This window comes from Moschus berezovskii, chromosome X (genome assembly GCF_049115385.1).
Source record: "Moschus berezovskii isolate FMDL1 chromosome X, NW_MosBer_1.0, whole genome shotgun sequence".
In the NCBI taxonomy this organism is placed as follows: Eukaryota; Metazoa; Chordata; class Mammalia; order Artiodactyla; family Moschidae; genus Moschus; species Moschus berezovskii.
The window spans coordinates 54,716,963-54,981,453 of record NC_142488.1 but is presented as its reverse complement, the minus strand read 5'-3'; the positions used below and the strand labels follow the sequence as shown (position 1 = coordinate 54,981,453).

Genomic DNA, 264,491 nt, shown 5'->3' with positions numbered 1-264,491 from the left:
TGAGCCACCAGTTTCAGTTGGTGTAAGCTAGGAACCCTCTTCTAAGGGACATCAGACATCTGAGGACAGGAAAGGGAGGAAGCGGGGGGAATGGTAGCTGTCAAGTAGGTCAGAAGGCCAGTGCAGGACTGGGAGGCTGTCTATGGGCCTTTCTGTCATTTATCTCTTACCTCTCTCAACCCAGATAGGCCTGCAGCCCTGTGGGAAATGGCAGAGAATGAGCGGGGGAGATTAGGAGGACAAAGTGCGCTCTGGGGGTGATATTTAGACCCTGAAGGTCGGGGAGCTCCCCACAGTACCAGCACCCGCCCCAACACACCTACCTACTCACCAGGGTGAACTGCTTCCCCAATCGTGGAACCTGTACTTCCATTTAACAAATGCTTACACAGGAGTCATCAGGTGACATCCTAAACCAGACAGGTTAAGTGGCTCGCCACAGCTGGCTGAGGCTTTCCAACAAGCAGCACCTTTAACTGAGTGCTCACTGTGGGTCGGCAACAGCTGAGAGACTTCAGCCACCTTAGTTCATGAACACCTGAAAAAAAAAAGCCTGAGGAAACTGCATTCATGCTCATTTGACTAATGAAAAGCTAGGCTCAGAACTCGCCCTGACCACACTGAGTTTAAAGAGTGGATTTTAGATGGGTGACCCTCCCTTCACCATAGTGAGTCTTACTCACACTTAATTGGTCTGGTTCTCTGTACAGCTTCTCCCCTGGAGCCCCAAGGTGGGGACTGTGGGCCCACACATTTTGAACACAGCAGGGGTGAGTAGCTGTCCTGAACAGAGTAGCATCCCTTCAGAGGAGTCACCACACTAGCCTACATGAGAATCATAGTGGTCCACACACTCCTTACAGGAACTGTCCAAAAGGTTGCCCCCACAGGACCCCAGCCCTCTCAGCCTGGAGGAGGCCTAGTCTTCATCTTGAACAGAAACCCCTCTCAGAACCTGTGTGGAAATGTGCTCAGGAACCTGGGTCAGGAACCTGGGTCTGCACCCGCTATAAGAATGGCTGGCCGAGCCCGGTACAGAAGCCTAGTTCTGGGGCTCTAAGGGAACCCCTTTTGCTAATTATCAACAGGAAACCCAGCCTGACTCTGGATAGGAACACCAGCCCTCACCTTGCACAGGAGGAATCCCTAGCCTCCCATGGCACAAGAACCTCTGCCTTACTCCTGCTGGCAATCTGGAACTCCCACTGAAAGAAAGTCCCTGTAGCACCCCTAACAGAAATGCCCGTCCTGACCCTCTTCCCTAGCCTCACTCTCTTTATAGGAATCCTGTCTTGAGGAGAGTGAAAAGGTTGGCTTGAAGCTCAACATTCAGAAAACAAAGATCATGGCATCTGGTCCCATCACTTCATGGGAAATAGATGGAAAAACAGTGGAAACAGTGTCAGACTTTATTTTTTTGGGCTCCAAAATCACTGCAGATGCTGAGTGCAGCCATGAAATTAAAAGACGCTTACTCCTTGGAAGGAAAGTTATGACCAACCTAGGTAGTATATTAAAAAGCAAAGACATTACTTTGCCAACCAAGGTCCGTCTAGTCAAGGCTATGGTTTTTCCTGTGGTCATGTATGGATGTGAGAGTTGGACTGTGAAGAATGCTGATCACTGAAGAATTGATGCTTTTGAACTGTGGTCCTGGAGAAGACTCTTGAGAGTCCCTTGGACTGCAAGGAGATCCAACCAGTCCATTCTAAAGGAGATCAATCCTGGATGTTCATTGGAAGGACTGATGCTAAAGCTGAAACTCCAATACTTTGGCCACCTCATGTGACGAGTTGACTCACTGGAAAAGACTCTGATGCTGGGAAAGATTGGGGGCGGGAGGAGAAGGGGATGACAGAGAATGAGATGGCTGGATGGCATCACCGACTCTGTGGACATGAGTTTGAGTGAACTCCAGGAGTTGGTGATGGACAGGGAGGCCTTGCGTGCTGTGATTCATGGGGTCGCGAAGAGTCGGACAGGACTGAGTGACTGAACTGAACTGAACTTGACCTTGGACAGGACACCTCTGTCCTCACAATGTACTGGAGCCCTGCCTTTCAGGTAGCATTTTCAACATCCCTCACTTACTAGAAAATCTAGTGAGTGCAGAAAATCCAGACTGAGTTTAGAAGTTCTTGCCTCCATGGTGGACAACTCCTGACATCATTCTGCACAGCAAGCCTGATCTCTCAATCCACCGTGCAGAGCATGCAGGAACTCATGCTCTAACTCTCAACATGAACCTCAGTCTTGAACTTACACAGGAAACCCTGTGTCAGGGACACCTGCCCTAACCCTCAACTTTAAGCCCATATCTCATCCTATGCAGCCACCTATGGCCTCACTTTGCACAGGATCCCCCTCCCAGACACTGTTCAGGGTTCCTCTCCTCACCCTATGTTTGCGCCAGGGCCATGACTCTCTACAGGAGGGCTTGACTATAACTGTTCTGGAACTTCTAACCAGACTTTAAGCAGAAAACCTTAACCTGACTCCACAGAAATCGTTGATTCATTTACAGGAACCTCTGACCTGATCCTTCATAAGAACTCCTAGCCTTCCCCTGTGGAAACACCCCATGGCCCTGTGCGGGAAGCCCTGCAACTCTCTCTGGCAGCCCCTTCCCTGGCCTTGTCCCAGAAGCCCCACTTTTCCCTTTACAGAAGCCACTGTCCCAACCCAACAGGAGAAACCCTCACCTGAATCTGTGAAGGTGACTGTGTCCTACCTCTGCACAGGATCTCTGTCCTGACGCCACATGGGACCACCCTCTTAGTTCCTTCAGGAACTTGTGTCCTGAGCTGGTACAGAACACCCTGCTGTCACACTCAAAGGGAACCTCTGACTTGAGAGACATCCAAGAAAGGAACCAGTATAAAAACATCTATCCTGCACAGGAACTTCTGCTCTGACCTTGTTAAACAATCCAGAATCTGAATCACCATTATCACCTGTCCTGGTCTGTACAAGAACCCTGGCCTCCTGGAGTAGGAAACGGCAAGCCACTCCAGTATTCTTGCCTGCAAAATCCAATGGACAGTGGAGCCTGGCGGGCAACAGTCCACAGGGTCGCAAACAGTTGGACAACATCGAAGTGACGTACCATGCACACTGTTACATTTAAAATGGATGAGCAACAAGGATGGACTGCAGCACGGAGAACTCTGTTCAGGGTCATGTGGCAACTTGAATGGGAGGGGTGTTGGGAGGAGAATGGATCCGTGTATGTGTATGGGTGGGTCCCTTTGCTGTTCACCTGAAACTATCATAAGATTGTCTGTTAATTGGCTATACCCCCAACAAAATGAAAAACAAACAAGCAAGCAAACAAACAAACACTGGCCTAACCTCTAAAAGAGTCTTTCGATCTGCGTCTCTGGCCACCCAGCTCTGATCCCATGCAGAAATACCTGGCCTCAGTATGTTATGATCCTCTGGCCTGACTTTCTACAGAAAACCACTCTTCTGGCCTCTAAAGGAACAGCCATGCTTCATCTACCCAAGAATACAATGCCTTCACATCCTTCCCTCTCACTCTACAATGTCTCCAACCCTCATATTTTTCTACAAACCTGTCTTACCAGATAGTAGGGTCATTCTCCGGACCTCAGACAAGACAAAACAACCTGACCCTGTAGAGAAAACTCTACACCTCCACGAGAACCCCTGTCTTGACACATTAAAGAGAATTCTAGATAGCAGTGCTGTCCAAAAGAAATACAATTCTAGTCAAATATGTGATTTTAAATTTTCATGTGGCTGCATTAAAAAGAGAGAAAAACAGGTGACGTTAATTTAAATGATATATTTTATACTTTACCCACTATAATTGAGTACAATTGACACTTTAACAAGAAGGGGGGAGGGGCACTGACACCTCCGAGCAGTGAAAATCATGTATAACTTTATAGTCAGTCCTCTATATTTGGTTTCTCCACATGAGCAGTTTCACATCTGTAGACTCGCAAAGAGTCAGACAAGACTGAGTGACCGAGCACAGATTCGACCAACCTCGGATCATGTAGCAGTAATATGTATTGAAAAAAAAGTTGCATACCAGTGAACCCAGAAATTGAAATCCATTTTGTTCAAGGACCAATGGTATTTCATTTCAATATGTAATTGATATAGGGGTTCCCTGGTGGACCAGTGATAAAGAATCCGTCTGACAATGCAGGAGACAGGGGTTCGATCCCTGATCCAGGACGATCCCACATGCTGTGGAGCAACTGAGCCCGAGCACCACAACTATTGAGCCTGTGCTCTAGAGCCAAGGAACCATAACTACTGAGCCCACGTGCCCTAGAGCCTGTGCTTTGCAACAAGAGAAGCCACTGCAATGAGAAGCCCAAGCACCAAAACTGGAGTTACTCCTGCTCTCCACAATGAGAGGAATATCCATACAGCAATGAAGACTGAGCACAGTCAGTAATAAATAAAATTATTTTAATCAATTTAAAAGTTATTGCTGGGACTTCCCTGGCTGTCCAGTGGTTAGAGCTCCGCACTTCCACTATAGAGGGCCTTCCCTCGTAGTTTCGTTAGTAAAGAATGTGCCTGCACTGCAGGAGACCCAGGTTCGATCCCTGGGTCAGGATGATCCCCTGGCGAAGGAAATGGGAACCCACTCCAGTATCCTTTCCTGAAATATCCCATGGATAGAGGAGCCTGGTGGGCTGCAGTATATTGGGTCACAAAGAATTGGGCACGACTGAGCGACTAATTCTTTCTCCACTTTATGGGTCTCAGGTTTGATCCCTGGTCAGGGAACTAATATCCTCCATGACACAGCTCACCCCCCAAAAAATGTTATTGATATATTTATACCAATTCAAAAAAAAAAAAAAAAACTCAAGTGTATATTCTACACTTACAGTACATCTCAAGGTGGACTAGTCACATTTCAAGGGTTCAGTGTGTGGCTAGTAACTACCACATTGGACAGCATAGCTCTGTGGAGTCTACAGAATCCTGTAGCAGGCACTGCTGTAGGCTCTGAAACCTGTTCCTTTTCTTTCTAGGCTCACCCACTTTTCCCACCTCCCTTATAATTAGATATGGGCATGTGACAGAGCTCTGACCAATGGAATGTGGGCAGATTGACATACACCACTTTCAGAACTCTTCCATAAAACTCTCATAGAATCTTCGACTCTCTCCTTCCCCATCTACTAGCTGAATAGTGAGGACTCCAGGGCTCAGGGGAGAGCAGAGCTGCAAAATGGAAGTTGCCTGGGTCCATGAATAACCAGTAATAAATATTCCCAATGGATTTTGTATGAGTAAGAAATAAACATGCATCTGTGAAGCCTCTTAGATTCTAGGTTTTACAGCAGCTAACATAATTTAGCTTGGTCGTGAAAAATCTCTTCACAGCCGCTCCAGCAAAGTGCAGCTGCTGTACCCTACCTTGGACGAGGGGTATCTCCTCTAGGCCGCCCCTCCTGACCTTGAAGGTGGAGTAGCTCCTCTCGGCCCTCCTGCGCCCGCGCAGCCACCGCCTGTTGGAAGTGGGGCAGCTCCTCTCGGCCTCCGGCCCTGGCCTCAGGCGTGGGGTAGCTCCTCTCGGCTGCGCCTTTGCCTGGTCGGTTGCGCCGGGTCTCCCGCGTCTGCGCCGCCGGGGCCGGCGTCTCCCGCGTCTGCGCCGCCGGGGCCGGCGTCTCTATAATCTAGACTGAATCTGCACATGAACACCTAATCCTAAATTTGTATAAACATAGCTCTGAACCTTTACAGAAACACCTGTGTTGACCCTGAATTGGGCTACATAATCTCTTTGGGGCTTCCCTGGTGGCTCAGCAGTAAAGAATCCACCTGGAATGCAGGAAACCAGGGTTCGATCTCTGGGTTGGGAAGATCCCCTAGAGGAGGACATGGCAACCCACTTCAGTATTCTTGCCTGGAGAAGTCCATGGACGGAGTTGCCTGGTGGGCTACAGTCCATATGGTCACACAGAGTCAGACACGACTGAAGCGATTAAGCAGCAGCAGCAGGGGAAGATACCCTGGAGAAGGGAATGGCAAGCCACTCCAGTATTCTTCCCTGGGAAATCCCATGGACAGAGGAGCCTGGTGCGCTACAGTCCACGGGGCTGCAAGAGTTGGACATAACTTTGCAACTAAATAACCACAACCACCTGTTTATAGGAACCTGTCATAATGCAGTCTATGGAGCCTCATCCTGAATTTGTATGGGAATGCATAGCCTGGAGTTCCCTAGAAACAACTGGTATTTCCTGTATAGAAACCCCTGCCTAGTTCCATAGAGGAACACCACCACAGAAACTATAGGAATCCCTATCCTCATTCTGTCCAGGAACATTTGCTTGACCCAGTATAAGAACACCAGAAATAACCTGACCTTTTCTATGAATCCCTATCCTCACACCTCACACAAGAGGAATACCACTCCTCAGGAAACATGGAAACTCTGCACTCATCCTGTAAAAGAATCCAGCCAGATAAAGGAAGCCGAAGACTGACACTGTACGAAAGGAATCAGCAAACCGTGATCAGGTTTGCTGATCAGGCCAAAGCCAGACTACAACCTGTTTTTACACTTTTAAAGAGACAAAAAGAACATAAAGGAGAGAAAGGAGGGGAAGGGACAGAGCGAAGGAAAAGAAAGAAAGGGAACCGAAAGGAAAAGGAAGGAAGAGAGGGAAGAACAGGAAGAAAGACAATGCCACAGTGGCCATATGTGACCTGCAAACCCTAAAATATTTGTTATCAGGCCCTTTATAGAAAAAGTTTGCCAACGTCAGCTCTAGAGAAATCTCTCTTCTGACTATTCAGAAAAATATGGGCCTTGGCCTTTACAAGACTCCCTACTCTTTTACCCTGCATCGCAGTCTCAAAATACTCTTCAGGGGGAATGCAAACTAGTACAGCCACTATGGAGAACAGTCTGGAGATTCCTCAAAAAACTGGAAATAGAACTGCCATATGATCCAGCAATCGCACTCCTGGGCATACACACCGAGGAAACCAGAATTGAAAGAGACACATGTACTCCAATGTTCATTGCAGCACTGTTTATAATAGCCAGGACATGGAAGCAACCTAGATGTCCATCTGCAGATGAATGGATAAGAAAGCATATACACAATGGAGTATTATTCAGCCATTAAAAAGAATGCATTTGAATCAGTTCTAATGAGGTGGATGAAACTGGAGCCTATTATACAGAGTGAAGTAAGCCAGAAAGGAAAACACCAATACAGTATACTAACGCATATATATGGAATTTAGAAAGTTGCAAATGATAACCCTGTATACGAGACAGCAAAAGAGACAGAGATGTATAGAACAGTCTTTGGGACTCTGTGGGAGAGGGTGAGGGTGGGATGATTTGGGAGAATGGCATTGAAACATGTATGTTGTCATATGTGAAATGAATCACCAGTTCAGTGTCGATGCATGTTACAGGATGCTCAGGGCTGGTGTGCGGGGATGACCCAGAGGGAGGATAAAGGGAGGAGGGAGGTGGGAGGGAGGTTCAGGAGGGGGAACTTATGTACACCTGGGGCGGCTTCATGTCAATATATGGCAAAACCAACCAACATAATATTGTAAAATAGCCTCCAATAAAAATAAATAAATAAAAATATATAGTTAAGTTTGTGACTCCATAAAAGTCTCAGAAAAAAAAAATAAAAGTATTATTATCCGAAAAAAAAAATACTCCTCAGGGTGTATCACTGTCTACTTGCTTTCTTTGGTCTATGCAGAGGTTTAAAGGTCTTAAAGCTATAACCCTCTTCCACTGGGACAAAAGACATGGTCAGGTAAGAAAAGACTATAAGGGACGAGAAGGCTTGAACCGGGGTTTGCAAGAAGGTCAGAGGACCCAGCTACTGGGCAATGGGGCTGTCAATCTGTTTGTTAGTAAGCGATGTTGAACCCCAGACCGCTTATCTCTTCCACCCCAGCCTACAGCCCAGTAGGAAATGGTGAAGAATGAGAGAGGGCGATTAGGAGGACAAACTGGCTTACTGTGGGGCTGACATTTATTTTTTTTTATTTATTATTTTTTTAAATTTATTTTTTATTGGAGGCTAATTATTTTACAATATTATATTGGTTGGTTTTGCCATACATTGACATGAATCCGCCCCGGGTGTACATGAGTTCCCCCTCCTGAACCTCCCTCCTACCTCCCTCCTCCCTTTATCCTCCCTCTGGGTCATCGCCGCACACCTGGGCTGACATTTAGACATGCGATGTGAAGTAGCTGGGGATAGGGTGCACAGGGGCAACTTCCCCTACCTGCTAGGTACACACTTTCTATTACAGCACAGGAGCAGAAGTGACCCTGTGGAGGGCCACCGCCCAAATAAAAACCCCTCCTGAGGTCCATTCTGTCTCTGGGCACTATCATTATCACAATTTTCCTGATGAGGAAACTGAAGCACAGAGATGTTCAGTAACTTGCCCAAGGTCACATGGTTAAGTCACGTAACCTTAGTTTCCTCATCTGCAAAGCAGCCTCAAGGAACTACCTCATAGTATTGTGGCTTACGACAATGCCTGTCACACAATACTTGCTATTATCACAATTATTTGCCCCTACCAAGACTCCTTCTGCTCCACCATTCATTTTCGCGGCAGAATATTAATGCCTAACATTTGATGAATGTTTCTTGTGTACTACCTTCGTGACCATGAACTCAGAAAATCCTCATATTTATCATCACCACTCCCATTTTGGCCGCCACCAGCCTTGTCCAGATTCCAGCGCTCTCCAGGCACAACCACCAGCCCGCCCGGGCTACGTCATTACAGCGCGTCGCGCGGGAAGCCACGGGGAGGTGAGAAAGCGCCCCTTCCTAACGCCCTTGTTTGCTTGCTTGCACTCTTGAGTCATCGTACGGTAAGTTGGCGCGGGTCTGGAGGGCTCCTAAGGTAAATGGACAGGGAATGAGGGACGGCGGCCACGGCTGATAGGACGACAGCGGTGGCGGTTGAGAGAGGGTCGGGCTTGAGCCCGGGCGCTCGGTTGAGCCGCCGGCATCCGCCTCACGCAAGCGCAGTACGGCCAGTGTCGCGCGCAGAGAAGTGGATTAGCCGTTAGTGAGTCCACGGGAGGTGTGGCCCGCACTAGGGACGCGGCGGTGCGGCACGATCCCCTGTGTGGGAGGAACCGGAGCGGGCCAGTGTAAAAGAGGGGATCACGCACCTGCGGGCGTCAGGAATTTGGAGGCTCCAGGCAAGGGCGGAGTTTGAGAAAGGGGCTGCACCCGGTGAGAGGCGCAGAAGGGATTGGTCGGTGCCAATGGCGGGGGCGAGAAGAAGGCGGGGCCAGCGGAGGGCGGCTCGAACTGGCTGAAGGGGCTCGGTGAAGCGCTAGGGGTTGGACTTGGGTAGGGGGTGGGGCCTGTTGGAGGGAAAGTGGCAGTCCCCTGAGGAGCTGGGCTTGTCGAAGCGTTGGGGTCAGGATCTAGTCAAGTGGAAGGTGCTGGGCTGGCCCGATAAGGGGTGGAGTTAAGTGATCGTTAAGGGTGGAGTCGGCGCCGGGGCCGGGGCTGGGTCTGGCTGAGTGAAAGGGTGGCTGATTATCTCGGGAGATTGGCTCAAAGGGGCAGGTTTGCGAAGGGGTGGGGGTCTGCGCGAGGCTTTGAGGAATGAAAGGGTTGATAGAGCGGAAGGGGCGTTGAGAAAGGACTGAGCTTGGGGGTTAACTGCTCTGTTAAAGGGCAAGACTTTGAAAGGAGAAAGAATAGTTTTAAAGGGATGGAGCCTAGTGGAATGGGCGGGACCAGGTAGGATGGACAGCCGGTTGGAGGGAGAGAGCCTTGAGAGGCGGAGTTTAAAAGGCAGTGGGGAAGAGCCAGGATAAGGGAAGGAGACTAGCGTAGGGGGTGGGGTCTGGGAAGGGGCTGGTATGTGGGGTCTTCAGGGCGTTCGGGCCCCTTCACAGTAACCTCAACCCCACCCCCCAGGACCGCGTCAGGGGTGAGGTCTCCCCAGCCATGACCTCCACCGGTCAGAATTCCACCACACCCAAGGAGCGAAGGAGTAGGCACAATCCCCACTCCCCCACCCACGACTCCAGCATCACCTCGGTGAGGCCCCCCAACCTGCCTTGATGAGGGGGAGGGGGAGCAGCGGGCTGTGCGTCGGACTCTGACCTTTCTCTCTGTTTGGCAGAAGCGAGGTGTTAAAAAGGGTGCCATACTCCGCTCCAGCCCCAATCTAGCGGAGGTAAAGAAGAAAGGCAGAATGAAGAAGCTTAGCCAAACAGCCGAGCAAGACCTAATCATGGGGCTGCAAGAGCTGGTGAGAGGGGCCTGGCCTCAATTTAACCTCCTAGGACAATCAAAACCCTAAGGTTCTCCATCCTGGACAGTGTGGGATGTTCCCTCTTTTTCAAGGCCCTCAACGCATCAGTCTCTCCCATTTTTTTACTCGCAGAATCTGAACCTGGAGGCCAGGACACTGTCTGGCACTGGCTTGGTGTTCGATGAACAGCTAAATGAATTCCACTGCCTCTGGGATGACAGGTGAGGCTGGCTTCTCCAGGCCATATCCAAACCATACAAGTATATACACTTAGAGCCCATTAGCAAGAATGAACCCTTTCTTACTCTAGCCTAGAGACTGGAAGCAAATGATTTAGGGAGATGGGGCTCAGGCTCGAATGGGTTCTTTTCATTTAGCCAACGAACATTTATTGAGTGCCTACTGTGTGCCAGAGATGATGATACAAATGTGTCAGACAAGACAGACAGGGAGCTGACAGGTAAGTAGGAGAACAGGTGGCTAAATAGTTATCAGCAATGAGAGGTGTTTAATGAAGGAGGACCTAAGACCAGGGCTTCCAAGAGTGTTTACTAGAGGACCTTAGACTAGTAAGTAACCAGGGTTCTCAGGAGGCTCCGTTGAAGAAGGGACCTTTGTGCTGAAATGGAAGAATTACACTTCCCATTCAGTCACATGTTGCAATCCATCAGCAAATTCTTTTGGCTCTGTTTGAAATGTATTCAGAATCTGACCTCTCCTTGCCGCCTCCACTGCCACCACCATTATGACTCACCTAGACTTGCAGAGGCCTTCTTGCTTCCACCATCACCCCTACTGCCTGTTCTCCACACAGCAGCCTAAAAGAATACATACAATGATGTTTTCTCTCTTAAAGTCCTTCAAGGACAGACTGTTTCCCTGAAGGTAAAGTTTAAATTCTTCATCCTGGCCTTCAGCGTTCCAAGTGGCCTGGTTGCATATCACCTCCATGACCTCGTCAGCCAATCCTCCCCCTCATTTGCTTCGATTCACTTCATGCACGCTGATCCCCTTGCTCTTCTTCCAACATTCCTGGCATTCTCTCATCTCTGCTTCCTCTCCCAGTTAACATTCAGATCTCAAGGAGACCCTTGGAGAGGGCTTTGCCTGGCCACTCCCCTTTCCCTACACCTGAGATATTCCTAACCCATGCCATTGTTTTGTCCATTATTATTCTTATGTGGAGAATGATGTGGCAACCCACTCCAGTATTCTTGCCTGGGAAATCCCATGGACAGAGGAGCCTGGTGGGCTACAGTCTATGGAGTCGCAGAGTTGGACATGACTTTGACTAAAAACAACATGCTCAAGTGTTTACCAGTTTAATTTCTATTGCCCCTCTTCCAGTGGAAGACTCTGGATGGCAAAAGGCTTCATTACCAAATACGTATCTATCTCCTGAGGCACTAAGGACAGTCAGTAGACAAAATAAACAAAACTCCTGCCTTTGAGGAAATTACATTGTAGAGGAGGGAGACACAGTAAACAAACGACAGGGGATAAAGTGTGTTAGAAGAAGTGCTATGGAGAAATGCTGAAGCAGGAGGGAGAGTAGCAGAAAGTGCGGTGGAGGGGACTCTTCAGTTTTAAATATGATGATCAGGTAAGGCCTCACTATCTGAGCAGAGATCTGAAGGAGGTAAGGGAGTGAACTAGAGAGACATCTGGGAGAAGGTTGTCCTGGGCAGGAAGGAGAGCAAGTGGAAACGCACTTGGTTTGATTAAGGAATAGGGAGGAGCCCAGTGTAGAAGTGAGCAGTAGGAGATGGGGGGCAGAGAGGTGATGGGAGCAGGTGGTCACAGGACTTCTGGGGCATGGGGAGGACTTTGGCTTTTACCCTGAATGAGATGGGAGCCAGGAGAAGGTTTTGAGTGGAGGAAGGACGTGACCTGATTTGAGTTTTAGCCAGTGTCTAGGCTTCTGTGCAGAGAAGGGACTGCTGGGGGAGCAAAGGCAGAAGCCAAGAGGCCAGCTGAGTGCAATAACCCAGGCCAGGGTTATGGTAGCAGCAGTGGAGGTGATAGGAGAGGGTCAGGCTCTGGATATGTTGTGAGAACAGAGCCACCAGGTGCCGGAAATGACTCCAAAGTTTCACAGGTCAGCAGCCATGGAAGGGCAGATGGGGCAGATGTGGTGCTCACCAGTGTCATATATCTGTATCTCTGTCAACCCAGCTTCCCGGAAGGCCCAGAGCGGCTCCATGCCATCAAGGAGCAACTGATCCAGGAGGGCCTCCTGGACCGCTGCGTGTCCTTTCAGGTGAGTCCCCCAGCCAACATCCTGGGCAGAAGGCAGTGGCTGAGGGAGGGACCCGGGCACAGCCAGAGCAGAGCCTTAGCCCTTTGTCTCTCTCTTGTCTCCCCAGGCCCGATTCGCTGAAAAGGAGGAGCTGATGTTGGTTCACAGGTGAAGGTTTGGGAGCCTTGTAGGGGATGGGGAGGAGGCTGCCCCTGGGCCAGTACTTTGAGAAGGAATGTCTCTTGGGCAAGTCACTGAGCCTCTCTGAATCTCAGTGTCATTCCTGTAACCTGGGAGCTAGTAAACATAAGGAGGGTGTAATATGTACTTAGAATGGTGCCTGGCATATCATCAGTCCCTGGTGAGCTCTTTTTGTTACTATAATCTGATGTGTAAACAGACAATGGATATGTGGATGGAATGATCAGAGGGTTCCCCCAGCGGGGCTGAAGGAACCCAGAATCAGAGGCCTGTTGTGGTACGTCTCAAGGAAAGTTAGCTTGTCAGAGGGAGTATCGGAGCTGAGAAGAGAAAAAGAATGAGTCCAATGAAGAAGACTGAGGAGAGGGAGGTCCAGACAGCTGGGACACTCTGGCCAAAGGCCTGGAGGTAGGATCTGGTATGGCCAGAGCAGAGGACAGAGGATATTACTAGAAATGAGGCAGACTGGGGAAGGAGCACGGAAGGTGTCCTCTACCCCAGCTATCCCCTGCAATGACAGGTGAGGAGGCCTGACTTGTCCAGGGGTTTGATGCATGGGGTATTCAGTTGGGGAGGGTATGGGGCCCCAGTTCAGGGCCAGGGAGGGAGGCGGACCCCTGAATCCCACCCCCCATCTATGTACCCAGCCTAGAATACATTGATCTGATGGAAACGACCCAGTACATGAACGAGGGGGAACTCCACGTCCTAGCAGATACCTATGACTCAGTTTATCTGCATCCGGTATGTATGGGAACCATGAGGGCAGAGGGTGGTGGCCATCCTGGGATTCCCCATTCCCACATCCACACCATCCTGGAGGGAGTAGCTGAGTGGACAGGGCTACTGTCTCCCTCATTCCCCTCTCTGACTCCCCACTGTCTTCTCCAGAACTCATACACCTGTGCCTGCCTGGCCTCAGGCTCTGTCCTCAGGCTGGTGGATGCAGTCCTGGAGGCTGAGATCCGGAATGGCATGGCCATCATCAGGTAGGGCCCACTGGCATTTAGCTTTTTACATTAAAAAAAAGTTCCTTTCTCAAATGTGGGGTAGTGATATGGATAGTGTATTTACATGGTTCAAGAATCAAATGTTAAAAAAGTTGGCAGTCAGGTACAAGTGAAAGTCCTCCCTACCCCTCACCCCATCTCCAGACCCCTGCTTCCTCTCCTGGAGGTAATCACTGTAACCAATGACTCATGTGTCCTCCTGGAAACAGTCTGTGCCTATTTGTGGGATAGATACTATATTTTGTTGATTCTAAGATGTATATTATTTCATATTTGTAACATCTTGAAATTCAGATGCATCTTAGAAACAGTAATGCCTCAGAATTGCTTTGGCATCATTTCCTGCTTTGTTGTTGGCATGGGCAAAACCAGTACAATATTGTAAAGTAATTAGCCTCCAATTAAAATAAAAAAAAATCATAGTCTATCTTATCATCCTTGGCACCCCAGAAGTGATGAAATGCAGAAGATGTAGCTTTTTTCCTCCCTTCCCTTTGGTTTTAGTTGCTCAGTTGTGCGCAACTCTTGCGACCCCGTGCCCTGTAGCCCGCCAGACTCCTGTCCATGGGATTCTCCAGGCAAGAATACTGGAGTAAATTGCCATTCCCTTCTCCCAGGGATCTTCCCACCCAGGGATCAAACCCGGGTCTCCTGCATTGCAAGCAGATTCTTTACCGACTGAGCTATGAGGGAAGCCCCCTCCCCTTTATTAGCCACAAATTATGGTAGCATTCAACACACTCCCTGTACCATGCATTTTTCACTTTTATATCTTGGAAAGCTTTTCTCTTTAACAGTGTATAGGCTAGACCTATGTAGAACACCATTATATAAATATGCAGTAAGTTAACCAGCCCCTACCATTGGGCATTTTCGTTCTCTCCAGTCAATTGTTGTTTCCAAAAAAATGCTGCAGCAAATATCATCCAATTATAAACATGTTATTTCACCCTTTTTGTTATATAGGTTGTGGACTAAGTCCCCAGGAGCAGAAGGACTTGGTATGAGGGTGTATGCATTGATCATTTTAATAAGCATTTTCAAATTTCCTTCAGAGAGAAAAGAGTAGACTAGGGGTGAGGGTCTGAGGGTCCCAAGTACTCAGTTCCTGGCAGCTGTGCAGGCATCAGTACTGAGGGAGTTGGTGGTCCAGGAGTAGAGAGCAGGGAAGAGTCCATCTCTGCCAAGGAGAACCCCACCATCAGCAATCTATGGCCTTCCCTGCCCTGCCCAGGCCTCCTGGACACCACGCCCAGCACAGTCTCATGGATGGATATTGCATGTTCAACCACGTGGCCGTGGCTGCCCGTTATGCTCAACAGAAGCATGATATTCAGAGGTCAGCAGCAAGCAGCAGGGCGGGTGTATTGAGGGTGATAGGAGGTGGGGTGTCCTGGTCTGGGCACTTCTTCCCGATGTTCCTTGATCTGCTTACATAGTGGCCCCCCTTCTCTCCCACTCACAGGGTCCTTATCGTGGATTGGGATGTGCACCATGGTCAGGGAATACAGTTCACCTTTGACCAAGATCCTAGGTATGGCGCCATGCTGGAGCACTACCCCAAATGCTAGACTCCCAGCCACCCCCCACCTTTACAGGCGCAGCCAGAAGGGGCCCCAGAGGGAAGGGAAGGCATTCATATTCGTTGGTTGGACCTGTCCTGGGAACAGGCTCAATGCTGCCCTCTGCATGTCTGCTGTCTCTCTCAGAATTTCATTCTGAGGCAGGGACTATTGGGGTCCCCATTTTACAGATCAGAGAACTGAGGCTTACAGGTTAAGAGGTTGTACAGAGAAGAAGTTGAAGAGACAAGATTTGAGTCTACAGGTATTTGGAGAGTTCATTCAGCAAGTTACCCAGGAGCTGAAGTGAACCTCAAAATACTACTTTGTTTTCCAATTATTTGTTAAAAAATTTAAGGGAGTTAGTTCCTTGGTCACCTAGTGGTTAGGATTCTGGACTTTCACTGCCACAGCTGGGGTTCAATCCCTGGTCAGGGAACTGAGATCCCACAAGCTGTATGGCACAGCCAAAAAAAAGTTAAATAATATCAAAATGTCAAAAGCAGTGACTCTCCTGTAATTCCCATCACCTCAAAAGTAATTGTGAGTTTCTCCTGTAGATATACAAATATTCATCATTATCATTACTATTATTAACATACTACCACTACATTTTCTTCGGCAACTTGCTTTTTTGCTTTTAACAGTATGGTGTGGGCATCTCCCCATGTTAGTACCTCTGAAAAGCATCTCATTCTTTGTAAGGCTCTACCATGTTCCGTGGTATGACTGTAACTTTGGTCATTTAATCCTAGAACATTTATAGTGCTTCCCAGTCTTTGCTATTACGGACAATTCTACAGTGAATAGTCTGGTAAATAAATAATTTTAAACTTTTCTGAGCACATCTGTAGGATGTTTTATCTGGGCTTTTATTGAATTGATTGCATAAATCGTACTTTCTCCCTTGTAAAGGGCTCTTGCGCTCCTACTTTGTCTAATCCACTTTAATCTAGGTTGGTTGTTCTCCAGACATTGCTTTATTTTCCACCATTCTGTTTTGCTGGCACATGTCCAGATATCAGTCTGATTTCATTCCTTTCCAATATAGTTTCCTTTCTGGAAGGTTTTAGGTTCTTCCTGGTGCCCTAAATTTTCACTTCGCCACTGATTCTGCTTACCAGTGGTGAACATTTTACATCAGAATATTCACACCTTTCTTAAATCCTCAGAAGTTTTCTGTTAGATTGTTGATTTATTCTACTGTGTCCTCTCTGGTCTCTCTGTTAGTCAGATGTTAGACTTCCTGGGTTGATCCTCTGTATCTCTTATTTTTCATCTCATGTCTTCTGTCTCTTTTTCCTTTTGCTGTGTGTCCTGGGAGATTTACTCAACTTTACCTTCTAATTCAACAGTCCTTCTGTTGAATTGTGTGTTTATGAATTCTTTTAATCTCCAAGAACACTTTCTTGCTCTCTGTGTTTATGCTCTACTAAGCTTTTAGTTTACTTATTTTCTTTGTCTTCATAACAATGTTTTAAGAACTATCCTTCTGATGGAGTTAAAAGACAGAGATAAGAAGCTGGATGATTGAAGGCCATGTATAGATTTCTTTTTCATTTATACATTCTTATTCATAAGGAAGAATGTACTGAATATATTCATAGTTCTTCATACCTATACATACAGTCAGTCATATATCCACAGAAGAATGCAGCTGTTGCCTCCAAGGCATTTATTAAAACAAAAAGAATGGCTAATCATATTAAGGAAATCTTATTATCATGCCTAAGAAAATTAACAAGAATTCCTTTAATAAACTAAAATTTAGTAGTTAAAAGGAAAAAATTAATTTAGTGAGTTTGTCATTCAGTGACAGAATTGATTTTGAGTGCATTGACCTAGATCTGTGCTAGACTTCTCTAGAAGGAAAACTTCAAACTGTCTTGGGTATCCTCCCAACTTGTTCAGTATAGGAGAGGGCTCACTGGGGCCCTGGATCCTCAGACAACTTTCCAGGGATTTGTTGAAGTCTCTAATTGTCTGACATCCTTTTTCACTCTCTGTTTTCCTGCATTGATTTTTGTTTAAAATATCTTTACTGTCTTTTGATAGGATTGTAGGGGAGTGAGGAGGTAAACCTGTGCTATTAATCTACCATTCTTTTACTGGAAGTTGATTGAACTTATTTTATTTATTTACTTATTTTTGGCCACACACCAGCTTGTGGGATCTTAGTTCCCTGACCAGGGATGGAACCCAGACCCTTGGCAATGAAAGCACAGAGTCCTAACCACTGGACCACTAGGGAATTCCCAGTTGAACTTATTTTTATCTCCTTGTTTTATAAACATAGACTTTCTTCAGATCTTTTCTTTATTCCTTTTTTTTCCGATGATAATCTTTATCTTCTACTATATGTTTATCTATCAGAGTCAAAAGTGAAACAGTCACCCCCCCTTATCTGCTCAAGACCAGAGTTTTCACATCAACTTCATCCCCCAATTCCAAGATAGTTTTCTTCGATTTCAGAAATCCTTTTATACCAGTTTGCATTTAATTTCACAACTACTATCAACATTTATTAAAATGTGACTGTTAAGTTTGTCTAGATTCATTGCTTACCACTATTTCTTGCCTTTTCCTAAAATAGAAAAAGAAAAATGCTGCCTTAAATCCTTTCTGGAGCAAGTCAGGAAGTGAATGAACAGATGGATAGGACGGATGAGAGATATTCATTTTGATCGCCTCAGTCAGAATCAAGCCCTCCTACTGGGCTTACTATCAGAACATATACCATTGTGACTTTTCAGTATCTGTTCTGTGTCAGTCTTCCTCACTGCTCTGAGTGCTCAGTTTCTCTAGAAAACAGAAGTGATAGAGGTGGCCTGTAAGGTATTGGAGAGAAGGAATTGCCCCCTCACTGGCCTCATGGAGCCCCAGCCAGCATCCTCACTCCAGCCCCACATAGCTCCTGAGTCTCCCCACTTCCTTCAGTGAAAATATGAAGCTTCCTAGCCTTGCCTGGTATTCTTTTCAGCCTTATCTGGCTCCCACTAAGTAAGAGCCACATGCCCCTATGGGTCTCCAGTGTCATGGTGTTTGTCCTGTGGCACTACCATGGTAACAGAGGCAGGCATGTTCTAGAGTCCCCCATGGGGTCAGGATTCCTTGGGGGTGGAATAGACCTGATAGCTCTCGGGGTCTCAGAGGTAGAACTGTATGGGCACTGAAAGGGGCAGCAGTGTTTGCTGTGGGAGGAATTTCAGTAAGAGACCAAATGAATGAGTGAGTGAGGTAATGGGTAAATAAATGGGAGAATTAATGGATGGGAGGATGAGTAATTTGGCAACTGAATGGAAGAATGAATATATGAATTTAAAAATTCATGGGGAAATTAATGAGAGAATGAATGAGTGGTTAAGTCAACTGTGGTATCTGTGGTTAGAGGTTTCTGGGGAATACTGACTAAACCCCCCGCCTCTTCTTTTTTCTCTGCCTCCAGTGTCCTCTATTTCTCCATCCACCGCTACGAGCAGGGTCGGTTCTGGCCCCATCTTAAGGCCTCTAATTGGTCCACCACAGGTTTAGGCCAAGGCCAGGGATACACCATCAATGTGCCTTGGAACCAGGTCAGTGTCTGCCCACCCTTCACCCCCAAAGTGAGACCCACTCCTGCCCTTCAGAGCAGATGGCAGCACGTCCCCATCATGCCTCCCTGTCTGCAGGTGGGGATGCAAGATGCCGACTACATCGCCGCTTTCCTTCACGTCCTCCTGCCAGTCGCGTTTGAGGTCCTGGGGCTCTGGGGTGTGCTGGGGCAGAGGTGATGTTGAGGGATGGGCCATGAGAGCAGGTGGCTTCATGTGATTTCCCCCTCCTTCAGTTCCAGCCCCAGCTGGTCCTGGTAGCTGCTGGATTTGATGCCCTCCAAGGAGACCCCAAGGTAAGGCAGGTACACGGGGATGGTGGGAGGGCAGAAGGAGGCCCCATGGAGCCAGGCTAACCCTCTGTGTCCTCCCCAGGGTGAGATGGCCGCCACTCCAGCAGGGTTCGCCCAGCTAACCCATCTGCTCATGGGTCTGGCAGAAGGCAAGCTGATCCTCTCACTGGAGGTGAGTGACTCACTTCCACTTCAGCCCTTGGATCCTAGAAGACAGAAGAACAACATTCAAATCTGGCAGAATTCCTGTCCCAGCATTTCCACTTACTAGCTGGACAACCTCACCTAAGTCCCTCAACTTCCCTATGCCTCTGCTTCCCTTATGTCAGAGGTGCATCATAATAGCGGTAACCACCTTTTTGCTTAGCAAATGAAATCACTCTTCAAATGCCTTGACATGCAACCAGCACCACCCCAGTGTCATTCATACTCTTCTCTGGTAACATCTGGCTCTTTCCTGCCTTCCTTCACATAAACTTCTTCTTCCAGGGTGGCTATAATCTCCGCTCTCTGGCTGAAGGCGTCAGCGCCTCCCTCCACACTCTTCTGGGTGACCCCTGTCCTATGTTGGAGTTTCCTGGTGCCCCCTGCCTGAGGTGAGCCCAGGTCGGGGAGGGGAGAAGCGGCCCCTCACTGCTTATTCAGGGGCTGGTTGGTCACATTTCACCCTCACTTGACCTCCAGTGCCCAGGCGTCACTCTCTTGTGCTCTAGAAGCCCTTGAACCCTTCTGGGAGAGCCTTGTGAGAACAGGTAGGTGGCGGGGAGTGTGTTGGGTCAGGTTGGGCAGGGAATGAGCTGTGGGAGGAGTTTCTCTTCAAACCCCACTCTGACCTTCCTGGGCTGCCTTGCTGGGGGGACAGAGTGGGGTCAGGCCCTCTCTCTCACTGGGCCCTGATTTCAGGCCTCCCATCCCTTTTTAGGTTTGGGTAAACCTCTTCCCAGAGTATTACAGGGATCTAATGTTGGGGGCAGCATAAGGGAGTAGGGTGAATGTGGCCTCCCCTTGCAGTTGAAATCCTGGAGGAAAAGGACACTGTGGAGAAGGATGATGTGGAAGAGAAGGAGGAAGAGAGACTGCCACAGTCCCCTGAGCTCTCCATTCCGATATGGCCGGTACTGCAGGCTCGCACGGGGTTGGTCTATGACCAGCGGATGATGGAACACTACAACTTGTGGGATAAGTAAGCAGACAGAGAGCCAGGCTAAGTGGGAGGTGGGGAGGGACCCCCGCTTTCAGTACTAAGCCCTGCCTCTGTTCCCCCACTCCTAGCTACCACCCTGAGATGCCCCAGCGCATCCACTGTATTATGCATCACCTGGATGAACTGGGCCTTGCCAAGCGCTGCCACACCCTGCCCGCAAGGCCCGCTACGGATGCTGAGCTGCTCACCTGTCACAGGTCAGACCCACATGGCCAGGGTAGGATGGGCCTCAGAGCATGGAGCCTGGGCTTGCCTCTCTGATACATGGAGCTGTTACAAGACATGGGGTGGGGAGGGGTGTGGAGGGGAGAGAATTACCTGCTGTCTTCTCAAGTGCCCCTCTGTACCTCTAGTGCTGAGCACTTGGAACGCCTGCGAGCCACAGAGAAGATGAAGACCCGGGAGCTGCGCCGCGAGGGCGCCAACTATGACTCCATCTACATCTGCTCCAGCACTTTTGCCTGCGCACAGCTGGCTGCAGGCGCCGCCTGTCGCCTGGTGGAGGCAGTACTGGCAGGAGAGGTGCCTGCGCTTTGGGGAGGGGACCTTGGGCTCCTGGCAAGGAAGTCCTGGGGGCAGGGCGGGGAGGGAAAGCGATGAGGGTGGGTGGTCTAATCTTTGCTTCCTGCCCCTCCCCCAGGTTTTGAATGGCATTGCTGTAGTGCGACCTCCTGGCCACCATGCAGAACCCCATGCAGCTTGTGGTTTCTGTTTTTTTAATACTGTGGCTGTAGCTGCTCGCCATGCCCAGGCCATCAGTGGGCATGCGCTGCGGTAAGGCTCCCTGCCCCCACTGCCCAGTGCTTACTCAGCAGGCCCTGTAATGCAGCCCCCAAAGTTACCCAGAACCACCCCAGGGTCCAGTTGCCCAGCACTTTGAGAAAAGGGCCAAGGAGGATCTAGCCTCTGGGGCCTAACCCAAATGGGATCCCCAGATTGTGGCATGCAGGTGCTTATCAAACAGAATCCAGGGTCCCCTGCCCCAGAATTTCTGGCCCTTGATGACTATCCTAACAGAACCCAGGGGCTGACCTCTGGTGCTTACTTCAAAAGGCCCATGGTACTTACCCACATGGGACCCAGGATCTGGCCCTGAGCACTTGCTCTAGCCCACAGTGAAGCCCTTAGGACTCTGGTAGGACCAACAAGCCTGCCACCCAGCGCTTTCCCCAGGGACTCAGGGTCCTGCCACCCGCAGTAATCATCTCGGCACACAGACTTCAGGGGTGTAGCCCCTGCCCTTCTCCAGGGAACCAATGTTGCCAGGTAACTAAGTTGTTGTCCCCTCCTCAGGATCCTGATCGTGGACTGGGACATCCATCATGGTAATGGAACTCAGCATATATTTGAGAAGGACCCCAGGTGAGGCTCTGGGGCAGGGGCTGGAGTGTGGTCAGGGAGGTGGGCAGGCCCCTCAGGGGCACCTTGCTAACAGCTGGGCCCCCCTCCCACCCTGTCCCCACAGCGTGCTGTACGTTTCCCTGCACCGCTACGACCATGGCACCTTCTTTCCCATGGGGAATGAGGGTGCCTGTACCAGGATAGGTAAAGCTGCGGGCACAGGATTCACTGTCAATGTGGCCTGGAATGGGCCCCGCATGGGTGATGCTGACTACCTGGCTGCCTGGCATCGTCTGGTACTTCCCGTTGCTTATGAGGTATGATTCAGGGTGCACGTGATGAGACTCTGTATGTGGTAGTGAGTGTACATGTGTCCAACTTACAGGTGACTGATCCTGTGAGAGGGCCTGTGGGTGACAGTAGTGATAGCTTTGGGTGAGGGGATGTGACTGTGTGATGGCCTTTGGGTATGTCTGTGCAGTATCTGTGACTGCCTTCTGTGCGTAACTGTGAGGACTTCTGGGTGTGTGAGAGTAATCTTGCCTGGAAGTGTGCCTGGTTGTGAACATGTCCCATGTGTACACCATCGCTAGTGCTGGTCTGTGCGTGATGGTGGCCCCATGTGACTGCCATCTCTATGGAACTGCATGGTGTTGAGGGGTTCGAGTACATGTGAGACTCTACAGTAGCTGTTTGTCACTACCATTGCTCTGTGTGCTTGCTGTGGTATTGTACATCACTGCACATTGCTCTCTCTATGACAGTCATCTCTCCAACTGTCTCCTATGGCCTATATATTAAAATATATTTGCCTGACACTGAGTGGCTGTAGGTAACTCTCTTCTCCATGTGTAAACCATGTATGTCTGTGGCAAATCATGTGTGCATCACTAACTCTGAGGGTTGATGAATGTGAGCACCATCTTTGTGACCTCCGTGCAGACATGCATGTTCAGATGTATGTATATGTATGTCTGTGCACAGTGGCTATGACTACCTTCTGTGTTTGTGTGACTCTGAAATAATATGTGTGTGACTGTGTGCAAGTGTCCATCTCCTGTGGGTACAACAGCATGTGTGACTATTTTGACTTTGGTGGTGATGTGTATAATTGTGTTGGTGTAGGAGTAGCTGCGGATTACTGCTCCCGCTGAGAAATTATGTGTGTGTGTGTGTATGTGTGACTAGTGCCATGAATAGTGCGGTCTGTATGAGACTGTCTGATCGTGTGTGGCCGTGTGTGACCATCTTCTGTGTGTGGCACTTTTGTTGTCATCTTCTGTGGTGGAGGCATGTGTGTGCCTCTCTTTAGCACTGTGTATAAAACCCTGTGTTGTACACTTGTGTCCCATGTTTGATCCAGGGAGGGGAGTGTTTGCCTCTTGGTCTCACCCTTGGGTGTGTATCTGAGAACATAATCTCTCTGTGTCATGTCACTGTCTCCTGACATGAGTCTCCACAGCTTACAATTCTGCTTCATGTCCCCGTCCATCCATTTCTCACATCTGCATCTCTCTGTATCTTGTGTCTCAAAATCTGTGTCTGATGTGTCCATGTCTCCAAGTCTATCTTGTGTCTCCACGTCCTGCCCTCCCTGTCTTCAGGGCTCTGGGCTTGTGTCTCCTGGGTTCCGGGTCCCGTGTCTCCATCCCTCTGACTTGCATCACCCTGTTTTCATTTGTCCTTGTCTCCGTGTCTCTGGGTCTCCCTGAGCTACTGAGTCCCCATGCCCCCTCCTTCATGCTCAGTGTATCTCTTCTCTCTCTGCCTCAGTTTAACCCAGAACTGGTGCTGGTCTCAGCTGGCTTTGACGCTGCCCGGGGGGATCCTCTGGGCGGCTGCCAGGTGTCGCCTGAGGGCTATGCCCACCTCACCCACCTGCTGATGGGCTTGGCCAATGGCCATATCATCCTAATCCTAGAGGTAACTCTCTCAGTCCCTCTTCTCATGGTCGGAGGATGGTCGGGAAGACTTGGGTGTCCCCATCTGGGGTTGTGGGCATACACTGGGTATTAATAACACCAGCATTGAGAACTCACTATGTGCAGGACACTTCTCTCAGCACTTAACGTGTGTAACTAATGCATTTACTTAAAGCAGTCTTGTGAGGTAAGGTCTGCTGACCTTATCACTTTCCTCTCTCAAAATCAGGGAAGCTGAAATACAGAAAGCTGTAGTGACTAGCCAGAGATCACACATTTAATAATGGCAAAGCCAGGCTTGGACTCAAGCAGCCTGGCACCAAAGTCTATGCTTTTTACCTCTGCTTGAGCTGCACTCAACAAGATCCCAAGACAAAGGAAGTTCACTGACCTTTTGAAAATTACTTAGTGCCCCTGCCCCTTGTACCTCAGTATCCTCGTCTGTAAGGTATGGCTGGCTAATCGTGGAGGGGTGCCTGGAACGTCATAAGCCTTGTACAAGAGCTGTAGCTTATTGTTACACATTGTTCATGTGTTAGTTTTACCCTCTCAGCAACCTTCTGTGCTGTTATTATTGCTTCTTTACAGATGAGGACAAAAAGTCACAGAAAGATTAATTGACTAGTAAGATGTCCCACCATGTGCCCAGGCCTGCTTGTGACAGGGCGGAGTGGTGGACTCTTTCCTCAGATAGCCCAGGTTTCAACCTCAGCGTTACTTCTTACCAGCTGTTAGGATCTCAGACAAGTCATCTAATCATTCTGAGCCGAAGTTTCTTTATCAAGAAAAAGAGCAGAGACTTCCTATAGAATGTGAGAAACAGGGGATCCCTTACCAGGTCAGGACATAGTTTCATGTAGAGAGAAAGATCAGTTGTTCCTATACCAGGGCAGGGCAGGGGCTTCTGGGTGGCTGGGGCCAGGAGTTCCCATTACTGTGGAGGCAGGTTCCTGCACTAGTTCGGTCCATGTGGCTGTGAGGGTTCAGTGCTTAGAATAGGGTCTAGGACTTCCCTGGTGGTCCAGTGGTTAAGACTGTGCTTCCACTACAGGGAAGGGGTTCAATCCCTGGTTGGGGAACTAAGATCCCACGTGCTGCAAGGCTCGGCCAAAAAAACCTAGCATCTAGCACATAGCAAGCACTTGATGAACATTAGTTCTTACTATTGTTGCCATTAGTGCTGTTGTTGTGGTTAATATTATCTTGCACATTACATCACAAGTTTATCACCCTCACAACCATCTCACACAGTAGGTGCTGCTCATCTGACACATGTGGGTTCTACTTACTTGTCCCCAGTACCCACCCTCCAGACTTTCAGGGCCCCAAGGGGAGATTGGGAGGCAAGACATTGTGTCTCCTGAATTCCCTGAGGACTACCCCATCATACATTCCCCTCCTTTTTTCCTTAACAAAGGGTGGCTATAACCTGACGTCTATCTCAGAGTCCATGGCTGCCTGCACTCGCTCCCTCCTTGGGGATCCATTGCCCCTGCTGACCCGGCTGCGGCCCCCACTATCAGGAGCCCAGGCTTCTATCAGTGAAACCATCCAAGTCCATCGAAGATACTGGCGCAGTTTGCGGCTCATGAGTGAGTGGGCATGGGGCACTGGGGGCAATGGGGGCTCAGGGGAGGGCAGGGATCAGAGGTGAGAGAAAGGATAGCACCCACATTCAAGGATCTCCCTCCCATGGTTCCAGAGCGTAAAAACAAAGAGGGACTCTCCAGCTCTAAGTTGATCACCAAGAAGGCATCCCAACCAGCCAGTTCTGAGTCAGTCAAGGTGACGACCACAGTGGAAGGGAACATCCTGGAGGCAGGCATGGGACAGGCCGCCTCAGAAGCATCTGTGAAAGAGTACACTGCAGATCAGACTGAGTCAGCGACAGCTCCAATAGAACTTACTCAGGGCCAGTCCTCAGACACAACCACACAGGGAGCTGCACTGGACCAGACCATCTCAGAGGGGGCCACGGCGGAAGCTGAGCTGATCCAAAACCCTCCAGCCTCATGCATCAACAGCAGGATTCCTCCTGCCTTACCCATGCAAGGAGCCACAGCCCAGACATCCCCTAGTAAGCTGATGGGAAATTTCACAATACTGGACCTCAATAGCACGACTCAGGTAAGGCCAACCACACCCAGGTAAGGGGAAGAAGGGATGAGGATCAGGCCTCCTAGGTACATCTTTCCTCTCCATGTGTACAGGAGCCCTCAGAAGAGGAAGGACTACTAGGAGAGGCAGCTGGAGGTCAGGACACAAATGAGTCAGTGCCAGTGCAGGTCTTTGAAGATCATGCTGACACTGACCAGGTGAGCTCAGGGAGAGGCTAGAATGGTGGCTTACTTCTCACATCCATTTGTGCCTCGACCTAGGAGTATGTGCTTTAAGAATGTATAATGGGGAGATGGAGTCCCTAGCTTACTCGGTTTTACCCACCCCAGGTCATGTTTTATGCGGTGAGACCACTGCTTTGGTGTCCCCATTTGGCGGCAGTGTGCCCCATACCTGAGACAGGGCTGAATGTGACCCAACCTTGTCAGGACTGTGGAACACTCCAGGAGAACTGGGTGTGTCTGTCTTGCTATCAGGTATGCAGCTGAAGAAGAGTGTGGGGTGGAGGTTGACCCAGGAGCAAATCCTAGGTGTGTCTAATCTCCACCCAACACTCGTTCCCCAACCTCAGGTCTACTGCGGTCGTTACATCAATGCTCATATGCTCCACCACCATGAAGGCTCAGGACACCCACTAGTACTCAGCTATGCCGACCTGTCTGCCTGGTGTTACCACTGCCAGGCCTATGTCCATCACAAGGTGGGCCTTGGGCAGATCCTCTAATGTGTGCACACTCACTCACACTCCCTCCCCTGCACACACACCTTTTGTGATTGGGTAAGGGACAAATGGAAACCCTTCTGCATGTGGGATAGGCCAAGAGACAGTGTGGTTGAGGGCTGGAGTTGGGGCAGCCTCCTAGCTGAGGTAGAGGGGTGCTCACTTTACTTCCCCTCTCTTGCCTCCTCCTCAGGATCTCCTAGCAGTGAAGAACATCGCCCACCAGAACAAGTTTGGGGAAGACATACCCCATTCAGACTAAATCCCAGGATGTGCTCCTTTACATTGAGTCCCAAGATAGACCAGCCTTAGCTCATCCCATCCTGAAGACCCTTTCCAACTCCCCCAGGGTGCTGATTTAAGTGTACGTACTTGTATGAAGACTGTGGTCATCAATTGTATATCTCCCTGCCCATTGCCTGCTCAAGGGACTCTATCTACTCTGCCCCAAAAGGAAAGGGGAGCACAGCTCAGTGACCCCAAAGGGACCTGATATAAACCTACTTTGGAGGGCAGGAGAATCAACTCAAATATGGCAGGGTTGCATATGCAATAAAGTACGAACTGTTACAACACCTGGAGAAAGCTTTTAACCTTGAGTGAGTAAAGAAGCCCATGCTTCTGGCCAACAGAACTGATGAGTGATGAAGGAATGAAGGTGTGGGTCTTTATGGGTCTTTATCAGGTCAACCCCCTGTTCAACCAGTGCCCCCCCAAAATTAACTGACAATAGAGCAAGCAGCTTAACTGGTTCCATAAGAGATTAAATGGTGAACTCTGTGAGAAAAGGAGCACCTGCCTTAGAAATAGAAGGCTCACAGCCAGTCCCAGCTACACCCTGGGCTGGGAAGGTGAGAAAAATTATCATGAAGTGTCTGTCCTCATTAGGCTTCAGCCTTCCCATATGTCTTTTTGTCTTGGTTGTGGGAGTAGGGAGAGGGAAACAATGTCCAGGTTTACTATGCTTAGATTTGGTGGTCATGGATAGCTTTCCTGGGGGACGGAGTATCTACTACTGACCAAGTGTGGGGAATTGGAGGATAATTTGGGGATTTTATTTCCCCTAAATAATGAGAATTGCTTTCTCTATTCAAAGGAGTCCAGGCTCATGTTTCCTGGACTTTTCTTCATGGCCACCCTCATGCTCCCAAGATGACTATCAGAGCCTCACCCAATCAAGAAAAGAGAATGGGGAAAGGGGCTGCTGGTCAGCTCAGTTATCCCCTTTAAAGGAGCCTTCTGGTTGCCCCCGCTCTACAACTCCTGCTTACATTTCATTGGTCAGAATTGTGTCACATGACAGCCATAGCTGCAAGGGAGTCTGGGAAATGTAGCTTGGCACATATCTATCTCAGATCAGGTTCTTTTGACCTTTGCAGAATAACACCTGCTTTGCAACTTTCTCCTCCCTTCAGGACCGGATGCAACTCTCTCCCATGCTACCAAAACGCCTGCTTGAGGCAGCGCAAGCTCCCAGGCCTCAGAAAGGCCCTCACAAAACATTTTGCAAAGACCAGACACTCAGGTCAAAAATGTGACAACCCCCCATACACTAAACACACAAAATCACATCCCAGGTGGGGACAAGGTAAAGAAGAGGTGCAGCAGGATGCACGAGGTACACAGCGTGGTCAGTGCTTACAGCACACCTCAAGAATACCTCAGGGCACACTCACCTGGGAGCCCCGAAACAGGGGTGCGCGCCAGCAGAGGGGCCTGAGGGCAGCCTGATGCGCATGTGCACTCCCTTCCTCCCCTTCCCATCCCGCCACTGGGACCTGGGGGAGCATCTCCTTCTCTGTCAGAGCGGCAGTTGGGGTCCCAAAGCCACCGGCCTTGTTGGAACTGAGGTGAGCTGGGGCGCCAGGCCTCCCCCTATCCCCCCCGCCCCCACACCGATCTGGGCGGTCCTTCCACTTAAGGCTGTGGGGGTGTGGCCAAGGTCAGGTGTGAGGGCAGTTTCCCCTGTTTGCCTCCCCTCCGCAGAGACCAAGCTCCGCCGCCTTTGTGAGGACGTGAGTACGGACCTGGGTGAGGGTGTAGGCACCAGGTGGGGAGCGGGGAGTCGGGAGCTGGGCGGGAAGATGCAGGCCGAGCACGGCTTTGGGGTGAAACCAGGTGTGCCCCCCTCCCAGCCCCACACCGGGCCAGCCTCCTGGGCTTTAGTCAGGAGATGCCTAATTGAGGTGGTGCGGAGCCAGGGCCACCCTGGAAGGAGATGGAAGGGACTGCCGTTGGGTGGACATGCCCCTCCCGTACCCCTGCGCCTTGGGTCAGGGAGGCGACATGAAGCGGTTCATGCCTGGGGGAGGGATTCCCGACCACCCTCCACTGGCAGTTAGCACCGTTGCTTCCCCATTCCCCTGCCACCCTGCAATGGTCTGTGTGACCTCGGGTCAGTCATCGCCACTCACTTTCCCGAGTCTCGCTGTGCTGGTTCCTCATTGCATGGCAACCTCAGCCCCAGTGACCCCCGCCCAGAGCAAAGACCCCTCGCACCCGACCCTGTCTCAGGTGACAGCGGCCACCTCTCCGGCCACTTGCACCCTGTCCCCTGCCTCCAAACCCTCAGCAAAAACCGTCAGGCCGGCCTTCGGAACAACCCAAATCCCACTCTGCTCTCATACAGGTCCCCTACAGCCTGCACTGCTGCCCTGACTCCTGACTGGCCCCCTCCCCTCAGCCCATCCTCATGATCGGATCTCTCCGTTTCTGCCCCAACCGGGGTGGGGGGGGACCACCAGAGCTCTGTCTTCTGCTAACCTCTCCCTATCAGGTCCCCCTTCCTGGCGGGAGAGCACATTCCACAGCTCTTTTCAGGGATCCTCTCTGGGCTGAGGCCCCACAGCTGGATCTCCACCTGGGACCTTCCCCCCAACCCCAACTCTGACCCTCGGATCCCAAATGCCACAGAATTCCCCCATCCCACCTAGCTGTAACTGCCCTGGGGCTTCCAGGGAGACTTGGGGCCTCAAGCATTATGATGCATATCCTGAGGCCACACACCAAACCAAGATCAGGGATGTGTATTGAATGGGTTAATGGTGACATTCTATTAAAAGTCGTCGCTAATTGAGCACCTGCTGCGTCTTCTAACTGCATGGTAATTTACTTGCTTATCTTGTTTATTGTCTCTTTCTCACTTCCAGAATCCTCCCAAGGGCAGGGACTTTATTTTATTCTCAGCCACTTCACCACCCCCACACCTCCTGCCCCCAACCCTACCTCCCATCTCCACACCCATCACAATGCCTGGCATGCAGGAAGGTCCCCGAATTAGTGAATGAAAATTAAATTATAATAGAAATGCCTAACATTAACTAAGCACCTTCTCCCTGCTTATCACCTATTACTGAAGCATTCTTACTGGTTTATCTTTGTTGTCTGTTTTCCTGACTAGAAAGTCATGTTCAGGAGGGCCAAGGTTTATTAATCTCTTTTTCCCCCACCTATTTTTGTCCTTGCCACACAGTAGATTCTCAATAGCTATATGTTGAATAAGTAATAAAGACTAAATTCCAATGATTATGGTTAACAGACTTCATAATTTGCTTAATTCTTTGGTTTATTGTTTCCATCTTTTTAAAATTTATTTTTAATTGAAGGATAATTGCAAAATTGTGTTGGTTTCTTCAATACATCAACATGGATGAGCCATAAGTATTCATATATTCCCTCCCTCTTGATGTTTCCTTCTTTTAGAACATAAACTCCTGGGGGCAGGAATGTTGCTGAGCACAAACTGTGACTGGCAGTGTGCTGGGCTGGGGTCCAACAGTGACATCCGAAATAAAAACTGATGAAATTCCTGCCATCCTCCAGAATGGGAAGGAACTGCTAATGGGCAGGGGGTATCTTTTCCAGGTGACTGGAAATGTTCTAAAATTAGATTATGGTGATGGTCACACAACTCCGTGAATGAATTTAGAAACCAATTATACACTTTAGGTTAACTTTAAGGTATAGAAGTTAATCAAGGTGTTTTAAAAATCCCTGCCTTCACAGAGTTTATGTTGTAAAGGGGTATAAGAGAGAATAAGCAACATGAATAATGTGTATACTATATTAGGTGATTGGTACACACTAGGCACTAAATAAATGTTGATTCAATGACACCTGGCTGTCCCCCTATCCCTAAATGATCTCACCTAATCTCCCAACCCCCCACCCCCATTGTCTTTCTTCTCTTCCCATATGCAGGGCCTGCTCTCCAATCTCTTCTCTGAGCTGCCCGCTTGAAGCCATGGCACAGCCAACAAAGCCTGACATGTTTGATTTGGGCCTGGGCACCTGGAGCCCTAGATCCCGGGAGCAGAGCCACAGGGCTTGGGGGGCACCCTCCAAGGGTGTAGGCAAGCAGCTGCCTGAGTACAAGGCAGTGGTGGTGGGCGCAAGTGGTGTGGGAAAGAGTGCACTAACCATCCAGCTGAACAACCAGTGCTTTGTGGAAGACCACGACCCCACCATCCAGGATTCCTACTGGAAGGAGATGGCCCTAGACCACGGAGGCTGCATTCTGAATGTGCTGGACACAGCAGGGCAGGCCACTCATCAGGCCCTACGTGACCAGTGTGTGGCGATTGGTGATGGTGTGCTGGGTGTCTTCGCTCTCGATGACCCCTCATCTCTAGCCCAGCTGCAGCAGATGCGGGCCACCTGGGGCCCACACCACACCCAGCCCCTTGTCCTTGTGGGCAATAAATGTGACCTTGTGACCACTACTGGAGATGCTCATGCCGCTGCTGCAGCCCTCGCAAAGAGCTGGGGGGCCCCTTTCGTAGAGACCTCAGCCAAGACACGCCAGGGTGTGGTGGAGGCCTTTTCCCTACTCATCTATGAGATCCAAAGGGTCCGGGAGGCTATGGCAAAGGAGGCCACGACAGGGCCAGGTGGGGATAAAGGCCGGCACCAGAAAGCCATGTGCCACTGTGGCTGCTCTGTGGCCTGAAGGTCTTAAGTCTAGAAAAGTGGACCCTCCCCCAGACCAGGGTGATGGTTCCTTCACAAGTAGCTGTGTGGGACACTGTTGATGTCTCTCTCCTGGGGAGGTTTTTTTGGTGATGGGCTGTTTGGCAGTGTGGGGCATAGTGTTGGTTGTGTTATGTCAAGTTGAGAGATTCTGTGCAAAATTAAATAAATGGTGTTCTTAGGTTTCAAAACTGCCTCCATGCCAAGTGTTATGTGGGTGGGAATGAGACTGGGTGGGGAGAATGTTATTGAATTATGAGAATTCTTCCATTCAAGAAATGTGGGGGAAAACCCCCATGTGCCAGGCCCTGCTTGGGTACGGAAGATGTAAAGGCAAGACACTGAAAATCCCTGCCCTTGGAGACAGGACAAGAGGCTATGTAGTAAAGGCAGGTAGAGGAATAGAGTGACATGGAGGTCAAGGAAAGCCTTAGTGACATTTGAGCAAAATCTTGTGGAAAACTAGGGGCAGAGGGAATAGACAGTGCACACCAGTTTACCACCACACTGACTCCCAATATCTTCAGGGCTGGGGTAACAGTACAATAAGAGTGGCCTCTATACTATTAATATATAATTAAATATTTAAACATTATATATCAAGCTAACAAAATTCATCCTATCCTCCTACCTTGAATACATTTTCTCAATGATCTGAAGGCCCAGAAAGTGACAACGTTGGGAGGGCTGACCCCTGGCCAGCAGCCCACTCCCTTTCTCTTCCCTCAGGTAGCCCCTCCCCATGTCAGGGAGTTCATGTGTGCAAGAGGACGTCCCAGCACCATCCAAGCTCTATTCACCTGCCTCACAAACAGCTTGGTCCTTGGGATGGACTCCAAGAAGGTGCTGCTGAAAGTGGCCCTCAAAGACTTCTGGGCTCCCCATTCCCAACCGAGGCCTAGAAATGGGGCACAAAATCTGGTAGGCACTGCCATTGCCCACATGGAGATCTCCCCAGGGAGGAGAGGCAGAGACTGCAGGGAGGGTTGTCTTTAAAGTGCTGATCGAGGGCTGGGGCTCCTCTTCCTTTGTCTAAGGAGAGCCATCACCATTTAGTCCACCGGCCCCCTAGACACTGTCACTCACACAAGTACATAGCTGCTTCAGATCATATTTATTGTGGGGTTGGGTGGGGATCCTGGGGTTTGAGGGCAGCAACTGTGGCTGGCGGGAGCTGGCAGGGTGTCCTGGGCAGGAGGGTGCACTGGATCCAGGCGGTGCTCAGGGCAGGAGGCGGCGCGCCGGCGCTTGGGGTGCGGGGGTCTCCAGACGCTTCACACGCAGCAGGGCCCCCAGCACGCCCTCAGGGGGTAACTCAGGGCCCATATCCTGGTCGGCGGCTCGGCGGAGGCGACGCGGGGCAGCGACGGCTTCGGTGTCGGCGATTCCCGTTAGGATCCGCCCCAACAAATACCTGCAGTGAGGAGGTGTCCTTGAGTCAACGCCTCGGCCCTAGGACCTGGAGGGCGCCGGTACCTCTAACCTCTCGGGGACCTGGCAGCCTCCTCCCACTCAGGCGTCCCACCGCTTTCGGGAGACAGGGGTCCCCGCCTCCCACTCCAGCCATTCGGACGAAGGGAGCCAGCCAGGCACCTCTGCCCCCACCAAGGGTCCCAGGACCTAGGTGTTCGCACCTCCACCCTGTGAAGAAGGCCCTCCGCCGCTCCTCGCCCCCTTCCTCCCAGGATGATGGCGCCCGCCCCGCGACCACTCTTCGTGGAAGTACCTCAGCAGCTCGGGGTCCAGGTCTGGCGTCTCGTCGCCGGCGTCCTCGCCATCGGGGCCCGTGGGGCCGTCGTCGTAGACTGGGGGCCGGAGTCTGAGCGCCGCAGCGGGGGCAGGGGCGGGGACAAGCTGAGCTGCCAGGGCCGCCGGGTCCGGGCGAGCGCGGAGCAGGGCGCGGGCGAGCTGCGCGGCGGGCGCGTCGGGGTCGTTCTCCAGGCCCAGGGCCGGGTCACTGGTGCGGGGTACGCCCCAGATGCGCCGGAGCTGCGCCAGGACGCGCGCCTGCTGATCCTCGGCCTCCTGCGCCTCGGCCCGCGCCCGCTCCTGCCGTTCGGCCTCCAGCAGGTGCGCCAGCGCCCGCGCCAGCTCCTGCACAGCCCCGGCAGCCTCTCCCCTCGGCGCCGCCCGCCGGAAGCGGCGGGGAGCGCTGGCTTCAGCCAAGGGCGGCGAGGCTGCGCCCAGGCTGCGGGGCTCCTGCGGGAAGACAGGTTGGAGGAGGAAGGTCTTCAGCGTTTGCCCGGCCAGGGACTCCCAACCCACAGGGCTCCGCGGACCTCAAATATCCCTAGATGCCACCAAAGGTGCCGTGGGCCCTCGAATATGAGTAGACACCCCTAAGGCCAATGGAGACCCACAAATATCTCTGGTCACACTTAGGGCCACCAAAGACCCCTAGATTCACACACACACCCGCCAACGATTTCCTAGTGACTCAGACCTTCCCCCCGGGGCTGCTGAAGACCAGGTTTCTTTATAGGAATAGAGATGGTAGATATGACAGCAATGGATTTTTCTATGTTAATGCTGTGGACAATAGGAACCTATATTTGCATTTTACAGATTCCTACTGTCCATTTGTTTTACCCAAAAGGTAGCAGACTGTTCTATGCCTTGTTTTTTGGAATCTCTGTCTAGCTGCTGCTGCTGCTAAGTCGCTTCAGTCTTGTGCGACTCTGTGCGACCCCGTGCGACCCCATAGACGGAAGCCCACCAGGCTCCTCCGTCCCTGGGATTCTCCAGGCAAGAACACTGGAGTGGGTTGCCATTTCCTTCTCCAACGTAGGAAAGTGAAAAGTGAAAGTGAAGTCGCTCAGTCATGCCCGACTCTTGGCGACCCCACGGACTGCAGCCCACCAGGCTCCTCCGTGCATGGGATTTTCCATGCAAGAGTACCAGAGAGGGTACCATCGCCTTCTCCGTCTATGTCTAGATCCTACCCTAAAAGCATCCTTTCTCTCTTGCATCTTTCCTTTCTTCTGCTTTGAATCCCTCTCCTATGGATGTACAATAGTTTATTTAACCAGTCCAACTGATGAACATTGAGGATGTTTCCAATCTTTTTCTATTCTTATAAATAATGTCAGAATGAAAAACTGTGTTCATATATCATTTATATATCGTTTGTATACATATGTCATTTGTATATACAAGTCTATCTGTAAAATAAATTACCCAATGACTAATGTTCAGTTCAGGCAGTTTTGAAGCAATTTCAGTAAGCTTAAAGAAATAAAAGATATCAAAAGTATGAGAAAGGAACAAAAGACCATTAAATGGCCATAAAGGTTTGAAAAAGAAACACAGAACATTTAGAAAAATAAATGAAATTAAAAATTGAATGGGCAAGTTAAACCACAGATTCAATGCAGTGGAAGAAATAGGATTGAACAGCTTGGAAACAGATTCACACACACTGACACTTGCTACAACAGAGGGGACACTGCAGAGCTGTGAGGGACAGAAACAACTTCAGTAAATTGTGCAGGAAAAACAAGTGATCCAAATTTGGGAACAATGGAAAGGGAAAAAATTAATTTGACTACATTCAAACTAAGAATTTCTTTTTATCCCAAGATACCATAAAAAGAATGAAAAGTAAAATCAGAGTAGGAGAATATGCTTGTAACACAAATAATCAATAAAGGAACAGTGTCCAATATACAAAAAATTCCTAAAAAGCAGTAAGAGAAAAGCAAATTAATATAAAAATGGGCAAAACTGATGATCAAGTATTTCACAAAAAAGGAACCAAAAACAGGATGTGAGAGTTGGACTGTGAAGAAAGCTGATCGCTGAAGAATTGATGCTTCTGAACTGTGGTGCTGGAGAAGACTCTTGAGAGTCCCTTGGACTGCAAGGAGATCCAACCAGTCCATTCTAAAGGAGATCAATCCTGGGTGTTCTTTGGAAGGACTGATGCTAAAGCTGAAACTCCAATACTTTGGCCACCTCATGTGACGAGTTGACTCACTGGAAAAGAGTCTGATGCTGGGAGGGATTGCGGGTGGGAGGAGATGGGGACGACAGAGGATGAGATGGCTGGGTGGCATCACCGACTCGATGGACATGAGTTTGAGTGAACTCCAGGAGTTGGTGATGGACAGGGAGGCCTGGAGTGCTGTGATTCATGGGGTTGCAAAGAGTCGGACACGACTGAGCAACTGAACTGAACTGAAGCAAATGAAAACTAGTGAACCTCATTAGTAATCAGGAAAATCCAAATTAAAACAGCAGTGAGATACACTATGCAGGGGGAGTGCAAAAGACTGCCAAAATTAAGGTCTGACTATGTCAAATGTTGATGTCGAAGTAGAAAAAATGGAAGCTTTTATGCATTGCTGCTGGGAACTTAACTGTCAAAATAACGTTGAGGAACAATTTGGCAACGTCTTGAAAGATGCACATATCATATGCCCCACTCCTGGGGTGTTACACCGCAGAGTAGCTCTTGTGCATATACTGCTGGACAAGGGTTCATGAAAAATTACAACAGCACTGTTCATAACAGTATAAAAGTGAAGGGAGGAAAAAAGAAATGCCTAGAAACAACTCAAATGTTGTTGCCGGCATATGAAAATTCATCTATAAATCATGATATACACTCATGATATACTCATAGTGTAAAATATTATGCAGTAATAAAAATAAATTAATTATAGCCACATACTTCAATGTGGGTGAATTTCACAACCAATGTGTAAAAAAAAAAAAAAGCAAGTTCCAGAATTTCATTGCAGACTGCCTGTTACAACCAGACACCCTGATGACTTCCTAGTGACCCCTAGTGACTACCAGGAGCCAGACACCCAGTATGATTCCACCTCTGTGAGGAAAAACTAAACAAGATATTGTTTAGAGATACAGACACAGATGATAAGCTACAAACAAAAGTAAGAGATCAATTAACAGAAAATACAGGATAATGATTATGGAAGAGAGAGGCTGCTGTGGCGAGAGGCACCCAGGGGCTTCTAACTATTGGTCATGTTTGATTTCTTAAGCTGAGTAATGGGCACACAAAGGGATTATTTTATCATTATTTCTTATACTGTATATATACATATGTTTAGATATATTCTCATATATGAAGAATACTTTTAAAAAACCATCCTTGATGCAGACAGCCTTGAACTCTACATTAGAGGAGGATGTGCTCCAAGTGCCCTTGATGGCCACCACCCCTGAGACCCCCCAGGGAATCACACACGTCAATTGTGGCCTCACACACACTACTTGGACTGACAAGCCTTGAGATGTCAAATATGCAACCCAACACTGCCACATCCACACTCGGGGGGCTGCACACATTCACACTCACCAATGCTATGCAGCTACAACCTCCAAGCCATCTAGATGCAAGAACACGCACCACCCTTAAAGACATAATGCCGTAAAGAGAGCGACATCATGGCTCCTCTCTCCACAATGACACAGCTCCACAAACAGTCTCATCAACACATATACAAAATCCCAGTCTCTCAGTTCAACAGAACCGAAATGGGATGTGCATCCAGGGGATGCAAAGGCCACTCCCTCCCAAACAAAAAGACAATCACACAGACATACACTCAAACACACAGAGACATCACACACTCATATCCCTGTCATCACATCTTGCGGACACTGGCCGAAGCCCGCATCCCCCGCCTTACAATGTGCTATGCTCGTGGACAGCACCACAGGCGGCGGGCGGGGCGAGGCCGGGCCCAGCGCCTAGTGCGGAGGGATGCGCAGAGCGCGGCCGCCAGACGCCCCCCAGACACTGCCACCCGCACACCCAAGAGACGGAGGCTGGCATGGCCTGGGCGCAGACTGGAAGCTGGACCCCAGGCCCCCATGGCCGATCTCTCCACAGGTACCGAGAACTGGGGCCAGCGTCCAGGCACCAACCCTTGCCTGTAGCATCCTCCCCCCCCAACCCCACCCAGCGCCCGACCTGGGTCGCACCTTTACCGGCCTTACGCAGAGAGTGCGGGGTGGCCCAAGTAAGCCCAAGAGCAGCAGCACCAAAAGGCCGACGCCCCCGGCCCGCGGCCCGTGGAGCAGTGGCGACCCCGCCATACTGCCCCAGCGAGCCGGGCTCCGGACGGGCGGACTGGCTGGCAAGTGCGCAGCGCCTGAGCTACCCGGCACCGCTGCGGTGCTTTGCGGCTGCGCACGCTCGGGAATCTTGCCCTTCCCTGCCCACCCCATCCTGTCACTGCACGCAGGCGCAGCCTTTAGCTCCCTCAGCCTCTGCATCCTGCCCGTTGCCAAGGTGATGCCCGAGGGGCAAGGTGATGAGCTGGAGCCTTTGATGGCGGTTGCCATGGCAGTCGGAGGCCAGTTGCCAGAGCAACAGACCTTGCTGTCGCCTCAGCAGACAGGCAGGAATAATGACTCAGTGGAGTGGAATGGGGGTCTGGTCCCCCCTGCTGCCCCGCTTCTTGGGGAGGAGATATACGATTTTGTTCATTGGATAAACAGTTAAGGATGGCCTAAGGACCACGGCCTTTACCGAGTGATGAGTTCAATTAGTTCACCATTCTAAGGTGCTGTCCCTTACCTGCATAAAGCAGTTACTAGTAACTGCCTCCCAGAGTGGCTTTGAAGGCTTAATAAGAATGGTATTTAGAGGACTTCCCTGGTGGTCCTGTGGTTAAGACTTCACCTTCCAATGCAGGGAGCAATGGACTCAATTCCTCATCAGGGAGCTAACATCCTACCTGCCTCCTAGAGGAAAACCAAAACATAAAGCAATGTCATAACAAATTCAATTTTTAAAAAAAACTTTAAAAATGGCATTTAGCAGGAGCTCAATAAAAGCTCCTTTCTATCCTTTGCTTGTCTCTTTCCCAGTATCTTCATCTCTCCATTGTTCTGTTTCTTTCTGACCTTATATGCCCATTGGTCTCTCTGTCTTCCCCTCCCATCTATCTCTTCCTGCCTCTGATTCTTTCTCTCCCTTCATCTCTGCAACCCTCCTCCTGTCTCTGTCTTTATTTTGTTGTCTTCCATAGATACGTAGATCAATTTCACTCATAAATTGTTCCAAAAGGATTTTAAGCCACATAAAATGATACAGCAAGCAAAACAAAACTTTGGTTAAAATTTCTGTATCTATAGGGGGAAGAATGACAGGAAGGGCATATCAGTGGTTATTGTGGGTGCAGGGGGAGACAACAGATGCTTTGTCACATTCTCCTTTACATTTTTCTCTGTTATTTGAAAAAAAGTTTCAGTGAATATGTATCATTATTATAACCAGATTTTTAAAAGGTATTTTCATTTTGGTTGGAATTTTAAAAGTATGGTAACATGACATAAATCAAAAGTGAATAAAAGAAAGATCCATTTGTGTTGCTGTGAGTATATTTAATCCATTCTAACTGCTTCTACTGTGCGTGCTCAGTCGTGTCCAACTCTTGCTCCCTGAGAACACTGGAGTGGGGACCAAGGAGCACCTCACACCCGTGGCAAAGAAGGAGGCGACATGCGGAAGGATGGAGGCTACCTTAGAGCAGTACTTGGAGGACACAATGAAGGATCCATCCATTTTCGGAGTCCCGTGCACAGATTCACAGGGACTCCATCTAGGTTGCTGCGGAAACCTGTCAGATGAGCATGCTGGGGTGATATCTGTTCTAGCCCAGCAAGCCCCTAAGCTAACCTTGGACCCCGCTGATATTCTTGTGGTGTATCTAGAATCAAATAATGGGAATATTATGATCCAGAAACACGATGGCATCACAGTGGCGGTTCACAAAATGGCCTCCTGACAACTCGTATCAGTTCTCCAGCAGCCTGTCACAGGGACTCAGTCGTACTTTATGTTAATTATCTTATAGAACTATTAGACCATTCATGTAATATGTATTGAGCACTTTTCTATTAATTTTAGAGTAGGCTGCATTTTGACACTCTGTGTGGATTGACTTATCAAAATACTAGTTAAGGAAAGTATCATGTTTTGAAGCAGCATATTTAGGTAACCTTGTATATAGAATTTTGTTAAGTTTAATAAACCTGGTTGGAGGAAAAAGGAGAATACTGGAGTGGGTTGCCAGGGGATCTTCCCGACCCAGGGATCGAGCCTACATCTCCTGTGGCTCCTGCATTGGCAGGCGGATTCTTTACCACTTGAGCCACCTGGGAAGCCCCAAAATCCTTATACACATCCCCTTATGAACCTGAAGATTATATGCTCAGGGATGATGTAATGGACACACAATTAAGATGACTCCCATAATCCTTGTTTCCTTGTATTCTCATCCTTGGGTAATCCCCTCCCTTTGAGTGTGTGTGTGTCCAAAGGTGACCAGATGTATGTGATTACATGTAGATAATCATGTTTAAAATGAGGTGGAAATGATCAACTTGTGAGGCAACTCCCATTCCTTTGCTGGTTTTCATGAAACAATTGACCACTTTGGGGAACCTCACATGGCAAGGAATAGAGGGTGGCCTTTAGGAGCTAAGAGTGACCCCAGCTGACAGCCAGCAAGAAATTGAAGCCTTCTGTCCTATGACTGCAAGGAACTGAATTCTGCCAACAACCTGAGTGAGCTTGGAAACAGATCCTTCCCTAGATGAGCATCAGATGAGACTGTAGCCCTAGTCAACACCTTCATTTCAACTTTGTGAAACCCTAAGCAAAGAACCCAATTAAACCATACCCTGACTCCTGACCCACAGATACTGTTAATGTTTTAAGCTGAGAAGTTTGTGGTAATATTGTTATACAAAAGATAATCGAAATAAAAGAAGACATGTTTGTTTCATTCTCTTGGATGAGACTATTTCATATTATAACTATTTCAGTTACATCCAAATTACTATATAATTTATATATAATCTTAATTTAAATCTCTGCTGAACATTTTAAGGAAAATCAATAAATCTTATTCAATAAAGTATATAAAGAGTCTACACAAAACTTTTACATGAATGTTCGAAGCAGCATTTTTCATAATAGCCCCCAAACAGAAACAACTCAAATATCTACCAACTGATGACTGGATAGACAAAATGAGGTATATCCATAAAATGGAATATTACTCATCCATAAAAAGAAACAAAGTACTGATACATGTTGCAATATGGATGAAACCTGAAAATATGCAGAGTGAAAAGGAGCCATACACAAAAAGTCACATAATTTGTGATTCCATTTATGTGCAATGCTCAGAATAAGCAAATTCATAGAGATAGTTGATTAGTAGTTGCCAGGGGCTGAGGGGAGAAGAGAAGGGAACAGGGGTGGCTGCAAATAAGTACAAGGTTTCTTTTTGAGGTGATGAAAATGTTCTGGTGTTAGATAACAGTGATAAGTGAACAACTTAGTGAATATACTAAAAACCATTGAATTGTACACTTTAAAATGATGAATCTTGTGTATGTGGATTATATCTCAATAAATAAATATCTATATAAAAAATTAAAGATTTGTGAAGCGCTAAATCATTTCTGAAAAAGATAAGAAAGTAGACTTGACTTACCAGGTATTAGGATGTGTTCTAAGGCCAGAAAGGTAAGATGGTGTATGGAAAACTGAAAGAAAATAAGCTGGAGTCCTACCTCACACCATATACAAACAATAGCTCCAGACAGGTTAAAGATTTTCATGAAAAAGAAAACACTATAAGTTAATAGAAAAATAGACCATGTGACCTAGGGATGGGGAGGGACTTCCTGAACAAAACTTCAAAAGCACAAACCACAAGGAAGAATGTTAATGACAATGTACATATCAAAATTTACAGTTTCTGTTTAATAAAAGACCCTATACACAAAGTTAGCAGATGAAACAGCAAATATCTATTTGCTGTAGCTGAAATCACCAGGGATTAAACATCCAGGATATAAAAGTGACTTTGAGAAACAGCAAGAATAAAACAAGAGCCTCAAAGAAAAATGGGCAAAGGATAGGAATAGACAGCTCACACAAGAGAAAACCCATGAGGTTATCAAGCATGTGAATACATGCTCAATTTTACTAATCATTAGAGAAGTGCAATTTTTTTTAATTGAACAAATTCTTCCATTTTTAATAGAAAAAAAGTTAGGCAATATGACTTCTACACTGTAGACTTGTTCCTGAAAGTTAGGGTCCAGCTGCTCACTGTTCAAAAGCCAATAAGGTGAAATATTACTTTATATCCATCGTACTGGAAAAAATTAGAAAACTGAATCACAAGAAATTTGGCAGTCTTGTGGCGATACAAGGACCTTCATGTACTGTTGGTGAGAGTCTGGGTTTGAGCAGCCATTTTGGGCAATTGTCTTGCAGTACTCAACCAAATTTAGCCTGTACACCAGAGTTGTCAAGTACCCAGTGGTAAGAGGGTCTACTACCCATAGTGGGGAAGGGGGCTGGGAAAACTCCCCCTGAGAAAGAGTATCTATGCTGAGATCTAAAGGTCCAGGAGGAGTTACCCAGGGAGATGGGTATAGGGGGAAAGCATTTCAAGATTTCAAGCAAGGGAATTGCACAAGCAAAGGATCTAAGTTGAGAAGCAGCATGGCATATTCAAGGAAGTGAAGTAAGGCTGGTGAACCTGAAGCACAACGGGACATGTTCTAATTCGCTATATTTTGAAGCCTTCTGGGAGAGTATGGCAAAATGCTCTAATGAGCAGACACATCTAACTCCCTTCCTTCCCCCAAAGCAACCCCCCAAAATACCTTGAGTGGTGGTTTTCAAGGGAGCCATCAGGGGACCAATTATTCTGAGGCATTCTCTAGGAGACAGATTGCAGATGGAGTCAAGCCATGTAGGGTGGCGGGGTGGTGGGGGGAAAGAGCTAAGAATCAAACCCCAATTACAAGGGATGGGGATAGACTTTTGCAGAAGTAAAAACATAAAAACAAGTCCATTGGCTCTCTGTGGTTGTCATTCCTTGCTGTTTGCTAGGATTTTCCTGCCTCTTCAACATTTCTACTTGGGTATTTCATAAGCATTTCAGTGTTAACTTCCCCAAACTCCAACTGTTGATTTACTGTCTTCCAAGGCCTGCTCTTCCACAGGTCTTGTAAAGACAAAAACAAAACAAAAACTCTATTCTTCCCTCAGTCTCCCCCATCTCCATCATTCACCCAGCTTCTCAGATCAAAAACCATAAAGCATCCTTTAAAAAAAAAAAATAATTGTAGTATAGCTGATTTACAAAGTTTTATTAGTTTCATGTGTACAACAAAGTGAATGGATATGTCTATTTTCTTTCAGATTATTTTCCATATAGGTTATTACAGAATATTGAATAGAGTTCCTTGTGCTATGCAGAAGGTCCTTGTTTGTTGTCTATTTTATATATAGTAATGTGTGTATGTAGAGCTTCCCCAGTGGTTCAGCAAAAAATAACCCATCTGCCAATGCAGGAGACGCAGGAGACACGGGTTCGATCCCTGGGTCACAAAGATCCTCTGGAGGAGCAAGCCACTCCAGTATTCTTGCCTGGAGAATGCCATGGACAGAGGAGCCTGGTGGGCTACAGTCCATAGGGTCCCAAAGAGCTGGACACAACTGAGCGACTGAAAACACACACACAATTTGTGTATATTAATCCCAATCTCCTAATTTACCACCTTCCTCCATATATCCCCTTTGGTAATTATAAGTTTGATTTTGAGATCTGAGCTTGTTTCTGTTTTGTAAAAAATTCATTTGTATCATTTTCTATTAGATTCCACATATAAGCGATGTTATATGATATTTGTCTTTCTCTGACTTACTTCACTTAGTATGATAATCTCTAGGTAAATCCATGTTATGGCAAATGGCATTATTTCATTCTTTTAAAAACCATAAAACATCCTTGATGCCTCTCTTTTTCTCACCTCTGCAGCCAGTCTCTGAGGAAATCCTTTAAAATAGATCCATAATCCAACCCCTTCTCTTTGCCTCCACTGCCAGCACTACCGTGTGTCATTTGGACCCTTGCAGTAGCCACTTCACTGGTCTCCCTGCTTCTTTCCTTGCCCCCTGATAGTTTCTTTTCCTCATAGCAGCCAGAGGGACCCTATTCTAATTAAAGCTCCTATGTACTCAGCTTTCCCTCCCAGCTCCCATCAGAATAAAAGCTAAAGTCCATGTACCCACATAAAGCCTATGGTCCATGAGGTCCTGTGAGATCTTGCCCATGTTACCTCTCTGACCTCCCATCCTACCACTGTCCCCCTCATTTTCTCTGTACCTGCACTGGTCTCCTTTCTGTTCTTCATACATGCAGAGCATGTTCCCAACTTCAGTATCTTTGCATTTGCTATTCATTTTGCATGTGGCTTGTTCCTTTGTTTCATCCTGGTCTGTTTAGGTATCACCCCTTCACAAAGGCCTTCCTTGATCTTTCTACCTCAAATTCTCTGTGTCTAGGTCTGCTTTATTTTCCACTGTAGCACTTATCAATTTCTTTCATCATATTTCCTCTATAATGCTTTATATACTGTCTCCCCAATTACAGCGTAAGTTTCACGTGGACAGTCTTCAATCTTTTCACCATTGCATTCCCAAACCTAGAGTATAATAGGAGTTCGATAAGTATGTATAAAGCATTGAGTTAATTAATTTAAGAATAACCAATGGGACAGAACAAAAAGACTAAGAACAAATGGAATAGGGAAAAAAATGAGAGAAAACAAAAGTAATCAAAGGAATATGGAAACTTCTTATATATTGCTAATACTACATTCATAAAATAAGAACAGGTCTAGGACTTCCCTGACTGTCCAGTAGTTAAGATTCACACTTCCAATGCAGTGGGGTTTGGGTTTGATCCCTTGTAGGGGAACTAAGATCCTGCATGTGAAAGTGAAAATGACAGTCGCTGAGTCATGTCTGACTCTTTGCAAGAGGCCAGAATTCTCCAGGCCAGAATACTGGAGTGGGTAGCCTTTTCCCTTTTCCAGGGGATCTTCCCAACCCAGGGATCGAACCCAGGTTTCCTACATTGCAGGCCTATTCTTTACCAGCTGAGCCACAAGGGAAGCCCAAAATCCTGCATGACACATGGCAAAAAAAGGACACCAAATTAATAATTCAAATTCACATGAAGAAACACAGAAACTCGCTAAAAATAACTTCAGAGGTAAATATTAGGTTAGTACAAAAGTAACTGTGGTTTCAGATCGTGAATTTTAAGTCATTATAACTAGGCTCAAACACATCTTTGTTAATCAAAATAGGAACCATTACAATGAACACATCCTTGCCAGCGAGAAATAAGTTTGCTTATTCTTGTAGCAGATTTCCCTGTAACTCAAATCGTAAAGAATCTTCCTATGATGCGAGAGACCAGGGTTTGATCCCTGGGTCAGGAAGATCCTCTGGAGAAGGGAATGGCAATCCACTCCAGTATTCTTGCCTGGAGAATCCCATGGACATAAGAGCCTGGCAGGCTACAGTCCGTGGGATCGAAAAGAGTCGGCAATGACTGAGCGACTAACACATGCATTCTTGTAGCATAAAAATCCTTGTTTCAGGATTTGACATACTCTTAGAAAGCATTTTCCCTGCAAAAAGTTATCCTGATGCTTGAGGAAGTGGTAGCCGGTTGGCAAGAGGTCAGGAGAATGAAGTGGATGAGGCAAAACTCTGTCGCCCAATTCGTTCAACTTTTGAAGTGTTGGTTATTTAACATGCCATCAGGCGTTGTCATGGAGAAGAATTGGGCCCTCTCTGTTGACCAATGCCAGTTGCAGGTGTTGCAGTTGTCACTGCATCTCATTAATTTGCTGAGCATTATTTCTTAGATGTAATGGTTTCGCTGGGATTCAGAAAGCTGTAATGGATCAGACAGGCAGCAGATCACCAAACAGTGACCATGACCTTTTTTTGGTGCAAGTTGGCTTTGGGAATTGCTTTGGAGCTTCTTCTCTGTCCAACCACTGAGCTGGTCATCACCAGCGGTCATATAAAATACACTATTTGTTGAACATCACAAGCTGATCAAGAAATGGTTCATTGTCATTGCACAGAATAAGAGAAGATGACACTTCAAAACAATGATTTTTTTGATTTGCAGTCAGCTTAAAGTCATGCTCAAAATTCTCCAAGCCAGGCTTCAGCAGTATGTAAACCGTGAACTCCCAGATGTTCAAGCAGGTTTTAGAAAAGGCAGAGGCACCAGAGATCAAATTGCCAACATCCGCTGGATCATGGAGAAAGCAAGAGAGTTTCAGAAAAACTTCTATTTCTGCTTTATTGACTATGCCAAAGCCTTTGACTGTGTGGATCACAATAAACTGTGGAACATTCTGAAAGAGATGGGAATCCCAGACCACCTGACCTGCCTCTTGAGAAACCTGTATGCAGGTCAGGAAGCAACTGTTAGAACTGGACTTGGAACAACAGACTGGTTCCAAATAGGAAAAGGTGTACGTCAAGGTTGTATATTGTCACCTTGCTTATTTAACTTATATGCAGAGTACATCATGAGGAACGCTGGGCTGGAAGAAGCACAAGCTGGAATCAAGATTGCCGGGAGAAATATCAATAACCTCAGATATGCAGATGACACTACCCTTATGGCAGAAAGTGAAGAGGAACTCAAAAGCCTCTTGATGAAAGTGAAAGAGGAGAGTGAAAAGGTTGGCTTGAAGCTCAACATTCAGAAAACAAAGATCATGGCATCTGGTCCCATCACTTCATGGGAAATAGATGGAAAAACAGTGGAAACAGTGTCAGACTTTATTTTTTTGGGCTCCAAAATCACTGCAGATGCTGATTGCAGCCATGAAATTAAAAGACGCTTGCTCCTTGGAAGGAAAGTTATGACCAACCTTGATAGTATATTAAAAAGCAGAGACATTACTTTGCCAACCAAGGTCCGTCTAGTCAAGGCAATGGTTTTTCCCGTGGTCATGTATGGATGTGAGAGTTGGACTGTGAAGAAGGCTGACTGCCGAAGAATCGATGCTTTTGAACTGTGGTGTTGGAGAAGACTCTTGAGAGTCCCTTATACTGCAAGGAGATCCAACCAGTCCATTCTAAAGGAGATCAATCCTGGATGTTCATTGGAGGGACTGATGCTAAAGCTGAAACTGCAATACTTTGGCCACCTCATGCGACGAGTTGACTCACTGGAAAAGACTCTGATGCTGGGAAAGGTTGGGGGCGGGAGGAGAAGGGGACGACGGAGAATGAGATGGCTGGATGGCATCACCGACTCTGTGGACATGAGTTTGAGTGAACTCCGGGAGTTGGTGATGGACAGGGAGGCCTGGCGTGCTGTGATTCATGGGGTCGCGGAGAGTCGGACACGACTGAGCGACTGAACTGAACTGAACTGAACTGTGAGGCAGGCTTTCCAGGTGGCTCAGTGAATAAAGAATCACCTGCAATGCAGGAGACTCAGATGACTCGGGTCCAAAATAGAAAGATTCCCTGGAGGAAGGCATGGCAACCCATTCCAGTATTCTTGCCTGGAGAATCCTATGGACAGAGGAGGCTGGTGGGCTATTGTCCATAGGGTCACAAAAAGTCAGACATGACTAAGGGGACAGAGCACACATGCACAGGAGGCACCAACTAGTCAAGCTTTTTCACTTTTCTAATTTGCTTCAAAGGCTGAACAACCATGGAATGGTCGACGTTGAGTTCTTCAGCAACTTCTCATGTAGTTGTAAGAGGATCGATGCTCTCAGTTGGTCATTGTGAACTACCAATGGCCAGCCACTACACTCCTCATCTTCAAGACTTTCCTTTGCAAAACTTCTTGAACCACTGCACTGTATGTTCATTAGCAGTTCCTGAGTCAAATGCATTGTTGATGTTGTCAGTTGTCTCCACTGCTTCATGACCCATTTTGAACTCGAATAAAAAAATTGCTCGAATTTGGTGTCTAACATCACTTCTATAGTCTAAAATAAATATAAAATAAGCAGCAAGTAATAAGTCATTAGCAAAAAACATAAAGTGAGAAATGTATATTAAAATGATGTATAACATAACCACATTTATTTAAGAATGTATTCTAATATCAAACATGAAATTTCAATGTTATAAAACCACAATTAATTTTGCACCAACCTAATATAAGACAGTAAAAGTATATATTTTGTAACTCTTTCCTTCTGTTAATTTGATTTAGAAGACAACTACATAAAGCAATAATTATAAAACTCCTGATGGATTTATAATGTATATAGACGCAATTTGCTTAATGATAATAGGGCAAATGAGGAGAGAAGGAACAGAGCTATACTGGAGCAAAGTGAAGTGAAGTGAAAGTTTCTCAGTCATGTCTGACTCTTTGAGACCCCATGGACTGTATAATCCATGGAATTCTCCAAGCCAGAATACTGGAGTGGGTAGCCTTTCCCTTCTCCAGGGGATCTTCCCAACCCAGGGATCGAACCCAGGTCTCCCACATTGCAGGTGGATTCTTTACCAGATGAGCCATAAGGCAAGCCCAGAGCAAAGTCTCTGTATGTTATTGAAATTAATGAACAATAATTTAAGTAAATTATTAATCAATAATTTGAAAACTTCCCACAGAGATGCCTAGATCAAGATGACTTCACTGGTGAATTCTACCAAGAATTTAAAGGAAAATTACTAGCAATTCTTCACAAACTCTTCCCAAAAATTGAAGAGAACATTTTTCAACTCATTCTATGAGGCCAAAAGCAAAACCAGATAAAGTCGACATTATGCAAGTACAGATTGTATATCTCTTATTAATGTAGACTCAAAATCCTCTTCAAAATTCTAGCAGACTAAAGCCAATAACATATAAAAAGGAGTATACAACTAGAGAAAACTCTTGAGAATCCCTTGGACAGCAAGGAGATCAAACCAGTCAATCCTAAAGGAAATCAGTCCTGAATATTCAATGGAAGGATTGATGCTGAAGCTGAAGCTCCAATACTTTGGCCCCCTGATGCAAAGAACTGACTCACTGGAAAAGACCGAGATGCTAGAAAAGATTGAGGGCAGGAGGAGAAAGGAGCAACAGAGGATGAGATGGTTGGATAGCATCACCGACTCAACGGACATGAGTTTGAGCAAATTCCAGGAGATAGTGAAGGACAGCGAAGCCTGGTGTGCCTGTCCACGGGGTCGCAAAAAGTCAGACACAAATTAGTGAGTGAGCAACAACAAACACACTATGACAAAGTGGGATTTATCCCAGGAAGATAAGGTTGCTTGACATGTGAAATCAATTAATGTAATAGACCATAACAATAAAATAAAGTACAAGAACCACATGATCATCTCAACAGAAGCGGGAAAAGCATTTGACAAAATTCAACACCCCTTCACATCATAAATCAATATATCACTAACAACCTAGGAGTAGAAGAAATCTCCTCAACCTGATAAAGGAATAAAAAATATTACTAACTAACATCACATTTCTTTTGTCACAAGAAACTGATCTTTATTCAGCAAAGTTCTACACAAGTGGCATCTCATGCCACCTTGGTGCCAATCCCCAGCACAATACAGTAACAAATGGACAGACCCTGGAGGAAAAGGGAGGAGGGATGTGAGAATGAGATGAGGACTGCAGATCCAGGCCAGTCAGGATCTGCAACCCTGGGCAGGGGGAAAGGTTGAGAAGCTTAAACTTTGTTGTGCAAAAATCAACTAAAAATAAATTTTAAAATTAAATATTAAAAAAAAAGAATGAAGGAAAGACAACTAGAACCACGTTCCCCTTCCTTGAAGGTGGTCGATGCCACCCATCCAGGATGGAAAAGGGACTTCCAACCCCATTAGACAGCCAATCCATCCACATACCCCTCAACCTGGAGGCTGCTGCTGCTGCTGCTAAGTTGCTTCAGTCGTGTCCAACTCTCTGCGACCCCATAGACGGCAGCCCACCAGGCTCCCCCGTCCCTGGGATTCTCCAGGCAAGAAGTGGGTTGCCATTTCCTTCTCCAATGCATGAAAGTGAAAAGTGAAAGTGAAGTCGCTCAGTCGTGTCCTACTCTTCGCTACGCCATGGACTGTAGCCTACCAGGCTTCTCCGTCCATGGGATTTTCCAAGAAAGAGTACTGGTGTGGGCTGCCATTGCCTTCTCCATCGACCTGGCAAAGAATGCTCCAAAGAGCCTAACATCATAATTAATGGTGAAAGTCTGAAAACTTTTCCCCCAAGGATCAGGAACAAGAGAAAGATGCTCCCTCTACCACTTCTTTTTAACATTGTGCTGAAGGTGCTGCTGCTGCTAAGTCACTTCAGTCGTATCCAACTCTCTGTGACCCCATAGACGGAAGCCCACCAGGCTCCCCTGTCCCTGGGATTCTCCAGGCAAGAACACTGGAGTGGGTTGCCATTTCCTTCTCCAATGTGTGAAAGTGAAGTCGCTCAGTCGTGTCCGATCCTTAGTGACCCCATGGACTGTAGCCTACCAGGCTCTTCCATCCATGGGATTTTCTAGGCAAGAGTACTGGAGTGGCTTGCCATTGCCTTCTCCGGCTGAAGGTGCTAGCCAGGGCACTTAGGCAAGAAAGAGAAATAAAAGGCATTCATATTGGAAAGGCAGAAGTGAAATTATTTCTGTTTGCAAATGACATGATCTTGTACATGGATCATCTTAATTCACAAGAAAACCATTAGACTTAAAAAAAAAAAAACCGGGGGGCGCCGCTGAGGGTTCTTCGGCCGCCGCCGCGCGTTCCCTGCTCGCCCCGAGGCGCTTAGTCTCTATTCTCTCTTCTCGCCGTAGGCCGTGACGACATGAGCAGCAAAGAAGGATCAGGAGGGTTCAGGAAAAGGAAGCATGACAATTTCCCACATAACCAGAGAAGAGAAGGGAAGGATGTTAATTCATCTTCACCTGTGATGTTGGCCTTCAAATCATTTCAACAGGAACTTGATGCAAGACATGACAAATATGAGAGACTTGTGAAACTTAGTCGAGATATAACTGTTGAAAGCAAAAGGACGATTTTTCTCCTCCATAGAATTACAAGTGCTCCTGATATGGAAGAAATATTGACTGAATCAGAAGTTAAATTGGATGGTGTCAGACAAAAGATATTGCAGGTAGCCCAAGAGCTCTCAGTAGAAGACATGCATCAATTCCACAGAGCCATTACTACAGGACTGCAGGAATATGTGGAGGCTGTCTCTTTTCAACACTTCATCAAAACACGATCACTTATCAGTATGGATGAAATTAATAAACAGTTGATTTTTTCAACAGAAGACAATGGAAAAGAAAATAAGACTCCTTCCTCTGATGCACAGGATAATCAGTGCGGTACTTGGAGACTGAAAATCACACCTGTTGATTACCTTCTGGGAGTGGCTGATTTAACTGGAGAGTTGATGCGAATGTGCATTAACAGTGTCGGGAATGGGGACATTGACACTCCCTTTGAAGTGAGCCAGTTTTTACGTCAGGTTTATGATGGGTTTTCATTCGTTGGCAATACTGGACCTTATGAGGTTTCAAAGAAGCTGTATACTTTGAAACAAAGTCTGGCCAAAGTGGAGAATGCTTGTTATGCCTTGAAAGTCAGAGGTTCAGAAATTCCAAAACATATGCTGGCAGATGTCTTTTCAGTTAAGACAGAAATGATTGATCAAGAGGAGGGCATTTCTTAGGATAAAATTACTCAGTTGTTTTTCTCTTAAGAACTCCTAAGAGAGACCAATTAGTAAGACTGTTATTTAGTATATCATTAGACTTTATTGTGGCTTTAGAAATGTTTTCAGTTGTACTTGTTTTAAATTGTATACAGGCTGTACATAAAATTACCAAAATGAATCATTTCTTATATCTTACTCGTGAAAATTTGCATACAGATGTTTGCATATATGCCTATTTGAATTTTTGCTGGCTAAACTTCATCATTTATCTTTGTTAAATATGAACATGCTTCAGAGTGCACTTTCTGCCATACCTGTTTTAATTTACTTTGTGTGAATTTTGGAGTGGTAATATTTAGTGGAAGACATTTATAGTTTAAGTTGGTGATTTTTTTAATATATAGAAAGATTTCTTACTTACACATCTGGACTTGAGTTTCCTATTTAAATTTCTTGGTAATATTGTGCCATGCCTCCAAAATAGGCTTAATCCATAGAATAAGAATTAAAATTATTATTCAGTTCAGTTCAGTTGCTCAGTCGTGTCCGACTCTCCGCGACCCCATGAATCACAGCACGCCAGGCCTCCCTGTCCATCACCAACTCCCGGAGTTCACTCAAACTCATGTCCACAGAGTCGGTGATGCCATCCAGCCATCTCATTCTCCGTCGTCCCCTTCTCCTCCCGCCCCCAACCTTTCCCAGCATCAGAGTCTTTTCCAGTGAGTCAACTCGTCGCATGAGGTGGCCAAAGTATTGCAGTTTCAGCTTTAGCATCAGTCCCTCCAATGAACATCCAGGATTGATCTCCTTTAGAATGGACTGGTTGGATCTCCTTGCAGTATAAGGGACTCTCAAGAGTCTTCTCCAACACCACAGTTCAAAAACATCGACTCTTCGGCGATCAGCCTTCTTCACAGTCCAACTCTCACATCCATACATGACCACGGGAAAAACCATTGCCTTGACTAGACGGACCTTGGTTGGCAAAGTAATGTCTCTGCTTTTTAATATACTATCAAGGTTGGTCATAACTTTCCTTCCAAGGAGCAAGCGTCTTTTAATTTCATGGCTGCAATCAGCATCTGCAGTGATTTTGGAGCCCAAAAAAATAAAGTCTGACACTGTTTCCACTGTTTTTCCATTTATTTCCCATGAAGTGATGGGACCAGATGCCATGATCTTTGTTTTCTGAATGTTGAGCTTCAAACCAACCTTTTCACTCTCCTCTTTCACTTTCATCAAGAGGCCTTTGAGTTCCTCTTCACTTTCTGCCATAAGGGTAGTGTCATCTGCATATCTGAGGTTATTGATATTTCTCCCAGCAATCTTGATTCCAGCTTGTGCTTCTTCCAGCCCAGCGTTCCTCATGATGTACTCTGCATATAAGTTAAATAAGCAAGGTGACAATATACAACCTTGACGTACACCTTTTCCTATTTGGAACCAGTCTGTTGTTCCATGTCCAGTTCTAACTGTTGCTTCCTGACCTGCATACAGGTTTCTCAAGAGGCAGGTCAGGTGGTCTGGGATTCCCATCTCTTGAAGAATGTTCCACAGTTTATTGTGATCCACACAGTCAAAGGCTTTGGCATAGTCAATGAAGCAGAAATAGATGTTTTTCTGAAACTCTCTTGCTTTCTCCATGATCCAGCGGATGTTGGCAATTTGATCTCTGGTGCCTCTGCCTTTTCTAAAACCTGCTTGAACTTCTGGGAGTTCACGGTTTACATATTGCTGAAGCCTGGCTTGGAGAATTTTGAGCATGACTTTGCTAGCGTGTGAGATGAGGGCAATTGTCCGGTAGTTTGAGCATTCTTTGGCATTGCCTTTCTTTGGGATTGGAATGAAGACTGACCTCTTCCAGTCCTGTGGCCACTGCTGAGTTTTCCAAATCTGCTGGCATATTGAGTGCAGCACTTTCACAGCATCATCTTTCAAGACTTGTAATAGCTCAACTGGAATTCCATCACCTCCACTAGCTTTGTTAGTAGTGATGCTTTCTAAGGCCCACCTGACTTCACATTCCAAGATGTCTGGCTCTAGGTCAGTGATCACGTTATCGTGACTATCTTGGTCGGGAAGATCTTTTTTGTACAGTTCTTCTGTGTATTCTTGCCACCTCTTCTTAATATCTTCTGCTTCTGTTAGGTCCATACCATCTGTCCTTTATCGAGCCCATCTTTGCATGAAATGTTCCCTTGGAATCTCCAATTTTCCTGAAGAGGTCTCTTGTTTTTCCTATTCTGTTGTTTTCCTCTATTTCTTTGCACTGATAACTGAGGAAGTCTTTCTTATCTCTCCTTGCTCTTCTTTGGAACTCTGCATTCAGATGCTTATATCTTTCCTTTTCTCCTTTGCTTTTCGCTTCTCTTCTTTTCACAGCTATTTGTAAGGCCTCCTCAGACAGCCATTTCGCTCTTTTGCATTTCTTTTTCATGGGGATGGTCTTGGTCCCTGTCTCCTCTACAATGTCACGAACCTCCATCCAGAGTTCATCAGGCACTCTATCTATCAGATCTTGTCCCTGAAATCTATTTCTCACTTCCACTGTATAATCATAAGGGATTTGATTGAGGTCATATCTGAATGGTCTAGTGGTTTTCCCTACTTTCTTCAATTTAAGTCTGAACTTCACAATAAGGAGTTCATGATCTGAGCCACAGTCAGCTCCTGGTCTTGTTTTTGCTAACTGTATACAGCCTCTCCATCTTTGGCTGCAAAGAATATAATCAATCTGATTTCGCTGTTGACCATCTGGTGATGTCCATGTGTAGAGTCTTCTCTTGTGTTGCTGGAAGAGGGTGTTTGCTATGACCAGTGAATTCTCTTGACTTTAATTCTATGAGGTATTGTAGTGAGAATTCATACTATATTCTGGCTAATTTTAGGTCATTTTGAATCCCTATGAACAGCCTTCCAGAAAAATTGACAGGTACCTAGATGTTAGTTTCTGCATTCAATTTTTGTCCTTTATCATAGAAACTCTGATAGAGAATTGGCACTAACATTGTAATATTGTCACTAATGTTTGAGTTGAATTATATAATTGCACACACAACTGAAAAGCTAGTGATTATTTAGTAATTTTTCTTGTTATGTTTCATTAGGCATGTTTGGAGGCTTTCCTGTTCTAACATCTATAAGAAATTACATCTAAATAATTATAATGAAGTTTTGAAATCTTTGAGATATTAAGTTAACCCAAATCTTTATAGTTGTCCAGTTGTGTTAATTGATACGTGAAAACTTGCCAAAGAAGACTTATCACCTACTACAATTCAGCAATAAGACAATTGTCAACACAGTTGGGAATAACAAGTAGTACCACTAGTAATAGAAGTAGCCTCACTAGTACTATTTAGAGTTGGAAGTTGCCTCCTAAAACTAGTTGTAGATTATTCCCTGTGGTGTGAAGCCGACTTGAGCATGGCACTGTTGGCTGACAACCAGATTTTTCCTTTTGGTTTTGTGAGTTTTGAGAGTCTAGATATTGGATTTTATTTTTGGAAAGATTAGCAGCTCTGTTTGCAAGGGCTTATTCTTGGAAAGTGTAATTTTCCAAAAATTATCACCTAAAGGAAAATAAAATATATACATGCCTAATAGACTAGGTTTGTTTGTTGTTTATTCTGGTGGTAGTATGCATTTTTGGTTTCCCTATTCAAAGATACAGCTGAAATAGTTTTATTACATATTTTTGTTTCTTTTGCCACTTGAAGTTGATGAATATCTTATAGATGTTTAAAACTGAACTCTTTGAATAAAATATTAAAATGTAAAAAAAAAAAACCCATTAGACCTAATAAATGAGACCAGCAAGATTTCAGGATACAAGGTCATTATCACAAAATTCAATTGTATTTCCATAGACTGGCAATGAACAATCCAAAAATGAAATTAAATAAATAATTCCAGGACTTCCCTGGCAGGCCAGTGGTTAAGATTCTATGCTTTCACTGCAGGGGGCACAGGTTCCATCTTGGGTCAGGGAACTAAAATCCCACACACTGTACAGTGTGGCCAAGAAAAAAAAATCCATCTGCAATAGCATCAAAAAGAATAAAAACTCTTGAGAATAAGTGCAAGATTTGTAAACAGAAAACTATAAAACCACATGTGATCTCAGATCCAATAACTTTTTTTGGCCAGACACAGGGCATGTGGGATATTAGTTCCCCAACCAAGGATCGAACCCACGCCCCCTGCAGTGGGGTCATGGAGTCTTAACCACTGGACCACCAGGGAAATTCCACAGCAAATTATTTCTAATACCCCTTTTCAGGTAGTCTATGGTTCTGCATGATGTGTAGTCTCCCTCATTTGCAACTAGCCAATAAATCCAACTTGGTTTAACTATTGCTGTGTTCCTTGATGGTCTTTAACTGATAGGCATTTACATGAATGGAGGCTTCCTTGCAATTCATCTGAAGTCCTCAGTGTCTAGGCCTGTGACCTTCAACTCAATAGCAGTGCATATATCTGTAACCATTTGTGCCTTTCTTCTAATTGAGTCACACCTCCTTACAAGTACCTGGGAGTAAGTTCACAGTGAATTGAAAGACATTTCTACTAGGCCTTTCTGCATTGGATTTCTTTGTTTTCCTAGGGAAAAGTTATCCCAGGACTTTGGTTCTCTGATCAGAGAATTGTATTGGTTTTGCCATACATTGAAATGAATCAGTCATGGGTGTACATGTGTTCCCCATCCTGAACCCCCCTCCCACCTCCCTCCCCATCCCATCCTTCAGGGTCATCCCAGTGTACCAGCCCTGAGCACCCTGTCTCATGCATCAAACCTGGACTGGCGATCTATTTCACATATGATAATATACATGTTTCAATGTTATTCTCTCAAATCATCCCACCCTCGCCTTCTTCCACAGAGTCCAAAAGTCTGTTCTATACATCTGTGTCTCTTTGCTGTCTCGCATATAGGGTCATCATTAACATCTTCCTAAAGTCCATATATATATGTGTTAATATACTATATTGGTGTTTTTCTTTCTGACTTACTTCACTCTGTATAATAGGCTCCAGTTTCATCCACCTCATTAGAACTCATTCAAATGCATTCTTTTTAATAGCTGAGTAATATTCCATTGTGTATATGTACCACAACTTCCTTATCCATTCATCTGCCGATGGACATCTAGGTTGCTTCCATGTCCTTGCTATTATACACAGTGCTGCGATGAACACTGGGGTACATGTGTCTCTTTCAATTCTGGTTTCCTCGGTGTGTATGCCCAGCAATGGTATTGCTGGGTCATATGGCAGTTCTATTTCCAGTTTTTTAAGGAATCTCCACACTGTTCTCCATAGTGGCTGTACTAGTTTGCATTCCCACCAACAGTGTAAGAGGGTTCCCTTCTCTCCACACCCTCTCCAGCATTTACTGTTTGTAGACTTTTTGATAGCAACCATTCTGACTGGCATGAGATGGTACTTCATTGTGGTTTTGATTTGCATTTCTCTGATAATGAGTGATATTGAGCATCTTTTCATGTGTTTGTTAGCTGTCTGTATGTCTTCTTTGGAGAAATGTCTGTCTAGTTCTTTGGCCCATTTTTTGATTGGGTCATTTATTTTTCTGGAATTGAGCTGCAGGAGTTGTATATTTTTTAGATTAATTATTTGTCCATTGCTTTGTTTGCTATTATTTCCTCCCATTCTGAAGGATGTCTTTTCACCTTGCTTATGGTTTCCTTCATTGTGCAAAAGCTTTTAAGTTTAATTAGGTCTCATTTCCTTATTTTTGCTTTTATTCCCATTACTCTGGGAGGTGGGTCATAGAGGATCCTCCTGTGATTTATGTCGGGGAGTGTTTTGCCTATGTTTTCCTCTAGGAGTTTTGTAGTTTTTGGTCCTACATTTAGATCTTTAATCCATTTTGAGTTTATTTTTGTGTATTGTGTTAGAAAGTGTTCTAGTTTCATTCTTTTACAAGTGGTTGACCAGTTTTCCCAGCACCACTTGTTAAAGAGATTATCTTTTCTCCATTGTATATTCTTGCTTCCTTTGTCAAAGTTAAGGTGTCCATAAGTGCGTGGATTTATCTCTGGGCTTTCTATTTTGTTCCATTGATCTACATTTCTGTCTTTGTGCCAGTACCATACTGTCTTGATGACTGTAGCTTTGTAGTATAGTCTGAAGTCAGGCAGGTTGATTCCTCCAGTTCCATTGTTCTTTCTTAAGATTGCTTTGGCTATTTGAGGTTTTTTGTATTTCCATACAAATTGTGAAATTATTTATTCTAGTTCTGTGAAAAATACCGTTGGTTGCCTGATAGGGATTGCATTGAATCTATAGATTGCTTTGGGTAGTATACTCATTTTCACTATATTGATTCTTTCAATCCATGAACATGGTATCTTTCTCCATCAATTTGTGTCCTCTTTGATTTCTTTCATCAGTGTTTTATAATTCTCTATATATAGGTCTTTTGTTTCTTTAGGCAGATTTATCCCTAAGTATTTTATTCTTTTTGTTACAATGGTGAATGGAATTGTTTCCTTAATTTCTCTGTTTTCTCATTGTTAGTGTATAGGAATGCAAGGGATTTCTCTGTGTTAATTTTATATCCTGCAAATTTACTATATTCATTGATTAGCTCTAGTAATTTTTTGGTGAGTCTTTAGGCTTTTCTATGTATAGGATCCTATCATCTGCAGATAGTGAGAATTTTACTTCTTCTTTTCCATATCTGAGCTGTGTGATCTCAGGCAAGTTGTCTAACCTTTGTGCTTCCACTTCTGAGCCCTGTTACCTTAGACAAGTTGCTACCCTCTCTGTGCTTCCATATCTGAACTGTGTGATCTTAGGCAAGTTGCCTGACCTCTCTGGCTTCCACTTTTGAGTTGTGTGATCTTATGCAAGTTGGCTGTCCTTCCTGTTTCCACATTTGAGCTGTGTGATTGTGCCCAAATTTTCTGACCTCTCTGTGCTGCTACTTCTGCGCTCTATCATCTTAGGCAGGTTGACTGACCTTTCTGTGCTTCCACTTCTGATCAGTGTGATACTCATCAAGTTGCCTGACGTCTTCCACATCTGAGCTGTGTGATATTACACAAAGTGCCTAAACTCTCTGTGCATCTATCATGAGTTGTGTGATCTTAGGCAAGTTGCCTGACAACTCTGTGCTTCCACATCTGAGTTATGCGATGTTAGGCAAGTTGTCTAACATCTGTGTTCTTCCACCTAAGAGCTCAGTGATCTTAGCAAGTTGCCTAAGCTGTCTCTGCTTCCACTTGTGAGCTGTGTGATGTTAGACAATCTGCCTGACCTCTGTGTGCTTCCACTTCTGAGCTGTGTGATTGTAGGCAAGTTGCCTGAACACTCTTTGCTTCCACTTTGGTGCTATGTGATCTTACACAAGTTGCCTGACCTCTCTGTTCTTCCACTTTTGATCTGTGTGATTTTAGTTAACTTCCCTGACTCCTCTCTGCTTCCACTTCTGATTTGGGTTATCTTAGGCAAGTTGCCAACCTCTCTGTGCTTCCATACCTGAGCTGTGTTATCTTGTACAAGTTCCCTAAAATCTCAGCACTTCCACTTCTTAGTTTTGCTATCTTAGATAGTTGCCTAACTTTTCTATCCTTCCACTTTTGAGCTGTGAGATCTTAGGCAAGTTACCTAACCTCTCTGTGCTTCCATATGTGAGCTCTGTGATGTTAGGCAAGTTTCCTATCCTCTCTGTGCTTCTTCTTCTGAGATGTGTGATTTTAGGCAAATTGTCTGACTTCTCTGTGCTTCCATATCTGAGCTGTGTGGTCTTAGGAAAATCGCCCAACATCTCTGTGCTTCCACTTCTGAGCTATGTGATTATAGGTAAGTAGTTTAAGCTCTCTGTGCTTCCACTTCTGAGATCTGTGATCTTCAGTTCAGTTCAGTTCAGTTCAGTTACTCAGCCGTGTTTGACTCTTTGCGACCCCATGGACTGCAGTGTGCCAGGCATCCCTGTCCAACACCAGCTCCTGGAGTTTACTCAAATTCATGTCCACTGAGTCGGTGATGCCATCCCACCATCTCATCCTCTGTCATCCCCTTCTCCTCTCTCCTTCAATCTTTCCCAGCATCAGGGTCTTTCCAAATGAGTCAGCTGTTTGCATTAGGTAGCCAAAGTACTGGAGTTTCAGCTTCAACATCAGTCCTTCCAATGAACATTCAGGACTGATTTCCTTTAGGATGGACTGGTTGGATCTCCTTGCAGTCCAAGGGACTCTCAAAAGTCTTCTCCAACACCACAGTTAAAAACCATCAATTCTTCAGTACTCAGCTTTCTTTATAGTCCAACACTCACATCCATACGTGACCACTGGAAAAACCATAGCCTTGACTAGACGGACCTTTGTTGACAAAGTAATGTCTCTGCTTTTTAATATGCTGTCTAGGTTGGTCATAACTTTTCTTCCAAGGAGTAAGCATCTTTTAATTTCATGGCTGCAGTCACAATCTGTGGTGATTTTGGAGCCCCACAAAAATAAAGTCTGCCACTGCTTCCACTGTTTCTCCATCTATTTGCCATGAAGTGATGGGACCGGATGCCATGATCTTAGTTTTCTGAATGTTGAGCTTTAAGCCAACTTTTTCACTCTCCTCTTTCACTTTCATCAAGAAGCTCTTTAGTTCTTCTTCACTTTCTGCCATAAGGGTGATGTCATCTGCATATCTGAGGTTATTGTTATCTCTCCCTGCAATCTTGATTCCAGCTTGTTCTTCATCCAGCCCAGCATTTCTCATGATGTACTCTGCATATAAGTTAAATAAGCAGGGTGACAATACACAGCCTTGACGTACTCCTTTTCCTATTTGGAACCAGTCTGTTGTTCCATGTCCAGTTCTAACTGTTGCTTTCTGACCTGCATACAGATTTCTCAAGAGGCAGGTCAGGTGGTCTGGTATTCCCATCTCTTTCAGAATTTTCCACAGTTTATTGTGATCCATACAGTCAAAGACTTTGGCAAAGTCGATAAAGCAGAAATAGATGTTTTCCTAGAACTCTCTTACTTTTTCAATGATCCAGTGAATGTTGGCAATTTGATCTCTGGTTCCTCTGCCTTTTCTAAAACTAGCTTGAACATCTGGAAGTTCACGATTCATGTATTGTTGAAGTGTGGCTTGGAGAATTTTGAGCATTACTTTACTAGCAGGTGAGATGAGTGCGATTGTGCAGTAGTTTGAACATCATTTGACATTGCCTTTCTTTGGGATTGAAATGAAAACTTACATTTTCCAGTCCTGTGGCCACTGCTGAGTTTTCCAAATTTGCTAGCATACTGCGTGCAGCACTTTCACAGCATCATCTTTTAGGATTTGAAATAGCTCAACTGGAATACCATCACCTCCACTAGCTTTGTTCATAATGATGCTTTCTAAGGCCCACTTGACTTCACATTCCAAGATGTCTGGCTCTAGGTGAGTGATCACACCATCATGATTATCAGGGTTGTGAAGATCTTTTTTGTATAGTTCTTCTGTGTATTCTTGCCACCTCTTCTTAATATCTTCTGCTTCTGTTAGGTCCATAATATTTCTGTCCTTTATTGAGTCCATCTTTGCATGAAATGTTCCTTGATATCTCTAATTTTCTTGAAGAGATCTCTAGTCTTTCCCATTCTATTGTTTTCCTCTGTTTCTTTGCACTGATCACTGAGGAAGGCTTTCTTACCTCTCCTTGCTGTTCTTTGGAACTCTGCATTTAAATGGGTATATCTTTCCTTTTCCCCATTGCTTTTTGCTTCCCTTCTCTTCACAGCTATTTGTAAGGCCTCCTAAGACAGCCGTTTTGCTTTTTTGCATTTCTTTTTCATGAGGGTGGTCTCACTCCCTGTCTCATATACAATGTCACGAACCTCTGTCCGTAGTTCATCAGGCACTCTATCAGATCTAGTCCCTTAAATCTATTTCTCACTTCCACTGTATAATCATAAGGGATTTGATTTAGGTCATATCTGAATGGTCTAGTGGTTTTCCCTTTCTTCAATTTAAGTCTGAATTTGGCAATAAGGAGTTCATGACCTGAGCCACAGTCAGCTTCCGGTCTTGTTTTTGCTAACTGTATAGAGCTTCTCCATCTTTGACTGCAAAGAATATAATCAATCTGATTTTGGTGTTGACCATCTGGTGATGTCCATGTGTAGTCATCTCTTGTGTTGTTGGAAGAGGGCGTTTGCTGTGACCAATGCATTCTCTTGGCAGAACTCTATTAGCCTTTGCCCTGCTTCATTCTGTACTCCAAGGACAAATTTGCCAGTTACTCCAGGTGTTTCTTGACTTCCTACTTTTGCATTCCAGTCCCATCTTAGGCAGCTTAGTTTAAGCTCTCTGTGCTTCCACTTCTGAGCTCTGCGATCTTAGGCAAGTTGTCTAACCTCTCAGTTTTTCCACATCTGTGCTGTGTGATCTTAGGCAATTTGCCCATCCTCCTTCCACTTCTGAACTCTGTGATATTAGTCAAATTACATGACCCCTCCTTCGACATTTGAGCTGTGTGATCTTTGGCTGGTTGCCTGACCTCTGTTTCCCATTCTATGTTCTATGATAGTCAGCAATTTGCCACCTCTATGTACTTCCACTTCTAGCTGTGTGATCTTAGGCAAATTGCTTGACCTATCTGTTCTTCCACATTTGAGCTTTGTGATCTTAGGCAAGTTTTCTGACCTCTCTGTTTTTCCACAATGAGCTGTGTGATATCAAGCCGTTGCCTGCATTCTCTGTATTTCCACATCTGAGCTCTGTGCTCTTAGGTCCCATGTGTATCCTGTCTGTTCTTCTACATCTGAGCTGTGTGACTTCAGGCAAGCTGCCTAAACTGTCTGCTCTTCCCCTTCTGACCTGTGTGATTTTAGACAATAGCCTAACTTCTCTGTGCTTCCACTTCTGAGCTTGGTGACCTTAGGCAAGTTGCCTGATCTGTTGTGCTGCCACTGCTAAACTATGTGACTTTAGGCAAGTAGCCTATCCTCTCTGTGCTTCTGTGAGCTGTGTTATCTTAGACAAATTGCCTGGCTCTCTGTACTTCCACTTTTGAGCTGTGTGATCTTAGGCAACTTGCTTTACCTCTCTGTGCTTCCACTTCTGAGCTCTATCATCTTAGGAAAGTTGCCTAACCTTCCATGCTTCTCCTTCTGAACTCTGTCATCTGAGGCAGGTCGCCTAACCTCTCTGTGGTTCCATGTCTGAGCTGTGTGACCTTATGGAGTTGCCTAACTTCTCTGGGCTTCCACCTCGGACCTGTGTGAACTTAGGAAAGTTGCCTGAATTCTCTGTGCTTTCACTTTTGAGTGGTGTGATCACAGGCAAGTTGCCAGACCTCTCTATGCTTCGACTTCTGATCTGCGTGATCAGAGGCAATTTGTAGGACCTTGCCCTTTTTCCACATTTGAGGTGTGCAATCTTAGGGAACTTGCCTAACTTCTCTGTGCTTCCACTTCTGAGCTCTGTCACCTTAGGCAAGGTGCTGAACATCTCTGTGCTTCCACATCTGACCTGAGTGATTTTTGGCAAGTTCCCAGACATCTAGATGCTTCCACACTTACGATCTGTGTGATCTTCAGCAAGTTGTCTGACCTATCTGTGCCTCTACTAGAGAGCTGTGTGATCTTAGGCAAGTTGCCTAACTTCTCTGTGCTTCCACTTAACAGCTGTGTGATTGTAGGCAAGTTTCCTGACCTCTTTTTGCTTCCATTTGGAGCTGTGTGATATTCGACAAGCTGCCTGTCCTCTCTGTGTTTCCACTTCTGACCGGTGTAAACTTGCCTGATCTCTCTGTGCCTCCTCTTTGAGCTTTTTGACCTTAGTACACTTGCCTACCTCTATGTGCTTCCACTTCTGAGTGGATGACATGAGCCAAGATGCCTGACCTCCGTGCTCTTCCACTTCTGAGCTGTGTGATCCTGTGGAAGTTGTCTAATCTCTCTGTGCTTCCACCTAGGAGTTGTGTGACCTTAGGCAAATTACCTAACCTGTCTGTGCTTCTACCTGGCTACTGTGTGATCTTAGGCATGTTGCCTGACCTCTCTATGCTTCCACTACTGATCTGGGTGATCATAGGCAATTTGCAGGAACTCTTCCTTTTTGCACATTTGATCTGTGCGATCGACGGCACCTGGCCTAACCTCTCTGTCCTTCCATTCATGGACATGAATGGAACCTTCTCCCTCATGCCCTTAAGAGCTCTGTCATCTTAAGCAAGTTGAAAAAACCTCACTGAGCTTCCACAGTTGGGTGTGTGCTTTTAGGCAAGATTCTGGGCCTCTCTGTGCTGCCACGTCTGAGCTGTGTGAACCCCTCTTTGCTTCCACGTCTGAGCTCTGTGATCGTAGGCAAGCTGCCTGATCTCTCCTTGCTTCACTTCTTACCTGTGTGGCATTAGGCAAGTTGTCTAACTTCTCTGTGCTTCTACCTCTGAGCCGAGTGACCTAAGGCAAGTGGCCTAAGCTGTCACTGCTTCTAATTCTGAGCTGTGTGATCTTATTCAACTTGCCTGAGCTCTATGTGCTTCCACATCTGTACTGTGTGATTTTACACAAGTTGCCCAACGTCTCTGTGCTTCCATACACGAGCTCTGTGAACTTAGACAAGTTGCCTGACCTTGCTGTGCTTCTGCTTTTGAGCTGGGTGATCTTCAGACGTTTGCCTGATCTCTGTGCTCCCACTTCTGCTGTGATCATAGCCAAGTTGCACAACTCCCCGTTTGTCCACCGAGGAGCTGTGTGTTCTTAGGCAACTCGCTTAACCTCTCTGTGCTTCCACTTCTCAGCTCTGTCAACATAGGCAAGTTGCATAACATCGCTGTGTTCCATATGTGAGCTGTGTGATCTTAGGCAACTTGCCTTACCTCTCTGTGCTTCCACTTCTGAGCTCTGTCATCTTAGGAAAGTTGCCTAACCTTCCATGCTTCTCCTTCTGAACTCTGTCATCTGAGGCAGGTCGCCTAACCTCTCTGTGGTTCCATGTCTGAGCTGTGTGATCTTACGGAGTTGCCTAACTTCTCTGGGCTTCCACCTCAGACCTGTGTGAACTTAGGAAAGTTGCCTGAATTCTCTGTGCTTTCACTTTTGAGTGGTGTGATCACAGGCAAGTTGCCAGACCTCTCTATGCTTCGACTTCTGATCTGCGTGATCAGAGGCAATTTGTAGGACCTCGCCCTTTTTCCACATTTGAGGTGTGCAATCTTAGGGAACTTGCCTAACTTCTCTGTGCTTCCACTTCTGAGCTCTGTCACCTTAGGCAAGTTGCTGAACATCTCTGTGCTTCCACATCTGACCTGAGTGATTTTTGGCAAGTTCCCAGACATCTAGATGCTTCCACACTTACGATCTGTGTGATCTTCAGCAAGTTGTCTGACCTATCTGTGCCTCTACTAGAGAGCTGTGTGATCTTAGGCAAGTTGCCTGACCTCTCCGTGCTTCCACTTCCGAGCTGGGTGATCTTAGTCAAGTTTCTGACCTCTCTGTTATTCCACATATACACTCTGTGATCTTGGGCAAGTTGCCTACACTCTCTGTGCTTCCACTTCTGCACCGTGTGATCTTATTCAAATTGCCTGACCTCTCCACTTCTGTGCTGTGTGGTCTTAGGCAAATTGCTTAACCTATCTATGCTTCCACTTCTGAGCTCTGTCATCTTAGTCAAGTCGCCTAACCTCATTGTGCTTCCATATGTGAGCTGTGTGATCTAAGGCAAATTGCCTGTATGTACTTCCAATTCTGAGCTGTGTGATCTTAAGCAAGTTTCATGACATCACTGTGCTTCCATTTCTAAGCTGTGTGATCTTTAACAAGTTGCTTACCATCTCTGTGCTTCCACTTCACAGCACTGTAATGTTAGGCAAGTTTCCTGACCTCTCTGTACTTCAACATCTGAGTTGTGTGAACCTAGGCAAGTTGCCTGTCTTCTCTGTGCATCCACTTCTGAGCTGTGTGTTCTTATGCAACTTCTCAAACCTCTCTGTGCTTCCACATTGGAGCTGTGTGATTTTAGTGAGTTCCAACAGGAACTCTCTGTTGCCACTTCTCAGCTGTGTGATTATAGGTATGTTGCCTAAAGTCTCTTTGCTTCCACTTCTGAGCTGTTATCTTAGGCAAGTTACACAACCTCTACTTGCTTCCACATCTGAGTTGTATGATACTGGGCACATTGCCTAATGTCTCCATGCTTCCACTTCTTATTTGTGTGATCTCAGGCAAGTTTCCTGACCTCTGTACTTCAACATCTGAGCTGTTATCTTAGTCAAGTTGCCTATCTTCTCTATGCTTCCACTTCAGACCTCTGTGATCTTAGGCAAGTTGCCTAAACTCTCTGTACTTCCATTAATGAGCTCTGTGATCTTATGTCTGTTGCCAGACCTCTCTGTGCTTCAATGTCTGAGATGTGTGATCTTAGGAATTTGCCTAATTTCTCTATGCTTCCACTTCTGGTCTGTGTGATCTATTTAAGTTTCCTGACATCTCTGTGCTTCCACATTTGAGCTGTGCTATCTTAGGGAAATAGCATAACTTCTCTGTTTCCACATCAGAGCTGTGTGATCTTAGGCAACTTGTTTAAGCTCTTGGTGCTTCCACTTCTGACCTGTATCATCTTAGGAAGGTCCCTACCTCTCAGTTTTTCCACATCTATGCTGTGTGATCTTAGGCACATTGCCTACTCTCTCTGTGCTTCCACATTTGAGCTGTGTGATCTTACACAAGTAGCCTGATCTCTGTGGGCCTACACTTCTGGTCTATATGATCATAGGCAAGTTGCAGGACCTCTCTGTGCTTCTACTTTTGGCTGTGTGATATTACCCAAGGTGCCTAGTCTCTCTGGGCTTCCATCTCTAAGTAGTGGAATCTTAGGCAAGTTGCCTGACCTCTCTGAGCTTGCACATATGAGCTGTGTGATCTTAGGCAGGTTGCCTGACCTCTCTATCCTTCCACTTCTGAGCTCTAAGATCACACAACTCAGGTGGGGAAGCACAGAGCGGTCAGGAAACTTACACCTAAGTTCACACAGATCAGAAGTGGAACCCTAGAGTAATTAGGCAACTTGCCTAAGATCACACAGCTCAGAAATGGAAACAGATTCAGGCAGCTTGCTTAGTATCACACAGTTCAATTATGAAAACACAGAGATGTTATGCAACCTGTCATTTTAGGCAACCTGTCATTTTAGGCAATTGCCTAACCTCTCTGTCCTTTCACTTTGGAGCTGTGTGATATTAGGCAAGTTGCCTAATTTCTCTATGCTTCCACTTAAGATCTATGCGATCTTAGACCAAGTTGCCTGACCTCTCTGTGATTCCACGTATGAGCTGTGTGATCTCAGGCTAGCTGTCTAACCTCTCGTTTTCACTTCTGAGCTCTGTGATCTTAGTCAGGTTGCATAATATCTCTGTTTTCATAATTGAACTATGTGATATTAAGCAAGCTGCCTGAATCTGTTTCCATTTCTGAGCTGTGTGATCTTAGGCAAGTTGCCTAATTACTCTAGGGTTCCACTTCTGATCTGTGTGAACTTAGGTGTAAGTTTCCTGACCGCTCTGTGCTTCCCCACCTGAGTTGTGTGATCTTAGGCAAGTTGCCTGACCTCTTTGTGCTTCTACTCCTGAACTGTGTCATCTTAGGCAATTTGCGTGACCTCTCTGTGCTTCCACTTCTCAGCTGTGTAATCTTAAGCAAGCTGCCTGAACGCTCTGTGCTTTCACTTCTGAACTCTTGTCATCTTAGGCAAGGTACCTAACCTCTCTGTGCTTCCATGTGTGAGCTCTGTGATGTTAGACAAGTTGCCTTACTTCTCTGTGTTTCCACTTCTGAGCTGTGTGATCTCATGCAAGTTGTTTAACCTCTCTGTGCTTTAAATTCTGAGCTGAGTGATCATAGGCAAGTTGCCTGACCTCTCAGGTTTTCCACGTCTATGCTTGGATCTTTGGCAATTTCCACGTCTATGCTTGGATCTTTGGCAATTTGTCAAACCTCTCTGTGCTTCCACATTTGAGCTGTGTGATCTTAAGCAAGTTGCGGGACCTCTGTGTGCTTCTACTTCTGAGCTGTGTCATCTTACGCTAGTTGCCTAAACCCTCTTTTTTCCCACTTCTGAGCTGCGATCTTAGGTCAGTTGCCTAAGCTCTCTGTTAATGAAAACCACAATCACAGAAAACTAATCAAACTGATCACATGGACCACAGCCTTGTCTATTTCAATGAAACTATGAGCCATGCCATGTAGGGCCACCCAAGATGGACGGGTTATAGTGGAGAGTTCTGTTAAAACATGGTCCACTGGAGAAGGGAATGGTGAACCATGTCAGTATTCTTGCCTTGAGAACCCCATGAACAGTATGAAAAGGCAAAAAGATATGACACTGAAAGATGAACTCCAGAGGCCGGTAGGTATCCAATATGCTACTGGAGAAGAGTGGAGAAATAACTCCAGAAAGAATGAAGAGAGGAAGCCAAAGCAAAACAACACCCAGTTGTGGATGTGACTGCTGACGGAAGTAAAGACTGATGCTGTAAAGAACAACACTGCATACGAACCTAGAAAATTAGGTCCATCAATCACAGTAAATTGGAACTGGTCAAACAGGAGACAGCAAGAGTGAACATCGACATTTTAGGAATCAGTGAACTAAAATGGACTGGAATGGGTGAACTTAATTCAGACGACCATTATATCTACTACTGTGGGCAAGAATCCCTTAGAAGAGATGGAGTAGCCTTCACAGTCAACAGAACAGTCCAAAATGCAGTACTTGAGTGCAATCTCAAAAATGACAGAATGATCTTGGTTCATTTCCAAGACAAACCATTCAATATGACAGTAACCCAAGTCAATGCCCCAACCACTAATGCTGAAGAAGCTGAAGCTGAACAGTTCTATGAAGACCTACAAGACCTTCTAGAACTAACACACAAAAAAGATGTCCTTTTCATCACAGGGGACTGGAATGTAAAAATAGGAAGTCAAGATACCTGGAGTAATATGCAGGTTTGGCCTTGGAGTACAAAATGAAGCAGGGCAAAGGTTAACAGAGTTTTGCCAAGAGAATGCACTGATCATAGCAATGATAGCACCCTCTTCCAACAACACAAGAGACAACTCTACACATGGATATCACTAGATGGTCAACACCCAAGTCAGACTGATTATATTCTTTGCAGCCGAAGATGGAGAAGCTCTATACAGTCAGCAGAAACAAGACTGGGAGCCGACTGTGGCCCAGATCATAAACATCTTACTGCAAAATGCAGAGTTAAATTGAAGAAAGTAGGGAAAACCACTAGACCATTTAGGTATGACCTAAATCAAATCCCTTACGATTATACAGTGGAAGTGAGAAATATATTCAAGGGATCAGACCTGATACACAAAATACCTGAGGAACTATGGATGGAGGTTCATGACATTGTACAGGAGGTGGTGATCAAGAACATCCCCAAGAAAAAGAAATGCAAAAAGGCAAAATGGTTACCTGAGGAGGCCTTACGAATAGCTGAGAAATGAAGAGAAATGAAAAGCAAAGGAGAAAAGGAAAGATATACCCATTTGAATGCAGAATAGCATTCAAACTAAAGAATAGCAAGGAGAGATAAGAAAGCCTTTCTCAGTAATCAATTCAAAGAAATAGAGGAAAACAACAGAATAAGAAAGACTAGACATCTCTTCAATAAAATTAGAGATACCAAGGGAACACATCTCATGTAAAAATGGGCAAAATAAAGGACAGAAACACTACAGAATTAACAGAAGTAGAAGATATTAAGGAGAGGTGGCTAACAACGAGAAAACAGAGAAATTAAGGAAACAATTCCATTCACCATTGCAACGAAAAGAATAAAATACTTAGGAATATATCTACCTAAAGAAACAAAAGACCTGAAAGTTGCCGGATCTAGGAGGGAGGAAGAAGGCGGAGTAATAGGACGGGGAGACCACTTTCTCCCCCACAAATTCATCAAAAGAACATTTGAACGCTGAGTAAATTCCACAAAACAACTTCTGAATGCTGGCAGAGGACATCAGGCACCCAGAAAAGCAGCCCATTGTCTTCGAAAGGAGGTAGGAAAAAAACATAAAAGATAAAAAGAGAGACAAAAGAGGTAGGGACGGAGCTCTGTCCCGGGAAGGGAGACTTAAAAAAGAGAGAAGTTTCCAAACACCAGAAAACACTCTCACTGGCGAGTCTGTGGCAAGCCCTGGAACCTCAGAGGGCAACATAACTGGGAGGAAAAAGAAATAAATAATTAAAACACACAGATTACGTGCCCAATGGTAACTCCCAGCAGAGAAGCAGCACAGACGCCCACATCCCCTACTAGCAAGTGGGGGCTGGGCAGGGAGGCATGGGCTGCATTGCTTACAGTGAGGACTCAGCCTGAATGCCGCGAGGGCAATCTGAGAGAGCTAACTGGAGACAGCAAAGCAGACTGTGGGATAGCTACCCCGTGAAAAGGCGAAAAGCACTAACCTAAGATTCTGCCAGACCCACTCACAGAACAAAGGACTGAGCAGAGCTAGCTGGCTGCGGATGGCTCATGCCCCATCCCCCGCTAAGACAGGCAGGGGAGGGCAGCCAGAGCCAGAAGGGGGCAATCGCGGCCCCAGAGAGGAATCCGATACCAAACTGCAGGCAGGCTTCATTGCTAACCAAGACTTCTTGGGTTTCTGGCCAGTCAACACCCACCTGAGAAGGTATGCCAGTTGTACACCCAGAAAACTGAGCGGCAGGGACCAGGGAGGTGACCACACTCGCCAAATACCTGGTCACCTAAGCCACTCAGACCGGGGAAGGGCACAAAACACATACCCAACCGAGTCTGTGCCTTTGTGGAGTACCCAAGTACCTGAACCTGAGCGGCTTAGACCTGGGATGTGCATGCAACCCAGCACCAGCCTCCGACAGTTCCCGGCAGAGCAACCTAGAGCCTGTGCAGTATAGACTGGGACAGCGCACATGCTGTGAGTGGGGCCAAACCCAGTGTGGCCGAGACACTGCGAGCACTCCCCACAGACGCCAGTGATATTTGTCTACAGCGTTCCTCCCTCCGCACAGCACGACTGAACAAGTGAGCCTTAAAAAGTGTCCACCACCGCCCCCTAGTGTCAGGGCGGAAATTAGACACTGAAGAGACCAGCAAACAGAAGAAGCTAAAACAAATGGAGAAGTCTTGAGGCTACTGCAAAAATAAGACTGAAAACCAGAGGGAGGAGACTTAAGTCCAAATCCTGAGAACACCAGAGAACTCCTGACTCCAGGGAACATTAATCAATAGGAGTTCACCAAATGCCTCCATACCTACACTGAAACCAAGCACCACCCAAGGGCCAACAAGTTTCAGAGCAAGACATACCATGCAAATTCTCTAGCAACACAGGAAAATAGCCCTGAGCTTCAATATACAGGCTACCCAAAGTCATTCCAAACCCACTGACATCTCATAACTCATTACAGGATACTTCACTGCACTCCAGAAAGAAGAAATCCAGCACCACCCACCAGAACACCAACACAAGCTTCCCTAACCAGGGAACCTTGACAAGCCACCCATCCAACCTCACCCACAGCGAGGAAACTCCACAATAAAGAGAACTCCACAAACTGCCAGAAGATGGAAAGGCCACCCCAAACAGCAATATAAGCAAGATGAAGAGGCAGAGAAATACCCAGCAAGAAACAGGACAAATGCCCACCAACCCAAAGAGGAAGAGATAGGGAACCTACCTGATAAAGAATTCTGAATAATGATAGTGAAAATGATCCAAAATCTTGAAAACAAATTGGAGTTACAGATAAATAACCTGGAGACAAGGATCGAGAAGATGCAAGAAAGGTTTAACAAGGATCTAGAAGAAATAAAAAAGAGTCAATGTACAATGAATAATGCAATAGATGAAATAAAAAACACTCTGGAGGGAACCAAGAGTAGAATAACAGAGGCAAAAGATAGGATAAGTGAGTTAGAAGATAGAATGGTAGAAATAAATGAAACAGAGAGGAAAAAAGAAAGACAAATTTTAAAAAATGAGGACAAACTCAGAGACCTCTGGGACAATGTTAAACAGATCCGAATCATAGGAGTCCCAGAAGAAGAAGACAAAAAGAAAGACCATGAGAAAATACTTGAGGAGATAATAGTTGAAAATTTCCCTAACATGGGGAAGGAAATAATCACCCAAGTCCAAGAAACCCAGAGAGTCCCAAACAGGATAAACCCAAGGCGAAATACTCCAAGACACATATTAATCAAATTAACAAAGATCAAACACAAAGAACAAATGTTAAAAGCAGCAAGGGAAAAGCAACAAATAACGCACAAGGGGATCCCCATAAGGATAACAGCTGATCTTTCAATAGAAACTCTTCAGGCCAGGAGGGAATGGCAGGGCATACTTAAAGTCTTGAAATAAAATAACCTACAGCCCAGATTACTGTACCCAGCAAGGTTCTCATTCAAATATGAAGGAGAAATCAAAAGCTTTACAGACAAGCAAAAGCTGAGAGAATTCAGCATCACCAAATCAGCTCTCAGTGCTAAAGGACCTTCTCTAGACACGAAACACAGAAAGGTTGTATAGACTCGAACCCAAAACAATAAAGAAAATGGCAATGGGATCATACTTATCAATAATTACCTTAAATGTAAATGGGTTGAATACCCCAACCAAAAGACAAAGACTGGCTGAATGGATACAAAAACACGACCCCTATATATGTTTTCTACAAGAGACCCACCTCAAAACGAGGGACACATACAGACTGAAAGTGAAGGGCTGGAAAAAGATATTCCACGCAAACAGAGACAAAAAGAAAGCAGGAGTAGCAATATTCATATCAGATAATATAGACTTTAATACAAAGGCTGTGAAAAGAGACAAAGAAGGACACTACATAATGATCAAAGGATCAATCCAAGAATAAGATAAAACAATTATAAATATTTATGCACCCAACATAGGAGCACTGCAATATGTAAGACAAATGCTAACAAGTATGAAAGGGGAAATTAACAATAACACAATAATAGTAGGAGACTTTAATACCCCACTCACACCTATGGATAGATCAACTAAACAGAAAATTAACAAGGAAACACAAACTTTAAATGATACAATAGACCAGTTAGACCTAATAGATATCTATAGGACATTTCACCCCAAAACAATGAATTTCACCTTCTTCTCAAGCGCACATGGAACCTTCTTCAGGATAGATCACATCCTGGGCCATAAATCTAGCCTTGGTAAATTCAAAAAATTGAAATCATTCCAAGCATCTTTTCTGACCACAAAGCAGTAAGACTAGATCTCAATTACAGGAGAAAAACTATTAAAAATGCCAACATATGGAGGCTGAACAACACACTGCTGAATAACCAACAAATCATAGAAGAAATCAAAATATGCATAGCAACGAATGAAAATGAAAAGACAACAACCCAAAACCTGTGGGACACTGCAAAAGCAGTGCTAAGGGGAAGGTTCATAGCAATACAGGCATACCTCAAGAAACAAGAAAAAAGTCACATAAATAACCTAACTCTTCACCTAAAGCAACTAGAAAAGGAAGAAATGAAGAACCCCAGGGTTAGTAGAAGGAAAGAAATCTTAAAAATTAGGGCAGAAATAAATGCAAAAGAAACAAAAGAGACCATAGTAAAAATCAACAAAGCCAAAAGCTGGTTCTTTGAGAAGGTAAATAAAATTGACAAACCACTAGCCAGACTCATCAAGAAACACAGGGAGAAAAACCAAATCAATAAAATTAGAAATGAAAATGGAGACATCACAACACAGAAATACAAAGGATCATAAAAGACTACTATCAGCAATTATATGCTAATAAAACAGACAACTTGGAAGAAATGGACAAATTCTTAGAAAAGTGCAACTTTCCAAAACTAAACCAGGAAGAAATAGAAAATCTTAACAGACCCATCACAAGCACGGAAATTGAAACTGTGATCAGAAATCTTCCAGCAAACAAAAGCCCAGGTCCAGACAGCTTCACAAGTGAATTCTACCAAAACTTTAGAGAAGAGCTAACACCTATCCTACTCAAACTCTTCCAGAAAATTGAAGAGGAATGTAACCTTCCAAACTCATTCTATAAGGCCACCATCACCCTCATACCAAAACCTGACAAAGATGCCACAAAAAAAAAGAGAACTACAGGCCAAGATCACTGATGAGCATAGATGCAAAAATCCTTAACAAAATTCTAGCAATCAGAATCCAACAACACATTAAAAAGATCATACATCATGACCAAGTAGGCTTTATCCCAGGGATGCGGATTCTTCAATATCTGCAAATCAATCAATGTAATACACCACATTAACAAACTGAAAAATAAAAACCATTTGATTATACCAATAGATGCAGAGAAAGCCTTTGACAAAATTCAACATCCATTTATGATAAAAACCCTCCAGAAGGCGGGAATAGAAGGAACATTCCTGAACATAATAAAAGCTATATATGAAAAACCCACAGCAAACATTATCCTCAATGGTGAAAAATTGAAAGCGTATCCCCTTAAGTCAGGATCAAGACAAGGGTGCCCACTCTCACCACTACTATTCAACATAGTTTTGGAAGTTTTGGCCACAGCAATCAGAGCAGAAAAAGACATAAAAGGAATCCAAATTGGAAAAGAAAAAGTAAAACTTTCACTGTTCGCTGATGACATGATCCTCTACACAGAAAAACCTAAAGACTCTACCAGAAAACTACTAGAGCTAATCAATAAATATAGTAACATTGCAGGATATAAAACCAACACACAGAAATCCCTTGCATTCCTATACACTAATAATGAGAAAACAGAAAGAGAAATTAAGGAAACAAGTCCATTCACCATTGCAATGAAAAGAATAAAATACTTAGGAATATATCTACCTAAAGAAACAAAAGACCTATATATAGAAAACTATAAAACACTGGTGAAAGAAATCAGAGAGGACACTAATAGATGGAGAAATATACTGTGTTTGTGGATTGGAAGAATAAATATTGTGAAAATGAATATATTACCCAAAGTAATTTATAGATTCAATGACATCCCTATCAAGCTACCAACGGTATTTTTCACAGAGCTAGAACAAATAATTTCACAATTTGTATGGAAATACAAAAAACCTCAAATAACCAAAGCAATCTTGAAAAAGAAGAATGGAACTGGGGGAATCAACCTGCCCAACTTCAGGCTCTACTACAAAGCCACAGTCATCAAGACAGTATGGTACTGGCATAAAAAAAAAAAGAGCTATACAAAAAAGATCTTAATGACCCAGATAACCACAGTACTGTGATCACTCACCTAGAACCAGACATCCTAGAATGTGAAGTCAAGTGAGCCTTAGGAAGCATCACTACAAACAAAGTTAGTGGAGGTGATGGAATTCCAGTTGCGCTATTTCAAATCCTCAAAGATGACGTTGTTAAAGTGTTGCACTCAATACACCAGCAAATTTGGAAAGCTCAGCAATGGCCAATGGACTGGAAAAGGTCAGTTTTTATTCCAATCCCAAAGGGCAATGTCAAAGAATGTTCAAACAACTGCACAATTGCACTCATCTCACATGCTAGCAAAGTAATGCTCAAAATTCTCCAAGTGAGGCGTTAACAATACGTGAACTGAGAACTTTCAAATGTTCAAGCTGGATTTAGACCCCATGGACTATACAGTCCATGGAATTCTACAGGCCAGAATACTGTAATGGATAGCCTTTCCCTTCTCCAAGGGATCCTCCCAACGCAGGGATTGAACCCAGGTCTCCTGCATTGCAGGTGGATTCTTTACCAGCTGACCCACAAGGGAAGCCCAAAGGCAGAAGAACCAGAGATCAAATTGCTAACATCCACTGCAATATAGAAAAAGCAAGAGATTTCCAGAAAAACATCTACTTCTGGTTTATTGACTACGCCAAAGCCTTTGCCTGTGTGGATCACAACTGTGGAAAATTCTTGGAAGATATGGGAATACCAGACCACCTTACCTGCCTCCTGAGAAATATGTATACAGGTTAAGAAGCAACAGTTAGAACTGGACATGGAACTATAGACTGGTTCCAAATTGGGAAAGGAGCATGTCAAGCCTATGTATTGTCACATTGATTAAACTTATATGCAAAGTACATCATGTGAAATGCTGGGTTGTATGACGCACAAGCTGGAATCAAGTTTTCCAGGAGAAATATCAATAGCCTCAGATAAGCAGATGACACCACCCTTATGGCAGAAAGAAAAGATGAAGTGAGGAGCCTCCTGATGAATGTGAAAAACGAGAGTGAAGAAGCTGGCTTAAAACTTAACACTCAAAAAACTAAGATCATGGCATCTGGTCCCATCACTTCACGGCAAACAGATGGGGAAACAATGGAAAACAGAGACTTTTATTTTCTTGGGCTCCAAAATTACTGCAGATGGTGACTGCAGCCATGAAATTAAGATGCTTGCTCCTTGGAAGAAAAGCTATGACCACCTAGACAGCATATTAAAAAGCAGAGACATTACTTTGCCGACAGAGGTTTGCTTAGTCAAAGCAGTGGTTTTTCCTGTAATCATGCACAGAAGTGAGAGTTGGCCCATAAAGAAAGCTGAGCACTAAAGAATTGATGCTTTTGAACTGTGGTGTTGGAGAACTCAAGAGTCCCTTGGATTGCAAGGAGATCAAACTAGTCAATCCTAAAGGAAATCAGTCCTGCATATTTACTGGAAGGACTGATGCTGAAGTGAAGCTCTAACACTTTGGCCACCTGATGCCAAGAACTGACTCACTGGAAAAGACCCTGATGCTGGGAAAGATTGATGGCATTAGAAAAAGGGGACAGCAAAGGATGAGATGTTTGCATGGCATCACCACCTCAATGGACATGAGTCTGAGCAAGCTCCGGGAGTTGGTGATGGACAGGGAAGCCTGGGGTCACGAAGAGTTGGGCATGACTGAGTGACTGAACTGAAATGTACTGAAAGCGACACAGCAGGGGCAGGGCCTCAGAAGAGCTGGAGCTGATACACAGAGGGCCTGAAGGAGGCTAAGAAGGCTGAGTGGGAGAGAGGGTAGACCACAGCGGGAGGATCCTAGAGACGTCTGTGGACATTACAGAGGGCTGAGGATGGTGGAAACAGAGGGCTGACAGGAGAACAACACTCAGAAGAGCTAGAGCATGCCTGTTTGATAGGAGCAGGGTGGGGTCTGGAAACAGTGGGGAACGGGGTCTGGAAGTCAGGAAGTGTGAGGCCTAGGTGTACCAAATGGGCGGGACCGATGGAAGTGGCCTATAAACACAAGGGCTGCAGACCGAGATACCCTGGGTCTGGCTGGAGACCGGGTCCTGCACTGGCATCCGTGTTGCTGCTGGTGGCGTGGTGGTGGAGTCTCTAAATTCAAGGCTAGGGCACTGCTGTGACGTTGAGAGCTACAGGCACGGGCCGGCTGCCCATACCTGGCACTGAGTCCATCAAGGAGTGCTGCAGTTCTACCACCATCAAGGATCACTAGGTCCTCGTTGAGGCCTTAGGAGGCCTAAGAACTCAGCATTTGCACCCCCAGGGAGTGACTTTGTATAAGAGAGAGAGCATTTCCACCTCTGCACAAAATGGACAGTTTGTGTGTCTCCCATGAGGCCATCTGCACCCCAGTGGAGGCATCTGCCCCACACTTGTAGGGCACACAAGAGACAGTGTTTGGGGCCAATGACTATCCAGGAAGTTCTCTTTCCCATAATCCCTACCTCACCCCCAAATGAATAATCATTTTCTGGTTATTCTGTGGTACTCTTAAATATTGACAACACTGAGCATCATAGAGCACAAATATGGCTGTGGTGCAGAAGAGGAAACTAAAGGTACCTTCTTCAAGGAAGCTGGGTCTCCTGGATCCCTACTTCCATCCCAGGTCCCTGATGAAGCCACATGGAGGGGGAAATTATCTTCACAGATGCGGGGACTGCTATCTAGGCAGACTGTTGATTGTGAGGTCAGATTTCTCAGCCTTGGCAATGGGGACGTAGGGAAGAGGACTCAGAGGTGCCACATGCTGAACCACCCCCTCCACCCCTCACTCCTTTTCTAAGCCTGTTCCCCTTCTGTCTGCTTGTGCTTCACCACTTGGCCCCCGCACATCCTTATTCATGTACTATTCCCATCTTGATTCATAGACCCCCTCCCACTCACTCATCCACAAACCTTTATTAGAGACGACTCTCTGTGTGACTCCAAATGCGATGGTTCCCACATCCCTGAAGAGGGCTCTGCCGCTTGTCCTAGGGAGCGGCTCCTATGGGTGGCTCAAGTACATACACAGGCGTTTTCAAAACTGGCTTTAAATACTCATCAGAGTGCCATGCAAAGGGATTGGGGTGAGAGCGTGTTACACATGAGTGGGGGTTGGGGTGCCCTGAGAGAAAAGGGACCCATCCATCAGGGCAGCTGGGGTGCCCCACCCCCAACCTGGGATAAGGGAACAGATAGAGGCCCTCTCGAGGGTCCCATGGGCCAACTGGGAGCCAGCCCTCCCTTCGAGGTAGATCATCGGGGAGGGGACCGAGGAGGAGCTCCCACAGTGGCGGTAATAGGCGGTCACTTCCTCAGTGGTACTGCTGATAGCTGGGGTAGCCTGGGCCCGGGGTACCCTCCTTAGTGGGCAGCTGGCCAGGGTCCTCCAGGAATGGGGGTGCTGGAGAGGAGATAAACAGGTAAACGTGAGTGGAGGAGACAAGACAGCGTTTCCCACCTCTCCCTGACCAGCTTCACTGGGTACTCACCATTGCGGAACTGCTGGGCAGTATAGCGAGTGAGAAGGATGCCAACACCCTCGATGAGGGCCAAGAGGATGCCTCCCATCATTGCCGAGCCCACCATGGCCAATGGGCCACCTGGAGAAAGGAGTGGGCAGGGAGGTGGAAAGCGGTGAGAACAGGCAGAGCAGGCTGGAAGGGGCTGGGGGCTGGGGTTGGGGCACTCACTGCGGGCAGCCAGCACAGCTCCAGTCAGTGCTCCACTGGTGATGGAGTTCCAGGGATCTTCCTTGCCCCGAAGCCGCACCAGACCGCAGTCGATGGTGGAAAACAGGCCCCCCCACACAGCAAAGCTACCTGTGGGGAACCAAAGCCTAATCAGTGTCCGCAGGAAGTCCTGAGAAACCATGGCTCAGGGAATACTGTGGCAAAGAATGGGGAAAATAACCAGACATAAAGGCAGATGGCATACTCCTAGAGGATAATCTCCATCTGTCCCTGTGGCAGCTCCTTCAGGCTCTTTATAATCCCCATCAGCACTCCCTTCACCTTCACAGGGAGCGGATACATGGTTACAAGCAGACTTATCTGCTTCAATGTGGCTTTTTTTTTTTGGCCCTGTCATGGGACTTTCAAGATCTCAGTTCCCCAACCTGGGACTGAACCCAGGTCACAGCAATGAAAGCCCAGAATCCTAACCACTAGGCCACCTGGGAACTCCTGTCTATATGACTTTCAACAGAGCAACTCTGACCTTCGTAACTACCACATAGAATTGGAATCTGACCTGGGTTTTGGAGAGAAGGACATGGGTGAGGAGAGCCAGGTAACAATGATAGTTAAAATATTTACAGAAGTCTTACCATGTGCCACGACCTGATCTACACACTGCATGTTACTTGACTTCTGAAAATTTATATTAGTTAATATTATCAAAGTGCTTAGCAAGCAACCAGCACTTAGTAAGTACTATGTAAGTTACATAAACTACAAAACTGATTGAGGTGGTTACTGCTTTTATCATTCCCATGTTACAGGTGAGGTTCAGAGAGTTCAGTCACTAGCCCAAGGTCACACAGACATCAGGGAAGAGCCAGGGGCTGGATTTAAACTCCAGAACTCACCCATATGAAACTGCCAAGAAACAGCACTCCCCCCAGGAAGCCCCAGGCAGAGCTGGGACTAGACTCTGGACCCTCAACTTGCAGTCTAGACTCCAAGGAGCAAGCATCCCCAACTCTGTTATCACACCTGTCTCCCCAAACCTCTCACCTCCAATCTGAGGGGCTCTGATCCTTACAGCATTGACACTGCCTCTCAATCGGTGCCGCATTCCCTGAGGGAAAGTGAGGAGGAAGGGAGTCAGAGCAGGGTTCCGGTCACTGACCGATAAGGTTCTAGTTTTTAAGAGAGTAATGGAGGCAGGAAACCTGTTAGGGGCCTCAAGGGTAGAGATGTGGAGAAGTGTCCAAGAACTAGGGCCCACTACAAGTGCTCTCAGAGCTAGGATAGGAAGTTATTTATTCATTCAGTACTTAGCACTGATGTGCCAGGCACCGTGGTATATGCAGGGATACAGCACTGAACAAGGTAGACCTGGCCCCTACCCTCTCAAGAGCTCACATTATAGTGGGAGAGACAGATCCTGAATAAGGATACAGATAAACAAGATAGCTTCAGGCAGCAATCAGGACCCTAGAGGAAATGAGTGGCTGAGAGGTCAGGAAAGGCCTCTTAAAGGAAGGGGGCATTTGTTCTGAGACCTTGAGGATGAGAAGGAGAAACCTGGACAAAGATTCAGGAAAGAGAGTGCCAGGAGGTGAGGAGGTACAGAGCTAGATAAATTGCAGAGACCTTGGCAAGTGGATGGCATTTAAAGTCATGACATTTGATGAGATCTCCCAAGAAGGGAAATGGGGAGTGTTGTCAGACAGAGAGAATTGATTATGTTACATTAAAAGCATTTGCTCAACTTTAAGGCTGTCCTCCTCCTGCCAGTTAAAACTCGTCACTTCCCTTTTCCCAGGCTTCCCACCCAGAATCTGGCTCTAGGTAAAATCTGACTGTCTTTGCACACAATTAGGTTTTGCTTTTTTGACCCTTTTGACAGCACAGCATTTCCGAGGAGCTCCAGCAGGGTGAGGGTCAGAGGTCATGTTTGCAGTTCCCCCAAACTCCCAGATTCTGGAGCTAGGCCTGGCACATAGTAGGTAAGCAGACACCAGAATGAATAAGTGCACGTGACTGGCAGTTCCAAACAGTTTCAGAACAGTATCCCATGTGGTCAGGGCAGGACCTCAGCAGCACCCAGGGAAGGCTAGGACTCACGACAGGGGCATTGCGGAAGCCCTTAATGGCCTGGAAGACTCCACCGCCGATAACACCCATAGTGAAGGCTCCACCGCAATCATCCACAATTCGCCATGGGCTGCAAGCGGGAAGGGGAGGATGAGGTTAATGAGAGCGCTCCCTCATGCCAAGTCACAAGATCTCTTTCCAACTGGGAGCAATACGTCACCCAAATGAGAACTAGCACTTCAGATAATACTGGGATTATTTTCCCCCTCATTTAAGCAAAAAATAATGCGAAGTGGGGAAAACATCAGTCTTGGCCCTGTCCGCCCTCCCCTTCACAGCCAACCAGGGAATCAACCAACTGATTGACTACTATCCAAGATTAAATGAATTGATGAGAGGGAAATAATTGGCACGTTTGAATTACGCTACAGGTGTTGCAGGCACTGTTCCTTAAGCAGAATGGGGTCGCACTCCTTTTTCCGACAATGAGCACGTCCAACAAAGCCACGCCCTCTTCCCTTCTCACCCTCGCACAACTGGGAAAAATGAAGCGCATACCGTGAAGAGGACCCAGCATCCCTCCATGACCACAATCATGGTCATGGCTTGGAAGGCTCATCCAGGCCCCGCCGGCATTAACCAAAGCGGCCTGGGAAAAACCATATGTTTTTCCAGGGGATTTCCGCTCAACACCTTACCACCCCCTGGCTGGAATGGATTCGACCAGCGTGTCTTTAACAGAGGAACTGGGAGGTACGGAATCAAGGGAAACGTGGTCTGTCCTGCACCGCACCTTCTCCTGCAGGCACACAATTGTGGCCCTTTTTAACGGAGCCCGAGTGAGAGAAACCAAGTGGAGAGGAGCAGAAGACAACAAAAAGTCTTCTGAGTCTGAGACGTAACGCTGTGTGGCCCGTGCCTCCCCCACCCGCCTCCCACCGCTGGCCGGGGCGCCGCAGCAACAGTCCCGACACCTATGCCCCTCGTTGTACCAAGGTTCCCGAGCATACTCCTCCATGGCGCCGGCGTCCGGCCGCGCAGTATGGCTAAACCCTGGCCGGGCCACACCCCCACTGGAAACGTATACAGTCGCCCGAGCTTTCCACCTATCCCAGGGCAGCGGTTCAGTTGTTTCGCCAGACTTCAAACCAAAGCGCACTCTCATTGGCTAGGTAGGTTTGCGTCATCTTTTTACTGCGTGAGCGTCGCCCAGTTACCTCTAAGCTCGGGGAGAAAGAAAGTCATTCTGTGCTTTGGGAGAAGAGAGTCGTGTGGTCCTGGCGCTCATAGAGACGAGGAGAGAGAAGTGGCCAGTTGGACAGTCTTCCACTACTTGCGTGACTGTATTGGTAATGTCAGGGTGGGCGCATTTTTTGGAGCTGGAGGAGGTGTTACACTGTGCTCCCCCATCCCAGCGCTTTGGTTCCTCCCACCCAGCAGCCTTTGGGGGACGTTGGGTGAAACCATTTTGGGTCGCGGGGGAGCTGCGCTTGGCCCCTTGGGCGATAGGCGGAGCCTGGGCCTAGGACGGGAACCCGGTGCTGGAACCACTGGCCTGGGAGAGCAGAGTTTGGTGAGAGTGTTGGTAATATTGCTGTTTACAACCCCTTCCACCTTTCAGCGGGTAGGGTCTGTCTCTCTCCTAGTGTAGATAGGTAGGTGGGGGTCCAGATTGAGTCCGTGCTGCGGGGAGGTGCTTGGTTACTCTTGTAACCAGATTCAGTTATCATCTGAGCTGTTTTTCAGTCTGTCTGTCTTTCCGTAGGCCTGTCTGCAATCCGCTATGCCGCTGCCCGTTGCGTTGCAGACCCGCTTGGCCAAGAGAGGCATCCTCAAACACTTGGAGCCTGGTGAGAGAACTAAGAGAAGAGAGGCCTACCATGTGCCAGGCTTGACAGGCACTTTGTTGTGGATACTGCCACTTGATATCTAGCATGGGCCTATTGTGCAGCAAGCAGTGGGGTGGCAGGCATTTCCTTGTTAACAATACGTATTACTGACCCCTGTTCCTATCCTATGGGGAGGTGAGGTGGGGAATAGACATTTCGTCCTTAATACTGACAGTTGATGCGTATTTTGGGGTCTTCTGTTGCCAAAGTTTAACCCATCAGTTAATTACTGGAAGTGTAATAAGGACAATAGCAGTAAGCTGACACCTATGGCAGCCTCCTGTGGGCCACGTATGGTTGCAGGGTGCTGATACTTTGGTCTGTACCATACTAGTAGATAACATTGTTTCAGACCTGCTGTGGAGCTAAGCACTGTGTGAGTTGTCCATACCTTACTGTTCACCATGTCAATAGTTGACATGTATTTTGAGTCTACTTAAGTGCTTATCATATACATTGTGGTTAACAGTATATAAAGTAATGATAGGATCTATCATTTAGGCCTACTGTGCTGCTGTTGCTAGTATTTATACCTTCAGTTCAGTTCAGTTCAGTTCAGTCGCTCAGTCGTGTCTGACTGTCCGCGACCCCATGAATCACAGCACACCATGCCTCCCTGTCCATCACCAACTCCCGGAGTTCACTCAAACTCATGTCCACAGAGTCGGTGATGCCATCCAGCCATCTCATTCTCTGTCGTCCCCTTCTCCTCCCGCCCCCAACCTTTCCCAGCATCCTTAGTTATCAATAATAATAAAAGCTGGCATCTATTTTGGGCTAAGGTGTGCCAGGTACTAGAAAACTCATCTTATTTTCACTTTATTGATAAGCGACATCTATTACAAGCCTGTTGTGTGCCAAACAAAGATCTTTGGTTATTAATAATAATGATATTGATATGGTATTTATTTTAAGGCTGTTTGCTACCAGGCCCTGTACTAACTATGTATCTTACTAACAATACTAATGATTGTAGCTGACATCTATTTGGGGCCTATTGTGTGACAGGCACTATGCTGTTGCTGACATATACATTTCATTATTAACTATATACATAGGTGAAGTCTGTGATAGGACTACTGAGGTCCAAGTACTCATACACCTTTCTTTATTCTGTTGATAGTAGCTGACAACTATTGCAGGCATCAGGAACTGAAAGATTCAGAGAAGTGTTTGGATAAATCCCTTGCTGTCCAAACTTGCTAGTCAATATATAGGAGTCAGAAACCCCATATTTGCCAGCCGTGGAAGCTGAATAGATTTGGACATATTTTTAGGTAAACCCCTTGCTGTTGAAACCCATTTTATCCAAATTTGCATAGTACAGTGTCACATACTATTTGAACTCAGATTCTGAATAAACATAGATACTTTTTTTTAAAAAATGTATCCTTATCTAAAGTCTGAATCCAGTTTGGTGGCAGTACCCGTAAACAGAACAGATTTGAGTAAATTTTTTGGTAAATCCTGATATTCAGATACTTGGATTTGGAACATGAGCAGTATTTGCTCTGGCATGTGAGACCTGGCACACATGCACACACACGTAGTCCACATGAATGTGTGTCTCTCCACGCCCTGATTGCAGGATGGGAATCTCCCTGGTCCTTACTGCTGTCCTCTTCCCTTCCTTGTCCTGCCAGAACCAGAGGAAGAGATCATTGCTGAGGACTATGACGATGATCCTGTGGACTATGAGGCTACCAGGTTGGAGGGCCTGCCACCAAGCTGGTACAAGGTGTTTGACCCTTCCTGGTGAGCCTGACAACATGGGGGTGGGAAGGGAGAGCTAACTTCTGACTTCACTTTTCCTGTGCTGTCCCTGGGTAGAGGTAAATGGGGGCCACTGGGGAAGAGATCTGGGGGGGTCTTCCCTGTGGGGTCCTGGAATGGGGCAAGTACAGGCAGAGATTGGGGAGACGGGTTGAGGCTACAAGGAGAGGAGATCTGTGATGACATTCCTTCCCTGTCTTCCCCGCTTCTCACTGCCTCACAGCGGACTTCCTTACTATTGGAATGTGGACACAGACCTTGTGTCCTGGCTTTCCCCACATGACCCCAACTCTGTTGTTACCAAATCCGCCAAGAAGCTCAGGAGCAGTAATGCGGGTGAGTTGGCAGATACAAGGGTGCCTCAGGGCCTTCTAGTGGATCAAGGAGGGGCGGGTAAGACCAGAAGGCCCAGCCCAGGCATGGGAGGCTGCTGGAGGCCAAGGCTGCTGGGTTCCGAGGTGGGAGGAGGATCACAAGGCTTTCGTGTCCCCAGACGCTGAGGAGAAGCTGGATCGGAGCCATGAGAAATCAGACCGTGGCCACGAGAAATCCGACCGAGGTCATGAGAAGTCAGACCGCAGCCATGAGAAGTCAGAGCGGAACCATGAGAAGTCTGACAGGGACCGGGAGCGTGGTTATGACAAGGTAGATAGAGAGAGAGAACGGGACCGGGACCGGGACCGCGGGTATGACAAGGCCGACCGAGAAGAGAGCAAAGAACGGCGCCACCATCGCCGGGAGGAGCTGGCTCCCTACCCCAAGAGCAAGAAGGGTAAGCTGGAGTGAGGCGGGGCGGGGAGGCACACAGTGCCAGGGGCCCACAGTGTAAGGAAACCCTCACTTGGCTCCTCGTGAGTGCCAGAGCCTGGGGCCTGGCGATCATAGGCTCCACTTCTGGGGATAGAAGAGCTCGGTGACACAGGACTCCTTGTGCCACTGTGGAAGACCCCACTCTGCTATGTACTTCCACAGCAGCAAGCCGAAAGGATGAAGAATTAGACCCCATGGACCCCAGCTCATACTCAGATGCACCCCGGTAAGTGACCACCCTTCAAGACCCCTTCCTTTTTCCTTGACTCACTGCACCACTGATCATTCCTTTCTTCCTCACTATCCCCTTTCCCCCTTCATCATCTGTTGGGGGCGAGGGTGCCTGGCACATAACACATATTAGACGTTTCCACCCCTGACCCTCTGTCACTCCCCAGGGGCACATGGTCAACGGGACTTCCCAAGCGGAATGAGGCCAAGACAGGTGCAGACACGACAGCAGCCGGGCCCCTCTTCCAGCAGCGCCCTTACCCCTCCCCAGGGGCTGTTCTCCGGGCCAATGCCGAGGCCTCCCGAACCAAGCAGCAGGACTGAACCTACCCCCACCCCCACCCCCACCCGCCCTGGGGTTTTTAATAAAAGCTTTTCAGTGGATCATGCCAATGAGACCTGAGTGCTTCCTTCTCTCTCTCACACTTTTGAGACTTCCCAACCCAAACCAGCAAGATGCAAAGCATGTTTTATTTACAAAAACTCACCTAAGAAATACTGTAGGGATAGCAGGGACATGGGGGTGGAAGGGGCTGGAGGCTGAGGTGGTTGGGTCCTGTCTGGGCCCTCATTTAGTCATGTCAGCCCTGCATGGGAGGGGGTGGTGGGGACAGGGGATTCAGTGTCTACCTCTCCCCACCACTAATACTGATCAGAAAGTTTGGTCCTGGCTGGGCCAGGGCAACAAGGCAGAGCGAGGCCAGGCCAGCGTCTTCAGTCCCAGCGGCTAGGAGCCTTTCACCTTGGTGAGCAACCTGTGGTGGGAACGGGAAGGAAAGAAAAACACAAGAGAGCTGGGGTGGGCTGGCAGGTGGGCATCCTGAGCAAGCGAGGGTGACTAGTGAGGCTGGTAGTCCGAGGTTAGTAATAGCCCACGCGGAGAGAGCGGGTCCCCTGGGTCAGAAAGCTACACATGGACTAAATAAATACAATATCTTTATTTGGCATTGGGTATCCTGACATTTGTTCATTACAGTCCCTTAAAAAAAACCAAAAAATCAGAACAAATTAATTAAAAATAAAGATCCAATGGCCCTATGTACATATAGCAAAGACAGCCCAGGTATCTCTCATGTGCAAGCACACGCACGCACGCACAGATGCACACACATACTCCCCACACACCCTGGGAGACAGTTAAGGGGTTAATAAGCTTTGGGGAGTGCAGGGGGGCAGGTTCCACATGTCAGCAATTTAAAGACACCCTTCCACATGAAGTAAGGGTGCCTCATACAGCCAGTGGGGTATCACAAGTGTGGTTGGCAGCTTTATTTTCCTCTCCGGATGTCTCAGAAAATAACCCTGCATCCAGCAACTTACAGTGTATTAAGATTCCATGAGACTAGGCCACTTCAAGGACCTCCCTTCTTTTTTCCCACACCCTGGATCATTCATCTGATTACACCACAAACCCCCAAACCACTTATAAACCAATGGCTCCTACTGCACCCTCCCCCTGAGTGGGCTGATGCAAAAATCTCCGCTCTCATCCCCCTTCCTCTCTCCCTAGGTGCTCATAAGAGGCCCTTTTTCAAGTCCCTGTGTCAGGGAAGCTGCCCCAAGGCCACAAAAAGACTGAGCTGCTAACACGATCCAGTGTAGTTGTCAGGGAGGAGAGAAGGCCTCGAGCTATGGGAATCGGAACCCCACAGGTAGGCATCAGTCGCTACTAAAGAGCTGAAGAATTTTTGTCCAGTTTGTCCCTACAAAGGTGGAGGGATTGCAGGGACTCTCCCAGGCTTGAGAGACAGGACACCTCTGGCTGAGGGGTTAGACTGGGGCAGAGGAGGCAGCTCTAAAAACCCCTGGCTACAAGGAAGGGTTCATGTGATGCCCTGCCCTAGTCCCACACCCTTCCAGAAATTTCGGTGACCTGGAAGAAAAGACCCTTCCAACCCCAGAGGAGCCACGCCCCAGTGGCAACTTGAATCCTGCAGATGCCCAACACCCTCCACCCAGAGTCCCTCCCTGTCTCCCCCCATCGCTGCCACCAGCCCTCACTTCACCAGCACTGACTTTGGCAGAAAGGGCTCCGTGCTGAGGTCTCCATGGTGGGAAGACAGCTGTGGTGGCGGTGGCTGCCCGGGAGGCTGCTGGTGAGTGCAGGGCCCGGAGGTGGGGGCAGAGGCAGAAGCTATGGCTTTGACTGCACCTCGGGGCAGGCTGTAGAGGTAGACGGCACCGATGACCAGCCCCGCGCCCAGGGCAAACAACGGGTCCACATGGAAGCCAAAGAGGCGGATGGAGGCAACAGTAGACAGCACAATGGACAAGGAGGTGGCAAAGCCCTTGAGGATATTGTCAGCATACTTGACGACAACAGCCACCAGGAGCCCACCAAAGGCCTGGTTGAGCACCACACCCCAGACTGCAGGTGTATACCCAAAAAAGAAGCCGCGGCGGGCTACGGCTGTGCCCTCAGCCCACCAGAGCCCCACCAGGCCCAGGGCTGTGCCAAAGAGGCCCAGCTGCAGATTGCGCAGCCACACGGATCCTGAGCTGCCTTTGAGGATCTTCTCAAAGTAGACACCTGCAAAGCCTGAGGAGAGACAGGAAGCCACCACGGCCGCTAGGCCCACCCCAGGGTTCTGATCCAGTGGCCGCAGACCCCCGCCGCCAGCTTGCTGTGCTTGGACAATGGCGACGCCAGTGAAGAGGAGCAGCAGGGAGGCCCACTGCAGCCGGGAGAGGCTGCGGTTCAGCATGAGCACGGAGAACAGTGCTGTGGTCAGGATCTTCAGCTGGTACGTCACCTGTGAGTAGCATGTGGAAGGCACTGAGGGTTGATCCCGACCCCCAACATGTGCACATGGGGGATGGCACCCACTGTGGGCCCCCAGGCACAATGGAGGAACAGGGGAGAGTAGATGACCATAAAAACAGCAAAGACATCCAGCCACTGGCCGCTGACTGGGATGCGACTACATAGCCCTGAGGTGCCTCCCAGAAAGCACACAGGAGGATGGCTGTGCAAGGATGCCCCGGACCACAACCAAGTCCGCATCCCAACCCCGTGTCCCAGTTGTGTGAAAGGGATGAAGCACTTGCCCTATCTGAGTCCTGACATAATCATCTGTAAATATGACTGACGTATTTGAAGTACCTCACACAGCAGGTAACTAATGAATTGTAAAGATCCTGATGAGGGAGGTCTTGATAAATACATATTGATACAAATGAATCCGTTATGAAACAACATCAGTAAACATTTACATAGAGCTTACTGTGTGTGCCAGGTGTGGGTCTAAGCACTTCACATGAATTCATTTAATCCTCACATAAGAAGTGTACTATTGCAATGTCCAATTTAAAGATGAGACAGAGAGGTTAAGTGACTTGTCCAATATCACACAGCTGGAAAGCAGCAGAGCTGGGATTTGAACCCAGGCAGCCTGGCGCCAGAATCCAGACTCTTTAACCAACTAAAGAGGCCACCTGTAAATAGCCTAAAGCTTATCCATCACCAACCAAGGGCTCTTCACAGATATTATTTCTTTTAATCATTCCAGTATCCCAGTGAGTAGCTACTATTACCACTTCCCTTCCCAGTTCTCACAGATGAGGAAACTGAGGCTGAGGAAGAGCCAAGGACATTCCATTCCACAGGAGACACAGCCCTTGCACTTTGTAATACTTCCTCCCCAACATCCTATATCCCCCACCCCAGCCAGTTCTTCTGGGGCCATGCTGGGCTTTGGGCTCACCTGGAAAGTGGCAGCTGGCAGGTTGGAGATGGCAACATACTGGAGGTTATTCTGCAAGGTATAGATGAGAGAGGGCACTGCAAGCTTGAGTGTGTCCATGTACTGCACCAGGACAGCTTCGTGGAGGAAAAGAACCAGGTGCTTCACGTTACCTAGGTGGAGGAAAGAGAGCCCTTTTTAGCACTGACTACAAAAAGATGGGGATCCTCTAAAGGACAGGAGTGGGCCTGGTCCTGTGTCTCCCCACCACACTGACTTCCTGAGGGCTAGAATGAGGTCTGTGCTCACAGTTTCTCTACAGTACAATGTCTCCAGCAAGCCTTTTGGATACTCAGTCTGGGAACCAGAGACTATATTTCATCACTCATCTTAGAGCCCACCTCCCTGGCACAAAGCCCCAGGGCAAGCCCTCAGTGCAGTGCATGCAGTGAAACTATCAGCACTAACTAGGAGCTTGTGAAGTAGGTGCTCTAGGACGGTGGGCGGAAGGCTGTTTACCAAGAGGGATTGTTTCAGACTGAGCTTTTAGACTTTTCCTAGATCCTTCCTAGCCCAAGAGCCACCTGAGAGCAGGGGCAATCTTCCACTTGGCCGCTTCTTTCCATCAGCCTCCCACACACCAAGCATTTGCCCCTGTCAAATGGAAGAATGCAGGCTTGACTATGAAGCAGAAAGTCTGGCTGGGATCTGCTCCAGTCAATTCATGAGAATACTTTCCTATATAATAAGACCTTTACAAATCTCACCCCACTTTTTTGCAGCTCATCTTTTAAGGCTCAGCTGAGTATCCTTCCTCAGGGAAAACCCCATAACCACTGTACATGGTTATTGCAGGAACTCCTGATGTTCATTCACAAAACCCTGTCCATGCCCTTCATGGCATTAAGTCCCAGGAGAGGACTCTAACCCCTTACCCAAATCCCCTGCACCCAGGGGTTTGGGTGTTCAAAAATGTCCAAGTATTAGAAAGGTAACATGGTATACATGCTATATATTTCACATAACACACACCACACATGTGGGGCTACACACCATAAGCAAGCACATTCATATTTCTGCAGTGACTCATGGACACATTCATGCCAGATGAGAAAACTAAAGAAAAAAAATTTGGGTGGGGGACAGGCTGAAATCATAGATAAGAGATGAAAGCCTGTGATTAACCTGTAGCTGTTTCTCCCTGTCTAAAATATCAGCTCCCTGAGGGCAAGACGTATGTCTCCATCGCTAACATGTTCACCTCCACAAGCCAGAACAGAGCCTGCCACACAGTGTTCACTCGAACCTTCTCAGAATCAATCGAGAACACAGGAGGTGAGTACCTAAACTGTTGCCTCCCAGTGTCCTGGAGCTAATGAACGGTGAGAATGTTTTCTTCAGTGTAAATACCTAAGGCAGAACCGCATGCAAGGCCTTTATAGAGAAATGATTGGGCAACATTTTAAAGAAGGCCTTTAGGGAGGTGTTTAGTAAATAAATCCAACAACTTATGGAAAATACACAGGACAGAAGAACATGTGAAATGAGACCACTGGGAGGCACTCGGCAAAATTCAGGCTACCCAAAGTCTATAAGACAAATGACCTAGTTTCTTCAACAAATTAACTGCAGAGAGAAAAAAATGAGTTGAGAGGGAACCGAGAAACAGCAGACCCAGAAGCAAAACCAATTACAAAGCACTGACTTTATATAAACCTGATTCAAACAAAGTTTTTAAAACTTTTATGATATTTGAGAAATCATTACAAATTTGAACACTGACTGGGTATGTGATTATTTGTTAACTTTAAAAAGTACTAATTTTTTGATGTATGACTTCTAGATATTGCAGTTATTTTTTTAAATGTACCAAAATATTTACTCAAGATAGTAAGAGGGAATTTATTTCAAAACAATTCATGTGGAACATATTTCAATATAACCTGGTGGAGGCAGGTAAACAGACACACAGATTGGTAGTGAATGGATAATCACTGATGATTATCTATTTAATTGCAGAGTGGCCATGAGATGATAACTGTTGAATCTGTGTGATAGGACATAGTTATTTTATGATTTTCTCATTTTCTCTGATTTTGTATTTGAAATTCTCCATAAGGAAAAGTTAAAGAGAAGTCAATAAAACATTATGTAAGGGTCACCTGCTACCTTATAGGGACAGACCATCTCCCTCCTTCAGTGTTTATGGGCCAGTTCCTGGGAAGTTAGGGGTATAAAAATGTGGATGCAGCTACTCATAGCTGGAGGTACAAGGCAGCCAAGCTGCACTTCCACAGTTGCCAGGAATTTTCATAGACACAGAAATACTCCCCCAACAAACCCTCCATGTGGGTTCAGGCACACACGCACACACACACAGAGTACCCCCACAGACTCCAATGCAGCCCCTCTCCCTGGCTCATACCCCTCTTCTGTGCGAAGAGCAGCAGCAGGCAGGTGAGACCTTTGAGCACTTCAGCCATGACCACAGCAGTGGTGGCAAAGAAGCGGTCCCCAGGCAATGTGCGGGCGTAGCGGATGCTGAGGATGAGGGAAGCATTCTGGACCACCAGCACGGCTAGGGATATGTATTTGAGGCGCCGGTGAGCTGTGGGGAATGGAAGGAGCAAGGGGGAAGAAGGGGTCAGAAGCTGTTGTGGCATAACCACACCATCACTCTCCCCTCTCCTTTATCAACCAGGATCCTCCTAGCCACCAGTACTTCCTCCTTCTGCCTGCCTATCCTGACCCATGCGGGTCCGATCCCTACGCCAGCTTCCACTGCTTCAGCCACAAGCAGGAAGAACCAAAATGGGAGAAGTGGGCCTCACCCTGTCCAGCCTATACCTGGAATCCTTGCTGAGGTGTCAGGAAATAGGTGGGGCAGATCCTAGACATCCACCGTCAGCCCTCTCTCTTCCTCTCCTGGATGAGAAGCAACCCTGCCCTGGACAGAATACCAACTGCTTCCTCGACATTTATTGAGTGCTTACTGGGTGCCTATCACTGGGATAAGGGATTTGTATGGATCACCTCAACAGAGCCCTACACAGCTCTGATTTCCAAAGGAACTATCAGTATTCTCATTTTATGGATGAACAAGCCAAAGATTTAGGAACTGTCTTTCTCTTATCTAAATTATTCTATTCCCTCACATTCAGATTGGTCTCTCCAGCCCCTCCCTCCTATGATGACTGATTCCTCCCTGACCCAGAATGGCCTAACAAATATAAGAAATTATTTTTCCACTGTCCAAAGGATGGAACACCATAGAGTAAATGGTTTCTCCACTAACAATGGTCTGGGTCCCTTAACAATATAAGGAAATATTTCCCTATACACCAATCATCCTTCCACCACCGCATACCCCTACCTCCAGCCAAGGAAGTATCGCTTGTCCTATTCACTCACAATCAATTCTCCTCGCTATAAGGAAGGGGCCTGGCACCCTCGGAATGTCCTTTCTCTGCCATAGAAGGAAAACTGTATGTTCACTGCAATATACAATGAACTATCTTCATTAGGAAGGGACCCCCAGAACGTTCTTCTCCCCAAATAATGGACATCCCTATCTTCAAAATGTACTGAGTCCTGTAAGGGAGAAGCCGCCCCACCCTAACTCACAATAGCCCCCGTCCCTTTACAAGAAGAAACCACTTCCCTCTCTTCTGTAAGGAAAAACTCTCCCGCTCTCAGAATAGTATCTCCCGTGTGTAAGGACGGAGCCCCCCCTCCAACACACACCCTGAGAAAGGTCTCAGTGATCTTAGCCTCTTTAAAGTGAAATACCCCTCTCCAACTCAGAATGATCTCTACACTCCATTTGCAGAAAGGACCTCCACACCTTCCCAGGAATGGTCTCGCCCCGCCCCCAAAACACACTTCCTCCCCTCTACCCTACACACACATAGGTCGGTCCATACGGGATGCTCCCTCTCGCCTTAGCGAAGACTCTTTCTAATCCCCCAGAGATCCCGACCTCTGGCGCGCCGATGACCGCTCAGCCACAACCTGTCTCACCCGCACTCGTGGTCCCAGGCTCCAACGCCCCTGCGGAGACAGCCCCTGGCCCGGCCGTCGCGGTGCAACCACCAGACCCAACAGCTGCCATGTTGGCATCTGCCTGGCCCGTCCCCTCGGCAACAGCCGGTTACTTCCGCATTCGTCATTTCCGCTTCCGGGCCTCCTAATTTGGGGTGGGGCGAGCGAGACGCTGACCGCGTCATTGGCTCTCCTCGTCGGTCCTGACCGCTAGTTTTAAGAGCAGCCTCAGAACTTCCAAATGCCACCTGGATCCGTAGACTGGGCACGTAGCCGGCTCAGTTTCCCGCCGTCTTCACAGAACCTTTGGCCCATTCCCGTTACTAAACCCGCCCTCGTCTTCCCATATCACTAGCTCATTTTGTCCCCTCGTCTCATTGACTCCGCTATCCGTTTCCTATCTCGGCTCTTTATTGCCACCTTCTGACGGCACCGCCCTTTCTGCATCAAAACTCCTGGGTCTTTCCCGGTTGGCCTGAAGTTCTTTTCCCTTCTTCTGGCGAGCTCTGCACCCCGCGCCCTCTGGAGAGACCGCAGGCCTCTGGAAGGGAAGTGAGAGGGGTCAGGGGCAGGTGAGGGTCTGGCAGATAAGCGAGCAGGGCAGTTGAGGATATACTAGTGAAAAGGCACAGGAGAGTTGAGACTAAGAAGGGAGAACAATTGAGTCCCCATTTAGAATGGAAAAGTGAGAAGGGGATAGGTAAGCCAGGAGGTGAGGGGCTCACAGGTTAGCTTTATTTTTGGCTGTGCCTTTCCGGGATCTTAGCTCCCCCACCAGAGGCTGAATCTTGGCCAAGGCAGTGAAAGCACCAAGCCCTAACCACTGGACGCCAGAGAATTCCCTAGGGGCTTCCCAGGTGGCACGTGGTCAAGAATCTGCCTGCCAACGCAAGAAGCATAAGAGACTTGGGTTCAGTCCCTGGATCGGGAAGATCCTCTGGAGGAGAGCATGGCAACCCACTGCAGTATTCTTGCCTGGAGAATCTCATGGACAGAGGAGCCTTGCAGACTACAGTCCATAGGGTCGCAAAGTCAGACGCGACTGAAGCGACTTAGCATGCAGCGCGCATCTTTTGAAAGCATGGTAAGAGAGGGTACAGCTGAGGTCAGAACAAGATTAGGGTAGGGCAAGTAAGTCAAGAGTTAAGGATGATGAGCAGGTAAGAAGACAAGGGAGAGGCGAAAAGGTTGGAGCAAAGCAGGGACTACACCTTGGATGTTATTAGAAAACAAGGGCTAGGAGGATCCCTATCAGCGCTCAACCTCCACCACACCCCCACCAGTGCCCAAAAAGGACTTTTCTTCTCCCATGGGGAAGGCTTTCCTCCCCTGGGGTTGGGGAAAAGGGTTTTTTTTTCTGCCTCTGAACTGGCCATCATTGATTTGGGAGTGTTTTCCAGATGTCTTCAATGTCTATAATATCTCCACAGGAGCCCTTCTGCACATATTGGGTGCTACATACGAGTTGAGGGGAAAATCAAGTTTTTCTTTGTGGTCCTCTTTGCATGCTAGATCACTTCAGTCACGTCCAACTCTTGGTGACCCTATGAACTGGAGCCCACCAGGCTCCTCTGTCCATGGGATTCTCCAGGCAAGAATACTAGAGTGGATTGCCCTGCCCTCCTCCAGGAGGTCTTCCCAACCCAGGATCAAACCCACATCTCTTACATCTCCTGCATTGGCAGGCAGGTTCTTTACCCCTAGCGCCACCTGGAAAGTGGTCCTCCTTAAATGAACCCATAAAAGATCTTCAGGATGGCACCGCAAGACTGAGGCTTCCTGCAGACAAAGGAGAGAGCCAATCCATCTCCCTATTGGTTCAGCATTCAGTAGATGCTCCACGAATGCCTCACTGCATCTACAAATGGCCAGTCACTTCTGATTCTATTATGTTTATTAAATAGTGGGTTTCCACGCATGGCTTTTTAAATAATCCAGGCAGGGGGAGAAGGAAGAGGAAGATAACAGTTGGAGCTCCCCTTCCCCAATACATAAGTATTTACATTTCAGCAACTGGACAACCCTGGCTCAGAAGGAGGCAGCAAGAATCTGAAAAAGATGGAGGGTGGGGCCCCAGGAGAACAAACAACAAGACTTATTTCCCCCACCCCATTCCCCAAAAAAACCATCCACCCCAACCTAGTGGACTCTAGTAGTGTCCATCTCCCATTCCCTCCCAAATTATGAAAGTGGGGTTTCTCCTCACCAGAATAAGGGCACTTGGGATAACAGAGTAGGGTCCCCTCACCAAAAAAAAAGCCCTGGGACAACAATAGGCTTACCTCCCCCAGAATAAACAACCCTGGGCTGAGGCAGGCAAGCAGCTTGACTGAATATGGGACCCGAGGCTAGGGGAAAGGGTCCCTTTGCTAAAATAAGAGCCACTGGGGTATTGGAAGGAAAGCACCCTTGCCCAAATCAGAGCATTTAAACTAAGTTTGTGTGGTAGTCGCAGGAGGTGCCAGTGTAGGGGTTACTACTCATCAGAATAAGAGTCCTGGGGGGTTCAGAATGTAAGTAACCTCAACCAAATAAACATCCTTAGCAAAATGAGAAGCAAAGAAGGAGCCCCTCCAGAATAAGAAAGCATATGTTCTACAAAGACGGCTCCTTAGAAGGACTGGAATGGGAACTGGGCAAACTTGGGTTATGTCTTCTTACCCCTGATCCCCAATCTCTGACCCTAGTTAACACTGGATTTTTAGAGACCTGTAAAACCAGATCAACAGATAACCATCTATCCCTGTGGCATGGCCATGGGATGACTATTTCAACTAATGGGAGCCCCAGCCAGCACTAGGGCAGTAGGGACCAGTCCAAAGGGGTGGGACCCCCTTTGGGAGTGTTGAGGGATGCATCCTCGGCTGGTGTCTGCATCCAGGGGTCCAGTAGGATCTCCTCCAGTGAGGGTCGGGCAGAGGGTTTGGGGGCCAGGCACCGGCGGATTAGGGCACAACAATCTGCAGATCAGAAGCACACAGGAGATTAGCAGTGAGTTGGGTGCACCAGCCCCTGGGAGGGATGAAGGCTGGTGGGCTAGAGGGGGTGAGTCTCACCTGGGGAGACATGGGCAGGGAAGTGGAGTTCAGCCTCCAGAATCTCCTGGTCTCTCTCAAAGGGAATGTCCCCACATATCATGTCATAGAGGAGGATACCCAGTGACCAGACAGTGGCTGGCAGGGCATGGTACTGGTGACGAGAGATCCACTCCGGGGGACTGTACACCCTTGTCCCTGCATGCAAACCACAGGTTAGACCATTTTCTGACAATGCCCTTCTCCCACCCCATCCTCTCCAGAAATATGATCCCTTCACTAGAATTAAGAGAACTCACTATATGAGCAGGGTCCCCTCACCAGAATAGAAACTCATTGGAATAAAAGCACTTAAAAGGTACAGTTGGACCTCCTTACCAGAAAAAGACTATTCAGGGTAATAATAGGATCCCCTCATCAGAATAAGAGCCCAGAATAAGACCAGGGCATTGTCAGAGGATGGACTAATATTAAAAACCAAGAACATTATAAAGGTGCACTATAGATCAAGGATTACAGAACACCCCAGCACTGGAGGTCAAAAGTCAAGAGGCCAAAAAGATAAAAGGTGAAAACTCCCTCCAAAGAGATTTAGGGAAGCCTTACTTACCATCAAAGTCAGTATAGGGTTCATCATGAAGCAGGGCACCAGAACCAAAATCAATGAGTTTGGTACAGCCCCGGCGGAGGTCCATCAGGATGTTCTCATCCTTGATGTCACGATGGACAACTCCACGGGCGTGGCAGTGCCGAACAGCTGCCACTACCTGGGCAAAGAGACAGCGGCTTCGGCCTTCACCCAACGGACCTTGCTCTGTGATGTAGTCAAAGAGATCCTGGGCAGGCAGAGGCCGCTCAAGGACCAGCATGAAGCCCTCTGGTGTCTCAAACCAGTCAAGCAGGCGGATCACACCAGGGTGCCCACCGCCTGCACCCACCTTCCATAGCAGTGCCACTTCCAGTGGGCATGCGACTGAGTCTGACTGTGGGGGGAAGCAGGGAGAGAAAAGAGAACACAGATGTCAGGCTAGCAGCTTTGAGGCTGACTTCTCAGATCTATGATCTGAACTTAAATCATAGGTCCTCAGCCTCCTGACTATGTGGCCTTAAGCAATCCCCTTCCTTCCTGGGCCCACAGTTCTCTCATCTTAAGGGCTTAAATTCATATAGCCATTGGGAAGTTGATTCAAGTCAAAGTCTATGGTGGGGGTAGGGGAGAGACAAATTGGAAGATTGGGATCGACACATACACATTACTATATATAAAGTAGATAACTAATAAGGATCTATTGTATAGCACAGGGAACTCTACTCAATACTCTTTAATGACCTATATGGGAAAAGAATCTTAAAAAAGTGGATATATGTATAACTGATTCACTTTGCTGTACACCAGAAACTAACATGCTATGAATCAACTAACTTCAATAAAAATTAATTTAAAAATAAGCCAAAAAAATTAAAAAGCCAAAGTCTATGCACATCTGGCATGTAATAGGAGTTCAGTAAATCTTTCTTTATTTTGGCCACACCCTGTGGCTTTTGGGATTCTAGTTCCCCAACCAGGGACTGAATCTGAGCTGTAGCAGTGGAAGTGCTAACTGTCAATCACTGGACCACCAGGGAATTTCCTCAGTAAATGTTTGGAGAATAAATGAAAGTGATTCTTAACAAAAACCTTCAGCAGAAGCAACTGATGAACACTACTTTGTAGTAATTTATCTGTTTTGTCTACTGACATCTCCAAAGAAACTAGAATAGCACCTTACACACAGTAGGTGCTTGATAAATGTTTGTTAAATAGATGAAAAGCACTTAATAGCGTAGGATCTGACACAGCACTCAATAAATACTATTATTGTGTAATGGTTTGTCTGCTTTGTTCACTGACACAGCTCAAACACTGAAACAGTGCCTGGTATAGTTGTTAAATATGTGAAATCAATTAGTAGAAAAGGATTAGCACAAAAAGAACGCTCAATAAATGTAATATATTGCCAAGTATCTAGAACTGTGATTGGCACATTCTAAGTACTAAAATACATTTGTTCAATAGCTAAAAGTAATTAATTGCAAAGGAACTGGCATAAACAAGAACTCAATAGTGTCATCATGTGATATTTTGTCACTGTCACCAAGCACTTAGAACCGTGTTGAATACAAGTACTTAGTGGAACTTGGAACATAGTAAGCTTTTATGATGAAACAAAATCTTAGGCATGCCGTCAGTGCTCAATAAAAGGCATTCATGTTACTGGTCACAAAATCCACCCCACGCTAGAAGCTTTGTGGGGACACATGGACTGCCAGAAGCAGTCTTCCTGCCCGAGGTGGGGCCCTCTCCTGGCCAATCTACTGACACACACGTCGCAGACAGGTTTTCTCACGGGGCTGAAATATCCCGCTACCGCGCAGGCGCACCTTCTCCCTCTGAGTCCCACGGCCTGCACAGGCGCAGTTTCTCCATAGCCCACCAGGGGGCACTCCTGCCCCTACAACTTGCCCAGACCCGCCCAGTTGTCCGTTTGCGCTCTAGCGGTGGAAGAGAAGCAGCCACCATCACCATGGCAACCAATGACCTCTGCCCCTCTTTTCCTCACCAGCATGCCCTGCGGGCAGCCCCCGAGGCAATGTTTGGAAGAGGATGAAAAAGGAGAGTGGGAGGGGAGAATCCAGGGCTCTAGGGGAACAGGGGTGAGTCAGAACTGTATGGAGGTGTGGATGTCACCATAGGGGAGTAAACATGGACTGGTAGGAGTGTTGTTCTCACCGTTACAGGGCCCAAAGAGTCATACAAACCATAGCAAGGTGAAATCCATCGTCAGAGATGGCGTCGCCAGGTCAAAAAGGACTCCAAAGATACTCACCAAGGGGGACCAGCCCAGCACGCGATTCCGGGGGATCACTTTGATGGCCACCTGAAGAAGCAGGCTGAGGTGAGGGGGCCAGCAGGTGACCCCCAGACATCTCCCAGTCTGGACCCTCACCCTAGTCTTTCTGGTCCCACCCCACCCCCCCCAAATCTTAAATGAGCTTAAGCTTCTCCCTTCCAAGTCTCCAAAACCAAGTACACCTCTCCCACCATCTTTAGCCCTGGGCTCTCCCTTCTTAGGCTTCAGGACCACTCATGCCAGGTGCTGAGTTCTGAACTTCCTAACACCCTAAACCCTTGATCTTCCTATCTAGCCCCAGGATACCGCAACCCTGTAGCGGGATCCTGAACCTCATGACTCCACCCTGGACACCTGCCTCCAAAATCCCCAAAAATCTCAGCTCTAGGTCCCCACCTTCCCACATATATACACCTCTCCCAGATCCCAAGGTCTAGAATCCTCATGACCCCCCACTCCCGTCTCACTCCCCTGGACCTCCAGAATTCTTGCCCTGAAAATTCTCCCTTCCCCCATATACCTACCTGGACTTACACACACACATGCATGCGTGCATGCGCACGCGCGCACTCGGACACCCTCAACAACCGGATCCCGGCCCTCAGGACCCTACCACTCACACAATGTAGACTCATTCTGTGGTCAATTAGCATCCCGGCCCCGGGGCTCCCGCCGCCACCATACACACACCTGGCCCTCCCAAGACCCTCGTGGTGGATACCTGGAGTCGGTCTGTGACGCGATGTCCTGCGAAGACGGTGCCAAAGCCCCCCTTACCGAGGAGGGGGCCGAGTTGGTACTCGGCCTCGAACGCTTCCCGATCCTTGCCTCCTACGCAGGAGGAGGCGAGTAAGTCAGGGTGGCGGCGTGCTAAGGCTGGCCGCGACCCGCGACCCTTTCCCCCTCCCCCACGTGCCGCCCTCAACCACTGCAGCCCGCCTGGCCTGGTTGCACTAGGGGGAGCCTCTCTCACCTGGCAGCGGTGTAGGAGTCATGGGGGACACCGGGAGCCCCTGCAGAGGCTTAGTCAACATGGAGGAGGAGCTGCGCAGATTGAGCCCGCTGAGCCCGCAGGGTGTGGACGCCCGGGGCAGTGAGTCCGGGGAACCTGGACTAGGGGGCGCCAGGATGGAAGGTAAGGAGACTGGTGGCCCAGAAGGGCCAGCAAAGAGCGCAACGTTAAGATTCGCCGCGCGCGCCAGCCCTGACGCTACTGAGACAGGGCACGCGCCTCCCGAGAGAGTCGCCCGGGGCGACGGGCCCGCCCACTTGTCTTTGATCAATCCGGACGCAGCACCTGCTGTACCCCAGCCAATCGGAACCAGCTCTTATTTGCATACCACCCTCAACGTTCCAAGTAGCCCCTTATGCAAATACATGCCCGTATCTTCCGTGGGGCGGGGTCTGCATGCACACGAAGGGGGGCGCGTGTGGAGAGGAAACTGGTTTTAGGAATCCCTTTCGCAGCAACCGGGTTTGTTTTGGTTGCGCGGCATTGTTTTTATATGTGCAGATATAAACTTAAAAAAATACACCGCCTCCTTTCCTAGGAAGTTGGTTGGCCGCCACTGCCTCGAGACTAGCGCAGAGATAACACCAGGCCTTCTAAGGCTTCTAAGAATCAGCCTGTGGTTATCCATGACCCTGTCTCCGAAGGGTACTCTTCAAACCAGGTCCAGAGCCCTCTAGGCGACAGGTGGCCTCCACCCAGGAAGTAAAACCAGGGATCCTTGAAGAACCTGTTCAGCCGTTAGGGAGGACTAACCTGACCACCACTTCCCTGGAGCCCTTAACGTAGACAGACCTGGCTAGACCTGGCCATGAGCCCAGTCGGCAAGTAAAGATTCTGAAATAGTGAGGAGGGGTGGTTCTGGCAGGTGGGAGCAAGCCAGTGTGGTGGTGGCTTGGGATGTGTTTCTGGACGAGACACACACAAGGACCGCGAGAGCTCAGAGGGGTGGTAAAATACCCTTAGCCACAAATTTGGAAATAACAGGCCTCATGCTGCAGGAAGACAGACATGCACTCCAGAGACACACACACAGAAAAGTACCATGTGAGAAATACACAAAAACATTGCCAGACATATTCCCATGAGCTTGTCCTAAACACATACAGATATGTACTGTCACAGAGACTGAAATCCACTGTCAAGCAGGCATGCTGCCAGAGTTATGTCCCAGCATGACACCAGAGATGCAGTTACACAAAGCACTCCAGACAGATTCACATACACCTACACTGCCATGTGACAAGGACACAGAAATGTCCCGTCAGACACACCACCAAAACTTGTCACAAAGATACTTGTACCATCAGACATGCAGTGTCACAGAAAGACTAGTACTATTCCAGAAATGAGACCCAGAGTCTGTCACAGGAAGACACACAGACGCTCAAGACACACATGCACTGCTCCAGAGACATACATATACTTATGTGACAGAGCCACAGATAGGCAGTATCACAAAAACAGACATGGATCCACCCAGTCAGTCGCTCGCTCTCTCACACACACACACGCAGACATGCAGCACTGTCACTGAAACTATCCAGAAATAGCTACCCAGAATCTGTCACAGGAATACAAACGGACATTCATCCACCCTATCGGAAAGAAACCACAGATGCACTGTCACAGACAGACCCACGCAGACATGCACTTGTCTCAGAAACAGACACAAACTGTCAGAGATTGAGTCCCACACGCAATCCCCATCTGACACACCTGGAAACAAGCCCTCATCTCACACACTAGAGAAACATTCTGAGATGCACAAAGACTTGGACTCACCAGTCTCTCACACACAAACACTCAAAAAGCAAATATACACAGGTACTCTCCCTTATTCATCCAACATTTATTAGGGGTCTACTGTAAGCCTACAAGGCCCTAGAGGGGGTGCAGATACTAGAGATACACAGGTTAAGTCAGGCATCATAGCCCTGCCCAGGAATTTGATAGTACAGTTACTGGAGAAGAGGTAAAGACATATCTGTAGATAAAGGTGAGAATGTAAACGGGGTCACACAGGGCTTCTCAGAAGGAGACCCTCTACCCATCTTGAAAGACAAAGTTGGAGGCTTGGGATAGAGGAAGGGCAAATTCCAGGCAGAGGCCAAGGAAAACTGGACAGAGAGGCAAGATGAAGTAGTCAGGGGCCAAATAGTGCAGAAACTTCAACTTTAGGATAATAAATAATACCTGCTAACATTAGAGCTCTCAGAATGTGCCAGGCACCGTGCCGTCATACATTATGTTGACCATATACACTCTCTCTCAATGCTCACAACAGAGAAAGCGTGAGGTAGTAGATATTTATCACTCCTGTCCTATACATGGGACACTTGAAACTCAGAGTGCCTGCGACTTCACCAAAGCCACATAGTTAGAAAAAGCTGGTTTTAAACCAACTCTCCAACACAGTGCTTAACCAGTGGATTCCACAGAGACACCTGCAGATAGCCACACCCTCATCTACAGAGCTGGACATACATCCTTCCACAGGGACCCCATTATTGAGGGACATTGAAAAAAACAACTGAAAAACCTGGGGCCAGCCATCCTTCTTTGCCTTGGCTTTACCTCTAGGAAGGGCAGGGACAGAAGTGTCAAGAGAACTGGGAACATGAATAAAAAAGGTTTAGCTATTCCTCAATTTCTAAAACCCAGTGTGCTTGTGTGTAGGGTCCACCCTCTGGTCACTTCCACTAAACTCAGGTTGCTATGAAGTGACCGTTGTGCCTGTCCAAAGCATTTCCTCATCAAATACTCACAATGAAAGAGCAAACATATTGGGGCTAAAGGCAGGCAGAGAAGTTGGACATTCAGTCCCTGCCATCAAGTTCAATTCTGTTCCCATCACACCCCAGGAAATAGGGTGTGCAGGCTACATCTTGTGCCAATACTGAGGCAGGGGCAGTGGGCAAAGACAGAGCTTTCTTGGTGGTAACAGGTCCAATGGCTGATTCAGTAAGCAGTCAATCAAGTACGAACAAACTCTGGGCCTCCAGAGACCCCAATGGAGAGCATATAGCCCTTAGAAGTCAAGCCAAGGTCTGTGCCATCACCGCCTCTGACCAAAGGCTTACCCACCCCCTGCCCCACACAGAACAGAGGCGCTCAGGGGAAACTGACATTTGGTTTTATTGTGCCAAGGACATTACAGATGGTGGATCTTGTTGACACCTGCAAGGCATGGGTGCCCCATCTGCCGAGGCTGCTCCCACCCCCCCCACACTCAAATCCTGGGCGGCGGCCATGATCCTCAAAGGTGCCCCCCACCCTGAGATTCCAAAAAGACTGGTGGTGGTGGTGGAAGCATAAGGAATGCAGCGAGGTCAGAGTCTCATTGTCCAAAGTCCACTTGACACCTGCCCCCTCCTGCCCTCCCACCCCACCCTGGCTTATACTCTAGACCCTGCCCATCTCCACAGAGCTAGAGCCCAGGTACATCAACCACATCTTTGTGCCCTGTGGCCTACCTGCCTCCAAACCAGAGAGATGTCACCTTCATAGAGCCAATGCTGTTGTCTACATCACTGATTGATTTTATAAGATAAAAGTATATTTTAATAAAGAAAAAATTCAGTATTGAAGGCTCAGACATTTTAGGGGTACTGGGAAGGGGATTTTTTCCCACTTCTTCCTCCCACCTCCCTGGTATCATTTGTGAAGGTAGGGTGACAAGTTTCTGATCTTGGAAGGAATAGGGGGCAGGGAGACTTTGCTGTCTAAATGTCTGTCCTCAGGGGATGCCTGGCTGCCAGTTGGTTTGTCTCTGTGTGCCCCTCGCCTACCTTCAGCACCCTTGCCCAAGTCCCCTGTGGAATGCAGGGACGGTGCTGTGCAGGGGGAAACAGGGCACATCAGCTGGCGAAGAGACAGATGATGGTGGTGGTGGTGGCAGCGATGAGAGGGTGCGCAGGGGTGGGCCAGCCAGAGGGAAGTGGGGAGGAGCGAAAGAAGCGGAAAGAAGGAAGGCAAGAGGGAAGAAAGCCAAAGAAGGTGGGGTGGCACCGGAGGGCAGGAGTGGTGGGGATTGGGAAATGGTCTCCAGTCTCTGGGTCTCCATCAACTCTTGTCTGGGGGTGGGTCTCTGTGCACTTTGTTTTTCTTCATACTGTCTAGGTATTCCTGTTGGGACACTGCCAGCACCGAGGCTAGGATCTCATCATCATCCCAGTCATTCAGACCTGCTGGGCAAGAGGAAAGGGAAAAGAATGACACAGCACTTTAAGCCCACTTTCTCCATGCCCTTTGCTGATTCTTGGCTCTGGAGAGATCCCATTCAGGCCCCTACCACTTTTTTCTCTAAGGAGAAGGCTTCTCTGAGCCTACAAAACCCCACTCAGATCCCCTCTGGGACAGACTCTTGGGCCTGAAAAACTCTTTTCCTGAGGAGATGTCCAGAGGCTGCAGAAGCCCCCTTTTCAGGACCATCTGCTTCTTCCATCTCTCCCCAACTCCCAGCTGGCCCCTAGACCCTAGACAGAAGAGGCTTACCAAAGGCAGAGGGGGACATCTGCTGAATGAGCGCCCGGCACTCCAGAGCAGGGTAGAGGGACACGAGGGGGGAAGTAGCCCGGTCGGCCCCTGTTGAGAACTGGCTGCTTGTACCTGGGGCAGACAGACAGTCAAAGGCAGGGCTCGGGGCCTAGGCAGGACTTCCTGACCCCTGCATGCTCCTATCAGCAAGTCACTGACCTGGTGCACAGGGTGAAGGAGGTTTGGCAAGAGCTAAGACAGTGCCTGGGGAAGGGGGCTTGATGCCCAGCTCAGCATGCAGCTCAGGGTGCTCAGGTGATGACGCTGAACTCCGCTGCCTTGGGGACCGGCTGGTCCACTCCTCAAGACCACTGGAGGCTGCTGCTGTGGCAGAGCTGCATGTAGCGCTGGCTTTCCGGGGCTGCGGTAAGGAAGGTGGTAGTAAAGACCAATAGCAATTGCAACCGTCCTTTGCCCATTCCCGAAGGGCTCACTCCCTCCCAGAATCCTGGTTATGAAATAGTTTCTACATAGGCCACCAACAATGATCACAAAATGGACCACAGGATCAAGGTAAGCACTTTAAAGCCCCTCTCACACCTTTACAGCCAGTCTGACAGGAAACCTGTTATTCCACCTTCAAAACAGATCCAGGATCTATCCCCTTCTGACTGCCTCCCTTGCCAGTACTACCATCAATCATCAGGACTACTATAGTCGTCTTCTTCTTGGTGGTCTCCAGCCTTTGCCCCTTCGACTCCATTTTACACTCAGCAGTCAGAAGGATCCTGTTAAGTTCTAAGTTCCCACTCTTTTCCTGCTCATAATCCTCTCATCATTTTCACTTCACTCAGAAGAAAAGCCAAAGTCCTCACCACAGGCCACAGTGGAAGGTCACAAGCCCCTTCCAGTATGGCACACCCACCTTTCTGAGTCCATCTACTACTACCTTCTGTTCTGCCACACTGGCCTCCAGGCTGCTTCCAAACCACACTAGGTGTGCACGTACCTCAGGGTCTTTGCTCCAGCTGGTCCTCTGTCTTCCCTGGTATAGGTGCCAATTCCCTCACCTCTGCAAGCTTTCGCACAAATCTCACCTGGTCTGAGGCCAACTCTGGCCATGCTATTTAATACTGGGAACTCCCTCCCCGTTACCCTGCTCTACATCTTTCATCCATACTGCCTCTCAACTGATTTATTCATTACATTTATTCCGTTCCACTCTGCATAAATGGAAGCACCACAAAGACAGACCTGGGATTGCCCAGCTCACCAATGTACTCCTATACACTAAGAACAGTGCCTGGCATAGACCTGCAATAAACACTTGTTCAACGAATGAGTCAGCTCTTGCCGACATCTATTAATCACTCTATAAACTCCTCAAATACCTGGCCGCCCTGCCTCACTCCCTGCCCTAAAAATTCAACCTTTCTGTGTGAAGACTGACCAGATCCCCCACCTCTACTGGTCTTCCAGTCAGAGTCAAGGGCTCCACTGATGCATGTGTCTACCCATCAAAAGACAGGATCACTGAGGGTGGAGTGTGAAGGACCTGATTTTACATCCTCAGCACACAGTCTGGCACACAAGAACATTCAGCAAAAGCTTATCCCTCTGAAACTATCCGTGAATCTGGCATCTCACCACCAGTGGCTCCCCTCCCTCACTCCTTAAAAAAAAAAAAAAAGCTTGTTTTGCACAGGTGTTGAGAGTTCTAAGGCACAATGCCAAGACTAAGGCCAAGATGAGGTACAGAAAAGGCCAGGAGCTTCCTTTTCTCCACACGTCAGAATCACTTAGTTTGTTTCTGCTTGTTTGGGGACAGAACATGGGAAGGAACAGGTTCTTCGCCAGGCTAGTGACAGACCCCAGGACCCACCTGGCTGGGGCCACGGACTTGGCGAGCCTGCTTCTCTTGATCCCGCAGCCATTGCAAGTAGGATTCCCGGGCCACCTGCTCCTCAATGGCCTCATTTGTGGCCTCCCAATCTGTGGCCCGCTTCTTATCTTCCAGCATCTGCTGTTCAATCCATGATTCCTCTGATGTTTTTATGGCATTCTTCATCAGGGATTGCTCTGCAAACTGCAAGGAGTAGGAGAGGAACAGGGATGTGAGGCGACACGCTGAACTCTGGCCAAGAGCCAGAAGTGGCTCAGGGAGGTGGGCTCACAGGCTCAGAAGAGAGGCAGGAAGGCAGATACTCTTACTAAGCAGCCCCCCTAGGCAGGCTGCCTACTGATCAGGGACTAGGGGAAGGCAGGCTTGGTTGGGGACTTGTCATTTCGAATTCCTACATTCAGAAGTCCTGCTGCCACCCCCAAGACACCTCAACTGATGTACTATGTCTGGGGCAGTCAGGTGCCCTCCAGCCAGGGCTAGAATTTAAAGACGCCTCACCGATTGATGACTCAGTTGTTGAGGCCTTCTTCACCTATGCCCAGATGGGACAAGGATAAAAGATAACCTAAGAAGTGAGTCCTGTGTGCACAGGGTAGATTTGAGTATTGGGGCATTTAAGTAGACAAGAGGACAGCGTCAGCATGGTGTGGGGTACTATGAGTTGTGGAACACCGTATGAGAGTGTCAGGCTATGAGACAAAACAGATTTTTTAAAAAAGGAATAATAAAAAGTATCAGTGCATATCCCACGGAATAAAAGTAAATTTCGTTCAGTGAAAACTTATTTTAATGCACATATACACACCATACACAAACGTGTGTGTACACTAATGGTGTAAAATATAATTTTTTACCCATGGATAACAGTCCAAAAAGAATGCAAAATGTTGTTAGAATAAGCCAATTAAAAATGGGCAAAAAAGTCTAGACACACAACTTTATCAAAGAAGATAGACAGCAAATAGGCACATGAAAAGATGCTCAACATCATTTGTCATTAGGAATTGCAAATTAAAACAAGGTGCCCCTCAGATAAAGGTATCAGTAAGAACCATAGTGTCATACAGATACAGATGGTTACATACAGAAATATTTCTAGACATGTGTATACACACAGGTTAGTTTATACATATACTTTCTTGCTCTATCAGCTGAAAGGGACAAAGCAAGGATACCCCAATAGCAAAGAGCATACTCAGCACCCAGATCTTGGTTTCTAATATAACATTTTCCAGTAAAAGGAACTTGGGCTCCTTGGAGAAATGGCTGGTTCTAGAAATGGGGCAAGGAATATACAAGATGAGCCTCTAGCACCTTGTAGTGCCAGAAAGTTAAGTATTCAAAATAAAAATGAAAACGAACAAGCCAAAAAAACACCCCCTCACAAACACAACCACAATGATGGGGATATTTCAAAGAGATGCAGGAACCAACTAAAAGAACTCCCAATAGCCAAAACTGGAAAAACTTGGGCATCAAAATAAAAATAGTACTGGATTATAACCCAAAGTATAAAAGTATTAAATATCCATCACCCACAATGATATAAATAAATGACTAAATAAATAAATGGAGAATGAGATAAATCTCCCTTGCAGAAGAATTCCAAATACTTTATGTAGATACTCTGCCCTCAAACAGATGGAGTATAACCCTCACCTTTTATTTTTTTCACTGCAATGCACTGCACCCAGGCCTTTGGCAGTGAAAGTGTGGAGTCCTAACGACTAGTCCGCCAGGCAATTCCCTAATCCCTACTTCTTTTTTTTTTTAATATTTATCTATTTATTTGACTGCACTGGGTTTCTTTTTAGTTGCACCATGTGGGATCTAGTTCCCTGACCAGGGATCGAACATGGGCCCCCTGCATTGGGAAGGTGGAGTCTTAGCCACTGGACCACTAGGGAAATCCCCCTAATCCCTACTTCTTAAATTTGGACTATAAATTATTTCCTTCCACACAATACAACATGGAAAAGGGAGTGGGGGTAGGGAAAGAGTAATTTTACAGTGGAGAAAACTTGATATTTTATCAACTACTTCTGTATATATGGAATTTCAGTTAAGTTCGGTCGCTCAGTCGTGTCCGACTCTCTGCGACCCCATGAATCATAGCACGCCAGGCCTCCCTGTCCATCACCAATTCCTGGAGTTCACTCAAACTCATGTCCACAGAGTCGGTGATGCCATCCAGCCATCTCATTCTCTGTTGTCCCCTTCTCCTCCCGCCCCCAATCTTTCCCAGCATCAGAGTCTTTTCCAGTGAGTCAACTCGTCACATGAGGTGGCCAAATATGGAATTTAGAAAGATGCAAATGATAACCCTGTATACGAGACAGCAAAAGAGACATAGATGTATAGAACAGTCTTTGGGACTCTGTGGGAGAGGGTGAGGGTGGGATGGTTTGGGAGAATGGCATTGAAACATGTATATTATCATATGTGAAACGAATCGCCAGTTCAGGGTCAATGCATGTTACAGGATGCTCGGGGCTGGTATGCGGGGATGACCCAGAGGGAGGATAAGGGGAGGAAGGAGGTGGGAGGGGGGTTCGGGAGGGGGAACTCATGTACACCCGGGGCGGATTCATGTCAATGTATGGCAAAACCAACCAATATAATATTGTAAAATAATTAGCCTCCAATAAAAAAAAAAAAAAACTACTTCTGCCAGATGATCAAGGTCAACATCAACAGTTACAAATCATGTTCACGGTACATACTGTTGATATGATATGATAAGAATGGCACTTTACCACTGTGATCCCCCTCTCTAAAACCCATAATAACCTCAAGTCTAATGAGAAATACATCAGACAAATTCCAAAAGAGAAACATCCTACAACATATATGACTGCTGCTACTGCTAAGTCGCTTCAGTCGTGTCCGACTCTGTGCGACCCCATAGACGGCAGCCCACCAGGCTCCCCCGTCCCTGGGATTCTCCAGGCAAGAACAATGGAGTGGGTTGCCATTTCCTTCTCCAATGCATGAAAGAAAAAGGGAAAGTGAAGTCACTCAGCCGTGTCCGACTCTTCACAACCCCATGGACTGCAGCCTACTAGGCTCCTCCACCCATGGGATTTTCCAGGCAAGAGTACTGGAGTGGGGTGCCATTGCCTTCCCCGAATATACATGACTAGTACTCTTCAAAACTGCCAAGGTCACCAAAAACATGAAAATGTGAGAAACCATCAAAGACAAAGGAGCACAATACTGGTTCATATAACAAGTGTATTACAGTCATCTGACATGTATGAATAATAGGGAAACCGTACAAAAGGGAGGAGAGTATGTGGGAACTCTGCACTATCTTCTTAATTTTTCTGTAAATCTAAAACTATTCTAAATAATTAAATCTATTAAAAAAAAACAGGGCTCTCACTCACAGTTTTAACAAAAGGAAAAAGAAAAGACACAAGTGATCAAACCACTAAAAGTCAAGAGTGACTCCTAAATTCACAGTGTTACCTAAAATAAGCCATTGAAAAAACTATATATTGTATGATTCCAATTATATGACATTCTAAAAAAGGTCAGAGTCTGTAAACAGATCGAAAACGAAGAAATTCGGAGAAACTGTCACAGCCAGGAGGAGCCAAAGGAGACACCACAACTAAATGTAAAACAGTATCCTAGATGAGATCCTAGAACAGGTAAGATCATTGGGGAAAAACTGAGGTAATCTGTTTTTGTTTTATCCCTTTCTGAAGGTATCATCATTTATTGTTGTTGTTTGGTCACTGTTGTGTCTGACTCTTTTGCGACCCCATGGACAGTAGCCCTCCAGGTTCCTCTGTGCATGGAATTTCCCAGGCAAGAATACTGGAATGGGTTGCCATTTCCTTCTCCAGGGCATCTTCCGCACCCAGGGATCAAACCTGTGTATCCTGCACTGGCAGGCGGATTCTTTACCACTGAGCCACCTGGGAAGCCCAAAACTGAGGTAATTTGAACAAAGTATGGTCTTCAGTTAATATATCAATATTGGTTCATTAATTGCGACAAACATACTATGCTAATATGTTAATCACAGTGCAGTATATAGGAATCCTCTAATCACAATAATTACATAAATCTAAAACTGTCCTGAGATTAAAGGTTTATTTAAAAAAAACGAAACGAAAAAACCTCTATGGGGAATTTTGGTGGTCCAGTGGTTAAGACTTCACCTTCTAATGCAGGGGTACAGGTTTGATCCCTGGTTGGGTAGCTAAGATATCACATGCCTATGAGCCAAAAAATCTGAAACATAAAACACAAGCAATATTGTAACAAATTCAATAAAGATTTTTTAAATGGTCCACATCAAAAAACCTCTATGTTGGAGGGTGTGTTGGTGTTAGGGTGTGTTTCCTAAAATGAGGCAGGAGTACTTTTGTAGGAAGTGAAACCTCAATAGAAGATAGCAAACTCCCCAACAGACAACTGTTTGAGACAGAGAATGAAAATCTGTAAGTGTGCTGAGAAAATCTACTGCCATTTCCTGAGCACCTAATAGGTACCAGGCCCAGTTTTAGGCACTTTCTGTATCACCCAAGCTGCCAGTCAAATCACTTGTACAACCTGACTTAGATACCAAGGCCAACAAGTGGTGGGGCCAGGCCTACACTCCAAGTCTCTGTGACCACAGCTATCTGTACGTGCTGAGGTTTGGAGAAGGATCACATAGACTGAGCCCTGGTTCACAGTTCCCAAGTTTGACTCCATATCTCAAAATGCCAACTCTCAACAGGTACAAAAGATAGGTGAACCAGCTCAGACAGACAAACTGAGACCACAAAATGAGCCCTGAGGGATCACCTTGGATAACTTCCTAATTTCAGAGGTGAGACCTTAGGGGCGACTCAGAGAGGTTAACAGGACATTTTTGTGGGTCAAGGGGCAAAAATGAGGCCCCAACATGAGATTTCTGGTCTTCTGGTCTATCTCCAGTATTCATTCTAGGCACAGGGACCTGCTTACCCCCGGTTTGAATGATGGCAGGCCCAGTCCCACGCCAATGGTGGCCTTGTTAGGATTCACCACTGAGTTGTAGTGGATATTCCTATGGTAGCTGACACGAATGGGTTCATCCTCATTTTGATGGATCCCATGGAATGTATTGATGGGTTCTGCAGAGAAAGAGGAAAGAGGATTCACAGTGGGTTGGGTGGAACAGGCTCAGACCAGGAGTGATCAACTGCTCACCTACCCACCACAGAAGTACCTGTGCTGTATTGGTACACCTCCACGGGCCGGTTGTACATCTCTGCCATGGCCTGCATCTCAATGTGGTTGCCATGGCAGTTGTTTTTCCGCTTCCGGTTGATGTAGGTGGTAAAGTCCTCTGTGACATAGTTGGAGAAGTAGTCAGCATTCTTCATCTGCAGAAAAGATCAGAGGATCAATGTCTATGTGGAGAAGAGATCCTCCCATTCTGCCCCCGCCCCAAGGTCTCTGCAAGGTCTCACCAGATAGTCCATGCAGTGCTTTCGAACAACCTCATGCATGTCCTGGTCTCCATATACCTGGTCAGCTGTGGGGACAGAAGGAGAGGCTGGAGTCAGAGCTGCCACCAAAGAAGAGTTCTGAATCAGAACATCCTTGGGTGGTGAAGGGCTGGGGGCCAGGGAAACTCCCTTACCTACCCTAAGGAATGGAGAGTTCTTGGCTTTGTGGGCTGGAATATGGTCATGAAAAAAGAGGCAGGCAAGGACAGTCTTTAAGAACAAGAGTACAGGTAAGAGGGACAGAACCACAGGCATCTTGTATAGATAAGCGGCCTTAAGCACCATCGATTCCACATACACCACTCTTCACTCTTCACATGAGGACACGGAGGCTCAGGGAGTTTGTGATTTGACGAAGGTCACCCAGAAGTCAGTCCATGACAGATTCAACTATAGAATTCAGTTTCCTGACCTCAGGAGTCATTATGGCCTTTATAAGGTGAAAAAAGAGGGAAAGGGAAGGGAAAATAACTGGGCTCTAAGCCCAGTTCTGTTCAGTTCAGTTCAGTCACTCAGTCGTGACTGACTCCTTGCGACCCCATGAATCACAGCACGCCAGGCATCCCTGTCCATCACCAACTCCCGGAGTTCACTCAAACTCATGTCCATCGAGTCTCTCATTCTCTGTCGTCCCCGTCTCCTCCTGCCCCCAACCCTTCCCAGCATGAGTCCTTTCCAGTGAGTCAACTCTTCGCATGAGGTGGCCAAAGTATTGGAGTTTCAGCTTTAGCATCAGACCCTCCAATGAACACCCAGGATCGATCTCCTTTAGAATGGACTGGTTGGATCTCCTTGCAGTCCAAGGGACTCTCAAGAGTCTTCTCCAGCACAACAGTTCAAAAGCATCCATTCTTCAGCGATCAGCTTTCTTCACAGTCCAACTCTCACATCCACACATGACCACTGGAAAAACCATAGCCTTGACTAGATGGACCTTAGTTGGCAAAGTAACGTCTCTGCTTTTTAATATACTATCTAGGTTGGTCATAACTTTCCTTCCAACCAGTTTTGTTAGGTACTAGTAAACAAAATGACCCAAGTGTTCTGAGCTTCATATGCCTCAACTGCAAAATGGAATCAAGCTGGGTAACTTCCTGGCAAGCCTCATGTGGGATTAATGAGATAATAGGTGTGAAGCGACTAGCCCTAGTCTTGGGACAGAGCAGTCACTCAGAGACCCTGTCCCGTAGTGGGGCCTGAATGTGGGGTACTATGAAGGTGACAGAAGTGAGTAAAATTCTGACCCGATCTGCAAGAAGCATGTGGTCTATAAGAGAGATAAGACACATATGCACCTAACTTAATTAAGGTCCAGGCATCACAGGGCTTTGGTCACAATAAGAACTAGGCTCCCTCTGCCTCAACTGAGGATGTTCACACATGCTGTTCCCTCTTTTCAGGATGTTCTTTCCATCCTACTTGGCTGCCTACTTGTCAAACACCAATGCACTCTTAAAACAGTTTCCCATTCCTCCAAGGCACCCCATCACCAGGTTTATCAAAGATGCATACAGACTTCATCTGCCTGATCACATTGGGCTCCCACTGAGAGCAGAGGGCAGTTCACATACAAGTCCACCCCCAGGCTCAGAGCCTGGTGCGGTGCAAGAAATGCAAGTTTGCTAAGTGGATTGGGGAGGCTAGGGGAGTCAGGGAGCCTTCTCCATGAGAAATTAAAATGGGCTTGAAGATGAAGCATGCCTGATGTCCACTGGCTAAGACGAAGAGGGAATGTCCCTTTGTCTCCCCAGAGGACCGTTGCTCTGATGGGATCTCCCTGCGACACTGGGGCAGGGGCAGGTCCCGCAGCGAACACTGCAGAGTTTTTCCATGACAGCCAGTTTACCTCTGCGAAGAATCGCCAGAATGCCTTTGCTGCCCTCCCCCCTTCCCCTCCCTGAAAGGTTCTGTGAGATAAAGAGAAAAAGGCAGCTCTGAGATAGAAAACAGGGCCCATGCCTGTCTCATGTCCTCCTGGAGGTGCAGAGACCAGAGGGTGATGGGGAGTGGGGGTTGTGAGGTGGGAAGGGGTAGCCCCTTTACCGATGTAAACAAGGATGTGGGTTCTGTGGCCACACTCTCCCTCATCCCCCTCCCCCTCTGCAGCACTTCCAGCAAGTCACATGCCCTGTGCACAGGCTGGGGGCCCCCTGCCACTGCCTTTCTTAGAAGCCAGGACCACAAACCCACTGTGGCTGCCAGAGCCGCTTGAGGAGCTATTTCCGTAGAATAAACCTGGGGTGCTGAAGAGGCAGTGCTGTTGGCAGCTGCAGTAAACAGGAACTGAGATGGGAGTGACGGGGTTAAACAGGGATTGGTCTGCCAGGCTCAAGAAGGTGGCTGAGATGGTCCCAGGAAAGCGTCAACAGGCATTTTCAGTACTGGGAGGTTAGATGCCAGATGTAAGAAGTCAGGGGAAAGGGGAGACTATGGGACCAGGAAGGGAGTTGGGAGAGAACCTTCCCAAGAAGTTCCTATTTCCCTGCCACTGACTCCCTGCTGGACAAAAAGACTCTTCTACCTCCTGTGTGGCACTGGACAAGGCCTTAACCTCTCTGGGCTGCAATGTCCTCATTTATAAAGTGGGGAAAATAACTCCTTTTCCTCTCATGGGACACTGTCAATACTACAGGGGATGGTCTGCCAAATACCTAAGGCACACTAGATGTTCAAGAGATGGGGTTCCATTTGTCATAAGGAGAACGATGACTCCTTCAGATAGCCAGTCACCCACAAGTCAGCTAGAATTTCACCAGAACCACTAAAGTCCTTCCTCATTTCTGTTGCACTTCATCAGCCAGAAGAAAGTCCCAAACTCAAAGTCTAGGTTCTCTCTCCTCATGCAGGCAGAGCTAGTTCTCTACCTTTGCTGAATCCAAAGGTCCTCTAGCCTACCTTGTGCCTGTAGTTCAAATCTTTAGCAACCAAATTAACATCAAATCAGTAACACAGGCCTCACAAAATAGGGTCCTTAAGTGTGGGCAAAGGATGACCTTCTCAACTTACCTATAAAATGTAAAATACCATCTTCTCTCTTCAGTTCTAAGATGCACCAATAGGTGGTACAGAACCTGTATTTAATCATAGTTTTTGGTAGAGGGAAACCCACCTCACTGGTTATAAGACATACCCTAGTTTGAGGATCATCAATGGGGAAGAAAATGTGCATCTCTGAACCAAGGAAAGAGCAACAATACCTTGCCAATGAAAGACAGCAGAAGGACCTTCTCGATGACATAAAAACACCCAGTGCAGGACTAAGAACACAGGAAATCCTCTCTGTGGAGATGGTTGTCTGAATTTGCCAGCCCCACCTCTGTCCTCCAGAAAGCCCTCCTCCCTCCCTAGAGATTGGCACATGGAACTAGGGACTGAGCTGGACTTGCCTGTGGGGGCCAAGGTGGAGGAAAAGAGCCCAATGGTCCTGCAGAGGTAGGGGAATTCAGAACACTTGTTTTGATAGAAACTGAAACTCCTCCTCTTGCTGACACTGCACTCGTAGGCAATCTGCACCTGCTCTCCCCTCCCAGAGTCCAGTTGGAAAGGGGTCCCCCCACTCCCTCACCTCTGTCCCCAACCCAAACAGGGCTCAGAAATCTTCAGTACATTACTACAATTGGTTCCGCCAAGGCCTTTTCTCATTCCAGTTCATTCCATCCTTACCCTAAAAAACCCTACTTTACACAGGAGGGATACTAAGGTACAGAAATGTGGCACAGCTGGCCCAAGGCCACACATTGGGGAGGTTGAAGGAGAGGTCAGGCTTTCAAGGAATAACTGGTAACCTTGAGCACTGATACCGCCGGAGACATTACCACCGCCAACCCAGCTGTCACCTTAGCCACCTGACTCCCGAGGTCAGGCTTGTCTGCCTCAGTTTCCCCACCAACACAAGCAGGAATTAGCTGGAACCTAGGAAAGGCCTGCAAGTGGTCAGAGATTACAGATATTAGGACCTGTACCCTCACTAAGGCCACAGAGGTCAGCATGAACATTCCCTCCCCACACCCTAATATGTCCTTTCTCTGAGCATACAGAGACACCAGCACAGAAATGCACATGTGCATGTACACAGTCAGTAAAAGATGTTCCTTGAAGCCAAATACCCACACAACCACCACAACTACAGAGAACTGTCGCATTCAGCCACCTCAGTTGGGGAGCCAGTTGGGTTGCCATCCTCAGTTGGGGAGCCAGCAAAACTCAGCCCTCTCAATAGCCTGGTCTCTCAGATGCCTGCTCCTCTCTCAAGAATTCCCACCGCAAAGATGAAAAAACTGAAGGAGGCACGGCAGAGAGGTCAACAGAAGCCAGTGTACATGGTGGTCCATGGGATTCTTCTCCTTCTGGCCTGCTTCAACCTCAAACACGAATGTCTAATACTGGCTGTGTGACCTAGATAATAAGGCCCTGACCTCCTCTTGAGGCCTGTTTCCCATTTATAAAATGACAAATTGATCTAAGATCCATTCCTCCAATGCTAATAGTCCATGTTCCAAGACCAAAAGGCTTGAGCAGAGGACCTCGCTAATGTTTCTGGGCCCCATCACCGAAACATGCACAGCCCCAGCTCCATCCCCACAACCCATGCAGAAACCCACACACACGGCCACCACTCTGCCCACAGAGGCCAAGGCCAGGGCCAGAGGTTTTTGCTGAGTCAAAGCCGTATACAGAGAGGGAGGGAAGAGAGATGCAGACTCACGTTTCCAGGAGAAGGTTATCTGAGCACAGCAGGGGCAGGGTGGACCACAGGATACCTCTGGGACCCAGGCTCCCACTTTCACTCCACCCCAGCCTATGCTGATGCCCACAAGTCTCCAATAGGTGGTGGGCGAGAGAACTCTGCACAAGCATGGGACACTGGTTCACACTGGGACACCCAGATCTCAGAGGCAAAACAGAGGGTAAAAACCCACCTGCCTCAGGATTCCTAAATAGAGGGCCACAGGCTCCTAGCTGCAAGAAGCAAGGCCCTAGAGATCAGGGAATACAGCCACAGTCACCCAGCCAGTTGACTCCTAAGAAGCTAGGGCTTTCCTAGGGTAATAGAACGGAGAAGGAAATGGCACCCCACTCCAGTACTCTTGCCTGGAAACTCCCATGGATGGAGGAGCCTGGTAGGCTGAAGTCCATGGGGTCGCTAAGGGTCGGACACGACTGAGTGACTTCACTTTCACTTTTTACTTTCATGCATTGGAGAAGGAAATGGCAACCCACTCCAGTGTTCTTGCCTGGAGAATCCCAGGGATGGGGGAGCCTGGTGGGCTGCCGTCTATGGGGTCGCACAGAGTCGGACACGACTGAAGTGACTTAGCAGCAGCAGCAGGGTCATAGAAAGAATGTGTCCTTTGGACACATCTGGGTTCCCATACCAGTTCTGCCACTACTTACCCTGGGCATGTCACTTCCCCTTCCTGAGCCTCAATGGGAGGCTCTTCTCACCTGGTCTCATGGGATAAGGATCCCAATTTTGCAGGTGAACCTGAAGCACCACATGGAATGCCGAGCAATCAGTCGGGGTCAAGGAACAGGTGTGGTCTCTTTGTCTCTCCCCGTTCCAACTCCAACCCTCAGTTATGCAGTCCTTCTACTATTCAATGTGTGACAGGAAGTTAGAAATTGTCACCCTTCTCACCAGAGCCTAGAGCAACTACCACCTGTCCCTGTCCCAGCGAGGCTGGAAGCAGAGGGGCAGCAGACAGCATGAGGATAAAGTCCCCTTCGGGGTTACATGTCCTGTGCACTCTGCCCCAGGGAAACCTCCACATGAGGCCTAGAGACCCAGGGGTCATGTACTTCTCAGGGAGAGGCCATGGGGCTTCTGAGGTTTTACAAAGAAAAGCCAAGTGCAGCCCAGTCAGAGGAAATGTGTAGCCATAGTGCTGACAGGGAAAGGCCTTCAACCTGTCATGGTCAGCTCTTCCTGTAAGCTTAGGCCCATTACGGGAAGGTCTCAATGAGGGGCAAGGGTCAGAAGGTGTTTGGGAAGAACAGCCAGATGGACACACACTTAAATTTTGTTTCTTACATGGGTTACTGCCAAGCCTGGTCTTAACTAGGCCCAAGGCCCACCTCAAATAACACCTAAGACACAGATGCCCAGCTACATTCTCTGGCCCTCACTCCATCAGCAGCCTTGCTTAGCCCACATTCAGACTGAGGTCTCGGCACAGGCCTAACACATAATAGGTCCCCACCTATTCTTTCTTTGCATTCCTTTGGTCCCAGATGCCCCCAAACCTCTCTCTTTCTCTAGGAAACACTTGCTGGGAGAACACGGACTTGAGCCACAGGGATAAGGGAGTTGGAATTTTCCCAGCCCATCAGTCCACTGCCTGAACCTCTTCTGCATGGTAGAATACGGAGACAACCACTCACCCCACCTAACTTTCTATCACCCACTCAAACATTTGTGACTCTGAGGCACCACTAAGAACTTCAGAATCAACACCATTTCAAATATGGGAAAACGGAAGTTATGAGTCAGGGGGAGAACTGGAATAAAGGGCTTCTGCCTCTCAGGTCAAGGCTCTTTATCAGAGGGAATGTTTCCTTGGGAGACATCAGAGCTCCAAAGGGAGTGAATCACACTCCCAGCTTCCCTTGGACACTAGCACTGAGCTTCACAATTGCTTGCTGAGTCACAGATCAGAGCCAGAGGAACTTCAAAGATCTAGCTCAGATTGGACAGCAGATGGTATTATTATTAATTTTGCTATGTATGTAATGGTATTTTTGTTATGTTAAAAAAGAAAGAGTCCTTATTTGTCAGAGAAACATACATAAATATTTACAAATGAGATGATCCATGTTGGGATTCTGTTTTAGAAATATTTTTGTTTCAGGAAAGAGTGGGTGGGGTAGTGATGAAATAAAGTTGGCAATATGTTAACAATTATTTTGAAGATGAGTGATGGGTATATAAAGGGTTCACTATTCTACTTTTGTGTAAGTTAAAAAAAAAAAAGTTCTGTGATCCCAAGCTGACAGCTGTGTGCTTCAGTTAAGAGCACAGGCCTCACACTAACCTAACCCAGACTCTGCCTCCTGACTGCACTATGTACTCTCTGACCTTAGTTAAGCCACTCTATTTCTGAGCTGCTTTTCTCATCTGACAACTGGAAGCAATGGTCCTTCACTTATCCAGCTTGGAGGAGAATTAAAAAGTTTTCCTCTAGCACCTGACAGAGCAGTTTGTCCCTGCTGCTGCTAAGTCGCTTCAGTCGTGTCTGACTCTGTGCAACCCCATAGACAGCAGCCCACCAGGCTCCTCTGTCCCTGGGATTCTCCAGGCAAGAATACTGGAGTGGGTTGCCATTTCCTTCTCCAATCTGTCCCTAAGTAAAGTTATATTCTCCATCACTATTACTACTGTTGTTATTACTGTCACACCACCACACTGCCTCGTGACCAAAGGCTAGAGGCCAACTACTAACTTAGGCTGAGGCCAGGAGTCCCTAAAAGACCAGCTAACTCTGCCCCCAACCCTGTCACACAAGTCACTGCTGACAACTACAACACAGTTCAGGGGCAGCCCTAGGCCCTTGAAGGCTAAGACAAAGACTCACCTACAGCCCGGAAGAGACAGGCACCATCCTCCTTCATCTGCTTGATGATGAAGCCCTTCTTGTCTCGCAAGGCCTTTTCAAACCAGTGCTCCTGCTGGAGGGAAGAGGTAGGGATCATCAACAGGGAAAGACCCATACCCTCACCCCCAAGGCCCTGTCCTTAAGCTCTTGAGGGACCCAGATGTTTGGCTGAGAGGACAACAGACAAGGTCCAGTTCTCTGCCCTGCTAGACCACTCCAGGCATGTGGAGCAGGAGGCCCTTCTAGCGAATCAGTCTCTGTGTAAGCAGAAGGCTTGCTCCCAGAGGGGCCTCAGCTGCCCTAAGAGCAGAAGACTCATCTGTATTCTAACCCCTGCTGACCATTCTGGGAATCCCATGTTGGGCCTATCCCCTAGGCAGCCAGAGGCCCAGAACCAGCAAGTGCCTAGGGGGAGAACCTGACTTGACCTAGAGGAGATTCACCTGGGGACCTTCTAGTCACTTAGGGTAGGGGAGATATTGAGGTGGGAGTAGACTGGCAAGAGCCTAGATCCAGAGCCCCACATACAGCCAGAGAATTCCAAGATATACTGTATAAAGCAAAATATATGCAAAGTACAATCTCACTTGTGACATTTAACATATATATATATGCATATGTCTACAAACACACATGCACACAAAGTTGGGAACACTTTACACAACAAAATATTATCCCTAAGTGTTGGTATTACAGGTGATTCTACTTCACCATCTCACTTATAAGAGATATACAATGTTATCCAAAATTCTAAAAGCTTTTAAAACCAAGTCTTTAACTCATTTAGCATCACAATCTGACCTGAGCTGACAAGAACCCATCTATTCCACTTAAAAGCGAATATTCAAACATTTCCATGCAGAAACATCCAGGTGTTTGAGGTGCTGCTGAGGTGCACACCCCATGGAAAGTGTTACATAATACACAGTTTACATCCAAGTGACTTTCTTAAAATTCTGAAATATTTCTAAATTCCAAAGTAGAGCTGGCCCTAAAGGTGTGGATTAAGTGAACCCGTACAAATGTGTATCTGCAAACGTTTTAATGAACAGGTGGAGCATACAGAATGTTTAGGGCAGTGAAACTATGCTACATATGGTAATGGTGGTTACATGTCATTATACAATTATCCAAACCCATAGAAAATGTACAACACTAAGAGAAAACTCTAAGGCAAACTATGGACTTTGGGTGATTATGACATGTCCATGTAGGTCCAATGACTATAACAAATGTACCACTTAGTGGGGGACACTGATACTGAAGGAAGTTCTGCATGTGTGGAGTCAGGAGGTACATGGGAACTCCCTGTACCTTCCGCTCAATTTTGCTATGAATCTATAATTGCTCAAAAAAATAAAGTCTATTAAAAAAATGTCCACGTGTCACTTAAAACATTTTCCATCTCAACACTAAACAAACCAGAAACAGCAGACCTTTCTAAGCCTCCTCACGCCATCTGCTGGTCACCAGAAGAAGTCAGCCTGAGCCCGCATCAGGCCCAGGGGCCAGAAATCTCAAGGCTGCCTCCTTGGGCACACCACCCAGCCCACGGATTTATAGGATCTGGGCTACTGCTGACCAGAGAGAGGGGATCGCCTCTCTGCAGGCCATTTTTAACTATTTCAGATGAGAGAAATTCCTAGCAAAGTAGGAAGCATAAGGTCTAGAGAATAAAAGTTCTGGGTCCAAGCCCAGCTCTGTCACTCATTTGCTGCATGAGTTTAGGAAATCTACCCGAACTCTCCAAACCTCAGTTTCCTATCAAATGGGGGATATCTGAACAGACTGACAGAGGTGTCAAGAGGCTTAGAGAAGTTTCAGGAACTGAAAAGGCTTTCTAAACAACATACCATGCACTGGTGAGATGGTCACCAGAAGGAGAAGGGACAAGACCAGCACACACACAGGTGATGTACAACTGAGAGGCCCTCAGAAAATCCTAGGTGAGTGGCTAGATAGGAGATGAAGCACGGGGGACAAGAGAAGACCCTATAGCGCCACCATCAGGGCCCACACCCCAGGAAGGTGTGGCTGGCTTTCCAGAGATGACAAAGGCACCTGGAAGCTCTTAATGGGCTTCCACAGGCAGCACAAACTCTTGTTTATGTACAACATTCCAGCAGTCCAGGTGTCCCTCCTTCCCCAGAGGCTGTCACACTGGATTAGCCTGCTCCAGCCAGTTCCCCTATCCCTGCCCTGCAGGTCAGCCATCTTCCAGCACCACAGCACCTGCAGAGAAGCTGCAACTATGACTACAATCCCAGACTGGACCGGAGAAGTTCTAAAGAAGCAGCGCACATAGCAAGCTCCTGACTTCAAGTATGGGGGGGAAGAGATCGACAGGGAAAAGGGCGTCAAAGAGCATGAGAGGTGCTCCTACCTATTCATCCAACAAAGCTTTACCAGGCAGCTACTAAGTCAGACCCTGGGCTGGCAATGAGGACAGAAAAATGAATCAGATTTGGTCTCAACTGTGATAAATTCATATACTGCTAGGGGGTGGGGAAATAGGCAATGTCCACACACAAGTGTGAGCAGGGCTTTAAAAGAGGTGAACACAGGGTCGCTGTGAAACAGACCAAGGGACCTGGGTCAGTCATTAAGGCTGGCATCTGAGAGGAGGTGCCACGTGAGTAAAGAAGTAAAATACCAAGACCTCCAGAAATGCTTAGTAATCACTTCTGTCACTCCAGGGATGCCAGAGACCCAACAATGAGTTCAGCAGAGCTAAAGTCCTGGAGAGGACTAGGCAAGTAAGCAGGGCAGAGTCAGGAAAAAAAGTTGAATTCCTATTAGCCAAATGCCTACCATGCCAGGTGCCAGATGCAAAAGGTAATCTCATTTAACTGTCCTCACCACAGCTCAGGTGGCAGGAAGCATTATCTTCATTTTATAAAGGCAGAAAGGAACTGGGATTAGGGCATCAGTAAAGCCTAATGTAGAGGCAACAAGAGAAGCTTCATGAATCACAGCATGGAAACACACCTGGCAGCCCATTTGGGAAAATCCTGATCTGTCCTTAAAAGTGGAGAAGGCCTGCATGTTCCCTTCGCACAAGCAAGGCTTTGGTCCTGGGGCAGCCAGAATGGCATCTGGGCCTGGATACAGAGGCCAGACAACTAGTCACCCATTGCCTTTGGCACCAGCAGCCTTTGGAGCAGGCTCTGGCTGAAACCCCTTCTCTCCCGCTGTGGGGAGAAGACAGGAAGGTCATGGTCCTGGGCTTCCAAGAGAGCTTAGAATCCCAAGAGCTCGGAACACAGTCTTTTCCTTTCCCCAGCTAGACAGGAGCCTCTAAGGAAGGTGCCAACCTGCATTCTGTTTAGGAAAATGGCCCAGGAAGGAAGGGTTGGTGGAAGTAAGAGGTGGGAGCAGGCCCAGCCATAAGCTACATCAATGCCCTGGTCTAAGAAAGTCAAGTCCAGACCCTGGGATTTCACTGGTGGCCCAGTGGTTAAAACTCCACAGGGAGCATGGGTTCAATCCCTTGTCAGGGAACTAAGACCCTGCATGAGGCATAGCATGGCCAAAATAATGATAAATTGAAATAAAAAAATCCAGACCCTGAATCTTGCAAGCCCACTGCTGAACCTGTGGGCAACTCCCTCCACATCTCTGAGCCTCCAAAATGGGGCTGGGTAAAGCTCTCTAACACAACGGCATCTGAGGTACAAAACTGCAACCTACTACTTCGAACGTTCAAGAGAAGTTGAAGCAGCCTGTGGGACCCAACTGATGTAGGTTCCAATCCAACTCCAACAATTATTAGTCAGTGATTAACTGCTCTGAGCCACAGTTTTCCAGTCTGTAAAATGGGCTAACAAGCCTCCCAATAACAGGGATATTGGGCAGACTCAAGTATTACAAGACTGTTCAGTATGACAGCACTTAATGAGTTCCCTTCCTCGCCCTGGAAGGAAAACAAGAACATCCCTGAATAATGACCACCCAAAAATATCAGGCCCTAACCCCGGGAACCTGTAAATATTACAAGGAAAAAGGGTCTTTGTAAATGTGGTTAAGGATCTTGTGATGGGAGATTATCTCGGAGTAGGATAGGACCTAAATACAATGCAATTTCAAGTGTCCTTAGGACAGCAGAGGAGGTTCTGACACAAACAGGAGAGACCACCCGTACACAGAGAAAACAGGCAGAGGTCAGAGTGATGCAGTCAAAAACTAAGGAATTGTAGCAGCCACCAGAAGCTGGAAGAGGACTGGATTCTCCCCTAGAGACTCTGAAAGAAGTTTGGCCCGGCCAATGCCTTGATTTTGACTCAGCGGAACTGATTTCGGATTTCTGACCTCCAAAACAAAGAAAGAATAAATTTCTGCTGTTTTAAACTGCCAAGTTTATGGTAATTTGTCACAGCAGCCACAGGACACAAATACAACACCCTTGTAGCACTCCCTGGTGTGAACTGTGAGGCAACATAGCATGGCTCCCACCCCACAGGATCCACCTCAGTTGCATCCCACCCTCAGGGAAACGGTTAAAGCTGCAAGGGCCTGGAATCCCCCCTCCCAGCCTGGGAAGCTGCTGACCCTATCGATGAATGAGTTGCCAATGAAACGAGGAGGAGGCAGGGGGAGATGGCAGCAGCAGTGGTAGCTCATGGACAGACAGATGTCTGGGAATAGCCCACAGCCAAGAGGTTTTTAGTATTCTGGACTACACAGCTCTGTCCCAGCAAGTCTAGTGCCAAGACCACCCCTCTCTCCCCTAAAACACCCAGAACACTGGCTCTGCTCCACGGCTAAACATAGGCAACCCATCCAGTGAGAAACACAGACGACACACTGCTCTTTAAGGACTAACAGAAGCTCTCCAGGGCAGAGGAATCAGAAAAGAGCAAGGTCCCAAACCTACTACTAGGCCACTGAGGGGGGGAGGGAATAATTAAAAAACAAAGATGCAGGGGACTTTCCTGGTGGCCCAGTGGCTAAGACTGCACTCCCAATATAGGGGGCCCACGTTCAATCCCTGGCATGGGAACCAGATCCCACATGACACAACTAAGAACCAGGTGCAATCAAAAAATTAAAATAAATATTTTTTAAAAAACGAAGATGCTATTATTCTGCAACGAAAAGAAATAAAGTCCTAATGCATGCTACAGCATGGATGAACCTTGAAGACATTATGGTAAGTGAAAGAAATGAAGTCACAAAGGACTGCATGGTGTATGACTCCATTTATATGCAATGTACAGAAAAGACCAATCAATCAAGACAAAAATAAATGAGTGGTTGCCAGGGGCTGAGAAGGGATGAAGGGATAGGGGATGATGATGATGATGCAGGGTTTCTTCCTGAGGTGAAGAAAATGTTCTAAAAGGGATTGATTGTGATGACAGATGCAAAACTCTGTGAATACACTAAAAGTCACTGAATTGTACACTTTAAACTGGTCAATTGCGTGATGTGTGAACGATGTCTCAATAAAGCTGTTAAACACACACACACAAAGGCCTACAGCACTGGCTGGGCAGAGGGAAGCTGGTAACTGCTTAAAACTTCATAGCATACCCCCAAAAGCCAAGGGGCCCCACTCAAAACTTTCACAATGGATGAGGGGAGTAGGGAGCAGGGAATTAAAGAGATTACAGAGCAATGAGTACAACCTCTTTCCTCATCACTATCCATTTTACGGATGGAGACACTGAGACCCAGAAAAAGTAACTGCAGAAGATATAGGACTCAAACCCAGACCCCCAGGCCCAGTCCAACCACTTGCTGCTATAACCACTCTGCCTCCTAATCAGAGGAATCAGCAGGTTCATAGGTGCCAAATGAAGTTGTTGCAAAGGCTCCTAGGAAGAACCCAGATGATCCTGGGGAAACTGCAGAAGAATCAGCCAAGATCCAAGGTGGGCCAGGTCAGATATTCAGTCAATAACCCTGGGCATGGATGTACTTTGGCAGCTAAGCAGGAGTCCTGGGATTTAAAGTCAGACCTGTCAGGTCCAAAGCCTAAACTTTTTCTACACACAACCCTACCTCCACACCATCCAACAGGACTCCTAACAACCCCAAGCTAGCTGGCCACAAAAATCACTGTGAGGCCAACCCTGAGCCTCACACTAACCAGACTGTTTGTCCTAACCACCAAGCTTGGATGGCTGAGAGGGAACAGAGGAGCAGGGGAGGAACCCAGTTTTTCCTTGAAAGGCACCTACCATACCCTGTCACCTCCAGGCCCAAAGGGCTTTGGTGTGAGCTCCCTGAAATCCCAAAGTTAAACAATGCCTCACCAGCTTTTACCTGACCAATGAGAAAACTGTGGCCCAGGAAGCATAGGCAGAACATCATCCAGAAAAGCCCCAGCAGAGCCAGAATGGGAAACCTGGAAGCTTGGCTACAGTGACAGGTCCACCTTCTTCTACCATCTCAGCACACAGGCCCCCTTCTCAAAATGCTCTGTGGGGTCCTCAAGCTCAGGACCCTCTCAAGTCATTCTTTGCATAGGGGAGACTCTGGCAAGGCAGCCATACCTAGGAAAGGAAATCCGTGACAACACTACCTTCCTAGCACTGGGACCTCTGGGGTGTCAAAAGGGCTCCTAAAGGCAGTAGATATAGTAACAGCACCAGGACAGACAAAAGTCTAGGTAGTCACAACAAGGCCCAGAGTCACCATGTGGACTCCTTCTCAACAAATCTCCCCTTTCCCAAGGGTCTAAATGGCCCTCTAGGTCATAAATGGCCCCAATGATGGTTCAAGCCTAGGGCAGCAGGAAGAATATCTATTTTCATCCCCTAGCTGAACTAGGTGAGGCAAGAAACCTCTTCTTTGTCCTTTTGTCCCAAGAAGTGAAGAGAACATGAAATCTCTCTTCTGTCACTGGGAAGGAAAGGGATCATGCAACCACACAGCTTTACTTCCATGTTCTTATGGGGACAATACAAGGGAAGAACTCCTAGCCTAAGAGATGGCAAAGGGGATGTAAAGAGGTGTCTTTCTAGTCACCATGGTGGCACATGACTTTCTCTCCGTCCCTGAAACTCCTTATTTCTGTGGAAAATAAAGAAAAGGAAAGACACACTTTATCATGACCAGAGAGAGAAGAAACAACTCCTGGTCCGGATCCTGGCAGATGATTGATCCTGCCAGGAGAAGTAGTAATGGATGAAAAAGAAGGATGGGGGCTCAAGTCATGGCCTTGGCCCCTGTGAAGCATAGAAAGATTTACCTGAGCCAAGGGGGGAAAGAATGTGGGTGGAGAACCCACTGCAGTGGGGATGTCCCAAACCCCTTCCCTCTCTCTGGAAGAAAAAAGCTTGTTGAAAGCTATTCAGGAAACTCAGAATACTTCTCTGATCCAGAAAATTAGAAGCACAGCTGAATCCTCCTAGTTCTTGAGGATAGGAGTTCTTTCTCAGTCCTCATGTCCAAAGTACCTGACAACCTTCTCGTAGAAAGTAAGGGGAACGTCCTAGACTGAGCTGGCTCAGACAGGGAGTTCTTATGATTGTGAAAAGCATCCAGGTCCTCTGTCCAATGAGCAGTGGCCTCAGGCTACACTGGGGTGACATCATATCCTTCTCCCAGATGAGAAAGGATTGTCTGGTTGGGGGCTTGGGGAGGGAGGGAGAGCCTCATACCCAAGAGGGGAGCTCAAGCCCCTCCTTAATGGAAAGGATCTCTTGTCCCAGAGGGGAAGCTCAGGCCCCTGGGAGGAGATTCAGACTCCTTCCCTCAGAATCCCATCCTACCCATGTTCCCAAGGGGAATGAGCAGCCAGAAGGATTCAGTTCAAAGTAGAAGGTGGGCTTAGGCTCAAGTCCCCAAGGCAGGAAATTTTATGACCCCAAAAGGCCTCTTAAGACTAGGGTACACATACACTGTTTTAAGTGAGGTGACAGGTCTTTCAGGGTAGGTTCAGATATCAGGTCTTAAGGTGGGGGAGGTGTCTCATGAACCCGAGGCAAAGTCAAACTCATGAGAGGAGATGCAGAACCCTATTCCAGAGGAACTCTATCCATGCCCCAAGGGAAAGGTCTCAGGGCTCAATTCTGGTCCGGGGAGACCTCCTGTTCCTAAGGAGTGCCTTAAGCTCCTTGAGGGGGAAGCATGGACCTCATCTCTAGAGACATACTGGTCAGTGAGGCATGTGTGCATCTCTTATCCTCGAGGGAAAGCTCAAGAATCCTTGGCACAGTGGGTCTCAGATGCCCAAAGAGAATACTCAGACGAGTCCCTGAGTAGAAAAGTCCCCTAGAGACCTCTGGGGGGGATATCAATTTCCTGAAGAGGGCTTCAGACCTAAAAGCCACAGTCTATAAGCAGGGGGAATCCTAGGCTCCAGTATACAAAACAGTGAGTCTCATTTTCTTGAAGAAAGGTTCAGGCCTGGGGGAGGGGTGTCCAGCCCTTAAAAAAAGCTTAAGGTCCTAGAGAAAGATTCGGACTCCTGTCTCCAAGGAAGTCTCAGATCCCTTAGAGAAAGCATAGACCCCTGTCACTTAGAAAGGAATGAATCTCATGTACACTAGTAGAGTTTCTGGTCCCAGAGTGTTGGTTTTGATCCTAGTACCCAAGTGGAAATAGACCATATCTACGTGTGCGTCAGGTTCCTGACTTCTAGAAAAGGGAGTCTCAGACTCCACTGCTGCATGGTCTTGTCCTGTATCCCCCTGAGGAGGAGAAAGCGTTGTCCTATACAGTCTCTCAGACCCCTGAAAAGGATTCAGGTATCTTGGGGACACTCGTATCTCTGAGGTCGCCACCTTACTTGTATTCCCAGGAGGAGGAATCTTAAGAATCTCACTCCAGGGGAAAAGAAATCTCAAGTCACCAAACACAAACCAAGGTCCTTTGGAGAGGCACGAAACTCCCCTCTCAGGAGGCATTCCATTCTGCCTATCTCTCCTGGGGAGTGCCTACATACTGGCCCTACACGACGAGGCCCCAGGGCCCACAATCAACTACGGGTGCTAGAAGAGACCACAGACCCCATCTTTAAATCCTCCATCTTATCTGGGGCCTCTAATCCCAAATCCCTGGACGAGGGGGGGCGGGTAAGAGTGTCTCGCAACCCCATCAGCAGGGAAAAGAGTACCAGACTCAAGAGAAAAGACATAGGTCCCTTGGAGCAGGCTCAAACAGCCTTCCTTGTGTCCCTAGCCAGTCTAGGGATCCCATCCAACACACTCACTCACCTCCCCCACCCCAATGCCCATACCTGCTCGACGGTGGCAGGGTCCATGGCCTCTATGCGCGCTGCAGCCGCTTCATATTCATCCTCGCTGTTGTAACCTGCGCCGACCTCCTCACGCTCAGGACTGCCCCCGCCAACCGCACCAACCCCGGGGGCCTGACGCCGCCGCTTGCTGTGACCCGGCCCTGAGCAGCAGCCGCCCACACCCACGGCACCGCCCACGCCCACCACCACACCCGCCGCGCCCACGCCCGTCGCTGCTGTACCCAACGCATCACCAGGACCGCCGCCGGGACCTCCAGGGCCCCCGCAAGGAGGTGGAGAGGCCTGCTGTGGCCGAGGGCCCGCCACGGCGCCGGGCGGCACAGCCAGCGCCCAGCGGTGAAGCGCACCCGGTGGCCCTGGGAGAGGGCCTTGAGGCGGTGGCGAAGCCCGAGGACGGGCCCCCACGACGCCCGAGTCACGGTCGCGGTCGCCGCTGCCCACACCCGTGCCGCCGCCGCCCACGCCTACACCCCCGCCGCGGCGAGGCGCCGGGGGCAGCGGTCCGGGCGGCGGCGGCTCGTTGGCCGGGTCGCCGTCGGGAGGCGGCGGCTTCTTTTTGGGGAGAATAGTCATGGCGGCACCGCCGAGTAGCCCCCAGCAAGCCCGCCGCGGGGGACGCTGGGAGAGAACCCGGATGAGGAGGGGGGGGCTACAGTGGTGCGCGAAGGACGACGGGATCGTCGGGACCCGGATAAAGAGCGCGCGGCACGGGTTCTCGAACCGTCGGCGGAACGCGGGTCACGCGGCAGGAGAACCCGGATGTGAAGTCCAAGATTAAGGCACCGCGGCGAGCTTGTCGTAGCCTCTCCAAGTCCAACAACTTTATTGCTACGCTCGTTCCGGCCTACGGCTTCAAAGGAAACAGAACCAAAACAAGCACCTCTTCGCCCCGCCCCCTCGCAGGTTCTTGAACTACCGGGTGGGGCCTGGAACGTTGCGCAGGCGCGCCGGGGCACAGCCCCGCCTCTTGCTCGGAAGTACGTGGGCAAAATCTTCGCTGCCGCCACAACAATTGCGAGCACCAACCAATCGAAGCGGCTGCGTGGGTGTTCGATGATGTCCACGGGCCAATCAGAAGCGGACGTCGCCCCCCTGCCCTCCGTCTCAGATTTCAGTCAAAGTCGGCACCCTTGTTCTTGCCTTTCCCTTCGCTGGTTCCGTCCGGCTCTTCTTTCCCCGAGGCTCTGACTCGCAGGAGGGGCACTGCGACAGAACAGCGTGGCTTACCCCACGCACAAGGTTAAAATCGCCTCCCTTCCAGGCTTTTAAGTTGGCCGAAGTCAGCCGGACTGGCTGCAAAATATCAACACTCCCAGAGGTTAGCTAGCCCCTGAAGCGTCAATTCCGGTTCCACCCACCTACAAATTCACATCCGGTGGGGAGGCGGGCGCCGCTTCACCCTGGCAACAGGCCGAGTTCCGTGTTGATTGGTTGAGAGATGCCACCACTCAAATCGGACGGGCCAACCTTGGGACAGACATGCATCGTGGGGACAAGTGGGTGTTTGGGAAGCAAACACGCCCTCTCTGGCATCCGCGTACTCTCGCCCTCGCGTTGACCTCGTCTAGCGCGCAGGCGCGGCACATATTTTTTTTTTCTTTTTTTCCCCTCCTCTGAAACTGTTTACCTGAATCGAGCAATGTTTATAAACCAGCTCGGTCACCAACCAGCGTCTAGCAGTAAAGTTGGTAAAATTCCTGCTACCGAACGGATGGAGAACTACAAGCTAATCCTAGCTGTGCCTCTCCTGAGTGATCTTTAACAAGTCATTTAATACCCACCCCATCCTGTTTCTACTTATCTGTAAAAGGCAATGATAATCCCAATTTAAGGATCAGAGGTTAATCCTTGCAAAGGGTCTGGTGCTATGCCTGGCACATCACTAAATTAGTCTGTACTGTGGTGAAACGGAAAGGACCCCAAGCTTTTGACACACGTGGACCATTACCACTGTATGACCTTGAGGAAGTCAGTGTCTCAAATTTGAGGTTACCCATGTGTAAAACGGGAATGATAATGCCTGCCCAGACTACCTCGAGTAGTTATAGAGGTGAGTTGAGCTCATGAATGAAGAAAGTGTTGTGAAAGGTGAGGGCTCCTTGCCAGTCTTAGGAGCCAAGCCATATTACAGGCCATCATATAACTCTTCTCAGTGCCTCCTAACCTTCTCCCTTCAGATGCCAACCCTAGTTAAAGGTCTTCCCTAAAAGGTGTCAGTAATAAATAGACTATAATGGTATTTTCTGCTTATGAGACTAAATTGGAGAAGACTCACGTTTACTGAGCTTCTTGTGTTTAGGGCACTGTGCCAAATGCCTGTGCAAATTATCACACTGAATCTTCTCATGACCATCTCACTTACCCATATATCCCACTCCCTACTCAATATTTGTCCAGCACTATACATCTAGAAGTGGACTTATGATAATAATTGTAGTCAACTTTCACCAAGTACTATGTGCCTGTCATTGTGTGCTCAACAGCTTTGATGTTCCTTTTGCCAGTGAATGAATGGCACCACCATCTAGTCTTTGCCCAAGACAGAAACCTGGGAGTTAACCCTGTTTCCTCTTCCTCAAATGCCACATACCTGTCAACTCCAAGTTTTGCCAATCCTGTCTCTGCAATCTCTTGACTTTCTAACTCTTGCTGTCGCCTACCTGGTCTAAACCACTATCATCTGCCAGCTGGACAACTGCAAAAGCCTCGTCACTGTTCTTCGTCCCTCCAAGACTGGTTCTCTGTAATCCACACCCCACAGTCAGAATAATCCTTCTGAAAAACAAACCTCAGGATGACTTTCCTGTTTATAAGCCTTCAGGGGTCCCCATTATTCTTAGGATGAAGTCCACAGCTGTATCATAGCTTCAAAGGCCTTTTGTTATCTGGGCTACATTCTCACCTTCATCACAGCCTCACATTCTCCTCACCAGCTGTGCTGAACCACTTCAGTTTCCCAAGGCCCTGAGCTGGTGCTCTAACCTCCAGGTCATTGAACATGCTGTTCCCTCTGCCTAAAACGTTCCACTCTCTGATCTTTTGCCTGGCCAATTGCAATTCGTTGTTCGGCCAGGTTAGATTCTCCCGCCATCCATTAATCTTGGTTCTATTACACTATGTTGTAATTGCTTAATTGCCTTCCACACTCACCCCTGTAGATCAGAGATGTCTACTTTGCCCGTTTTTGTACACCTCGGGCTAGGACGTGATATGCAGTTAATAAATATTTGGTGTATAAGTGAATGATTATCTCTATTTCACAGATTAGCAACTTGAGGCAAGAGAAGATAAGTGATCCTCTCACCCAGGGACTGGAACCCATGTCACCCTGAATCCAAGGGCTGTCTTCTCGGTGCTCCACAGAGCTCAGTTACACTAGTCTAGAATATCCAGCGGCCCAAAAGAGAGACTAAAGGTAGGGGACATCCACAAGGAAGCAGAATTCGCCAAACCGAGAGATGCTTTTCATCAGGGTTTAATTCAGAGCTGTTTGCTGTCAGGAAGCCTAGTTTTAAGTCTCCTCTAAGCAAGTGTGTGCTGCCTTGGTTCTCAGTTTCTCTATCTGTGAGTGAGGGGGCTGGAGCAAATTATGTTCATGGGGCATGTCTCAGGATCTCCTAGTCTATGTCACTGGTTGTAGATTTACCTCTTCTAAGCACCCTCTTCCATTTCTCCTAGATCCCCATCTTCTAAAATACACCAGCAACCATCCACCTCCCATAACTTTTCCCACAACAGCCCTTCTACTAGTTAAAAGGAATTGAAATTGGAGTATTTTCAACCCCCTAGTCCAACCCAGCCCCAAACCCACAGAGCCAGGAGGTGCTCATCCTCATCTCTCCTCTCAAGTTTTATTGACTGATGGAAACTACATCTTTGTCAGCCACCAACTCCACGGGGACAGAGAACCTGAGATGATGCCAGATTTCAGCCTGAGAGCAGACAGAGAGTTCTGGAAGGTGACCCAAGAGGGAGAAGAGAGAAGAATATGTGAAAAGGCATTGTGGGGTTGGAGAAGGAGATCAAGAAGTTTCTCCTGCCACCTACAACTCCTAGAGTTCAAGAATAAGCTGGGCCTCAGTCCCTGACGCTTCTGGACTCCTGCCCAAGAACATGGAGTCAGCCCATGATCTCTAAACACTGTCCAGTTCTTGCTGGCTCCCAGACTTTTATCTCAGTCAGTCCAGACTCCCGCCCAACCCAGGAAGGAGGTAAACCAGAGAAGAGAGAAGGAGGCATAGTTATAGGAGGCCCCTATGATTAGGGCAGATGTAAATGCTGCAGCAAACTGGGCAAAGGCTTTGCATAATGTCATGGCAGCAGCTGCTATTGCTAGAGTTTGCTGGCGGCCCAGTGGAGGACAGGGTTGTGGGGACCCATTTCCAGCAGTCAGGGAAGGGGAGTGGTGTTTGTGCTATCTGTGTGTTTGGGGAAAGGCAGCCTAACCCCTCAGCCAAGGTTTAGGGGTGGCAGGTCACTGCTGAGACCACAGCCCATGAAACCTGTGGTTGCATTCCAAGCTTCAGAATTTGGGAGTTGTTGGGCCTGGTGGTGGGTGGGGTCTTCTTCTAGAGGCCAGATCATCAGTGAGAGTTCGCTTCTCTGAACCCCCAAACCTCCATAGCTCAGCCAGAGAGAAGAGGAAGTCTCACCTCTCCTTCTTGTGTCAGAACTGGGGAGGGGAGGAGCATGCAGGAGGCCAGCTTGGGTAGAGGGGCTAGTCCCAGTGTGCTGGGGCAAGGAGGCTGAGGGTCTGAGGAAGTCCAGCACTTCAGCTCCCACAAGGAAAACTGTCTGGGGTAGGGGACGTTTTCTATTCCCTGGCTATTTCCCCACCAGGTAGGCCATTCCATGAAACTCCATTGCATAGTTCTCAGTGTGGGGCAGAAAGGGTCCCCAGGCCTGCCCTTCTCTACCTTCCCAAAATTTGGCTTTGGAAAGGAGTCCCCAAGAATTGGGAGGGCACTCTGGATGGACAGGCCTGCCTGTCATAGGGAAGAGATCTTGACAGTCTCAGGAAGGAGGCAAGGGGTACCCAGGCTGGAGTTCCTGAGGGTGCTGCTGGCCCCACCACCACAACCGCCAGGGGAGGAAGGTTGGCTCTCATCTGGGGTGTTGGCAGGAGGGGTTGGGATACTGATGATGGCAGCCACGAAGTCCCGGCTGTCGCAGGTCAAGTCAAGGCTGTCATGGGGCTTGGCATTGAGGCTTGAGCGGCTGTGGATAAGGGTGGGAATATGGAAGGTTCTTAAAAAGTCATCTTAACACTTGCCACAGCAATCATGACATTTACTGAGTGCCTGTTGGGTCCCTGGCCCTGAGCTCAGTGCTTCCCCTGCACCCTCAATTATGGTGGTGCCAAGTGAGTGCTCTGGAGCCAAACAGTCCTGACCCCACTTTAACCACTCTAAACCTGTCTTCTCTCATCTGGAGCATGGAAATATTTCCTACCTCAGAGAATTGTTGTGGGGATTAAATAAGAAATAAGATAATAAATGGTGCAAAGTGCTCAGAATAGTGTCTGGAACACAATGAGCACACACATAAAAGTGTTCTCTATCGTGGTTATTCCTCAGTGTCAGAGTCTTCACAACAGTCTACAGGAAGATGACACAATCTGGTCCCTGTTCCTTTCTGATTTTACCTCCTCCCACTCTTCCCCTCTCTCACTCCACTCTACACACATAAGCTTCCTGGCTGTGCCTCTAACCTGCAGACCCATTCCTGCCTCGGGGGTGTTTGCATAGACTGTTTGCTCTACCTGGAAAGCTCTCTCTAGATACCTACATGGCTCATTCCTTCTCTTCCTTCAGGTCTCAACTCTCAATAGCAAAACTTTCCCCAACCACACTATTAAAACTGCATCACACCCTGTTCTACACTCTCTATCCCCCATCCCTGATTTATTTTTCTCCTTGGCACATAACATACTGCATCGTGAATGAAAATCCAGCTGCCACTACATGGGACAGAGGTTCAATCCCTGATCCGGGAAGATTCCACATGCTGTGGAGCAACTAAGCCCATGCGCCACAACTGCTGAGGCTGTGTGCTGCAACTATGGAAGCCCACACACCCTAGAGCCCACACACTGCAACTGCTGAGCCCATGTGCTGCAACTACCGAAGCCCGCATGCCTAGAAGACTGTGCTCCACAAGAGAAGCCACCACAACAAGAAGCCCGAACAACACAACGAAGAGCAGTCTCCTGCTCACTGCAACTAGAGAAAGCCAGTGCACAGCAATGAAGACACAGTGCAGCCAAAAATAAGTAAATAAATAAAACACACTGCACCATCTGTGTTTTTGTTTTTTAACTGTCTCATCCCACTAGAATATAAGTTCCATAATGTCAGGATTTCTGTCTGTTCTTTTCACCTCCTAAATTGAACTAAACTCCTAAACTAAAATGAACTCCAGAATGCCCCAAACTGTGCCCAGCATACAGTAGGTGCTCAATAAATGTTTGTTGAAAGTACAAATGAAAAATGAGGCGTTCCAAACAAGATAAGCAAACTTCCAGTATGGAGGAGTTTGGATTTGAGCTCGACTGGCGAGATCTGGAGTCATGAAATCTCAAACTCTGTGGTCCAAGCTCTGAGCTTCCCTGGGGAAAGGGGGGCGCAGCAGGTGGGGGTCCTCACCTCTGAGGGGCAGGGCTCCTCCGCAGCCCTGCCAGCGTGTCCAGCTCCTGCATGCTACCACGGCTGACCGAGGCAGTGGAGTTGGCAAGGCGGATGGCACGACGCTTGGCCCTGCGGGGGCAGCAAGAAGATAGAAGGCTGCCAGCTCCCACTGGCTGGGAGGACACGGAAGTGCTGCGGCTGGTGCGACTACCCAGCGAGACAGCACCCAGGGCCTCGCTGAAGGTTAGCTCGTCCGTGAACTCATGGCACTGTGGGCAGAATGGAGGCATGATCACAAGGCACCACAAAGACACTGACCTCACCCCCAGGCCCTTGCTTAGGCCATTCCTTTCTGTCAGTTGCTCTCTCTTCCCTTCCCCTGCCCACCCTTCAAGACTCACCTCTAAAAAAAAAAAAAAAAGACTCAGCTCTACTGGGGCCTCTTCCAGGAAGCCCTGTGTGATTTCTACAGTTAGTAGTGAGCCCCCCATTCCAGGAGGGAGCTAGCTTGGTGGAAAAGGGACCCCCTTCATTCTGCCATACCACCTCTCATTAGGCCTCACCGTCGTCTTCTCTAGACAATGCAGCAAGTGGTGATGTTGCTGCTCGAAAGCAGAGCGGTTCCTGACACACAGTGCCTGTTCCTCCCCACCGCCACTGTCCTGGAGTGGATAGAGCAGAGGGATAGGGTCAGCCCCTTCCACCTCCTGTCGCTGCTCACCTCTCACCCCAATCTGAGCCCCTATCCACCTCAAGGCTCCCATTCTGCTTGTACTGCAGGAAGGCATTGGTGGTACCACTCTTTGCCAACCGAATCCTTGCCAGGCGCACCTTCTACAGAGAGAGGAGGAGAAAAGATCAGGTGGGCAAACAAAAGGAGACTGGCTTGGGGTGTGGGGAATAGTAGGTACTCAGGTGGAAGGTGCAGTTACCTGCTGTGCTCGGCGCTTGTCAGCACGCTGGTTCTGGTGGTAGATGCGGCTAAAGTTGGACACAATGACTGGCACAGGCAGGGCAATGACCAAGACGCCACTGAGTGAGCAGATGGATCCAAAAATCTTGCCAGCAATGGTGCTGGGCACCATATCTCCATAGCTGGGGCCGGGGGAGGTAAGCCAAGGTCAAGAAATATGCCCACCCACCCCTCAGTCCCCCACCGCATCCCATCCAACCTGACTCACTCTGCGACTCTGGCCAGGCATTCAAACTCTCAGTTTCTTGCTCTGCAAACTGTAGGAAATGACCTCCCTGGCCACCAGTAGGGGTCAAGTGAGAAATGGGCCCTCAGCCCCTACTGTCTGCTGCCCCCATCCAAGCTGTGCACTGGGCATCTGAGTCAGCTAGAAATCTATTAATACCCAGAATAGGAGAGAAGGAGGAAGTCACAGGCAGTAAATATAGCCTCCCAGAGAAAAAGTCCTACCACCACAAGTCAGCTAAAGGGCTGGGAGTCCTAGGAACAGTTCTCTGTTGGTGTTGCTCCTGTGTGTCTTACTTTGTCTAGGTAGGATCCCTTCTTATTCCCCCAGGGGAAGCCTTGAAACTGTCCTCATATGAAAAAATAGGGGGGAGCCTTGAAACTCCTCCCTCTTTCTCCATACCATGCCCCTCCCCCTCTGATGGAGCTGGAACAGAGCCAATCTTACCAACTTCTTTGGTTGGGGGTTGGGGGGTGCGGCTCAGAGAGGTTCCATAACTGATTTGCTCAAGATCACATAGTGTACTTTTGTTCTAACCACAGAACCAGATCCACTCCACAGAAACGCAGCCTCTGCAGTCTTCAGCCTCTAGGCCTTTGCTCTGGCTGTGCCTGCCCCCTACCCCAACTTCCCCCATTCCCAGGATGCTTCTTTCTTATTTCTTTCCTTTGACTCATCTAAAAGTCTCTCCAACTTGACCATTCTGGCTCTGTGATGTGTCATCTCAGACTATGTCCTCAACTATAAGACACCCTCCCAGGGTTGTTGTGAAGACTGAATAGGATAAAAAGATATAAAAATACTCAGTTCCAACCTGTTCTCAGTGCTCAGTATGTGTCAATATAATCGTAAACCCCCAACTAGAATTTTTCTTAGAAACCTCAAATCAATTTTTTGTACCTCTACTAGGTATTGAGTAATCCTAATGCATTCACTCAACAGATACCAAGCAGTGACTGCCTACCTAATCCCAGTGATAGGAATTTAGAAAAGGATCACAGTATCTGCCCTAGACAAAGTCTTTAAGAACAAAATAAGTTTGATGATTTCATCTGATGCTTTTATCCCATTTCCTCTCAAGGACTAAAAGAAAAAAAAAATAACACTGAAAATATCTTGCTCTGGGGAAACATTAAGGAATCACCAAGCCACAAAGGTACTGCCCCACACAGCTAATGAATCTAAAGAGTTGGGAGACGTGAGCCCTCAAGATGGAAAAGAGGGTGCTAGAAAGCCAATTTCTATTTATCTTGCACCAGAAACATGATGAGAATTTTCACAATGTGACTGAATCCCCCCTGGATGGTGAAAGAAAGAAAGTGAAGTCACTCAGTCATATCTGACTCTTTGCAACCCCATGGACTGTAGCCCACTAGGCTCCTCTGTCCATGGAATTTTCCAGGCAAGGGTACTGGAGGAGATTGCCATTTCCTTTTCCAGGGGATCTTCCCAACCCAAGGATCGAACTCAGTTCTCCCATGTTGCAGACAGATGCTTTACTGAGCCACCAGGGAAGCCCATCTAGATGTTGAAGGTGTTATCATTTCTCATTTTGCAGAGGGGATAACTGGCCCAGGGGGAAAAATGTCAACAGAAACAGTGCAGCTAAGACCATCCTGGAATCCAAGTCTCCTGATAGGGAAAATAAAGGCATTGTCAGAGGTGGAAGGGATTTGGAGATTAATCCAACTCCCTCAATTTTACAGATGACAGACTGGAGCTCAAATAGAGAAAGAGATCATTGATCTAACCTTTTTTAATTTTACAGAAAAGGTGAGTATAATTGATTGACCGGGCAGCTCCCCCACACAGGGTCTGCACTCACCCAAGTGTGGTCATGGTGACAATGGTATACCAGAAGGCCGCGGGGATGCTAGTAAAGTTGGTCTTGTTTGTGCCCTTCTCAGCATAAAACATAACAGTGGCGAATATGATGATGGCCATGGTAAGGGAAAAGAGGAGAAAACCCAGCTCAGAGGCACAGCTCTTAAGTGTGTAGCCCAGAATCCGCAAGCCCTGCGAGTGCCTGGAGAACTTGAAGATGCGGAATACCCGGAACACCCGCAGGGTGACAAAGGCGCCTGAGACATCCTCGTTCTTGGGCATGAAGAGCCCAATGTAGTAGGGCAGGATGGCCACCACGTCGATGAGGCTCATCACACTCCGCAGGAAGCGGCAACGGCTGGGGGCAGCAAACAGCCGCAGGAGGTATTCGCCCGTAAATATGAGTACACAGGCCGTGTCCATGCAGAAAAAGGCCAGTGGGAAGCGGTCACCACAGGGCTGGTCCCTTGGTGGCCGCCGTGTAGGGCCACGGCACGGAATGGTCTCCACCACGTTGGCAATGACCGACACGGCGATGAAAAAGCCGGTCACGTAGTAGAACACAAGGGCCGCGGTGCTCGTATGCGGGTTCTCAAAGGCCCGCCAGAGCCGCTGCCGCAGGGAGCTGCCAGCCGGCAGTGTTGGGCCGTCCCCGGCCTGCTCGGCCTCCTCGTCCTCTGCCAGGCGCTCGGCGTTCTCCTTCTTGCGGTCCCGGTACTCTTCGAGGCAGCAGTCGCCCACAAGCTCGGGCACCAGGCCATAGAAAGCCAGTTCTTCGTCGAAGGCCTGGATGCACTCCTGCCGCGGGCAGTGCAGCCGGCCCGTGCGGTAGAAATTCAGCACGTGCCGGAACATGTCCGGGTCGCGATCAAAGAAGTACTCGCCCGAGTCGGCATCATAGAAAAATTCTTTCTCTGAACTGCCCAGCAGAGTGTCTGGGTAGCGGTCCAGCGTGTTCTTCCAGGTCTCAAAGCGCCGACCGCTCACATTCACCACCAGAACCTCATCCCCTCGAGATGCCTTCACCCCCGGCGCCGGGGGCAGGGGCTGCTGGGCCAGGGGCAACCAGCCCACAGCAGCTGCCCGCGCGAAAGGCAGCCAGGTGGCCACGCCTGCCGCCATCCTGCCGTGCCCCAGGCCCGCAGAGACTTGGGGGGAAGCCTTTAGGAAAATGTGGCTGTCTCCAGGATGGTGGAGGCTTGGAGAGGCCCTGGGCCACTCACACAAGGAAACTGGGGGGTGTCTAGAGAGGCCAAGAGGAACCAGGAGGAGGAACTAGAGACAGAGAGACGGGCAAGGGCTTGGGGGTATGTAGAGGGTCTTAGAGGGACCAGGGGGGTGTCTTGAGGGGGTAATAAGGGGCTAGGGAACATGGAAAGGAGCAGAAAGGGGGCATCTACAGATGCCAAGAAGGATCCGCGGGAGGGTTCAGAGAGACTGAGACGGCTCTAGAGGATTCTGAGAGATATCTGGGGGTGTCTAGGAAGGAGCAGGAAATCCTGGGGAGTTGTCCATACTCTCAAGAATTCTGAGTGAAGGAAGAAGGAACTGGAACCACTTAGTGGGCTTGGAGAGAGGATTGAGGCATCCAGAGGGGTAGAAACAGAACCAGAGGTGTTTGCAAGAGGCTGAGAGGGTCTGGAAGGGGATTGTACAGGGTCTGAGAGAGTTGAGGAGGGCCGTCCAAACTCTCAAAACTTCCGGGGAGAAGATAAGGGGATTGGAGCCCCTCGTGGATCTAGGAAAGGGGTTGGTGCATCTAAGGGGCAACTACAGAGCCAGGAAGTTGTAAAGAGGCTGAGAGGTGTCTTGAGTGCCTAGAGCTGCCAAGAACAGCCTGGGGGTGGTGTGTTCACACTCTACAGCAGTTCTAGGGAAGGAAGGAGAGGTAGGGACCCTAGCAGGGCTGGAGAAGGGGTTGAGGTATCTAAAAGGGGAGATAAGGGGCCAGGTTATTTTGCAAAGGCTGATGTGTGAGAGAGAAGGGTATCTGGTGGGGCTGAGAAAGCCTGGTCCACGCTCTCGAGTTCTGGGGGGAGGAAAGGGACCTGGGAAACCCCTCAGGGCTGGGACGCAATTGGAAGGAAGTTGGGCATAGCCCCAGAGCTCCCAGAGAATCAAAAAAGGCTAAGAGGAAGAGGAAAGGGGTCCCCCTCCAAACAGACTAGAGAACGGGGTGGGGTGTTGAAAGGAAGTTGGGTGTGTCTCAGGAAGGGGGTTGTTGGGCCTTGCAGGAGGCCCACGGGGAAGGCGAGGATCAGGCTGCGTCCTACCGCTGGGGGCTGGTCTAGGGAAACCACACCCCGAGGGGCTGGCGGTGTGTGCTGGGCATCGGCAAAAGCAGCATTGGCAGCTGGAGGAGGAAGAGGAGAAGCAGCCACGGCCAGGCCTGGGAGAGGAGAAGGCAGCACAGGCAGGAGGAGGGGGCTGGGTCCCTGGAAGCAGGCTCTGGAAGGACACGGTCCAGCAGGACCTTTGGGACTGTCCCAGGGTGGGCTAGGGCATGGGGACTGGATCAGGCAAGGACAAGGACAGCACTGTTGGTGGCCCCCTCCCCCTTCCCCAAGGGCCGTCCTCACCTATGTCCCCGTTGCAGCAGCAGCAGCAACAGCGGTGGGGCTGGGGGTTATCAAACACCGGAGCTCCTGCCCCCCTCTGCAGAGCTGCTCCGAGTTCTCCACCTCCTCTGGCTCTCTCTCCCCGCCCCTCTGAGCTTGCCGGGAGATGGAGGGAGAGGCAGGGAGGGGCCTTGTGGCTCCCAGAGCCCCCTCCCCTAGGACAGCCTGAGAGGGACCCTGGGGAGACTCCGCCTCCTACAAAGCTGGTTGGGCCTCAGTCGCCGTCATCTGGAAAATGGGGGTGGCAGGGAGCTTTGCCAGCTCTCCCCACCTCCTTCCTGGACTCCCCCCTCCTCCTGCCCAGATCTACCCCCTCTGACCCCAGGGCCCCCGCCCCCACCCGTCTGAATCAGCAGCACTTAGCAGATCGATTGATGGGGAAGGATCGGTTAATGGCCCCAGAGCGCAGAGTGCCATGGGGAATGATGCAGCGCTGTGTCCCCACCCTGCCCCCTAGGCTGAAGGAGGCGGGGGATTGGTGGGGGGCGTTTTTCTAGACGCCAAATCCCCAAAGCTGCTCCTTGGCAGTCCTGGGTTAGAGTCCAGCTCTAAGACACCTGCTGTGGGACTGGAGCACTATCCTCTGTTTTCAGATGTGAAATAGGGGTGGGAGTGGGGGCATAAGGGGAGTACAGATGAGGACAAGGCCAGGTAGCACACTCTCCCCCAGGCAGTCTCCACTCTGAGGTGCAGTCTCCCTCATTGGTCCACATCCAGGAGCCTCAAATCATGCCTCCTTCCCTAGAGGAGGGCTCTGCTCTAGGGCAGCAAGAGTGCCTGAGGCATGGGTGGGTTCAAACCCCAGCCGTGCCACTGATTTGTGTCCTTGAGCAAGTGTCTTGCATCGTTTTCTTTGTTGTCCATGGAGACTTCCCCCAATATGAGTGTCACTGGGAGCATTAAATGGAGTGATGTGAGACGGGCATGGTGCACAGAGGACGCCTCACCTTTAGTAATTAAAGGTAAGTGGCAATGGGGGAGCAGTAATGCAGGACCAATGTTAGCCTTTCAGTGGACTTGTCCACCCATGTAATCCTCCATTTGTTCATCACAATCCTGATCTGTCCATGTCTCCAGCCCTCCTCCTACCCACTGCCCACCTATCCATCCATTCTTCTACTCACACAACCAATTTCTCTACCCTTCCTTCTACCTACCCATCTATCCATTTAGATGGGTCTATCTAGCCATTAACTCACCATCTAGTCACTAACTATGTCATCTAGATAGTCACCTATCCATCTAGTCATTAACTCACCTACCCATTCACTCAGCCATGTGTATATTAACCCCATACACCTATTTACCAACCTATCCATATGGATTCCCCACCACCACCCATCTATCTATCTATCCATAGCTCTAAAAGTGAAAGTGAAAGTCGCTCAGTAGCGTCCGACTCTTTGTGACCCCATACAATCCATGGAATTCTCCAGGCCAGAATACTGGAGTCAGTAGGCTTTATCTTCTCCAGGGGATCTTCCCAACCCAGGGATCAAACCCAGATCTCCCGCATTGCAGGCAGACTCTTTACCAATTGAGCCACAAGGGAAGCCCAAGAATACTGGAGTGGGTAGCCTATCCCTTCTCCAGCGGATCTTCCCAACTCAGAAATCAAACCAAGGTCTCCTGTATTGCAGGCAGATTCTTTATCAACTGAGCTATCAGGGAAGCCCATCCATAGCTCTACCTATTATTTATTATACCTACTCTTTAGTCTTCCGATTAGCTCATCCATCAACCTGCCCAATCATCCATCCACACATACCCCTAGCCATCCATCTGTCCATTTATATCCCAGACTTGTTCCTTCTCTACCTATCCACTTGTCCAGCAACCCATTTGTCCATTTATTCACCCAATCACCTATTCATCCATCCATTTATTTCCCATCACCATACCATGCAACATTCTACTTTATCCAATGTCAGTCCATCCATCCACTTATCCATCCTCCCATCTGTCCACTCATCTATACCCACACCCCAAACAGATCCACCCACATACATGTCTATGGGTATTTCTGCTCCACTCGGTTTGAGAGACCGGTCAACAGTAACTGGAGATAGACTGGCTGAGGGTGGGGGAAGAGAGTAAAGGTGCAACCAGTGACCATCCTCCCCCTTCCTCCCTACCCTAAGCACATCCCTCATAGTTGGAAAGAATCAGAGCAGACAGTGAGTGGGTGGGCCCATCTGGCCAGATGGTATTTTGGCTGCACAGCCTTTACACACACACACATTGCTAGAACGCTGAACATGGACCATACCCCACCCAACATCCCCAATCCCAAATGCAGAGTAGCCAGGCTTCCAGACATAAATTAAAAAATTAAATTAAATTAAAAAGAGTTGGTCTCTTGGAGGGAGAGCTCATGCAGAGATGAAGGCAAAGGCCCCTGGGAGCCAGGACCAAGGAGGAAGAGAAAACCCTGCCCCTCCCCTCAGGATTCCCCACTCCCCAGGGGCCTCAGCCCTAAGACAGGGTCACTGACACCAGCCATCAGGCCTCCAACCCCTTTAATGTCCAGTCTCCCAACCTATTTGATATTGGCCCCAGCCCCCATTTTCCCACCACAGCCCAAGGGAATGGTGTTCTGGGAGTCAGGGGAGGAAGGGAGTGGGTGCAGCCTGCAGGTCTTTAGCTGGCTTCTCCTGGTTCTAGGTCGGGGTCGGGGGACCCCACGCACTCCTTGCTGAGCCGCACAATTTCCTGGGACAGAACTTCCATGTCCTAAGAAACAAAGGAGCCATCAGGGGTCAGAGAAGGTGGCAGGCGATGGCACCCTCACCAAGCCTGGGTGTCATTCATCTCATCCCCTCGATCTCCAGGTATGTCTAGCTTGAGACAGGAAAGTATTTGAAGGAGTCCCAGAGCTCCCAGCAGTGGGCTGGGCTCAGGAAAGGTGTGTGTGCTGTGTGTGAGGGGGTGTGGGGTGCATAGAGCCAGGGATATGGACATGGGAGTGGATCATCTGCTGTACCCCTATCCCCACCACCTTCTTGTCTACTAAATAGTGAGCTTGCTTCTCCGAGGTAGGGGCTGGACCCGTATCCTTTCTGACTTACCCTGAGATGGGGAAATACTTGGATGGCAGGGTGGGTGAGTGGACACATGGGTGGATGCATGGGAGATCCATGGTAGGCAAATAGGTGGACAGATGAACTGTTCAGAGGACAGATGGAGGACAACAGGTGGGCAGGCAGATTGCTGGGCAGGTGGGTAAAAGGTAAGACAAGGGGTGATTGATGATGAGGCGAGAGAGAAAGAAAGAGATGTCAGGAAATGGATGCAAAGACATGGGCAGATGATTAGACAGGGAGCAAGGCAGATGGGCCAATAGTTGGTGGGTTGATGGGAGAGTGGCTGAATGTGTTTGACTGGATGAGTGCGTGGATACAAGGACATAAGAAAGAGTGAAAGACTAAAACTGAGGGTAAGTACGTTGCCTGGATGATGGGAAGACAAAGGGGAAGGAGCACATGGTGAATGGGGTAGGTGAAGGGGGACCTGGCGGATGACCCAGGGGCGGTGTGGCTAGACAGAGGGGTAGGGAAGCCCCACTTGCCTTGTGCAAATGCATATTCTTGGTCAGCTGCTCTTCCAGCATATTCTGCAGCTTCTTGTTCATCTCCCGGAGGTTCTCGTCGCCCGGCTTCACTAGGTCTCTCAGGACGCTGCCCAGCCCGCTGCGGTCAGTGTGGCCTGCTGCCACAGACACATCTGCAAGGACCCGAGCTGAGAGCCATCCCCTTGGCTGAGACGGACAGACAGAACAGCAAAGAGGGCAACAGGGAGCGGGGAGAAGAATGGGGGAGAAGCCGAATGGAGGGGCAGAGGCTTTGCCATGTGAGACCCTGGCTTCACTTACTAGCTGTGCAGCCCTGAGAAATCAGGATAAGAGCTAACTCATGGAAAAATGCCTATGACTGTGTGCAACTCAGTCAGCTCTCAGCACGTGTCAAGTGGTATTGTTCTGATTAAGGTTTAATAAAACAGGGAGAGGAGAAGATCTGAAAGAAAGGGACAAAAGAAACAAAGATGGGGGTGGGGGAAGGAAGAGGAGAAAGGAGGACGGGGAGGAAGAGCAGGGAGGAGGGAAGGACCCTAAAAGGGCTATGCATCCAGAGAATGAAAATTTCCAGAGGTGGAACCATCTAGACAGGCAATAGGAACAGTGAGCCATAATGAAGCGGGGGGCAGGGATGAGGCAGAAAGAAAAGAAGGGAGAGAAAGCAGGGGAAGAAACACAGGGAGGAGAAAGGAGAATGGGAAGGAAAGATACTCAAGATAGGCGGGTGGAGAGATGACAGAGCCTCAGACAAGGAGGAGGAATTGAGAAGAGAGATGGAGTAGAGAGGAAGGCAGTAAGGTCCTCGCCTGCCTGGCTCCCCCCTCCACCACCTGTGGTCTTTGCAATAACTTTGGTGAGTTCCGTCAGAAGAGAGAGGCCACAGTTCTGGATGGCAGGGAAGGCAGGGGCAGGTGAGGGGCTGGATTAGGGGTGAGGGCTGGGGAGGGAGCACTAACCAATCCGGCTGTCCATGACGTAGGTCTCAATGATGGCGCTCTTCCGGCAGAGGTCCTCTGCCATGGACGCACTGCTCACCTCCAGGTGCTTCACCTGCAGGGTGGCCCAGCCCACCTCAGACCCTAAACTGCAGCAGGTTCACCCAGGAGGAGGGGCCTGGCCAGATACTGCCCCATCTCCACCCCCAACTCCTGCCACCCCAGCCTCCTTGCCAAGGCAGGCCAAGCAGGGACAAGCAAGCAGATGGCACCTTCTCCTCCAGCATCCATTTCTCCTGCTGCATCTCTGCCAGGCGCTGAAAGAGCTCAGCCACTTCCTCATCTGACAGCTCTGCTGGTCGTGGGGGCTGGGCCTGAGGGCTGCTGGATAAGGACTGCAGGGAAGAGTTGGGGAGAGGCCAGCCCAGGCTCAGCACTGTCACCCCAGATAGGACCCAGGACTGAGGAGAACCAAGCTGGGGGTGGGCTTTGCAACTGGGGCTACAGACAAACTATAGACAAGTCTTGGCACCCTCAGAAACTCTGGATCCCCCTTTGCCTAAAGAGGGAAACATCCCATCACACCACACACAGTATAGACTTATTGAGATCATGAAGGGAGAGCCTGGGGCCCCTGAGTTTTCCCAGTTGGCAGAAGAATCAGGGGAGAGAAGAACAAACTAAATGACACCACCAGGAAGCCCACAGGAAAATCCCAAAGGTGGGACACTTTCTGCAGGTTAACCAGGCTGGTCTCTTCTACAGGTTGATGTCATGAAAATGAGGGATTACACTTGATTCAAGAGATTTAAGGGACATAAAGCAACAAGATGTAACAAATGTGCTCGAAATTGAATGCTGGTTTTCATAAGATCAGCAATAAAGGACATTTTGGGACCAACTAGAGAAATATGATTAAGGTCCAAGTACTACTCAGTTGTGTCCAACTCTTTGCAACCCCATGGAATGTAGCCTGCCAGGCTCCTCTGTCCATGGAATTCTCCAGGCAAGAATACTGGAATGCGTAGACCTCTCCTCCTCCAGGGGATCTTCCTGACCCAAGAATCAAACCCACATCACTTGAACATTTACCAATTAGGATGGTAGAGATCAGTTGGTTACTTGCAATCTTATTTAGGTTTAAAAAAAGACACAGGGGTCTAGAAGAATATGAACTAAGAATTTATAGTGGTGATCTCTGGATGGTAAAGATGTGATTTCCTTGGATTTTTTAAAAAAAATTTTGCTGTGTTTTTTCAATTTTTCTACAATGTATGTGCGTGCATGCTCAGTTGTTTTAGTCATATCCAACTCTTTGTGACCCTATGGACTGTAGCCCACCAGGCTCCTCTATCCAAGGGATTCTCCAGGCAAGAATACTGGAGTGGGTTGCTGTGCCCTCCTCCAAGGGATCTTCCCCACCCAGGGATCAAACCTGGGTCTCCTGTGTCTCCTGCATTGCAGGCGGATTCTTTACCACTGAGCCACCAAGGAAACCCCTCTACAATGTACACAAACTACTTATAGAATGATAAAAAGTTATTTCCAAATATAAGGGTCTGGCAAGGAAGCCGACATAGATGACAATAATAAGTGATAACTGTGAATTGGGGGAAAAAAGGATCTCCTACATGGATAATGCACCTACTATGAGCCACATATTTTATGGCACCAGGAAACGTAGAATTAGCCCAGAAATGATGAAACAGAGGGTCAGAGAAAATAATTTGTTCATCCTCCATTTAGCAATCTGAATCCAAGTTTGTGAGCTTGAGGAAAACTTGACAAGAATATGTGTGTGCTGGGCCCAGAGTAGAAGATGGCAGCAGGGGAGGGAAAAAGGAGGACCCAGAATTTGGGTAGAAGCTGGGGCTGTAGGTTCTTCCCTGCCCCTTACCCTCGCTGGAACAGTTGAGCTCTCCTTCTCCCGCAAGATCTCGCGGTAGCTGAAGGAGGAGACGCTACTGCTGTCCCCAGTCTGGGTCCGGCTTGGTGAGTTCATCTCTGAGAGAACCAACTCCTCGAGCCCTGGGCAGAGAGGGACGAGAAATCTGAGCCCCAATCCTCCAGGGTCCCAGGGCAGGAAGAGGCAGAAATAGATTTGACAGAGATGGAGAGAGGCAAAGAGACACTCAGGCATGATGCAGACAGTAGGGGAGGGAAAGGCAGAAACAGAAAAGAGAGCTGTTTCTCTAGGCAAACACACGCCAGAAGTGAAACAAAGGTGAAGATGGAGAGAAAGACGCGATGCGGGCACAAAAGGGTGTAAATTGGCGTATGCACTCAGACTCAAGGTACACCATAGCTGGAGAGGGCACAGGGGCACCCGCATGTGCAGAGAGAAGACCCCAGATAGACAGCAGGCCAGAGCAGATGATAGAAGCTAACAGAGATGCTGGTTTAGGACACAAGTCAAAGTAGTGACACAGAGAAAAGATGGCGATAGACTCATAGGCATACACCTAAATCTGACTTTCATCTAATGGACAAATAGAATGTATGGCACACAGTTTGAATCTGTTTGTTGATTTGTACACCAACTTGCAACAGAAAAGAAATAAAAGTCCTCCCTTATAAAGAGAGGTAACTTCAGGAGACTGAGTGCCTCAGCGAGACAGTGATTTGGTGAGAAATACACCCATTTTTGACAGATCACTTGAAACACAGCCACTAAGCATGTGCCTCTGTTCCTGCCTCTGTTCCTGCTTCTGAGTGTCAGGGAGGGGGACTAACACAAGCCAAGGATCTCCAGCAAGAGCAGGGTGGCTGGGGAGGGACAGGCCACAAGTTTTCTCTCACTTGTGATACAGGAAATGCACCAGAGCCATCACTGCAACTTATTTATTTAAACATAGTTTTAGGCCATTTCTTTGTCCAAAAAAAAAAAAAGTCTGAGGCAACTCAAATTTTTCTGTTTTATCTTCTGCCTTAAGTGGCAGAAATAATGTAGATTTTAACTGCATAATGATCACAAGGTAGTGCTGCTACCTGATTGTAAGTCTGTCTCCCCAGCTCAACGGGAAACTCCTGGAGGACTGAAACTTGGGGCGGGGGGTTCCTATCAGGGACCCCAGATGTGAGTGTGAGGGCGCAGTCCATATTTACAGAATGAGAGAATGAACACAAGAGACTGAGAGACACTAGGTGAGGTGTGGGAGTGTATGAGGGGTAGCGAGGAGACAAACAGAGACAAAGACAGATGAGAGACTGAGGAGGAGAGAGACGAAGGAACAGAGAGGAGAAAAGAGCAGGATGAGAAGAAGAACTAGAGAGGGAAAGCTGGGAGAGAAAGGCAGATAGACAGAGATGAAATGAGGAGGCACAGAAATAGAAACAGAAGAGACACAGCAAAAAGGAGAGAGAGCCCAGAGAGACAATGCAGAGAGAGAGACACACAGGAGGGAGAGATGCAGAGAAAGGGTAAAAGACAAAGTTCAAGGGGGACAGAAGACACAGGAGTGTCCTACCGAATAAAGTACAGGAAGCGGCCCCAGCCTTCAGGCCCAGGCTCTGCCTCCCCACACCTCAGCCTCCCCTACGCTCTGGGCCCTTCACCTGAGCGGCTCTTGCTGTTTGTGAGGATGTCTTGCAGCCGCTCCTGCAGCTTATCTGCCCGTTTCCGCTCTAGGTGCAGCTGCCGTTTGAGGTCCTTGAGCTGTGGGGAAAGGGGGAAAGAGGGGGGCTGAGGCCTGGTGGGCCCACAGGTGGGCCATGCCTGAGCACCTCCCAAGCATGTGCTGTCATACCGCAGCACTGCCCTTCTTCTCCAGGATGCGCTGCCCATCCACTGTGTCCTTCACTTCCTGTGGGAGAGAGACGGCACGGCTGTGGGCGCCAGCATGGCTGCCTGCAGTGTGCTCCCTCCCTGCCCCACTATTGCGTGCTGAGCCCCAGGGTGTTTCAGGGCTCAGCAGGGACCAGGGACCTGCTTCAGGCTGCTGATGGTCTTCAGGTGACAGTCCCGCTCCTCCTGGGCCTGTCGGAGCTGCTCCTGCACGCCCTGTAGCTCCTCCTCCTTGCTCTGTGAAGCAGAGGGCAGCTCAGGCCAAGGCCTGGGAAACCTCAGTCCTCCCACCAGAGAGGAATGCTGTCATACAATAGGCACCTTCAGCTCGCTGGTGTGCTGCTCCCGACACTGCATGAGGGCTTCCTCTTGTTCCTGCTGCTGCTGCTGCAGAGATTCCTACAAGACAAGTCCCAGGTCTGACCACAGCCCCCAGAGAACATCACGCCCAGTGAGGAGGGTAATGGATTGCAGTGGGCCCCTGGGTGTGCAGAGAAGACACTCCCACAGGGAACACTGGATGCAGAAGTGTCACATCAAGGACCAACATCTGCATTTACATCACAGAGCATTACTGTATGCCAGGAATGTTGTGCATGCTAAGTCACTTCAGTCGTGTCCAACTCTTCGTAACCCCATGGACTCTAGCCCACTAGGCTACTCTGTCCATGGGATTCTCCAGGCAAGAATACTAGAGTAGGTTGCCATTTCCTTCTCCAGGGGATCTTCCTGACTCAGGGATCAAACCCACATCTTTTTCGTCTCCTGCATTGGCAGGCAGGTTTTTTACCATTAGCGCCACCTGGGACTTTATATATATTACCTCATTTTATAGAACCCTGCCATAGTACCTAGACGGCAAGTATTACTGTTATCATTTTTTTATGGATGTTGAAAACTGGCCACAGAGAAGTAAATAACTTGTCCAAGGTCACACAGCTATAATAGAAAGCAGCCTAGCCAGGATTCAAACCCAGGCAAACAACTGGCTCCAGCATGTATGTTCTTCACTGCCATGTGACACAGCCTCTTATGTACTATCGTTAATTTTCCAGAAAATGGTAGTACAAGTTCTGGTTGGAACAAAAGTAGAATAATTGTATTACAATAAATTCCTGACAGGAATACAGGGTAAGGAGGAAGAGGTGCCTTTTCAAATTTGCACAGCCAACATTCTGCCCTACTGATTGATGACCATGCCCCAATCCCCTCCAGAGGGGTGCTGCTGAGCCAGGGAATGCGGTGAGGATGCTCAAGTCCAGAGCATCTCAGAAACTTCCAGGGCCTGACCACTCCTGGTCCCCTGGTTTGCCATGGCTACCCTCCCAACCAGCCTCTGAGCGTCCCCAGGCACCAACTCACCTCAGCCTCCTTCAAGCGCCGTTCAAACCAGCCCTTGGCTCCATCCATAGAGTGTACCTGAGCTTGAAGTTCTTCTACCGTCTGCTGAAGAGTCTCTAGTTCCCGCGTTCGGGCCTGTGAGACAGCCGGCCACCATGGGCCAGGTGGAGAAGTGGGAACCTCACCCATGCCACCCCCTGGCACATCAGCAGTTCTTTGCTCCCCAGGTTTTAGAGGCAGAAGGACACTATCATCTACCCACCCACCTTCTCTTCACGGATCTGCCCACGCAGCTCCTCCTCCTGCCGCTTCTTGTCTTCGTGCAGCTCACGGAGCTCACGCTCATAGCGGGCCCGCACCCCCAGCACCTCCTTCTCATGCCGTAGTCGCACTGCTCCCAGCTCTTCCTTGTGCTGGGACTTCTCCTGCAGCGTCTCCATGGCCAGCTCATCCAACATGGCCTTCCGCTTCTCAGCACTCTGGTGGCCAGGCAGGAGGATGCCAGTCAACCTCCTCCAAAACCAAATAAGGGCAAAGGAACAAGCCAAAGTGCACCTCATCCCCAGCCTCACTGACCAGGCTAAGCCACTCACCCCTCCTCAAAGAACTGGCTACCTTCTGCCCCCTCCCATTCCCTTGGGTTGGCCCACATCACCTGTGCCCCTGCAGTCTTGGCTACCCCCTCAGTGTTGCCCACCTTCCGAGCTTCCTGTAGTTCCTGGATCAATTGCTCCTTCTCCTGCCCGAGTTCCTGGAGTTGTTCCAGAAGCCGACTATTGGCCCGCAATGACTCCTAATGCAGAGACAAAGGGAGTGAGTTTAATAAAGAGCCCCCAGGAGGTGCTGGTCACCCAGGACACGTCTGGTCAAGTGAGTGATGGTCTCTCCGTTTCTAGATTAGAAACATGCAGAGACCCCTAGCGGCTCCTCAGCATTAATTCTCCCACCATTATTCTGGTTTCTAAAATGGAATCAGATTGGCTATCCTAACTAACTGAAAAGGCTCAATCTCAAGTGAAATGACTTGGTCTGGGACACACAGGTGATAATAAGCTTGGGAGTCATACTGGAATCCAGGTCTGCCTGACTCCATGGTCTTCCCACCACATGTCATGGGAAGTTCCACTGAGCCAGAACTAGGGAACTAGGGGGAGACAGGTGCAAGCCAGAGGTGTCACCTGGAGCTGGCAGTTCAGGTCATCTTTCTGTCCCATGAGGTCCTCATACTGAGTGTGCCGCTGCTGCAACTCAGCTGTCAGTCCAGAAGTTTGTTCCCGGAGCATATTCAGTTCTTGGGTCTTTGCTGTTTGGATCTGGAAAGAATGGTGGTAATGGGAGTGGAGTGAAAGAGGCCCCAGGGGCCAGTCACGAGATATTCCCAGGGAGACAGGGAAAGAGGTGAAGAGAGAATTTCAAAGAGAAAATCAGTCAAAGTGATGAAGAGAGGACTGGACAAATGTGGTATATTCATACAATGAAATAGTACACAGAGACAGCAGAACAGATTAGTGCTATATATGGATAAACGTCACAGATAGAATGCTTCAAGGAAAAGGCCAGACATAAGACTGGGTGTCTGATTCCATTTACATGAAGCTGAAAAACAAACAAAACTAATCTATGTTGCTAAAGGTCAGAGAAGTGCTTACTTCTGGGAAGTATTGACTGAAAAGAGGTAATAGGGGCCTCTGGGATGCTGAAAATGCTCTCTATCTTCCTCAGGGTGGTGGTTACACAGAGATAGATAAATATACAGACAGGGACAATTCACTGAATGTACACTTAAGATTAGTTCACTTCTTGGCTTTTTACCGATGAGAAACTAGAATGTAAGAAAAGCAGAGATGGAGGACAAGAGAGAAGAGGGGTGGAAGCTGAGAGAAAGAAGCTGAGAATGAAATAGAAGCAGAGGCAGGAGAACAGCATGAAGTCCAGGCGACCCTAGCCCAATGTGCATCACAAGCAGAGGGAGATGGGGGAACTAGGGTGGGATCGGCATGGGCTCCCATGTGTCCTGTACCTGCTCCAGGGCAGCCAGGCTAGTTCTCAGAGCATTATTCTCAGTCAAAAGTCCTTCCACTTGTTCCTGCGCATCTGCACTCTGGAGGGACACCTGGCCCCACCCCACAACAAGTGAGAGTGGGTCCAGAACCGGAAGACAGGACCGACCCGCAGCCAAGAAAGAAAGGACACACATACACACAGCCACAAGAACCACGACCAGGGGGAGCAGGACCCCTGGGGCCTTGCCTGCCTGCACAGTACCCGCTGAACCTGCCCTCACCCCCACCTCTCCAGGCCCGCTCAGTACAATATACCTGATCCTGTAGGGCTCGCAGAGCTGCCGCATGCTCCAGGCGCTCCCCTTGCCGCTGATCTCTCAGCTCTGCCAAGCTCTGTGGGGACCAGGTCAGGGGAGCCCATTCCAGACCTCAGCCTCCCCTGGGGTACATATAACCATACAGACCTCCTCTATGGAAGTGGGAAGCATGTTGCTAGCACTTGATGGTCTGGGGCTACCCAGCTATCAGCGATCTCAAGCTCACCCACACTCTAGGTCATTATCCTCAGGGGCCTCACACACCCCTCTATACATCCCAGTCCTAATAAGCACCTCAGAAAACACCTACCTACAGTCCTAGGTATCTCAAATTCACTCAGCCCCCAACCATGCGAGGTCTCACATTGACCCAGAATCCAGCACAGGGGCCTCAGGATTCTCAGACACACTCAACTCCCAGGGACTAGAGCTTCACCCAGACTCCTGACCCCAACCCCCAGGGGTTTCAGACACATGCAACTCCCATGTCCCTAGTCTCCAAGCGTCCCTGACCCACCCAAACTCACAGCCCTAGATCCTTCAGGTTTCAAACTGATACAATTGCATAATTTCCAGCTCCTGGTGATGTCTCAGACCGACACCTCACCTGCCACTCCTGCCCCCAGTCTCTGGGGATTCAGACCCAGCTAACTGAAGACCCAGCTTTATCTAGACTTCTGTCCCCAGCTCCGAGGGGCCTTATACTCACAGCCCAAGGGACCTCAGACATATTCACTCTAAAGGGAAGCCTGGAGACTTTAAAGTCACCCAGTCCCCCACCCTTAGGAGCCTCAAACCTCCCCAGACTTTTGCTCCAATCTCTGGATGTCTCAGACTCACCAGTTTTTTATCCACAGCCCCCAGGAGTCTCAGGACCACCCAGCTCACATGATCCAAATTCCCAGGTGTGTCAAGACCCAAACCAGCTCCCAAGCTCTGAGGGTCTCAAATGCACTCAGCCTCCAGGCCCAGCTGTGTCCATAGTTCTAAAAGTTACCCAGCCTCCAGAGAGTTCAGACTCACTCCAACTCCTGGTCCCAGTCCAGTGACCACAGATTTCTTCAGATTCCTATCTCTAATACCCCAGCAATTCAGATTCATCCACACTTGTGGCACACAGCCCTCTAGTCCTCAGCCCCTCTGAGATTTTTGATTCATGCAGAGTCCTAGCCCAACCCCTAGGGCTCTCAGGGTTCCCCAGTTTCCATTTTCCTAGCTCCTAGGCGGTCCAGGACCCATTCAGTCCTTATGTTTCTAACACAGGAACTATCAGACTCCCCAGCTAGCCTCCGCGGACCTCAGAGCTCCCCAGACTTGCAGCCCCATCCCTGTCCCAGTGATCTCAGAAACCAGCTCCTCACCTGATTGGCAGCCTCAAGTTCCTGCTGCAGCTTTTGAGTTTGAGCCAATTGGGCTTTGAGATCAGCCTCCTTCCGCTGTTGTAACTCTTCAATCTTGTTCCTGGTGGTGATTTGTGGAGGGGGGGACACACTGACCACAGCCCGAGGCCCAGTCTCCCAGTTTGGCCCCAGGACCTTCAGTTAATCATGCTGGGCACTGCCATATTATCCACCAATATCCCCAACCCTGGCAGTTACCGGCTGTCATTGAATAGTGTCTCCTTTTCTGTCTGCAGACGGCAAAAACTGGGCACAGAAAGACAGATGTATATGGATCAGTTACACTAGTCAAGCTCCTCCCTAGTCCCCCCCAAACCCCTTCCTCCCCAGCTCTGGAAAAAAGAAATTTACCTTTCTTGTTTCTTTTTCAGTTTCTCGGAGAGCTGGAATTGGGGAAGAGGTTACAGACAAGTGATAACAATGAGAATAATATTAACAAAGACAAAAATTAACTTCATGTTTACAGACACTTTCCACTAAGGCCTTTCTGGAAACTGGGATTTACTTATGTTACCTCATGGAATCCTCAGAACTGTCCTGAGAAGTGAACACTACTGGCTTTACAAATGGGGAAACAGTCTCAGAAGGGTTAAGTAATTTGGTTGGGCAGCTGGTCGGCAGCAAAAACATGACCTCTACCCAGCTCCTCTGGCTCCAAAGCCCAACATATGCCCCCAATCTATTGACTGATGGCCACATCATAGAATAGCTAGGCTGGGAGTCCTGGAAAGCAGGATCATAATTAGCTGCCTCACCACTGGGTCTCAAGTTCCTATGAGCCAGCAGTCTATAAATGCTTGGATGGATGGACGGACAGATGGATGGACAGATGAATGAACAAGCAGAGCTGGGAGGACACAGAAGGATGGGATGGGACCTGCCAAGCACAAGACACAGAGGGACATTAGCCCATATCATATTGAAAGCATATCTGTGACATAAATGTGTGTCTTTGCATTTCATAGATGATGAAATTCGGCTTTGAGGAGATACTCTGTCCCTCTGTCCTACTAACGGATGCATGGCAGGTGGGGAGTGGGTGAGGGCAAAGTCCAGGGAAAGTTTAGCAGCCCCACCTTAGCAAGTTCTTCCTGCAGCCTGGATGTTTCAGCCTGCTTCAAGGTCTGCCAGAATGGACGAGGGAGGGAATTGTTATCAGCAAGGCAGGAGGTAGGGCCTGTGCCTTTCCCTGCCCTCCTAATCCATCAGCCCACAAGATGGTGATGTCACAGACATCACCAGGCAGAGCTAGGGCATCCACCTGCCTTCTGGCACCCCAGCCCCAACAGACCCAGATTCACCTCCAAACCTTGCAGTTGCTCCCAGAGCAATCTCTTTTCCTCCTTCTCCATTTCCCATTTCAGCTCCACTTCTGCCAATGGCATGGGGGCCAGGACAGGGGAAGCTTGGCCCCCTGGGGGATCCCCTTCACCCTCACTGGCAGCTGGGGACCTCCAAGTCTCTTTCCCATAGCGCTCCTGCAGGGCTAGTGGGCAGAACAGACATATGATGGATGAGGTAGTTTTTGAAGACCCCCGACTCACCTCAAATAGAGGGAGAACTGGCTTTCAGCCCCTTAGGTAGCAGAAATCCTGCTTCAATGGTCACAAGCCTACAAAATCAAGGTTCAGCCCCCACTTCTCACCAACCACAGAAATCCTATCTACCATCAAATCAGCCCAAGTTAGTTTCCCAAGACCCAATTCCATCCTTAAGCCCCACCCAGTCTTCCAAGGTGATGGTGATACCCACCCTCCTCCACTTACAGCTGAATCCTTCTACAACATCTAATCCACAGCCACATTCTACAAAGTCTCCCTCCTGATCACCAAACTACCACCCACCACCCCACAAGCCCCAGCTGCTCTCCAAAAGTCCACATATCAGGACACTCCCACACTCGATGAAGCTTTCTTTCAGCTTTCATTCCAGACCCCACCAACAACTTGGGCTCAGAATCTTCCTAATGCTCCTTCCTTCCCTTTCTCCATTTAGCAAACATCTCCTTTCTGATGTTCAAGCTAGGTATCAGGTGCTGAACTAAACTCAGAAAGATTATCACCTCTTTATTATAATTTTCCAGGTGCGTGCACTTGGTAGATGACAAAGCTTTGGCTCAGAGAGGTGAAATGGCTTGTCCAAAGTCATACACTGGTTCATGGCAAGGCCAAGCCTGATTCTGAAGCCTGTCCCTTCTCTGAGGGAAGACAACACCTGACTCAAGCCCCAAGGTCCCCACATTACCAGCAGGGTGTCCACACACCTGCCACGTTCTTCTGCAAGGCTGTGTTCTCCGCCTGCAGTCTCAGTAGCTCCCCATCCACAAGGCTCCCAGCTTGGGCAGCCCCTGCCCTGGCAGCCCCAGCCTTCAGTTGCTGGTTCTCCCGCTCCAGCTGTTCCATCTGGCTGCAGAGCTGAGCAGGGGACAAGTGAGGTGGCAGAAAAGCAAAGAATCAGAACAGCATTTGCTGAAATACACATAGCACTTGGTCCACGTACTTTACAATTCATTAAGTTCCCATAACACCCTTGTGATGTAGAGGCTCCATAGATAAGGATACTGAGGCATAGATGTTAAACAATCTCAAATTCACACAGCTGTGAAGTGAAAGAGTAACAAGATTTGAGAATACTGAGAATAATTTTCCACCTGCCCACGCCCAACCTCACAGTCACAATTCAAGTCCTCAGGCTCCTCTACAAGTTGCTGGTCCCAGATATCAACATCACGGATGGCCCCACTGCCAGCCCTCTCCTGTGGAGCAGTCTGCATCTTAGAGCCAAGGCACCACAGACAGCTTTCAGAGCATTTCCAGGGTCAGTACTGCCCACAGCTCCCTATCATTAGCCCTGGGAGAGCTCATGGAGAAGAATACAATGCAAATCAAACTAAGCCAGCCCCCCGTTCAACTACTGGACAGTAGACCTGACAAGATCCTTTGTCCCCATTTTCAGATGAGAATACTGAGGCCTACAGAGAATTTTTATTTTATTGCCTGGCATATTTTCTACCCAGAACACCATTCCTTTCATCCAGTTCTTCATATGACTGGCTTTTTTGCAACCACCAGTGCTCTGCTCAAACGTCACCTTTCAAGTAATATTCCCCAACACAGAAACTATAATACTTGCTAGCATGGCGTTTTGTTCACTTCTTTCTTACTTAGCACAAACTGCAAATAAATTTACCTAATATGATTTTAATTTCTTACATCTCTGAAAAATTTTGGATCATAAATTGGATTCACAATTAAATTTTAAATTTTATTTCATAACATAGGGTCACAAGCACAGATTCCAAAGCCAGACTGCTTGCATGTGAATTTCTACTCTGCCATTTGATCTTGGCACAAGTTTTTTCATCTCTCTGGGACTCAGTTTTCGTGATAGTAATGATATCTCATCATTTTGCCAAGAGAATTAAACGAGTGAAGACTGTAGCTCGCCAGGTTCCTCTGTCCATGGGATTCTCCAGGCAAGAATACTGGAGTGGGTTGCCATTCCCTTCTCCAGGGGATCTTCCCGACTCAGGGATTGAACCCAGGTCTCCTGCATTGCAGGCAGATTCTTTACTGTCTGAGCCACCAGGGAAGTCCATAAATAGGACCTGGTGGTGGTTAAGTCGCTAAGTCGTGTCCGACTCTTGCAAACCCATGGACTGCAGCCTGCCAGGCTCCTCTGTCCATGGGATTCTCCAGTCAAGAATACTGGAGTGGTTTGCCATTTCCTTCTCCAGGGGATCTTCCTGACCCAGAAATCGAACCCAGGTCTCCTGCATTGCAGGCAGATTCTTTACCAACTGAGCGAAGCCCAAATAGAACCTGGCACACAATAAATTCAATGTAACTGTCAGCTATCAGTGCTATTACTTGTCTACTATATTATCATCTTTTCTCCCATTCCACTTCCAGAAATATAAGCTACCCAAGAAGGAGGACTTTCTGTACTGCTTACAACTATTTCCAGAACACAGAGCACACAGTGGGGGCTCAGTAACTATTTGTTGAAGGAACAACTGAGCTGAAATATCTTAGCAAATAAGTGGCAGAGACAGGCCTTGAACTCAGGCCTCCCTGTGAGCACTTTTTGCTTCTAGGAGGAGGAGGGGAGTGTGAAGGAGGTTCTATACTTGGCCTAGTGCCTAGCTCAGGGCAGGTGCTGAGAAACACGAGCTGGATTTATGGAGGAATAACTGCCCCACCTCACCCAGCAAGAACCATGATACCACTGAGGCTGGAGGAAGGAAGCAGTGAAAAGTGAGGCAATGACATCAGCTGTTATGTGAGCACCAGGGGTTCTGAATTTTGGGGGACAAGGACCCACTGGGAGGTACTGTGGAGAGGAGCAATGTGGTAAGACCTGCAGGTCAGAACACTCTTTAGACTAGGCCTGGTACAAGAAGCTGGAGGTGAGGAGACAGCAAGGTGGCTGTGGGAATAGAGCACAGGTGGTAAGGGCTGAGGCAGGGCAAGGCCATAGGATAGATATAAACCTTTTGAATAGTCAAAAAATATTTTAGAGGGGAAATGAACTAATAAAAGAGTATTATCAGCAGCTAACACCTACATAAGCTGATACTATGTGCAAGACTGTTTTAAGTGGTTTGCAGACATCAATTGATTCAGTTTGCACAAAAGCCCTGCCAGGCAGGTATTGTCATTATCAGCTTTTCCATTTTAACATTTGGGAACCAAGAAACAAGGAGCTTAAATGAACTATTCAAGGTTACAGTTAGTAAAAGGCAGAGCCGAGAGTTTAATTGAGGCCTTCTGGATCTTTACTATTACTAAATTGCCTCTGGTATCACACCTGCATACCTGCATACTCCATACTGCGTACCTGATACAAACATACTTTGCTTTGTTTTCTTTTTTGAAGTCTCGAGCCCTACATTCTCAGGCAGAGCCTTGGAAATACCTATTTTGTTGCCGTGAGACTTCTCCCCTTAAAAAACACTAAAAACTTAGAAGAGAAAAGGGAAGCGGCTTAAACATCTTTCCATCCCATACTAAGCATAAGAATTTTACCTAAGACCCCCCAGTAACCTGGGGCTGCATAGCACCAGCCCCAAAATATACACCAGGAGACTTGAAGTGCAAAGAAAAGGAGTGACCTGGTCAAGAACCAGCTGACATTAAAGCCTGCAGCCTTCTAATCCCAGCAGTGAGTGGTCCCATCTGTCAAACCACTGCCCCCCAACACAGTTCCAGGCTGTGTTTCAGCACCATGGACAGTGAGTCAGGGCCGGCCTCTGTCCAACCACCCTCAGCAGCCCTCCAGTCACAGCCCATGTGGTCCCGACCCCTTGCGCCCCCCTCAATTATCCAGGGCACCAGCACCTTGCTGAACTCGGCCATAAGCGTGCTGTTCTGCAAGCGGAAGTCCTCCTCCTGGCTATGCAGCTTTGCCTGAAGCATCTCATTTTCACTCAGCAGCCCCTCGACTTCCTGCAGTGGCAGATGTAAGCCGGGTCTCCAACAGGGGTAGAAAGGATGGAGCAAAAGGGCAAAGAAACAGAAATGGAGAAAATGACATTGAGGAGAGAACACAGGGTACAGAGAATGAGATGGGTGAAATCAGGAGATACAAGGGGAAAGAGACATATAAGGAGGAATAAAAGAAGAGATAGGGAAGGAGAGAAAGACAGGGGAGAGAATGAGAGGAAAAGAGGGGTATATAGAAATTGGGGAGAAAGAAAACAGAGAGATGGGGAAAGGAGGTTAGAGTGGAAGGAGAGGGATGGGGAGGGGGAGAGAGAGAAAAAGAAAAGGTAGGATGATGGAGAGTTAGGAACAAAGAGATCAACAGAGAGAGAATGGAACAGAGAGGGGGGTCAGGGAAAGAAATGAACCAGGAAAAGAGAGAGGAAAGGGGAGTAAGGAAAAAGGAGTCAAGAGAGACAAAGAAAGGGAAAGAAGAAATGCAACAATGGCAGAGATAGGAACAGGTGGGGGAAAGACAAAGAGAGGTTAGGGGGGAGAAACAAGAGTCCAAGAAGAACAGGAAGACAGAGACAGAGAGAGGCTCAGAGAGGAGGATAAAGAAAAAGGGAGAAAGACACAGAGAGAGACAAAACAGGAACACAAAAGACAGACACAAAAACACATGGCTGGGAGGTAATCACAGATGCAAGTGCACACACAGAGAAAGAAAGACCAGTGCAAGGAGATCCCAGCATACCGAAACATCCCCTCTAAGGCAGTCTTCCAGACACATTTACCCGCCAGGGGTCCCCTTACCTGAGCTTTCTTGCTCTTGCTCAGTGCCTAAAGGTGAGGGGGATGGGAAGAGAGATAAGGTGAACAGAGATGGACTCGCTCACTAGGGTGTGCAGAGATTGTGGCAAATGTCAAGGGGGCACAATGATAACAGGGGTTGAGGGATGCGGTGTCTATAACCGCAGAACTCACACAATTTATAGCCCAAAGGAATGGAGTGAGTGAGTGAGGAGCACCCTGCTTACACCCTTTCCTCTAAGCTCTTGAGCTTTTCATGGGTCATAGTATTTAACCCTTCACAGGCTGGATCTCTGGGCTCAGAAATTATGGCTTCATTGCTACCTCTGTCCAAACATATCTATGTGGATCCCTCCAAAGAACCATGGAAAGTGCTGTTCCTCTGCTGGGCAGCTGAGGACACTGCCAGTTTGGGAAATCAGCACTCTATCAAAGAGAGAAAAGCCCAACTTTCTGACTGCCAGACTTTCTGCATTCTGTATTCCTTCCTCTAGCAAATGTTTGTGGAGCATATACTATGTATAACATTGTGCTATGCTTGGGGACAGAGCAGTGAAGAAAGAGACAAAGGAGGGCCTTGAATGCCTTAAGGGGTCATGGCAGGTTATGTGCTATCTCACCTTCAAAGGATCTGAGAGGTAAGTTTAGTCTCAATTTACCAACAGGACCAGGACGGGGTGGGGAAGAGGAGCACAAGGCAGGAATGTGAGTGGAGGACAGAAGGCAGAGTCAAGGTGACTTACTGATAGATTTGATTATTTTGAATAAGTAGTTGAAATTAAAAATGAATTAAGAGTAAACTAAAATTAATCAATAAATTAAACAAAATTAGATAAAATTACCAAACAAAGGAGACTTCCATGAGAAATTTCTGAATGACTAATGACAACATGTAACATTAGGTTACATGCTGGTTCACTGCAGGTGCTCACTGGACAAATGAATGAGTCAGATGGCTACAGGGAAACTTGGGTGAGTGAGTAGGTGGAGGGAGGTACCTTCTGAGCTTTGTTGAACTCCTTATCCAGGTAGGCAACCTTCTGTCGAAGACTGGTGAGTTCTGGTGTGGGGAAAGCAGGGAGTCTCAGCTTCAGTCAGTGGTAAGGAGCTGAAAGGTCTTTCTGCCAGGCCTCTGAGGTATTTTCCCCCTTGGCCTCTGTCCCCCAGAGCCACCCCCATCTAACGAGACCCTCTTGGCTCACCAACACCATTCTTGCGTAGTTCATCTGAAAGCTGGTAGTTGTTTGTCCGGAGTTCTAGTAGCTGAGCCTGAGAGGGAAGCAGGGAGGGAAATGACTTGGTGGGAATGTGCCCCCTACCCTCATGAGGAGAGAACCAACCCTCTGAGCCCCAGAGACCCTGATGCCCTTCTTGTGCCTTTTTAGTCACTCTTAAGACCTGTGCCTGCTGCATCCCAAATGAGTCCAGCCGCTCAGCCCCTGTCCCACCTTCTCCAGTTCTACTTATGACCACAGCCAGCCTCGCCCATCTCCCTACTGCTTCCACCTCTCCCCTTTCAGTTCAACTATGACCCCAGGCGATGCCACAGTGCTGACCCAGTCCATCTCTTGTTTCTGTGTGTTCCATGGTTCTCCGTGCCCTCAGGATGAAGTCGGCCTCCTCACCCTGGCTGGCCTCATCACACACTAAACACTTTTCAGTCTTCCATCAGAGGTGCTGTCTATCCTCTTGGCCTAAGTAGGGGGCAGGGGACTGCCTCCTTCCCCCTTTCCCAAAGGAAGAGGGCTTGGTATTATGACCAATTTCACTGAGTAAAAACGGGCTGCCCGGCGTCCCCACAAACAAGGCTCTCAAAATGTCCAGATCCCTTTCAAAAATCGAGGACAAGTGAAGTATGGGCTATTCCAAAGAGCATATCCCTACCTACCAGCCCCACAGGGCACTGAGGCCAGTTCTTCCCAGAATGACCATCCCTTACAGCACCAGGACCTTCCCATGGCACCAGACTCCATCCCTGGGTGGTCTGCTAAAGGAGAGAGGACTTGGCCCCTATACATCATTTCCTGCCCCTGTCCACTCCTGGACCCTCTCCTCCTGATCCAATGAGAACACCCGTGGCACCCACTTAAGAGTATCTATCCATCAGAATCCAATGGTTTTCCCTTCACTCATGACTAATGGAATCAATCTTCCTCACTCAAGGGTCCCCTACACACCTCAAGATCTCCCCAGTTATGATCCAATGAGATGAACCTACACCCTTCAGGGTTTTTCCCCCACAAGGCCTTGGATGGGTTAGGTGGATTACCCTTACTCACATGGAATAACCCTTGCACACAAGTTACAAGGGCCTTCCCCTTTTACGGTCCAATTATCTCGCCCTTCCACCCTCAGGGTCCTTCACACAGTGACAACTGGTTTCCTTCATTCAAGGACGAATGGATTATCTGTCTTCACTTGGAGTTCCTCCTGTCCTCCCACAGACCCTACACAGGGTTTCCCCTCTTGAATCTACCCTCGCACAAAATTCAATGGTCTTCCCCAGTAAGAACTATGTCAACAAGGGCCCCATTTGGCCTTTCATCCTATCTCAGAGCCCCACCAAAAGAATCAAGTGGTCAGAATACTCAGTCAGGGTACATTCCCAGAGCCTGGTGATCTCTCCACTCGGTCCAAGGGTATCACTCTTTCACCTCCTCTGTTTCTCTCTCTAACAAGGATTAATGGTATTACCCATTCAGGGCCTTCATCACCCCAGCCCTAATGGGATCACCCCTAATCATCCAATGGTACCACCCCTTGCACAGAAGCTCCACCTCCCAGGAACAATGACAACATGTGGGGTCTTTCCCCAGTGCCCTGGCATAGTGGTATCTCCCACAAAAATGTCCACCTCCCACCAGTAATGGTATTGCCCTATCGAGGGCTCCCCCCACCATGACGCAAACAATCTAACGCCCGCTTCCTTCCTCTCCAGGCAAAATGGTTTCGCCTTCTCAGGATCGCCTTCCCTGATAAAGCTCAGCAATATCATCGCCCACCTAGGGTGTCTCCCACACGAGCCCAAAGGTCTCGTTCCCTCCAGGTCTCAGTCAGGTATCACCCACGCTAGAACTCTCTCTTCCACCCACAAGGCTAACAGAATCCAACTGCTGAGAGCCCAACAGTTACTCGGAATCCAGTAGTCTCACCACTTGAAGCCTCAGTTTCCCTTCTCCAGACCCCTTAGACTCAAGGTCCATCCCAACCAACCCCTGCTCAAAGCCGGTGGTACAATCTCTCTTTCCCCGCACCCCCGTCGCCTAGCCTGCTGGTCTCTTCCCCGCCGAGCGGTACCTGCATCCGCTGAAACTCCTCTTCAGACAGAGCTTGCGCCATGTTCCTCCCCCCCACCCCCCAACAGCTTTCTGCGCCGACGCGGTTCGTCTCTCCTGTCAGAATTGGGTCGGACCAAACCACCGGGCAGGAATAGAGGGGGAGGAGTCTACTCCGGAAGTTCAGCGTTTGGGAAACCGAGACAAGAAAAAGAAAACTGGCCGGTTAAGTGAACTGCAATTTAGTATTTTACCAGAATCCAGGTCATTAGACCTGGCTTTTGAGCTATCATTAGACTACTCATTGTGATGCGACACTGTGACATTCCTGTGTCATGGGACTCGTCGCTAGGGAAGTGTTTGCCGACCGAAAATCGCGCTTCCGCGGTACTCCTTTAAGGAAGATGGTCGGCTTTACAGTGGAAATGAAAACGGAAGCTTTGCGCGTGTCTTGTTCCGGCCCTCCTCCGGGTGACCCCAAAAAGGGAATCCCGTCTCTTGTGAAGCCCTTGGCGTGTTGTTTTTTTTTTTTAAGATTTGACGCTGATTTTTTTTTTTTTTAACATGATACTGTTAGGTAAAGGGCCCAGCCACCAATAAATTTAAAATACTTGTGAGGAAAGAATGGCAGTTAATCGAACGAGAAAGCTTCACTTAAAAAAAACAAAACTAGGATAGCAAAACATCAGGAACATTCAAATAAGTGTTAAAATGCATTATAAACGTCTCTTGTGCTTACCAGCCACCGCTGCAAACCCTGCCACCCAAGCAGTAGTTTTTATTTGGGAAAGAAAAAAATTAGAAATCATGTTTAACAGCAACATATCTGATACTAGGATATGCCCTGTTTTCTTTATCTTTTTTTTTTCTTTTTAGTGGGGCGAGGAAAAAAACGATTTTATGCCATTTTAAACTTACAGAAAAGCAAGAATGGTATAAGGAAATGTGCTTAGTCACTCAGTCGTGACCGACCTTTTGTGACCCCGTGGACTGTAGCCCGCCAGGCTCCTCTGTCCATGGGGATTCTCCAGGCAAGAATACTGGAGTGGATTACCATGCCCTCCTCGAGGGGATCTTCCCAACCGTGGGATTGAACCCAGGTCTCCCGCATTGCAGGCCGGTCCTTTGCTGTCTGAGCTACCAGGGAAGCCCATAAGGAAATTACCTGTACCCTTCTGCCAGGTTCATCAGTTGTTCACATTTTGCCACCTTTGTTTTATCATCCTGTCTTTAGATATAAAATTTTTGAACTATTGGCTTCAGCATCCATCAGTGATTTCCTAACACCAACATTCCTTTGATATTTGTTAGTTACTAATGGCAACCCACTCCACTGTTCTTGCCTGGAGAATCCCAGGGATGGTGGAGCCTGGTGGGTTGCTGTCTCTGGGGTCGCACAGAGTCGGACACGACTGAAGTGACTTAGCAGTAGCAGTCTACTGTAAGAAAGAGCTTTCTCTTCTTCCCCATTTATGTGTTTAGGTCTGTACAGACTCGTTCTTATTTTATTCCATAGATTATAATCAATCACTATCATTATTTCCTTTGACGCTCAAATTGTCCCAGATTTGGCCAGTGGAAGCTCCTTCAGGTTGACTTTTATGTCCCTTTGACATGGCTCCATCATTTTTTTTTAAAGCACTTCCTTGCTTTCTAGCATTACAAGATGCTCCAGACTCAACATTATTCCTTTTTAGCCTCAGTTGAGAAAGTGTTCGTTGCTACTAGAGTGTAATTTTTTCTATACCCTCTCAGTGTACAGAGCTAAAAAGTACATGTATATGGACTAATTCATGTATACACACATATCTATTATATCTAGTTACATATTTTGCTATAGATACATGTATTTTTTATTTTTTTGGTCATGCCGTGTGGCATGTTGGATCTTAGTTCCCTGACCAGGAATAGAACCTGCACCCTCTGCAGTGGAAGCAAGGAGTCTTAACCACTGGACCATGGGGATAAGTACCTTTTATTTTTTAGGTATATGTACTTTAAAAACATAAATACACTACTGATAACTTCCATTTCAACACAACACACAAGATTCATTTTAGTTTCCTCACTTTTCATATTCTTCTCCAACAGAAACCTATCTCCCACTGTCCACAATAAATTTACTTATTTGTGTAATCATAATGCACATTAACTCCAGGATTGCTTACCCATAAGACTATGAAAAACAAATCTATCAACTAGAGGTCAATACTTTTTTACAGCTTCTTTTGCTTTTAGATTCCTGTTTGTTTCTAGTCAAAATACTGTGTTTAACAAGACTACCATAGCTTCAATATGATGCAGTTCCTTTTGTTTTTAATCTGATGGTAGTCAAAATACTGTGTTCAAAAATTGCTTGGCTTGGACTTCCCTGGTGGTCTAGTGGTTTAGACTCTGAGATGCCAGTGCAGGGGGTGAGGTTTGATCCCTGGTCGGGGAACTAAGATCCCACATGCCAGTGGCCAAAAAAGATTTTTTAAAATTTTGCTTGGGTTAGTTCTCCCTCTCCCCAACGCCCCTCCCCCATGAGGCTGCATGATTCATTTGAAATATGGTTAGGTTCCTTTGTTTTCGTTTGAATTCCATTTTGCCCTCCCCTCCACCTCCTTGTTGAGGTGACCAACCTATTTAATTTCTAGTTTATCCTTTCTCTTTCTTTTCACACAAATGAGCACGGGTGAAGAGGAGCAGAAATGCCACCCCAAAATATGCCACTTTGATTTGCATTGCTCTAATAATTAGCGATACTGAGCATCTTTTCACGTACCTGTTGGCCATCTGTGTCTTCTTTGGAAAAATCTCTACAAAATGTGGTACTTTGGTGTGTGACTTATTTTAAGCTGAAAATAATCAAGACCAGCACACTGAAGAAAAACTTCTACCTCTCCTTTAACCGCTTAGAAGAATTAAGATAGGTGGTCTGGCCCAGAAAGTGAACTATACCTGAGATAACGTTTTATCTGAAAGACCTGGCATGGCCAAGCAAACATTTGACTAAGAAACATTTGCTCTTGTCATCCTGTGACTTGCCCTCCTCCCCTTTGAAACCTCTCTGAAGCCCTTACCCATTCCTTAGCTCAGTTTGGCATGTAAACCTCAATTGCCCAGTTACCTTTGGGTCTCATATTTTTATGAGTATTCTGCACATATGAAATTAGTTTTTCTCCTGTTTATCTGTCTTATGTCAATTTAATTATTAAACCAGCAAAGAACCCTCAGAATACCAGGAAAACGTTTCTGCTATGACACATACATGTATATTATCTTATTTATCCTACATGAAGGGTAACATCCTGTAACTACTCTTTTGCACTTTGCATTTTTCATTTGATAATATCTTCTTTCTCTCCGTCTCAGGTACATAGTACCCCATTTTTTCAATGTATCATAATTGAACTACCCTGCTATGTTTGCCCATATAGGCGGTTTCTAATATTTTGCAATTATAAACAATGCCAAAAGGAATAACCTTGTACATATATGTTTTTTATTATTATTACCTGAGGTATATCTTCACGGTAAATTCATAGAACTGGGATTGCTGCATCAAAAAATGAATATCTGGGGATTTCCCTGGTGGTCCAGTGGCTAAGACTCCGTGCTCCCAATGCACGGGGAGGGGGTTTGATCCCTGGTCAGGGAACTAGATCCCATGTGCTGCAACTAAGACCTGGTGTAGTCACATAAATAAAAAGAAATTTGTCATGAATATCTGATTTTAGTCGATACTACCAAATTCCCTCCCAAATGGGCTGTTCCAAATTCATAACCACTATCAACGTATTTGAGTACCTGTTTCTTCACAGCCTAGCCAATAATCTGTGTAATCTATTTTACAATTTTCTTCAATCTCAGAACAAAGAAATGGCATCTCATTGTATCCTTTATTTCTTGGAGCACACGTGGGATCAAACCTATGCCCCTGCATTTTTTTCTGTCATTTTCATCAGACTAAACGATCTGCTTGCTGTGGGAAAATTATTTCAGCCAGGTCTCTTTTTTTACTTTTTTAATGGATGAACTTTATTGAGATATATTCTCTATTTACCTATCTACCTATTTGTATAGTTCAATGAGTTCTGACAAACATATACCTTGTAATCACCACCACAATCAATATATAGAAAATTTGCATTACCCTCAAAAGATTCCTTAGTTACCCATCTCAACCCTCCACTCCATCTCAGCCACTGATTGGCTTTCTGTCATGGGAGATTATATTTGTCTTTTGTAGGGTTTCACACGAATGGAATCAGACAATATATACTCATTTGCATCTGGCATCTTTTACTCAGTGTAATGCTTTTGAGATTCATCCAAGTTGGTGTATGTATCAATATTTTTTCCTTTTTATTGATAAGTAGAATTCCATACTATGGATATCGGAGAAGGCAATGGCAAGCCACTCCAGTACTATTGCCTAGAAAATCCCATGGATGGAGGAGCCTGGTTGGCTGTAGTCCGTGGGGTCGCTAAGGGTCGGACACGACTGAGCGACTTCACTTTCACTTTTCACTTTTCACTTTCACACATTGGAGAAGGAAATGGCAACCCACTCCAGTGTTCTTGCCTGGAGAATCCCAGGGATGGGGGAGCCTGGTGGGCTTCCATCTATGGGGTCACACAGAATCGGACACGACTGAAGTGACTTAGCAGTAGCATATTATGGATATACCACAATTTGTTTATCCATCCTCTTGCTGCTGCTGCTGCTGCTGCTAAGTCACTTCAGTCGTGTCCGATCCATCCTCTTAGTATAGTTTTAATGTGTGTCACTCTAATTATGAGTGAAATTATGCTTTTCGTATAAATAAGACCATTTTCATCTGTGAACTGTCCACATCTTTTTCCAATTTTTCAAGTGACTTTTTGGACTTTTTTCCCCTTAATGTTTAAGAATTCTTTGTGTATTGGGAGTATTAACACTATGCTGCAATATATGTTGCATATGTATTGTCCCAGTCTGTCAGTTGTCCTTTAACCACGTTTATGATTCTATACAGTCCATGGAATTCTCCAGGCTACAATATTTGATTGGGTAGCCATTCCCATCTCTAAGGAATCTTCCCAACCCAGGGGTCAAAACCAGGTCTTCCTCATTGCAGGTGGATTCTTTACCAGCTGAGCCACTAGGGGAACCCATTTATGATTCTATGAGCTAGAAAATCAATGTGTGCATGCTAACCCATGTATTCACACATATCTATAAGTATTTCTGCATCTATTCATCTCTATATATTTTAAGATAAGCATGAATACATACTGATGTTCCAGTACCATATGATTCATCTTAACCTCCCCTTCTTGCCATTCCAACAGTGAGAAACCCAGCTCCAGTCATCCACCACCCATTTACTTAAATGTTTGATCCCAGTGTATATGGATTGCAATATCAAAATTGTTAACCTGTATTCCTATGAGAGACAACTTTACCAAAGTTAAGTGTTTTTCTGTGGTTCCCTTTGTCTTTTAGCTCTGGAGTTTCCGGTAAAAATACCATTTTCCAGGGTTACTTATTTCAGCATATCTTCTCCCCATGCTCTTCAGCGACGTTATGTCATGCATTTACAATACAGTTGGATTAGGTTGTCACAGCCTCTATTCCATACTGGGATTCCCTGACCTCCAGGTTGATTTAAAAATATTTTTCATACATTAAGATGATTTTTTTTGGTATGTGCTATAAAGATCTTTGGGTTTTGACAAGTTTTAAAGTTTTCTTCGCATAGTTTTTTTTTTCACATTTCTTGTTAGGTTCCTTCTTAAGGTATATTACCTTCTTTAGTGCTGTTATAAATGGGGTTTTCTCTAACTGATTATTATTTGTATATATGAAGGCTGTTGATTTGTCTGTTAATTTTGTATCATCCCACTTTGCTGAAGAATTTTATAATTAGTTTTATCATTGATTCTCTAAGGTTTGTTTCGCTGATAGCTCAGTTGGTAAAGAATCTGCCTACAATGCAGGAGACCCCGGTTCAATTCCTGGGTCGGAAAGATCCACTGGAGGAGGGATAGGCTGCTCACTCCAGTATTCTTGGGCTTCCCTTGTGGATCAGCTGGTAAAGAATCTGCCTGCAATGCGGGAGACCTGTGTTTGATCGCTGGGTGGGAAGATCTCCTGGAGAAGGGAAAGGCTACGAACTCCAGGATTCTGGCCTGGAGAATTCCATGGACTGTATAGTGCATGGGGTCACAAAGAGTCGGACACGACTGAGCAACTTTCACTTTCTCACTTTCTAAACTTTGCCAGGTACAAAATCATATAATCTGAAAATAGAGATATCTTTATTTCTTCTTTTCCATTTTGTGTGTCTCTAATTGGTTTCTTTCATCTAGCTGATGTGTCAGAAGAATGGGGTGAGAGAGGATGGTCATGTCCCATGTCTCAGGTGATTCCCTGGGACAGGTCTCCAAGTGAGGGTCCTTGGATTTGCACAGGAAAGAATTCAAGAGCAAGCCATAGTAAAGTGAAAGCAGGTTTATTTAAAGATATACACACCCAACAGAGATAATATGGTCCTTCTCAGAAGGCAGGAGTGGCCCCAGGGCCTAGGGTCATCTTGCAAAGTGACCTGAAACCTGGGGTAGTTTTTGTGGGCTGAGTATTTCATATGCTATTAAGTGGAAGGATTACACCATCTATTTTGGAGAAGGGGTGGTGATGTCCAGGAATTTGGCCACTGTCCATTTTTTGGCCTTTTATGGCCCGCCTTGGAATATCAATAACCTCAGATATGCAGATGACACCACCCTTATGGCAGAAAGTGAAGAGGAACCAAAGAGCCTCTTGATGAAAGTGAAAGAGGAGAGTGAAAATGTTGGCTTAAAGCTCAACATTCAGAAAACTAAGATCATGGCATCCAGTGCCATCACTTCATGGCAAATAGATGGGGAAGCAGTGGAAACAGTGGCAGGCTTTATTTTGGGGGGGCTCCAAAATCACGGCAGATGGTGACTGCAGCCATGAAATTAAAAGACACTTGCTCCTTGGAAGGAAAGTTATGACCAACCTAGACAGCATATTAAAAAGCAGAGACATTACTTTGCCAACAAAGGTCTGTCTAGTCAAGGCTATGGTTTTTCCAGTGGTCATGTATGCATGTGAGAGTTGGACTATAAAGAAAGCTGAGCACTAAAGAGTTGATGCTTTTAAACTGTGGTGTTTAAAAAAAGATGCTTGAGAGTCCCTTGGACTGCAAGGAGATCCAACCAGTCCATCCTAAAGGAGATCAGTCCTCAGTGTTCATTGGAAGGACTGATGCTGAAGCTGAAACTTCAATTCTTTGGCCACTTGATGTGAAGAGCTGACTCATTGGAAAAGACCCTGATGCTGGGAAAGGTTGAAGGAGGGAGGAGAAGGGGATGACAGAGGATGAGATGGTTGGATGCATCCCAGACTCAAAGGACATGAGTTTGGGTAAACTCCAAGAGTTGGTGATAGACAGGGAGGCCTGGGGTGCTGCAGTCCATGGAGTCGCAAAGAGTGACACACAACTGAGCGATTGAACTGAACTGAACTTGCATTTTGTGCCCAAGGCAAGTGCATCACTTGCCTGACCCTAATCCTAACTATGGTTAGGTCTTGCTTTTTATTTTTCTGGTCTTAAAATCCTTCCCTTTAAATGGGAGCTTTTAGTCCATTTACACATTATGGAATTATTGATATGGTCAGAATAAGCTCTATCGGGTGGTAATATGTTTTCTGTTTGTTCCTTCTGGTTTTTGATCCTCTTCTCTGTCCTCCTTTCCCACTTTTTTTTGAGTTAACCAAATATATTTCCATATTTAATTGTTATTCTTCTATTGGCTTTTTTTAAAAAAAATTATTCTTGTCTGCACTGAGTCTTGATTGTTGTGCACAGGCTTTCTCTAGTTGTGGTGCATGGGATTCTCATTGCGGTGGCTTCTCTTGTTGTGGAGCATGGGCTCCAGGTGCACGGACCTCAGTAGTTGCAGCATGCAGGCTTAGTTGCCCTGCGGCATGTGGGATCTTCCTGGACCAGGGATTGAACCTGTGTCCCCTGCGTTGGCAGGTGGATTCATAACCACTGGACCACCAGGGAAGCCCTCTATTGACTTTTGAGTTGTACCAGTTATCATTATCTTTTTTAGAGGTTGCCCTGGTGATTACAAAGTGCATCCTTAATTTATTACAGTCAACTCAAAGTAATATTGCACCATCTCATATGAGACGGAAAAATCTTGCAAAGCTATGGTTTCATTTCCCAAATCCTGTCTTTTGTGTTATTGTTATATATGCTATATCTACATACATTCTAAATGTCACAATTCAACTTGATCCTTTTGAAGCATGTTTTTAGCATATTTGGAAAAGATCTATAGTAACCCTTACTCTAGAGCTGAAGCGGCATGGTCTTAAGGCATGGTCTTTCTTGGGTGTCTGTTTCTCACTGGGGTATTGTGTAAAGATTCTCCACTCAAGCTGGTCAAACTCTCTGTCTGCCAAGAATGTGTAAGCATCCATTCAGTTCATGTAAGCCCAGGACTGATCTTTGCTTGGTCTCGCAGTGCCTCACTCTAAACCTGCACAGCCTAGCATTTGGTCAAAGACCTAAAGCAATACCTATGATGATTTCTGAATGTCTGACTCTACAAAGCTCTTTTTTCTCCAGTACCATGCCTGCTAGTCCTAAGGTCTAAAATCTGATCTCAGCTATATTGTTATTCTCTTCCTAGGCTCCACTTCCCTCCAAGTGGGGTCCTGAACCCGACCCAAGCAGAAAGAATGTACAGTCTAGGCTCACTGTGTGCCCACCTTCAAGTTTTGCCCGTTAATTTTAGCATTTAGCTGTGGATCCAGTCCACAGTAATTATTATTGTGGTATTCTAGTGGTAATTTTCCATTTCTCTCATTCCTTCTATATTTATTATTTGGAAGTCTTATGCAAGGAAGAGTTGTCCCATCTCCAGTATTTATTTACTTATACAGTCATATCACTGATTATATAAGTATGGAATCGTGGATATTTAGTTTTTGGACTATAATACAGCACTATTGTTACTTTTTTGCTGCTCAGATTGTTCTACCTTTGGCTGTTGGGAGTCCTTTCAGATTGGCTCCCGCAATTTTATGAAACAGTCTCATTTTATTTTTTAGGTTCTTCCTTACTTTCTGGCACTGCACAATGCTCCAGGCTTGTCTTGTTAAATTTCTCTTCATCAGCCTTAAAATCAGTCATTTCTCCAAGGAGCCCATGTTCCTTTTATTGGAGCATGGCACTTAGGAACTAAGATCTGGGTACTAGATGTGCTTGTTACTTCTGGCATAGTACAATGCCTTCTCAATGGGCAGACTGAGAAACTGTCAGAGGAGATCATGAAAATACGACAGCTCAACTCAGTGTGGTAGGGAGCTTCTAAGACAGCCCCCAAGTGGTCCTACTGATATTCATGGTCTTGTGTAATCCTCTCCCTTGAGTAATTTGCTTCTAACCAACAGAATGCCCTAACGGTGAGGGGATGTCACTTCCATATTGGATTATAAGAGATTGTAACCTCCATTTTGCTAGCAGACTCTTCTAATGTTGACTTTGATGAGGCAAACTACATATGTTGTGAGCTGGCTCATGGGATGAAAGGCACACATGGTAAGGACTGAGGGCACCTCCAGCTGACAGCCAACAAGGAACTGAGGCCCTCAGTTTAACAGGCTGCAGAGAACTGAGGTCTTCCCCAAACCATATTAGCACGAAGCAGATTCTTTTCCAGGCCCCTTTCAGATGAGCCCTCAGTCCTACCCACACCTCCCCTGACTGCACTCTTGTGACAGCCACTGGAGTACAGGACCCAGCTAAGCCACCCTGGATTCCTGACCTGCAAAAACCGGGAGATAATGAATGCATGATTTTTTAGCCACTAAGATTGTGGTCATTTGTTACAGAGAGATAGCAAATAGAGCATCCTTACTTGAATCCTAAAAGAGAAAAAAGACATTTGTGAAAAAAACCAGTGAAATCCAAATAGTCTGGACTTCCTAGTACTGTGCCAATGTGATTTCCCTAGCCTTAATAAATGTGCCATGGTTATTAAAGCTGTTAACATTAGGGGGAGCTGGATTATACTATGAGAACTCTCTACTATCTTTGCCACACTTCTGTAAATCTGAATTATTCCAGCATACAAATAAAAAACCATTTCTGGGTGTTATATGTTATCTTTGTAAAATAAATAGAATACAGCAAATTTGAGGAGAAAAAAAATCTATCAGAGAACCACCATTCTGGTGATAGAGGCTCAGCAACCAGGGTCTAGGACTCACAGTATGTTAGGCTAGAAAGGTGCAAGGTAGTGTGGCAGTCAGTCTGACTGGGAAAACACAGAACCAGGCTGGGTCCCAGTGCTCAGAGGTCAATGTTTGATGGGGGTGACACAGGAGGCGGCCTGATACCTGTCCTGGGAGTCAGTTAGGTTGAGGAATCCCAAGAGTATTTTTTCCCAACCTAAGATACCTGTCTCTTCACTTCCATTTAAATTCCCTCCCCCCGCCCCAAATGTCAACATCTGTTCCAAAACCAAGTTGTCTGCTTATTCCTCTTATCTATACAGTTTTTGTCTTTGCCTTTTTCACCATCTGGAATACCTCTACCGTTTTCCAGTAGGTATCATCATATACTCCTTTTTATCAGTTTCAAAAGTGAACTTGCAAGAAAATCTCTTTTGGCTCGTCTGTCAGTAACATTTTTCAAACCAGAGCCCTCAGTTACCTAACTTTACCATTAAGCTCTTCATCCATTTACCAGTTGTGTATCTTCAGATAGTTCTTAAACTCTTAATCTGTGTTTCTTAAGACGTGAAATAGGAATAGGAACCAGTACTCGCTTGATAAATATTCCTTAGAATAATAAATTGGGTACAACACTTGCAACCGGCTGCCCAGCAGATAGTTGAGGACTGATTTTGTTTGTACATTGTTTTCCTCCAGCCCCTCTACCTAAACTGTTTTATTCATCCTCTCAAATCTGTTTCTTCTCAGAACCTTTCTCCCTCCTGGCCTTCATGAGCCATGCTCACTGCACAGACAAAAGCAAGGACAGGAAACTCTTTGCCAAAGTTAAAAGCGCATCAAACACGCCTAGCATTTATTATTTTAATCACAAAACTACAGACCCCTCAGAACATCCTCCTCGGGGCATGGCCCCAACAATTCAAAGCTGACAACCTTGGGTGTATGTGTAGGAGGGATGGGGATGAGCAGGGAGTGTCTCTTGATAATTCTGAAATGGGGAGGATTTCTTCAAATGGAGAACTGGGTGGAGGCCAGAGGTTGGGGGTGACTTAGCTTCTGAGTGGGGGGTTGGAGTCAATTAAAAAATCAGATAGAAGAGTGGGTATGTATGCTTTCGCAATCCTCCCCCTATGCCTCTGTCTTGGTGGGACAGGTTTCCATTTGTTCCCGGCCTGGGGAACTCCCTGGAAAGGCCCCTTCCTTCATCCTGTTCCTCTACATGTTGAAAAAGAGTACTGTGGTGCTGGTTGTGTAAAACTGGACCAAGTACTCCCTAATCTCCATCACCTCTCAAGTCTACCCCTGAAAGGAAGGAAACAACATTCTGCCTAAGGGTGCGGGGGTCTAACTCTCACTCCTGATCTAGGTCTGGAATGTCAGCCCACAAGATTTCAAGATCTGCCCCCTTCTTCAAGGGCAAGGTCAGCTTAAAGCCCTCCTAGGTTAGGTCAAGTTGGTCCCAGGTTAAGGTGGGGGGGGTCTGGGGGAGCTTAAGTACCACTCCTCCCTGCAGTATGGAATGCTGGATGGGATATTGCTAAGAGACAAAGACTGTGATCTCCACAAAGCTTCCTGATCTTACTGACTCCTCCACACCTGAAATACCTGTGCTGAGTTGTTCCTACAGGGAAGGGGCAGGGCCTGAGTCCTCCATTGTTACAAGGCCAGGACTGAGTTCCCAGGTGAAGGGGCTGGCTCTCATCCTCACTTCTGTTCCTTGCCTGGGCAGGACAGGATTCACAGGGGAAGGGACAGGGCTTAAACACCTAAGCTGGGACCACCATCATTTTGACTCCTCTTCCTTCCCAGGATGGACTAGACTGGTGGTTCCAAGAGAGGGGATAGAGCAGTATCCAGACACCTCTTTATCCCAGGAAACCCGCTAGGACAGTCCCTAGGGGCCAGGGGCCAACGTCATCCCATCTCTTTCCCTCACCTGGGCAAGGGTGGGTCCCACGGGACAAGGTCAGGCTGTGATCTGCAGGAGATAGGCCCTGATGTCCCTACCTTCTCCATGCCTGAACACCTGCACTGGCCTGTCCTGTGGGGAAGAGGTGGGGCCTCATCAAGTCTCCTTTTCCCCGGGGTACACCTGAACAGGGTAGTCTCATGGAAAGGTGGGGGAAAAGGTGGGGCCTCATCCTGACAGGTCCTCCCTTCCTAGGTGGGGAAGTCCCAGGGGAGGGATGAGGCGTGATCAGGACTCCTCTTCCATGCTGAAGCTGCTGCGGCGACTGCTAGCCTTGGAGACTGCAGGGGATACTGAAGAAAGCAGGGGATCAGAGGCAGCCCGCAGTGGGGACAGGGTGCCCCCTGACAGTCCCCCCCCAACCCCCTCCTCCTCCTCCATCAGAATGTCCTCCAGCCCCAGGTGGAAGGGGTCCCCCAGATCCCCCAGGTGGTCACTGGGAAAGTGCAGGTCCAGAAGTGCATCCGAGGGTGGTGGTGGGGGCTGCTGATGGGTAGCATTTTGGGCAAGGCCCCCTGCTGCATGAAAAATTGCTGTGCCTGGCCTGCCCTCCTCTTCAACATCCAGCTGCTCTGGCTTGAGACTGTCAGAGGCTGAAGTTGCAGCCAGCGAGAGCAGCCCTGGGTTGGGAGGCACCGGCAGACCATGAATCTGGGCCTGCAGTTCCAGCTCCTGAAAAACATAGGTGGGGGGCGTGTGGGACAAGATGGGGATCAGAGGTCCTTCAGAGACAGATGATTTAAGAGTTTGCCACTCACTGGTTGTATAACTTTAGACAAGTTGCTTACCATCTGTCTCTGAGCCTCAGAGTCCCAATCCAAAAAATGGGTATAATAATGGTCCCTGTCTCACAGGATTGTTGTGAGAATTAATTTAGTAAATGGAGAGAAGGCTCTTGTCACAGTTCATGGCACAAGATAAACACCATGTCTATTAGCCAATATTCATTATTATTCTTGTTAATGTTATGACTGATCTTCCCAGGTGGCGCTAGTGGTAAAGAACCCACCTGCTAATGCAGAAGACATAAGAGACTTGGGTTCAATCCCTGAGTGGGGAAGATCCCCTGGAGGAGGGCATGGCAACCCACTCCAGTATTCTTGCCTGGAGAATCCCATGGACAGAGGAGCCAGGAGGGCTACAGTCCATAGAGTCACAGAGTTGGACATGACTGAAGCAACTTAGTGCTAGCACAATGTTACGATCACTGCTTATGATCGTCATCATCATCAACATGTGAGTCAGGAAGCCCGGGGATCCCCCAAACATGCCCAGAGGGGAAATCCTGGCCTGTTCTCCCTCTGCTTCTGCCTCAGGAAGCCCCCCACCCCCACCTCTGCTACTGCCTCCTCCTTCCAGACCTGGATTCGAAGTTGCAGGCTGCGGTTGGCTTGCTCCAGGGATCGCTGCCGGCTCTCCAGGTCTTTGGAGCGCTGCTGCTCCTTCTGCAACTTGCGGATGTAATCCACGGAGGCTTTTAGGATGGTGCCCTTGTTCCAGCGCATCTCCCTGTTGGGCCCGAGGGGGAAGAAAAAGGGAATGCTGCATATGGAGTCTCTAGGGAGCTGAAGGGGGCACTGCACCAGGTAGATGGAGCACCCAGCCACATGCCTGGAACTTGAAAGTGTAGGCCCATCAAGGGTATGGAATGCTCAGATGAAAACCACCTGCCTGGAACCTTCCAATGGTGCCCCATCACTCATCACACTCCGAACCCAGGACACCCCCTGACCTGATCCCTTACCGCTCCTCTTATCGACCCCCCTCTGATTCATCTCACTGCAGCCCCACTGGCTTCTCAATGCTCCTAGAACATGGAAAATCATTCCCACATCAGGGCCTCCAGCTCAGTTCTGCCTTCCACCTTGAGCTCTCTCTTTCCCTAGACACCCAGATGGCTCCAGCCTCACCTACTCAGGCTCTTTATTCAAGTTTCCTCATCAGCTGAGGCCTGCCCTGTCCCCACCCTCCTCACCCCAAACTGTGACTTTCCCCAACATCCCCCCTTCTTCCTTCCATTCTTCATTCCTCTCCACCACACTCATCATAACCACCAGATTTTACTTATTTATCTTGTTTGATGTCTGTCTGCCTGCCCCCACTAAAACATCAGTTCCATGAGGTCAGGGACTTTTGTGTGTTTTGTGCCCTCTGGTATCCTCAGGGCCTAGCATGGTACCTGGCACAAAGCAGAAGCAGCTGAATACATCTCTTGAGTAAATAAAAGAAGTACTAAATAAGCAGAAAACTCATGCGGGGGTTGGATGAGGTACATGGACCATAATGTCATGCACTTAAAACTTTAGATTGGGACATGGTGAGGGGCTGCCACCCTGCTCAGAGTGAGGGAAGCTGGGTGAGAAAGAGGCACATGAGCAGGACTGCCTGGGTGGTTCCCATTTAGGGCGGGCCCACCCGGGAATGACTTTCAGGGAGTGGGGCCCCTGTCCCACCTTCCACTGGCCCTGGGGCTCCCAGCCCAGACTCACGGATCACTGGACTTGGGGATGAGGGTGCCCAACTCCTTGATCCTGTCGTTAATGTTGAATCGCCTGCGACGTTCAACTTGGAAGGTGAGGGAAAGAAAGAGGAGTCATCAATAGGCCGAGGAGAGAAGAATAAAAACTGGGGAGTTGAGAGGCTGCTGCAGGGAGAGCCCCACCCCCACAAGGAAGACTGGGCAGAGAGAAGCAAGGCTGCATGGCACGCAGCCAGGGGTACATGCTCCCACTCACTCAGGTTGTGATTGTCTTTCTTCTGCCGTTCCTTCAAAAGGGCCTTGGCCTCTGTCTCTGGAAGAGACGGGGTGGTGGTCAGGGCTTCTGGGCCCGGGAAAGGTGACAGACGATAGAGTGCCCTCATGCTCAGACGAGTGCTCATGTGCCTGCACATGTAGCCACTGGGGTAGGCTTTGGTGGGCGCAGGCAGGGGAAGTGACTATTTACAAAGTGCTACCCTTTTTACGATTTTTAAAGCAGCCATGGTGACAGGCTATTTGTTAAACGCAAGAGAAGAGGAAGTGGACTGAAAGCAGGACCATAGGCCATACGGCCAAAGGTGGCAAACAGTCCCCATTACTGTCTGTTTAAACCCTCTTCCCCTAGAACCAGGCCCAACCTCCAGACCTGGTAGAAATGGGGCTTGCCCTGGTGTAAAAGATGATGGCATGGGGCCAAGACCCGGTTCCTTACCAGAGATCTCCCGTTTGATATTGGGCAGCTCAGCTGGACAGGAGTTGCTGACAGTGATGGCTGGTGTGGCCACGCCCTGATTACTATACACATCAAGCAGATTCCCTGACACAGGCAGCTGAGGGCAAAGCGAGCAGAAAAACCATGGTTGGAACAGACCCCAGGCTCGGCCTCTTCTCCAAACCTAGTTCCTGACCCTTCACACATCCCAAAGATGGGCCCCTTCATGCAAGGATTGCCTGGCTCCATGTGGGAACCCTTCCTTCTCCGTCAAGGGAATTTCATATGGTGACTCACAGGGAGGACAGGGTCAAGGGGACCTACCCTGCTTTGCTGGGGGATTGGACCCTGCCTGGCTGGTTCATTGTGACCCCATAGGACCTCCAACCCCCTGGAGACTTCTGAACTCTCTCTCCCAAACCCCAGGGCTGGCTCTGAAGAGAAGTGCCAGAAAACCACCCTTCTCAGGTCTTTATCAGCTCCAATGCAACACTTCAGCCCCTCCTTGCATGACATTCAAATTCAGCATTCTTGGAACACTCCAACCCAGTCTTCTCAGACCTTGGGAAATTGTCATGGCAATATTTCACCCCAAATCTGGCCTTCTGAAAAGTTCCCCAGCCCGATCTCCAGTCTTTTGCTGTGACTGCATTGCATCACATTACATACAATCTCCAGCTGCCATTCACCAAGGTCCTGACTCTAACATCTTGCACATTCTGATATCTCAGGATTTCTTTTCCAACCAGTAAACAAGCAGTTTTTACATCACCTAGTTTGTTTTCTCCTTCAAGCTTTCCTGAATACACCCTAGGGCAAGAAACTAATCCATAAGCGATCAGTCCCACCTCTTGATGAGTTTTCATTTCTTGAATCCCCCCACTAGTCCACTGGATCTAATATAAATCCCAATCTTTAGCTGTTGTCCAAATCAATGAAAAATTCTGATAAATTGATACCATTTTAACATGCGCTTCTATCCTCTTGATGAGCTGGAAAGAAGTAAAGCTATAGCCACTTGCTATGTCCCAAAGCGAGTTATGGGACTCCTGGAATGTTCAAAACCAGAATGTTATAGTTCACTGGTACATCTCTTACTCTAGAAAGCTTTATCCAATCTTTACAAGGACCCAGCCTCTTGGCATAGTTCACTGTAAGAGATGTGGTATGTTCTAATTACTTCAAGGTCCAAGTACATCAAATCTCGCTACCTTTGGCACATCATGTTCCAATCACTTCATGGTCTGTGTATGTCCTCATGATCTGAATGTCTTAATACATTCAAAATGCTACAAGAGTCCTCCTTTTGTTTTTTCTCACAGTGAAGCTTGAGTGCTTTGGTATGCCCTAATTTGTCCATAAAGTTCCCACTATGTATGTATCAAAATCTACAAAGTCAACTTGTTCGTGCAGTCCAACGTGGCCCCAGGGCACTGATGTGCCCCATTATTATCATTCAGCCCCCACACTCTTATCTCAGTACAATTCAACAGGAGAATCTCTCATATAGCCAGCTTGGGTGTACATAAGCTATCCCTCAGGGACAGAGAGACACACAGATTTTTAGACCAACCTCCCCTCTCAGGGCCTCACCGTGCTGGGGAGCTGAAGCCCCGTGTTGCCTCCAGGCAGATAGCTGAGCATCTCATCATTGTAACTGGACTCCAGGCTAATAATCTCGTCAATGACATCATCAATCTGGGAGAAGAAATAAGGAAGAGCATTAGAAGAAGCTGGGGTGGGGGGAACATGTGAGGGTCGTCTGCAGCCACTCACCTCCTTCTCTGAGCTAGACCCGATGGTGAGCAGCGCCATGGGGCTGTTGGGAGCACTGCTGGTGGGGCCAGGAGCGTGGGCAGCCTCAGGGGTGGGGAGCGGCTGGGCACTAGCACCCCCTGGTGGTGGGGTGAGGGCCTGGGAAGCCAGCTTGGGCCCAAGTGTGGTGGACAGGTACTGTTTCACCTGCTGTCGGCGCGCCTGCTGTAGGTGATAGCGTGTTGGGTTCTCCAGATGGGTCTGCACCTGTGGAATGAAAGGGAGACAGGGTAGGAGGGAACAAGGCAGAACAGGGCTCAGAAAGAGCAACTCTGAGCCCCAGTTTGCCTCCCAGAAGTCATCTGTTTCTAGGCTCAGGATGGCAAGCCAGGCCCAGAATCTGACAACCCTCCCCCAACCCCCAAACACTGGTAACTCTCCCTTAGGACCCAAACTCCTTCTCTCAGAGATCCTGCACAGCCCCCCAAGATCTACCCAAAGCTGGAAGACTCCTTCAGCTTCTGGAGCAGCTTGTCATAGTCCCCAAGACTCCCCACATCTGCAAAGTCTCTGACCCCGCTTAACAAACCTGGGAACCACACACACGGCTTCCCAAGACACTCCAATGCCAAAGAACTCCTAATGCATCACCAGACACAAAGTGCTTCCTACTGAGTCACTTCACAGACTCCAGTGCACTTGTGTACCTCCACGGGCCACCAAGACATCCTATGGCACCCAAGAACCCCTCACAACTCCACGGGAACACCTTGGAAACCCAAAGCACAGTGGGACACTAGCACAGCCCCCTTTTCCCAGTACCTGAGACCCTCCTTTAGAGCCCCTAGGACCTCACCCAAAGCCACCAGGGCCAATCCTCAGTCACCAGGAGCCCCTCCCAGGGCCTCTGGATGTGGCCTTACCTTGAGCACCTCCCTGGGCACCTGAGCTGGGGGAGGACGACTCAGTGTGTGGCCCCCAGCAGAGACGCCAACCACAGAGATGGCGGGAGAGGCAGGTGCAGGACTAGGGAAGGAAGAGGCTGCGGCCTGTTCCCGACGCTCACGCCTCTCCTGTTCCTGGGCCTGAGCCCGCATTAGCTGCTGCCGCAGCAAGACCCGCGATGAAGAAGAGGACGACATGGCAGGGGTCCTGGAGCCCCCTGCAGAAGATGATGCAGAGAGTGTAGCTGGGGTGGCTGGTGTGGCCTGCAGTGATATTGGGAGGCTGTGGAATGGGAAATATGGGGCCACAGGTAAGCTAAAAGTCTCAGCCCCCAGCCTAAGGAGTCACAGTGGGATGGAGCAGACAGAAGAACCTGGCCTGTTCTCCGCCTCCAGAGGCCACAACATAGAGGGGAGATACAGGAACCAGACCCAGTCACCATACTCAGGGCTCACAGTCTTCTGGGGCAACTTTAGCCTTCAGTCCTTAGCGTGAAGCCAGGACTGGGGCCTGTTCGTATACTGAGCTGAGATACCACTGTTCAGCTCTGGGAGCAATTTAAAGGAGAGCTGAAAGAAACAGAATTAAGACTGTAGCACAGAAGGCTCCTAAGCTCTATTTTGGGCTGGACATACTCCGTGATCTCCTGGGGGTGGGCATTAGGCTTCAGGGCAATCGAAAGCCCTTCTTCTTCCCTGCTTAGGCCTCTGGTCCCAGGAGCTAGTCAGTCTTGAAAAGGAGATTTCACAATCCTCTCTTCCTGCCCCTCTTCCAGGTCCCCTCCCCTCTCTTAGAGCCCAGGCCCATGACTCAGCACATTTCGACTTTGCAAGCTTGGGGGGGAAAGAAGACACCAGCAGGGGTTCTTAAAGGGCGGGGGGAGTGAATTCGTGGAGTTAGGAGGTAGAACGACAAGGGATTTTAGGAGCGGCTCCACCCACTTGGGGGCTGGACTTAAGCACGCCACGCCCCAGGTCTGGGAACTCCAATAAAGAAAGTGAAGTCGCTCAGTCGTGTCCGACTGTTAGTGACCCCGTGGACCGTAGCCAGGCTTCTCTGTCCATGGGATTCTCCAGGCGAGAATACTGGAGTGGGTTGCCATTTCCTTCTCCAGGGGATCTTCCCGACCCAAGGATCCAACCCGGGTCTCCCACATTTCGGGCAGACGCTTTACCCTCTGAGCCACCAGGGAAACTCCAGGCACGCTGCAATTTTCATCTATGAATGGATGAGCAGGTGGGGCGGGAAGAAGCAGAGGAGATTTTGTCTGAGATACTGGAATCCTAGTTAGGCCTCCTGCTTTTTATATGCTCTTTCTGGCCCTTAATTTTACTCTCTGAAAAGTTTAGGCTGGTGAGAGAATGGGCTGGGCTGGCACTGAGAACTCTGCCCATCCAGAGAGGATGGAGGTGCCTGAGGAATCGGGAGGGGAAGTCAGAGGAGACATACCTTGAGCGTAGCGATAGGGGTTGGCTTTTGAGCTCGTAGAAGCTGTCAGGATCAAGGACGTTTTCTAACTCGATGTCAGCAACAATCCCGGACTCCGGAAGCAAAGAGTTCAGGCTAAGGGTGGGGAAAAGGCAGGGGTAATGGTCAGTGATCGTATGCAGACATCATTCCCCTAAGACAGACGGAGACACACATAAGCACACACACAGAGAGAGAGAGAGAGAGAGAGAGAGAGAGAGAGAGAGAGAACAGAAGCACACACCAGGAGGGAGGAGAACTGAGTGTAGCCCTCGCGTTCCGCCACTTTGCTGAAACCACCACCATGAATTCCCGGTCTTCTTCCCTCCCCACTCTCTTTTGCTCCGTGTTACCCATAGTTCCTTAAGATTCAAAATAATAAGCCTGGATCCCAGCTCCTCGATCTAACAATCACGTGTACAACCTGGGTTTCAGGAAAATAGAAATGAAGAATTTAGGAGTGACAATTCACTTTGAGGGATTCCTGACTCCGCATTCAGAGTTCATCCAGGCCCCACAGCCCCCGCTGTTTTCCTAGCTGCTGAAGGTGAGCCCACGTTGGTCCAAGTAGGGTCATCCCTCTGCAGAACAGTCCATTGTAACACAAACTGCATGCATCACAAAGAGAACTGGGGTAGCTGATTCACTTTACTGAAGGCTCCACCGCTTTGCAAATGAGCCCCGCCCCCTCCTCACCAACCCTGCCCCAGCCAGAGTTTGTGGGATGCGAATAGGCATCCAAAAACAAGATGGGAATAACAGAGGCTCCCCTCGGTCCAACAACCTGGATTTACAAGAGGGAGAATTTGGGCGGATGATCCGCTTTATATGAACATTTTTTTCTTGGTCAGAGGAGCCTGCCCAGCCCTCTCCAGTTTTTTGAATAAATCAAAACACAAACGCACCTCCAATACCAAAACCCGCTGACACACAAAATGAGAAGCCACGAACACCCCTCCCCTTCAACCAGTGCCACTACTGTGATGCTCTAAGTTGTTATAAAGACATTAGAAGATGGTTAATTGATATATGGAAAGGCTCCTACTGAACGCTCCATGCTGGGTGCAAGACCCTAGTGTGTGAGGGACATTAACATATAGACAGATGGATATGCATCCTTGAATTTAGTCAAAGATTTAGAATCCTGAAATTGTCATTGACTTCACTTGACAAGAATTCTTGCCCCTCCCCAAGAATCTGTCTTCCGCCCTTTCCTCACCCACAGTTGGGGCCCTAAACCACCCAGGAAGCCGGGAAGAGGAAGCTCAGGGAGCCGCTGAGCTCAGCACAATCCCAAGGCGGAAAGTAGGCAAAGCCCCCTCCCATGCTCACACATCCATTGCACAGAAGTTGGAAGAGGTGGGCACTGGGGCTGGGATAGGCAGGGTATACACAGAGAGGGCTGGGGCTTCCAGGCCCTCTGATGGAAGTGAAGCTAAGATGTCAGAGAAGATCCACCTAGGCAAGGATGGTGCAGTTGGTGCTCATTCCAGCTCTAGGGTCAGATTCAAGATTGTCTCCAGGACCTGAGAGACAGTCTGGAAAGGTGAGATTTAAAAAAAACAAACAAACTGTGTGTGTGTAGGGGGTGAAAAGGGCTGGCTGAGAGACTAGGGCAGGTAGCAGCAGGAATAAGACCCTCCTCTGGATTCTGAAATAAGGTCTGAGGCCTTCTCTGAGATAAGCGATGGCACCATCTCCATTGTCTGTCTGTCTCCCATTTGAGCCCCTATAGGGGTGTTGGGAAGACGGCTTTTCCACTACCCAGCTGGATGGGTGGGCAGGTGAGGGGATTACTCTGATCAAGTCTTGACTAATGTTGCTTTTCTTGTTCACTCACACACTCACAAGGATGGTTCCACGCAGTATATTCGAGATACCCCCAAATCCCTCCAGAGTCATGTTATCCTCAAACACAGCCTGCAGCACCAGCTACTGGGAGTCATCAAACTCCCAAGACAGTACCTCTCTCTTCCAGGAACCCTTCCCGGAGGGAAAAAGTCCCTTCAAATCAATGCCTCACCTCAGAGTGTCCCCTCATACCCGACTCAAAGACCCCAAATTCAGCCACTAGTCAGAGTCTCAGTACTCAAGGCTCAGCAACCCTAGACTAGTTTCTGGACACAACAGAATCAGACCCTGTAGACATAGTCAAGAGGCCCCTCAAATCTGAACCAGGCCTCCCTCAATGCACTTCCATGACTCCCTTAAGCTTCAGTCCAAGCAGGCCACCGCCAGATTCCTTAGTTGCCCCCCCAAGTCGGGCGCCCAGACGTCCTCCAAGTCTAGGCCGAGGGCCTCCAATCACAGTACTTGGCCCCCGCTGCCCCAAGATCAGGCCCCCAGGAACCCCAGTTAGCGCTACCGGTCCCAAGGGGCCCCGCACCTGAGCAGCTGGGCTGAGTCGGCCGGCCTGCGCTCCTCCAACAGCAGGAACACGGCTCGAGGGCCCTCCGCGCTGGCCTCTACGCCGTCCCGAGCTGGCTCGGCCGCATGAGACATGACGCCCGGCCCCGGGTGAGCCCTGCCAGGCCGGTCGGGCCTCGGCCCGGTACCCCTAACAAATTCAGAGTCCCCTCCCCCGCTCGCCACCGCCTCCTCCGCTAAGCCATGGAGTGAGCTCTGCGCGGGCGGACGGCGTCGGGGAGATGGGATGGGCCGTGAGTCATCCCCCGCCCAGAACGGACCAACAACCCCCTCAACCTAACCCCGGACGACCGCCCTCCTCCCCCTCGCCCTCTTCCCCCTCCTCCCCGGGTTGGGGAAACTCCACAGGAAGTGACCGAACCGCGGATAGACAGCTAGCCGGGCCACGCCCTCCGGGTGAGGCGACCAATCATTGAGGAGTGATTCAAGGACCCGCCCTAAGCTACGCCTCCAAACTGCGAGAGAACTAGGTTCTGCAGGCCCTTTTTCCGAGAAGGGGCCACGCCCTCAGAGACAGAAGCAAATCAATGAGAGGTAATTTGATTGAGGCACGCCTTCTCTTCGCAAATTATCCCTCCGCAAGATATTAAGCCGCGCCTTGGGCCCTCTACGCCTGCGTACTGATGCCCTGTCTGCGCGAGGAGGGTCTCCAGGCTATGCTTCTACCTGCAGAAACGCGCCCCCTCTAGGCCAATGTTCGTAATATTTGCTGCCTAAACCGTGCTGCCACCTTGATCACCTTGTTGCCTTCTTAGCCAAAGCCATAGCCTTGAGGCCTTGTTGTTGTTTTGTCAGTAAGTCGTGTTCGATTATTTTGCTCCTCTGTCCATGAGATTTTCCAGGCAAGAATACTGGAGTGGGTTTCCATTCCCTTCTCCAGGGATCTTCCCGACCCAGGGATCGAACCGAAGCCTCCTACATTGGCAGGCAGATTCTTTACCACTGAGCCACCAGGGAAGCCCTAGCCTTGAGGCCTAGGCAGCTGTAATACATTGCCTGAAGGTGCACACCAGAAACCCCACCCTTTCGGTACCTAAAGTCCAGCTGCCCAGGTGGTCTTCCTAGAAGTCCTCCACCTGCTCTATATCATTTAGAGCGGTTATTGTACTTGGTTGTTGTGCTGCCCAGTAGGTGCTTAGTAAATCCTTGACAGATGGATGAATGAGTGGAAGGATGGAAATGAGAACTGGTACCTTGTGTGGATGACTTCTGGAATCATAAAGACCTGGGTTTGAAGATGGTCAAGGGACTTCCCCTCTCTGAGCCTCAGTTTTCCTGGCCTGTCAAATGGGGGGGTCATAATACCTGTCTGGAAGGGTTATTATGAAGATTAGCACTATTATAAATAGTGCTAGCAGGTTGTTTGGCATACAATAATCTCTCCAAAATTTAATTGAGTCACTCCTTTGTGCACTGATTTAACAAACATTTATTGAGCTCCTCTGTGTGCTAGATATATGCAAGCTGGCTTGCACACAGCAGAGTCCCACCCAGATCTTCAGATGCACACAAAACACCCGGACCTGCAGCCCTCCTTTTATCCCTCCCAACATCCCAAGACCACGCCCATCAGTTGGACCACTGGGAACTTCACTGGGCTCCCATTTGCCTTGCACCTTCCTGTACTGGCACCCTTATTTCCCAAGTTGGCTTGGGAAACATCCACATCCCTCTATGCTTACAAACATTATCCACATAATAAAGATGACAATTCTTTCCCAAAGTAATTTTTTAAAAATCAATACATTACCAATAAAAACTGCAAAATGAAACTTGCAGACCTGATGTTCCTATGGTGCCTTAAATATGCAAGAATATCTAATTTTATAAAAGAAGAAGAAAGAGGAGGGCACCGTCTTAACCAAATTCAAAATGTCTGACAAAGTTCTAGTAATTAAAACATTGTAATATGGGAGCAGGAATAGAAAAACTAGATCAATGTATTATGGGAATTAGTAAATGACAAAAGTGATACTTCAAGTCACTGGAAGATGGACTATTTACTAAAATGGCCTGGGGAGAATGACTGTCTTCTGGGGAAGAGGGATTAGATTCCTAATTTACTCAATTCAGAAAAATTAATTCTAAATTGGCTAAAGAGCTAACCATTAAAAAAAATACCACCTATCACACTTCTCTGGTTGTCCAGGGGCTAAGACTTTATGCTTCCACTGTGGAGGGCCCAGGTTCAATCCCTGGGTGGGGAACTAAGATCCCACATGTTGTGTGCCATGGTCAAACACAAAACACCTGTAAGAAATATCAGAAAAAACATGTTTGGAGAATATGTTTAAGTCTTTGGCAAAAAAAGAAGGCCTTCTTAAACAGGATACAAAAAGCAAAGCTATAAAGGAAATAACAATAAACAACATTTGTCAATCATTCTTGGCACTTTATCTGTATTAATTCATTTTAATTCTGAAAACAGACTTCTGAGGAGGCTTACATTTATTACTCATCCTACAGATTAGGAAATCAAGGTATAGCAAAGTTAAGTTACTTGCCCTAGGTCACCTCAGTTTATAAAACCTGCTGTGGAACCCAGGCACTCTTCATCACCATGCTCCACCATTTCTCCAGTTTTACCCATCAAAATTTAAAACTATAATCTGATGTAAGATACTATAAACAGAGTTAAAAGACTTGCAGCAGACTGAGAGAAAAAAATTACAGCATTAAACCCAAAGATTAGCTATCCTGTCACATACCCCAATTCTACAAACACCAGCCTCATACACACATCCCAAATATCTCCATGACAAGTGTGTCCCCATCACATACCCTGCATCCATCCTCCATCTGTCGGTCTCTTTTAATCTCTTGCTCACAAGTCACAACTTTTTCAGCACTGCTCTCTCAGTCTCTGTCTCTACTCTCTCTGGAAGCTGGGGTTTCATTGCAATGCAACTGAAGAGTAGGGTAAATGGGAGATATGGAGAGAGAAGAGAGGGCAGTTGGGTGGTGAAATTGGGGATGTTTATAAAGAGATGTTCGGAGAAGGCAATGGCAAGCCACTCCAGTACTCTTGCCTAGAAAATCCCATGGACAGAGGAGCCTGGTAGGCTGCAGTCCATGGGGTTGCTACTAGTCGGACACGACTGAAGCGACTTAGCAGCAGCAGCAAAGAAGACAATGTGACCACAGAGGCAGAGATTGTAGTGATATGGCCACAAGCCAAGGAATGCCAGCAGCCACCAGGAGCTGAAAGAGGCAACATGTTCTCCCCTAGAGCCTCCAGGGAGAGTATGGCCCTGCTGACGCCTTGATTTTGCCCAGTGAAATGGATTTTGAACTTATGACCTAGAACTGTGAAAGAGTAAAGTTCTTATATTTTTAAGCTACCAAATTTGTGTTGCTTAGTTACAGCAGTCACATAGAGTAGATTTTGGTACCTGGATATGAGATGCTGCTGTGTCTTAATCTGCTTGGGCTGTCGTAATAGAATACACAGACTGGGTATATTAAACAATAGAAGTTTATTTTCTCATAGTCCTGGAGGCTGGAAGTCCAAGATCAACAGGCCATGTGGGCTGATTTCTGATGAGACAGGTCTTCCTAACTTGCAGATGACTGCTTTTTGCTGTGTCCTCACGTGCTCTTTCCTTTGCGTATGTGCACTCTTGGTATCTCTTCCTCTTCTCATAAGGACACCAGTTTTATTGGATAAGTACCCTACCCATATGACCCCATTTAACCTTAAACATCTCCTTGAAGGCCCTATTTCCAAATACAATCATATTGGGAGTTAGGGATTCAACAGATTAATTGGGGGCGGGGTAGGGTAGACATAAGTCCATAATATGTTGTAACAAGTACCTGAAAATATTGAACTGGCTTTGGAATTTGTGAGCAGAGGCTGAAAGAATTTTTAAGTATGTGACAGAAAAAGCCTAGATTGTCTTAAATTGTTGGTAGAAATGTGAATGTTAAAGGCACTGCTGATGAAGGCTCAGAAGGAAGTGAGGAGCACAGTAGGGAAAGCATACACTGTCTTAGAGAAAACATATATATATCATCATAAACAGAATGCTCGTAGAAATATTAATGTTAAAGGTGCTGCTGGTGAGGGCTCAGGACACAAGGAACATGTTATTGGAAACCAGAGGAAAGAAAGTCCTTATTATATAAAGGCAGAAAACTTAGTTGAATTGTGTCCTACAGTTGTATGCAAAGCAGAGCTTGTAAGTGATGTATATTTAGCTGAGGAGATTTCCAAGGAAAATGTTGAAGGTACTACCTGGTTTCTTCCTGCTGCTTGTGGTTAAATGTAAAAGGAAAGAGATAAATTGAGGGAAGAACTATTAAGCAAAATGGACCCAGGATTTGATGATTTGGAAAATTCTTAGGCTGTCCAGATTGCAAAAGACACAAAATTTAGGAGATTAAATGTCTGGAAAGTATGCTCTAGAGAGAAAGCTAAGGGTGTGGCAGGACAGCCTTTTGCTAGTACCAAAGTGATGTTGTATGACTCATGGATCCCCTCGACCATCTCAGAAGAAGTCAGGAATAGAGATGGGATTATCCATGAAAAATTTGAGGAGGACCTTCTTGTCTAATGAGCTCCTGAGGTGGCTCAGATGGTAAAGAATCTGCCTGCCAATGCAGGAGATGTGGGTTGTATCCCCTGGAGAAGGGAATGGCAACCCACTCCAGTATGCTTGCCTGGGAAATCCCATGGACAGAGGAGTCTGTTGGGCTACAGTCCATGGGGTTTCAAAGAGTCAGACACGACTCAGCAACTGACACTTTCTCCACTTTTCTTGTCTAATGATGTGAGTATCTGTGCCTCCCATGGGAGACCCAAAAGATTTTTCAGAATGTTATGCAGACAGAAACGCTGCCTAATGGGCTTGAAAAAATAACAGATACAGGATGAAATGAAGGAATGATGTTGGACTCTCAAAATTTTACTGGAAGGATACAGGCTAAAACTACTTAGCTGAAAACGTGTGCTACCCTTCAAGGGAAAGGAAGAATGACTCTGACAGCACAGCCTTGAGCCCACATGTGAAGCCTCAAGCCACAGAGACTTCTTCTCAGACCTTGCAACTAAATGAAACTTGCCCTGCTGGATTTCACAAGTACTTGGGACCAGTCACACCCTTTTTTTCCCCTTCTGTTTTCTCCCTTTTGGAATAAGAATATCTATAACTCTTATCCTATACCTGTCCCACAAACATGCTTTGGGAACAGATAACTTGTTCTCTCGAGAGTCCCTTGGACTGCAAGGAGATCCAACCAGTCCATTCTAAAGGAGATCAGTCCTGGGTGTTCATTGGAAGGACTGATGCTAAAGCTGAAACTCCAATACTTTGGCCACCTCATGCAAAGAGTTGACTCACTGGAAAAGACTCTGATGCTGGGAGGGATTGGGCGCAGGAGGAGAAGGGAACGACAGAGGATGAGATGGCTGGATGGCATCACTGACTCGATGGACATGAGTTTGAGTGAACTCTGGGAGTTGGTGATGGACAGAGAGGCCTGGCGTGCTGTGATTCATGGGGCCACAAAGAGTCAGACATGACTGAGTGACTGAATTGAACTGAACTGAACTTGTCTCTACTTCCACAAGTCCAGAGATGGAGAGGAATTTTGCCTCAGAGTGGATCATACCCAGAGTCTCACTCATACCTGATTTAGATTATTTAGATGATGAGATGTGAAATTTCTGAGCTGATGATATTAAACTCAGATTTTGAACTTGATTTGATGCTGTGATGGGTTGAAATTCTGGGAGTACTGGGATAAGGTATGTGTTTTTCACATAGAGTGGATATGTATCTTTGGAGGCCAAAGGGTGTACTGTTGTAGGCTGATTGATGTCCTCACCAAAAGATGTGCACATCCTAATCCCTTTAACCTTTGTCAATTTACCTTAAACGAGAAAAAAGAAGAAAAGAAAAAGACCAGGGACTCTGCAGTTTGCAGATGTGATTAAGGCAGGAATTTTGAGATGGAGAGATTATCTTGGGTTGTCCAAGCGACTCTAAATGTAACCATAGTGTCCTCCTAAGAGGGAGGCAGAGGCAGATTTGACAGAAAAGAAGGCAATGTGACTATCAAGCAGAGATTGTACTGAAATGGCCACAAGCCAAAAAAGGTTGATATTCATCAAAAGAGGAAGCAGCAACAAGCAGAGTCTCCCTTGGAGCCTCTGAGGATAGCATAACCCTGCTGGCACCTTAATTTTGGTCTTCTGGCCCTCAGAACTGAGGGAATCAATTATTTTAAATTTTTTACGTTTCAAACTACCAAATTTGTGGTGATTCATCACAGTAGCCACAGGAAGCTTAGGGGGAGATTTGAGGGTTGTCGGAAGGGGACTCAAGGGTATGCTTGAAGCTTATTGAGGGCAGTTTGAGGGTATAATGAGGGCATTAGAAAATGTTTGGGGGCAGTTGGAGCCATCAAAGGGAAGATTGAGGTGGTATTGGGGGAGTCACCAGAGGATGACTCCCAGAGGTTTGGAGGTATAGTTGGGAGTCCCTGGAATGTGGTTTGGGTGGTACAGTTGGATAAAATTGGAAAATGTTTTGTGGGTGTATTGCATGTACAGTCACCCCTTGGTATTCAAGGGGAGATTGGTTCCAGGACACCCCCATGCACAAATACCAAAATCCAAGAATGCACAAGTCCCTTATATAAAATGGCATAACACAATTGGCCTTCCCTATTCCCAGATGTGGGACCAGTGGATATGGAGGCAGACTGTAATTTAAGACAGCTATAGCTGTTACTGAAATGTGGTTTGGAGGTATAGTTTGGGGCTGTAGCTGTGGGACTAAGGCAAGGTAGTTAAGGGGTATTTAGAGGCATAGTTGGGGGCTCTTGGAAGGGAAATTTGGGAGATGAGTTTTATAACTGTTGGAGAGTAGTTTGGGATTAGAGTTGGGTATCATTGAAAGGGCAATTGGGGGATATTCTTGGGAGTTAGAGGGCAGTGTGAGGGTAAAGTAAGGTGTGTAGGAAGATTTGGAAGTGAAGATGAGGACCTGGTTGGATAGTTTAGTGATGAAGTTTGAAGATCAATAGCACGGTTTGGGGATATAGTTGAAGGCTGGTGGGTACAGTCTGGGATGCAGTTTACTGGCCTGTTTTGAGGTCAAGGTGTCAGAGGGATTTTATGCATTATAGTTGTGGATCTAATAATGGTTGATTTGGGGAGCAGGTAAAAGATCATTTGATGGAATACTGTTTTCAGTAATAAAAGAAACAAACTGTTGATACATGCTACAACATGACTGAAGCTCAAAAATATTATACTAAGTGAAAGAACTCAAATACCAAACATCCATATATTGCGTTTATATGAACTATCCAGAAAAGGCAAATCTATAGAGACAGAAACTAGATTAGCAGTTGCCTGGGACTGGGAATGTGAAGAGGGATTAAATGTATTTGGGCATGAGGGGTCTTATAGAGATGACAAAAATACTGTAAAACTGGATTGTGGTGATTAGTGCACATTTTGGTAACTTTACTAAAATAATTAAATTGCATGCTTAAAAGGAGTGACTTTTCAGTTCAGTAGCTCAGTTGTGTCCGACTCTTTGCAACCCCATGGATTGCAGCACGGCAGGCTACCCTGTCCATCACCAACTCCCAGAGCTTGCTCAAACTCATGTCCATCGAGGCGGTGGTATCATCCAACTATCTCATCCCCTTCTCCTCCTGCCTTCAATCTTTCCTAGCATCACGGTCTTTTCCAATGAGTCAGTACCTCGCATCAGGTGGCCAAAGTACTGGAGTTTCAGCTTCAGCATCAGTCCTTCCAATGAATATTCAGGACTGATTGCCTTTAGGATGGACTGGTTGGATCTCCGCGCAGTCCAAAGGACTCTCAAGAACCTTCTCCAACACCACAGTTCAAAAGCATCAATTCTTCGGCGCTCAGCTTTCTTTATAGTCCAACTCTCACATCCATACGTGACTACTGGACAAACCAAACCTTTGACTAGACGGACTTTTGTTGGCAAAGTAATGTCTCTGCTTTTTAATATGCTGTCTAGGTTGGTCATAACTTTTCTTCCAAGGAGCAAGTGTCTTTTAATTTCATGGCTGCGGTCACCAACTGCAGTGATTTTGGAGCCCCCCAAAATAAAGTCTGTCACTGTTTCCACTGTTTCCCCATCTATTTGCCATGAAGTGATGGGACCAGGTGCCATGATCTTAGTTTCCTGAATATTGAATTTTAAGCCAACTTTTTCACTCTCCTCTTTCACTTTCATCAAGAGGCTCTTTAGTTCTTCTTTGCTTTCTGCCATAAGGATGCTGATATTTGCATATCAGAGGTTATTGATATTTCTTCGGGCAATCTTGATTCCAGCTTGTGCTTCATCCAGCCCAGCTTTTCCCATGATGTACTCTGCATATAAGTTAAATAAGCAGGGTGGCAATATACAACCTTGAGGTACTCTTTTCGCAATTTTGGAATCAGTTTGTTGTTCCATGTACAGTTCTATTACTTCCTGACCTGCATACAGATTTCTCAGGAGATAGGTCAGGTGGTCTGGTAGTCCCATCTCTTTAAGAATTTTCCACAGTTTGTTGTGATCCACACAGTCAAAGGCTTTGGCATAGTCAATAAAGCAGAAGTCGATGTTTTTCTGGAACTCTCTTGCTTTTTCTTGATCCAATGGATGTTGGTAATTTGATCTCTGGTTCCTCTGCCTTTTCTAAATCCAGCTTGAACACCTGGAATTTCATGGTTCACGTACTGCTGAAGTCCAGCTTGGAGAATTTTGGGCGTTACTTTGCTAGCGTGTGAGATGAGGGCAATTGTGCAGTGGTTTGAGCATTCTTTGATATTGCCTTTCTTTGGGATTGGAATGAAAATTGACCTTTTCCAGTCCTGTGACCACTGCTGAATTTTCCAAATTTGCTGGCATGTTGAGTGCAGCACTTTTCACAGCATCATCTTGTAGGATTTGAAATAGCTCAACTGGAATTCCATCACCTCCACTAGCTTTTTTCATAGGGATGCTTCCTAAGGCCCACTTGACTTCACATTCCAGGATGTCTGGCTCTAGGTCAGTGATCACACCATCATGGTTATCTAGGTCATGAAGATTTTTTTTGTATAGTTCTGTGTATTTTTGCCACCTCTTCTTAATATCTTCTGCTCCTGTTAGATCCAAACCATTTCTGTCCTTTATTGTGCCCATGTTTGCATGAAATTGTCCCCTTGGTATCTCTAATTTTCTTGAAGAGATCTCTAGTCTTTCCCATTCTATTGTTTTCCTCTATTTCTTTGCATTGATCGCTGAGGAAGGCTTTCTTATCTCCCCTTGCATTCTTTGGAACTCTGCATTCAAATGGGTATATCTTTCCTTTTCTCCTTTACCTTTAGCTTCTCTTCTTTTCTCAGCTATTTGTAAGGCCTCCTCAGACAACCATTTTGCCTTTTTGCATTTCTTTTTCTTGGGGATGATCTTGATCACTGCCTCTTGTACAATGTCACGAACCTCCGTCCATAGTTCTTCAGGCATTCTATCAGATCTAATCCCTTGAATCTATTTTTCACTTTCATTGTATAATTGTAAGGGATTTGAGCTAGGTCATACCTGAATGGTTTCTAGTGGTTTTCCCTACTTTCTTCAATTTTTGTCTGAATTTGGCAATAAGGAGGTCATGATCTGAGCCACAGTCAGCTCCCAGTCTTGTTTATGCTGACTGTATAGAGCTTCTCCATCTTTGGCTGCAAAGAATATGATCAATCTGATTTAGGAATTGAGCATCTGGTGATGTCCATGTGTAGAGTCTTCTCTTGTGTTGTTGGAAGAGAGTGTTTTCTATGACCAGTGCGTTCTCTTGGCAGAACTCTATTAGCTTTTTCCCTGCTTCATTCTGTAATCCAAGGCCACATTTGCCTGTTAGTCTGGGTATCTCTTGACTTCCTACTGTTGCATTCCAGTCCCCTATAATGAAAAGGACATCTTTTTTGGGTGTTCGTTCTAAAAGGTCTTGTAGGTCTTCATAGAACCGTTCAACTTCAGCTTCTTCAGCATTACTGGTCAGGGCATAGACTTGGATTACCGTGATATTGAATGGTTTGCTTTGGAAACAAACAGAGATCATTCTGTCGTTTTTGATGTTGCATCCAAGTACTGCATTTCAGACTCTTTTGTTTACTATGATAACTACTCCATTTCTTCTAAGGGATTCCTGCCCAAGGTGTAGATATAATGGTTATCTGAGTTAAATTCACCCATTCCAGTCCATTTTAGTTCACTGACTCTTAAATGTTGATGCTTACTCCTGCCATCTCCTGTTTGACCACTTCCAATTTGCCTTGATTCATGGACCTAACATTCCAGATTCCTATGCAATATTGCTCTTTACAGCATCAGATTTTACTTTCATCACCAGTCACATCCACAGCTGGGTGTTGTTTTTGCTTTGGCTCTGTCTCTTCATTCTTTCTGGAATTATTTCTCCACTGATCTCCCATAGCATATTGGGCCCTTATTGACCTGGGGAGTTCATCTTTCAGTGTCCTATCTTTTTGCCGTTTCATACTGTTCATGGGGTTCTCAAGGCAAGAATACTGAAGTGGTTTGGCATTCTCTTCTCCAGTGGACCACGTTTTGTCAGTGACTTTTATAGTATGCAAATTATACGTCACTTAAGCTGTTTCAAGAAAAGATCACTGAAGGATGCTCTGTAATATAATAGGGTCACTTAAGAATGATTTAGGGTGTGGGTAAGAGTCATTGGAAGGCTTGAGGGACACATTTGGGGTCACTGGAGTATGATTTGAAGGTAAGTGCAGAAAGAAAGTTAGTGATTATTTGGAGATATTGTTGAGGACTGTTGGAGAGTGCTCTGGGTCAGAGTCTGGATCAGTGGAGTATGATTTGGAGATGGACAGGGTGTGGAAGGCAGTTTGAAGTGCAGTTGGGGGAATCTCACTTTGAGTAGTTGGGAGTATATGGAAGAGTGATAGGGCCTTTGGAAATTAGTTTTGCTGGGAGTGGGATTGGTCAATGAAATGTTTGGTGGTGGTGGGGAGTTTGGAGTTAGAGCTGGTGACTGTTGGAATTGATTTGGGGTGCAGGTGAAGGTCACATCCAAAGGTAGTTGAGAATGGAGTGGCTTGAGTGCCATCTGGGGGTCAAAAGAGTATGGTTCGAAGGGTACATGGAGAGTGGTTTAGGGTCAATGCAGGGTGTTTGGGGTGCACATTGGGGGGAGATGAGTGTGATTTGGAAGTGCTCTTTGGACACTCAAGGTTTCAGGGCTGATTGTAGATGGTTGGGGGAACAACTTGGGGTATTGGAGGGTAGCTTATTCGTGCAGCTTGGGTGTACATGGGAGGTAGATTTGGGGTACTGCTTTGGGATCAATGGACAGTAGTTTGGGGATACAATTTGGGAGATGTGAAACGTGGTTTGGAGTTCATTTGGGGCACGGAGGGCAGTTGGGGGAATTCAGAGGTGTGCTGGCGGCTGACAGAAGGAAGTTTGGGGTGTTCGTCGCGGGGTGACTTGGGGTGAGAGGACACTACTCTGATCACTGAGGGGGCGTGGCCTTGGTATGAGAAAGCTCCACAGCCTCGAGAAAGCGTGTGCGCACGCGCTCCGAGCTGGTTCGCTCCTGGCGCTCCCAGGGCAGGAAAATCGAAGACCCGAACTAGCGCCTGCGCACTCGGACTCCGCCGCTGCTGTGGTCTCGCGCCCCGCCCCCCGTCTCCCCCCCCCCGACCCCGCCCCTCCAGGCTCGCGCTTAGCGGCGGAGGTGGAGGTGGAGGTGCTGTTGGGAGCCAACCGACCCGAGTTGAAGGTGGGGGGCCGGGGTCCACCGCCCGCGACGGAGCGGGGTACTCCTCTCCTACCCTCCCCGCGTCCCCAGTCTGGCCCCCACGGCTCACAGTCGCGCGGCCGAACGCGGCCCGCGGGCAGGGCGTGGAAAGGGAGTAGGCAGGAGCCCGGGGACGAGCTGGGGGCAGCGAGGGAGGGGCGCGCCCCCCGCCATTGCCTGCACGGACACCGCCTATGCCGCGGGCGCGGACACTAGGTGAGTGAAGCCGGCTTGGGGTTGTAGGAGAGGAGACTGGGTGGGGTGAAGGCCCGGAAACGCCGACCGGCGATGTACCTGCGCTCGCACCCCCGACCTCTGACTCCGTGGTCTCCCCCTCGACCCCTGACTTACCTGGCTACATCTTTCTTTAATCTGGAACCCCTGCCAATTTTGGCCCAAGGACCTCTGGACTGACCCCTGACTAACCATATTCTGGCCTGTTGTGATCCTCAACCTTTGTTTTGCCCCCCTAAATCTAGTCCTGACCCCAGAGCATCCTTGACCTGACCCCAGATCCTTGCCTGACCCTGTTCCATCTCCGAAGCTCATCTTGCCTTGTCTTGATTACCCCAATTTTTGTCCTGATGCTTCACGTGCCTGTTCCCTAAACTCTAGTCCAGTCTCTGGACCCCTACCAGTCATGTCCTGTCTGCTAAACTCCAGTCTGATCCAGGTCTGTCCTGATGCCCAACCTCTGACTTCTGTACTTTCTCCCCCAGGTCCCCCTCCTGACTCCTGAACTCCATCCTGGCCCATCAGCTTTAGACTCTCCCTCTTGCCTCCTGCCATGCCCCTGCCCCCAAATCTATGTCGTTTCCCCTTGTCTTCCCTAGGCCCACCACTGTCCTCATTCCTATCTTCATTCTGTCCAGATCTTTTCCTGTTCCTTACCTTTATCCTGAACCTGCCCTTTTCCCTACCCTCTTCCTTGACTACTGTCTTGTCTTGGCCTGTCCTCCATCATGTCTTCTGACTGCCCTTTTATACTGAACCCGATCCCTGCCTGCTCTTTTGTCCTCTACTTTTTCTCTGGCCTTTGTCCTGAACCTCACTCTATCCCATTCTCTGGCCAGTGTCTTGGCTCCTTTTCTGTCTTATCTTTTGACCTCCATCCTACAATGACTCTGATTCTGTTTTGTTCCCTATACTCCTTCCTGTTCTGTCCCTTCATCCTGTCCCAGGCCCCTATTATGCCCCTTACCATGCCCTTCCATGCCATTCAGATCTCCCTTCTTCGTAACATCCACTTTCCATCTCCTTTGAGCCTAGAAGGACAGGAGTCCCATTATACCTTCCCCTTGAACTTGGAGGTTCCACTGTACCCATTATCTCTGAAATTCATCCCGGAAGTTTTTCTTAGCGTGAGCAAATAAATAGCAAACAACCTTGTGGGCCCCCTGCGACTGAGGGAGTTTTCACATGTGATTTCTCTCATCCCCCACCAAGTGATCTCACACAGAAATTGCATTTCTCTCCCTGCCCCAGGAGGGCATGGAACTGTTCCTGTGCCCCCCCACTCCCCAAGTGTGAAAGAGCACCCTAAATTATTCAGTGACTCTCTGACAGTCTGTGAAGTCTGGTCATGTTTCCAACCTTGCTAGGTTGGGGCTGATGTGAGTCCTCTAGGTCATGTTGTCCCCATCTCCTGGTCTTGATCCTGGGTGCCATGATCCCTGCTTTCCTGGCCTGAAAAAAGTCCATTCTAGGCCAGAGGCTTCAGGACTTGGTAGACGTAGGATGCAGGCAGGAGTTTATCCTTTTCCTCTCAGCAGGAAGCAATACAAATCTTGATGCTAAGTCCATCCTACCTCTGCAGGCAGGTCTGTGTGTATTGGGTGTGTGGTGGGGGTCTCTGTTAGAATCAGGCCCATCCAGTAGTGATAGTAGTAACAACAAGAAAAAATATGAAGTTCTCTCACTGTCTGAATCTCCTTGATTTTTGAGGACAGACAAGGAGAATTTGAGTAGTGAGGAGGTAACATGTCATTCAATTCTGTTTTATTCCTGTATTTCTCATAGAGAATAGTGAGAGTGTGAATAATGAAATAACGGACCTGTTTCATTTATCCAAACCTGTTAATGACAACACAAACATCTATCTCTATCCTAGTGAATTTGGTACCCAAGTTCTGAGAGCAGAGTTTGAATAGTTCAGACAGTGAAAGTTACTAAGTTATCTGAAGGTATTTTGTTTTAGCATTTTACAGAGTGAGTAGGGAGAGTTCAGGTAGTGAAGGATAATGGCTTTAACTCAGAAATGTGTTCAGATCTACTAATTTTCCCGTGCTCCAGTGGCAAGGATTGGGATAGTAAGGGCATCTCATTATAGAAATATGTTCGGTTCCTGTTATTTTGCCTGGTGAGTAAAGAAAGCTCAGAGAGTGAGGAAAAGGGAAAGTGTGAAAAAGGAAAAGGACAGCTCAGAGATTGAGTCCTATCTCAGAAATGTATCAAAGTCCATTCACTTCCTGTATTTGGATAGTGAGAGTTCAGACAATTTTTCTGAATATATTTGGTTCCTGCGTTTTTGATGTTGAGTAGGGAGAGGCTGGATAATGAGGAAAAACAGCTCTGTTTCAAATATGTCTTGTTTGGCAAGTAGAGAAGGTTCTATATCTGGGTGGCAAGTAGAGAGGGTTTTGAGGCTGAAATGTGTGTGTGTGTGTATTTGATTCCTGAGTTTGGACTGGGAAGAAACAATTATGTATGACATATTACATATACATATTGACCACTTACCATGGGCCAGGCTGTCCTGAACTGTCCCAAGCAAGCTTTGGATGTCTTAGCTCTTGTCATGCTCACAATCACCCTGTGAGTTATATACTGCTGTCATCACCCCCATTTTACAAATGAAGATGTTGAGTAACAGAGAAGTTGAGTGACTTTCCCAAGCAGTCACACAGCCAGGCAGTGGCAGAGCTGAGTTGAATCCCAGACCCACCACTTGCTAGCCCTACAGGAAGAGGCCACAGGAGGCTCAGGTCCCCACTAAGGTGTGGCTTAGAGGTGGTTGTCTTCTCAGTTCAGTTCGGTTGCTCAGTCCTGTCTGACTCTTTGCGACCCCAGGGACTGCAGCACGCCAGGCTTCCCTGTCCATCACCAACTCCCAGAGCTTACTCAAACTCATGTCTATTGAGTCAGTGATGCCATCCAACCATCTCATCCTCTGTCGTCCCTTTCTCCTCCCACCTCCAATCTTTCCCAGCATCAGGGTCTTTTCCAATGAGTCAGGTGGCTCTTCGCATCAGGTGGCCAAAGGATTAGAGTTTCAGCTTCAGCATCAGTCCTTCCAATGAATATTCAGGACTGATTTCCTTTAAGATGGACTGGTTGGATCTCCTTGCAGTCCAGGGGACTCTCAAGAGTCTTCTGCAACACCACGGTTCAAAAGCATCAATTCTTTGGCGCTCACCTTTCTTTACAGTCCAACTCTTACATCCATACATGACTACTGGAAAAACCAAACCTTTGACTAGACGGACCTTTGTTGGCAAAGTAATGTCTCTGCTTTTTAATATGCTGTCTAGGTTGGTCATAACTTTTCTTCCAAGAAGCAAGCGTCTTTTAATTTCATGGCTGCAGTCACCATCTGCAGTGATTTTTGAAGCCCAAAAAAAAAACAAAGTCTGTCACTGTTTCCATTGTTTCCCCATCTTTTTGCCATGAAGTGATGGAACCAGATGCCATGATCTTAGTTTTCTGAATGTTGAGTTTTAAGCCAACTTTTTCACTCTCCTCTTTCACTTTCATCAAGAGGCTCTTTAGTTCTTTCTCGCTTTTGCCATAAGTGTGGTGTCATTTGCATATTAGAGGTTATTGATATTTCTCCCGGCAATCTTGATTCCAGTTTGTACTTCATCCAGTCCAGTATTTCTCATGATGTACTCTGCATATAAGTTAAATAAGCAAGGTGAAACTGTACAGCCTTGACAGATTCGTTTCCTGATTTGGAACCAGTCTGTTGTTCCATGTCCGGTTCTAACTGTTGCTTCTTGACCTGCATACAGATTTCTCAGGAGGCAGGTCAGGTGGTCTGGTATTTCCATCTCTTTAAGAATTTTCCACAGTTTGTTGTGATCCACACAGTCAAAGGCTTTGGCATAGTCAATAAAGCAGAAGTAGATGTTTTTCTGGAACTTTCTTGCTTTTTCTTGATCCAGTGCATGTTGGCAATTTGACCTCTGGTTCCTCTGCCTTTTCTAAATCCAGCTTGAACACCTGGAAGTTCACAGTTCACGTACTGTTGAAGCCAAGCTTGGAGAATTTTGAGCATTACTTTGCTAGCATGTGAGATGAGGTAGTGTGGTAGTTTGTGTGGTAGTTTTAGCATCCTTTAGCATTGCCTTTCTTTGGGATTAGAATGAAAACTGACCTTTTCCAGTCCTGTGTCCACTGCTGAGTTTTCCAAATTTGCTGGCATATTGAGTGCAACACTTTCACAGCATCATCTTGTAGGATTTGAAATAGCTCAACTGGAATTCCATCACCTCCACTAGCTTTGTTCGTAGTGTTGCTTCCTAAGCCCCACTTGACTTCACATTCCAGGATGTCTGGCTCTAGGTGAGTGATCACACCATCATGGTTATCTAGGTCATGAAGATCTTTTTTGTACAGTTCTTCTGTGTATTCTTGCCACCTCTTCTTGATATCTTCTGCTTCTGTTAGGTCCATGCCATTTCTGTCCTTTATTGTGCCCATCTTTGTCTTGTGGGGGCTTTGCCTCCAATTAAATAAAAAAAAAAGTCATGGAGTAGGCCAACGATGTGTGTGGGTGACTCTGCCCTGCCTCGCCCAAGAGTGCCAGTTACCTGCTCTTCCCTCCTTACTCTCGCCCCAACCCACCTCTGAGTTTATTATGTAGTTATTAGCAATTGTGAATGACATAGTGTGAGTTTCCTTGCATTTTGAAATGTCTTCCAAAGTTACTTGGCCTCTGTTGGTTGGCTTTGTTTGCGCCCTTTACCTGTTTTCCAGATGTGGAAACGTAAGCCTTGAGACTCAGTCTGCATAGCCGGCCAGATACCCTGTCCCTCTCAGCCCTGATTTTATAAACATCCCCCTTCCAAGCATCCTTGGTGTCCCACAAGACGGGGGTTGGGGTGCAATGGCTGAGAGGACACTCCCCACCAACACCCAGCTGCCCAGCTTGTGGCTTCTGCCTCCATCAGCCCCAGGCAGTGAAGGGAGGGAGAAGGAGGGTGATGAAAGTGGCCTTTGTGTCCCATGCCGGAAATCTCACAGCCAGGAAGAAAGGTGGGCAGGTTAGCAGGAGGCCTGTAGCATTCACATGGGGCGTTGCTGATACAGAGCAAGTTTCTTTCCAGCCTTGGCCCACCTGTCAAGTGGGGAGGGAGCTTTCCTCACTCTGCTCTTTCACATCCAGGCCTGGGCTGCTGTCGGGCCTGGGCTGGGCTTGGGGCCTGAGGGCACAGAGCAGATGGTCCCTAGGAGCTCAGGATGTGTGTGGGGTGTGCCGGGGCAGGCCCAAAGCCCAGGTGGTGGTGTAGGGGAAACAGTCAGTCCTTTGGTCTGGTCCATCACAGAGACTGATAGCCTCCCATTTCCTTGACTCCTGGCCAGAAATGCCCCAGGGGGTGGGGGAGACCCAGCCTGGATGTGAAGCATGAACCTCCCCCACTCCTCCCCTGCAGGAGTTGCCTCTGTCAACCTGCAATCCAGCACCCCGCCCCCGCAGTTCTGACTGTAGCTGCTCTCACGCCTCTGTGATCAGAGTTGGGCCTCTTCACCTGTGCGGGGGGGCGGGGGCCGCTTTCATCTCTCCAAGCTCGCTCTGTGGAGCTGGGTCTGTGCCATCCTCTCAGGTGTGTAGGGGTCGGGCGGAGGGGTGGTTAAACCACTGGTGTGTTTCTGCCCCTTGCTGGGATGATTTCTTGTGACACTGCAGAAGGTTGTAGGGTCCTGAGACATGGTCTCTCTTAGAAAAGTGGACCTTGTTTGTCCCACTTTGGGAAACTGTTCCCTTAACAAGGGTGGGAATTGCATTCCGACCTTCTCCCACACCTGCCTTGCCTTGCCTTGGGAGGAAAGGGTAAAGGGTCTCCAGAAAGTGATGGGTGCTGCCCCAAGAGACACACACCCAGTGTATACCCACGTCCTTCCGTGTGCTTAGCCTCTCCTCAGACCTCCAGCCTTTGGCTCCTAGGGTGGGCAGGATTGAATCTGGGCACTTGGGCAGCACCAGAGGCAGCTCCCACTCCCACGACCATTAGCCCTTCCTTCTCGGTCCTCTGCTAGGTATATGGGGTAAGGGGGGAGGTCCAGGCTCTCTTCTTGGCCATGCTGGACCCCCGGGGGAAACATGACTCCAAGACAGTTCTTAAGGGTGACCCAAGCCCTGGTGTCAGGCAGGCAAGGGTTAAAAGGTATGGGCTGGCCCAGTCCCTGGCCAGGTAGGCTGGGCCATTACCTAGTGGGAGGTGGCCTAGGCATCCGCCACTGGGCTCACCACTTATTGCCACTACCAGCGGGAGCAGGGCCTGGTTGAAGCAACTTTTTTTTTTTTGAGGTACCTGAGGCCACCCCACAGCACCTCTCTGACTGGTGAGCACCTGGGAGCAGTGGGACCAGGGGCGAGGGGTGAGGGGAGAAGGGCATGGGTATACTGAAGTTCCCTGCCAGAGAGAGCGAGGTTTGTGTGAGAGGCACAACCAGGAAGGAGGGCCTGGCTAAAGGGGCAAAGCCTAAAATGTCCAATTTCCTTTCCTGGCATGAAGCCAGTTCCTTGCTGGAAGTGGATGAGGGGAAGGGATGGGGGAGAAGAGAAAGGGGCACCCTTTTAGCAGAAGAGTGCCGCTTCTCCACTCCCCCCTACTTCCTGTCCCCTTTCCTCCACTGCCAGGGTAGCCCCTGCCCTCCTACAACCCAGGGCTTAGCCCCCTAGGAAAGCGTTGACTGGGGTATTGAGAAACTGCCTCCCACTCCTGTCTGCCCACCACCCCTATCTGTTCCCCTAGAGGGGGCCCCAGAGGAACCTCTCGGGCAGTGTATGGAACAGTCTAATACATCAGGAGTTGTTATTTGCTCCAGAGATGGCAGGATGTAGAAATGGGGGTCCCACTGAGGTATTGGGGTGCCACCCAGGTGAGGTGTCTTGGTTGTAAACAGTCATTACAGCCAGGAATTTCTTTCTCTGCTGTGGTGTCAGAAGGGCAGACCTGAAAAACCTGCTGGGCCCGCCGCCTCTGGGTGTGTGTGTGGGGGCCCTTTGCAGCTCTCTCCCTGCAGCCCATCCTCAGATAGGACAGGGACACAGGGTCACCAGTGGGGAAACCCAGGGGCTGGTTGGGAATGTGTTGGGGAGGGAACTGCTGGGATCCCCTCTTTCTCACCATCCTTGGGTGGGAACCAGGCTGCCCCAGGCCCCCAGACCAGTGTGTAGAGGGTAGGCGAGTGGAGGCAGAGGCTTGGGAGCGGGTGTGAGAGGGTGGGGGTGTGGGGCGTTGACCTGTGTCTAAGCTGCCTGATGACCCCATGACTCAGGCCCTAGCTATGTCCATGAAGTCAGGCTGACAGGGTGTGGAGTCGGGGTTCCTGTCTGGACCCCGTGTGGACTTCCAGGATGCCACAAGCTTTACAAGCTCCCAGGGAAGGAAGGCTGAGGGAGATGGAAGGAAGATGAAGCAGCCCAGTGTGGGATGTAGGAGTGATCCTGGTGAATGGGCCCATTGGAGAGGAGTTGAGGCTCCTGTTGGGGTTAAGGAAGGTTTAGGGGAGCCCTCCTCAAACCCAAATGGGAGCTGGGGAAGAAGGAATCCCTGGAGCCAAGGAACAGAGGAATCAAAGCTGGGACCTCAAGGAAAGCCTGCCATGCCAGACGATGTCAGACCTTGGAAGGTGGCTGCTGCCTGGAGGTGCAAAATAGCTTTAGGGACTGACCCCACCCCTGACTTTGAGGATTAGGAACCCTTGCTTGGTTGGAGGGGCATAGACCCCAAGAGGTGGGCGAGAGGCCTGCTGAGAGACTGCTGGCACCCTATTAGCAGCTTGGCCGTGTACTCCAAGATACACATGGGGAAGGGGCTTGAACCCACCTCACCAAGGCTGCCTGGGTCTTCTCCACACCTGGCCAGCACATAACGACAAGCTGGGGATTGTGGAGGCAGGTAGAGATGGAACCTCTGTAGCCTCAGGAGGTCCTCCCAGTCGCCTGCTGCCAAGGTCAGACCAGGTGGTGGGAGGTGATGTCACCTAGCTGCCCAGCTGGGGACTGAGCAGGCTGTGGGAGGGAGGGAGCAAACTCCAGAGGAAGGGATGAGGGCAGGGCTGGCAAGCAGCCAAGGCCAGCTCCATGGTCAGCCAGGGTGTCTGAGGCAGAGAAGGAGGCAGTCGCTTGTTATCTGCAGCTGTGGACTTTGCCACTCCCAGTCCTGGCAGGGTAACTTCCCTATGCCTGTGCAGGACAGGCTGGCATGCTGGGTGGGGCTGGATGGGTCCTGAGGCCAAGCGAACACTTCTGCTGCTGCACCAGGGCCACAGGATGGAGTTGGGACAAGGAGCAACTCACAGACTTTGCAGTCATTCTGTTATTCACCCAGCAGACACTCCCTGAGCACTTGCTGTGTGCCCGGAAGTATTCTGAATGCCAGAGATACTGATACATTTTCCGTTCTCATAAAGGTACAAGGGAGGCATAGTCTTGACATAGTGTGGGGGCCCACCTCTGGAAGTCACCCTGAAGCCCCAGAATATAAGAGAGAACCAGGGGCTGGAGTGGCCAGAGGGGAAAGTGCACTCCAGACAGCAGCCGCAGCCTGAGCAAAGGCCTGGAACCCTGATGGGCTGAGAGGTTATGAGGGATTCGTGAGGTTCAGCACCTCTGGGGAGGGGGAGTGTTGGACCAGAGGGTGGGCCTGGCTACATCCTTAGCCATCGGTGGATTATTTCATCTCTTTGTGTCTTACCTCGAAAATGGAGGTAATGATGATCACAGAAATTGCCATCGCAGGGTGGTTGTGAGGATTAAATGTGACATATAAGGTAACTGTTCCAGGCACCCCGGTGGCTAATAAAGGCCCACTGTTGTTCTAGTTGGTTGTATCTGTACCATTAATTCTCCTTTCCCAGGCAAGACTCCTGACGGTGGCCGATGGGCCTCTGAGGAGGTGTTGTAAGTCCGCCCAGCTCCCCACTTGCTGTGCTCCCACTCAATGGGAAGGGAACCAAGGTACCCGGGCCTTGACATTGGCACAGATTCTGAGAGGGCAGGCCAAGCAGGTGGGTGGGGTCATGGTCCTCCTTATTCGCAGCTGGGGCACGGGAAGCTGGGTAGGGGTGGAGGGTGGGGGCGCATGCTGGATGATCCCCAGTGGCTCCCCTGCATCACTGCTAGGCCTTGTCCAGCCATCAGTCACGGCATCCTGACAGCTTCAGGATGGAAGTCAAAGGTCAGCTGATCAGCTCTCCCACCTTCAACGCCTCAGGTCGGTGTCTGGTTCCCCCTCCTGCTGCCTCCTCCCCTGCTCTGAGTTCCCACTCTCCTGCGTGGGGAAGAGTGGGTCGTGGCCCCATAGCTGCTCCAGGATGCCCCCCACCCTCTGATCTTCACTCCCTCTGTGTCCAGCTGCCCTGTTTGGAGAGGCTGCCCCCCAGATGAAGTCAGAGCGTCTACGGAGTCTGCTCGACCGGCAGCGGGCCCTGCAGGAGGCCCTGAGCCTGAAACTTCAGGAGCTGCGGAAAGTGTGTCTCCAGGAGGCGGTGAGGGCCAAAACCTAGGGGCATCTGTGGTAGGGGGAGGGGTGGAGGGGTCGGGGGAAGTAGGGGGGAGGAGCAGGGACATGGTAGGCAGACTGAGCCACTTGTCTGAGCTGGCGATTCCCCAAAGCTCAGCTTGGATGTCTTCGAATACGGTAATATTTTACCACAATCCCCTATCAACAATTTGAAATCCGAAGAAGAAGAAAAGCCTCAAAGACAAAAGAAGTTATTTCCCAAATGTGGCAGTAAAACCTGACCAGAAGTGACATGGGCTGATTTATAGTTTCGATTTACCTCTCTTGCTGCATACGTCCACACAGTTTGTCAGAAATGGTAATGTGGTTCAGAGCATGCAGCCCAGGCCCTGAAGGGACTGTCAGATAATATGTAGTATACAGATTGTGTCACCTTTATAAAAACTGTGAGATTCTGGATTCCAAAGCAGGCTTCCCTGCCTCCCATGCCCACCGGCCCTGGGCTTTGGGCCACGGAGGGGCTGAGAGTGTGCCACACACCCACCTGGTGGAGAATTAGGAGGAGGAAGAGAAATAACAGGTGTGGGCACTGAGCAGGGCTGGGCTCCTAGTCGGACTTCTGTACCTTTGTGTGTCATGACTGCTTTACCCCATCCCCCCAACTAACCCTTGGTAGTCTCCAACCACTGACCCCACTCAGGAGCTGACTGGCCAGTTGCCCCCCGAGTGCCCACTGGAGCCTGGTGAACGACCCCAGTTAGTCCGCCGGCGCCCTCCTGCAGCCCGTGCCTACCCTCCACCGCACCCCAACCCAGCACACCACTCCCTGTGCCCCACCGAGGTGAGCTGATGGGCACGCCGAGCAAGGTAGGGGTGGGACAGGATCCCGGAGGAAGCTGAGAGGGGCTTGTGGCCAGGGAAAGGAGAGACTAAGGTGGGGGGGCTTCCCGGGTGGCTCAGAATCCACCTGCAATGTAGGAGACCTGGTTTCCATCCCTTGGTGGGGAAGATCCCCTGGAGAAGGGAATGGCTACCCACTCTAGTATTCTTGCCTGGAGAATCTCATGGACAGAGGAGCCTGGTGGGCTGTAGTCCATAGGGTCACAAAGAGTGGGACACAACTGAGCTCCTTTCACTTTCACTTTCAAGGTGGGGAGGGAAGGAGCTTAAGGGAGGTGGCTTCCAGGTCTGAGAGCAGGTGCTGGTCCCTAACCGTCAGGATAAGCTTTTCCTTCTGCCCCAGGAAGATGAGCAGGTGTAGCTCTAATGCACACAAACCCTGCCCCCAGAGGAACAGTAGGCGCCCCGAGGAGGGGCAGGCCCTGCCCCCAGCCTATCCAGGCTCTGACACCGCCTGGTCCTGGCACCTGGCATTTCCATTTCCAACATCTGGTCCTGTCGCACCCTCTCGGGTGGGCCCCGCAGGAGCTGGCGCTTGAGGCCCTGGAGCGAGAGGTGTCTGTGCAACAGCAGATCGCCGCAGCTGCCCGCCGCCTGGCCTTGGCCCCTGAGCTCAGTGCTGAGCAGCGCCGGCGCCGGCGCCAAGTCCAGGCAGATGCCCTTCGGAGATTGCACGAGCTGGAGGAGCAGCTTGGGGAGGTCCGGGCCCGCCTTGGCCTCTCGGGGCTCCCGCCATCCCAGCCCCTGCCCCTGTCCACCGGAGGAGCCGTTATCACTGCCCAGGGCGTCTGCCTGGGCACGCGCCTCGCTCAGCTCAGCCATGGTGAGCCAGGCCCTGTTATCCCACCGACGAGAGCGGGAAGGTGGGCACTGGCTAAGGGACCTGGTAGGGGTGGAGTGGATGAGCAACCAGTGAAAATTGGGGGAGGTAGGCAGGACTTAGGGGACCCTAGCTGTGAGAGGAATTGTTGTAGACTGCTCCCAGGCAAGGGTGGGGACATTGGGAACAGGCCTCAGGAAAGTGAGGGACAGGGGCTTCCCTGGCAGTCCAGTGGTTAAGGCTCTGCACTTCCACTGCAGGGGGCACAGGTTTGATCTCTGGTACAAGAACTAAGATCCCTCATGCCACTCAGTGCAGCCCCCCCCCCAAAAAAGTGAGGGACTAAGCCCCTGGTGGTCTTGGATTTAGGTAAAGGTGGATTCTTGGGAAGTGTACCAGGTGGGGAGGAGACGGTCCAGTGGTGTAAGGGGGTGGCACCTAGGCCTGGCATTGATAAGCCTTGGTCTCCCCTTTTCACCTGTAGAGGATGTAGTTCTTCACTCAGAGAGCAGCTCCCTCTCAGAGTCTGGGGCCAGCCATGATAATGGTGAGAACCCTTGTGCCCTAAATTCTCCCATTCTTTGATGCATCGCCCCTGCCCTCCCTCTTCTGTTCCTCTTTAGCCACACCCCATCCTCTGGTGGAGCCCCATCTTCTTCACTTCACCTCCTTCCCCCGTCCATCCCATCAGCCCCAGTTCCTGCCCTCCTCCCTTGGTTCCTCCTCCACCTGTCCTACCCTGCCTAGCCCACTGCACCTCCCTACCTCCCTAGCCCCTGCCCTTTGCTTTGTCCACAAGCCTTCCATTGAATCCCCCCTCCACCATTTTCTCCCTTCTGCTCAGAGGAGCCCCGTGGCTGCTTCCCCCTGGCTGAGCGCCCCTCACCGCCCAAGGCCTGGGACCAGCTGCGGGCAGTCTCTGGGGGCAGCCCTGAGCGGCGAACCCCATGGAAACCACCCCCCTCGGATCTTTATGGGGATCTGAAGGGCCGGCGAAACTCTGTGGCCAGCCCCACCAGGTGAGGGTGAGCCCCTCCACTCCTTCCACAGAGCCAGGAGTGGGGGCTGAGCCTGGGTGGGCAGGAGGACCTGCTGGGAGGTACGGTCTCTAACCTGGCCCCCACCCCCACCCTGGGCCTGCATGTCTCTGTCTAGCCCTACACGCTCACTGCCCAGGAGTGCCTCCAGTTTTGAGGGGCGAAGTGTGCCTGCTACTCCTGTCCTCACCCGGGGCGCTGGCCCCCAGCTCTGCAAGTAAGTGGACTCTCAGGGTGAGTTTGAGGACCAGAGGAGGGAACTGGTAGTTCTAACAGGGAGTACTGGGGAGAGTATTTGGATTCCGAGAGTGTAGGACATAAAAGACTGGGCTTTGAATCCATCAGTTTTATTTTGATTTTCTGTGTACATTGTTTGAAAAAGCAAGAATTTGATTTATGCTTCAGAACTTTTGTTCCTAATGCATCCTGTTACATGATAAAGAAATATAGGTCAAATATCTTTTGGAATATGCCATACATATGTATGTGTAACATCACATTATAAATAAATTTTTTAATTGACCAAAAAAAGAAAAGAAAGGCTGGGTTTTGAAAGGTGAATAGGAGTTGTCTTGGTGGAGAAAGAGGGTGGGGATTGGGGGCAGAAGCATCGAAGTTGAGTATGGGCTTTTCTGTGCATTTTGGGGAAGTCATTTCCCTTCTCTGAATCTTGGTCTCCGCATTTGTGAAACAGGCATGTCAATATCTGTCTCTGGAAGAGGCTGTAGGCATAAATGAGTTCTGGTTAACATGTGCTGCATACCTACCATCTGCTAGGAATCAGTCCTTTACTTGGTTATCAAACTCATTTAGTTATCACAACATCCCTATGAGGTAGATGCCATTATTCTCATTGTAGAGATAAGAAACCTGAGACACAGAAAGGTTAACTAACTTGTTGGTAAACTGAAGACCTGGTATTTGAACCCAGACAAATTTGACTCAAGAGTCTGTGCTTTTAACCATGGTAGTCTCCTAGTCCTTAAATATGTACTTACCAAGTGCCTACTTTTTCCAGGCTGTGAACAAAAGTCCCCATCCTTGTGATGCTTGCATTCTATGAATAGTGTCCTCCCCTGGGAAAGGTTGGGGGCGGGAGGAGAAGGGGACGACGGAGAATGAGATGGCTGGATGGCATCACCGACTCTGTGGACATGAGTTTGAGTGAACTCCGGGAGTTGGTGATGGACAGGGAGGCCTGGCGTGCTGTGATTCATGGGGTCGCGAAGAGTCGGACACGACTGAGCGACTAAACTGAACTGCTATCATTCCCTCTGGAGCCCCTTGCCTCCATCTCCCTTGCAGCTAGCAGCCCCAGGCACTCCATGCATTTTCAACCCCTCTGCTCCCCAGTCCTGGCTAGGACCTCTGCTGCTCTTAATGTGCCACTCCCTAATGCCTTAACACCCCATTTCTAGTCCGGGGCCCATTTTGGAGTATGAAAATGAAGGCCCAGAGAGAGGCGTGTGTTCCGGGGGAGTGGGGGGCCGAGGGTACTCATCCCATCTGCCTGATATTGCTGACCCTTCTCCCATCACCCCCACCTCTGTGCCCCTAGACCCGAAGGCCTCCATTCTCGCCAGTGGTCCAGCAGCCAGGACTCCCAGATGGGCTTCCCACGGGTGGACCCTGTTTCCGACCGCACCTCCCTCTTCGCAGCTCGCACCCGCCGCAGCAATAGCTCCGAGGCCCTGCTGGTGGACCGGGCAGCCGGTGGGGGAGCCGGGTCCCCGCCCGCACCTCTGGTTCCCCCTGCCACCGGTCCCCCAGTCTGTAAGAGCAGTGAGGTGCTATATGAGCGCCCGCAGCCAACCCCTGCCTTCTCCTCCCGCACGGCTGGCCTCCCAGACCCTCCCCGGGCTGCCCGGCCCAGCTCAGCCGCGCCAGCCTCCCGCGGGGCCCCCCGGCTCCCACCCGTGTGTGGGGACTTCCTCTTGGACTATTCCCTGGATCGTGGCCTGCCCCGCGGGGCCGGCGGGACAGGCTGGGGGGAGCTGCTGCCCGCAGCGGAGGCTCCAGGACCCCTCTCCCGCCGGGATGGGCTCATCACCGGGCTCCCAGGGCCACCGCCTGTGTATTCAGCTGACGGCAGCAGCCCCCTCCTCCGCGGCAAGGACCCCCAGAGCCGTGCCCCCCGCACCAAGCCCTGTGGTCTGCCCCTGGAGGCCGCCGAGGGCCTGGAGGCACATCCCAACCCTCTGCTGTGGATGCCCCCGCCCGCCCGTATCCCCCCGGCTGGTGAGCGCATTGGCCACAAGAACCTTGCCCTGGAGGGGCTGCGGGACTGGTACATCCGGAACTCGGGACTGGCCTCAGGGCCCCAGCGCCGGCCTGGGCTCCCCCACATGGGCCCACAGCACCCGCCTTTCCTCCATGCCCGCTGCTATGAGGTGGGCCAGGCACTGTACGGGGCCCCCAGCCAGGCGCCGCTCCCGCACTCGAGGAGTTTCACGGCGCCCCCTGTCTCCGGCAGGTATGGGGGGTGTTTTTACTGATGGGTAGGGGTCTCTTGAGGCAGATGACAAAGGTGTCCAGGCCAGGGAGCAGCAAGTCATGGTAGCTAATGACAGGGACCACGAAAGAAGTAGCTGCAGCCTTGGCCTATGGTCCCTGGGCCCTGCCTGACCCGCGTTAATCCGTGGGGCCTCGGCGGAGGGGTATCTTGGGCCCCAGAAGCAGCAGTTCTTAACTATTCAAGAGTTGTAATAGTTAAACAGCCAGTGCATGTCAGCTGAAAATGAGCCTTGAAACTAGGGTGCTGGGAGGAAGGGTAGTCCTGTGCCCCTCACCTTTCTCTTCCTCTTTTCACCATGCCCCGCACCTGCGAGCCTAAAGGTACTCTCCTGTGCCTGTTTCCACCTCTTTAACGAGCCTCTTTTCCTCTTTCTGTGTCTTGTCTGTCTTTTCCTCTGTCCGGTCTTCCCACCCTGTCTTCTGGATTCCTGCTACCCCTTCTAAAGATACTACGCGGACTTCCTGTACCCCCCGGAGCTGAGCGCTCGTTTAAGTGACCTGACGCTAGAGGGGGAGCAGTCCTCCGGTTCTGACCCCCAGACCCCAGGAACACTGGTTTGACCCCTCTTCTGACATGCCCCTTATTGGCCTGGGCAAGACTCCAGTTTGGGGAGCGCACAGCTGACCTCGCTGAGCCCTGGGATAGGGTTGCTGTCACTCCTGGAGGTGGGCACCAACCTGATCATCCAAGGCCCCTCGCTCCCCATGGGCCCATAAAGGTGTCTGACACCCTGCATCTCCTTTCATGCCGTGCTGGGGACTGGGGGCCCTCCGCCAGCTTAAAAGAGAGGAGGTGATGTAATAGAGACTCCAAGCCCCTTCCTCCATTTCTGTTTACAGTTGTGATTTAGGTATTCACTGTCTTTCCCCAACACTAGACATTTTATAAGAAGGGAAACTGTGATCTCATCCTGGTTGGGTTCATTCCTGTCCCTGTGCCCAGCCTGTTCCATTCAGGAACCCCCTCCATAAAATGGACCAGATAAGGTCTTGGGGCCCAATTTAGGGCAGTCAGGAGACTGATGTGAACAGAACTCCCTGCCACCCATCCACTGGGACAGTTTTTTTTGGCAGAGGTGCCTACATTTGGAAGGAATGAAGTCTCTGCTCACATGTGGAAGGACTGAAGTCTGGGTGGGAGGCTTGGGTTCATTTTCCCTTCCCCAGGGGTGCCTGAAGGTGCCCCAGACCCTGTCTGTCTGTGCCCGCTGCCTCTGCCCACAGAATCAGATGGCTAAGCCTTTGGTGGCAGCCTCTGCCCTCTTCCCAATCAGGAAGCCCCACAGGAGGACCAAAGGGCAGAGCCATTGGGTGTTTTGTGTCCTGGAATGCTGCGGTGGTGGAACCTAGCATCTGGTAGATGCCAGTGAAATCCTCAAGTGGCGTCTTGCCACTGGCTCCATCACATCTTCCTTGGCTTTCCTTCCATCCACTACTTTTTAAAAAAAAATCCACACAAACTGTGTTTTCTATGATACCTTTCTGTGACTTTCTGAAACTGGGGGTTCCTCTACCCCCTTTACCTGGTGTGAAAACTTTTCTTTTTGTACCAATGGATCTGGACCCAAAACACTACCCACATTGGAAGGGGATTTCTATAATAAATGTGTAAACTGAACCCATGTATTGCTTCCCTATCTGCCTTGCCTTGGGGGCCCACTTCCTTACCTAAGATGACATATTTTAACAAGAATATATATATATATAGAGAGAGAGAGAGAGAGAGAGAGAGAGCGCTGTGGAAACAGCCTTTGATAACGTAATCTGCTTTGGTTTTACTTGCTTTGTGATGTGGGGCGACTTCTTCGCCTGTCCATGCCCAGATTCCTAGGCAAGAGCCCTTAGAGATACAAATGATGGCAGCAAACACTTCTTGCCCCTAACTCCCTTGTGTGTTAATGCCACTCTAGGGATTCCCTGGTAGAACAGTGGTTAGGACTCTGCACTTTCACTGCTGGAGGGCCAAGTTCAACCCCTGGTCAGGGAATTAAGATCCCACAAGCTGCTCAGCACAAAAAACCCACCACTCCAGAGGTAATAGATTTGAGAAAGGAACTGAAAGCTAATCTTTTCAGCTCACATAGGTGACAGGCTCAGTCAAAAAAGTCTCCAGCAGAATTGAAGAGCAGGTCACTTCTGGCCATTGAAACACACAGACTACCCAAGAGGCCCAAATTGACTTGAGCAATGCAACAGCCTTTATTGTTGCAGCAATACTGCTAAATATGCCCCATTCCTGGTCAGGGCCACCCCACCCCACCCCACGGTCCTTGTCACTGTGGAATTTTTCAGGGGAGTGGCAGAACTCCTAAGCAGAGCTGGGGGGAGGCAACTGGGACTGATGAGTGTTGGGGTCACCTGAGACCAAGGGTTCCACGGGGTCAGGATACCGAATCCTCTACCCTGATAGGAGCTGAGAACACTTGGATCCTGGGTTCAAAGCTGGGCTGGGGTCTGGAAAAGCCTCGGTTCAGGATTTGAGAATGCCTTGGTCCCAGACCCCAGCTTTGGACTGAGCATGGAAGATAGATGGGTCCCAGATTGGAGTTGGGGGTGTGGGCCTAGAGTTTGAGGTTGGCTATGGATGCTCTGGTCTCCATCCCTCAGTTTGGGGCCGATGTGTCTCCGGGTCCAAGTTCAGGGCTGGGAAGACATTTCCTAAAACGGGGGGTGGGGTGGGTATGAGGGAATATCCCAGTTTGGGACCTGGGGAAAGGGTTGCCGTTGTCTTATATTTTGAACTGGGTGGGAGGCTCCTATTTTAAGGGTTGGGCAAGGGCTCTGGGTTTGGGCCGGGGTGCGGATGGCATTCTCCACGCCTTTGGGTACAGATCCCAGGCCCCTAGGATCCAGCCTCCTGTTCTTGTCCCAGCGCCTCCAGTAGCAGCCCCATTGGTGTCCGCTTGAGACCAATACTGTCAATCTTGTTCTCAATCTTGTTCTTGAGGTTGCGCAGGCGCAGTGACGCATGCACCAGGATCACTGTGGGCAATACCGAGAGGAGTGGGGTCAGTGGGATGGGACATCTGCCTTGAGCTAATGTGGGGCCAGAGAAAGGAACTAGAACACTGACAGACCAACGGAATGGTGGGTAGCCAGGTCATCTCCGAACCCTGCTAATATGGCGGAGTAATACCTTTCACAAGAGGGGCGTGGCCAGAATGGTGCGCAGCAATGGGGACGTGGCCGGCGGAAGGCGCTTCACACCACCAGTGACGCCCAGAAAGGCGGGTGGTAAGAGGGGCGTTCCCAGAGAGGGGCTCAAAGCCAGGAAAGGAGCTTTGTAAAGGAGGGGTGTGGCCTTGCCCGCCGGGTATCCCAGCCCCCTCTCAGCCCAGGAACCCGGGTAGGGCGGGCCTGGCGCCGTTCGCGAGCGCTGGCTGTCTTCCCGGTTATCTCAGGGTAGTGAAGACTCACGAAGCACTGGCCCGGCGATGCTGAGCAGGAAGGTGCCAGCGCCGCCCGCGGCCCAGAGAACGAGGAAGCCGACGGCAAGCACTGCGGCCAGGCAGGCGGCTGGGTGGCTGCGACGGCAGCGGCGCACGGCGGCTCGATTCTCAGCCGCGCACACCAGCATGCCAAGGGCCACCGCCACTACGAGCGCGCTTAGGAGGGTGTGCAGCGGACGCACGTACCTGTGGGGACAATGGAACTAAGCTAGCCCCCGGGCAGGCGGGGAGAGGCCTCCCAGACCACCGTCCACCAAAGTCTGGATGGGCCCCAAGAGCTTTGGTTTGTTCCCACCTCTACCCCTGCTCTGGATCCTCCAGCTCGGCAAATACTCCCGCCAGCCCTGTTCCCACGAGGTCCACCCTCCAGGTCTTCTAACTTCTGGGAGCCCTGGGCTCCCCTGTGGATCATTTTTTAAAAAAAATCAATCCTACAGTCCCATCTTCCTGCAGCCTTTCACTTTTTCCTTCTGACCCTGACCCCCCGCAGGACCCACTCCAGCCACACCTCCCCATTCCAAACCTGACCCCAAACCCACTCTTTGCAAAGGCCCAGCCCTTGCAAATTCCTCTTCCAGTCCTGTTTCCTTACATTTCCCACTCCCCAGGCCCAGAGTCCCTTCCAGACTTCCTTACCTTGAAATTCCACCCCCAGGCTCCCATTTCCTACAGATTCCTCCCTCCATCATTGCTAGAACCCCTTCCAGGCTTTCAGTGCCACTCTTAACTCCAATCCTGACCAAGTCCTTCCTCCAGGTTCTCCGTCTGTCCCTCGTCTCAGGCCTTCCATCCTTGGGTCCTTCCTCATGACTCAAGTTTCCCAACTAGTACCTGCTCCTGGAGCATTCCAATTATAGCCAGGTTCCAAGTCCAGATCCTCCACAAGTCCACTCTTCAACTTGACCAAGTCCAGCCCCTGTCTCTGCAGTAAATTGTTCAAGGCCACCTAAAGCTGGTCCCATCACCCCTCAGGCAGTCATGTCCCAATTTCAGGCCCTCCTTATCTTCAGATCCACACTTAACCCTACCCCGGCAGGACCTATTCCAGCCGACCCTCCCATCCCAACCTGTCCCCAAACCTTTGCAAAGGCCCAGCCCTCTTCGAGGGCTTCTGTCACCCAGTTTCCCCCTCAGTTCCTCATACTACTGGATTCGCATCCCTCTAAAAATCCCGCGGGCCCACCCCCATGCCAGCGGGCATCACCGGCCAACCGGCGCCTCCCTCCCTCCCTCACCCGGCCAAAGCGAGACCAAGGCCGAAGCAGATAAGGTAGTTGGTTTGGTAGTAGAGGAGGTTGTTGATGACGCGGTGGCACCATCGCTGCGTGTCGCAAGGATCCGGGGCCACCAGACGCGCCGACCCCAAAACGAAGTCGTCCAAGGCGCGTAGCGGTGGCAGCCGCACCTCCGACATCCTGTCTGTCGATGTAGCTGGACCAGAGAAGCGGTCGGACTACAACACCCGTACCACCCCGCGCCAACACGAGGAACACCGGGAAATGAAGTCTGGACCTTGCAGCCTCTACCCGGACGACCCAGTGACTGCGCATGTGCGCCGATACACGTGACCGGAAGTGCAAACAACAAACCGGAACTGCTAGGTAGCGGGGGCTGCCGGGAAATTAAGTCTGCGCCATCGGGCGAGATATTCCCATTCACCCCCACGCGGGGGCGCCACAGGGACGGTTGTGGAAGATGCTGGCTGTTCTGGCACCCAGCAGCCAGACTTTACAGGACACGCAGAGACTGTCAGAAGGACCTGAGCAAGATTCCACTTCCTTCCCGTCAAGGTCCAAGAGGGTCACACCTTTCAGGAAACTCCTGCAGGGCCTTTTCATCTTCTCTAGGCCCCACTCCCAAGGTCCAGTCGTAAATACTATTAAGGGCTTTTTATTTATATTCATCACATCAGAGAGCGTCTCTTTCTGGGAAGTTTTTAAAAAATCCCCACAGGTTGGATTAGGGCACCCACTCTGGGTCCTTAGCAGTTTTCATCAGACTGGGAGCTCCAGGGGCTCCACTGTCTCCCTGAGTCCCTGGCCTGGCCCTGCAGGCACAGAGTCATCAGGAAGTGCTTGGGGCAACTGAGCTGTTTGGGCATTGCTCTTAAGAGTGCAAAGTGGGCACCCGCTCCATTAATGCTTCCTGGGTGACGGCTTCCACAGCACTCCCACCCCCAACACAGGCTTTGCAATCTGCCACTGAAGATCCTAGCACAACCCACAGGGTCCTTAAAAGTCATCATCATCACAGATGTCAAGGTACACATCGAAAGCCTCTCGGTTGCAGTTTCCATCGGGAGTGAAGACATATTTGTGGAAGGTCCCATCTACACAGATCGCTGGAAGAGAGGGGAGGATTGGAAAAGGTTAGAGGCTGCCAAAGCCACACTCTAATCCTCTCAGGTGTCCCACAGCCTAGGGTCTACCTCCAGGCCTTTGCCCACATCTCTTTGCCATCTCTTACTGATGATGGAAGTGACCCATCCATTTTTGCTCCCTCAGGCCTCCCATGACCTAAAATTCTTTCAGGCCCAATTTGCAGGCCTCTGCCCATGCAGTACCCCCCCAATCAAGGGCTATTCCTACTCACCAATGACAGAGTTGACATTCTTGGAAGTATTTCGACCAAAAGCACAGATGCAGGCTGACTCAGCAGGCACGGTGAAGCTTGCCAGGCTCCACTGAGAGTCCACATACTGCCCAATCATAGGCCCCACCTTGCCCACGCGAGCCAGCCTGCAGGCAATACTGGCTAAGCTCAGGTGTGGTATATGTGCAGGGGGATGATGGGGGTAAGGCAAGGTAGGGCAGGAGGTACTCACGCAGAACGGCGGTTGAGGCGGGTATCCTTGAGAGCAAAGATATGGACTGTGCCCTTATCACTGGATGCACACAGGAAGGAGGAATCATGGCTAAAGTTGATGCTGAAAGACAGACCAGCAGTGATGCCCACATGTCATGCTGGGCATGGGGTCAAAAGCCCATCATCCATGCCCTGTGCTTACCAGTAGAGGGTGGCAGGGTCGGTGCCTCGACGCAGTTCCACCAGTTTCTCCTTGGACTGTGTGTCAAAAAGGCGAATAAGGGTGCCCTTTTGAGAGGCTGAGGCCACTACCGTGCCTGGCTGGTTCAGAGACACACAGGCCACGTCACTCTGATGTGCATTAATGGTAAACGGAGCAGAGGAAGTGCCAGGCTTTGTGCTTGCCAGATCCTACGGTAGAAGGAGTAGTTCAGGCTTAGAGTAGGTAGTAAGGAGGTCAGTGGCCAAGAGTCCCCAGGGAGAGCCAGTCCACCTACCCATCCCTGCCCACTGGACAGCTCACCACAAGCTGTAGGCTCCCGCACTTGTGTCCTGGGAACACTAGCAGTTGTTTCTCCAGGCTGGGGCAGAGGTCACAGAGTCCTAAGGTGTGAGGGGGGTGGGCTGGTAAAGAGGACGATGGGGCCAGGCAGGGTCTCAGATGGACAGAGCTGGATAAAGGCTGGACTTCAACCTTCTACAATACATGTTACCCACAGAACCCACAGGGGGCTTGTCCTCAGCTGTGCTCCCCACCATCAAAGCAGAGTCCCTATCTCCCAATGCATTTGTGGCAGTTCCAGGAAGCCCAGGGATCCCTGGCATACCTGCAAATGTCTTTACTGAACCTTTTTGCTCTGTGATCTCAGATAGCCAGGGGTGGGACAGGGCCAAGAGTGGAGAGAGAGAACTGGCTAAGGGATGGGAAAATGGATACACTGGTAGTCTCAGCGCATCAGAGCATCTCTATGCAGACTCCCTCCCTGCCTCTCTTTCCCAGTTCCTTTCTGCTTGTCCCTCCTCCCCATGCACTACCTCCTGCCATTACATCTGCATCTCAGGGTCCTCTCACCCTTGGGGTTGTCCCTGGTGTCAAATTCAAACAGCTTTCGGGGATTGTCAGGGAAGGAGTACACATAGATGCGGTTCTTCAGCACGATCACGATTCTGTGGGCATCACACAACACAGGATGGTCGTGAGAGAGGGCAGGGTACCCACGCAGGATGAACCCTCTCACCTGCTGGGGGGACTTCCTACCTCCCCCACCCCCAGTCCACCTCAGGCTCACTTGTCATGGCGCATGCGCACAGCCAGCACTGGCTTGGTGAAGGTGAACTCCAGCACCAGCTTGTCCTTGGAGTCCTTGCCCTCCCGGGCATCGTCCCAGATCAGCACTGCTTGGCAGGTGGGTGTGTTGTCGGGGCCAACGTGTAGGGTGAGGGGCAGCCCTGGTGACACAAGACCTACCCCTACTCCCCATGGGACCTCAACCCACTTGCTTAACCTTTTGCTAGGACCCCATGTGATCCTCACACAGCATGACCACTTGTGATTCCTCAGGAGACAGGTTCTAGAACTGTTATACTCATTTACAGATGAGGAAGCTGAGGCTCGAAGGGGTTGGCTATCTGGCCAAGGACCTCACAACCCATCAGCAACCAAGCAGGGACTCATACCCAGGCCTGGAACTTCCCATCAGTAACCATTTCTGCCTCCAGGGTCCCAGTCCATACACTCCCAGAAGATTTCTGTGAGGAATCCTAGGGCTTCTCTTGCCATGACCCAGTGGGATAAACAAAAGCCCTTAAAACAAGATGGCGCTTGAGACTCAAAGCAAGAGGGCAGTGGAGAGACTGCCCCAAGATTTTAAAACCTATTGATTGTGTGACCTTGGATAAATTACTTAACCTCTTTGGGACTCAGTTTCTTCATCTGTAAAAACGGGAATAATGATACTGCCTACCACACATAGTTACTATGAGTATTAAATGAGTTAATACGTGTAAAGTGGTTAGGACAGCACCAGGTTCACAGCAAGCGCTCTATAGGTAAGGACACGTCATACAGGAGGCATTCAACAAGTGTTTGTTAAATGAAGACAAAACACCAAGCTTCTCAAGCAATGAGATCCAGGACTTGTAAGCCTCACTGTGTGACTCTGAGTTACTCTTCATTTGCCAGTGCCTCTGGGAGGCCAGGATTCTAGGGAATATGGGTCAAGGGTGGGATGGGATGAGGACACTTACCTGAGATCTCTGAGAACTTGGGGCTGCTACCACCGCCCACCAGGGCCAGCAGGTTGGAGCGGTGCAGCATTTCCACCAGGCCCATGCTGCCCACCTGCTCATGGTCTGGACAAGGACCAGGATGTCAGTAGGGGTGGGTGCCAATGCCCAACCCATCCCTTCTGCCCGTTGCACCTCCCCCACCAACAGCTCACCCAGATGCCCCTTCTCCATCAATGGCTCCACGTTGTAGATGCGCACACCTGTCTCCATAGCGCAGCAAAAGCAGCCTGGGGACGGGAGGAATCCGGGCTGCCTCAAAGGATGCCCAAGTGGGAAGCTAGGGGCTTAACATCCACCTGTGGCCATTCTCTCCCTCCCCCCGCTCCCAAAAGGGCATAGGCACAAGCCTCTCTCACTCTGGTCTTGGTTGAAACGCAGACTGGTCACGCCTCGAAGTGGCTGCTGAGTCATGGTCCAGGATTACTTCCCTGGACAAAATGGGGGTAGGGTTGGGAAGAGTCCTTTGGTCTGTTCTCTGAGTCCTAGAACTCCTGTCCTCAACTGATTACTTCTTCCTCCTTCCACTCTGCTACCTAACCCCAGCAGTATTGCAGAGAAGACAAAATCAGGGGGAGAATCCTAGGGTCTCCAGTCTAAGCTCCCAAGACCCCAAGGAGCATGGCCAGGAACATTCCCATTTTCTCACACTTGGTTGACCCCAACTCTGTGGGCCTACCCCGACCTTGACCACCCCTGCCCCTCCTCCTTACTCCCTGGCCCTGACTGTTTCCCAGGAAATAATGAGGTAGGGGGTATTTCAGTGATGTCTCCTCTTTACCCCCAGCCAATCCTGACCTTAGTGCCCAACATGGCCTGGAACCACCCCATACCCACTTCTCTTCTTACACCTGGAGCTAGCACCTAAGTCTGCCTGTCAATAAATGGGAAAGGGAGCTCAAGCACCCACCTCCTCCTGCACCTCCCCGCCCTGGCCCTGAGACCTGCTATAGTTGGTCCACCATTCTGAGGATCTCTCCTTCCATGTCCTTCTACTCAAACCTATTCTATCGCTCCCGAGCTCTCACACCTTCCCTCCTCATAGGCTTCCCGAAATACCTTCAGGATCCCATTCCTACCTCCAGACAACCCCTCTCATGACATGCTAACTTCTGCCCAATCATGGACAACCTGGACCTTCCCCCAGATCCCTGTATGCCCTAAAGACCTTACTTCAGAATTCCCTTATCACTCAGATGCACCACCCCTGGGACATACCCTTGCATGTGTTCTGCTATCTGACTTTGACATGGGTTGGCTGGGACCTACCCTTAGGAATTGCATACCCCCTAAGATCCCTCCTCCAGACTCCCTATCCTCTCCCCAAGACCTGCCCCAGGGGACCCTACTGCCTCAAGACCCTTGCCCAGGACACAGACTTTCCAAAACTCCTACCTGGGACTACTCAATCACCCTAGCAAGATGCCTGCCCCAGATTCCCCTAATGTTCTTGCCCTAGAGTCCCCATACTCCCTTTAAACACCCATCTTCCCCAGATCTTTGTCCAGGCACACCCTCTTCCCACCCTTCAAATGTCCCCCTCACCTCGCCGTACCACCTCCACTGGACTGCCTACCCCCCCCCCCAACAAAGACCCATTCGTTGGAGATTCCCCCACCTTCCAAGACTTCTTCTTTGGGACCCCCAATCCCAAGACCTGTGCCACCCAAGAACCCTGCCCAGGGATTCTTCACACATAGCTCCCCCACCCCTTATGTCCAAGACCACCCTCATACTCCTCCCAGTGCCAGCACCTACTTAACATGCTTGTCCTAGATAGCTTCCATCAACCAAAACTCCTGCTCAAAAGACCCCTTTGTCCCCTAGACCGCAACCAATTTTGGGGCCATGCCCCAGATCCCTGCTCCTGCACTGACCTGACCTCTGTGCGTCCCCGATCGCAGCTCCAGTTCTCGGTGCCGCCCGCGGCCCGGCTTTCTGACCTCCCGGGCCTTGACGCCCTGCTCGGGTGTTTACATCAGGCCTCACTTCCGGGGGAGGGAGCCTGTGACCGGAAATGACTCACCCTGTCGCGTAAACGCGGCCAGTCCTACTAGCCCAGCTTCTGGGTCATTGGAGCAATGAGAGTGAGCGTGGCGTCCTCCCAGGAGGGCGCGGGAAGCAGAGGATGCTCAGCCAAGGCATGACTGTCTGAGGGAACCGCGGACGGGTGGGCGAGAGAGTCTTTCCCTCGCTGAGCGGAAAAGGGCGAAAATTCTTCAATTCGGTCCAGCTCGGACGGCTAGAGGCGTTATCTTCTGGGCTCACAAGACGTGGACCTCCGAGGTGGGCTGGGGGACCGCCCCCGTTAGCAATTTGTAGTTCCCGCACACTCCTTGGGAGGGGCGTCCCAGGACCCTTGAGGCGGGGGTGGTCCTGGAAGCCTTCAAAGCTGTCTATCCCAATAACCAGGGGAAACCAGGTTGAGATTCCCCATCCCACCCTTGCTTCGCTTTATTCACAAAGTGAAAAAAAGAATGTTTTTTTGATGGCAAGATAAATGTTTTCTGTGGGGGGAAGAAACCCCAATTATGTTCGTATTGGAAATATTTTTTTATTCAACTTTTAAATTTTGAGATGTGGACTCACGTGTAGTTTTGAGAAATAATACAGAGAAATCCCATGTACTTAAACACTTCCCCTAAAGGTAACATGTTATCAAACTATAGTAAAATATCACACTCAGAATATTGATAATTTGATATTGATACAATCCACCCATCATTTACTTTTTTTCAAGTAGTTTTTATACTTTCAAAAGTTACTAATATATAATGGACAGTGGTTTAATGTATCCGTTTTAACTGATTCATGGTATTCCGTGGAATAAATGTATAATTGTTCAGCTGTTCCCCTACTGATTGGAGAAGGAAATGGTAACCCACTCCAGCATTCTTGCCTGGAAAATCCCATGGACGGAGGAGCCTGGTACGCTACAGTCCATGGGGTCACAAAGAGTCGGAGACAACTGAGCGACTTTACTTTTTTTTCCCCCACTGATAGCCATCTAGGTTGTTTGATGGACTGTGTTGTCAACATCCACAGGCATGTTTCCTTGTGAATTTTGGCCCCATATACTACTCTATAGCTTCCCTGGTGGCTCAGACGGTAGAGCGTCTGCCTGCAATGCGGGAGACCTGGGTTCGATTCCTGGGTCGGGAAGATCCTCTAGAGGAGGAAATGACAACCCACTCCAGTACTCTTGCCTGGAAAATCCCATGGACGGAGGACCCTGGTAGGCTACAGTCCATGGGGTTGCAAAGAGTTGGACACGACTGAGCGACTTCACTTTCTTTCTTTTTGCTACTCTGGGCATTACTCCATTGTTATGCTCCTCACAAAGCCAATCTTCTGGCTCTCTTCAGTCTCCATTTTCTCACAACCAAGAGCATATTTAACTTTTTTTTTTTAATCTGCTGTGCCACCGGCATATTGCAGGATCTTAGTTCCCTGACCAAGGATTGAACCTAGGCCACAGCAGTGAAAGCTTCAAGTCCTAGCCAGTGGGCCATCAGGGACTTCCTAAGGCATATTTGACTTAATTCAGTTTGGCTTCTATCACTCCCTGTCTCTGAGACTTAACCAGATTACTGATGATTAACAATCTTCCCAAACCAGCAGTTACTTCTCTACCCCTTCCTGTGACCACTCAGCATATTCCACGTTTTCTTGCCCTTACTCTCTTGGTTTTCTTCTGTATCTCTGACTACTACTCCACTTTTATAGTTTCCAAATATTGGTGTATCCTTGGCCATGATCCTGGCCCCCTTACTTTTATAGCCAATATTTTGTCCCTAGGTGACTTCATCTTGTCTCCTAGCCTTAATTATTGCAAATATTTATAAGATTCACTAATTTAGGCCTCTGGCCTAGATGTCACCAGACTCATATATACTATGGCTTGTTGCACATTTTCACAAGTCTCATAAGGTATCTCAGATTTAACCCATCCAAACAGATTTCTTGAATTTCCCTAACTCAGACACCCTCCTGTCACCCTCATCTCAACCAATGGCACCATTACACCAAGTTTGTCATGCAAGCCAAAGAGCAGATATATCATGCTTGATTCTCCTTTGTCACTGGCAAATTCTGTTGATACCACTGTCAAAATGGTATCACAGATACAACCCCTGGGATTTCCCTGGTTCGTCCAGTGGGTAAGAATCCATCTGCCAGTGCAGGAAACATGGGTTCTATTTCTGGTCTGGGAAGATTCCACATGCTATGGAGCAACTAAGCCTGTGCACCACAACTCCCAAGTGCTGCAACTACTGAAGCCCGTGTGCCTAGAGTCCATACCCTGCAACAGGAAGCCTCCACAATGAGAAGCCCGTGCACCACAACTAGAGAGTAGCCCCTTCTCTTCGCAACTAGAGAAAGCCCACACAGCAACGAAGACCCAGTGCAGCCAAAAATAAATAAATAATAAATAAATATAGCAGTGTGTACACGTGAAAAAAAAAAAAAAAGGCCTGGCACATAGGTCAATTGGAAAAACTCAATTCACAGGGCATGGAATACACAGGAAGGTTGTGGGGAATAATTAGCCCTGGACTTAGTACCACTCCATACCCAATGAATAAATCATTAAAGGAAGACACTGAAAAATAAAATTGTTTCCAAGTAACTGTATTTCAGTACAAAGATAAAGAAAATTCATAGGAATAATAAAACCCTAGTACCGCTGGATCATGGAGAAAGCAAGAGAGTTTCAGAAAAATATCTATTTCTGCTTCATTGACTATGCCAAAGCCTTTGACTGTGTGGATCATAATAAACTGTGGAAAATTCTGAAAGAGATGGAAATACCAGACCACCTGACCTGCCTCTTGAGAAACCTGTATGCAGGTCAGGAAGCAACAGTCAGAACTATACATGGAACAACAGACTGGTTCCAAATAGGAAAAGGAGTACGTCAAGGTTGTATATTGTCACCTTGCTTATTTAACTTCTATGCACAGTACATCATGAGGAATGCTGGGCTGGAAGAAGCACAAGCTGGAATCAGGATTGCCGGGAGAAATATCAATAACCTCAGATATGCAGATGACACTACCCTTATGGCAGGAAGTGAAGAAGAACTCAAAAGCCTCTTGATGAAAGTGAAAGAGGAGAGTGAAAAGGTTGGCTTGAAGCTCAACATTCAGAAAACAAAGATCATGGCATCTGGTCCCATCACTTCATGGGAAATAGATGGAAAAACAGTGGAAACAGTGTCAGACTTTGTTTTTTGGGGCTCCAAAATCACTGCAGATGCTGATTGCAGCCATGAAATTAAAAGACGCTTACTCCTTGGAAGGAAATTATGACCAACCTTGATAGTGTATTAAAAAGCAGAGACATTAGTTTGCCAACCAAGGTCCGTCTAGTCAAGGCTATGGTTTTTCCCGTGGTCATGTATGGATGTGAGAGTTGGACTGTGAAGAAAGCTGATTGCCGAAGAATTGATGCTTTTGAACTGTGGTGTTGGAGAAGACTCTTGAGAGTCCCTTGGACTGCAAGGAGATCCAACCAGTCCATTCTAAAGGAGATCAATCCTGGGTGTTCATTGGAAGGACTGATGCTAAAGCTGAAACTGCAATACTTTGGCCACCTCATGCGACGAGTTGACTCACTGGAAAAGACTGATGCTGGGAAAGGTTGGGGGCGGGAGGAGAAGGGGACGACAGAGAATGAGATGGCTGGATGGCATCACCGACTCTGTGGACATGAGTTTGAGTGCACTCCGGGAGTTGGTGATGGACAGGGAGGCCTGGCGTGCTGTGATTCATGGGGTCGCAGAGAGTCAGACACGACTGAGCGACTGAACTGAACAGTACCTAATAAGGTAAAATTCACAATGTCTGTTACCCCCCAAGAAAATGACTAGGCATAAAAAGAAGGAAGAGGTATATATTACAACATGGAAGAACCTTGAAAAACATATGCTAAGTGAAAAGACCCAGTCACAAAGGACCACATGTTGTATGATCCCATTTGTAGATAATGTCCATAATAGGCAAGTGAAATACAAAGTAGATTAATAGTTGCCTGGGGCTGGTGGGGTGGGGGATATGACTGGGGAAAAAAAGGCAATGACTGCTAAGGAGTATGGGGTTTTGGGGTGCTGAAAATGTTCTAAAACTGATTGTGGTGATGGTTGCACAAGCCTGTAAGTATCCTTTAAAAAGAACATTTAACTGTACACTTTAAATTGTGTATTGTGTGGCATGTGAATTATATCTCAATAAGAATGTTATTTTTTTTTAAGCAGGAAAACAGGACCCATAATAATCAATCAATGGAAATTGACCCAGAATGGACACACATGTTAGAATTAGGAGAGAATAATGCTAAAAAAAAGTTATTAAAAGCTGCACTCCATATGTTAAAAAAAGTTGATCAGAGACATGGAACATTCACCCAAAGTGAATTTCTAAAGATGAAAAATACACCCGATGGGATTAATGATTAGACACTGCAGAAGAAAAACAGTAATGACTTAAAGTCCTAGCAATAGAAACTAAGAAAATGAAAAAGGGAAAATAATCAATCAATGGAAATTGACCCAGAATGGACACACATGTTAGAATTAGGAGAGAATAATGCTAAAAAAAAGTTATTAAAAGCTGCACTCCATATGTTAAAAAAAGTTGATCAGAGACATGGAACATTCACCCAAAGTGAATTTCTAAAGATGAAAAATACACCCGATGGGATTACTGATTAGACACTGCAGAAGAAAAACAGTAATGACTTAAAGTCCTAGCAATAGAAACTAAGAAAATGAAAAAGGGAAAAGGAATCTCCAAAAATAAAAAGAGCATATATGAGCTGTGGAACAATTTTGTGTGACCTAATATGCAGGAAATCAAAACCCCAAAGAAGAGGAGCGGGGACAGAAAAAGTATGTAAAGAATAAAGTCCTAAAACTTTCCAAAATTAATGAAAAATATAAGCTCACAGATCCAAGAAATTCAATGAACACCAGCAAAAGATGCATGAAAAATAGTACACAAAGGCACATTGTAATAAAATTGCTCCAAACCAATGAAGAGAAAATCTTTATTTTTTCTTCCAGTTTTATTGAGATATAATTGACTTACAGCACTGTATGTGGAAAATTCTGAAAGAGATGGGTTGCCAGACCACCTGACCTGCCTCTTGAGAAAGCTGTATGCAGGTCAGGAAGCAACAGTCAGAACTGGACATGGAACAACAGACTGGTTCCAAATAGGAAAAGGAGTATGTCAAGGCTGTATATTGTCACCCTGCTTATTTAACTTATATGCAGAGTACATCATGAGGAACGCTGGGCTGGAAGAAGCACAAGCTGGAATCAGGATTGCTGGGAGAAATATCAATAACCTCAGATATGCAGATGACACCCCCCTTATGGCAGAAAGTGAAGAGGAACTAAAAAGCCTCTTGATGAAAGTGAAAGAGGAGAGTGAAAAAGTTGGCTTAAAGCTCAACATTCAGAAAACTAAGATCATGGCATCTGGTCCCATCACTTCATGGCAAATAGATGGGGAAACAGTAGAAACAGTGGCTGACTATTTTTCTGGGCTCCAAAATTACTGCAGATGGTGACTGCATGAAATTAAAAGATACTTACTCCTTGGAAGGAAAGTTATGACCAACCTAGATAGCATATTAAAAAGCAGAGACATTCCTTTGCCAACAAAGGTCCATGTAGTCAAGGCTATGGTTTTTCCCGTGGTCATGTAAGGATGTGAGAGTTGGACTATAAAGAAAGCTGAGCACTGAAGAATTGATGCTTTTGAACTGTGGTGTTGGAGAAGACTCTTGAGAGTCCCTTTGACTGCAAGGAGATCCAAGCAGTCCATCCTAAAGGAGATCAGTCTTGGGTGTTCACTGGAAGGACTGATGTTGAAGCTGAAACTCCAATCCTTTGGCCACCCGATGACTGACTGATTGGAAAAGACTCTGATGCTGGGAAGGATTGAAGGTGGGAAGAGACGGGGACGACAGAGGATGAAATGGTTGGATGGCATCACCGACTTGATGGACATGAGTTTGAGTAAGCTCCGGGATTTGGTGATGCACAAGGAAGCCTGGCATGCTGCAGTCCATGGGGTCACAAAGAATTGGACATGACTGAGCGACTGAACGGAACTGTCCTTCAACACAACGTTGACTTTCAACAACCTGTGCGGTGCTGTTAAACTTCTGACACAGTGTTTCCCTCACCTTTTTTCCTGGAGCAAATAGGACTTAGCATCTTATTTGAATTAAAATGTATTCCTAAGTCTTTAATCCTTTTTAGTTTGCTTTTCAAACCAGCATTCTGATTATATATATGTCCTGTATATTAACAGAACAGTCACCAGAGAATGAAGAATGATGCACATGCCTGTCATGCCAAGTTGTCACAAGGAAGGGCGTCAGGATCAGAAAGGACCCACCTTTCATGATTGAGTAACATGTGGAAGAAATCCAAACTAGGATGAACGTTTAGGCATTCCAGGTTTGTGGGAATGAGTTTCAAGTATCTATATCTCAGTCAAAATCTTTCTTAAAACAGAAATCTTGAAGTTAAACATGGCTCTGCTCAAACCCGGTGGGGTCAACTTTAATATTAGAATTTCTCCTTGGAACATTTCACCTTCTTTTGTGGATAAGACTCAATGAATTAATTTTCTCTTAACACATCCTGGAAAATAGATTGTTTGGCAATTGAGAAATTAGGTTTTGCTCTGATGTTCTGAAAAGTAACATACTAATCCCCTTCATTTAAGAGCTAATTACTGAACATTTATTCGTTCATTTATCCAACGTATATTGAATGCCTACAACACATCAGGTACCTGTACTAAGTGTTGGAGAATGGAACAATAAACACAACAATGTCCTTGGAAGAGAAAGGTGGTGAAGAAATGGATGAGTAAACATATATTTATATATAAATTAGAGATAAAATGGATTAGGAGATAGGAAGGGTTGCTACCTTATTTGGGATGATCACAGAAGTTTCTGTGATCTTGGAGCAGAACCTGAGGGAATGGTAACATTGGAGCAGAAACCTGAGGGAATGAAGTCTGTGGAAGTTTGGGGAAAGAGCATTCTGGGAGAAGGAGCAGCAAAGATATCAGTGCAGCCTGAGCAAGTGAGTCACAGAAGTATGTTGTGGGGGCAGAATATGCAGGGCCTCATAGCCATTTTAAATGCTTTGGCTCCTATTCTGAGCGGGATAGGGATCCATTTGGAAGGTTTGGGGGCAGAGAAGAGAGACATAACCAGACTGGCTTCTGTGTATGGACCACACATAAGGCAGGGAGTAGGGGAAGGGGCAGCAAGAAAGACTGGAGCCTTTTTCAGTAAATCACGCAGTGGTTTTTGGTGCCTTGGACACTGGGCAGTGGAGGAGATGTTTTCTGGAATTATTTTGAAGGTAGAGCTGAAGGACTATGTTGATGGATTAGATTCAGGGTGTGTGGATGATAAGAGTTAAGAATGACTCAGAATGTTTTAGTTAAGCTGAGAGTCAGCTGGAGAAGCGGATTAGGAGTTTTGTATTGTTCTTGTGAACTCTGAAATGCTTCTGAAATATCATTGAGAGATGTTAAGTAGGTGATTGGATATGACTAAAGGTCAGGAGTGAGGTACAGGCTGGAGACAACACATTTAGGAGGCATCAGAATATCAAACTCATTTACAGCCAGAGGAAATTACCTAGGAAGTGAAAGTAGGTGAGGTTAGAAGCCTAAGCCCTGGGGCATTTCCAAGATATAAAAGTCAGTGTGAGGAGGAACTGGCAAAAGACTGAGTAGGAGCAGCCAGTGTGGCAGGAACAGAACCAAGGAAGGATTTCTGGAAGTCAAGAGAAAAAGCATTTCAAGAAGGGAGTCAAATGTTGCTGAGAGGGAATGATAAGGAGCACTCATGATATGCAGGCACTGGGTGTACAAAGATGAACCAGAATGCCAGGCACATAGTAGGTGTCCATGTACTTTCAATTGTAACAAAATATACACAACAAGGTGCTTCCCTGGGGGCTCAGAAGGTAAAGAATCTGCCTGCAAAGCGGGAAACCGAGTTCAATCCCTGAGTGGGGAAGATTCCGTGGAGAAGGGAATAGCTGGCTAACCAATCCAGGATTCTTGGCTGGAAAATCCCATGGACAGAGGAACGTGGTGGGCTACAGTCCATGGGATCAACTGAGTGACTAACACTTTCACTTTTTAATACATAACATAAAACTTACTACCTTAACCATTTTTAAGTATACAGTGCATGAATGTTAAGAATATTTACATTGTTGTGAAACAAATCTTCAGAACTTCTTTATCTTGCAAAACTGAAACTAGACTCATTAAACAGCATCTCCCCACTCAGCCTCCTGCCCCTCCCCAGTCCCTGGCAACTACCTTTCTGCTTTACGTATCTATGAATTTGACTCCTTTAGATACCTCACATAAGTGGAAACATACAGTATTTGTTTTCTTATGACTGGCTTATTTCACACAACATAATGTTCTCAGGGTTCATTTGTGTTTCAGCATGTGTCAGAATTTTCTTCCCTTTAGAGGCTGAATAATATTCTATTGTATGAATATCCCACTTTTTGCTTATCCATTCATTTACTGATGGACACTTGGATTGCTTCCACCTTTTGGCTTTTGTGTCTAATGCCACAATGTACATGAGTATGCAAAGTCTATTTCATACTGTGCTTTCAATTATTCTGGATATTTTTCCAGAAGTGGAATTGTTGGATCATATGGTAATTCTGTGCTTTAAATTTTGGAGGAACTGCCATATTTTTTTTCCATAGCAGCTGCACCATTTTATATTCCTACCAAGAGTGCACAAGGGTTCTAATTTTCTCCACGTCAGAACCAACACTTCTTTTCTTTTTTACAGTAACCATCCTAATGAGTGTGAGGCCCAGAGAACTGTCATTCTTGATCTGTATGGCAGTTCCCTGGAAACCTTCACTTAACAGGGCTTGTCTTTATTTGACCTGATACAGAGCTCTCTCTGAATCACATCTGCTGAGGTGGTGAGAACAGCTGGAATCAACAAGAAGTTGACCAAAAAATCATGAAAAACTGGGAGTGAGATGTCTAGAGGGATCTCTGAAAAACTCTGACATATTTCTGGGAATCTGGAAGGCCGCAAGCATGTGCAACTGCAGCACTGCAAGCATGCCCAGGAAGGAACTGAGGAGACTGTGTGCGTCCACCCCTGGGTGATTGTTTTTATGGGAATATAGCTGATTTACAGTGTGTGTTACTGTCAGGTGTACAGCAAAGCGAGTCAGTTACCCATGTATATACATATATATTTCCACTCAGTTTCAAACTCTTTTCCCATACTGGTTATTACAGAACATTGAGTAGAATTCCCTGTGCTGTACAGTAGGTCCTCATTAGTTATCTATTTTATACATAAGGGTCGCACACGACTGAGCGACTTCACTTTCACTTTTCACTTTCACACATTGGAGAAGGAAATGGCAACCCACTCCAGTGTTCTTGCCTGGAGAATCCCAGGGACGGGGGAGCCTGGTGGGCTTCCGTCTATGGGGTCACACAGAGTTGGACACGACTGAAGTGACTTAGCAGCAGCAGCAGCAGCAGCAGCAGTGTGTATATGGCCAATCCAGTCTCCTAATGTATCATTTCCCCCACTTTTCCCCTTTGGTAAACCATAAATTTGACTTTGAGATCTGTGAGTCTGTTTAAGTTCATTTGTATCATTCTTTTAGATTCCACATATAAGTGGTATCAGGTGGTATTTGTCCTTCCTCGCCTGACTTACTTCACTTGGTATGAGAACCTCCAGGTCCATCTGTGTTGTTGCAAACGGCATTATTTCCACCTCTGGGTGATTTTGACGCCCTGTGGAAAATTCTGCTAAGGCAGAGTTGTAAACTACCGTGCTGGGGTCTTCAAAGCATGCAGTGACACACACAGAAACCCTAGGCAACGGTTGAAGACCTGGTTCAAAGAACTTAAGCAAGTCTCTATTGGCTGGCTATTAAGTTAATGAAGGTCACTTTGGTGAGCGCACACAACAAAGAATATAGACTTTACAAAATTAGTTAAGAAAAGTCACTAAACAGCAGCAGCAACAAACCCTGGGGAGGAGAGAATCTGAATTCCAGAGCTGCCACATTATTTCAAATTTTAAATTGCAATGAAATAGAAAGTATAAACCAGACTTCCCTGGTGGTCCAGTGGTTCAGAATCCACCTGCCAATGGAGGGGACATGGGTTTGATCCCTGGTCCAGGAAGATCCCACATGCTGCAGGGCAACTAAGCCCATGTGCCACAACTGCTAAGCCCGCACTCTAGAGCCTTTGCTCTGCAACAAGAGAAGCCACCACAATGAGAAGCCCACACACTGCAACTAGAGAGTAGTCCTCACTCACCACAACTAGAGAAAGCCCGTCCACAGTAACAGAGTAACCCAGCACAGCCAAAAATAAATAAATAAAAAGCAAGTATAAACCATACACCGGGGGAAAGTCACTAAATAGAAACCATCCCTAAGGAAGCCCAAACATTGGATGTACTACATTTTAGATTTTTTTTTTTTTTAAGTATAGTTGATTTACAGTGTTGTGTTAGTTTCTAGTGTACAGCATAAGTGATTAAGAATATATATATTCTGGGATTTCCCTAGTGGTCCAGTGGCTAAGACTCTGCACTCCCAATGCAGGGAGCCTAGGTTTGATCCCTTGTCAGGGAACTAGATCCCACATGCCACAACTAAGAGTTCACATGCTCCAACTAAAAATCCTGCATGCCACAATTAAGACCCAGTGTAACAACAACAAAAGTATATATATTATATATATAGATAGATATAGATATATCTGCTAATTCCAAACTCATAACTTATCCCTCCTCCATCCACCCCTTTCCCCTTTGTTAACCATAAATTTGTTTTCTATGTCGGTGAGTCTGTTGCTATTTTGTAAATAAGTTCAGTTGTATCATATTTTATTTTTTGGCTGTGCTGGGTCTTTGTTGCAGCATGCAGGCCTCTCTCGTTATTTGCAGGCTTAATTGCCCCAGGGCATGTGGGATCTTAGTTCCCATAGGTTAAATTGAACCTGCATCCACCTGAAGTGGAAGGCAGATTTTGAACCACTAGGCCATCAGGGAAGTCCCTGTATCATATTTTAGATTTCACATGTAAGAGTCAGTAAGTGATAGTGGGTTTCCCACGTGGTGTAGTGGTAAAGAATCTGCCTGCCAATATAGGAGACGCAAGAGAATGCAGGTTTGATCTCTGGGTCAGGAAGACACCTCGGAGTAGAAAATAGTAACCCACTCCAGTATTCTTGCCTGGAAAATTCCATGGACAGAGGAGCCTGGTGGGCTACAGTCCATGGGGTCACAAAAGAGTTGGACACAACTGAACGACTAACACTTTCACTGCCATATGCAACAACATTAATGGACTTCAAGGACATTTTGCTAAGTGAAATAAGCCAGACACAGAAAGACAAGTACTACCTGATTCCACTTATATGAGGTATGTAAAATAGATTTGGGACTTCCCTGGTGGTTCAGTGGTTAAGAATCCACCTTGCAATGAAGAGGACACAGGTATGATCCCTGGTCAGGGAACTAAGATCCCACATGCCACAGGGCCACTAAGCCTATGAGCTCTAGAGCCTGTGAGACACAAGACAGCCTGCGTGCTGCAATTACTGAAGCCTATGTGCCACACCTAGAGAGTCTGAGTGCTGCAATGAAAGATCCTGCAGGATGCAATGAAGATCGCACGTGCCACAACCAAGACTCAACACAGCCAAATAAATATTAAAAATAATCAAATTCATAAAATTAAAGACTAGAATGGTGGTTAACAGGGGCTGGGTAGAGGAGGAAATGGGAAGTTATTAATCAACAGGCATAAAGTTTCAGTTAGGTAAGATTAATAAGCTCTGGAGATTTGCTGTACATTGTGCCTATAATCAACAATAATGTATTATATACTTAAAATGTGTTAAAAGCAGAGATCTTATGTTGAATGTTTTCATCACGTTAAGATCAAAAAAATAAAAATAAAGCTCTTTGGAAGAAAAAAAAGTATTTTGGAGGCCTTCTCCATTTTGCATTAATGAGAGTCTAGTTGTGACTATGGCCTTTGTTCTAGAGACATTGCCCAAGGTTTGACACTGAAACGGGTCTGCCATTTTCTTTTAAATGCTTTTCAAAATTAATTATTTTTACTTTTGGTTGCACTGGATCTTCATTGTTGCTAATGGGCTTTCTCTAGTTGCAGAGAGTAGGGGGCTATTCTCTAGTTGTGGTACGTGGGCTTCTCATTGAGGTGGCTTCGCTTGTTGCAGAGCACAGGGTCTGGGCACATGGGCTTCAACAGTTGCAGCACATGGGCTCAGCATTTGTGGATCATGGGCCCTAGAGCATCCAGGCTTTAGTAGTTGAGGCGAGTGGGTTCAGTAGTTTCGACTCACAGGTTCCAGAGCATGGGCTCAGTAGTCGTGGCACACAGGCTTGGTGGGCCTGCGGCACGTGGGATCTTCCTGGACCAAGGAACCCATGTCCCCTGCATTCACAGGGTGGATTCTCATCCACTGTGCCACAACGGAAGTCCTGCAGTTTTCTTTTGAAGAGTAGTTTGTAACTGGTGCTTGTATCATAAGCCCCTGGGGGATTGATTGTAACACAGTGCTGGTTCCCAACTCCACAATGTCAAATTCATTAGGTCCAGAAAGGACCTGAGAATTTGCATTTCTGCCCTGTTTACAGGTGATGCTGCTGCTGGTGGTCTGAGGGTCCACACTTTGAGAATCACTGCTTGCCTGATACCACAAAGTAATAAAACTCTGCCCCTGGAGTATTTTCCTAACCTCCTCATGGGAACCCTTGATTCAAGATATGGCAAGAGTCCCTAGAAGGACAGGAAGCTGGGACTTTGCTGAGTTTGGGATTAGCAGGAATTGAACCTGCTTGGTACTAAATATTTGTTTAATAAATGACAAGTATGTTGGAGAGAGGGGAAAAAACCCTACAGCTAATGGTGTACTTAATGGCATAAGACTGAGTACTTTCCCCTTAAAACCCAGAATGAGACATATCTACTCTCACTACTGCTCTTTTACATTGTACTGAAGATTCTAGTCAATGCATAAAAGCAAGAAGAAATAAAAGGCATCTGGATTAGAAAGAAATAAACCTGTCTTTATTTGCAGAAACATGATTATCTAGTAGAAACCCCAATGGAATCTATAAAAAAAAGTAATAAAATTGTTATTTTAGCATGGTTGGAGGATACAAGATCAATGTACGAAAATCTTGTACTTTGGGACTTCCCTGGCAGTTCAGTGGTTAAGACTTGGTGCTCCCATTGCAGGGAAACTAAGATCCCACATGCTGCATGACACAGCCAAAAAAAGAATGTGGAGAACTGATTTTCAAAAATTATTTATTTGGCTGCATTGGGCCTTAGTTGTGGCATGTGGATCAAACCCAGACCCCCTGCATTGGGAGTGTGGAGTATTAGCCACTGGACCACCAGTGAAGTCCTGGATAACCGATTTCTTTTAAAAGGCACAAAGCCATGCAGTGGAGGAAGGACGGTCTTTTCAATAAATGGTGCTAGAAAAGTTGGATATTCATACCCAAAGGAAGGAGCCTGGATGCATACCTCCTACTATATACAATGTGTTAGTTGCTCAGTTGTGTTTGACTCCTTGTGACCCCATGGAGTGTAGCCCACCAGGCTCCTCTGTCCATGGGGATTCTCCAGGCAAGAATATTGGAGTGGGTGGCCATTCCCGTCTCCAGGGGATCTTCCTGACCCAGGGATCAAACCTGGGTCTCCTGTACTGCAAAAAGTAATTCAAAATGGATTAAAGACCTAAATATATTATCTGAAACTATAAAACTTCTAGAAAACCTTTGTGATCTTGGATTAGGCGAAGATTTCTTAGGTAAGACATCAAAAGGACAGTCCAAAAAGAACAAATTAATAAATCTGACTACATCAACATTGAACATTTCTGCTTTTCAAAAGCCATTGCTACCTTTCTGCCTTGCCAGCCATTGCAGAGCAGTGGCTGTGGCTCTGCTCTTCCCCTTGGCCATGGGCCTCAACAAGGGCCACAAGATGACCAAGAACGTGAGCAAACTGAGGCACAGCTACCTCCTCGGGTGCCTCACCAAGCACACCAAGTTCATGTGGGACATGATCCGGGAGGTGTGCAGCTTCACCCCTTATGAGCAGCGAGCCATGGAGCTGCTTAAGGTCTCCAAGGACAAGCGGGCCCTCAAGTTCATCAAGAAAAGGATGGGGACATACATCCGTGCCAAGAGGAAGAGAGAGGGGCTGAGCAATGTCCTGGCCACCATAAGGAAAGTGGCAGCCAAGAAGGACTGAGCCCTTCCCTTCTGTGCACAATAAACCTTTTCAGAAAAAAAAAAAAAAAGACATTGTTAAGAGAATGAACAGACAAGCCACAGACTGCCAAGAAAAATACTTGCAAAGCATATATCTGATAAAATGTCTGTATCCAGAAGATATAAGAACTGCTTTTTGAAAGGTCTATTAATAGGATATAGCAAAAGGGGTGAGGTATCTCTAATCTTCATAAAGATACTTAAAGCTAGAAAAAATGGAATAGATGAATAATTTGCAAAGAAGAAACAGAGACACAGATGTAGAGAACAAATGATGTTTGGATAACAAGGGGGAAAGAGGATGGGATGAACTGGAAGCTTAGGATCAACCTATTTACACTACTATGAGTAAAATAAACAATAGATATTTACAATACTGTGTGTAAAATAGATAACTAATGCAAACCTACTGTACAGCATAGGGAACTCTACTCAATGCTCTGTGGTGACCAAAATGGAAGGAATCCAAAAAAAAGGGGTGGGATATATGTGTATGTGCAACTGATTCACTTTGCTATACAGCAGACTGAAACAACATTGTAAAGCAACTATATGCCAATAAAAAAAATTAAAGCAACCAGGGTCTCCTGCACTGGCAGGTGGATTCTTTTACCACTAGCACCACTTCATTTTTTTGCTCAAATGCCACCTTCGTAATAAAACCTTCCCTGATCATCCTATGAATACTGCCCACTCTGGATTCCCTTTACCCTGCTGTACTTTCTCCCTGCACCCCCTTCCATGGTTGTTCACACCTTTTAACATACTGGATTATTCTCATGCTTATTGCCTCTCAGCCCCACTGGAATGTCAGCTCAACAAGGGCAAGGATCTATCTTGTTTTGCTCATGATCTTCAGTAATTAGAATCAAGCCTGGCATAGAATAGGGACTTGATGTTTGTTGAATGAATGATGTATCCTTTGTGTATCCCTAGCATGCAGAACAGTACCTGACATACAGTAGGGGTCCAATCAGTTCAGTTCAGTTGCTCAGTCGTGTCCGACTCTTTGCAACCCCATAAACTGTAGCACGCCAGGCCTCCCTGTCCATCACCAACTCCTGGAGTCCACCCAAACCCATGTCCATCGAGTCGGTGATGCCATCCAACCATCTCATCCTTTGTCGTCCCCTTCTCCTCCTGCCGTCAATCTTTCCCAGAATCAGTGTCTTTTCAAATGAGTCAGCTCTTCGAATCAGGTGGCCAAAGTATTGGAGTTTCAGCTTCAACATCAGTCCTTCCAATGAACACCCAGGACTGGTCTCCTTTAGAATGGACTGGTTGGATCTCCCTGCAGTCCAAGGGACTCTCAAGAGTCTTCTCCAACACCACAGTTCAAAAGCATCAATTCTTCGGTGATCAGCTTTCTTTACAGTCCAACTCTCACATCCATACATGACAACTGGAAAAACCATAGCCTTGACTAGACGGACCTTTGTTGGCAAAGTAATGTCTCTGCTTTTTAATATGCTGTCTAGGTTGGTCATAACTTATAGATGCCCATTGAATGAATTGGAGCAATAGCAATTGGAGCAATAGGAAGTAGCAATACCAACTACTTCCTTAGTAAGGAAGTAGTTTTTCAAGTTGTTACTTACTCTCTCTGCTGGATGCTACAAACACAGAAGTTAAGAGGCCCCATTGAAGTTAAGAGGCCCCATTGTGGGAGTGGAGGGGAGCCCCTCGGGGCTGAGGAAGCCATGTCAGAAAAGAGGAACCTACCTGTATATATCTGCCCCCAAGCTCAGTCCCAGGCAGCAGTCCCAGTCACCCAAATAACTGATTTCTCTCAGAAAGGCAGAGAAGCTGCTTCCAGAGTCTGCCACAGAAGCTGGCTCAGTGTCTGGACAGCTTCCTAACAGGGTAGCACCCTGCAAGGAAAACTTCTGCAGATTTGGCAAAAGAGGCAGATGCTTTTTCACCCACATCTTGCTCAGACCCTGTGATGGGGAAAAAGCCAGTCTGGACAATTGTACAGATCACGGTCCCCTGCTTGTGAGTGGTCTGTGGAGTATTCATGGGCTCATGGAAGCTGTTGCTGCAGTAACCACTGCCAAGGAGGCAACACTGGCAGCACATGCAGCAGCTGAGAACGCCATGCAGACTCAGAAGGTGTTTGTGCGCAGTGAATGAGGGGCAGGCTGGGAGGGCTCCCTCGTACTGTCTGTGCTTCCTGGAATGTAAGGAGGCCTGTCCTCATACTGAGGAATCAGGAGGGACCCTCTTGGAGAAGCACGAAAAGCCCCAGTGATCTGCCCGGGGCTAGGCCTTCTGAACACAAGGTTGTATTCAAGAACTTCAGGCCCCATTTCCAAAGGCGGGCTCAGGAGAAACATTAACTCCAGGAAATGGGATCTGTTAAAAGATCTATTTTAAGGGTCAAGGCGCACAGAGGAGATGGAGGAACTGTCTGAAACTGCCAGGTCATGTCGCATTACAGGGCAGACATGGCACCAGGGTCATTCCCTGGGGAGCTTTATGTCCTCCAGGGCACTACCAAGACAGATTTACTATGATTTGGAGAAAAGAGGAGGCCTTCTTGACTGGGTAAAGCATTTAACAACATAGGAAACTGTTTCTGGATGTGGGCTTCCCTAGTGGCTCAGACGGTAGAATTCGCCTGTAATCCCTGGGTTGGGAGGATCCCCTGGAGGAGGGCATGGCAACCCTCTTCAGTATTCTTACCTGGAGAATCCCCATGGACAGAGGAGCCTGGTGGGCTAGTCCATGGGGTGGCACAGTCGGACACAACTGAGCGACTAAGCACAGAACTCCCAACCCTTTCCAAGATTAAAAATACAAGTCAGCCTGTAATTCCAGGGCAGTGTGTACAATCAGTGATGACGCAAGAACTGGAGGGACTGAGGGTGGGGTTGTTCTCTGGTATCTGCCTTAATAACCCTGTTTGGCTAATCTTGGAAACAGATGAGTTCTGGAATTAATTAGGGATGATTTTTAAAAAATTAAGCCAGTCTGTGCAAGTGTCCCTCATATTGGGGTGACTATACTAGAAGGTTTTCTAATCCCTTAGCTTATTGGGCCCATGACCAACTCATTATCTTTCTATACCTGCTCATTTGGCTCAAAACAATAATCTGCTTCTGCTTGGTGTAGACAGCAGCTTACCTTTATTATTCTTCTTGAGGGGGAAGTATTCAAATTCTCCACAGCGGTGCCCTGTTCTGAAGCATCAGGAGTTTATACCAGAAGCCTAGATCTAATGCAAACACCACTAATTATATCAATGATTTAATGACTGAGGATAATTTACAAACAGTTGTGCCTAAACTCTGACTTCCCTTATGGATTTTTTTTCTTCCCTGTTGATTTTCTATCTTAGGACATTAAACAGGGAAAAGGATTCTCTGGAATCCTTAGGATAAAAAAAGATAACCTTTTGAGAATTTAGTTACTCGGAGAAACCAGAGAAATTCTACCCAAGATAGACAAAACTTTTTTACCTTCAAAGTTTTGGAACTAAAACGGTGGCCCCAAGATTAACTGGCTCCTCTGGAAAGTAGTGCTAACACCTCCCATTGGTGGGGAGAAGCCTCCCTTCAGCCTGAATCCTGTCACAGGCTCAAGATACCCTGTGGGCATCTTCTGTGGACCACAAGTAAAAGCAGAGCCTGCAAGATTCTTCCTTAGGAAGTTCTCCAGAGATGCAGCGTTCCTGAATCCCTAGTCTCTGCTCCGGGACAGGGTTCATAGCTTCGGGATTCTGACAGTGGGCTCAGGAGCAAATGGATCCTTCCACTTGGCTGGCAGCCCAAGCTTGGCGGTGGGGCTGAAAACAGGAATGGTTCCCATCTCCACTCACAGCTCAGCACACCATTTATGATCTCTTTGTTTCACGAATTATTTGAACTTTTTATTATATACTAACTTCTGGTAAACTGGGTTTGTTTCTAGCCTCCCTCCCTTCTGATCCATCCTGTCCCAGGGCTGCACTGCCAAGTGGCGGGCAAACCAAGACACCCCACCACCACCTTCACAAGGTGGGCTTTTCACATTGTACAGGACTGGAAACAGCCCGGGGGATGGGAGTGTGTCCGTAGGTCAGTCTTCCCCCACGTCCCAGAGGCCCACAAACTGGCAGATGGCATCATAGTGAAGCTCCACCACCCTGTCTTCTCTGTGCAGCTGTACCAGAGCCCGGCTCCGTGCTCTGTCCCGGTCCAGCAGACGGCCCACCTACAGTAGGGGTGGGTCGAGTCAGCAGGGCCAAGCCAGACCAGAGGTGTCCCCGTGTGCCCCTGCTCCCGTTCCTGGGTCTGCAACTCACCCTTCCAGCCCATTGCCCCAGCACCACCATCACGCGGTCGCCTGGGACCTTGGGGACCAGGGTCTCCAGCATGTCTTCCCTCAGGCCTGTGGACAAGGAAAGGGGAGTGAGACCTGCAGTAAAGGCCATCCCAGCCGGGGTCCTGTCAGGAGGGCCTTTCCTACATTCCCTGGAGCTGCTCTATACCTGTTGATGGATGGCAGTCCCCCATATCCATTTCCTAGAGAAGGAAACCTAAGGAGCCATTCCTGGCAATAGTTGTAATAAAGGGAGCATTTATGTACAACGATGATGAGTGGGGGGTGATAACAGACACCATTTATTGTGGGCACATCGTATGCCCTGTCCTGCATGGGGAGCTTACACACATCCCTGCAAGGCACCAGTCACAAGAGGGAGAAATAGGTTATCTTCATGATAATTTTTCAGAAAACGCAAGTGGCGCTCAGATATTCACCACCACAGAAGTGTCTAATGATCTGTCAGAGGGTGTTGGACCTTACCAAAAAACCCAATTCTGCCCAAACTCCAAGCCTCTGCCTGGGTCAGGCTCTTGAGACCCAAGATAGTCTTCTCATCTGCCTCTGGGATGATGAAGACCCAGCAACCATCCCTCACACTCACCTTCCAAGACCTGGCCTTCATCTGTCCGACACACACAGGTGTCTGGGCTCAGGACATCTTCAATTGTCATCTGGGGAAAGGGTCAGTGGATATGAGAATGTCAGCTGAGGGAACCCGCTCCCCACGGGGAGCAGCAGACCCAGGCACAGGGTCCCCACCTTGGTGTTGTAATACTGGCCGCCCTTGTGCAGCTTGTCCACAAACCGCACTCGCAGATCCCTGTGCAGCCAGTGCTGACTCCGGAGGGCTGCTTTCTCATTCTTGGCTGCAGGCCCATCCTGTCTGTGGAGAGGGGTCGACACCAGGCATAGCTTTTTATGGGGGGCATGTTCCAGTCACCCCACCTTTGCCAATGTTTTGAAACCCACCTGTAATGCCATTCCTAGTTCCTTCTAGGCACCTGCCTTGCCCTGGAAGCCTTCTCTGCTGGAGCCGCCCCACAGTCCTGCCCCTACCCCCACATCTGAGATGCTCAGTATCCCACCGGTCGTGATGGTGTTTCCGCTTCCTGTCTGAGTCCTCCCAGCACATGTGGCTGTCCTGATCCTGGAGGGTCTTCTGTGATGAGGTCGTTCTGTGCTGTTCCCCAGGGGAAGTTCTGCTCACCTGACCTGTTCAATAGGGTGTGAAGGGAACCCAGAAACAGCCTTGGTGTCTCACTCGCTTCCCTTCCAGGCCACACCTCAGCCTCAGGCCAGCTCTCATCTGCCAGAGGACCCCAGCTCACCATCCAGCCTTTGCCTTGGCTATTAGAACGCTGCCTGCTTCCTCTCAGCTGTCTCGGCTTCCTTCAGGAGGCCTTGCTCGACCCACCTCCCATGTGCCAAACTGGCCCATCCATGCCTAGAATGCCTTCCTCCCCGTCATGCCCTAGTCCTAGCTGTTCTCCATCCCTGGTAATAGAGCAGTCCACCACCCGAGAGACAAAAACTTTCCAAGGATAGGAACTGGTTTCCATTCCTGTTGCTTCCTCCCTAGAAAGAGGCTAAAGACCCAGGGTTACTAGAGAAACTTCTCTTCAGTCAAACTGCATAAACCACTATATTTACTCTCACCTCTTAATTCTGACCAGAAGTCACCCTTGCCAGGCAGACCACTGTCCCATCCCTCTACAGATCTAACTCCCACCCCCAGGAACACTGCTCCAACTCCCCCAGCTGAGTAATAGGCTCACTTACTCAGATTCAAGTTCTTGTCAAACTCCTTCTGGGAGACAGGCCGCAGGCAATACTCACTAACAGTCACCATGCGGCTCCCCACAGCCAGACGGACCATGGCTCGAACATTGTCAGGATCAAGGCCTTCCACCTAAAGTGTGTATGTTGGGGGGGGGGGGCGGAGAAATGAGGCAGGGGTTGAGTGGACTTGACCCATGTTCCTAGGACCAAGTTGTCTACCCTTATCTCTAACAGGCCTGACTCCTGCGTCTCTCCCAGCAGATTGTAAGGCTTGGATACATTTTAAGTATCTAATCCTCAGGGACTTGTGGCATATGGCATCCTCTCCCTTTTAGTTGAAAACTGAGGCTCAGAAAGGTCTGGCAAGTAGTCCTTAGTTACGGAATGAGACAGTGGGCCTGGCAGCCCTAAAAGACAAGGACTTCCAGCCTTTATACTCCACACCCAATTCTGCCTCCTTCTGACCCTCACATCAATCTTCCCTGCTGCCTGTTTTTGGCTCCAGGTACATCAAGGTTCCTTACCTTCCCATAGAGGCCTCGGTGGGGGCCAGAAAGAACCATCACAGCTCCTCCAGGCACCAGTCCTTGAGGCTGGTCTTCCTTATTCTTCTCTTGCTCCTCATCTGGCCTCGGCAGGCAGTAGGGGCTGGTAGGGGCCAGGGCCTGGACCTCGGTCAGGTTGGCACCCAGTCCTAACCCCTTGGGCCTCAGTGAATTGACACGGGGCTTCACTACTCTGCAGGGAGCACAGAATATGGACTTGTCAGGAGGATGCATCAGTCTTCAATGTCTTGTTCCCCGCCCCTATCCCCAACCACTACTTAACTCCCATCCTATCAACATGTTCAAGTATATCCTTCCCAATCTCATATTAGGATGATTTCTGACCTACAGAAATGGCAATTTCATTTGGTTCAACCAGATAACATGCTGAGTACACCATCTATGACATGGTATCTACAGTGGATTCTGAGACAGATCCCAATAGCCAAATATACCAATATTTCTACACGGGAAACTATTCACACCAAACAAGATAAATAGACTGTAAAATGCTCAATGTCAATTCGGTCATATTTGGCTGCCGAATATTTCATGAAAAAAAAGTGTCTGGTTTTCAGAATTCTTTAGAGTTTGGAATGGTAGAGAAGGGATTACAGGTCTGTATGATCATGACAATATCAAGAGTTTAGCCCATGCTTATCTGCGGCCAACAGCTACTGTAAGGGCTTTATGTGTATCATTTTACTTAACTTTGAGAACAGTGAGGTCAGTACTGTTATTGTCCCCATTTTTCAGATAAGGAAGCTGATGCCCAGGATCTCTTAATGGAGTTTCAAAGGGCAAACAGGAGGTTATAACAGCAGTGGAAGGGACTACTGAAATACTTAGGGTGGTAATGTGCCCTCTCCCTCCCTGGATGGTTCTGGGTGGGCGGTAACCATGGGGGTCTCTTCCCTGGCCCATCAGTTGTCCCCTGGCCTATCTGCTGTCCCCTGTCCCTACCCGAGAAACTCACTGACTGAAGGTCCGGCCGATTCCCTCACCAGGTTTCCAGCCCATGCCCCGCAGCATGGCCAGCCCATAGGCCTCTACAGGGACTGCCTCGTAATCAGCCTCCTCCGGCACCTATGGGTTTAGGCAGAGGAAGGACGGTCAGGCTTGGCTTACCATGGGCCCACTGAGGTGTACTTACTATCACCCATTGAGTGACACTTGAGGCTTCTTTTCCAGTCAGCTCAAGGGTGAGTTTTTCTTTCCTCTCATCATCCCTCTCTTTATTCCTCCATGTTCAGTCCTTGGACAAATATTTATAAAGCATCTATTCTGTGCCAGCTACTATTCCAGGTGCTGAGGATAAAGCAGTGAACAAAATAGACAAAAACTCCTGCCCTTGTGTGGCTTACATTCTAGTTGTGCAGACAGAATAAATGAAATGCCTAAAACATGATATGTCAGGTAGTAATAAGTCAGATGAAAGAAAATAAAGCAGGTTAAGGGGATGCACAGGGATGGAGAAGGGAGTGTCACCAAGTTGATATTTGAGTAGAGACCGAAGGAGAGGACAGAGGGAACCCTGAAGATACATGAAGAGTGCTCCAGAGAGGACAGTAAAAGCAAAGGCCCCAAGGCAGGACAAGATCTGTTGTGTGTGAAGAGCATCATGAAAGCCAATGAGATTGAAACAGATGTGGAGGCAAAGAGGGGTGGTAAGAGATTAATCAGGAGAGCTGGCCAGAAACTGTGATAGGGTGGCAGCTGCAACGGGACCAGTGAAAAACTTACTGCAATAGTCCAAATGAGAAATGCTGGTGGCCCAGACCAGAGGAGTGGTAGTGGTAATGGAGAGAAGTAGTCAGATTCTGGATATATGTGGAAAAAAGAGATGACAGGATTTTGCTGACAGACAGTATATAGGGTATGAAATAAAGAAGGGATTCAAGGATGGCTCTAAGGTTTTTAGGCTGAGTGAGAGGAAGGATGGATGGAACTGTGATAGACTGAGATGTGGAAGGCTCTGAGAGGAGGGAAAATCAGAGAAAGGAGGCCAAAACTGGAACAGGATGGAGAGTGAAGTGAAGGTCTTTTTTAAGATGAAAGAAGCCCAGAGGTTTGTCTGAAGACTGAGGAGAACAGTTCAGTTGAAAGAGTCTCTCTGTTTTGGGGCTGTAGGAGAACTAGAACCCAAATAAGTATTGCCAAAAAATTGTGAATGAAGAGGTAGAAAGTAGGGTCTATGAGTATGAAAGGCAGACTTGGTTACTTCTGTGAACACACCCCTCACCTCTCATCACCTCCCATCATCACTCCCTTAATTCTTTATATTCACTCTAGACACATCAAGGTGTCACTGATGGACACACACCATGCTGATTTCCTGCCACTACGCCATTGTCTGGGTGGTTGCTGCCATTAGGAGCACTCACCCTCCTCTTCCCACTCTCACTAAACCCTACCTGTCCTCCTGGCCTCACTCCTACCACTCTGGTCTGGGTCTCCATCACCTCTAGCATGGACTGCTGCTCTCCTTGCCTCCACCTTTGCTTACTAGTCTGTTCTGCTCACAGCATCCAGAGAGAGCCTGTCGAGTCATAAGTATTGTCCCTTCTCTGCTCAGAGCCCTGTCATTGCTCTCCTCCCACTCAGAGTAAAAGCCAAGGTCCTCACCATGGCCCACTTATGACCTCATCTGCTACCCTTCCCTCTCACGCATTCCACTCCAGCTACACTGGTCTCCTTGGTGTTCCTCAAATGCTCCAAGCAGAGTCTACCCTTAGGATCTTTACATTTCCTGTTCCCTTTGCTCCTCATCTCCTTCAGATAATCCCAGAGTCCAAAGTTACCTTTTCACACCTCAGTATCTGGATTCATTTGTCAATGCTTCCAAAAAGGATAGAAGGAGGAAGGGAGAGGTGGCAGACCTATAGTATACACACAGACTTTTCCTGCTGTGTGCAGGGAGACAAGCCTGGCAGACAGGGCAATGAGAGACTGGGGAAGCAGGGAAGTGAGGGGCCAGCTCACTGTCTCAGCCTGGGGTTCGCTGTCTGTCCCTTCTCTGTTGGGGGTGCATCCTTTCTGGATCATGGGGATAGCGAGTGTGGGGTCGACACCCACATTCTCTCTCTCCTCCAGAGACTTCTTGGATTCTGAAGAAGAATGGGAAGAGCAATGAGGTCCCACCCTCTCCTTCCATTTTCCTCCCGTTCTTCCTTCACTAGGGCAAGGCCAAGGAGAGATTACTCACCCTCAATGATCTCCTTCACAGCCTGGGACAGCATCCCATCCATCAAGACCTCAGTATGTGTGTATGGCTCAGGGGCCTGGGTCGGTGGCTGCCTTCGATGGCCATTCTGGATTAAAGGGATGACAAGTTCCTTGGGGGCTTCTGAGGGCTTCACACTGATGTGGACACAGAGGAGTGAAATTGGGAGAGTAGCACAAGCAGTGAGTCCTGAGTCACAACCCTTCACTCAGAAGAAACACAAGAGACACACTCACCCCCAGCCCCATGGATCACGCCCTCCGTTCTCGTGTTATACCCTGGTGATGCTTTCTTTGGATTCTCTCCCCCACCACGAACTCTTTTTTTTTTTTTTTGGCTGCACCTGGTGACTTGAGAGATAGCAGTTCCCCAACCAGGGGTCAAGCCTGGTCCCCCTGCAGTGGAAACACGGAGTCCTAACCACTGGACCACCAGAGAACCCTCTTTCCCCACCTCTTTTTTTTTTTTCCCCACCTCTTAAATGTCAGTGCCTTCGTGGAATCAGTCCTCAGTTCTGGACCCTCTGTTCATCCCAAGACCCATTTCTGTGGCTTCCACAAGGACCGAGAAATCACCATCTTCAGTCCAGACTCTCTCCCCCCAGTTCCAGGCTCCATACCAGCCTCCTGGATAGTTGACTCTCTTCTGGAAGCCCCTCCCTCAAACCGTCCATTCCGAATTAAGCTGATGATGGCCTCCCCCCAACCTGAATCTGGCGCTCAATTTCGGTCCCCATATCGAAGAAGCCTCACCGCTTCACCTGGGTCACTAGGAGTCCTGTCATTCTCCATTCTTTTTCTTCTTTCAGAACACAAACACGCTCCGCAGGGCCCCTCGACTCCTAAAGACACTCTCCCTCAGGAATACATCCTCTCCTCTCAATCCCTTCGGCCAAAAGATCCAATTTCTTCACCTCTCTTACTGGCTCCCGACTTTTCTCCTCCACAGATTTTCTCCGGCTGTCCTTCAGACTTCCCAGGCCACTGTCACCAAGACATCGGCTGATTCCACCCTCCCGCGGGCACCCACTGCACCGGTTTCCAAGGGATGAAAGACCCAGCACTTCACCTCTGCAACTCCCGGCCTTCCACGGTCTTCAAGAAATCCTTCTCCTCCGGAGCCGTATCTCCCGCTAGCCATCTCCGGGCGGACGTGCGATTGAAGCTGAATGAAATTGGGGCAGTGGAGGATCCCACCGGCCGCAAAACCCCATCTTCAGCGTCCGCCATCTTGCCCCGTCTTCCCAGGCCGTCGCGCTGCTCGCTGGGAAGCTTAGTTTACGCTCACTTTGCCGGGGCCTTGAGCACGACCGGTAGAACTACCCTTCCCATGAAGAATTGCGGCACTGGCCGGCAAAGGCGGATAGGGACCGTAGGAAGTAACTGCCGCTCTTTTTACTTCACAGGAGCTCGTGACGCCAAGCATCGAGGGAAATGTAGTTCTTAAGGAAGCTGTATGCGTGCTAAGTCGCTTCAGTTGTGTCCGATTCTGCGACCCTATAGACCATAGCCCATAGGCCAGACTCCTGTCCGTTGGATTCTCCAGGCAAGAATACTGGCATGGGTTGCCATGCCCTCCTCCAAGGGATCTTCCTGACCCAGGGATGGAACCTGCGTCTCTTACGTCTCCTGCGTTGGCAGGTGGGTTCTTGGGAAAGGTAGGCGTGATAGAAGATGGGTTCGTTCTTGCCAAGTATTCATTCCTATGTGTGGGCATTATTAATCGCCTGCTTTGCCCTACTGGTGTGGGAAATTAGGTAAAATAAATGATTAAGAAAAAAATCTGTGCCAGTTGTGTACAATAATAAATAATAGACATATAAGTGGTGCCTTCAAGATGATAGATTTAATAGTGGACAAACTCTAGATTCAAATACAGATGACCTTTGGATTATATGGGTTTGAACTGTGAGGGTCCATTTATACGTGGATATCTTTCACTAAATAACCTACTACATTACTACATGATGTGAGGTTGGTTGGATGCAAGGTTGGTTGAATCCAAGGATGCAGAATCTGGAGGGCTGACTGTAATGTTATAGGAGGATTTTAGACTACCCTGCATTGTTGCCCCTAATCCCTGCATCGTTCAAAGGCCAGCTGTATTAATAAAATAGTCTGGCTTCCTCTCTTGAGACTCCAAGTCTAGTGGGAAGCAATGACACTCAAAACGGATAAAAAAATGTTCCTACCAACTTTAAATGTTGTGAGAGCCAGCTCCTAAGGCCTCAGAAGATTAATGAGACACTCCTCTGAGTAGGACCTTAGAGTTTGTAAAGTAGAAGACCGATACTTAAATAGTCATAAGAAAGAAAATTACAAATCTAAAAATTCATCCCAAGGAAACCATCCAAGATGTTAAAAAGCATTTTATATCAGAGTATTATTTATTGTAGCAAAAGCTTGAAGACCACTAAAATAAGCAACAAAAGGGGATGGGCTAAATGAATTAGAGCACATGGTTTGGATGGAACCAATACAGGGCTTTTAAATGTGAAGCTATAATTAAATGAAATGAGGACATAGTCACAGTGTTTGGAAAATAAATAATAATTTAGTGGGTTATAGGAAGCTCTTGAAAACAGGTAGCCCAATATTCAATCAATTTTGTGGCTATGCTTTCAGGCTGATAAGCCCTAGGCATCCTGGGATGGGCCCTGAAATCTCAAGAGAGAAGCCATTGTGGTTTTCAAAATATACAACAACAACAACAAAAATCTTAAAATTTTTATTTTGAAATACATTAAAATGAAAAGACATGTTGGAAAAATAGTAGAGTCCCTATATGGGCTTCCCTTGTAGCTCAATTGGTAAAAAATCTGCCTGCAATGTAAGAGACCTGGATTTGATCCCTGGGTAGGGAAGATCCCCTGGAGAAGGGAAAGACTACCCATTCCAGTATTCTGGCCTAGAAAATACTGTGGACTGTATAGTCCATGGGATTGCAAAGAGTTGGACACAACTGAGCAACTTTCACTTCCCTGTATATCCAGATCCCCTAAACATTTTATGTAATGATAGTATAATTACTATAATGAGGAAATTAACCTTTATGCTATGATTGACTAAACAATAGATCATTTTCTGTTTCAGGATTCAATCTAGGTTCATACTTTCCATATAATTTTAATGCCTCTTTCTTGGGCCGCACTGCATAGCATGTGGCATCTTGAACCCCCTGCAGTGGAATCTTGAAATGTTAACTACTGAACCACCAGGGAAGTCCCTGTAATGCCTTCTTAAGTCTTCTCCTGTGAAAATTTCTGTCTCTCATAACCTTAATATTTTTGAAAAGTACAGTTTAGTTATTTTGTAGAATGTCTCTCAGGTTGGACTTGTCTGATGAGTTCTCATAATTAGGCTAAGGTTATGAGTTCCTCGCAGGAATGCCACAGAGGTGAAGTGCCTTTCTCATCACATCATATTAGAGAGTTCACAACATTATATCTTTTATCATTTAAAAAATATTTATTTATTTGACTGCCTCGGGTCTTAGTTGCATTATTCAGGGTCTTTTTTTAAGTTGTGGTATATGGGATCCAGTCCCCTGAACAGGGATGGAACCCAGGCCCTCTGCATTGGGAGCAAGGAGTCTTAGCCATTGGACCCCCAGGCAAGTCCCAACAACATTCTATCTTATTACTAATGATGTGAACATTGCCTGGGAGGCTAACTGTCCGTGGCTGAGGTGATACCCACTTCCTGAAGCAGCCACCTGCGATAGTGTGCACAATACAGGCTTACACAGGCTAGGGCCAGAGGTCCCTGAGAATCTTACCTTCTCAGTTGGTTCACACCTGATCTGTGACTCACTCCTGACATGTACCACAGAGATCACACCAAGCTACCCTAGTCTTGATGCAAAACTTCATGGTGAAAATATAGTGGGAGAAAAGACACTTTTTTTCTGTTTTTCCTTTATTCTGAAAAGAAAATCAGGAATTTTTTTCTATTTGCAAGCATTAAGAAAAGTATTTGCTTACCATGCAGTGTAAGAAGACTATAGGAAAGTTTTGCACATTCAACCATTTATTCTTTTGTTCATTGAATAAACATGAATTGAGCACCTACCCTATTACATACTCTTCCCTCTGGGTACTCATGGGATAATTGGACAATCCATGGTTCCAAGCATGGTTATGACTGCAGACATACAGGACTGTGGGAAGGGGTGGCTGAGAAGGCAGAGGGGATTAGTTTACATGATACCACTTCTAAGATGGGATGAAGATTCAGAAAGCATTCTGAAAGATGGCAGGAAGTGAAGCTGGAGTGATGGGCTGGAGTTTGGCCACCTCACTACAACTGAATCAAATCCTCAAAGTAAGGACTTTCTGCTGCATGTGATAAGGGCGCCATGTGAAGGTTTTGTGACATGACAAAATTTGTATTTTAGAAAAATAATGTATATCAAAGGTATAGAGACAATGTGCTCAATACACAAAGCGCTCCTGTAGTTCAATAACTATAAATGGAAAGCAATTCCCAACTAAAAAATGGGAGCAGACAGAATTAGATGGTTCATGAAATGAGAACTATAAATAGTCATGAAGCATGTGTAAAGATTCTCAACCTTACTAATACTCAAAGCAGAGACTTCCCTTGTGGTCCAGTGGCTAAAACTCTGGGCTCCCAATACAAGTAACCCAGGTTCAATCCCTGGTCTTGTAGCTAAAGATCCCACATGCTGCAACTAAAATCTGGCACAGCCAAATAAATAAATAAACACTCAAAGCAATGCAAATAAATAAATAAATAATAAAGTGCTGTTCTTCTCTTAACTCACTGGTAAAATTAAAAAGACAAACACTTCTACTGTGGGTTTTCTATGCCAATTGCCCATCTAAGCACTCACTTAGTCCTCCAAGGATTCTGTGAGGTAGGAACTATTTTAAAATCCATTTTACAGGTAAGAGAACTGCATCCCAGAGAGGCTGAGTTGGCCAAGATCACAAAATAGTTAAGTACTATGGATGAATCCTAGAGCTACTAAAGATAGAAGAAAACGGGCACATTCATACACTGCTAATAGAGGCACAAATTGATTCGACATTTATCCAGGGCAGTAAAATAATATATATAATAATATGTATGCCTTCCCTGACTCAGTGACTCCATTTCTAAGGATAGATCTGAAGGAAAGAATGGAAAATTGAAGCAGGATATTCTGTATGCTAATGAGTGAATCTACATCATACCCTGACTAAAAAGGTTTAAAAATTCTTCGTGGTTTGACAAGGAACAATAGCTACAGTATTATGTTAAATGGAAAAAGCAATTTGAGGAGTATGTAGGAATTTCTGGAAAATTAATGTTATCTTATTTAACCGAGTGAGAGTTACACCATTATTGATTTTACAGTTTGTCAAACTGTTCGTGTATGTTGTTTGTATGTTCTCTATTAGGTATATTTCACTATTTTTTAAAAATAGAGAATTCTAGAATAGTAGTATTAGGAGCTTGGTGGGCCTTATCCTCAACAAAGCAACCAACACTAGTGAATATTTTTTTTTACTTCTTTTTATTCTTTTATCTTTTATTAGAAGATAAATACTTTACAATGTTGTGGTGGTCTCTGCCATACATCAATGCAAATCAGTCACAATTATATATATCTCCCCTCCCTTTTGAGCCTCAGCAATCCCCCCACATTCCACCCCTCTAGGTGGTCACACAGCATCAGGCTGGGCTCCCTGTTATATAGCAGCTTCCCACAAGTTTTCTAATTTACACATGATAGTATATATAAATCAATGCTAGTTTCTCAATTCGCACCACCCTCTCTTCCCTTGCTGTGTCCACAAGTCTGTTCTCTCTGTTCGTGTCTCCATGACTTTTGGTAAATAGGTTCATCAGTACTATTTTTCTAGATTCCATATAAATGCATTAGTTTATGATGTTTGTTTTTGTCTTTCTGACTTACTTCACTCTGTATGACAGACTCTAGGTTTATCCACCTCACTACAAGTGACTCAAATTCGTTTCTTTTTATGGCTGAGTAGTATTCCATTGTATGTATGTACTATATCCATTCATCTGTTGACGGACATGTAGGTTGCTTCCATGTTCTGGCTATTGTAAATATGTAAATAGTGGTGCTATGAACATTGGGGTACATGTATCTTTTTGAATTACGGTTTTCTCAGGGTATATGCCCAGTAGTGGGATTGGGCTTCCCTGGTAGCTCAACTGGTAAAGAATCTGCCTGCAGTGCAGGAGACCCCAGTTTGATTCCTAGGTCAGGAAGATCCCCTGGAGGAGGGCATGGCAACCCACTCCAGTATTCTTGCTTGGAGAATCCCCATGGACAGAGGAGCCTGGCAGGCTACAGTCCATGGCGTCGCAAAGAGTCAGACACGACTGAGTGACTAAGCACACACATGGTAGTTTTATTCCTAGTTCGTTAAGGAATCTCCATACTGTTCTCCATAGTGGCTATATCAATTTACATTCCCACAAACCGTGCAGTGGGGTTTCCTTTTCTCCACATCCTGTCCAAGATTTACTGTTTGTAGTTTTTTTTTTTTTTTTATGATGGCCATTCTGATTGGTGTGAGGTAATACATCATTGGAGTTGTGATTTGCATTTCTCTAATAATGAGCTATGTTGAGTTTAACCAACCCCGTAAAGTCTTTGGGAATTGCATAAGGGCATATAGTAAATGGAGAAACATTTGTTTAAGAAAATCCAATAAATCACTATGAGAACACCAAGAGTCTGGCACTTGAATTATGACTTGCTCCCTCCCTGCATGCCAGCTCAGTGTGATAGAATCTCTACTCCAAGAGTGTGGCCAAGAACATGGGGCTCTCCCCCTGCCAGCTCCTGGTCTAGGACAGTGATTTCTCCTCAGGAGAGGCAGGTAACCAACATGTCTCATTTGCTCAGCCTCATATTACAGAAACTCTATTCTGGGAAGGCATGACTAAGAGGTCTGGGGCTCTCTTCCACCACCCAGACCCTGTTCATAAGGATGAAACTGTACCCCAGTATGGCAGACCAAGAATATTGGGCCCCAGTTGCCCACTCCATAGCTTACTGTTAGAGTGGAGGTTCCACACTGGGAAAGACAAGCAGATAATACCAAAGGATATAACCTCCTCAGCTCCCTGCTCATAGAAGAGGAGTGTTGGTCACTCCAAGAGAGGTGGGTTTCTGATAGACCCACAGCTCTTGAGGGAGAATATAAAGAACAGAGAGTTTAACAGCTCTCCCTTAGCGGACTGACGTTATTTGAAACAGAAAGTCAAGAAGTTGAAGAACAAGGGCTTTAGAAGCCATTAAGGTAGCAACAGACAAAACAGGGAGAAACAGCTGACAAGAGTCCTTCTAGGGGTAGAGCAAGCAGTCTTTACTGCTCTCAAGAAAAGAAAAAAAAAGCTGTTCTCAAAGACTACACCATGCTTACACCTTAAACATTGTAAACCAACTATACTTCACTTAAAAAAAAAGATTAAAAAGACTACCCCATATTTTAGTTGAATAAGGGGCCTGACTTTAATGGAATAAGATTTTAATTGGTTAATTAGAACAAGTTATATCCCAGAGTATTGTAAAACTTTAGTGGCAGTTAAGTTAGGTATAGTATTGATAGCTTACGGTGAATGATGTCAGATTCGTGATCTCTTGTGTGGCAGAAGTTTTATTACAATGAAAAGGGACAGAGAAAGCGTCTGACATAGACATCAGAAAGGGGTGGAGAGTGCCCCACTTGCTAGTCTTAGCTAGGGAGCTATATACTTTTTAAATTGGTTATTACAATAAATCAAAAGAATATCTCAAGGTTATAAAAATCTTCCTAGACCCACTCCCACAATTTACATTTTAAGATGACAAGATTAGAACTAACAATAGAAAGATCATACCAGACCCACTATCATAATATACATTTTAAGATAACAGGGTTAGTCAGAAGGTTTTCAAGAAGGAGAAACTATCCTCAAGCAGGATACATCGTTATCTAATCCTTGAAAATGAAAGTGAAATCACTCAGTCTTGTCAGACTCTTTGTGACCCCTGGATTGTACAGTCCATGGAATTCTCCAGGCCAGAATACTGGAGTGGGTAGCCTTTCCCTTCTCCAGGGGATCTTCTCAACCCAGGGATTGAACCTGTATTGCAGGCAGATTCTTTACCCCATGTTGTTGTGGTAAAGAATGAGCCACAAAGGAAGCCAATATAATCCTTAGTACCTTAGTATGGAGTTTCAGCTGAGTTGTTTTGTTGTGTAATCATCAGCTCTGGGCTTAAAGAAAAAAACTATTTTATGTGACTAAGACTGAGGCATGTAGCCTGGCAGTCTACACCCCATGGGGTCACAAAGAGTCAGACACAACTGAGCAACTAACACTTGGACCTAACATTCCAGGTTCTTATGCAATATTGTTCTTTATAGTATCAACTTTTACCTTCAGCACCAGACACATCCACAGCTGAGCATCATTCCCACTTTGGTCCAGCCACTTCATTCTTAATAGAGCTATTAGTAATTGCTCTTCACTCTTCCCCAGTAGCATACTGGACACTTTCTGACCTAGGGGGATTATCTTCCGGTGTCATATCTTTTTCCCTTTTCATACTGTCCATGGGGTTCTCCAGGCAAGAACACTGGAGTGGGTTGCCATTTCCTTCTCCAGTGGACCAGGTTTTGTCAGAACTCCTCCCTATGACCCATCTGTCTTGGGTGGCCCTGTATGGCTCCTAGCTTCACAGAGTTACACAAGCCCCTTCACCATGACAAAGCTGTGATCCATGAAAGGGACTATGTTCATGCCCAAAGCTGAACCCTTTGAAGAAGTTTATAAGGTGGAAACAGATTTAACTAAATTAGTCTGGTCAAGTCACTAAACAGTAAACAAGGAAATCATAACAAAAATGGACAGCTCTATATATAGAGTTGCTACGATATATTATACAAAATGTTTAGTTTTCAACAGAAAATTATGAAACATGCAAAGAAACAAGAAAAGTGGCAGGAACAGCAGGAAACAGAAACTATTAGAGGACTCAAATGTTAGACCTAGCAGATAAACTTCCAAGTGAAACAGGAGGGATGAGGGCAGGGCACGACCTTTAAAAGAATTACATACCAGTTGAGGATATGACATAAAATGACTAGAACCAACTAGGTCCAAGATGGCAGAAGATTTGACTTCCAGTAGACTTTGAGCCAACACCGAAATCAGATTGATTATATTCTTTGCAACCAAAGATGGAGAAGCTCTATACAGTTAGCAAAAACAAGACCAGGAGCTGACTGTGGCTCAGATCATGAACTCCTTATTGCCAAATTCAGACTTAAATTGAAGAAAGTAGGGAAAACCACTAGACCATTCAGATATGACCTAAATCAAATCTCTTATGACTATATAGTGGAAGTGAGAAATAGATTTAAGGGACTAGATCTGATAGATAGAGTGCCTGATGAACTCTGGACGGAGGTTCGTGACATTGTACAGGAGACAGGGACCAAGACCATCCCCATGGAAAAGAAATGCAAAAAAGCAAAATGGCTGTCTGAGGAGGCCTTACAAATAGCTGTGAAAAGAAGAGAAGCGAAAAGCAAAGGAGAAAAGGAAAGATATAAGCATCTGAATGCAGAGTTCCGAAGAATAGCAAGGAGAGATAAGAAAGCCTTCCTCAGTGATCAATGCAAAGAAATAGAGGAAAACAACAGAATAGGAAAAACAAGAGATTTCTTCAAGAAAATTAGAGATTCCAAGGGAACATTTCATGCAAAGATGGGCTCGATAAAGGACAGAAATGGTATGGACCTAACAGAAGCAGAAGATAGTAAGAAGAGGTGGCAAGAATACACAGAAGAACTGTACAAAAATGATCTTCACGACCAAGATAGTCACGATAACGTGATCACTGACCTAGAGCCAGACATCTTGGAATGTGAAGTCAAGTGGGCCTTAGAAAGCATCACTATGAACAAAGCTAGTGAAGGTGATGGAATTCCAGTTGAGCTATTTCAAATCTTGAAAGATGATGCTGTGAAAGTGCTGCACTCAATATGCCAGCAAATTTGGAAAACTCAGCAGTGGCCACAGGACTGGAAAAGGTCAGTCTTCATTCCAATCCCAAAGAAAGGCAATGTCAAAGAATGCTTAAACTACTGCACAATTGCACTCATCTCACATGCTAGTAAAGTCATGCTCAAAATTCTCCAAGCCAGGCTTCAGCAATATGTGAACCGTGAACTCCCAGATGTTCAAGCAGGTTTTAGAAAAGGCAGAGGCACCAGAGATCAAATTGCCAACATCCGCTGGATCATGGAGAAAGCAAGAGAGTTCCAGGAAAACATCTACTTCTGCTTCATTGACTATGCCAAAGCCTTTGACTGTGTGGATCACAATAAACTGTGGAAAATTCTGAAAGAGATGGGAATCCCAGACCACCTGACCTGCCTCTTGAGAAACCTGTATGCAGGTCAGGAAGCAACAGTCAGAACTGTACATGGAACAACAGACTGGTTCCAAATAGGAAAAGGAGTACATCAAGGCTGTATATTGTCACCTTGCTTATTTAACTTCTATGCAGAGTACATCATGAAGAACGCTGGGCTGGAAGAAGCACAAACTGGAATCAAGATTGCCAGGAGAAATATCAATAACCTCAGATATGCAGATGACACTACCCTTATGGCAGAAAGTGAAGAGGAACTCAAAAGCCTCTTGATGAAAGTGAAAGAGGAGAGTGAAAAGGTTGGCTTGAAGCTCAACATTCAGAAAACAAAGATCATGGCATCTGGTCCCATCACTTCATGGGAAATAGATGGAAAAACAGTGGAAACAGTGTCAGACTTTATTTTTTTGGGCTCCAAAATCACTGCAGATGCTGATTGCAGCCATGAAATTAAAAGACGCTTACTCCTTGGAAGGAAAGTTATGAACAACCTTGATAGTATATTAAAAAGCAGAGACATACTTTGCCAACCAAGGTCCGTCTAGTCAAGGCAATGGTTTTTCCCGTGGTCATGTATGGACGTGAGAGTTGGACTGTGAAGAAAGCTGATCGCCGAAGAATCGATGCTTTTGAACTGTGGTGTTGGAGAAGACTCTTGAGAGTCCCTTGGACTGCAAGGAGATCCAACCAGTCCATTCTAAAGGAGATCAATCCTGGGTGTTCATTGGAAGGACTGATGCTAAAGCTGAAACTGCAATACTTTGGCCACCTCATGCGACGAGTTGACTCACTGGAAAAGACTCTGATGCTGGGAAAGGTTGGGGGCGGGAGGAGAAGGGGACGACAGAGAATGAGATGGCTGGATGGCATCACGGACTCTGTGGACATGAGTTTGAGTGAACTCTGGGAGTTGGTGATGGACAGGGAGGCCTGGCGTGCTGTGATTCATGGGGTCGCGGAGAGTCGGACACGACTGAGCGACTGAACTGAACTGAGACTTTGAGCCTCATTATATGAGCATTTTAATATATTAGCATGCTAAATGGCACACCTACAGGCACCATGACAGTTCTCAGACCAACCATAAGAAAACAAAAAGTGGGTGGTGGCCCAAATCCTGAAAATCCTTGCCCCTTCTCCAAAATAGTTGGAATAATCCTCCCAGTTATTTGTCTATTACTCTGCCCATGAAAACTAACCACACCTTATTTCAGGGCCTCTCACCTTCTGAGATGGTCCACACTCTGTCTGTGGAGTGTTTCTCCTAAGGCCACTCTTACCTTTTGAGATGGACTCCATTCTGTCTATGGAATGTATATGTCTCTAAATATACCCACTTTTTACCTATCACTTTGTCTCTCACTGAATTCTTTCTGTGATGAGATATAAAAAACCTGAACTTCAATAAGTCCTGAGACCAGGTGTGTGATTTCAATGAGAAGGCGATGGGTTTAAGGCCCAGTCTGAGTCTCAACTGAGTTTGAGTCCCAATCTGCAGTGTTCAGTTTCAAAATCAGCTATTAATGCCCCACCGGTGACTCTGAGAGACCCCAGCATGCTGGGAGGAGGAGACTGGTCCCTCACCCACTCTGGCCCTCCCTGTGGGATGAGAAACTTCTGTGGGGCACAGAACCAGCCTCAGGAATGGGGACGGGCTGCGCTCAGCCTAGCCCTCAGAACCTCTGGGGCCAACAGAAGCTCTTGGTTTCTTCAATAGGACAGTTTTATCGCGTTGATTTTGTTTGATTGTTAGAGACATTCCTGGGTACAGGCTGGTCAGTTACAATTAAAGTTGACTCTTTTTCAGTAAAAAAAAAAAAAAAAAAAAATCAGCTATTAAATTTGCTCAAAGAAGTAAGAAATCATGTATAAAGATGTAAGGGAAAGTATGTAAGCAATATCTCATCAAATAGAGGATATCAATAAAGAAATAAAGTTACAAGACTTCCCAGCTGGCTCAGTGGTAAAGATTCCATTTACCAATGCAGGGGACACAGATTTGATCCCTGGTCTGGGAAGATTCCAGATGCCATGGGACAACTAAGCACATGAGCCACAACTACTGAGCCCTCATGCTACAGTTACTGAAGCCTGTGCACCCTAGAGCCTATGCTCCACAACAAGAGAAGCCACAGCAATGAGAAGCCTATCTATGGAGTGTGTCCGTCCGTCCATCTGTTCAGTCGCTCAGTCGTGTCCGACTCTTTGCGACCCCGTGGACTGTAGCCTACCAGGCTTCTCTGTCCATGGGATTCTCCCTAAATAAACCTACTTTCCCACTTAGTTCCTGGGGCAGTGCCCCTTGCCTGCACGCTTGTCTCTCTCATAAGTGTCCTATATTAATATGCCTACTTCTTGCCCATTGCTTTGTCTCTTTCTGAATTCCTTCTGTGCTGAGACATAAAGAACCTGAGCTTCAGTAAGTCCTGATGCCAGGTGAGTGATTTTGTTAGGGAAGCACTAACTGAAACTGCCTGCACTGGCCAGGCACACAGTAACAACTTGCATGGACTATCTTAACAACAGGAGGTCCTGGTAAAGAACACAGAACTAACAAGCTACCAACAACCGAAATAATTCAGGAAAGGTGTAAAGGAGAGAGGGGACGCCAATCCATATATCCTACCAACCTCCCAGAAACCTTCTTGCTGGAATCCAACTTGGCTGAGCAATGTGCATGCCATGGAGGAGGGACCCTGAGTCAGAGTCATGGGCCAGAGATAACCCGGAAACTAACCCCATTACCACAAAACCCGAGACTGTGAGCCATGTAGCAGAGTAGTTCTCCTGGGTTCCCTTACCCTCCTGCTCTCCACCCAGATGCCCTTTCCCAATACAGTCTCTTGCTTTGTCAGCATAGGGGTCTCCTCAGACAATTCCTTTCTGAGTGAACTGTCTAACAGAGTGTTAGACAAGAGCCCACTCTGAGGCCCTGGAAGGGGTCCCCCTTCCTGCAAAAATTTTAATTAAAAGACAGTGGGTTCCAGCATCAACAAGACAACTCCTTATAAGACAATATTCCTTCTTCATCTTGTAACATGACCTACCATGATGATGGTAGGATTATGTAAACCATCATATATCACTTGATGTATAGCCCTCTGTCTCAAAAAACATATAACTGTATCTTGACTTCTAAGGGCCAGAACAGTTCTCAGAGCTTTCTGAGATGCTCTTCCCAGGTTATAATCCTCAAATTTGACTTGAATAAAATTTTTCATTTCTTTTCTGGATCAACCAATTAGTTTTTCACCTACAGGACAATAGCCAAAATGAAGAAAATAAGCAGAGGGACTAAAAGTAGCTCTTTGGGACTCGCAGAAGAAAGGAGCAGTGAACTAGAAGAGAGTTCAATGCAAATTATGCAGTTTGAAGAACAGATTGTAAAAGGAATGAAAAAAAATGAATAGAGCATCAGACAAATATGGGACACCACTAGGTGCACCAGCATATGTGTAACAGGGAAGCAGAAGTGGAGATAGAAGAGCCAAAACAATTTAAAGAAGTAATAGCTAAAATCTACATGCCCAAGAAGCTTAACCAACTTCAAGCAGGATAAATGCAAAGAGATAGATACCTAGGCACATCATATTAAAAAATGTTAAAATCCAAAGAGAAAACCTTCAAAGAACAAAGAGAAAAATGACTAATCTACAAGGTAACCCCAATAATATTACAAGCAGTCTTCTTTTTTTGGTTCCACTGGGTCTTCATTGCTGCTTACTGACTGTCTCTAGTTGTGGTGAGCGGGGGCTACTCTTCCTTGCGGTGCACGTACTTCTTCCTGGGATAACTTCTTTCATTGCGGTGCACAGGCTCTAGACACAGGGGCTTCAGTAGTTGCAGCACTCGGGCTCAGTAGTTGTGGCTCAAGTGCTTTAGTTGCTTCTTGGCATGTGGAATCTTCCCGGACCAGGGACCCTGTCCTCTGCACTGGCAGGCGGATTCTTATCCACTAGGCCACCAGGAAAGTCCCAAGCAGGTTTCTTATCATAAACAGTGAGTCCAGAAAACAGCTAAAATTTTACTCAATCGTAAAAGCCTGTATACTTTGTACCCATGATCTGGAATAAAACAATGTCTGCTCTTGCTACTTCTATTCAATATTGTACCTGAAATTCTAGTTGGGAAAAGTAGACAAGAAAAAGAAATAAAGGGCATCCATATTGGAAAATGTTGATAAAAGAAAGGACAAGTAAGTGATTCAGTGGCAAAGAATTCACTTGCAATGCAGGATACTGTCTGCAATGCAGGAGATGCATGTTCAATCCCTGGGTCAGGAAGATTCCCTGGAGAAGGAAATGGCAACCCACTCCAACATTCTTGCTGGGAAATCCCATGGACAGAGGAGACTGTGGGCTACAGTCCATGGGGTCCCAACAGTCAGACATGACTTAGTGACTAAACCACAATTTAAACAGTGAATTATTTCTGGGAAGGTCACCTTTCCTTCGGGGGAAGGCAAGGGAGGATGTCTTAGGCAGATTACCTCACTAGTGCTGACCAGGAAAAAAAACCACCTCAGATTAACTGGCTTAAAATTCAATTCCTAGGATAGCCTGCAAGTACAATTTGGTTAGATATTAAATATCAGTGGAGCTTAGCACAAGTCACTCCATTTTGCATTGATTGTTTCCTTTTTAATAAAAATAAAACCATCTCTATTTGCAAATGTCATTACATAGAAAATCCTAAGGAACCAACTGAAAAACAATTAGAACTAATAAGTTTCACGAGGTTACAGGATAGAAAATCAATATACAAAAATCAATTGTATTTCTATAGACAAGAATGAAATTAAAAAAATAACTCCATTCACAGCAGCCTGAAAATAATAAAAATACTTTGGAACAAATTTAACAAAAGCAGCATAAAAAATGTACAAAAGCATTGTTGAAAGACATTAAAGCAGACCTAAATAAATGGAGAGACATCCAATTTTGACTCAAGGCTTGTGCTGGATTCTCAGCGGTGGCCCTGTTCAATGCTTTCCTGCAGCTCCCATCCTCCTCTTCCACCCTCTCTCCCAATCCAAGAACCCAAGATTCATGAAGAAAATCTTGGCAAGATGGACAGTTCAAGCTTCCCCAAATTACACAAGGTTTTTATTTTTTTAATACTTGTTATTTATTTGGCTGTGCAAGGCCTTAGTTACTTAGGATCCAATTCCCCAACGTAATTGAACCTGGCCCCCTACATTGGGAGCCTTGAACATTAGCCACTGCACGACCAGGGAAGTACAATGCAAGGCTTTTAAAACCGACTGTACTTGACATGCCAGGAACTCTTCCAAGGAGGCAAGGGGATCTTGGGACAAATCCATGATGTCATTGTCCTTCTGGTATTCTAAGGGCTAAAGAATAAAAGAGACTAGTGTTAGTCGTGCAGTCCTGTCTGACTCTTTGCAACCCCATGAACTGTAGCCGGCCAGGCTCCTCTGTCTATTGGATTTTCCAGGCAAGAATACTGCAGTGGATAGCCATTCCCTTCTCCAGGGGATCTTCCTGGAATCAAACCCAGGCCTCCCACATTGCTAAAGAAAATCTTTAATGATGGTCCCGTGAAACTGGATAGGGCTCTCGCCCTATATAAACATTCTAGCCGCTTCTCTTTGAATTCACATCCGGGTTTCACCACTCTTACTATGTAAGCCGAGACCCTCAAGTAATCATCCAGGCCCCACCCACCCGAATAACCATCCTGATCCCATCTTCTTAGCTAACAACCCTGGCAATAAATCGGAGAAGGCAATGGCAAGCCACTCCAGTACTCTTGCCTAGAAAATCCCATGGACGGAGGAGCCTGATAGGCTGCAGTCCATGGGGCCGCGAAGAGTTGGACGCGACTGAGCGACTTCACTTTCACTTTTCACTTTCACACATTAGAGAAGGAAATGACAATCCACTCCAGTGTTCTTGCCTGGAGAATCCCAGGGACGGGGGAGCCTGGTGGGCTGCCCTCTATGGGGTCGCGCAGAGTCGGACACGACTGAAGTGACTTAGCAGCTGGCAATAAATATTCCAGCATTCCTCCAGATTTCCTACCTCCCTCAAAAAAAACACAGATTCTGCCCCTCATTTTAAACCCTTAGGCCCACCCTACACTGTGCTTCTGCAGGATTCCAGGTCCTGCTCTCTAATTAGCCTGGTTTTAGTCAATAAGTCGTGTCCGACTCATGCACTATAGCTACCCCTTGCACTATAGCCCGCCAGACTTCCTCCGGCCTTGGGATTTGGCAAGAATACTAGATGGGTTGCCATTTCCTACTCCAGGAGATCAAACCCGGGTCTTCTGAATTGCAAGCAGATTCTTTACCCACTGAGCTACGAGAGAAGACCACTTAGCCTATAAAACCTCAACCCACCTGACCATTTGAGCTACACTCCCAGTGCGTTTATAGACTCCACCCCCTTGACTAACATTCCAGGCCTGCCTCTCAGCCAATGCCCGCCCCCAATCCTCTCCAGGCCCGGCTTCCTCAGAAATACCACTTGAAACCCCGCTGATAAAAGTAAACATCAAGCTCCGCACCCACAGCTAATCTTGCAGCGTTCAACGACTCCAATAACCCTCTCTATGTCACCTCCTAGAGGAATATTCTAGGCTAAAACCAGCACCATCAAATCACAGCCGAGGGCGGGCCTCCCTACTCACACTCATAGGTCCCACCAAGAGAAGTGAAGTTGCTCACTCGTGTAGGATTCTTTGCGATCCCATGGACTGTAGCCTACCAGGCCCCTCCGACCGTGGAACTTTCCATGAAAGAGTACTGGAGTGGGTTAGCCATTTCCTTCTCTAGGGGAGCTTCCCGACCCGGGATCGAACCTAGCTCTCCCGCATTGCAGGTAGAGGCTTTACCCTCTGAGTCACCAGGGAAGCCGTCCCACCAAAGGGAGTAACTAACAAATCTGGGCCCGCCCCCTTGGAACCTGGCTCCACTCCGACTACGCCCCCGAAAGGCCACGCCCCATCACGCACCCCCCTTGGGGCGCAGGCGCAAGGTGGCACCGGCCCTGCGTACCAGCGCCAACACGTCGGCCGCAGCTCGGGCCGCCAGGGGGCGAGCTTCCAGCCACGCCAGGAACTGTCTGACGCTGGGACTCTCGGGCTGGGGACTGCCACAGCCTGCGCGAGTGAAAGAACAGATCAGGGCCCACCCTGATCCTCGGCGAACCATCACGGGCCCCTACGACCAAAGACCTAGAATTCCCCTCAAGATCCCCGAGACCACTCCTTTTCATAGTCCCGAAGGTCACCGACTGTGCCTTTCACCTCCCAGGACCCCCGACTATCACGGGAATGCCTGGAGAGCTATTTAACTCCAGCACTCCTGGACACCTCCGAACACCCTGTGAATATCTCTGG

At 47.8% G+C, this 264,491-nt stretch overlaps 15 protein-coding genes, 2 long non-coding RNA genes and 3 pseudogenes across 53 annotated transcripts in view; 8 read left to right on the top strand and 12 right to left on the bottom strand.

Annotated features, from left to right (window-relative positions):
- Nucleotides 1–8,571: 8,571 nt before the first annotated feature.
- On the top strand, nucleotides 8,572–30,724 carry HDAC6 (histone deacetylase 6). Of its 7 annotated transcripts, none has more exons than XM_055438228.2 (29): nucleotides 8,572–8,875; nucleotides 9,945–10,067; nucleotides 10,153–10,281; nucleotides 10,417–10,505; nucleotides 12,460–12,544; nucleotides 12,651–12,691; nucleotides 13,372–13,468; nucleotides 13,616–13,713; nucleotides 14,969–15,073; nucleotides 15,200–15,268; nucleotides 18,742–18,868; nucleotides 18,965–19,030; nucleotides 19,123–19,182; nucleotides 19,262–19,351; nucleotides 19,669–19,775; nucleotides 19,864–19,931; nucleotides 20,191–20,362; nucleotides 20,452–20,580; nucleotides 20,737–20,905; nucleotides 21,024–21,157; nucleotides 21,677–21,745; nucleotides 21,849–22,041; nucleotides 23,498–23,647; nucleotides 25,064–25,238; nucleotides 25,349–25,773; nucleotides 25,857–25,961; nucleotides 26,094–26,240; nucleotides 26,336–26,464; nucleotides 26,679–27,070. In XM_055438228.2, the coding sequence occupies exons 1-29, from the start codon at nucleotides 8,639–8,641 to the stop codon at nucleotides 26,745–26,747; spliced, it is 3,657 nt and encodes a 1,218-aa protein (XP_055294203.2). In that variant the 5' UTR covers nucleotides 8,572–8,638; the 3' UTR covers nucleotides 26,748–27,070. The 7 variants fall into 7 exon arrangements, with proteins under 7 accessions (XP_055294203.2, XP_088690294.1, XP_055294209.1 ...); XM_055438227.2 differs by having other exon boundaries at nucleotides 8,669–8,813; XM_055438229.2 differs by lacking the exon at nucleotides 8,572–8,875 and adding an exon at nucleotides 9,072–9,245.
- A 4-nt stretch (nucleotides 30,725–30,728) lies between these two features.
- ERAS (ES cell expressed Ras) lies at nucleotides 30,729–31,623 on the top strand. The gene has a single exon (XM_055438240.2). It carries the CDS (start codon nucleotides 30,729–30,731, stop codon nucleotides 31,431–31,433), a length of 705 nt encoding a protein of 234 aa, XP_055294215.1. The 3' UTR covers nucleotides 31,434–31,623.
- A 921-nt stretch (nucleotides 31,624–32,544) lies between these two features.
- On the bottom strand, nucleotides 32,545–37,651 carry PCSK1N (proprotein convertase subtilisin/kexin type 1 inhibitor). Of its 2 annotated transcripts, none has more exons than XM_055438562.2 (3): nucleotides 37,406–37,651; nucleotides 33,180–33,652; nucleotides 32,545–32,867 (listed from the first exon to the last, which is right to left on the bottom strand). In XM_055438562.2, exons 1-3 carry the CDS (start codon nucleotides 37,649–37,651, stop codon nucleotides 32,675–32,677), a joined length of 912 nt encoding a protein of 303 aa, XP_055294537.1. In that variant the 3' UTR covers nucleotides 32,545–32,674. The 2 variants fall into 2 exon arrangements, with proteins under 2 accessions (XP_055294537.1, XP_088689823.1); XM_088833697.1 differs by having other exon boundaries at nucleotides 37,412–37,613.
- Nucleotides 37,652–38,940: 1,289 nt separating this feature from the next.
- LOC148773316 (ragulator complex protein LAMTOR5 pseudogene) lies at nucleotides 38,941–39,216 on the top strand (annotated as a pseudogene).
- A 10,812-nt stretch (nucleotides 39,217–50,028) lies between these two features.
- Nucleotides 50,029–51,492, top strand: LOC129564513 (translin-associated protein X pseudogene; annotated as a pseudogene).
- A 25,644-nt stretch (nucleotides 51,493–77,136) lies between these two features.
- TIMM17B (translocase of inner mitochondrial membrane 17B) lies at nucleotides 77,137–81,126 on the bottom strand. Its single transcript, XM_055438569.2, has 6 exons — nucleotides 80,992–81,126; nucleotides 80,030–80,129; nucleotides 78,974–79,037; nucleotides 77,930–78,058; nucleotides 77,729–77,839; nucleotides 77,137–77,640 (listed from the first exon to the last, which is right to left on the bottom strand). Exons 1-6 carry the CDS (start codon nucleotides 81,015–81,017, stop codon nucleotides 77,552–77,554), a joined length of 519 nt encoding a protein of 172 aa, XP_055294544.1. The 5' UTR covers nucleotides 81,018–81,126; the 3' UTR covers nucleotides 77,137–77,551.
- A 76-nt stretch (nucleotides 81,127–81,202) lies between these two features.
- On the top strand, nucleotides 81,203–85,089 carry PQBP1 (polyglutamine binding protein 1). Of its 4 annotated transcripts, none has more exons than XM_055438568.2 (7): nucleotides 81,203–81,348; nucleotides 81,765–81,849; nucleotides 83,532–83,643; nucleotides 83,885–83,997; nucleotides 84,155–84,433; nucleotides 84,637–84,697; nucleotides 84,870–85,089. In XM_055438568.2, the coding sequence occupies exons 2-7, from the start codon at nucleotides 81,783–81,785 to the stop codon at nucleotides 85,024–85,026; spliced, it is 789 nt and encodes a 262-aa protein (XP_055294543.1). In that variant the 5' UTR covers nucleotides 81,203–81,348; nucleotides 81,765–81,782; the 3' UTR covers nucleotides 85,027–85,089. The 4 variants fall into 4 exon arrangements, with proteins under 4 accessions (XP_055294543.1, XP_055294540.1, XP_055294542.1 ...); XM_055438565.2 differs by having other exon boundaries at nucleotides 81,206–81,348; nucleotides 84,634–84,697; XM_055438567.2 differs by lacking the exon at nucleotides 81,203–81,348 and adding an exon at nucleotides 81,438–81,572 and having other exon boundaries at nucleotides 84,634–84,697.
- Nucleotides 85,090–85,167: 78 nt separating this feature from the next.
- SLC35A2 (solute carrier family 35 member A2) lies at nucleotides 85,168–92,787 on the bottom strand. Of its 5 annotated transcripts, none has more exons than XM_055438084.2 (5): nucleotides 92,397–92,782; nucleotides 90,811–90,993; nucleotides 88,407–88,558; nucleotides 86,719–87,455; nucleotides 85,173–85,457 (listed from the first exon to the last, which is right to left on the bottom strand). In XM_055438084.2, the coding sequence occupies exons 1-5, from the start codon at nucleotides 92,494–92,496 to the stop codon at nucleotides 85,430–85,432; spliced, it is 1,200 nt and encodes a 399-aa protein (XP_055294059.1). In that variant the 5' UTR covers nucleotides 92,497–92,782; the 3' UTR covers nucleotides 85,173–85,429. The 5 variants fall into 5 exon arrangements, with proteins under 5 accessions (XP_055294062.1, XP_055294059.1, XP_055294060.1 ...); XM_055438085.2 differs by having other exon boundaries at nucleotides 85,178–85,457; nucleotides 92,406–92,777; XM_055438087.2 differs by lacking the exon at nucleotides 90,811–90,993 and having other exon boundaries at nucleotides 85,168–85,457; nucleotides 92,406–92,787.
- A 1,515-nt stretch (nucleotides 92,788–94,302) lies between these two features.
- PIM2 (Pim-2 proto-oncogene, serine/threonine kinase) lies at nucleotides 94,303–99,536 on the bottom strand. Its single transcript, XM_055438090.2, has 6 exons — nucleotides 99,326–99,536; nucleotides 99,074–99,183; nucleotides 98,329–98,379; nucleotides 96,072–96,444; nucleotides 95,483–95,659; nucleotides 94,303–95,386 (listed from the first exon to the last, which is right to left on the bottom strand). Exons 1-6 carry the CDS (start codon nucleotides 99,384–99,386, stop codon nucleotides 95,223–95,225), a joined length of 936 nt encoding a protein of 311 aa, XP_055294065.1. The 5' UTR covers nucleotides 99,387–99,536; the 3' UTR covers nucleotides 94,303–95,222.
- Nucleotides 99,537–102,481: 2,945 nt separating this feature from the next.
- Nucleotides 102,482–129,374, bottom strand: OTUD5 (OTU deubiquitinase 5). 5 transcript variants are annotated; one of them, XM_055438082.2, is made up of 10 exons: nucleotides 128,257–129,373; nucleotides 128,015–128,088; nucleotides 118,807–118,900; nucleotides 111,197–111,261; nucleotides 110,953–111,109; nucleotides 110,709–110,857; nucleotides 105,723–105,926; nucleotides 104,060–104,261; nucleotides 103,859–103,972; nucleotides 102,482–103,551 (listed from the first exon to the last, which is right to left on the bottom strand). In XM_055438082.2, the coding sequence occupies exons 1-10, from the start codon at nucleotides 128,606–128,608 to the stop codon at nucleotides 103,427–103,429; spliced, it is 1,536 nt and encodes a 511-aa protein (XP_055294057.1). In that variant the 5' UTR covers nucleotides 128,609–129,373; the 3' UTR covers nucleotides 102,482–103,426. The 5 variants fall into 5 exon arrangements, with proteins under 5 accessions (XP_055294057.1, XP_055294058.1, XP_088690236.1 ...); XM_055438083.2 differs by having other exon boundaries at nucleotides 118,807–118,897; XM_088834110.1 differs by having other exon boundaries at nucleotides 118,807–118,897; nucleotides 128,015–129,374.
- Nucleotides 129,375–131,501: 2,127 nt separating this feature from the next.
- Nucleotides 131,502–140,397, bottom strand: KCND1 (potassium voltage-gated channel subfamily D member 1). The gene is made up of 6 exons (XM_055438484.2): nucleotides 137,686–140,397; nucleotides 135,594–135,756; nucleotides 135,412–135,495; nucleotides 135,225–135,323; nucleotides 134,680–134,930; nucleotides 131,502–133,252 (listed from the first exon to the last, which is right to left on the bottom strand). Exons 1-6 carry the CDS (start codon nucleotides 138,804–138,806, stop codon nucleotides 133,024–133,026), a joined length of 1,947 nt encoding a protein of 648 aa, XP_055294459.1. The 5' UTR covers nucleotides 138,807–140,397; the 3' UTR covers nucleotides 131,502–133,023.
- A 2,407-nt stretch (nucleotides 140,398–142,804) lies between these two features.
- Nucleotides 142,805–163,316, bottom strand: GRIPAP1 (GRIP1 associated protein 1). 5 transcript variants are annotated; one of them, XM_088834250.1, is made up of 26 exons: nucleotides 163,190–163,316; nucleotides 161,095–161,161; nucleotides 160,891–160,952; nucleotides 159,896–159,922; nucleotides 158,996–159,103; nucleotides 155,920–156,070; nucleotides 154,958–155,142; nucleotides 154,733–154,780; nucleotides 154,008–154,039; nucleotides 153,855–153,902; nucleotides 153,618–153,717; nucleotides 152,255–152,332; nucleotides 151,957–152,049; nucleotides 151,115–151,249; nucleotides 150,634–150,729; nucleotides 150,203–150,415; nucleotides 149,958–150,071; nucleotides 148,917–148,994; nucleotides 148,737–148,832; nucleotides 148,558–148,614; nucleotides 148,367–148,466; nucleotides 146,709–146,839; nucleotides 145,084–145,206; nucleotides 144,833–144,926; nucleotides 143,867–144,025; nucleotides 142,805–143,035 (listed from the first exon to the last, which is right to left on the bottom strand). In XM_088834250.1, exons 1-26 carry the CDS (start codon nucleotides 163,229–163,231, stop codon nucleotides 142,842–142,844), a joined length of 2,631 nt encoding a protein of 876 aa, XP_088690376.1. In that variant the 5' UTR covers nucleotides 163,232–163,316; the 3' UTR covers nucleotides 142,805–142,841. The 5 variants fall into 5 exon arrangements, with proteins under 5 accessions (XP_088690376.1, XP_088690373.1, XP_055294458.2 ...); XM_088834247.1 differs by having other exon boundaries at nucleotides 143,871–144,040; nucleotides 163,190–163,312; XM_055438483.2 differs by having other exon boundaries at nucleotides 143,871–144,025; nucleotides 163,190–163,308.
- Nucleotides 163,317–174,254: 10,938 nt separating this feature from the next.
- TFE3 (transcription factor binding to IGHM enhancer 3) lies at nucleotides 174,255–185,470 on the bottom strand. Of its 5 annotated transcripts, none has more exons than XM_055393235.2 (10): nucleotides 185,130–185,469; nucleotides 182,726–182,839; nucleotides 181,255–181,558; nucleotides 180,539–180,598; nucleotides 180,170–180,274; nucleotides 178,577–178,694; nucleotides 178,121–178,177; nucleotides 177,875–177,950; nucleotides 176,747–176,894; nucleotides 174,255–176,057 (listed from the first exon to the last, which is right to left on the bottom strand). In XM_055393235.2, exons 1-10 carry the CDS (start codon nucleotides 185,243–185,245, stop codon nucleotides 175,614–175,616), a joined length of 1,542 nt encoding a protein of 513 aa, XP_055249210.1. In that variant the 5' UTR covers nucleotides 185,246–185,469; the 3' UTR covers nucleotides 174,255–175,613. The 5 variants fall into 5 exon arrangements, with proteins under 5 accessions (XP_055249210.1, XP_055249209.1, XP_055249208.1 ...); XM_055393234.2 differs by having other exon boundaries at nucleotides 180,353–180,598; nucleotides 185,130–185,468; XM_055393233.2 differs by having other exon boundaries at nucleotides 180,170–180,598; nucleotides 185,130–185,470.
- An 11,410-nt stretch (nucleotides 185,471–196,880) lies between these two features.
- On the top strand, nucleotides 196,881–213,554 carry CCDC120 (coiled-coil domain containing 120). 6 transcript variants are annotated; one of them, XM_088833689.1, is made up of 12 exons: nucleotides 196,881–197,185; nucleotides 202,624–203,533; nucleotides 206,057–206,193; nucleotides 206,322–206,412; nucleotides 206,553–206,686; nucleotides 207,362–207,502; nucleotides 208,087–208,384; nucleotides 208,866–208,928; nucleotides 209,226–209,400; nucleotides 209,537–209,635; nucleotides 210,977–211,891; nucleotides 212,379–213,554. In XM_088833689.1, exons 3-12 carry the CDS (start codon nucleotides 206,140–206,142, stop codon nucleotides 212,491–212,493), a joined length of 2,085 nt encoding a protein of 694 aa, XP_088689815.1. In that variant the 5' UTR covers nucleotides 196,881–197,185; nucleotides 202,624–203,533; nucleotides 206,057–206,139; the 3' UTR covers nucleotides 212,494–213,554. The 6 variants fall into 6 exon arrangements, with proteins under 6 accessions (XP_088689815.1, XP_055249293.1, XP_055249291.1 ...); XM_055393318.1 differs by having other exon boundaries at nucleotides 203,499–203,533; nucleotides 206,057–206,156; nucleotides 210,977–213,554; XM_055393316.1 differs by lacking the exon at nucleotides 202,624–203,533 and having other exon boundaries at nucleotides 206,057–206,156; nucleotides 210,977–213,554.
- A 553-nt stretch (nucleotides 213,555–214,107) lies between these two features.
- On the bottom strand, nucleotides 214,108–216,931 carry PRAF2 (PRA1 domain family member 2). The gene is made up of 3 exons (XM_055437934.2): nucleotides 216,617–216,931; nucleotides 215,350–215,567; nucleotides 214,108–214,914 (listed from the first exon to the last, which is right to left on the bottom strand). Exons 1-3 carry the CDS (start codon nucleotides 216,793–216,795, stop codon nucleotides 214,775–214,777), a joined length of 537 nt encoding a protein of 178 aa, XP_055293909.1. The 5' UTR covers nucleotides 216,796–216,931; the 3' UTR covers nucleotides 214,108–214,774.
- A 324-nt stretch (nucleotides 216,932–217,255) lies between these two features.
- On the bottom strand, nucleotides 217,256–222,472 carry WDR45 (WD repeat domain 45). 4 transcript variants are annotated; one of them, XR_016036957.1, is made up of 11 exons: nucleotides 222,350–222,467; nucleotides 220,832–220,903; nucleotides 220,628–220,702; nucleotides 220,434–220,538; nucleotides 219,476–219,656; nucleotides 219,259–219,353; nucleotides 218,710–218,789; nucleotides 218,389–218,597; nucleotides 218,206–218,307; nucleotides 217,974–218,135; nucleotides 217,256–217,722 (listed from the first exon to the last, which is right to left on the bottom strand). XR_016036957.1 is itself a non-coding variant. In XM_055437925.1 (11 exons), the coding sequence occupies exons 2-11, from the start codon at nucleotides 220,884–220,886 to the stop codon at nucleotides 217,613–217,615; spliced, it is 1,158 nt and encodes a 385-aa protein (XP_055293900.1). In that variant the 5' UTR covers nucleotides 220,887–220,903; nucleotides 222,350–222,472; the 3' UTR covers nucleotides 217,256–217,612. The 4 variants fall into 4 exon arrangements, 3 of the variants coding, with proteins under 3 accessions (XP_055293900.1, XP_088690256.1, XP_055293901.1); XM_055437925.1 differs by having other exon boundaries at nucleotides 217,974–218,119; nucleotides 222,350–222,472; XM_088834130.1 differs by having other exon boundaries at nucleotides 217,974–218,119; nucleotides 219,476–219,635; nucleotides 222,350–222,472.
- A 42-nt stretch (nucleotides 222,473–222,514) lies between these two features.
- LOC129564207 (uncharacterized) lies at nucleotides 222,515–231,642 on the top strand. Of its 3 annotated transcripts, none has more exons than XR_016036958.1 (3): nucleotides 222,515–222,758; nucleotides 228,797–228,945; nucleotides 231,451–231,642. It is a non-coding gene; the product is annotated as an uncharacterized LOC129564207 (long non-coding RNA). The 3 variants fall into 3 exon arrangements; XR_008687453.2 differs by having other exon boundaries at nucleotides 222,518–222,758; nucleotides 226,729–228,945; nucleotides 231,451–231,638; XR_008687454.2 differs by having other exon boundaries at nucleotides 222,518–222,758; nucleotides 226,726–228,945; nucleotides 231,451–231,638.
- A 4,873-nt stretch (nucleotides 231,643–236,515) lies between these two features.
- LOC129563885 (large ribosomal subunit protein eL36 pseudogene) lies at nucleotides 236,516–237,028 on the top strand (annotated as a pseudogene).
- On the bottom strand, nucleotides 237,026–247,980 carry GPKOW (G-patch domain and KOW motifs). Its single transcript, XM_055437924.2, has 11 exons — nucleotides 247,785–247,980; nucleotides 246,699–246,853; nucleotides 246,476–246,600; nucleotides 244,470–244,579; nucleotides 243,473–243,686; nucleotides 242,949–243,078; nucleotides 242,255–242,381; nucleotides 241,929–242,052; nucleotides 241,771–241,840; nucleotides 241,147–241,232; nucleotides 237,026–241,055 (listed from the first exon to the last, which is right to left on the bottom strand). Exons 1-11 carry the CDS (start codon nucleotides 247,943–247,945, stop codon nucleotides 240,921–240,923), a joined length of 1,437 nt encoding a protein of 478 aa, XP_055293899.2. The 5' UTR covers nucleotides 247,946–247,980; the 3' UTR covers nucleotides 237,026–240,920.
- Nucleotides 247,981–261,690: 13,710 nt separating this feature from the next.
- LOC148773315 (uncharacterized) overlaps nucleotides 261,691–264,491 on the bottom strand; it is a 3,613-nt gene continuing 812 nt past the window's right edge. The window contains exons 2-3 of the long non-coding RNA XR_016036904.1: nucleotides 264,148–264,251; nucleotides 261,691–262,479 (exon numbers count right to left, since the gene is read on the bottom strand). This is a non-coding gene — a long non-coding RNA (uncharacterized LOC148773315). The remainder of the gene's footprint in view (nucleotides 262,480–264,147; nucleotides 264,252–264,491) is intronic.

Bases quoted from the DNA above. Each gene is read 5' to 3' on its own strand.
- GRIPAP1 (XM_088834250.1), bottom strand. From the start codon at position 163,231: ATGGCGCAAGCTCTGTCTGAAGAGGAGTTTCAGCGGATGCAG. The intron at 154,781-154,957 runs GTGAATCTGGGT...CCATTCTGGCAG, and splicing joins AGCAACTGCAAGGTTTGGAG to ACCTTGAAGCAGGCTGAAAC. The intron at 150,416-150,633 runs GTGGGCAACACT...CCTGGCCACCAG, and splicing joins AACTACAGGAAGCTCGGAAG to AGTGCTGAGAAGCGGAAGGC.
- PCSK1N (XM_055438562.2), bottom strand. From the start codon at position 37,651: ATGGGGTGGGCAGGGAAGGGCAAGATTCCCGAGCGTGCGCAGCCGCAA. The intron at 33,653-37,405 runs GTGCGACCCAGG...GTCTTCCCGCAG, and splicing joins TCTGCGTAAGGCCGGTAAAG to GAGCCCCGCAGCCTGGGCGC. The intron at 32,868-33,179 runs GTACTTCCACGA...TCCTCACTGCAG, and splicing joins CTGGACCCCGAGCTGCTGAG to GTATTTGTTGGGGCGGATCC.
- PIM2 (XM_055438090.2), bottom strand. From the start codon at position 99,386: ATGTTGACTAAGCCTCTGCAGGGGCTCCCGGTGTCCCCCATGACTCCT. The intron at 98,380-99,073 runs GTATCCACCACG...CTGCTTCTTCAG, and splicing joins GCGTCACAGACCGACTCCAG to GTGGCCATCAAAGTGATCCC. The intron at 96,445-98,328 runs GTGAGTATCTTT...TTCCCCCCACAG, and splicing joins TGCTGGGCTGGTCCCCCTTG to TCAGACTCAGTCGCATGCCC.
- KCND1 (XM_055438484.2), bottom strand. From the start codon at position 138,806: ATGGCGGCAGGCGTGGCCACCTGGCTGCCTTTCGCGCGGGCAGCTGCT. The intron at 135,496-135,593 runs GTAACTGCACCT...CTCTCTCTGTAG, and splicing joins ACAAGCGCCGAGCACAGCAG to AAGGTGCGCCTGGCAAGGAT. The intron at 133,253-134,679 runs GTGAGGACCCCC...CCTTATCCACAG, and splicing joins AGGAGCCCTGCCCCTCAGAG to CCGCTCAAGCCTCAATGCCA.
- WDR45 (XM_055437925.1), bottom strand. From the start codon at position 220,886: ATGACTCAGCAGCCACTTCGAGGCGTGACCAGTCTGCGTTTCAACCAA. The intron at 218,308-218,388 runs GTAAGCACAGGG...TCTGTCTTTCAG, and splicing joins GACCCTGCCACCCTCTACTG to CATCAACTTTAGCCATGATT. The intron at 218,120-218,205 runs GTGAGTACCTCC...TATTGCCTGCAG, and splicing joins CGCCTCAACCGCCGTTCTGC to GCTGGCTCGCGTGGGCAAGG.
- TIMM17B (XM_055438569.2), bottom strand. From the start codon at position 81,017: ATGGAGGAGTATGCTCGGGAACCTTG. The intron at 79,038-80,029 runs GTGAGTCCTAGC...ACTTTCCCTCAG, and splicing joins GCTTCCGCAATGCCCCTGTC to GGAATGCGGCACCGATTGAG. The intron at 77,840-77,929 runs GTGAGTGCCCCA...TCCTTTCTCCAG, and splicing joins AGCTGTGCTGGCTGCCCGCA to GTGGCCCATTGGCCATGGTG.
- GPKOW (XM_055437924.2), bottom strand. From the start codon at position 247,945: ATGGCGGACGCTGAAGATGGGGTTTTGCGGCCGGTGGGATCCTCCACT. The intron at 243,687-244,469 runs GTGAGTTTCTCG...TGCTCCCTGCAG, and splicing joins ATCGGCCGGACCTTCAGTCA to AGTAGTGAAGCCCCGTGTCA. The intron at 242,382-242,948 runs GTAAGTGAGCCT...CCTATTGAACAG, and splicing joins TGACAAGAACTTGAATCTGA to GTCAGGTGAGCAGAACTTCC.
- TFE3 (XM_055393233.2), bottom strand. From the start codon at position 185,245: ATGTCTCATGCGGCCGAGCCAGCTCGGGACGGCGTAGAGGCCAGCGCG. The intron at 182,840-185,129 runs GTGCGGGGCCCC...CCCCACCCTTAG, and splicing joins GACTCAGCCCAGCTGCTCAG to CCTGAACTCTTTGCTTCCGG. The intron at 178,178-178,576 runs GTAAGGAACCGG...CGTCTCTTCCAG, and splicing joins TATCAAACGGGAGATCTCTG to AGACAGAGGCCAAGGCCCTT.
- PQBP1 (XM_055438565.2), top strand. From the start codon at position 81,783: ATGCCGCTGCCCGTTGCGTTGCAGACCCGCTTGGCCAAGAGAGGCATC. The intron at 81,850-83,531 runs GTGAGAGAACTA...TTGTCCTGCCAG, and splicing joins CCTCAAACACTTGGAGCCTG to AACCAGAGGAAGAGATCATT. The intron at 83,998-84,154 runs GTGAGTTGGCAG...TCGTGTCCCCAG, and splicing joins GCTCAGGAGCAGTAATGCGG to ACGCTGAGGAGAAGCTGGAT.
- ERAS (XM_055438240.2), top strand. From the start codon at position 30,729: ATGGCACAGCCAACAAAGCCTGACATGTTTGATTTGGGCCTGGGCACC.
- SLC35A2 (XM_055438084.2), bottom strand. From the start codon at position 92,496: ATGGCAGCTGTTGGGTCTGGTGGTTGCACCGCGACGGCCGGGCCAGGG. The intron at 90,994-92,396 runs GTTGTGGCTGAG...CATTCCCCACAG, and splicing joins CACGAGTGCGGGTGAGACAG to CTCACCGGCGCCTCAAATAC. The intron at 87,456-88,406 runs GTGAGCCCAAAG...TGCTACTCACAG, and splicing joins TGCCAGCTGCCACTTTCCAG to GTGACGTACCAGCTGAAGAT.
- HDAC6 (XM_055438228.2), top strand. From the start codon at position 8,639: ATGTTTCTTGTGTACTACCTTCGTGACCATGAACTCAGAAAATCCTCA. The intron at 21,746-21,848 runs GTGAGGCTCTGG...CTGTCCCCACAG, and splicing joins ATATTTGAGAAGGACCCCAG to CGTGCTGTACGTTTCCCTGC. The intron at 25,239-25,348 runs GTGAGTGGGCAT...CCATGGTTCCAG, and splicing joins GCGCAGTTTGCGGCTCATGA to AGCGTAAAAACAAAGAGGGA.
- PRAF2 (XM_055437934.2), bottom strand. From the start codon at position 216,795: ATGTCGGAGGTGCGGCTGCCACCGCTACGCGCCTTGGACGACTTCGTT. The intron at 215,568-216,616 runs GTGAGGGAGGGA...TTGTCCCCACAG, and splicing joins CTTGGTCTCGCTTTGGCCGG to GTACGTGCGTCCGCTGCACA. The intron at 214,915-215,349 runs GTGAGTCTTCAC...TATTGCCCACAG, and splicing joins CATCGCCGGGCCAGTGCTTC to TGATCCTGGTGCATGCGTCA.
- CCDC120 (XM_088833689.1), top strand. From the start codon at position 206,140: ATGGGAAGGGAACCAAGGTACCCGGGCCTTGACATTGGCACAGATTCT. The intron at 208,385-208,865 runs GTGAGCCAGGCC...TTTCACCTGTAG, and splicing joins CCTCGCTCAGCTCAGCCATG to AGGATGTAGTTCTTCACTCA. The intron at 208,929-209,225 runs GTGAGAACCCTT...CCTTCTGCTCAG, and splicing joins TGGGGCCAGCCATGATAATG to AGGAGCCCCGTGGCTGCTTC.
- OTUD5 (XM_055438080.2), bottom strand. From the start codon at position 128,608: ATGACTATTCTCCCCAAAAAGAAGCCGCCGCCTCCCGACGGCGACCCG. The intron at 111,110-111,196 runs GTGAGACCTTGC...TCTTTTCTGCAG, and splicing joins AGCACTGCATGGACTATCTG to ATGAAGAATGCTGACTACTT. The intron at 103,973-104,059 runs GTCAGTGACTTG...TGTCTGCCCCAG, and splicing joins TCCTTCACCCTGTGCACCAG to GTACAAGCAGCCAGTTCTCA.